A 221,053-nucleotide genomic window follows, 5' to 3' on the forward strand; every position below is an offset into this window, starting at 1 on the left:
CATAACTCAGGATGTACTCACTCATCACTTCCCATTCTCAAATGCAGCCTGTCTCTACAAAGAGGAGCAGCACTTGGGCAGATTCTGAAGGGCCAAACCAAAGCTGCTTTGCACCTTCTAGAGCAGAGATGTGGGAAGAAGCTGGTGAAGTTCCTGTCTTGTGTGACAGAAAACTTTGCCTAGCCTGCACATATGACCTTACAGCCGGCTGTGCAATAGGAACATCCCTGCTCTTGCAAGGTCCCTGTGCTGCCCCAGCTCTACCCAAGCCCCTGCCCTGCATTGTGCAGTTATAATACAGAACAGATAATAATACTACAGATCCTGGGCTTTCTCCTTGCTGACTGCAAAATGTGCTCTCCCCCCAGTGCATCACAAATCCCCAGACAAGCTCATCCTGTGCTTATGGAAATATTTGCTCACAAGATTAATGCCTCCAGGCTTTTGCAGATGACAATTCCTGCCTTCACACCAATTTAAAGTCAAATTCCCCACTTTTTTTTTTTTTTTTTGGTAAGAAATCCCTCTTTAATTATTTACTGTTTATAAGGAAAGTATTTTCCACTCTGAGAACCTGCATTAAAATTTTAAGCTACTGGTTTATCAAGACCTGTGTTTTGTCAATGATGAAGAAATTGCTTTCTCTTACATAGTGATCTGAAAGGAGCTCCTTCACGCTTTGGTTGGGCAGAGTTCCCTTCTCTGCTTGAAGCAGTCCTATCCTCCTTGCCAGGAAATAAAGGAGCTGCTCCTCCTGCCACTGCTCTCTGATGACAGCTACCCTCCTGCTTCCTCACCTTTCGCTTTCCAGGCTATTCTCTAGTAGGGCAACAACACTTTTAGAGGGCCAAGTGATGGCAAGGTTGCCATGGAGCCATGTCTGCCACCCTCCTGAAGTTGGTGGTATGGCTGTTCCTGGCCAAAATCCATCAGTGTTCCCGTCCCAGAGCGATTCCCAGGGTTAGCCCTCAGCAACAACTGCAAAGATGACACAGATGGCTTCCTACAAACCTCTCATCTCCTTTGCATCTGACTGGAAATTTAACCCAGCTGGGCTTCAGTTTAAAGCCAAAGTGGTGGGCAGCTGATGTGGCTGACCCTAATCATGGTGTATGTCCTGTGACTGCAGCACTGTCTCACTTTGGTCACAACACTTAGCCCAGAGTTCAAGCCCACTCCCATGAGCAAGCTCTAGCCTGGGGGCTCAGGAAGGAACGAAGGGAATGGTGCAGTAAGAAGCCAGAGGACAGAGAACCCAAGAGCTTGTGAATCAGAGAAAGTGTTTGAAGTGCAAAGCCTGCCTGGTTTACACAACCACCCCCTGCTCAGGAGACAAACCCAGAGCCTCTCTCTCGGGCAGTGCAAACTGTGCCAGCAGTACGGAGTGCAGGAAGGGTGGGAGCTGCCTCTGTGCCTCTCGCTGAAACACCTGACTGACGTTTCTTTGTGCCATGAGTCATGCTGGAAGGAATTGGCCAAGCCTGCCAGTGTGAAAAGAGTGGGAGTCGGCTCCCTGCAGAGACAATCAGCCCTCCTTTGCAGAGCAGGTACCTGTCTGCCCTGCTTCAGCTTGGGCAACAACAACAACAATGTCCACAGTCACCACCCCCTGCTTCCCAGCCTCTAAATTCCAACATCCCTGTCTGCTTTTAGTTTCACAGCCATGAATGCAGGCAGGAGTTCTAAGAGATGGTTATTTGCCAACTCACAAACTCTTCTGCTGCACTGCCCTTCGGTCCTGTCCAAGTTGAGACTCCTGTGAGGGCAGCTTCACTTGGTCCCCATCAGCATTAGCAGAGTAATTTGTGCTAAGGAGATTCAGAATGAAAGCCCTAGGAGCCTGTGTGGGTTAACTGTGTGTGCCTGTGTGGCATTTCCAGCCATCATGCGTTTGAGGTAGCATCTGTCTGCATCCTTGAAAACAAGGAGGCTCACGCAGTCTCACCAAGGTGCTGCAGCTGGGCCCCTTTCCCCCTTCAGCCCTGACAGGCAGGGTTGGTTGGTTGCATGCAGGGCTCTGGACTGCTGCCTGGTGCCCTTGTTCTGCATGCCAGCAGGAGAGGGGATGGTAAGGGGGTGCTTGGGGCTTGCTTTCATTGCCAGAAGATGTGCTAACTTTTCTGCTCCTATGACTGCAGTCAGCAGCAACTCTTCTAGTCCAGGCTGGCATCATGTGCCAGCCAGAGATAAGGAATTCAGCTTCAGAAAGGAATGTGGGGAGATGCCAAGCAGCAGCAAAGTGTAGGCTTTGCCCTGGGATGCTGTCAAGTTGCAGCAGGCAGAATGCTCTCCTAAGGGAAGCATTCAGGGGTTCATGCAGAGTATCAGGAGGCATAAAGCAGGCATAAAGCAGGCATAAACCAGAACACTTCCAATATTAAACAGGGCACAGCAGTGCTCACTTAGGACCTGGCTTTGTGTGTTCTGCTTCCTACTGATTGTGTGTCCTAACTGTGCAGCACCTTTCTGTGCTGCCACCCTGCACTGTGTGGCAGGAGAGCAGCAACATTTGCTGCTTTCCAGGGCTGGAAGGGGCTATTTTCACTTGTTCCCAAAGACACAAACAACAGAGAAGGAGAAACCTCTCCAGGCTCAGGCTTCTTTCTGCAGTCACACCTTAGGGTGCTTTGGTACCACGCAGCAGCCCAGCACACAGGGCAAGGCTGTCCTGCAGGAAGCAGGGGAAGCAGGGCTGGGAGTCTCCCGAGAAAGCAGGCAATGACAGGCTGAGTAATGGTGCTCTGACAAGAGCCAGTGGATTGTACAGAGATTAAGGGCTCCTCAGAAATCTGCCAGCAGCAGTTTAGGAAATGCTTACTGAAGATTTGCAGAGTTAACAGCTCTGTGGGTGTTTGCTGTTTGGCTATCTACATAAACAGCTGGCACAGCTGGAACAGAATCAGCAGAGTTGTTGCTAATTTAGACTCCTTGGGCCTGTGTCAGCTGCAGGCACAGACATGACTGTGCTGGAGCACACTGGTACCCCAGCTGCTTTTAAACTCCCTAGCTTGGTACCAGAGGCAGCCAGCTATGACACAGAGCTCCCCGTGGATTCATTCACCCTGGCTTTTGGCTCAAGCCATAGTGCCAACAGGATTAGCTCAACCCTTGGAAAATCAGAAAAAGGAGATACAAAGGACTTGACTCAGCAACAGCCTGATTCAAAGTGAAACCTTGCAGTTCCTTACACTAGGAGCTGTAACAGACTGCACAGATGGAGACAAGAGGCTTACCTATGCTGTGGTGGACAGCAGGGAGGCAGCAAAAGCAGTGGCTGCTGTGGGGAAGGGGCTGGGGAAGGGGCTGGCCTTCACTGAGAACCCTTTGGGTCACTGAAGTGGAGAATGTCACATGGAAAAGGAGGAGACTCCTAATAATAGTCTCTGGGGTAATGTGCAGGAGAGAGGAGGGATTGTGTCTGGAGTTGTTTATCTGCAAAGGGCTTGAGGTGCTGTGAGAGCTCTGATTTACTGCTGCTGGGTGGCTTCTGTGCCTTAAGTGTCAAGGTTCAGGGACCCCGGCGCCTGCTGGCAGCGCTCCCCTCTGTCTGCAGTGATTTCTGACCAGCAGTGCTCTTGCTCGTTAGGGGCTGGGCAGACAGGCAGGACCGGAATTGCCCAAGGCACTCACACACTCACTGCCTGATCACCTCTGGTGGAGAGAAGGAACCTGCCCCCTTACCTGATCCCTTGCTGACCCATCCCTAAGCTTAGATTTCTGATTTTCAGTAGCCTGAGAGGCAGTAAGATTAAAAAGTGCAGTAAACAAAAATGCCAACTCTGAAATGAAAACATCCAGCACAGGTCCAGGCTCCAGCAGGAGCTGCTGTGCTTGCTGAGGCTGCAGGCTGCCCGAGCAGCCCTTGCTGAGAAAAGCAGCTTCTTGCAAAGATTCTGCCTTCTTGCTCAGAATATCTGGGGCCACAGCTAGGGCACGGACCAGGGCTAGGGCCGCAGCAAACTCAAGTGAAGATTAAAGAGCCTCCTGCAGCTGTGCCAGCAGAGCCCAGAGGGGCTGACAGCAGCCAGTGTAACCAACTATTAAGTGGAGAGAAGCAGGGGCCCCCAGTGCCCCGAGGAGAGAGTGAGGCACGTCAGTGCACAGTGCCAGGCTCTAACAAGACAGGCTGGCTGACAGGGCAGGGAGACCAGAGATGTTCAGCAGGAGCAGGCCCTGTCCTTGGAACTGAGCCCCAGAGCTGCAGCGAGGAGCAGTAATAACCAGGAAAGCAAGATCAGAGGAGACAGCTCCAACAAAGAGGGGAAGGGATGGGGACAGGCACACTAGCACTTACCAAGCACTTGGCTTCTCAGTCCTCTGCTTTGGGCTTCTCCTCCTGCTCTCCTGACTCTTCCCCATCATCCTCCCAAGCCTGAGCCCACTGAGCAGGGAGGCCCTGGTGCAGCTGGCTGGCTGCAGTAGCCTTGCTTGCTATGCTCACAGCCATTATGCACAGGTAATTTTGATTACCCAGGGGCATTTCTCTTTTACATATCCCTAGCTACAATTTTACTGAAATCACTTTCTTTTTGATTGGCCTCTTACATTGTTAGAGTGCCCGTGATTTCCCCACGGTTGGGTGATGAATGACAACACATCACACAAAGACAAAACACAGCCATTTGCCAGCTGTAAAACCTGGGGTTCCTTCATCTGATATGTTTCCTTTTCTTGTGCAACAGTGATCAGCAGCCTTGATGGGGAGAGCAGTGCAAACAGAAGCCTAACAAGCTCTCTTCTCAACCCAGGATCACATGAAAAATAGACTCAGCAAAGGCAGGAGATTCCTACTGACAAGAGGGGCCCGCAGAAAACTGATTAACCATTTTCAAGGCAATTTCCAACAGCAGAGCTGGGTGCAATCCTGCAATTAGCTGTGCCTGGGCAGCCAGCTGGGGCCCAGAGAGGTTCCCATGACTTCAGCAGAATCAGTGGGAGCATAGAGACACAACCTTTAATCTCTACACTGTCAAAGGCAGGCTCAAACCCACCACCCACCTTTCCTCTCCCCAGGCCTGTGCCTCAGACCAGCAGCACAGACACCCTGGCAGCCTGCCCCTGTCACTGCCAGCTTTTGGTAGCAGCGACAGCTCCCAGCCAGCTCCATGCAGGAGGCAGTTTGGTACGAACAGCATTTTCTGTTCAAACAGGCAGCCCCAGCTGCTGCTGGGGAGCAGAACACAAATGTCACTGCTTCCCTGGCTGAAGCTCTGCACTCTGAGCCAAGCTTCAACGTGACCAAGAGGTCTTTTGTCAGGAAGCCCAGGAAGCAGTGTGTGGGTGTGCAGAGGCAGGTACCTGGCAGGTGAAGGGGGCTCAGGGATGTTCCACAAGCAGGCAGCACTGTCCTGATGTGTGAACAGGCATTTCCTCTCAGACAGCTGCAGGCTGTGCAGGCAGCAGTGACTGGCCTTGAAAGAGAAACGTAGATTCAGGTTAGAAAAGTTAAGTAGCAGAGAGCTGCTCATCACTATTTTATGTGCAATCCTTTGAGAAGATCCCACGATCAGAAATCTTCAAGCACACATTGTTGGCCTGGTGCCGCGGGCCATACAGGCGAGCGGGGAGAACGACACATCAATGTGATGCAAGTTCAAATCCCACTTTACTGAACCATCGGTAGTTGCTTATATAGGCCAAACTTCTCCGCTCCACCCTCACGCCGTGCGCATGCGTCCTTTCCAGGAAGCCGATTGGTTAGCATAGTCACATTGTTTACACCTGCTTCCCCACCTACATCGTACAATGTTGCGAATGCCCCAACATCTCCCCCCTTTTTTTCTTAAATAACAAATTCACACTCTTAGTTACACTACTTAGCATGCATTGAATCAAACATAACAACAATAAGCATATAATTAGCAAAACAAAAATTGTAAGTATCAGCATTTCAAGGACACCAGTAACACAGCCTGGTAGACCCCAATTTGAAAACAAACTATTAAACCAATTATCTAACGAACCCCTTTGCTGCTTAACCCCTTTTTTTTTTTTTTTTTTTTTTTTAGTTACAGTACTTAGCATGCATTGGATTAAACATGACAACAAAAGCATATAATTAGCAAAACAAAAATTGTAAGTATCAGCATTTCAAGGACACCAGCAACACAGCCTGGTAGACCCCAATTTGAAAACAAACTATTAAACCAATTATCTAACGAATCCCTTTGCTGCTTAACCCTTTTTTTTTTAAATTTTTATTTTTTATTTTTATTTTCCTTTAGCATCCAAATATCTTTTTGACTAGATACGCTGTGGGCTGAAAGATTAAAACAACACATTCCCTTGATTTCTTGACGACCATGTCCTTGGGCCAAAAGCAAGGACTTTATTTTCAATCTTTCGTATTGTCGTCCGAGTCTCTTTGACCTGGATCAGATGCGGGCCGTATCCACGGTCGAACCCACTTGGCTGGAATCCACCTTGTTGACTCTCCTATAGACACACAAGCATAACCCCTTCCCCAAGTCAGTAAGCGGACTGGTCCATTCCATCGCTGGGCCAAAGGTTCAAAGATTTGTACTAATACCTCATGCTGAGAAAAGTCATTTCTATTAAGCAGGTGAGAGAACATAGGAACTAAATTTTGTTCTGTCCGTGGATTTAACCAATTTAACACATAGCATGCCTTTGCTATAGTGAGGTACGGACTCCTTTCCCCCTCTTTTTTATATATTGTCAAAAGCCGTTTTAGATCCTGGTGCGCTCGTTCAACAATGGCTTGCCCTCCTGAATTATAGGGTATACCTGTCAAGTGTGTAATTTTCCAGTTCTGAAAAAACTCATGAACTTTGTTACTCAGGTAAGCTGAAGCATTGTCGGTCTTAATAGTATCTGGTCGCCCTAACACTGCAATGGCTGTTGTCCAATGCTGAATACAAGCCGAACTGTTGGTTGACTTATGTGAAGTTGCCCAAATTGCTTTAGAACATGTATCTATTGTGACATGGATGTATTTAAGGGCACCGAACGGAGGAAATTCGGTGACATCCGTTTGCCAGACCTGGCGAGGTTCTAGGCCCCGCGGATTAGTCCCTTCAGCCGAAATGGGAGTTAATCGGGCACAATCAGGGCAACTGGCAATTATTGAACGAGCATCTGTTTTAGAAATCCCAAAGGACTTCATCAATGACCGTGCCGATTGATGACAAAATTTATGTGACTGAAGTGCTTGTGCCAAAACATCTTCTGTGGATACTTTGCTTACTACTTTACTGTCTATGAATGAATTCCCTTCAGCTAGTAACCCTGGCAAATTAGAATGGCTTCTGATATGCATGACCCACCATGGATGTTGACGTGCAATAATTTCAGACTGTAGCTCCAAGATACACATCTCAAGGACTGGATTAGTTATACCGCCTAAGATTGCATTATTTAAACGCTTTACTACTTCAACCACATATTTTGAGTCGATTATAATATTCAAGGGTGTCCTCCGGAAATCCTGAAATACCATAAGAACTGCTTTTAATTCCAAAATCTGAACTGACCCTTTTGTCTTTTCTACTCGGGTATTCCATAGCCCGTTGATTTGATGAGCATATCCATATTTCCCTGTCATACTACTGGCATCCGTAAAAATAGTGACCCCCTCTGAAAGGGGAGATTCTACTTGCAAGGAATCCTGTTCTATTATCAAATTTGTTTTAAACAAAGGGTGTTTCGGGTAATGATTATCCAGTCTAATTCCATGGACAGCCATCGCAAAAGCATCAGATTGCTCCATCCATGAATCTGCAAGATTGATGTTTTTCAATGGCAAAATAATTTGAGCTGGGTCCGTCGCCGCAATTGTCCTTAATCTATTTCTTGCTTTTAACAGTAAATTTCCGACTGCGTCTGGCCTTGTAGTTATAGTGGCCTTCAACGTACTGCTATGGAATACCCATTCCAGAATTAACACTGAATCATTTTTAGAAATCAGAGTAATCAAAGCAGCCACTTCCCTGTCTTGATTATAACAAATAATAGTGAAAGGAACACCAGGGAGATTCAAGTTCTCTACCTGTTTTATCTCTAACAAATCTTGCCATTTGGTTACCCATAACATGAAAGCTGTGGGGGTTAAAACGAGCTCCATCACTGACCTGAGATCAGCAGGAACTAGATCTTGATATTTTATGAGAGCCGTGATTTGATTTTTAACCAGCTTGTTTTGATACCCAAATTGCATTATTGTCTTTTGTATAGATTGAACAAGCTTCCAGTCCAAGGGCTCCCAAGTCGGTCCCCCACCACGCCGTACTACAGGCGCAGCAATAGGTTCAAAACTAAAATCTCCTTGTAAGATACAATTCTGAGCAAGACCCCTGTACCTTTTATCCGCATTAAATGAAGGATCTCTAGGCAATGAAACCATTGGTATATCAGTATCAACATTTCCCCCACCGTGCATATTTGCTTTCTCAAAATTTCTGGCCTTTTTATCTATTTCTTCCAATTGCTTTTCTACATTTCTCAACCCAGTAACTATAGAATTATGTGCTGCCTTATAAGCATCTTTGATGTCCCGTTTTTTCGAATCACGATCAAGTCTCCTCATTTGCTCCAAAAGTTCTGTCATAGCCTCTCTCTGCTGTCGCAGTTCTTTTCTTAGTTCTTGATATGGATTGTTTGCAGCTGCGGCACTACCGTGACCCCTCCCCGAGGTCGCTGAAGAGGAAAAAACAGTCTGCAATTGATCCCAAAAAGCAGTGGAATCTATTTCCATACTTCCACTTTCTCCGGAAAAAGGGGCAGTCGCCTCAGTATTTGCAGCGCCCTGTGCCGTCATGTTAATCACAACAGAATCACTTTGATTCGGACCGGCTGCGTAAGGTGGTAAAGATTCATCTGCGTCACAATCGGGGCTATAGGGGGGCAAATCATCCCCGTCCTGACCCCAGGCAATCTTCTCTGCCCTGGTCATATGTGATGTTGTTACAGGGCAAGTAACAGGAGAGTCTTGACAGTCTATAGAACTATCGATAGGCAGCCAATTGTCAGGCAATTCTGATTTTGTTCCCTTTGTCTGTTTCCAAGCGGCCGCAGCGGTCGCCTCCCCATGAACTTTGTCAAGCAACAAACGCACTGTTCGATATGTTTTAGCCAAGTGTTTTGCCTCCTTAGATTCTGTCTGCACGCTCTCCCAGAGCTCCTGTCCTATCTTCTGCCAAACTTCCCGACTATAAGCATCTCTCGTAGAGTTCAAATAACCCCTTCTTCGTGCCCAAGTAAACAGTTCCATTAACGCGGGCTTTGGCAAATTAGTTTCCCTTTCTTCAGCCAGCCTTAACAGGCTATCTACTACGGCTTCTTCTACGACTGATACAGTCGACCCCGTCCCGTTCTGTTTTCTATCTACTACGGTTTCTTCTACGACTGATACAGTCGACCCCATCCTGCTCTTTTTTCTCCTGACTCACCAGTCAGCCATGCACGAATCCGCCTTTCTTCGGGCGCCCAGCTTTCCTCTCCGCTGGCAGCAGGATCCTCGCCGCTCCGATGTGTCCGTCCCCAATCAGTATCACGTCGGGGTCACCAAATGCCGCGGGCCATACAGGCAAGCGGGGAGAACGACACATCAATGTGATGCAAGTTCAAATCCCACTTTACTGAACCATCGGTAGTTGCTTATATAGGCCAAACTCTTCCGCTCCACCCTCACGCCGTGCGCATGCGTCCTTTCCAGGAAGCCGATTGGTTAGCATAGTCACATTGTTTACACCTGCTTCCCCACCTACATCGTACAATGTTGCGAATGCCCCAACAGCCTGGAGGTGGGAGAATGGTAGGCTGCAGGAACACCTAGTGTCCCAAGCACTACAGAAAGACTTCAGATCCAGTAGTGTGCATCAGCCTGAGCATCTATGTGTCTGCACAGCACTGCCAGGAGAACAGGCAGCCAGCTTCATCTCACTAGCTTCAGTCCTGGCCTGTTGCCCAAACAGGCACACCAAGGGTGAGGAGCTGTCACCTCAGGTATTTCCATCTTCCCTTCTCCAGACCTGATCCAAACCAAAGTGAAGCTCACTGAGCTCACTGAAAGACTCCAACTGATCCAAGGTTCTGCTTAACCCTGTACTTCTATTACCAGGATGGAAAGAAAATTATATTGTTTTAAAAAAAATACATACACACACACACACACACATATATATATATACCAGAAAAGAAAAGGCCATCAGAAGAGAATTTAAGAGCATCAGATGGAACTGACAGGGTTTCAAAGAGAAGGGTTAAGCAGAAAGCACAAGTAGCAGGTACCCCAAAAAGGGCTTAGAAACAAGTTATGTGCCTGAACATTTGATCTCCATCTCTGCATTGTACTCTGTAGTACAGAAGTGAGATGAGTGATGGACTGGGAAGCTGCAGCTCAGATTTTGCAGGGGAGATTAAATTATAGAAAGCATGCAGACCATTCCTAGCCCAATAGAGGTGTTAGGCTGCTTACACTCTTGGATTAACAGATGGCAATTGCTGATTCAAGAAGACTTTTAAGTCAAGAGCAGGACCTGCAGAAGGAAGAGCATTGTTTGGCAAAGCACTGGAGCAATCTGCCTCGTCAAGCAGATAAGACCTACAGCGGAACACTGTTCAGGTTTTCAGTACATATGAAATGAAAAGCAGAGAATCAGATTGCTTAAGGAATAATGGAGATAAAAGGAGTGACAGGCACTGCTCAGAGGTCACAGAGCCCTCCAGCACCCAAAGGAAAAATATTTCCACTCTTCCAGGAGCAAGCAGAGAGAGAGAGCTGTAACTGAGGCTGTGCTCAGACACTCAGTGTCAAAGCTCTGCTGTCACTACACCAGGCTGTTCAACAAAGGCAGTGGAGGCTGAGGAGGATGGCTCCATGCACAGCCAGCTGCAGGAGGGCACACAAGCAGCCCACCCCAGTCACTCAGCAAGGAGAGGTGCCACAAGTGCACCCACCTGGCAAACCCAGGGGTTACCTTCATGTCCTGCTCCCCACCAAGAGCAGGCTAGCTCAGGTTAGCACAACACCTACAGCAAAGCACACACTGTGTGACCCCTTTGGAATGGGAGTGCCAGCAGCCACACTGGGTGGCAAGGGAGAAGGATCCAAATGCAGTGGCTGTAGAATCTCACGATTGAGCTAAGGCTTTGAGCTTGGCTCTTTCCTCCAAAGTTCTGACAGTCATACAGAAACTGCTGACAAAACTCTGGGAATCAAAACTGAGGGTTTCAAAAGGCAGTTTTCTTCCTGAGTAATCACAATATTGATAAACAGATGGGCTGGGTGATACCAGCCCAGAAGCCTGCCCATGCCAGGTGCAGGATCGCTGCTCTCACCCACACGTACAGAGCCGTGGCTGACTCCTCACTGCCTGCTTTGATTGCAACTCTTTATCTGGGGGTTTCCTCAGGCCTTACGAGAGCAGGCTATGTGCTGAGGAGAAGTGCAATGATCAAAGAATTTGCAACAGCTCCTACCTTGTGTAGTCCTGGAGCAATCAATCCTGGTCACAGTGTGATCTGGCAGGGCTGTGACAGACCTGTGCTGTGAGAGCCAAAGAAAGACGATGCTGGATCGGCTCTCAGAGCCAACAAGAGGCAGATGCCACTTATCACATGCTTCAATCTGCCAAACAGTGTCCCCTTGTTCACATGCAGCGGTGACTAAGAAGCACTAAATCTTGATCTGTTTGACACAAAAATGCTGCATGATTTCCAAACCCATTCCCCACCCCTGCCATTTGCAAACAAAGGGAAGTTTCCTGCTAGGCTTCAGCTTCCACTTAAACTGGGAACCCTCCTGACACACTGCTGGCACAGCAGTGCAGGAGTTCATACCAAGGGTTCCTGTAGAAGTAAGAGCAGCTCCATCCTCTCCCACATGCAAGCTCTGGGAATTCAGATTCATTTATTTGTTGCCATGAAGACAAGCATGGAGCCTGGTGAGAGAAAGCAGACTGGAAAATCCCCATTTAAAATAAGATCCACTCTTGCATGCCTCAGATGAACCTCTTGAAGGTGGGAAGCATAACTTAAAACCCTTTCCGGGGGTGAAGAAACCTCTGGCCTCCTGGCCAGCACCACTTCATCAGAAGGAAATTCAAGTGGAAGGCATTTTCCTAGGGACAACCTGGGGAGACCCACACAGACCTTGCCTTTGCTCCATGCCTTTCCTATCCCTCTAGCAAGAAACCAGGCCCCAAGCTGAGACTGTCTGCCTGACAGCGCTGCCTAAATGCCCATCCCTCCTGAAATCCCTCCTGAAATCCCTCCCATCTGCTAGAAATGTTTTAGCAGCATCTCAGCTGGCAGTGGTTTCTGGTGTAACCTCCTACTGTGTGAAGGATGCAGGCTGGAGGGGCCGGTCAGGAACCCCTCGCACTGCTGCAGCTGTCCAGAGCACCAGATCACACTCGTGGATCTCCCTGCACTAGCTAAGGAGGGCTGCACACCTGGACACACAGCACTGCTTTGGCTATTTCCAGGGGTCAGTGGTAGCTTTGTGAGGTAGTGACCAGAAGAGAGAGCTCCAGATCATCCCTGCAAGGGTCAGAGGGTTGTGGACACACAACAACAGAAGCAATGCAGCAGCCTCCTGTGGAGCTCCTGACCCACGCAGTGCCAAGTCCCTCTGTCCTGATATGCCACTGTGAAAAGAGCAAGCAGATGCCTCCTGCTTCAAAGGAACCATCTCAATTCACTTCAGGGCCTGAAAACACCTTGGAGATAGAGCTGGAAAAAACCAAAGAGCTTGTGTTTTTAAATTGCAGGTTTTGTAGTCCTGGCAGATCTGCCTCCGAGACTTGGAATAAAAACCAAACCCAAACAAACCCAAATCTTAGGAGACTGAAACAGACCTTTGTTTGGAGTGTTGTTCCCATGCTGACTTTCTGTTTAAATGTAAGCTTAACACAGTTTCCCCCCCTAAAACAAACTCCCAGTCTGGAAGGCAGGGGAGCTCCTCATGCTGCTGTACTGCTTGACCCAGACCTTGTGGAGACAGCTGCTGCTCTGCCAGAGACAACAGGGCAAGGGTGACATTAAGACTGAGATCAATGTTTCATTAAGGGTAGACTCCTGCTACAGCCCACACAGATGATTTTAAATTGTGTCTCTGTGTCTACATTACAGTTTTGATTTGAATAGGATTCCTGGATAGAAAAAGGGATTTGTTCTCAGGGTCTGGAATCCCTGTTGGGGCACCAAAGCTGCAGCAGGAGCTGCCAGGGAAGTGTGCACCCTCACACTAAGACTGTTCTTCTGGTCAGCCCTGGCACACACCACACACTGCATGCACTCACAGCTATCTTTATTTCCACTTCAATGTGTTCTGTAACAAAAGCAGCTTTGTCCTTGCAGCCATTGCAGCAGCAGTGAAGAGCTTTCCAAACAGGAGCAGACAGAAGGATTTAATTATTCTTAGCTCGGCTACAGGTTTGTGCCTTCCTCTCTTGAGGAAACACAAACCCTGCAGACAGGGCAGTTTGCAGACTGATGCTTTAGAATCATAGAATCATAGAATCATAGAATCAAGAAGGCTGGAAGAGACCTCAAAGATCATCGAGTCCAACCTGTCACCCTAAACCTCATGACCATCTAAACCATGGCACCAAGTGCCATGTCCAATCCCCTCTTGAACACCTCCAGGGATGGTGACTCCACCACCTCCCTGGGCAGCCCATTCCAATGGCCAACCACTCTCTTTGTGAAGAACTTTCTCCTCACCTCCAGCCTAAACCTCCCCTGGCACAGCTTGAGACTGTGTCCTCTTGTTCTGGTGCTGGTTGCCTGGGAGAAGAGACCAAACCCCTCCTGGCTACAACTTCCCTTCAGGTAGTTGTAGACAGCAATGAGGTCTCCCCTGAGCCTCCTCTTCTCCAGGCTAAACAGTCCCAGCTCCCTCAGCCTCTCCTCATAGGGCTTGTGCTCAAGGCCTCTCACCAGCCTCGTTGCCCTTCTCTGGACATGCAAGAGAATAGAGATACAGCTCTGAGCAGAAGTTGATTTGCCTGCACATTTGCAGTGTATTTAGAGCCAAACCCAAGTCTGGCTGTCTCTGAACAAAGCAGCGTGCTTGAGACATCTGTATCCAGAGCTAGCAAATGCTGCCCTCAACCTGTGCTGTGTCGGAGATACAGAGATTCACAGAAAGGTTTGGCTTGAAAGGGACCTTAAGGATCACCCAGGGGACCTGCCTGCAGGGCAGCTGATGTTCATTTTGGGAGAGGGACAGCAAACTGGGCTGTGCAAAAAAATCCATCCCTAGGCTCAGAACTCTGCACTTTGTGTGTCTGACTGCTGCAAGGGAAAGGCACAAATGAGGGACACAAAAGAACTTGTGGGGTTCAGGGCTGGTTGCTTTGACCTGAACCTGAAGTGATTGCGTGGCCACAAATCCTTCCTTAGGTGCAGCAGGATGGTGTGGGAGCTGACAGCCAAAGCACCTCCTCTGCTGAGCTCCTTCCTCCAGCAGTGGCAGAAGGCTTCTGTTCAGAGCACACAAAGTGCTGGGGAGCAAGGCTGGAGGAGGCCTTTTTCTCTGTGTGTAGAGAGGACAGAACCACTCCACCCTGCTCGATACCTGGGTGCAGGCACACCACTTGACTTGACCTGGAAGAGGCTGTTACTTTAAAAGCCTGGTTGAGAATCCTATCAGAATGTGGAAAGTACATGCATAAACTCGGTTTCTTCCCAGAAGTGGTGCCAGCTCCTAGAGCTGCCTGCTGACATGATTTCTGTGCTGAATTCTTTCTTGAACTTGGAAAAATGAGAGCTCCCAGCTAAAAGTTTCTGACTCCCATTCGGTTGTCCATACAACATCGGTGCAGATTGTCATAAAAGAAAAGGAATATCTTCCTAAAGCAGAAAGCCTGTGCTAAGGTCCTGCAATGGCTGTTTACAGTCTTTGGTCCCTGGTAAATAGCCCTGGCATAGCAGGCACCCTAGGTAATCCCATAATGGGATGCTATCACACTCCTGGTACTTACAGCATGGAAAGGGAATAATAATGTGGTTAAAATGGGAAGCTCTGCAGAGAGGGCAGGAGAAGGACAGAGGAGGAGGATGAAACAAAGACCTGAAAGCAGCACATCTCTCTGGGTGAAGATTAGTGGCCCACCATGGCCCAGTGCAATTGCTTCAGTTTTTCTCTGCAGGAGGAAGAACAGAACAAAGAAAATTAGGAAAGAAAGTGCCACGTGGATTTGTGTAGTGACAAACGATACACTTCCAGCAGTCCATGCATCCAGGCTGTAATCCTGCCTTGGATTATGATCATGGCAATAAATAGCTGCTTCTGCTCTCTCCTGGATCTCAGACAGCTCCAGGCAGACTCTCAGAGGCAGGAGCTGCTCACTGTGGGCAGTGAGGGGGTGTTGCCAGCTCTGCTGGTTGTGCTCTTCATCAGCTGCTTCTCCTTCACAGCACCCCCGTCCCCGTTTTCTCTCCTCCTCTGCACACAGGCACTCAAGGCAAACTCTCTTCATTCCCCCTCCACAACATCACATCCTTTGGCTGCTCCTGTGGTAAGATGGAGCCAAGGGGCCAAAAGTTCAGCCTCCTTCTACAACACAAAGGTGGGGGAAAGAAATGCTTGGGGAATGCCGAAGGTTGCCCTGCAGAGTGAAGAAGGTGCAAAGCGGAGCCAGCTGGCAGCTCCCCTGCCTCCCTCTGCACTGCTGCCACATTCCAAGATCAGCTTCCCTTTTCCATCACAAATTGGGAACCCACAGGCCATGGCTGGGAGTAGGTGGAACTGGGGGTGGCAGGAAGCTTGAATATTTTGTGTTGATTTACTTCCAGACTGCTGCTTCTCCTTCTCCTAGGAGAGGAAGAGGAGGTGGCAGCCAGCAGGAAGGCAGTCAGCAGGTCCTTCAGCCACGACCACCAGTGCTGGAGTGGTCTGGAAGCAGGAGTGAACTTCACAATTTCCTGAGGGTCTTCATTTCTGCAAGGTCACAAGACCAATGCACTCTGTCTACTGCAGAAGACCCCTCCTCTGGGGACAAAGCATCGGCCCCACACCTCCCAAGCTGCAGCCATGTTGGCACCTGGCTCCGTATCACTGCCTTTGAGCAAACAAGCTGCTGCAGAGGCCCAGAGGGAGCATGAGCACAAATCCAGCTCCTTTGAGGAGATTTTTTTTCTTTCTCTCTGATTGTTTGGGCCCTGTTGAAGGAGGTCATGGCTGAGCACAGGTACCCATGACAACGCAGGGCAGGCAGGCCTGGGCGCTCTGCATGGGGACAGGCGGCTTAGGACATCCACAATGAGGAGGATCTTCCAAGTGAAGGAGGAGAGTGAATCACTTCCACCTGTGACGTAAAAGAAGACCTTGCCATTTCATCCTACATACTTGGTCTCCTCAAGTACCTTCCCACTTGTCACATAAAGAAATAAATGAAGGCTTCACTTGGAGCATGCTGCTCTTGCAGCCAAGTGGGAGAGGCTCAGTCCTGTACCAAGCAGGAGGAACGTGTTGGCTCTAGGAGTGACAACAAGGGAGCATTTGTGCAGCCCAGCAGAGAAAAGAAAACACAGTCATGGCAGAGAAAGTGGCTCCAGGTTTGCTTTGTTTGCTGTTCTTGTTCTGTCTGCTCATTCCTGTTACCAGCCCAAAACTCCTGAACCTTTAGGACTAAACCTCTGCTTAGCCAGCAAAACCAAATGACACTGCAAGCACAGTCCTGGCCCAAGCATTTCACTCTGCTGGGCAACCTTCCCCTTCCACAGGTGAGGACTGAAGCACAGAGCAGTGCTCTGGGGTGAAAGACTGCATGAGGGCAGGATCATGCCCTTGTTTTTTCTCCTTTCCCTATACATGCAACCCCCAGCAGAGCTGTTGTGCTACACCCTTTGGACAGGTGAGGACACAGCACACAGGGACATGAACTTCCATGCATTTGCTTAGCAGTCACAGAGGGCTTCAGTTACCCCTCTGTTCCACATCTCTTCGCCAGAGGGGCTGCTCTTTTCCTTAAACACAAGCCATAAACTCTTGCTGCCAGTACTGTGCCTGAGTGGGACTCTCATGCCTCTCATGTTGGGGACTGTGTCACACCACAGAGAGACAGAAAGTCTCCTTTAAATTCTATGGAGATGTTGCCCCTAACAAAGGTGCCCAAACTGCCACAGGATGCAGAACACATTTATGTCTCTTCCACTCCTACTGAGATCTTTGAACAGTTCTCCTGAGCATTGCCATCCCTTTGGTTGAGGCAGTATCTGCTGAATTCATGCTAATTTCCAGGCAACTGCTTCACTCTGATTTGTGATGCAAGTTCTTTCTTTTTTAAGCCATTCATGTAGGATTTCATTAAAGCAGAAGAGAATCTAAAAGGGATTCAATATGTAATGCAAAGATTAGCTTTGAAAACAGACTTATTTCTGCCTAAGTCATCAAATAATACATGTACATGAGTCTGAGAAAGCCAAGTGAAGTAAGAAACTGCCTCTGAAGATGATACTGTGGGTGCCAGGGATTAGAGAGATTTTCCATTTGTTCAAGGTCCCCTTTCTACTACTTCACTCAGATCTTCCTTCCCAAGGCTCTATATCCTTTCTTCCCATGTCCTGCAGCCCCTTTGCCACCCTTGCTCTCTGACAGCTCATCCTTTCAGCGAGCTCGTGTCCTCCACCACCCTGGTTTGAGGTGTGGGAAATACAGTAGATGGCTTTCCAGTACTCCTGCAGCATCCAAACTGGGAACCAGACAAAACCTTCCCTCCACAGAAGTGAACAGTTACAGAGTCAGTTTTTGCCTGATTCAGCCTTAAATGCTGTGTGTATTACAACAGAAAGGAAAGCAAAGAGATGCTGTCAGTTAGCATCACAGTATTTGGCTACAAAATTAAAGCTCAAAGTCTTTTCTCAAATTAGAGCAGACATGAACTCATAAGAACAGGGCAGAATCTACCAGCAAAACACACAAATAAGTTCTGAAAAGCTATTTCTATTAATAATGAGCCATCAGTCCATCTGGAGAGGGGACTGTAAATTCTCAGGGACATTTACAGTCTAATAACCAAATCAGATTGGGTGGCAAGGAGGTGAGGGAACACAACTCTTTGGGGCATCACCTACAGAAAGCAAATGGGGAGGCACTCACAGGAATCCTTCTTCAGCTAACAGTTTGCTGTGAAGGGTATGCAAAGGGCAGGAGGTAAAATGGAACACTGGAGGAGTAAACTCAGGGATGACAAACATCCCTTTGGATGTCTAGCAATGCGCTCTCAGAATGAGCAAAGGCATTCACGAAGAACCTGAGCAGCTTAACTGATTGCAGGGCCAAGACCACATGCACTGGTGAGCCAAGGTAACACAACTGAAGTGGAGCTCTCTGGCACACTGCTGCAGAGGCCAGAAGATTGCTTGATTCATCTTTGACAAATAATTGAGCTGACAAGCTTCCTGATTTATTTGGAATAAGCTGTATAATGATTCACCTTCCCCTTGCCCTCTTTATTTGCAGCTTCCAGAGCTGCACCAGTGACCAGGGAATGCCCTCATCGAAGGGTTTATTGGATCAATGTCTCAGAAATGCTTATAGACAGCAGAGGTTTTCTCCTCTTCATTTCCTTGCTCATGCCATGCCACTGCACTGGACTTTACAGATGGGCAGGAGCACAAGAATGAGAGTCTCAGGGAGTCCTCAGCCTTCTTGGTTACAAACAACAGCAGGAAGCACCTCTTGGGTAGCAGCTGGGAGACTTAGAACACAGTGGGGACAGTGCTGGCTCCATCCATCAGGACCACTCCCTTCTGCCTGCAGCAGCCTTGCAGACAAGAAGCACACAGTGTAGTTACACATTCCAGGGCCTCAGGTGTCCTACCCACCGAAATGTAAAGATGCTGAACACTTTGCATTTATTTTGCATGTGACTGTGCAAAATTCTTTCTGTAAAGATACTTCAGTAAAGGCTTTGCTGGTTAGACCAGACAGTGCCCATTTGATGCCCCACATCTTTGCTGTATTTTTTCTGCTGTGTTTAGTTCTTTCACTACTGGCTCAGTAAAGCAGAGCATGATGCCACCAATTATTTAAATATGTTTGGGGAGAAAAAGCAACCCCCCTACAAAACCCTAACTAAGAAGGTTGTAGTAAACCCTGAGCAGCTTGTGTGTAGGTGGCCTGAGTACAGAGCAAAGCACCAAAAACCTAACTACTACTGCAGAGCTGAGGGTCAAACTCTGCTCAAGTGCAAGCAGGGCTAACACACCCAAGCCAGGAGCTGTGCCTGCTTCTCCCAGGACAGTTTTCAGCCAGATACATGTATCAGCAGCACATCCCTGCAGCCAGGGCTTGCCAATCCTCCAGCAGGCCTTGCTGCCCACCAAGGAGGAATGGTGCTGGCAGGCTCAGTTAGCCCAAACCTGCCATTTTACAAACACTGATTTAGCAGTACTGGTACTGTTCACTGGAGGGCTGTACTGCTTGAGAAAGGCTCAAAATGAAGTGTGCATGACAGGCCTGCATGTCACCTTTCCTCTGCAGGAATTAAGGAGGGCACCAGATCAGAAGCTGGAACTTCAGCAATAGGTAAGGTCCCTGGAGATTGCCTCTGAAACCCTAGCACAGCAGGTGCTACCCATGGGAGCTTGCAGGGTGCAGAAAATCAATCAGGAGCACATACCTTCTCAAAACCCAGCTCCAGACTGGTGAGGATTGGGCCATGCTCCTTTTAAAGTCTTCCCTTCTGCATGGCAGACGTTGCAGTGATGCTGGGTCAGATCCTGAAGTGGATCAAAGCTCAGACCAACTGTTCTCACACATAGCTCCTACTTCAAATAGAGAAATCAGAGGAGGGGGAAAAGTGATGAAACATATTCCAAATGCCAGAAGTCATCCCCCAGCTACTGCTGAGCCAGAGGCGCAGATTAAATCGCTGTGACACAGAGGGAGCAGCAGCAGCAGCAATAAAGCTTTAGTGTTTGCTATTGCTTAATCACAATGAAGGATGTTTGGACTATCTAGCATGTGTCCCCTAATCAGAGATTCTTCACAGTTTTACAGAAGGCCTACTCATCTTTCTTCCTCCAACAAGTGATCTCTCAGTCTCACTGTAAGCCACCAGTGGCACTTAGCATTCCGCTCACTCCACGCAAGTCCACCTGGTACAGAGTGGTTTAAATCTCTGTGCTGCTCTGCCTGTGCATTTTCACTGCCTCCTGCTACATCACAATGGCTCTATTCAGGAAGAAGTAAATCTAAATTCCAGTGCTCAACTGATGAGGTTTATATAGGTTTGGGTGGGTTTTTTTTCCCCCCCACACTTAGGCATCTTGAAAGCACATCTGTCAAAGCACTTTAGCTAGACAATGGGATACTTAAACACTGCTGCAATACCAAGCAGCTTTCTCTTCCTCCCATCTCACTGGTTACAAACCTTTTTGATCTTACACAGTGAGAAAGGATCATTGAAGAAGTCTCCACTGTCTGGCAGCGTCTGGCAAGCACTGTTTACCCTGGACAGTTTATCAATGTGGCATTTAGCTCGGGAAGGTTATAAAAAGGGGTGAAACACAGCAACTCCAGAGGGATTTTTACAAATCCTGACAGCACCCTCGCTTGGCTCCTGCTTGCTGCTTCCACATCCCTGCAGAAAGGAATCCTAAGGAGATTTGCATTCTGCTGCCATGTGGATGGGGCTGCTGCAGCACAGCCTTTTGCTGGGCTGTGGATGACATCCCTGTCCCTGCTTCCCCTGAGCATGAGGTGTGAGCCTGGACCAAAAGGGACCAAGAAGCACACAGCATTTCAACAAGAGGAAGCACAATGCAGGGGCTGCTCCAAGGATCTCTGATAACACCTGGAGTTGAATCCTTTGCCAGGGCTTCTGCTGGTCTTGAAGTCATTGATAAAAGCAGAGGGACAGGTGTGAGCCCAGGTCTGCCTAAGCTGCCAGCTCTGCATGGTGTATTGATAAAACAGTCACAATTTCTTGTAATCCTAGAGGCTCTCCTTACACCTAACCTCTCTCACCAGGGTCCCTCTCCTCAGCTCACAGGTACTGCCCATCCTGCCATCAGCCTCTCCACACAGCCAACCTGTGTGGCACAGGACTCCCTGGTGTGATTTATAAAGCTATCTGAATTGCTTTCTTCATAACACATCTCCTGTAACCCATTTGTCTTTCGATCACAGCATCTCATCTACCCCTTATTTGCTGTAGCTATTTATCAAGGAGCTACAACAACATCTCCTCTAACCTTACTGATGTGGCTGCTCCATGGGCTTCGTCCCAGGCTGGCAGTGCTGCTGTGGCACTGGCGGAGTGCAGGCTGTGGGGCAGTCCCAGCCCTGACCAGCAGTCCAAGCCCTGACCAGCAGTCCCCCAGACTTGTGCACATCTTTAGATAGTCTCAAAGCCAATCTCCTACCCTTCGTTCTCCAAGTCCCTGACTTTGCAGCTGGGGCGGTGTGTCTGGAGCACTCACTGGTGAAGAGAGGCACAAAAGCCATTGGGAATGTCAGCTTTCCCCCTGCCCCAGGTAACCAGCTCTCCCAGTTCCTTCCAGAGAAGGTCCACGTTTTCCATAGCTTTCCTTTTATCACCAACATACCTGTAAAAGCTTTCCTGTTTCCCCTACCATCCCTGGCTAGGCTTAATTCCGTCAGGGCTTCAGCTTTCCTAACTTGATGCCTGGCTGCTCAGACAATTCCTCTGTATTCCTCCCAGGCTACCTGTCCTTGCTTCCACCCTCTGTAGGCTTCCTTTTTGTGCTTGAGCTTGTGCAGGAGCAACCTGTTCATGAATAGAGGCCTCCTGGCATTTCTGCCTGACTTCCTCTTCATTGGGATGCATTGCTCCTGAGCTTGGAGGAGGTGACCCTTGAACGCTGATGCGCTTTCTCAGGCCCCTCATCCCTCCAGGGCTTTATGCCATGGTATTTTACACAGCAGACCCCCAAAAAGGCCAAGGTCTGGAGGCAGTGAGCTTGCTGTGTGCCCTTCTCTCTGACCTAAGAGTTTGCCAAATGGACAAGTACACATTTACAGGAGTACCTTAAGCGTGCACCCTGGAAATTCCTTCTGTGATTCCTCTCTACCAGTACAAATCTGCATGAGCCAGGTAAATAAAGGCCTCCCTCCTTTTCCCAGGGGCATCACTACATGTTCATACCCAAGAGCAGCAAGTTCTGTGCACTCAGGATGGGCTGTGTTTAAAAAGGGCTGTTCTCTAAATTGTTGTCTTTGAATGCAGTTTAATACCCCTTTGTTTGTTAAAACAGCAAGTAGGAAGAAATTTGACTTCAAGTTCTGATTTATACATCAACTCCTTCTAGTTTTCTTCAGAACCAGCTAGTCTTGACCTCCCAACCCTGTCCTCACACTTATCTAATTATTAGCAACCCAGTTCTCATTTACCAGGTCTATCAGGTGCAGTGAAATCTTCAAATGGCTAAGCAACAAGCATGAGAGCTGTAAGAAGCTGCAGCTGGGCACCAGACTGCACTGGCACACTGGAGGAAGGATGCCGTTGTGAGAGGCCAAGGGCTGAAACTAAAGGGAGATGTCAAGACTTGTGAGCTTTTCTCCTTTAAATCCACCACAAAGGCTTCCTCCTGCACCAGCTGAGCCCTCAGAGGGTTGTAGGCTGCAGGGGAGAGAGCAGGGCAGGTCTGAGCAGGAGGAAACAAAAGTCCCTGTTCTGCCTGCAGCAGCAGGGTGCTGCAGGTGCCAGGTGAGCTGACCAGAGAGTACAACCAGCAGCAGGAAGTCTGCAGTCAGCAGGGGGAATAATTTCTCCTGTTTAAAATCAAATCCAAGTGGAAGCATCCTTAGCAAAAGGCCCTTTGTGCAAATGCACACAACTCTTCCACGTCCCACAGCCAGCACTGGGTCCAGAGGACTCCCACTGCCTGCAGCCTCCTGCCAGCTGCGGGCCTGGGGCTGTGCCATGCACAGCTACCTGCAGCAGGAACACCAAGGAGCAGCTGGACAAGGAGACAAAGGCTGCCTGTGGCATCTACCAGCTGCATTCTGCCTTCTCACTGGGAAATGAGGGACACAGCATCTCAGTCTGCACTGAGTTAGCAGAGACCTAGGAGAAGGGACGGAGGAGGCTTTAAGGCACACTTAGTTCTGTGTGACCCATGAGAGGCTCTGGAGGGAAGCCAGCCAGGTATGCCCCACCACAGGCTCTTCCCCCCACACTCCCTGGGCTTCACAAAGTGCTCCATGCCACCAGGGCAGGCACTAAAAAGCCACAAAGTAAGCTGGAATGAGGTCAGTGAAATCACACAAGGTGGCATAACTAAGAAATGCAGCAAGTTACTAATCAGAGGAATACCAGGAGTGTCAGGCTGCTGCTCTGCAGGGGTGAATACTGAGGATATTGGTGCTTGCTTTGGAGTGATAATCTCCATCAGAAGGTCAACACCACGGAGATGGCTAACAATTAACACCTATGATGGAAGGAACTATGACCGTCTACATTAAGGGAATCGGAAAAAAACCCCAAGGGCCACCCAAGGGTACTTGAGTTAGATTTTTCTGATTGCTTCAGCCAATTAATTCCTGCAGATTGTTATGTGGAACCAGTCAAGGACATAATTAGGAGTTCACCTTGAAGAAGTCATGAAGGAAGCACAGGACAACTGGAGAAATGGCAGTGGCTGTGCTGAAGAAGGGGGAGGATGTCAGGGCGAGGAATGGAATGGCAGCCAAGAATGCTGGAGCACATAACCAGGTGATTTGTAAGGCCATGGGGGACGTGAAGGAGGTGAACAGCGCTGCACACAAATCTAGCACCCAGAAGCTGTGTCAAACCACATCGTTCCATGTGGCAATGAGGTGGCAGAGCTGGTGGTGAAGGGGAAGGGAGAATGCTGTGCTTCACCTGGCAAGCCTCTGCCGCCGCTCCCAGTAGTGTTTCTGTCTAAGCTCTGGCTACACATTGTGTATTAAACATCACCGGGGGATGGAGAGAGCCAGGCTGGGGAGGAGGTATTGATTGGTTAGCATCAGCATGGAAGGGCACACAAACAAAGGCATTCCTTGGGGATTTGTCCTCAGCCACCTCTGTTCCACACCCTGTCACAGTGACCTGGAAGGTAGGACTCAGGATTCTCTGTACATTTGCAAATGACCTCCAGGCAGAAGGGACTGCAAATGTGTGGGAGGATAGGATCAGAATTGCAAATGGTCCCAACAAGCTGGGGAACTAGCACAAACAATAGAGTGCATTTCAATTAGAGCATGCAAAAACACCCACTGCAGAAATACAGGAGGGAGGAAAATTGATTAGTTTGAAGTTCTTTAGAAAAGGATCTAGCAATTAGAGTAAATTACACTGAGAGGGAACACCACCATGCCGAACGAGACAAAGACACATGCATAAGTACGGGGAGAGTCTGCAAGCTCTGGGGAGCCACAGAGCTTCTGTTGGGAAAGCTTGGCCGGTGTGGGGCACTGCCCCTCAGGAGACACCTGGTAGGGCTCTGAAGGAGGGCAGCAGGACAGGTTACTGCCCAGGAAACTGAGCTACATGGAAACGATGACTGAGTGCTGCCCTTTAGCTCAATGCTGTGGTGCAAGGACAGAACAAACTGAATGCTTTCTTCATCCGGAGCCGAGGGATGCGGAAGTAGTGGGAACCCAGCATCCCCAGCTCTGCAGAGGGAGGCAGGCAGCAGAGCTGCTCAATACAGACACCCTGAAGGGGATCTTTCTTGGAAGAAAAAAACACAAACCCACTCAGGTAGTCTGAAATCAGTTTACCAGGTGCTCACACAACTGCTTCAGACTTCAGCTATTCAGTTCTGTGATGAGAAAGGAATAGCCAAGATCAGCATAGAAGGATAGGGGAGTGTTAATCACCCAGCAGCTGAGTTCAGGGCATACCAGTCAATCAAAAAGAAAATAGAATGAAGGCCATATCCTCCTTCAAGGATAAAACAAGCCATGATTTGTATGTTCAGGTGATTTCAATGCTGTCAGAGAGGTCAGCACACTGAATATTCATACAGTGCCCCAGGGAAGGGCTTAAAGTGCTCGGAGAAGTCTCTGGCTGCCCAGCAATATAATTTTATTTGTTTTTAATCAAATTGTAGGATCAGACAAGCTTATGTAATTGCACTTAAAATGCTCCCTTGCTGGACATCTATCCCATTCAACCTCACCTTTTATTGTCCAGCCTTGTTTCTTTTGCACAGAGCCTACTCCAAAGCCTGCAGAAGACAGCTTCTTAAAGTGCAGGCAGTGGCAAGGAACTCTTCATCCCCAAATCCTCAAACTCCTGCAAACCATCAGAAAGGTCAACATGGCTCTTGGCCATGGCTCGTTAGCTGAAGCACACCAGCACACTACTGCAGCCACTGGGACCCACCTCTAGACCCAGCCAAATGCAGCACCCTTGGCCACAGCAGGCTGCTGGGACCCAGCACAGGTACTGCTGCTCTGGAGCTGCATTGAGCCATCTAGACACAACTGTAACAAGTAAAACTCCTTTCTAGCCAAACCCCTCACAAAGCCTGATTCACAACCACCTCCCTTTGTGCTGCTTATAGCCATAGTGATAACATTCATCCTGAGAACCTCCCACGTCTGACTCCGGCACTGATACCCAGCCCTGCACCATTAATGAATTAGCTGTAGGAGAAAACTACTCATTTGGAAGGAGGCTTCTGGAGCAACAGAGAGCTGCAGGGAATCAGCCTGCTCTGTCTCTCGGCAGGTTCAGCTCCTAGCCTTAAATTAACACTGCAAGTGCTAGCAACTGATTCTCTCTAGGAGCTGGCCAAGGGAACCCGAGCACATCTGTAATTGTGTGCTCAGGTTACACCGACCTCGGGTTGATGTCTTAACAACCTAGGTTTGTTTTAAGCATTGGGTCTCCACCTGAATCCAAACTCCAGCCACAGCATTGTAATGTTAGACCCACAAAGGCCTCAATCAGAAGCAAATCATTGCAGCAGCCCTTATCAAGCAAAACATGCATTGTGCAGAGCTCTGTGGGCAAGACTTTGTTCTGCTTCTCTGTTCTTTCAAATTCCCTGTGCAAAGAGACTGTTTGGACATGGGCACTGCATTCTGTGTGAGCTGGCTAGGAAGAGCTTCTCTAACTCACACAAGCTCAGAGATTTCTAGCACTGTGTTCATCCCTCCCGTGTCACCAGAGCAGTGGTTGGGAGGAGCTGCCTGGGATTTTTGGGGTTTCCTTGCATCTTGAGTGCAACAGTGGGGAGCTGTTTGTTTTGCCAAGGTAGGGTGGTTTAAGAAATACCATAAGAGCTCAGGAGATGTAAAAATTCTTACAGCTTCTATATTCTTAGTAATACAGAATGGTGAGCAGGAGGAAACTGAATGAGGTGGTAGGAGCGTGTGGAAAGCTGAGAACTTTTACAGCTAAAATTAATAAGTCATCCAGCACGCCCCCTACCACTGCCAGCAGCAACCTGGGAGCAGAGTTAAGAACTCTCACCCCAAGCTATCCACATGTCAGTCACTGTCCAAACCTCTCAGTACCTCAGATCCTACAGTCAGCTCTGATTAAGAGTATTTTCAAGACAAAACACAATTCCTCCTGGCAGGCACAGAGCCTGCACTTTCTCTGCCATTTCAGAGCTTTTCTTTGCCATTCCACCTACCAGCTTCATGGTCACCATTTCCAAACAGTGCTGTCCTTTGTGGCACACTTCTGGAGGCTGGCACTCCTCAGAGCCAATGAAAGCAGGCTTCAGACTCTTTTTGCTCTCACCAAGAGACCTACTCAGTGCTAAAAAGGCAGAAAATCAGGCAGCCACCTAGATGGTTTCAGCAGTGTCTCCATTAACAAGCAATTTGGTTCAGCTAGAGTGGGATCAGGAGACCCAAGCAGCAGGTGCTGAGACCCTTCCCATCTCCAGCATGGGTGGATGATAGGTTTCATTTGGATTAGCTTTATCTTGATCATCTAGAACAAATCTTTGCCTTGCTCAAGGAACCAAAGCTTTCTGAAGAGAAAAAGCATTAGGTGCGCTCTGAGAGAATCTATGGCTCATGGCATGGTTCAGACCCCAGTGTCCTGTTAAACACTGGAGACCATCCTGTGGCTTGCCTCAAGGCACACTGCTTTTACTAACCCACCCTCCTAAAGTCCTGCCTTCCTCACTTCTCTAGCCCAGACAGCTGCAAAGCTTGTTCAGGTAAGTGGGTTCCTCTTGGGAAGAGCCCTGCAGATGCCATGAGGAGGGTATCACACAAAGCTAACAACCTGGGTCATGAACTGCCTTCCTCATGCAGCACTGCTCTGCACTGCAAAGGGCTGACTCACACCTGAGATGCATCCTGTTCCCACTACTAACTCCAGGGGCCATTACCAGATGATCTTTTATCAACAGAACCATTGCCAGCCAGCAGAAATGTACCTGAGCTATTTCAGCCTGTGTGACTGAGGCAGCAGTGTACCTTTCCATTCCCTGTGCATGACAAACTTGGCCAGAGCTGAGATCTCCAAAGGCAAAGCCCCAAGGCTGCACAGGAAGCCTCCTCACTTTACAACCTCAGGCTATGAAGTAAGTTCCCAGCGTGCTGAGTTACTCACCCAGGTGTAGTTACTATGTGTTGGAACTGCACCAAGCAGAAAAGCTGCCCTTAACCATTTTTGTTAATTATTTCCCCTACTACCACCACCCCCAGTCCTGCAAACTGCCAGAATCCAGAGATTTGTAGCAAGTTGCCCTCAGTAGTAAAAATTCACCATGTGATCTCCGGCCAGAACTGTAAGCCTGGAACACAGAGGGCATATACAGCCCTCTGGTTAGGAGCAGGCAGGGATTTCCTGCAGAACATATTTTGCCAGAAAACATCAGTGGGTCGGCTTCCCCCACCAGAGGAGAATGTCTGCCCCAGTGCAGTGCTCCCTGAGGAGCCTGAGTGCCAGGGGCAAAGCAGGCTCCTTCCTTGCCTGAGTGCCAGGGGCAAAGCAGGCTCCTTCCCTGCTTGAGTGGCATGGGCAAAGCAGGCTCCTTCCCTGCCTGAGTCAGCTGAGTGCCAGGGGCAAAGCATAGGCGCTCCTCTCCCTGCATCGACTCACCCCACAGGAACCATGAATCCAGTAGATGCCTTGCGAGCACTGACGCGGGCCTAAGGACTCTCCAGCTGGAACAGGGAGCCCTCCCCCCACAGCCCCTCCCAGAATCCCTATCACCCCACCCTCCCGCTTCCATGCAAATTCTCCAAGCGCGACAACTTAAACCCATTTTATTCGCGGCGCCCCTCAGCGCGGACCCCGCCGCGGGACAGCCCCACGCACGTCTCCTGTGCCATGTGCGGCGTACCTTCCGATCCAAACTCCTCCTGCCACTCCCCACAGGAACTGGACCAGGAGATGCCTTGGCACTGGGCTGGGACTCTGCTGGCTGGGAGCCCTCCCAGCCTCTGATTTCCCCCCGTCTGCTATTTACTGAGTAATTAACCATTTATTGGCCTCAGGGGCCCGCGGGGACAGCCCAGCAGTTGTGAATTGCTGACTCGGGGAAATGATTCCAGGTGCAGAGGGCAGCTCTGGACTCTGGCAAGTTCGGCGAGGACAGGGAGTGCTGCAAGTTTGTCACTTCATCTGCAGACGGAGAGAGGGCTGCCTGCCAGTCCCTGCCCTGCTCAGGGCACCCTGCTGCCAGGGTCCTGCCAGCACCTCACACACTGCTGCTCCTGGCTGAAATTCATTGAGAGAAAGCTGTCTGGGTTGCCTTTCTGCAGGAATGGCATTTTCCTCTGCAGAACGAGAGCTGATTCCCTTTGTAAATACCAAAGTTGCTTGAAATTTTGCCTTCTAATTTTCTTTTCTGAATGCATTGGGAGAAATGTGTGGGGGTGTGCTCCTGGAGAAGTCCACTTCTCACAGAAAGCTGAAGGTGTTTGAATTTTCTCCAGGTCTGAACTAAAAATATTTATGTTTGCAGCTTCTTAAGGCTTCTATGAGCAATCACTTTTTTTTTTTTTCCCCAGAAAATACCCATTTTACTAAAGCAGGGCAGTGTCTCCCAGAGGAATGAATAGCAGCCTGTTCCTCACAGCTGTGCCTCTCAGCCCTGCTCAGCACATCCTGCACATCAGAACAGGAGGAAGATGTGAGGCATTATTGATCACCGCTGCTCAGACACACTGAAATTCGGCATTTAACAGCAGCACAGGCCTGGCACTGCCCTCCTGCCTGCTCCCAAGGCAGGTACATCACAAGCATGGCTTGTGCAGACGTGCTCGTGGTGCCCTAAGTTCAGTTATTTTCCCTAGAAGCAAAACTACCTTGCAGGTTATCATCAGGGCCACCCAAACAGGCTGAGATTAAATCAGAGGTTTGTTGAATGGTTTGGGTTGGAAGGGACCTTGAAGCTCATCCAGTTCCAACTCCCCTGCCATGGGCAGGGACACCTCCCACCAGCCCAGGTTGCTCAAGGCCTCATCCAGCCTGGCCTTGAACACCTCCAGGGAGGAGGCAGCCACAGCCTTCCTGGGCAACCTATGCCAGTGTCTCCCCACCCTCACTCTAAAGAATTCCTTCCTAATCTCCAGTCTCAATCTGCCCTCTTCCAGCTTAATTTTTCCTCATGATGTCCATAATCAGACTGTGGCCACTGCACCCCAAATGCAGGGGGGATGACTGACAGCCAGAGCAAGCCTGCAGTACTGCCTCACTAGTAACCTCCCCATCTCCTGCTAATCCTCTCTAAATCTTTGTGCTCATGGAAAGCCCACAAGACAAAATCTAAACAAACGAATCATAATGATGAATGTTGTTTATGTAATTGGTAAATGAAGCAGGGATAAGTGAGCATGGCTTATTCCTAACCACACATCAAGCACGGACACTGCACTGGAGATGTGCCCTCCAGAGCTCCAGGCTGAACCAGGCTCGGAGATGCAAAGTGCAGCCCCCTCCTACGACTGCCACCCTGTTCTGCCACACCAACTCACCCAGTGTAAGCACCCCATACACCCAGGCTGCTGGCTGGTCATGGGCACCAGGTATTTTTAACCAAACACAGCAGTTTTTCACTTTCCAAGTAGAAGAGGAAAAGGCAAGATAAGCCTTCAGCAAGATGTCCTCTTATGGGGCTTCTAGCAGCCCCATCAGTGCTGTGACACTGGCTCAGCTGCCTGGGGAAGGCCACCCAAAGCCCAGCAGCAAGCCCTCCAGCCCTGGGCAGCCAAAGCCCAGTGCCCAGCCTGCAGAGCCAGTCCTGGGGCTCATCGGGGAGCTGCTCCTGGCTGCCAACAGCCAGGCCTCTGCTCCAAACAAAAGCTCTTAAAGCAGGAATAATTAGCACAGGGCGGAGTAACTTGCAAAGCTCAGAGGTTAGCAGGCTGCGGCTGAGTCACTGCGAGCCTGCCACACCTCCGGCCCCCCCAGCACAGTGGATTTAACATCTTACCGACCCAACTTCAGGAATTCAGGAGAGGGACTGTTAGGTGGAGCTAGGAAGCCTGTAAATTGTAGCAGGTGGGGGTTTGGAGCACATCCTAGCTCTTTTTTCAACTCTGTACTCCAAGAAAGCACAAAAGCATCACTACCTTTCCTCAAAAACACCTTTTTTAGGTCCTTTGGTGTTGGTGGAGGTGCTGGACTGACAGCTCCAGGGGTTGACTCTGCTGTTTAGTCAGGCAGCAGCAACTGCACTAAGTCTGCCCTACCTGAGGGCCTTTGGCACCTAGTAAAAAAATTAACATTCTCACAGGCATCGTTTGCAGTACAAAGGGGGGGACATGGCCTCCCCGGGCTGGGGGAGCAGCTGCACAGCCATGTCCCTGCCCTTCCTCCCCTTCCGAAAGGCACTGCTGCCTGCCCTGCTGCCTGCCCCTCTGCCCTTCTCCCTTGTCACCCTGCTCAGGCTGCTTCCAGCGTGCTACCCACAGCTGGCCAAGACAGGAGGGTACAAAAGCCTTCAGCAGTCTTCATTCTCAGCTAGAACCCACACCCAGTCTCTTGAAGCTGGTGCCACGCAATCTGCCTGAGGGAGCTCATACACAGCAGCTTCTCAGTGCATCTTTCCTTGTTCCAGCAGAAGCCTGGCAGTCACTGCAAACGCCAGGGAGTGATGGAGGAGCAGCAGACAAGGGCAGGAGATGGAAGTGTGCTGTTGAAAACATCTTCTGCACGCTGTGTAAGCAGACAGAAGCTCAGCTTCCTCAAACTGCTTTGCTAAGCACATTAACCTCCGGGACTCCCCTTTGTTTCCTGGGGTGAGTGAGTAATCACTCAGGGACACAACAGCAATGGCTGAGCTTACTTGCAGTGAGCCCAGGCGAGCTGGCAGGTGCAGCATGCCCTGCATCTGAAGCTCCGCTGTTCAGAAGTGATGGATTATTAGCACTGCCTCTGAAATAACCCAGTAATTGCTTAATGTTTTATATTTACATGGCCTGTACATTATGTTTGCTCAGAGAGAGGGAAGAAGAAGTAAGCAGGAAAGGAGTTTGCAATAAACCTATAGTAAGCAATAAAGAGCTACAAATGGTAATCTGTCAATAGCAGCAGCCTTGCCAAGGGCTTGGTCAGGAAAAGAGGAGCATCCTCAGCTCCAAACAGATCTAAGACAGCCCAGATTAGATGTAGTACCTAGCAGGATTGAGCCTATCCTGAAGGATGAGGTATTAAATGTAAGCATACATAAAATCTTATTTGAAAGATCATATTCATTATTAATAAGAGGAAAGATGATCTTTCAGACGAGGGACTGCTGTGCTGGGACTCTGCAGTGAGCTCCAGCTCTGCCACAGCTTCCTTGCTTCATCTGAGTGACTTCCTTAAGGTCCCTGCTCCTCACAGCTTTACCCTCACAGTGGGAATAATTCCTCTCCTTCCCTGCCTGTACTGGGCTGCGTTGTCTTCCTGTGGGCATGCACAGCTCCCCTCCACTTCAGCTGTGAAATAAATAATGATTGGTAGCCATCACTTTTAAACGTTCCTTCTTTCCTTCCATCTCAGTAACTGCTTCCTACACCACCATACATCACAGCAGTATCCTGTCAGAGTGGATTGGATTTGTGCAGTGGCAGAAAGGGCCAGGGACCCATTTCATTTCATTTGTGTAGCAAATGAATAATTCTGCAGAGTTCACCACATTCCCTAAGAAGCTGAGACTAACCCAGCTGTTTGCTAGGACATAATTTTGATCACTTGCTCTCTTCTGAGCTTGCTGGCTGCATTTAAACCTCAGTCACTGGGAAACGGAGAAGAACAAAGCCACCAACACCAACCTGTGGGTGCTCATCTGGCCTTAAAAACAAAGACTTCTGCAGACTGCAATAGGATACTGCCCTGAGGAACAAAGAGCCAAACCCTAGTGAGTAAGTGAGCAAGTGTGTGTGCAAATGTGTGTGCAGCACAGCGTGAATACAAACTCAGAGTGGCAGTGGGTAACCAAAGCTTGCAGTCTACTTGTTTTCCAGGTCTTCAGTCTTCAATTTATGGCACACTGAATGCAAAATGAAACAGCTCTTAGCTGTAGAGCCTGAAGAACACCTCTGAAGTCAGATAGAATAGCCAAAAGCTATTAGGTTTGGAATTTTTAATTCCTGTGCCACATGGGAAAAACTCACTGGAGAGAGTGCTGCAATGAGGCAGCAGCTGTAGTGGAGGGTGCAAAGGCAGGCACCCAGCCTCCCACCAGCAACATGCTGCCAGATGGTACATGGTGCTGCAGAGAGAAACTGGCAGGTCTAAGGGTGAAGGAGAACTGACAGCTACAAAAACTGTGAGGACATTATCCCAAGATTCCCATGTTACACATCCTGCATGTTACACGTCCTCCAGTCTACTGTGGGCAGAAAGAGAAAACATAGGAAAGACAAACCCAGGCAAAGCTAATTCCCTCAATTTAGATCCAGTTGTGTCTTGCAAGTTAAAACACAGGATTCAGCCATTCCCAGCTCCTGATGCCAAGAGAAAAGCTGCTCCATGGGGTATGAAAGTCACCTAGGAGTGAGCAGCAACCAGAGCCAAAGGAGAGAGTGAGGTGAAGAGTCAGGGGAGGGGGAGCAAAGGGCACAGATCCATAATTGTCAGACTCAGGCAGCCCTTGCATCACCAGGGCAGTTGCCTCCTCGAGAGTCTGCTGCCTGTGCAAACCCACTGGGCTCAGCCCTCGGTGCCATCCAGTGCTGGCACAGGAGGAGGCTGCAGCATCTGCCAGAGGCAAGTGGAGGAACATTTGCTCAAAACACCTCTCAGCAGGGCAGTCAAGAGGAGCCTGCACACACAGCTGAAGGGAAAACAAACCGGGGCCTTCATGGTGAGACAGAAATGGATTGAAGCTTGAGAAGGGCAGATTTAGACTGCAGATTGGGAAGGAATTCTTTAGAATGACAGTGGGGAGACACTGGAACAGGTTGCCCAGGGATGCTGTGGCTGTCCCCTCCCTGGAGGTGTTCAAGGCCAGGCTGGATGAGGCCTTGAGCAACCTGGGCTGGTGGGAGGTGTCCCTGCCCATGGCAGGGGATTGGAGCTAGATGATCTTGAAGGTCCCTTCCAACCCAACCCATTCAACGACTCTATGAATAGTGAGAAGCTGCCTTGCCAGACCCCTTTGCAAGGCTTCCTGACTGGTTTGTCCATGGCCAACAACAGAGGCTGCAGAAGTCAGGGGAACAAAGAGAAAAATCTTTTTCTGACAAAACCCCCAAGCCCAGCCCCCAAAAGAGCTGTGCAACAAGACACGACGAGATAGCTTCCAGCTGGTCAGTCAAGCTTGTGGCTTTGAGGAGCTGGAGAAGTCTGCATAGATTTAATTTACTATTTTCACCATGGCAACGCACAACAAAAGTGACCTTTTCAGTTCCAATAAAGCTGGATTTTCCTGCAGGTCCCCTGTCAGCTGCTGCAATAAGTGGAAGTGCTAAAACCCAGAGTTATTAAAAAGAGACTGAGAGGAAACTGGCTGAGCCCTGCTGCTCCCAGGCTCCCCTGGCCACCCCCCACCTGCCAGCACTCTGCTCCCCCTCGGACAGCTCAGGAAACCCAGCTCCTCCTGGCTTCTGCTGGGGCAAATCCAGAGCATCTGCTCACTTCCACAAGTGAGTCCCACTTGGAGCAGAAAACAGCCAGGGCATCTCTGCTGACCTGCTTGCATCTGAGGGGTGCCATTCATGGGGCATCTTTGCCAGCTGTGCTGGTGAATTTGTCCTTCTCCACCAGGCTCCTTCTTTCCCTCTTCCTATGCAGAGCAGCAATGGACAGTCTGCAGGCACCAAGGAAGAGGTATTTCTCCACTCTCCAAGATGCTGCTTCTCCCTGGCTGGCCAGGGCAGTGATGGGCAAGGGTGCAGGTGGGGGCACGAAGCAGGATGGGGGAAAGACAGCGAGGCAAGGGCAGACGTTCACAGAACGAAAGCAACCCTAAGTGTCTTAGTTTGCTCCCAAGGAATTCTGCCATGCCTGTCCTTCAGACCACCACAGCAGCAATAGCTATGAAATATGGCTACAACAGCATGGAATATGCTTGCTTAGTGCTGCTTCGTTAAGCATCCATTGTTGGGCAGCATTTAAAGAAGGAAATTCTTTCCCCCTGGCGTTTAACCTCCTGCAGGGCCTGGGCAGTCTGTGCAGGAAGGTGTCCCTAAAGCTGAGGAAATTCAGGTGCTCACGGCTGAGGCAGCGCTGCTGGAAGGGAGTGGCTTTGGAGTGCCCTCATCTCCATCTCACATGTCACATTTTACTCAAACACAGCTATGGGTTGCCAAAACCTGAGGCACAGCAGCTTTTAATCACCCTCTCAGATCTCAGGCAGGCTCTTGGGGCAGGGTTGGGGGACAAGGCAGGGCAGTGACTGTGTGTTAGCAGTGACATTTCCAACTGAAGAGTGCTTGGAAGCCATCTCCCTTGCATGCTGCCTGCTGCCTAGAAGAAAGATGCAGCACTGGACCAAGCCTTTTTGCTTGGCAGCTTTGGACTGCCCCAAAGAGTCTGACCTCACATGGCTTTCTTCCCTTTTTATGACAAAGGCTTTGGCTCTCCCCCTTGCAGCAGCAGAACTGATCCCCAGTGGCTCAGCCTCAGCTGAAACTTGCTCTCCATGTGCTGGCTGGGGCTGCAGCAGCAGAATGTGCTGCTCCTTACTGAGACCACAGCTGTTGATGGTGCTGCCCTGCTCTCCCCTGCAGAGAGGCATGAAAGGAGAAATGCCAACCTTCTGCTGCCAGGTAACACAGACCAGCCACTGGTAGAGTGATGCTTTGTCCAGACTCCTCTTGTCTCTTCTTTACGTCTCCTGAAGTCCAGAGGTCCAAGCTCTCTTCTCGTAGGCAACCTCCACTCTTGTACAAAACCTGGCTGGAGCAGAGAGCCAAAGGGAGTAAGATCCCCAACAGGCACTTGACATGGGGCACTGCACATGAAGCTTTCTGCTCTATCTGGTGTATCTCAAGCTTGGCCTCTGCCTCAACAAGATAATTTTTTGCTTGACAGCTTGAGTAAAAATAACTTTTGTTGTTCTGAAGACGATCAGAAGTAAAAAACAACAACAAAACCTCTTTTTCCTATTTCCTGCTGTCATGTTTGGAAGAGCTCTAGAGTAAAGTGTGCATGGGAATAGCTCTCAGTGATACTCTTACCTGATGTCATTATCACACCAGCTTGTGCTGCAACAGCTCCTAGAGCTGCGTGGGTGGCTGGGGCCGCTGGGCAGGACATGTCACAGCTCCATGGCATGATGTGGCCCATGCTCTGCAGAACTTACAGTGCAAGGGAGCAATGGCTCCCCTGGGGCTGCTGGGACTTCCCCAGGGAGGGCTGGGTTCAGAGGGGCCTGAGTAAAACACAAATTTCAGCAGAGTTGACTCAAAGTTCAGCAGAAGGAGCAGCTCTGTGCTCCCAGCCAAGAGCCTCACCTCTGCCACTGTGTCTGTGCTGGCAGGGCCTTCAGCAGGGAAGCCATCAGGCTCTGTCAATACACAGCAAACTACAGAAGCAGGGATGTTAATTATTTATTTCACACCCACTGAGTGTAAAGAATGCTGCTGAAGACCCACAGCAAAGCCAGCCTAAGGAAATAAAGGGAGCAAGCAAAACCCTGACACTGAAGCTGTGACAAGGATGAGCCTATCCATGAGCTCTGAGCCACAGCACCTTCTTTTAGATCTTTCATCTGTTCTGTTTCCTGAAGCTTCAGACCTTTGATCCCCTCACTGCATTTGCTAAAGACAGGATGGATGATTGCACCTGACACATTTCCTCTCCTGGGGCCACTCAGCTGCCCCTTGGCCACAGGATCAGTGGTGCTGGGTGAGAGGGCATTACGAGATTGTTCTTCCTCTTGGACAGCCTACCTGGGACAGCTGCCTGTCACCAAACCCCGTGCCAGCTGGCAGGACCAGGGCATTTTGCACAGCTCAGGAATTTGCTTTGGTTGTCCTTCATAAACCAAAACACATCCAGTAACCCCTGCTGGTGAAAGGCCCCCAGCATCAGGCCCCCACTATTAGTATCTTACACCTTGGTGTAACAGTGTCCTGTGGAGCCTTCCTCAAATCCCCCACAGCTGGAAGAACTGAGAGCAATGTTTGGGGGCCCCAGTGCCTGTCGCCAGCAGGAGCCCCAGCAGCCCCTGTTTCTGCATACACCTTGAAACAGAGACTGCAAAAGTGCCTGGAAATAAACAGGAACAGCTACTGAGGCCAACAATTTGCTGGCGTTGTGGCCACTGCTGTCCTGTGCTGGACACGTGGGGCTGCCTTCTGCAGCCTGCTCTGCTCTAGCTGCGCTCCTTCATTAAACATACCAAGGAAAAGTCACTTTCTTTTACAAATGAGGCTATTAGCTCAGATTCACTTTCTCTCTTCACTTAATGAAAAGCAAGTTTCTACAGCATGTCAAATAAATAGCCCATACGTACAATATAGTTGAGTCCTTTAATGGATTTCCTGGAAAGCAGAGAGTTTTCACGGTGGGTCCAGCCTCCCACTTGTATGCAGCACCAAAGGACACCCAGCACTTTTGCACCCTGCTAGGTGGCACCGCTGCCTCCCTGGTTACCAGCTGCCCCTACTGTCCACAGCAGGGCAGTTACAAAGACAAAAGGAAATCCCCAGTGCCATAAGCCTTTGGCCCAGAAGCCAGCCCTCATACCAAAAGGAGAAGTGTTTGTGTGCCGGCTGTTTGGCGCACCCTGAGAGGGCCAGAAGACAGGTACTCAGCACCCCAAACGTGTGCTCCCAGCTCCACAGCCGGCAGCCCCACAGGGGCAGTTGGGAAGTAAACACAAGCTGCTCGTCCAGGGCAACCACACAAAAGCAGCAGCTTGTGCTCGCTCTGCCTGCAGCTCCAGAACGGACAGAATGTTCAAACTAAACTGCAGATATTCCTTCTCCTCCTTCCTTCTCCCCAAGTGCCCAGTCAATTCAATCTTGCTCACACAAGGAATTCTTGCTTGCCTTACTCCTCCAGTGACAGCTGACAGCATTCAGACTAAAGGATGCCAAAATCTGGTTTTCCCTAGATAGCAAAAATACAAACAGAAATGAAACCCAAGCAGACCAGCAAAGGATGAGAAGAGCTGACAATGCTGTGTGAATCTGAAAGCTTCAAAATTAAACTGAAATCCCGATTCCACCCTTTGCTTTCACCTCCCTCTCACACAGTGTTTAGAGGCATTTTTTCCCTTTGTCATATGGACAGCTGTTCACAAAGGAGTTCACTGATATCACCTTGCTCATCTAGTCCAGATGGCCCAAAGTGATGACAATACAGAGGTATTCCAGGAAGTGACCTTGGAGATGCTTCTGTGATTCAAAACTCAGGGGAGCCTGGGAGCCTGACTCTGGAAGTGGGTCATTGCTTTAGCCCTACAGAAAACCAGCACACCTAGGTAGCAGCTGATGTGAAGGACAGCAGCAAGCTCTCCCCAGTTGACATCTGCTCCAGTGTTCCACACCCCCTGGTTTACCAAGCAAATAGGAGCCAGTTCACATCACATATGTCAATAGTCTGGATTTTTGCCTTCTGACCCTTCAGCTTCTATTACCTCTAACAAGAGGAGATGGCAACACCTGCTCAGAAACAGCAATAGAGAGGGAAGAACCAAAGACAAATCTCCAAGTCAAGGGTATTCACTTTTTGTTTCCTAAACTGATCTGATGTCTTCCCTCAGAGTTGGCCAAACCAAACCCCCACAGGTCTGTGCTGCCCTTACCTGATGTGTGCTAGGATACATCCTGCCTCTGCCTGCACCACACCCAGCTCTGAGAAACAGAAATCAGCTCAAGAGGTTTTGCAACACAAAAGCCACCCTCTCGCTTCTGCTGAGCACTGTTTGAAATAAAGATGGATCATAATGTGAGTCATTTATCTCTCCTCTCCCATGCATTCACACACACGCCACCCACTGCAGGGGGATTGAGAGAAATGACCTGAATCTCAACACCCTTGGGTTTGCAAACAAAACCCAAGCCATGAGGTTATGCAAAGCCAGACCTAAATCCAGTTTCCCCTTTACCTTCTGCTCTTCTCCTCTCAGGCTTCAGCCAGTCAAGTACAGGAGAAACAGGGAAGGGGACCAAATAATGAAACCTTGCAGCACAGAGCGGCTCCAGGGCAAGATGTGCCCATGTCACAGGAGGGATATTCCAGCAAGCAGGCAAGGTGAGGTCCCAGCTGACTTCAACACCTGTACCTATTTTAACTGTTTATTGAAAAGAGTGTGGCAGCTGCACAAGAAGGGTAGAAGGAAGTCCAAGAAGCACTAGCTTGGTTCACAAGCTCAGCCCCCTCCACATGAACCATGTGCAAAATCAATTCTTTACGTTATCCACTAAAAAAAAAAAAAAGAGTAGAAGCGGTAATAGGAACCTGAGAGGGAAGAACAAAGGGAAGAGAAGAGGTGGAAGGGGGTCTAGTCAAAGGCAGTTTTGCAACCCCAGCAGGTGTGTGAGACAGCACAGAGCAGAGTCCCCAGTGGAGCGAAGCAAGAGGCAAGGGAGGCTGAAGAGAGAGAAGGTCTATGACAAGGAGGCAGGGGCCAGGCCTAACCTGAGGCTAGGAAGGGCACTGTTTGTTACACTGTAGTTGCCTTGCTTTAGCTGGTCCTCAGCAGCAGCCTCCTCTTCAGGAGCAGGCTTACAACACGCCTGCAGTGCTCCCTCTGCTGAGTCACAGCCCCAGCTTCCGCTGCACTTCAAAGCAAGAGTGAAGGCAAGCGTCAGGAGGTCTGCCCCTGCTCCTGGCAGCCTGGAAAGGGACTTGTTTGTGGCACCTATGAAAGAGCTGTGACATGTTTCTGTATTGATGGAGCCACCCCACTAGGATCACTTTTGCTGGCCAGCACTAAGCACATTTTTCTCCAATTCATCTTTGCTCTGATTCATTTCACTCATCCATGCTCGGGGTCACCCCACCTGCTGCACAGCAAAGTCCGTCACTGCTCTGAGACATCAGAGCTCCATTTCTTGCCCAAACACAGATAATAAGGAGCTGCATATGAGGTGCATACAAATCCTCTCCCTGAGCTTTGCTGTCTTTGGAAATGCCAAAGCAAACCGATCCAGGACAGCCAGGTCACTCCTAAAGAGCCCCAAGCCCCAGATGCCAGAACTGGCTAGGATATGAATACCCTAAGTGGAGACCCAAAGCTGCAGCTGTGCATCACTGCACTCACAACTAATGATGCCTTGGGGAGAGATACTACCTGACAGAGCCGAGCCCTTCAGGTTCAGCCCCTCAAAAGGCCATTAGCACTCCACCTCAATCACTGCTCTTCCAGGATGGACAGGACAGCAGCAGTAAAATACTCCCAGCTCATGTGCCCTTACCTCTTGTTGTGGGGAGCATCTCAACTTGCATCTTTGCAGGTTCTGCTGGAAGAATGCTTTCCAGCTCCTACCCAGTGTAACAAGGACATAAACTACAGCTCCCAGTTACTCCAGGGCAGTTTTGGGATTCTGAGTTTGGTAGGTCTGGATGTTCTCACTCAGACTAAATCAAATACTTCTCAGGCTTCCCTGTCTAAATCACATTGTTCCTCCCAGGCCTTTTGGCTCTGTGTTATGAAATGGCCTCTGTACCCAGGGGACAATTTGCTGCTGCTACCAAAGGATGAACCATCTGATCTAATACATCTCTTCCAACTCTCTCTTTTGAGGTTTCTATCATTTTTTCCAGAGATTTTAATTTTGTTCCCAAGGAATGGTTTGTGTGCCCAGCAATCTGTCCCACGGGTATTGCTTGGCCTGATACAGACACTGCCTCTCCAAACAAACCTTTTCACTCCTACCTTCCAGACACTACCCATACAGAAGCACTGCTTGGGGGCAGAGTGCACGCAGCCATTTCATGTGTTCTTATTTTTTGTTAACTCCCAGAAAATTCCCTTTTATTCTGCTTTCTCCTGTCCCCAGCATTACCTGCCACCGTGCTTTTTCTTCTTCTACAACCCTGGCTGACACTCTCCTGCACCCCAGCCCAGGGAGCTCCCCATCTGTCTGTGGTAGAAGCAGCTTTCAGACAATCATAGAATCACACAATGGGTTGGGTTGGAAGGGACAGGACCCAGGGCAACCTGGTCTAGTTGAGGATGTCCCTGCTGACTGCAGGGGGACGTTGGACTACATGACCTTCAGAGGCCCCTTCCAACCCAGACCATTCTGTGATTCTTAAAGATCATCCAGTTCCAACCCCCTGCCATGGGCAGGGACATCTCCCAATACCTAGGTTGCTCATCCAGCCTTTGAACAGCTCCAGGGAAGGGGCAGCCACAGCCTCTCAGGGCAGCAACAGCCTCTCAAGGCAGCCTGTTCCAGTGTCTCCCCACCCTCCCTGACAAGAAAATGCTCTTCAGAAGGGCCCTGTTTGCACAGCCAAGTATGGCTGCTCCTGAGCAGCAAGCAGTAAAATGACATCAGACTGGTCACAGGGGAAACATATCTGCAGGCCAAGTGTCTGTATGGCTCCAGTCCATTGGGCATCAGAACCAAAGGAGCTTGTCCAGGAGCCTGCTTCCACAGGCAGTTTCCATCTGGGGCTCACCTCCAGATGCTTCAGTAGCCCCTTGTGAGCTGCTTCACAAGGGGAGGATGCAAAAAGCATGAAGGGTCAGGGAGATGGCAGGCAGCCTGCCCTACCTTTGCTTCAGCCTTTCCTGCAAGGCTCTTACTTGGCTGCTTTGTTGCACTGCTCTGGGTGTGCCACCCAGGAAGCTTTACTCAAGGGATTTACCTCTGGGTCTCTGTGGTGGTTCAGCAGCACTGGGGGGAAGGGGAGGAATGGGGAAGGCAAAAACAAACACTTTGATTTTTTCTGGCCTGAGGATTTGCCTCATCTCAGGAAACCTACCAGGCTGCAGATAAATACACACACGTGTAATTTTTTCCCCCTGATAAACCTCAGCTGCTTTTGCTGCTTCTATAGGAGGCTGATTTTGAAATATCTTCTCCAAAGCTGGGATGGATGTTTCAGTGCTGGGGTTTATTAAGTTCCTATGGCAGCTATTTCCAAGGCTGCTTTGTCATATATTTCTTTGCAAGAGACTTTAAGAATGGCAGAGAGGCTTTGAAGATAAGGATTTGAATTGCAACCTTTACACTGGAAGTGTAATAGGAACATTGGGGAATTAAATAAAATTATATTTTTCCTAGATGTCTGCTTAAAAAGGAAATTCAGGATTTTATGGCTGCCCCAGAGACAAACTATTACATTGCACTGCTCGCAGTTGTTATTTGAGCACTGTCTGCCTGAGCACCTCAAACACCATGGAATCATTCATAAAGAATGGGCAGGAGAGACTCTGTCCCATCAATATTTCAGGCTTGGTTATCAAATCAAGAGAAATTCATGAGTTCTGCTCCAGCTCAACGTGTGCAGGTCTGATGCCATTGTTGGACAGTTTAGGGTTTTCCCCCTCTGCATTCTCCTTGTCTTTAATATTTTACATCACCTTCCAGTGAAGCTATCGTAGTATTTCTTATTTTTTTCACTTGGCAGCCCCAGCTAGTTTTCTCTTTTCTCTTTCAGCAGGGAGAAATTCACACTCATTTGCTATTTGTGGGGTGATGACATAGTGTGAAGAAGCAGTAATGATGACTGACTGATAGAAGACACCATATGTTCTCTTCATTTTTCTCTGTGCTATTTTCTGAGAGGTGGATAAACACTCAACAGAAGATGAGGCTTCCTATAATATATAATAAAAAAGGAACTTCTTTTTTTCCCCTTTTCAAATAATTGGCAGGATGGGGAAAATAATATATCTTTTTTTCCTGAAGCATTCAGGTGGTATTGCTATAAATACCAGGCTCCAAATCACCGAGATAAATAATTTCCAGTCCTTTCCACTAGCAATATTTTGCATGTCTAAGCACCAAAACCAACTTGACAATTAATTTCACCCTCCCCCAAACGTTCTCCAGCCTTCCATAGCACACATTCTCAAAATGGGAGCTCCTTTTGCTCATGACTAAACAAAGGTAAACAATTTCTTCCCATTTTAAAGGCAGTGAGGTTATAGCCAGGATTCTAAGTGAGGGTTTGCAATGCACAATAACAGCAGTCCTGGTTACAGGAACAGCACTGGGATCACCAGATCACAACAGCAACTCTAGATCATATGCTGGGATTGTTCTCTACACCCTGACTGCCAGTCTAGGCAACTAATAACACAGAAGATACTGCACTTGCTTTGACATGTTTTGATCTCAAAATAATTAGAAAACTCATCTCATAGAAATATCTGAATGAAAATCTTTTATTGCTACAGCACACACATTTACCAAGTATATTCTTATATATGCTTTTTCCCCCTATTCTGTACTCTTATTCTATTCTACCTTCTCAAAACCAAGGCTTTTTTTGATTGCTGCTCTTCCTCCTAACTTCATAATAGCCACTAACCAGCATCTGACTCCAGCCAGAGCCATGGGCATATCTGCTCACATTATTAAGCAGTCAGGAGCAGAAACAAAGAAGTAAACAAAAGGGATTCACGTTGCCTTCTGTTGCACTGGAGACGGGGGGGGGGGAAATCAAACCCCACCCAATCAAATACAAAAGCAACCCCAGAAATCATTGTTTTGAGATACCTATTTTTCAAATTTCCAAGGATGTTTTGCAAGTCCTGAAGACAAAAAATTGCAAGTCCTGCAAGGAGCAGGGCAGAGAACTCGCTGTAACTGGCCCTAGCCTCTTACTTGGGCTTTGCTTTCAAGGTCATCCATTTACAGCATTTTTTCGTAACAACCCGAATACGGACCCCAGAGCCACATCTGCTGATCCTACTGGCAAAAGACACCACCACGGCTGTGGCAGGGAAGTTCCTTATGCTACACAAACAGGAGCTGGCCCTCAGAGGGCAGAACTCTCAGGTACCTGCCATAGCAACAGCCACTGAGGAACCTTTTACACCTATGGTGCCTCACACAGTGCACTCTCCCCAGACAGACTTAGTTGAGTTTGCTTCATTAAAGCTCTCTGCATCACAAAGACCACGACAGAAGGCACTCAAGGGAAGCAGCCATGGCAGCTTTCACCTAAGGAACTCGTGTTATTCTTCCTCTGAACTCCAAGGGGCACGAACGCATCTTCCCCTGGAAAGCTGCAGCACATGCTGGTGTTTAGCTAGAACAATGGAATCACATGAAGCCCAACGGCAAACATCTCAGCAAAGAGCTGACGGGGTCCCTGATCAATACTTTCATAACTAACACCTCCTGTCTGGGAACAATTGATTGCTAAAGAGCAGCCTAAATCGAATGTATTCCTGTTAATCCAGCCAAAGGCTGAGGGTCACAGGTTATTCACAGGACACACCTACAGTGGATAGGATCCATCTTCACGTGCACTTACCACTGGATGCATGCAAAGGCTTGGTAAGGATGGAGGGTGGGTGCCTGAGCATCTCCTGGCAGGCTGTATCTGTGGGAAGCCCTGCTGCTGCTCCCTCCGTGCTGCCAATGCTCAGCTCCATCATTCCTTGACAGAAAGGGCAGCTCCTGCCACCTGCCACTCATGCCTCCAGAGTGGGTGCAGACCACCACAGACCTCTGTGGGACAGGGCACCGTGCCCTCCTTGGTGCACAGGCTCTGGGGGTACCATTTCATCCACCAGTACCAGTGCCTCAATTCCATCCAGTGGCTACTTCCTTACACCCAGGCTTGCTGTGGAGGCCACTCTTGGGGCTCACAGATGTGCCCTTGGTTGGCTGTTACCAGGCTGTTTATGCTGCCACAGCCATGGAGGAAAACCCCCTTGGTATTTTAGGGTGGAAAATGGCCAATAGAGTGCAAGAGGCACCTTCTGTGCTGTTACTCCCCAGTTCACATCCTAGGGTCTAGACCAGGCACCTTGGTCCCCACCATGCCCTGGCTACAGCACACCTGCTCTGATTTACCGCTCCAGAGCACCTTGCTTTAATTCTCTTCCAGCTGCTTCCACCGGTTCTCCCCTTGGGGTTTGTGGCCACAACCACCTTCTTTTGAGACAAAGAGCGAGCCACCGATCTTCCCAACGACTCTCAAAACACATTTTTCATAGCCTTGCTGAGTTGCAGACCTGAGGGGACATGCCCGGCTAGGGACTTGTGCCCACCCGGGGACGACAAGAGGAGCCTCCCTGCACCGCTCATCTCCAGAGAGCCCTGCCCGCCCTCCCCCGCACCTTCCCCTCGGGGGGCTGCAACGTTCCGGACAGCGGCGCCCCGGCACCGGCTCCCGCTGCGGTTGCGGGCAGGTGCCATGTGCGCACCGCCAGCCCCTGCCCCGGCAACCCCGCTCGGCACGGCCGTCACCTGCCCTGCAGACTATGCACAGCCGCGCAGCCCCCGCGGCGGCCGGGAGCGGGCGGCGCCGCCACAACGCCTCAAACTTGAGCGGCGACAGCACCCCTGGAGAGGCGGCACCGGCACCACCCGTGCCGCGGGATGATGCGCCGGGGCCGGGCCGCGCTATCCTGCGGAGGCCGCTCCTGCTCCCGGAGGTGCGCAGTGGGAGCCGCCCGGCCCGGCCCAGCCCAGCCCAGCCGAGCCCAGCCCAGCTGTGCGGCAGCGGAGCCGAGTCCGGGGCGGGGGGCGGGAGGCGGGGAGGGGGGCGGCGGCCTCCCAGCTCCGGGCGGGCTGTCCCGCTTCGCTCTCCTCCCCGCTGAGCATCGCCGGCTCGGAGCCGCGGCTGCGGCGCGGATAGCGGCGTGGAGGATGCGCTGGGCGCAGAGGCTGCGCTGAGCAGGGGGAAGCGGCGCGATCGCAGCGCAGGTCAGTGGCGGGTTCCCTCTCCCGGGGAGGGCTGCGGCCCCCGGTGCTCCCTGCGGCAGCTCCCCAACTTTTCCCCGCACCACTTCGGGAAAGTGCCCAAACTTGTGGTGGGGCCGCGCTGGGACCCCAAGTCCTCCCCTCCTCAACGACGCGACCCCTTTATCTCGAGGCTTCCCTCGGCGGCGGACGAGCGGGTGGGGCCGCAATTAGCAGTGCCGGTAACTGGGGGCGGAGGGACGGGAACGTGCCGGTTCGCGCCCGGGCACGGTGCTGTTGCCCCGGGGCTGCGGTGCGTCCCCCGACCCGGCCCCGCTCCGCTCCCAGGCAGGGCAGACAGCGGGACCCCAGCATGGGGTAAGGAACAGAGCCGGCGCCGGAGCCGAGATGGCTGCTTCCGCCCTAGGTTAGCTTGGGCTGCGGTAGCGAAATTAGCGGGACCCGAAGCGAAGTAGTTGCTGGATGCCGGCATCCCCAGCCTGGAAATCCGGTGCCCCCCAGTCCCGTCTGAACGGGCAGGAGGGGCCACTGAGGCACCTTCTCATTCCTGGAGCTGGTCTGTAGGGGCACAGAGGCTTTGCTTTAGGTGCTTTCTCCCGGGGGTGCGCATCCTGGCAGGTCCCAGGGTCCCCGCCCGGCGGTGCTGGCACCTCGGACCTTGCAGTGCCATCCCATCCTCAGGAAGGCAACCACCCAAACCACAGCAAACACGGGAAGCGTTCTGTGCGAGCGTTAGGTGCTGGCTGTGGGCATCACACTGGGATCCCCGGGGTTGGCGGTGGCAGCGCCCAGGACAGTGTGGCACCGTTGCTGGCTGCCTGGATGGGTCCTGAAGCTTTTGGAGAGGTGAGGACAGCTCTTTGTTGTAGTTGTGTTATACTGTAGCTTTCTGCCTGTAGCTGCCTGGTGGTGTGTGCCGATTAACGTGCTGAAACAAACCTAGAGATGCTTATTGTTTTACATGGGATGCTTCCCCTGAAACGCTTGGATTTTATTGCAAGATTTAAAAGTTGCAGCTCCTCAGAGAGCAGGCTGTAGGTACAGTGCCAGTGAGGGAGGGCGAGTGGCAAACCTGAACACCTCAGAGTGAAGATGGGAAATGCAGTGGCTGGATCTGTTCTGTTTGTTAATGATGCTCAGGGTTTGATGAGAAAGCTATCCGCTGTTTACCCCAAGAAGCTTTCATTCTGTCAGATGCCTGGTGTCTCATCAATTCCTTTTGTGTCCCTGGGATTTTCTCTTTCTAGGAGCAGGCCACAGCAGCTCTGTGTGCTGGGGATAAGCTCTTCCTTTGAATTCCTGTGCTTCCAAATTAAACTTCTGTTGACACCTGCTCCCTAGCCCGGTGGAGCAGGATGAGTGTCCCCCGGGCTGCTGCAGCTCTGCCACACAGTGATGTAAATGGCAAAGGAAGACGGGTGCAAAGTACCCGGGCTAGGTCACCGGGATGTGGGGGAGCTCTGGGAGACCACAGCTACTTGGAAATCTAATCAAAGTCTGCATCTAATGAAGTAAACTTTGCAACAGCAATCACAGGCAGGAATTAAATCCACAGAATAGACGGCAACGGAGGAGGTTCTTAATCATCATCAATTAGCTGATGGAATCAAACACAACAAAATGAGGGTAAACAAAAACCTGGCTTCCCCTCCCCCCTCTCCAGTCTAACCCCACCTTTGTTTACTCAGTGTCAAGGATCTCTCCTGAGCACTAGCTTCAAGTGCCAAAAAATTTAGCAGGTGTCATAACATAAGGTCAAGGCTTAATTATTTATATGGAGACATCAGTCACGGTGTGGGGATGATTTATTTATACATCACCAGAGCTGCACAACGAGACAGTGAAGTCTGATTGTTGTCTTGCTCGTTCCTGGAGGGAGCCAGCAAGGTCCAAGCTGTGGCCAGGCAACCTTTCAAGCCTACAGGAGCTTCTGTCTGGCCCCACGTGGAGGAGGGGTTTGCTATGCCCCTTAAATACTGTAACCAGAATGTCAGCAAGGACATCTCCTGCATATTTGCTGCATCTCAGTAATGAACATTTACTGATTATGGATTATCTGGACACTTTAGCTTTTTAAACATTATTCAGAGGGTTCTGTTTATGTAGGCTAATAAGACTGAGGAGATTCAGTAACCGCTCTTTGCCTTATGGTATTTGGAAAGTACCTCCGCTGGGCTTAGTTCAGCATCTTCCAGAATCACTTTTAAGATACTAAAATAGAATTTTTTCTGCCTGAAAAAGACCCCATATCTGTGCTCAGCCTAATGCTCTTTGCTCACAATTAATGCCCAAAATCAATTTGCTAACATGCTTTTTATGTTTCTCCTGATCACAAACAGGATGGCACAGTAAAAGCTTTTATTGCCATCTGATTAGTCCACAGTGGTGGTAAGTAAATGGCCTGGGTTAGGAGGGTTGCAAGGCTCCCGTCTGAAAGAGCGCACGGTGCTGCGCACCAGGCATGATGCTGCTCTCAGAGCCCTTCAAAGAAATCCCCTCAGCTCCAGGAACAGAAGCAGGGTTTTCTGATGAAGTCATGCACATGCACATGGACATGGGATGTTCCCACATCTCCTCCTCCAGCTTTCTGATCAAGGGTTGATTACAGCCAGAGTCTCAAGATGTGTCCATTTATTGATCTGTTAATAAGAAACGGTGCTCCTGATCTTATTTGCAAGCTTGTGTTTTAGGCAGGGAGGTGATTAACTGAGAGTGAGTGAAAGTGGTGAAAAGAAGGCAGAGCCCAGGAAGAGAGAGATGGAAAGGAAAGTTCTGGTGCAAAGGAGTGGAGCTAGGAGGGAAGGTTTCTTTTGCTCTCCTATCATTATCACATAAAACTCTGTGCAGCACAAAGCCATGAGGCTTACCATTGAAATGGCTGTTGGAAGGACCAGGAGTATCCAGGGCAGCTTGTGATCCCTCTGAACTTCATGGCAGGGCTCCCTTCTGGCAAGAGCAAGTCCACAAGCTCTCCTGCACATCCATTATGCTGTTCCCACTGATCTCCAAAGAAGAACCGTTTGTCACTGCATTTCACTGACAGAAACACTGAAATAATATCTCACTGGGTTTGGGAGAGAGTGTAAATTATGGGTAAAAGGATGGAGGAGCTGGCAACTTCTTCAAAGAACAATCAAGACATTAAGAGGATGGGGAAATGTTTGCAGACATGAAGCAATCAGTGAGAAAATTGGAATTTAGGGCCTGATTTGGTTACAAGGTGTTCCTCGAGCACCCTCTGGATCTTGCCCAGAACATGTGAAAAATGAAAGATTAATTGTAGTATTTCTTGTAGCCAAGAGCAGGCAGCTGCCTGGGGATTTTTATGGTATGCTGGGTACATTTTTAGCAGTGTGCAGTGCAAGGAGTAACAGATGATGAAACTATGGTGAAACAAGGCAGGTGGGAAACGAGCAGGTGGACAAACCTAGTAGCAAGATGGTAAACAAAATGTAACTGACCTAGGAGGCTTCAACCAAAGGCAGGCTGCAGCCCCACTGGTGGGAGGCTGAGCCCTGCCCACAAGCTGTGCAGGGGAGGCCAGTCAGGAGGTGCAGCTCCCAGTGAAGATGGCTTCCACCCCCAGCACGAGAGGCAGGAGTGACAATGACATCACAGCTGAGTGCAAGGAGAGAAGGGAGGAGAGCGAGACTGTATTGGCTCAACTGCCAGAAACAGATCCCAGATTTCCCTCCCCAGACAGATGATGCCTAACTGGGGCACAAAGCAAACCATGGAGGAAGGTGGCAGATTTCACCAATTAGTCACGGCCAAAATGGTGACTTTCACAGCTTGAAGGGAATTCATATTCCAGGATGAAACAGCACGCAGTGATTAAGAGCTCTAGCTGATAGAACAAGCATGTGAGCCTTAGTCATCACAGCAGCAGACATTTCTCCCTGGCTTCAGCTGAGCCACAGCAGCAACACCTTCTGCTCCCTCCTGTTCCTGCTGCTGAGTGGGAGCTGGTGAGGACAACACCAAAGAAACAAGGCCCCACAGATATTTTCCTGAGTTTTCCATCTTTGGGAAGCACAACCGTGGCAGTCCCAGCAGGAGCTGGAGCAGCCACTCCAACAGGGAGAAGTTCTGCAGGCACAATCTCTGCTCCCAGTGCCGCCACTGAAATCTGGAGCCTGGGATGCAGCGGTTGGAGCACATGCTGTGAGAGAGGCAAGTCAGGGGACAGCAGGGCTCTGTCTTCACTGCACAACTCCACTGCTGAAGGGCAGGCAGGAGGACAGCTGGCAAAGGCTGTAACAAGAGGGGAGTAACACGAGTGAAGAGTGGCTGTAGCACTCCTTGCCGTGCTGGGGACAACCTTCCAGGTCTAGCAGTGCCACTTTGGAGCCGTTGGGTGCTGGCATATGTCACCTCATGGTGACCACACCACAGCACACACCCCTAATGATAAGCAGTGTTTCAACAGCCCATTCCATGGCTTTTGTCCAAAAGCCACCCAATTTCCACTCTTATAGGAGGCTAAAAATCTGTCTCACAAGGCTCTCTCACAGGAGCTGTGACCTGACTCCTGGTGGCAAAACATTTCAGTGGTGGTTCCAGCACCTTTTCAGGGAAGGTTCTGGGGTTAGACACAAGAACCTGACCTTACCCTACCTGGACAAAGATAAAAATTCTGGAGAATGTCACCATTCTCTCTTAATGCTTTTGTTTCATTGTATGTTCTTCTGTCATAGAATCACAGAATCCTAGGGGTTGGAAGGGACCTCTGGAGATCATCCAGTCCACCCCTGCTGCCAGAGCAGCATCACGCAGGGTAGGTGACACAAGGACACATCCAGGTGGGTCTTGAAAGTCTCTAAAGAAGGAGACTCCACAGCCTCCCTGGGCAGCCTGCTCCAGGGCTCCAGCACCCTCACACCAAAGTTTTTTCTCATGCTGAGGTGGAACCTCCTAGGTTCCATTTTGTGTCCATTGTCCCTTGTCTTCTCACAGGACACCACTGAACAGAGCCTGGCCCCTTCTTGCCCCTCACTGCTCAGATATTGGTAACCACTGATCAGTTCCCCTCTGGGGCTGCTCTTTTCCAGGCTAAACATCCCCAGGTCTCTCAGCCTCTCCTCATCACACAGACCTTCTGGTCCCTTCAGCATCCTCACAGCCCTCTGCTGGCCTCTCTCAAGTGTATCCCTGGGGAGCCCAGCACTGGACAGAGTGCTCCAGCTGTGGTCTCAGCAGGGCAGGCCATATGTACTGAAAGTGCAGGGGAGGCACGGGGAGCTAGCCCCAAGGAGGAGCAGCCTTGTCCAACAGGAGCCTCCCTCAGACCTATCCTCAGCAGCAGGCTGCTGCCCAGCCTCTGCCACCCCCCCGGCAGCGTGTGCCTGAGCAGAGGCACTCTGCAGGCTGCCAGGAAGGTTAACAAACCCAGTGCTGGCAGAGGGAGCTGGCACTGGGAGAGCAGAGTGTGCCAGCCGCCCTGCCCCCTGAGGCACTCCCAGCACAGCCGAGGCTGCTGGGCACAGCTGTGTTGGTACCACACAGAGAGAGAGGAAGCTCCTGAGGCTGCCAGGGCTGAAGCCTTAGAGGAATGGAAAGGGGTAGTGCCAGTTCCTTCAAATTTCACTTGGAACTTATTAGCCATCTGCCGGAGGCAGAAGCTGCTGCATCCCACACAGCATCCCCAGAGAGCCCAGCTGGACCTCTGCTGGGCATTGCATCCCCAGAGAGCCCAGCTGGACCTCTGCTGGGCATTGCATCCCCAGAGAGCCCAGCTGAACCTCAGCTGGGCACTGCATCCCCAGAGAGCCCAGCTGGACCTCGGCTGGGCACTGCATCCCCAGAGAGCCCAGCTGGACCTCGGCTGGACACTGCATGGGCACTGCTCTGCTCCTGGGGGCTCGGAGTGATGGGGGGGGAGGTTTTTAAATTGTGCATTGAAGAAAAACTCAGAGAGGAATTGACCACTCCTAGGCAAGGCTGGGAAAACAAAGTCTGGAAAGAATTCACATTTCTGAAGGAATGCCCTTGGAGTCCTGGTGAAGAGCCCAAAAGGACTTTAGGGGAGGTGGGCTGGGGGGAGAAGCCTTCTTCTCCCAAACTGATTGCAAAACTTGGCAGATTCAGGAAACCTTTCAGTACTGTTTTGTGGATCGATGCTAATTTGATGCATCGGAGCTTAGCAGTGTGCCAATTCACTGCCAACTGATATTAACTAGGCACTCTTGGAGCATGTTTATAGCTCAAGGTCCATTAGACATGCAGGCCTGACAATTGCTGCACTTCCCTTAAAATATTTAATTTGCAGTGTGTATCACACATCCCTGAACAGCATTTCACTCACTCAGAGGAGCAGGTCCTTGCTCTGGGAGAAGGGGCTGGAGGCAGAGGAGTTGATTTCTGTCCTCAGTGATGCAAAGAGCAGCAGGACCACAACAAAACCCCCAGGGACCTGACCTTCCACCCCCCCCATTCATACAGTCACCAACTTCATGCAAGTCAGTTAATGAAGGTAAATGACCCAGCTTGAGAGAGCAGCAATTACTTGGATTGGGAAGGGTGGCAGGATCAGTTACAGCAACTTTCAGAGTGCTTTTTGAACTCGAATGCCTGCAACCTGACATCCGCTTACAGCTAGGAGCTAAAGAAACGGCACTTTAGTTTTTCATAGGTGTTAATTTGAGCCCAAACTGCAGGAGAGTCTGGGGTTTACATCTGAGTCCCTTTAGTACCTGCGAAGAAACAGCCTGAGAAGTGTTGGTTTCTCATTCTGTTCACTGTGACTCTCAGATGCAGGGAATCAAAGCAGTAGTTAGCTGGTGACATGCATATTGAAATGACTAACTTTAGGCACCCATCTTTGAATGTTTGATTCAATATGCCTTCATTTGGCCTTCCTGAAATGGGGATACTACTTAGCTCAAAAAAGATAAATTAATTTTTCTGTTGCTTTTAAGTTCTTTAATGGAAGATGCTACATAAATAATTATTTAATATGCTTTCATGGGTTTTGGTTTGATTTTTTTCTTGCATGAGCTGCTTAAAGCACATAATCAGTATGAGCTGAATTAGTAAAATAAATTCAGAAATCTAAAGAGTGCATCAGGAGTCAGATTAGTGGAAGAAGCAATAAGGCCCACAGTGCTCTTTCAGTTGGTGAAAAAGCCCCAAAGATTGTTGTTGTGTAAACCTCTGGAAATCTCATTTCTTGGGGATCACAAAGTCATTTGTGAAGAGAGCTATGAAATAAAGGCAGAAACTCTAAAGGCAGCATCCTGGTCAACAAAGTGCAGAAGCCTGCAGGCAGGGAGCTGGGGGCTGCCCCGGGCCTGTGCTGTGCTGCAGTTCAGAGGAGCACTTATTTTCTTCACTTCAGCAGATGCCAGAGGCTCAGAGAAAGGAGCGCTTGCAGAGGGCAGCCCTTCCTTTCTTCTGCCAGAAAGGTGCCTGCCCAGTTTCTCAAGCAAGAGCAGAGATAATCCTGTGCTAAATCTGCAGTGACTGGAACCTGCTCACCTGGAGGTTATCACAGCACTGGGATAGAGGAAAGAGCATGGCCGGGTATTATTTGCTCCTTGCACCTCCCACTCCACGACTCAGTCCATTCAACACAGATTTGCAGGTCTGCCAGTCCCAGGGAAAGTTCGTTCCCTGCCATCTCTCCAATGCTTTACAAATACTTAAAGTCTTTTTTCCAGCTGATTTCTCCCTTTCTGCCTTGTCTCCACAGCAGCTCTTCAGAGCAGGACACCACGTTGTTACCATCACTTGCTAATAGCACCTTCCCTGGCCCCAGACCCCAGGGACTGTGTTTGAAAGGATTAGCTGCAGCTGACCAGCAAAGTGCTTCACTTCTCCTCGTTAGTCAAAGCTCTGAGAGCCACCCCAGGAAGCTGTGCCCAATAAATCACTGCTCTGGGCTGCTTTCACCCAGCTCTCCCCATCCTCTCTAGCATCTCTGCGCTGATTCCCGTCACCTAACTTAGTGCCAAGATGGAAGGGTGGCAGCTGTCTCAGGACTTGATGCCAGTGTTCTTGCTTCAGAGGCAAGGGGAGGGGGGTTGCTGCCAAGCTGCCCCTTTTCCCAGAGAGCAGCTATGAGATATCTCACCCTCAGAGACAGGGCTCGGAGTTAACGGCGACAGCAGGACGCAGAGGTGGGGGAAGGGTCACTTCTGTCATACAGAACCTTGACAAGCACCATCTCTTTTTTGGATTTTCTCAACATTTAAAACCTGAAGTAACTTTGCATTCTTACAAAACCAAACAAAACCAAAACCAAAACAAACCGAAACAACCCCAAAACCCAACACCAAGCCAAAGAGAAGCCTTTTCTTACAAAAGCTCATAGTTTTTAACTCTCTGGAATATCACTGCCCACGGGTTTGCGTATGGTGCAACTCATGGAGATGTTGTAGGTGCATATAACACTTGGGAGCCACTACCCAAGGAGCCTACAGCTCAAGGAAAGGCTTTCTAATCCTGCACTTCACACAGGAGGTCTACAGCACTGATGGCAAGTCTCTAATAGTATCACAAAACTCTTTATGTTGGAGAACTCCTTCAACAGCATCAAGTCCAACCATTAACCCTACTCTACCAAATCCACCTCTACACAGCTTTTAAACACCTCCAGGGATGGGGTCTCGACCACTTCCCTGGGCATCCTGTGCCAATGTTTCCTCTCTCCCACTCTGTGGCAGCACCATCCTCATCTGTGCCCAAGATCCTGAGGTACCTACACATAACAAATCACCACATCTGCCTGCATTTAACTGCCTTGCTATTAACCTCTGCTGCAAGTTATTGCTCCAAAAGACTAGAACCAGCTTCTTCTTGAACCTTGGTGTTACGTTGGGAGAAACCTGAGCTTAGGTTAATGCCAGGAGTTTATCTGAGGTCTCTGCTGTAATATCAGCATGTCACTAGCACAGACACTCATCTGCTTTTCCTAAACATTTGATAGGGCTCTGTCATCACCCTCCTCATCATTTTGGGCTGGTTGGAAGAGGATCCCCTTGCAATTGCAAACCGTTTCCGAGCTGTCATGGAAAGTCGGTTGGTGAGATTTCAATCTTATAACAAATTCCATTCAGATTCTGTCTGAAAGGGAGCTGAGGTTTCACCCTGCTGCTTAGAGAATGATATGGTAAATGCAGCTGCTCCTGGACTTGGCTGCAGGCCAGTGCTTTGTAATTTATAGTTCTCCTTCTCAATTCTGTCTGTGACCTTGGCACCTAACTCTGAAGTTCCCCTCGTTGCTTGCATTCTTTGGAAAGATGTGGTCCTGGAGTCCTCCACACGCCCCTCCCAGCACAGGGCAGCTCTCAGATCTCCAGCACACAGGCAGGTGGGAAGCAGGGTGCCACGGGGAGTGCTCATCTTCTGGAGCAAATCATGGAACATTGTTCTTAAACGACAGAAATTATTAGCTGACTTCAAAGCATGAAATGCATTTACAGAAGAGGTTTAAATTATATTAGCCAAAGGCAGTTTCTGTAGAGACAGCCACAAACCAGCCCTAATTGGAGATCTCCAACCAGCTGTTGTGCCCTATGCATTTATGCTGGCAACATGACTTGAAAGATGCTGTTAACATGCAATTAAAAATCAAACAGGTTTAATGTGCTTCCTGATCTCACTGAGACCATACTGAGGGGGCCAAAGATGCTGTACTGAGAAATAGCCGTGTCCATGGCCAGAGGAGCTGACAGCCCAGACTGTACCATCTGCCAGTTTTAAAAGAAAGATTGTGTAATGGAGAGGAGTTATTGCCCCTTGAAGATTACATCCATTATGGGTTGTAACAGAGAGATGGCTCTGGAATGCCTGCAGGTCCCCTTGGATAAAGAGCTGCTCAGAAACATGATGGTTTGAGCTCATCCCCGGAGCTGCAGATCGTTCCCACCAAGTTACAGAGGGGAAGCAACTCTGGGAAAGCTCCAGCAGGCCCATGCAGCTCTTCTGTCCCTTCATTCCCAGATTTTCCAAGGACATACCTTTTGGCAGTATTGGTTTGCATGAAGCTATTTGGATTCCTTAGGGTGGGGATACTTTTGAAACAAAAAAAAGAGTCACTTTTAAAGTAATGATTTTAAAAGTCTTTTACCTTTCCTATTTCACCAGCAATTCCCAGGGACTTTCAGCACAGCAAATGATACAGACTTAGCTTTAAACCCCACAGGAAAGCAAAACTTTTCATTGTTTTTGGTCTCGGGAGTATCTGATATTTATAGTGACTGGCATTTACCACAGACAGACCTTCTCTCTAACCCTGTCATAACCCTAGCCTCACACAGATCTCTTCTGAAATTCTTCCTCTGTTACCTGTTTTAAAGACCTCAGGGAATCCTGATGTTAAATAGTTCTTTGTAAATAAGAAACCAGTGAAAATCAGGAAGCTGCCTCTGCAAGATGCTCGTCCTGGCAGAGCATCCATCAGCTCTCTGGATCAGTCCATAAGTGGTGACCCTCAGCTGGAGAGCCTGGGCACAGATTCGTTAGGCTTTTCTGCTCACTGAGAGCATAACTGAAGAGAAACTATTAAAATGGTTCCAAGATGCAGTGTTGCCACTCTCCTGGTTTCACACAAATCAGACAGCAGGCTCCCATTCGTTCAGTGTCTCCTCTCTGCTTTTGCAGGAGGTGCTGCAGCTTGTGCCCCCCAGCCCTGCCAGCGCTGGGGGCAGCTGCTGAGCAGCAGTGCCCATGGCTGCCCCAGGGGAAAGCAAGCCCTGAGAGAGGCTCATGCAGAGAGATATCTCTGGCAGGTTAGGGGCAATGCCTACGAGGGAGCTTTGTGACAAGGTCCTCAGCAGCAGTGCTGGGGGTGCAGGTGGCTGTGCTGTGGATGTCCAGAGGGAGAGGGCGACAGGCAGCGCTGAGGGAAGGTTTCTATACAAGAGGTTTCTGTGCTGCACACCAAGAAGTCTGCTGGCAGTGGCTCTGCAACTATGCTGGAAACCACCCTGGGTACTGGTTGCTGTGTACCCAGGAGCTTGACTAGATGCCAGCCAACAGCAAGCTCCATGATAATCATGTTGGTATCATTTTTGCAGCTGGAGCCCCATGCCCATGGGTAGCAACAGCTTCCTGCTGCCTCCCAGCTCCAGGGTAGCTTCTGGACTGTGAACTTGCTGCTGTTTATTTTTAGCACACCTGATGAAGTGTGCCAGGCATGTGCTGGAAACACCTCTCTCTCACGCATACAGTTACCATCAGCCTGTCCAAGCCCTGGCTGACCCCATGCCCTCACATTTCTAGGGCAAAGAGGAGTAGCACTGGGAAGAGCTTGCACGGTGGGGACCCACCACTAGAGCTCACAGGGTCCTACTCACTCACTTCTTCCAGGAAAAGCCTTCTCTTTAAGAAGTCCAGCTCAGTCCTGGAACTCTCCTCATGCTTTCAGTGGAGGCTAGCTGGAGCTGGCTTTTGAGGTGCTCTGGGCACAGGCAGCAGTCTCTTCCAGCCTCTCAGTGTTGCAGAGAGGTTTTAATATGATTATTTGTATTCTCCATGCAGACCTCTGGCTCCTCATCAGTAAGTGACTGAGATTTCCTTCTGTCATAGCAGCAGCCCTCCTGGCTGGACTTGCCTTAGCAACCACTGCTCCTTCTCCCTGCAGTTCTCCAGACACCTCTGCCAGCAGTGCAGAAAGCCAGCCTCAGTAAGAGGGGACAACATGGAATTCAGCCGTGTTTGGATGGCCAGAGCATGCAGGATGCATAAAGGAGAGCAGCAGAGGCAGCAGCTGGGGTAGTTGAAAGGAAGAGCTCTGCTTTGCAGCTCCAGGTAGTGCTGTATGACATGACCTGGAGCATAGCCTGTGAGAGCAAGAAGTCCTCTTTCAACCTGCTCTGACTCCTGTGTGTCTGATTAAAGCCCCCCTCTCTTTTCCCAGCAAAATGCCATCTCACCTGCCAGCTCTGCTGCCCTGGGCACCTTCCCTGTTGGGCTGTTCAGCTGCCCTGTCATTTTCCTTTGTTAGGGCTTCTTTCCCCCCACCCGCCAGTATCTCAACTAAACTTTTTCTTTCTCAGCTCCAGGCCATTGCTCCCTGGCCTACAATTTTCTGAGGCTATGACTAATTCCCTGCCTTCATTTCTATTGTTACCTTGAAGGTATTTATAGCCTGTGATCATGATCCCCCTGAGCCGGCCCGGATGAATTCTGCTCTCAGCCTTTTCACAGGGTCTCTTCTGTAGTACACCCATCAGTGCCCTTCTTTCTTCCCAGCTGCTTCTTTTGTAGATTGGTCAGTAGGAATACACAGCACCCTGAGCTCGCCTGGCCATGACTCCCATTGATTTACATGCACTCCCCCCAGTCAGCTGTACTTCCTTGCCCAGTGAGGCTACTTTTGTTTCCCTTGGTTTCCTTTATGAAATTATCTTTCTCCTTTCCTCTCCAGATTTAATTTTGCCAATGAAAATGTACCAAATAACTCTCCCATTTTGCTGCCAGGGTAGCAACAGAAGGCTCCAAGGCTAAAAAAGGCAACTGACCATAAAGACTTCTGAAGGCAGGGAAGTTTTGCTGGAAAAACCTTGCCTAGGTTAGGTGCAGCCTTCTGCAGAGGGCAGCTGCCTGTGTGGGAGGCAGGATGATGCCTGTGCCCTGTGCAAGAACCTCTCTTCCTGCCATCATGGAAGGTAAAATCCAGCACCTGCCCCAGCCATTCAGCTTCTCTGCTTAGTGTGGCTTGCTCTGCCTCATCACCAAAACATCCTATGGAAAATCCTAATTTTGGCTTCTCCTCAGATTAACGAAAGCTCAGGTTCAAACCTTGTCATGAAACACAAAATTCTTGGGAAGGAGATTCAGGCTGGGGAAAGCAGAAATGTTCCAGGTAGATGTTTTTTACCTAACCTGGGTACTGGGATTGGGCTCTGCTCACATCTCCCCTTGTAACCCTTCAGCTACCCAGCCCAGTCCCCCTCAGGAGCTGCAGGTGCCAGCAGGTGCCCTGAACCATCCCCAACAAAGCCCTCTGCTCAGCTTCCTGCTCTCTCCAAAGTTTACAACAAATCTGCAAGCCACAAAAGTCAAAAGCCTCAGGAGAAGGCTGTGTCCCACCATGGAAAAGCAGCCCATGCCTGGGAGGTGGAGCTGTGTGTGGGGAAGGAAAGACAGCTGCCCCCAAGCAGCAGGCAGCTTGAGATGGAGCCCTTTGAACCTACCCTTGTACAATTGTTCCATTTCCAACAAAGCTTTGGAGGCAGAAAAACACATCCCCCACGGGGACAGGGTGGCTCTGAGAATGTGCCCAGGGTTTGATTGCTGCACACCCCCCATTGCCTCTGATGCCTGTGCAGAACCTGACGCTGATGATGCCCCTTGAAAGGCACAACAATCAAACTAACTTCTCCAGCTTCTGCCTGTGCTTCCCCATCACTGTCCCAGTCCCTCAGGGTTTGGATCTTTATGGTTTGAAACAACTCTTTTGTTCTGGGCTTGTACTGGGTCTCAGTTCTGAAAAATTATGAGGAAATAATTAATATCTGTAATAATAATGTGCTTAAAAGAACTATTTTATAGTCTAATTTTGTTTCTTGAAAAAAAGGGGAAAAAAGTGAAACAACCCTTCAATAACTAATATGAGGAGTGCTGGCATGAAGGACATAAACTTGCTCAAAGACCTCCTGTCTTCATGCTGCATAAATATTTATGGCAATGCTGCCACTTCCCCAGCCCTTCACCTCAGCCCCTGCCAGGCTCCCTACAACAACACAGCATTAGTGGGGGGCAAGAATTGCTCCAGGGCTGTCCAAATGCCAAGTGTTTCATTTTTCTCACTGACATAGACACCTTCCCAATTAAAAGTCATTTACAGTAAAGAGAGATCCTTTTTCTGCTTACCAGTATCAAGGCAAAACATCTGTTCTGTTGCTTGTGGGTTCAAAGTTCAGAGTCATTTGTAAGCTGGCTTTAATCAGTTGCTGCCCTCATTAAACAAGCACCAAGCTCAGTTTACAAACACTCAGAAAGTGGAAGATCCCAGCAAGCTTTGGCAGGAGCTGGAAGCAGTTAGGATGCCCTGCCCTTCCAAAAACCAGTGCTTTTAGTGGGCACCAGAGTGCACTCTGCATCAGGTTGCTGCTGCTTCTGCCTTGCACTTAATTGTTCAACCCAAAATGTTTGAAACAGGCACTGTAAGATTATTTTACCATTTCCCCAGCAGAGACATTGTCAGCTCCTGGATGCTAGGGCACTGAACTGTCCTTTTCAATGACATTTTCTTACTAATAATCATCAATCCACACAAATTTGTCAGTTCCTAAACAGCAGCTCCTCACTCAGCGTTGCTTGTGGGAGCTCTGTCAAGGGCTGAGCATGGTGCAGAGGGTCTCCAGCTATGCAAGTCTGCCCTGCAACCATGTGATAGGCTGGACAGCATTTGGATTCTAATTGTCTGTGGCTGTTCTAAATACAACAGTGTACCACAACACCACATCTTTTGTGCTGACAGCACTGGGAAAGGAAAGGTAAAATCCTGTCATGACACACAAGCAAAATAGCCCAACCTGGGCAGCAGCATTCCCTGCCTGCCCCCAAGAGGAAGAGCCTCTTCTCTCCACCAGCACCCTGGCTGGGGTAAACCATCACCTTTTTCTGACTTTATTGCTTAAAATATTGGCCAGCCCAGCCCAGTTCTTCATACAACAGGAACACAAGGGTCATTGTCATCCCTTGGCTGATGACAGGGATGGTGCAGTCCAGAGCAGCAGCACAGGCTGGGCCCCCAGCACAGCACTGGTCCCAAAGCCAGGGAGCACAAGGGGCTGTCTGGGAGAGGCAGGGCTGAAGGAGGGCAGGGGGCTGAGCAGCACATGGGCCCTGCTGGGACACTGATCCATTCATTGGTTTTGCTGTTCCTCAGCTCCTGTCACTGGACCTTGCTCTCAGCACAGTCACTCCTGCATCCCCTCCCAGACACCACAGTGACTGCAAAGTACACAAAATCAGGCAAAGACAGCACAAGGCAGGGAAAAAGGGACCTGGGCTGGCCAGGGGCTCCGGTGAGACAAGAGACATGAGGCAAAGGTAGAGGGGGAAAGCATGCAGGAGGAAGGTGTAAACTTGAGAGCAAGAGCTGGGACTTGAATGCAGAAGTGAGGAGCAGCCAGAGGACTTGAAGGGAGCCCTGCCAGCCATGCCCAAAGGGGCTTGTGGAGAACAGGAGGCTGCCTGGCCATAGAAGTCTCCTTTTAAGGTGGCCAAGGCAGACAGGCAAACAGTTTGCAGCAGTTCCCAGTGGCAAGGAGAGGGCACTTGAGACTCCCCCAGCCTGGACCTTGGCTCAGTCAAAGCATGCTTTTGCTTTCTCACTGTCCTAGAGTCACCTTGGATGCTATGGAAGCAAAGACCTGCTGGAAATGAAATCATAATCCGTGGTATGAAAGCACACAGGAGGTCCTGAAAACCCATTGCTGACATTACAAAGTCCTATCTGTGAGGGTGTGGTGCTGAGGAGCAGCTGTAGCATGCAGCTGTTGCACAGAGCTTTGTAGGGCATTATCCTCTTCAGCACCTTGGGAAGGGAAGATACCAGCCTTGTAGTGTGGCTTCTTTCCTGAGTCCTGCAGGGAAAAGAGGTGGGAGGCAAAAGGACCCCCAGTCCTTCAGGACCCCCCAGAGACCACTGGTGCATTTATTCCTTTTCCAGTGATTCCCAAGAGCCTCACAGATTGCCACTTGCTGAGGACCATCTTAGTCACAGACACACAATGCTGTTCTCTCCTCTTCCTTCCCTCAGCAGCTCCCCTGCGCTGCTTGCCCTGGGCAGGAGGCAGTTTTGCAGTGCTTCCCTCCTTTGTATCCTGTGCCTGCACCCTGAGCCCATCCTCTGCTGCTGCACAAACAATAAAGCAAGCACCAGGGCATGGTTTATCTTGGTAATACTCTACTTCTCTGTCAGACTTTAGGTCAGGTGGTGATTTTGGGTGAGGCATTGCCTGCAAAGACAACCAGTGCAAGAAACAATCTTCCTCCCAGCAAAGGATGAAGGAGATGATCCAAGTGATTTTCTCTGTCACTGTTATCTATGTTTCCATTATGGAATAAACCACTGGGCAAGGAGGAGGATGTAACACTTGGGCTGTAGTGATGGATGCTATCAAAAATGCTCAGCGTAGTTCATCTCCTCACTGTCTGTAACAGACAGCATGCCCAGCAAAACAGCAGAGCTGTTCTCTTCTGCACATAGCTGTTCTCTTCTGCACACAGCTGGTGCGTGGAGCACAGCACCTTCCCCTGTAAGGCACCATGGGCTTGACTGACCTAGGTGCTGAATCTCTGTGTGAACCTAAGAGACGATTCTGCCTTTCTTTCCTTATCTTCAGCCTGAGACATGTTTCAGTCTGAAAGAAATTCTTAGGACTTGTGTACTGTCCACACAGCTCTGAAACCACTGAAGGGGGGATCATAGACTCACAGAATGCTTTAGGTCAGGACTGGGGTTAGGGTTAAAGATCATCCAGTTCCAGCCCCCCTGGCATGAGCAGTTTGAGTTGAGGGCAAACACATGTTTTAGAGCATTTCCCTTCCCTGGAAGCCCGAGGGCTAGCTTCAGCCTGGAGCACCTCCACAGGCTGTCCACTGCCAATCTCAAGACAGGAAGAAAGCTGAACTCCTGCTGCCAGCAGAAAACTCCAGCAGCAAGCAGCCTGTTAGTGAGCCCCTGCTCATTAAATGGGAAAGGTCGTGCAGGTCACTCTCTTGGTTTCCTTTACAAATGAGAGCTCACCCTTGTCCAGCTCCTGCCAACAGCAAGCAAGCTACCAGCCCTCAGCCTTCTCTATTTGCTTTTCTAGGCAACTGAAGAAAAAACAAAACCACAAACACCAACCTGAGTGTGTTTGACAAAGGGAAGTAAAGCTAAGGGTGTTTATTGTTGATCAATGTGAAGGTGACTCAGGGATGTGTGCACTGCCCAGACTGAGAAATATTCTTCAGGAGAACAAAATGTCTCTGTCCTACAGCATCCCACTTGCTTCTCCACAGCAAAACTCACAGTACCAGAGGGTGAATGGTTTTCTTCTGCTGTTAGCCTCTCAGTTCTATTAAGAAATTCTTCAATATAATTTCCCTGTCTCTCCTCTCTTTTTCTTCCTTGCCCTTGCTTGTTTTGTTTACCTGATAGAGAAACGCTTCCCTTGGAACCGCACTGTAGGCAGTGAGTGTCTCTGGCTGACTCTGGTTAATGCTGTCGTTATGATTTAGAGTTCCACTGATCTTGCTTTATTATTTCTGTATTTTTGCAGCAGGTTTTAACTCTCATTTTATGTGTTCATCAAATCGTTTAGAGTGAAGGGGCTCTCAGGCTGCACTGCCAAGCTGAAAGGGAAGAGAGGAGAGCTTGCAGTTATTACCATGCAAGCCAGACAGCCTGAGCAGTGTCTTTTAGCCAGATGTAAATCCACAATTATAAATCACCATGGGAAGGGGGGTGGCAATCACTGCCTTTTGATTTATTGCCACAATACCTTTCATAGAAACCTAGTGACCAGAATAGGGAATTTGGGTGTGTTTGCCAGGGCTTCATGCAGCAAACCTATCTGCTCAATCGTTTGTGCTACAAGTCAAAAGAGTATCTCTGAAAAAGAACTCAAGGGAGAAAGAGGAGCTTGTGCCAGGCTTATGCACAGCAGAGGGATTAAACACTAAATCTGCTGTGCTGGGCTGTGCCACTCCTGCAGGCTGGGATGGACACCACGTGGAGCTGTGTTCACCTAATGCACCAGCAGTTCCCCTTGCTTCCTGGAGAAGGGCTGTCCTGGGAGCCACAGGGCAAGCAGAGACGTTAGTCCCTGCTCCTCCACAGGCTTCTGTGGTGTTTTCTGCAAGTCATTTCATTTCATTTCATTGTGCCTAAGTTTCTTCATCTGTAAAATAAAGCCTTCAAGTACAATTGGATCAGCTTCATACAGCAAATTACATCTAATGCTGAATCATGTCTTTTATCTCTCTGTCTGCTTATTTTTTATTGGGAGCTCCTCAGGGCAAAGACTATCACTTGAAGTCTCATCTATAATAAAAGTGTCTTTAGCACTGCAGATCCCATTCCCAGAGCCTGGAAGCTTACTGTGATAAATGTAAACAAATGTGATCAGCCACTGGAATTAAAGTATCCAGACCAAAGGAAATCTGTACCTGTAATCCTCTCTCATGAATATATTGCCCCTCAAAACAGATCCTGCTCAGGGGCATCTCCAGGTATGTGTGGGACTCTGGCTACACTTCAGCTTTTGGTCAACTGCTGCTGTTCAGAAGAAGCTGTTTGCCACAGCAGAGCCATCTAGGAATGAAATAAGGGCTGTGGGCTAGGAAAGGGCTACTCTATAGTACTATGACCTTGACAAGAGACTGGAAAGGAGCATTAATGTTCCTGAAACCCTGTTCTCATTTTAAGGGAACAGGCTGGCTAGGTTCAATGTGCCTGAGCTGGAGAAAAAGCTAAAAAGGCTTTTTTTCTGGTGATACAGACACATGGTGAGGTGTCTGCCAAAGAGAGCCGAGAACAAAAGTGGGTTTGGCTGTTCTAGAAACAGGGCTGCCAGCCAGGTTTGGTGGTGTGCCCACACAGCATGGCCAGACTCATCACCTGGGCACTTTCGTAGAAGAGGGAAGCTACAGCCTGGGCTGCTTCTCAATTACTGAAAATGCCATCTCCTGCTACAGAGAGAGAACAGACAGGACAGGGATCTGATCTGCTGAGCAGGTCCAGAGCATGTTCACCTTTTTTTCACGTTGGTAAGAAACTGAAGAACAGCCAAGAGGAAACATTTGCTTTTTTAGCGCCTAGATTTGAGAGCTCTCAGCATTAATCACAAACAAATACGAAGAAGAAAGTGAGCTCCTAGGCTATAGACACACCCCTGAGGAGTGCAGGAGGAGCTGCTGGAGCAGGGGCCAGTCCCTTCAGTTCAAGCCTGAGCTTTTTGCCAAGACAGCACTTGGTGTCTCCAACCAGGGTCTGGCTGCAATCCCTGAGCCCAGGGCTGTGCCCTTAGGGTAGGCTCCTGCTACACTGCTCTCGTTTTCATACGTATTAAACTCCTCTTTTTGAGAGGCTAGATCTCCAGGGTCAGCAAAGCCTCAGGACGCTCCCTGCCTTCCGTGGCATTAACCCTTCCTGTGGCAGGCATTTCTGCACCTTTACCTGCTGTGCCTTTTCTCCCAGAGAAACATTTCAGTTCTTGCAATCAGTGCTCATCTTGGTAAATTAAGGAATGAATTGTGCCAAATTGTTTTGCCCTTCTTCCCTCTCCCAGGGTTATTTGCAAGGTAGCTGCTGCTGTCTGTCTGCTGCGTGCCCCACAGGAAAACAAAACTATTACAACATCACACAAATTGCAGCCCTGATTCATAACCACACACTCTTAATTGGCATGGAAGCACTAAGATCACCATCATACATGCACAAAATGCCTCTGACTCATTTTTTTCACTTCCAGGTTTAAAGGTCAATGAGAATATTTTTCTTTAATTTGACAGGCACACAAGAAATAATGCAAGACTCATTTATGGTCAGGTAATGCACAAAGAAATCTATAAATCAAGCCAAGAGGAATATTAGATCATGCTCATATCTGAACCCATCTGGCTTAGTTCACACAGGAATCAATATGAGGCAGAGAGCTCAGGATTGCTCATGATTTATGCTCTTGCATCTAAGGGCAGAAACAGTTGCAATTTTTAAGTCGCTTCAACTGAAACAAAAGGATCTGGAAAAAACCCACAACAAACCTGCAGTTCTCTCTTCCAACATAAGGATTAGGTAAGGAATCTGGTGAGAGATCAGAGCTGCCAGAGGAAGGGGTGCTTCAAGTGGTTCATTCCACTTCATGACTCAGCACATTGATTAAGTGTTTTGCTCTTCCTCCCCCCCGAGGTGCATTAGTCCAGGAAATAAAACCAGCCAGACTGCCACGTGCTGGATTTGTTTGCAGATGAATTGTGATTGACAGTTCTCAGGCACAGCACTGTTAGCAACTACACACAACCAACAACTTTCCTCCACTGCCTGCTTTCAGTGCTGCTTTCACCGCTAAACCCTGCTCCTCGGAGCGCCTTGGCCAGATACAAATCCTACCCCACACCCCACTGCACACAAAAGCTTTCGATCCTTTTGTGAGCAGCCAGGATTTACATGAAAGCTTTCCACCTATACATTACATCTCTCAACTAAATAAAAACTCCAGCTGGCCTTAAGTTCAGCCTCCCCAAGAGGCAGGATGAGAAGTGTCAGCCTGCCTTGCAGTACGCAGCGAAAACGTGCAGGGGTGGGAGGCAGAGGAGGGAGAGATGTCACAGAGCAGGGCATGGCAAACAGGTCCTGTAGGGATGGGTGTCATGGAAGTACCGGGGGAGCCAGGGAAGTGAAAGACACAGCTCAGCTGCAGAGGTTGGCTTTGCATGCAGTGCTAACATCCTTCCCACAAACACTGAATGCAGCTTCATTTCCATCCAGAGAGGCATTCAGACTAAGGGCAGAACCTGGCAGATTTTTCTCCCAGCTAATGGGTACAAGTAGGATCGATAATTTTCCCAGCATATGTTGATAAATTATTACATCAGACTTCATTGATTCAGCCAAAGAAGAAGGAGGTCAGAATAATGGAAATCAGATGGCTGAGATTAGAAATGCTTGGGATATTCATTTGGCAAAGGTCGGTAACAGGAATGGTCCATGGGCTTTGCACCTATTGATTTAACAAACAGAATGAGCCCTGCTGATCCCAAACCAGGTTACTTGTGGAGGTATTGCAGGGCCTGAGAGCCAGGCCATTCCTCTCCTCTCTCTGTCTGGATTATGTTCTAGTTCAGCACACTGAAACATTCATTTTAAACATCTGCTCCTTTCAGCCACAATTTGCTACTGCATTTTGCTGCTGAGAACCCTCCGACTTCATTACGGTAGTAGTAGGCTTAGTGCTCTGTCAAGTATTGGAGAGGTTCTCATAGGTTTGTGTCATTATCAGTAATGAATGTGGTCATTAATTTACATGCTTTACAAAGACTGGGCAGGATCCAAGAGCTCCCAGGCAAGGAGCAAAGTGCTTGCCCTTCCCATCCCCTCTGGGATGCAGTGCCACTTGCCAGCACCAGGAATGTCCCCTTCCTGCACTGCTCTGGCCCTGCCTTACAGCCTCAGCAAGGGAGTAAGAGAGATAGCAACAGAGGGGCTGCAGCAAAGGCAAGGGTGCAGCTTCACCCCTCTCCTTACAAGGACTTGGAGTACTCCTGATGAGAGTGGTACCTGCCAGCTGGGTCTTGTAGGCAGAGAATGGAGCAGGAGCTGCTTCCTCTGTCCTCTGACAGGCAGCATTTTTGCTGGTACCCATAGGAGCAGCTGGAGCACTGCCTGGGGGAAGGGGAATTTAACTGAGCCTGCAACAGGTATCCCCCTGGTCCTGAATGACAGAAAAGAAGCAGAGCTCCAGTGTGTCTGTGGGAAGAGGTGGTGACTGGTCACTTCTCATCACTTTCACAAGTCCTTCTGAAATGTGGTAGCACAGGAAAAGTGTGTGTGCAGATATGGCTCACTGATAGCCACAAATTCTTATCTCATTTTCCTGCCATGCTTGGGATCTCTCCAAAGTTTCTCTCAAACATGAGAAACCAAATATGCTCTCCTTAAGGTCTCTAGAAATCCCCTGCTCTGGTTCTGGGGTAATGAATGCCAACTACCTGCTGAGCTGACAGTGGTTACAAAGCCTGGGCCTCGTGGAGCAGCAGTGTGGTGTGACAAATGCAAACACCCACATGTCCCTCTCATTTGCTGAGGTGATGCTGGAAATGAATTCCATATTTCTCCCCCCTCAGCAGTGGCAGTGGCCAGTGCCTACAAAGCTCTGTGATTTCCCTTGCCAGCAGTCACAGCAACTGCACAGGAGTTATGCTGCAAGGGTGACAAAAGTCATCCTCCAGACAGGCAGGGAATGATAGCAGCTCCTCAGCACATGACTGGATCCATCAAACCTGCTCTGCATTATGTAAAGGTACAAGAGCAGAGCACAGCAGCCTCTACTGTCTAACTCGGTACGGCAGCAGCAGAATCTCCTCTGGACAGTGCAATGCAAGTGTCCCTTCTGGCTAACACCTGCTGTGTTTGCTATCTGCTCTATAGTAAGACACCTGGATCATCATTATCCCACACCAACTTTGCAGCTTCTTTTCCTAGCCAGAGTCTTTCCCCTTTGGTGAGTTTTTAGCTCACCAGAACAATCAGCACTTGAAGGAGAAGGGCTGGGGTGAAACGGGGGAGAAAGATTAATTCTGTGTTCTGTGCATGCTGCAAGAAGAAACAGGCTCCAGGATGCACAGCAGTGGGACCTGGCAAAGCCTTCTGGTCCTGTCTCAGCAGCCCACACCTCATTGGTGTGGGGCTGGGCTGCAAAGTGTAAGAAGACAGAAGGTGCTCAAAGGGCCATGACTAAACTTCTCCTTCACTGTCCAGGCACTAAGCTTAGCTTTGGGCATTCACAAGCAGTAGCAGTTTTGGGTCAGATTAAGAAGGGCTTCATCTCTGAAGGCAGGGAAGTCGTTTCAGCTCTCTGAGGGGCAGTCACAGCCTTCAGCATAAGCACAGCTGTCCTGTGCAGGGTGAGGGGCCGAGCACTGAGCACTCAGAGGGCAGCAGAGAGAAGCTGGGTGTCCCTGGGCTGCGATGAGAGCTGCTTGCTGCAGCGGGAGCCTGGCCTTTGTGCTGCGTTCAGATGGCAGTGTTTATGTACCTCTATTACAGGAGCACATTATTGCCAGTGCTGAGATCCCTCTGGCCACACAAGTTAGACTGGGGATTACTTGTGCTTGCTTTCCCCCCCCTTTTCCCTACAGGCTTCATTTCTGTAATGCTTCTCATTTAGAAAGGTTGTGTTATGTAAATAAAGGCTGTGACCTTGGCCTCTCCCAAGGGGCTGAAGCTAAGTTCATGCAGAACTGTGCCGAGAGAGCAGGAGCAAACAGGCTTAGAGCACACTTCAAAATGCCATCTTTTCGTTCCTTGCAATTTATTCTTCCTACCTCTAGTCTTCCTCTGCAGAAATATTTATAAAAATAGGTGTTCCATGCCCTCTATATCACAGGCTTATTTAGGACTGTAGTTGAAGATTTATACTGCTCCAAGGAGCAGTCAGAGCAGATAATTTGCAAGCTCCAACAGAATGTTCCAGGGAAAGTGCTGTTAGCACCGTGGAGAATTCTAATGATGGCAGTTTACAGACAACTGATTTGGCAAACAAGGCTGCAGCAACAGACACCTCAGCAAGTTCTTTTGCCAGTGGTGGCTCTCTGGTTGCTGCTGCTGCCTGTTTAACACACATTGCACCTACCTCCAGCCTGCTCCACTAACTCCAGAGCTGCCTTTCTCCTGCAGTAAGAACCTTGCTTCTCATAAAACATCTATCAGGGACTCCCCTGGAGAAGCTGCTGAGCACCTGGCAGACCTGCCTGGGGAACTCGGTCCCTGCTTGTCCTGTTATGTAAATAAAAGTTTGGGCTTTGCCGTGGCAAGAAGGAAAAGGAACAATAACTTTACTACTACAGCAACATGGTGATGCCAGGCGACCTTGGAGGAGCTGCCTGAAGGTACTTCTGGCTTCCTGGGAGGTGCCTCATTCATTCACATCTCCTGAACCATAGGATTCACTACTGCAATTAATTGGTAAACTGCTTCAGTAATCTGTTACCAGCTGTTGGAGAGTGAGGAAAAGAGGAGCTTGCCAGCTGCTAACTCCCTTCACCTTACAGAGTCCCTCTCTGTGCACACTCAGCCCTTCAGGGACCCTGCAGAGGGACAGCAGTGACACCCTTCCTGTGCACTGCACAGAATATATCATCATTGTGCCTGGCAGTACCCAAGGGCCTGCTCACTTGCCCACCTCTGGGCCACCACTGGAAGTCACAGATAGGCTGGGTGCCCACAGCCTTCCCTGCAGAGCTGGTCCCTGATGCCTGCTGAAGGGGATCCATGGTGTTCCTTCCCAGCAAACACTGAGCTTTGGGTGCTGCCAGTCTGACACCAAAGGGGATCCATGGTGTGCCTTCCCAGCAAACACTGAGCTTTGGGTGCTGCCAGTCTGACACTGCATCGTTAGCATTAGAAAAGCTCAGTAGTGTTGTAATTCCATGTGTGCTGCACTGCAAACCTTGCAAGACACCACTGCTGCTCCCCAGGGATTCCTCTTTTTCCTTTTTCTCTTTGCTTTTATGTTGTCAGCCAGAACAAAAGGAGCTTTAGTTCATTAGCTGTGCGTTTGCTGCAGCCACTAACCTACATCCTAGCTGGTGTGAAAGAGTTGCTGAGCTGGAGCTCCTGGCAGACTTACACACCTTCTGCCTGCAAGGCTGCCTGACAAATCCATTCCTGTTTGCAGCTTTGCATGTTCAATTTCCTCAAAGGTGAAAAATAAACACTTTACCTTTCTCATCATTTTCCATTAACTAAGGAAGAGGAGGAGGGCTCAGTAGCTGGAATATTAACCTGAACTGGGGAAAGTCCAAGCTTGGCCTCTGCTTGCCTACACATCCCCCACTTCTCCAGGTAAGGTCTCCAGGTTTCTCTGCCCCAGCTTCTCATCTGCAAACCATGAGCAATAATGGTGGAAATCTCAGCTCTCAGTGACAGTCCAGCTGACTACACAGATCAACTGCACTGCAAGAGGTTGGTCTCACGTAGTGCTTTGGCAATGCATTTGTCTGCAGGAGTAGGACTTCCTTCCCATGCCACTCTTCCTCGATGGCATGTGTCTCAGCTGAATGTTTCCTCAGTTCACTGCACTGCTCAGCTCCAAGACACTACACCAGTGTCATGCAGCAGGCAGGACGAGATGACTGAACTGCCACAAAACAGCAAATCACAGACCTGGAGTTTCATGAATCTGGGGCTTGGGGTTTCCTTTGGGACAGTAGCACACAACAGAGCTGGAACTCAATGCATGTTCCCACTGGGTTTGCATGGAGCTGTGACCTTGCATGCAATATCCAAATGGCTCCCATGCAGAGTCACAGCTATCTCCCTGGCAGGCACAAACCTGGCACGCTCACCATCCCTGCACCGACCATGTTGTCCTCACCCCTGATGTTAATTAAAGGGGAATGTTCTCTTCTAGGGCAAAAATTAAACCTCTGCAGGACATGGAGACTTTCTGGTGGGTGTGGAGGGAGTGGGTTCAGATGTCTCTCTTCTTGCAGACAGTTGCTTGTTTTAATGAGGAAGTGCTGCAGAGTTCTCCACCACTGCTTCTGTGCCTTGTGTAATCATTTGCATCTGGCACCAAGGCAGAGTGTGCACACACAGCACCGCTCACCCCTCTGCAGCCAGTAAGGAAGGGAAGCACCAGGGCAAGGTTCTCACTAATGATGATGGGAAATTAGTTTCAAAACCCCAGTGGGGCCTTGGAAGATGCACCAATGATAGAAAAAGCTGCAAGGAGAGAAGTTCAGCCCAAAGCACTGCCTAGGCCCATTTGAAGTTATGGGGGAGAGCAGCAAAGAGTAAATCCAGAAGGATCTAAGAGACTGCAGAGCTCCCAGCATGTGAGGCTGATACGCAGAGCTCAGCCCAGACAGGGAATGCCAGCATGGCAGCTGCAGGAAAGGTTACCTGCCTGGAGACCTCCAGCCAAAGCCAGAGCCATGGCTTTTTGTTTGTCTCCAGCTGGTGACAAGGTGAGTGTCTGCAGAGGAGCAATACTTTGTGCATTAGTCACAACATTCTAAAGGGCAGCAAACTCACAGGTGGGAGCAGGAGGAGAGCAGCTGCTAATCATTTTCCCCTCTCATGCTGTGAGATGCAGTCTCCAGGCACTGCCAGGCACCCCAGGCAAGCAACACGAGCCAGCCCTGCTTGACCAGGCTCTGCTTGCAGTCTGTGCTGTCCTCTGCTTCAGCATCTCACCTGCCATCTCTGATAAGACTGTGGCAGTCTTGTGGTGGTTTCCAGTGTGAAGGGAAGGGACAGTGTGGATCACTAGGGCTGCTTCAGGCAGAGGTAAGGAGCTGGCCAAGTCTACAGCACAAACCAGATTTAACAGGAAGGGATCTCTTTGGCCACCTTCACTCTTTGCTGCAGCTGAACTGGGAAGCTGCAGGAGTGAGGGCCAGGGGATGCTGCTGACATGGTTCAACCATTCCATCACCTCAGCCAGCTGGGGGCCTGGGGTCTGGTTCATTTTCCTGACTGATAGACTCCTAATTTTTCTCTGAGAGTGCCTTAATCCCTCTAAGGCTCACATTTTCAGATCTTTTTCAGAGCCTATCTACACTCACCCTGAGAACTCTTCCACCACAGGGCTGCTGCTCCCTGCCTAAGGTTGCTGTTTGCCTGCCATGCCTCCCCCACTCCCTGGCTTACCACTTGAATGCCTGTGACATTAACATACTTTAATAGGAAATTGCTCCTCATACATAGGCAGAATGGGGGGGAAAGGGTGAGGCAAGAAGGAGAAAAAGCTAAATGGAGGTGGCAAAGAAGCTACCACTCATAGTCCAAGCCAAACCAGCTCTTTCTGTGTTTCAGCAGGTCTCTCAACCACAAACACATCACAACCATTAACCAGGGGATGCACAGTTTCCTGGGGTTAGTCTGGATGCTCTCAATTAATTCTGTTTTACTGACCTCTAAGCATATTTTTTCACACAATTAGGACATTGTGGTTCAAGAATGCTTCTGTGGGAAAGAAGCACACACTGTGTGCTGGAAGCATGTTGAAACCAGAGCTAAGGGTTTGAAGAGGTCTCAGGTCCTGCCTGTGCTGCAATGCAATATTCAATAGTACAGTCATGATGCTACCAGAAAGGGATGCAAAATTCATCTGTGAAAACAAGTAATATAAAATATTAACAATTGATAGAAAAAGTAATGGGGTGGGCTGGCTGGAAGCTGGGAGAATCCAGAAGGAAGTCTGGTGCCCTTATCCCCTGTTATAGCTGAGCATCTGGGGGATTAACACTGCTCCAGCCACTCAGGCACGCACAGCAAGTTAGTTCAGGGCAAAGCTGTGATTTTCAGGGTCACAGGTGTACAGAAATTCCAGCTGTTAGCCCTGCAGAGGGCTGCAGAGCAGCAACACTGCTGTCTGGAACCACAGGAGTTCCTCTCATGGGTTCTCTGCTTTGTCAGATTAAACCTTTACAGCAACCCCTGACACCAGAGCAGCACAGCTAAGCTCCAGTTCTAACCACAGCTTCCTGCTAGCCAGCGGCCTGCAGGCTGCTAATGCCAAGTGGGACAGAAGGGATGTTGTAGCAGGCTTTGACTTTAAAAAAACATCTTGTCCTCAAATCCCACGTCCTGTGCTGCTTTTCTGTTAAGACTCACAACTACAACCATGAGCTATCACCTGATGAGGCAGCAGAACATACAGTAATCACTCACAGACAGATGCCAGGCTCTGGGGGTTCCCAGCTTGCTAGGATGAGCAGAGGCATCAGGATGGCAGGAAAGGTGCTAAGGAGCCAGAAGGTGCTCTCAGGGAACTTGAGCAAGGATGCTGATACCAACTTAGGGTGTTAGAAAAGATCCCCTGGGGGACCCCATTCATTTTGTAAAACCAGGAGGATGGAGGGAATTCATCCTTGTGGCTACTAGGAAAATGGAGCCTCCCTTGTTCCAAGAAGTCCCATGGCAAAGACAAGGGGTGATGGGGACAAGTTACTGCTGGGGTGATTCCCATTGGACTCCAGAAGAAAATGTTTCCCCACGAGCACAGTCAGACATTGGGATCACCTCCCAAGGGAAGCAGGGGAGTCGCCTACACTGAACATTTGAAGACTCAGCTTGCCAGGGTGCTGGGCCAGCCCATTGCAACTAGACTGTGGCCTAGAAAGGTTGGAGCAGATGATCCTTGGGGTCCCTTCCAACCTGGCACTCTGTGACCCTGTGAATTCCTTGAGAGCCACAACACAGCAGAGCTGGGATGTGTGTGGCTAGCAGCAGGTCCTTGCCAGACTGCCAGAGCTGCAGTGCTTATCTCCACCAGCATTTGAGGCAGTGTCAGGTGCACCATGCAGCACCATGGCTTGTAAAGTGACAGCAAGATCCACAGCAGCAGTGTGGCAGTACAGGACACAGCCCTCTGCCAAGGGAAGCACCCCTTCAGCACAGGTGATGACCAAGGCACACATGCTGAAGGGAACTGCTCTGCTAAAAAGACACTTTGACCAAGGAAATGACTTGCTCTCACCAAAGCCACAGTGCTGCTCAGTGGGGAGTATCAGAGGTGACTGAGCACAGGAGAGTGAGCCAAGACTGCTGTGGGCACCTGCTGCTATCTACCCACCCCTCCTGCCCTGCAATCACACCAGGAACATCTCTGTCAGGGGCAGCACCGTGCCTGTGCCATTGCAGTTTGCTGCTGCACTGATTGCGAGTGTGCAGGAATTCTTGAATGGCACTCTCCAAAATGATGAGGATTAAAAATAGCAAAAGGCAGAGCCGCTCCCTGCCTTTTATTTCATAATCAAACTAATTACAACACTATTCAAAGTTAAGTGCCTTAATATTATTAATCATTCATTACCTATGATTGAATTAAGGGCCAGCAGCATGCCAACCAGTCCTGCAGACGCTTGCTGGCTGGCTGCTTCCCCTTTTCTTAATAGAAGGAGCACAACTTGCCCCCCTCCAGGGACTCCAGCAAAACATCAGCTCTTGTAGCATGGCTGGAAAGCCACCAAGTTTGGGTTATTTTCTGTCTAAGTGGGAGTAAGTTCCAGAAAAAGAGCTGGTTGGGGAATTCTCCAGCAGAAGGTTTTTCAGGAAGCTGATGCCCTTTTCACAGACCTCAGGTTTTCTATCTGGAAAAAGAACACCAGGGAAAAAACATCTTTTCCTGGGACAATCAACATGAAGCTAGCCTGGCTGCTGCCAGCTACGTGTCCCCCAGGTCCACCCTTGCCAAGAGGGGATGTCACAGCTGCCTGCCAGCCAGGCTGCTCCAGGGGAGCAGTCCTCAGGTCCCTGCCCTCCCTGCCCACACAGAGCTGCAGAGGGAGAGGGACATGACAAACTGGGGAGCACTGGAGCCCTGCAGGTGTCCTGAACCCCCCTGGCAGGTCACAGGTTTTCTGCACAGCCATCCAGGTGCTTAGCAGCCAAGCACAAGCAAAGTGCGACTGAAGGACCCAAGAAATTATTTTTTTCTGAAAATCCATTTCTACAGAAACCTCACTCTGACACTGTGTCCTGATTCAATCCACCTCCTTTTCCCAGGGGAAGAGTTTCTGCTTTCCAGACAATTCAGTCTGCGTGTTGCAGGCTTTTCGGAGGCCCCCGCCCTGCTGTGCTGTAATGAGGACATTCTGCTGGGCTGACCTTGCCGTGACCACTGCCTCACTGCACGGCAAGGGCTGCTCCTGGGACGAGGCCTCTAGGGAGATGCTGCTGGGCTAGATAAGTGATTAGCAAACAGGCCTTGAGATCAGAGCTGAGGTCAGAAGAAAAGATCCAAACCCTCTAGCAACAGAGCTACGGAATGCTTGCCCCAGCCGAGGCACAGAAATGGTTTTAATGACACTTAAATGAAGTGCAGCATTCCAGGACAGGAAAGTGTTTGTCTCTTTGCGTAGCTGCAAGAACCTGCAGTGATGGGTTGGCATCACTCTGCAATGGCATCACTCCTCTGCAATGGCATCACTCTGTAATGGCATCACTCCTCTGCAATGGCATCACTCCTCTGCAATGGCATTACTCCTCTGCAATGGCATCACTCTGTAATGGCATCACTCCTCTGCAATGGCATCACTCCTCTGCAATGGCATCACTCTGTAATGGCATCATTCCTCTGCAATGGCATCACTCTGCAATGGCATCACTCCTCTGCAATGGCATCACTCTGTAATGGCATCACTCCTCTGCAATGGCATCACTCTGCAATGGCATCACTCCTCTGCAATGGCATCACTCCTCTGCAATGGCATCACTCTGTAATGGCATCATTCCTCTGCAATGGCATCACTCCTCTGCAATGGCATCACTCTGTAATGGCATCACTCCCCTGCAATGGCATCACTCCCCTGCAATGGCATCACTCCTCTGCAATGGCATCACTCTGTAATGGTATCACTCCTCTGCAATGGCATCACTCTGCAATGGCATCACTCCTCTGCAATGGCATCACTCCTCTGCAATGGCATCACTCTGTAATGGCATCATTCCTCTGCAATGGCATCACTCCCCTGCAATGGCATCACTCCTCTGCAATGGCATCACTCTGTAATGGCATCATTCCTCTGCAATGGCATCACTTCCCTGCAATGGCATCACTCCTCTGCAATGGCATCACTCTGTAATGGCATCACTCCTCTGCAATGGCATTGCTCCTCTGCTCTGCAATGGCATCACTCTGCAATGGCATCACTCCTCTGCAATGGCATCACTCTGCAATGGCATCACTCTGCGATGGCATCACTCCTCTGCAATGGCATCACTCTGTAATGGCATCACTCCTCTGCAATGGCATCACTCCTCTGCTCTGCAATGGCATCACTCTGCAATGGCATCACTCCTCTGCAATGGCATCACTCTGTAATGGCATCACTCCTCTGCAATGGCATCACTCCTCTGCTCTGCAATGGCATCACTCTGCAATGGCATCACTCCTCTGCAATGGCATCACTCTGCAATGGCATCACTCCTCTGCAATGACATCACTCCCCTGCAATGGCATCACTCTGCGATGGCATCACTCCTCTGCAATGGCATCACTCTGCAATGACATGCCATGCACAGCCTGGGCTGGGGGCTCAGGCAGCGAGCTGCATTCTAACTACACTCCCAGCATTTGCTAATAACAAAAGTTCATCTGGAGTGATGGAACAACTGGAGGATGAAATATTAATTCACTCTGCTCCAGTTGAGACTCTTAAGGTAGCCTCATTTTCCCTGTGTGCAGGGGTTGACCACCAGAAGCTTGAACACAAGCAGCACTCCTCAAGGTTTCTTGCTGGAAAGAAATTGAGCGTGCAAATACTGCTCCATCATAACCACACCAGCTGTGCAGGGCAATTCATAAAGGAGCCAGAAATATATTGAAATTCAATATTGGTTTAGTCCTAACCAATATTAATAATTGTTTGCATTTTTAAAGTGCGATTTGCAATTGAGGAATGTACAGGGATCAACCCATAGCTGCTAACACATCAAATTTTCCTATTAAACTTAAAGGCACAGTAATTTTACTTAAAAATGCTTCTGATATAGCAGGAGAAGGCATTGATCTGTGCAAACAGCTATCTATTATTTATAGGCACAACATTAGAATGAGTTTTAATTATAAATGAGCTAAAAGGTCAGAAAGTAGTTTATGTTTAGGGTCTTGGTTTGAGATTTGGATGACTTCATGCAAACATTTCCGCTGGCTGGGCTGGGCTGGGCTGGGCAGGCTGCTCTCAGCAGAGGGACTGCTCACGCTGGGAAGGGCCCAGAGGGTTAGGCAAGGCTCATTCTAAGCAGCTGGGGCAAAGGAGAGGCTCTGAGCTGCACACAGGAACCTCTGCCGTGCTGCAGAGCTCGGAGCCTGTGGAATGCAGCGGGAAAGGGCACGGAGAGAAGGCATGAGGCGCCAAGGCAGGAAATGCAAACAGCCAGGGCTCAGCTGCAGGGCGTTCTGCCTGTGCCAGAGCAGGGGCTGAGGGGCACAGTCAGACACACCTGGGGTTGTAGGGAATTCTTGTGCAAGAGAGAGACTGAAGAAGCTATCAAGCACCAGAGCAGATCTGAGGTGGTTTTCTGGATGTGAGGATATCGATGTAAAACTGAATTTGATGGAACTGGGACTTAAAACTTTGTATTGTCCCAGTTGGAATGAAGCCATTGTCACCAGTGTGCTGGTGGCAAGCTGGAGTTCTGCCTGGCTCTGTCTGCTCTTCATGAGCCCTGGCTTGGGCACCCCCAGTTCTTTATTGTGGGAGCACAAGCAGGGAGGATTCTAGAAGTGGCCATTGTTTTATAAAGCACTAGGAAGATGTGGAGCCTCTGTGCCTGGCTGGTTCTGTGGGCAGGGCAGTGAAGCATCTCTCAGCTGTGCTCTAAGTGCAGTTGATGAACCCTGGGGACAACTGACACTGTGGGCAAACCAGAAAAGCTCAGCCCCTCTGGCTCTGCTGCCCATGATCTGTTTGTAACTCTTAGCTGTTGCTAAGTTTAGCGAAAGCTTAAGGAAACCCTAGGTCTGAAGGTGCAGGTATTTAATTCTTTCCTATCAAGCTGTGCATGCGGGACAATAATCTGCAGGGGGTGCTGGACAACATGGCCTCTGAGGGTCCCTGCCAGCCTGATGCAATCTGTGAATCCAGCCTCACGAGCTCTGGCACCAGAGCTGCAGGACTGCACCTTGCTTGGTCTCTCTGGGCAACCTGAGGGAAGCCATGGAGTACAAGCTGGCATGACTGAGCAAGAAAACCATTTAGCAATGTGCTATCATTGGAAAATTAAAGGCCAAAAGGGATATTACAGTGATGTAGCTGACAGAATCCAAGGACTAACCTGAACCATATCTCTGCCAAACACAGTGCAGACAGAAGCAGAGTTAGACCTCCCTTAATTGCTATGAGATCTGCAGCACTCAGTGGGTTGCAGGTGTGGAACAGGACCTCCAGCATATGGCAGCACCGCTGGTCCTTGACTCCAGCCCTGACTTTTTGCTGGTCACCTTTTGCATCACAACTGTGTTTGCTTTTTCTTAAAGCTAAGGTTCTCTGGGCTTTGTGGAATTAAGAGTTCAGCAGCAGTGACACTACCCTAGTCAGAAAGACTCTCCCTACACACAGACATTTGACTCCATATGGGGTTTGCCTTTAAAAGACGAACAATCAAGCCTTTGAAACACAGGTGACCAAGAGAGCCAATGGCATCCTGGCCTGCATCAGGAATAGTGTGGCCAGCAGGAGCAGGGAGGTCATTGTACCCCTGTACACAGCACTGGTTAGGCCACACCTTGAGTACTGTGTCCAGTTCTGGGCCCCTCAGTTTAGGAAAGATGTTGAATTGCTGGAGCATGTCCAGAGAAGGGCAACGAGGCTGGGGAGAGGCCTTGAGCACAAGCCCTATGAGGAGAGGCTGAGGGAGCTGGGACTGTTTAGCCTGGAGAAGAGGAGGCTCAGGGGTGACCTCATTGCTGTCTACAACTACCTGAAGGGAGGTTGTAGCCAGGAGGTGGTTGGTCTCTTCTCCCAGGCAACCAGCAGCAGAACAAGAGGACACAGTCTCAAGCTGCGCCAGGGGAGGTTTAGGCTGGAGGTGAGGAGAAAGTTCTTCATAGAGAGAGTGGTTGGCCATTGGAATGTGCTGCCCAGGGAGGTGGTGGAGTCACCATCCCTGGAGGTGTTCAAGAGGGGATTGGACGTGGCACTTGGTGCCATGGTTTAGATGGTCATGAGGTTTAGGGTGACAGGTTGGACTCGATGATCTTTGAGGTCTCTTTCAGCCTTCTTGATTCTATGATTCTATGATTCTATGATTCTATAACAATAGTAGTTCAACTCCATGTATCACTAATTAAGTGATGATTAGTCTTTGCCTGTGGCTTGAGGAACCAACATCAGCTGTCGCTGTCTTGAGAAATACCGCAAATACCACAACTCCTCCCTGTGCAGCAGTGCTCTGCATGGCAAAACAAATCACTGCAATGCCCTCTGTGCTTCAACAAGACACCTGCTGAGCCTCAGCCTTCCCTCATTGCTTGTGGCACACAGAGGATCTCTAGGCAGACCCCAATCCTTTGGTACTTTTCACAGAGCCATGAAATGTTTGTGACTTGGGCAACCAGCAGGAGTTCCTCTGACTCCAGCTGGGCTCTGAGTGCCAGTGCCTCAGTTCCAGTCACAAAGGCAAATATTCACACTTGCACCAACAGCACAGGGTGCAGATGGTAATGCCAGCCCCAAGAGCCACCCCCAGCACGTGAATAGCCCTGGTGGCACCAAAGAGGAAAAGATCCCTGCTGGTCAGCTCTCAGCAGCCCAGCCAGAACCTGGCTGCTGGGGGAGGAACACCAGAACAGGCTTTTTCTTCCCCAGGAGGACTCCTCTGTGTCACGGATACTTTGCCAACTGTCCCACCTCCTGCAGCAGCCACCAGCAAGCCTGTCCACAGTACAGCAGGCAGAGAGAGGAAAGGACAGCAGTGCTGAGGCTGTGCCTGCCTTGCCCTGACTGCCTGCAGAAGCTGAGAAGGGATGGAGTTACAAACTGAGTCTGATGTCAGATGCACAGAGTCAATAGAGTACATCCATTCCTATAGAGTATCAATGGCACAGCAGGAGCCTTCCCAGCGACATTTAATGATCTCCAATATTTACAGCACACAAGTATGCCCAGGAGCTAGTTACCTTCTCTGTTCTTATTGCAAATCTGACTAAAGGTGCTTAAAAACAATTGAATAACAGCAAGGCAAACAGTAATGTTCTGCCACTGCATCAGCATTACAGAACTGATTCTAAAGAGAGCTCCTGCCTGATCAGGATTCTTATTACAGCTCACTACTGAAAATTGCCTTCTTTTACAAGGCTGAGTAGTGGTTCTGAAATCCACATTTCCTTGACTGCTGTGAAACTTGAAGTGCCTGAAATTGTGGTGCAGGTAGATAAGGAGGGAACTAGAAGTTTGGTTGGACTCGATGATCTCAGAGGTCTCCTCCAACCCCAACAGTTCAATTCTATGATTCTACACTGCACACAGGCACCCCAGTTCCTCACACAGTGACCATCACACCAGTGTCTCTGCTCCCCTGTGTAAATGGGACCTATGGCAAGACCACCTTGCACCTCCTTCCTCACCCAGTCTCACAGTTAGTGCAGCCAGCACCTGATGAAACAGCCACATTTTGAGCACAGACTCTGTCTCCTCTGCAGTCCATCGGCAGCTCTGCTCTTCTGTCATTCAAAGACTACCTGTGCTGAAGGTACTTGCAGCCCTTCCCCAGAGCTCACCTTGCCAAAATGCAAGAGTCTGAGAAGCCAAGGAGTGCAAGGGTACTTACACAGCCCAGGCTGTGTAAGCAGTGCTCCAGTTTAATGCTGATGAACATCCCATCGTGCTGCCCTTCCACAGCCTCCAGCCACCCCAGACACTCAGCCTGCTTGCCTGGGGAGCTCCCGGCCACGCCACAGCTCTGCCTCTCAGCAGCTCCACCAGCTCCCACGTGGACTTGCCCTCACTCACCATTGCACAGAACCACTGCACTCCTCTGCAAGTGGTGACAAACCCCCAGGTATTTCTCTTCCCTAGTACACACCTAGGGAGGGGCTCTCAGCTTGCAGAAGACCTTTCCTTTGGTCCCTGAGCTGGAGCGGCTCAGTCTCTGCTTCAGAGCTGCCAGCCCATCCCCCAGCCAGCTACACCTCTGCACATCCAGCCAAGCACTCCCTCAGCACTCACTGCCCTTTGGATGCTGCAGCAACAAGGCAACTGAATTAAAAAGGAGAATCCCACTTCCTTTGCCTTAGAAACTGCACTTCAAAATAAAGGGCAAGTATCTGCTTCAGTCTGCCTTGTAATATATCCTGGGGGGAAATTTATATCTGGAAAGAAAATGTAAGAGGCATTTTAGAGAAGGGGAAAAAAAAAGAAAATACAATAGTTTTCCACCTAGGTTTACTTATAGAATACCTCCTTTCAATTAGCTGCCCAAATCAAGAATAAGAGGCAATAACTTAGCTCTGCTATAGGGGCAGAGCCTAAGTCCCAAAGTACCTTGACTAAACAGATGGTGACCTTTCACTGGGGAGAGAGCATTGGTAACATTTCAACAAGAAACAAATTAGTCATCATGGCCAGAAGGATTAAGAGCCAGTATGAGGTGAAAGCAGTCAGATCACACCACTACCAAAGCTGCTGGAGTCAGTAAAGGATCCCTCTCCACTGCAGAATGCTCCATTTCAGGGCTGGGAGGTCTACTTTCTGCTCACTGAAGTAACTATAGTAGCATCACAATGCACTAGGCACAGCCTGAGCTGGGAGGTTGCTTCTGCTTTTGCAGAAATTTTGCTGTGCTTTGCTTCCTCAAGCGCAGCACTAAAACCACCCTCACTTTTGGCAAAGGTTTTTCAGTCCTGGCTGACAGGGATCATGTCACAATTTTCTTCTATTTCTCGCTTGCTTATGACTCTCAGGACAAAGAATCTCCACTGCAGAATCGTTTGGCTTGTAGGAAGAGGAAATAACAGAGAGGAGCTGTGAGCTTGTTACAGGCTGTGAGTCTCCACAGCTTGTTACAGGGAGCAGATCACATGTGGCACAAAGTGAAGCTGTAGTGCTGGAGTACAGCTGCTCCCCCCTCCCCCCACAGATATATATATACAGAAAGCCACTCACAACTGATGTTACAAAAGCTATTGAAAAATCTCTTGATGGCAAGAGGATTGGCATCTGCATAGAACTTTTACCCAATGGCTAGGAACACCTTGTTCCAGTTTCTCTGTGTATCTAAAAGCAGCTCAGCAGATCTTCCAGTCCTCTCATCTTTTTCTCCACACCACCACACACCACCACATCTCCAACTGCACAGGAAAAAAGGGATTTATAGAAGCAACATCTGAAGTTCTTTGCTTGGTGCTGCCAGAAAGGAGAGGACACACCAGGGGCAATCATTTGTTTGGAACCTGTGGGACTTGTCCAGGTCACTCCAGGTGTGTTGTACCTCCTAAAAGAAGACATTTTTATTTGAACAGCCAGGAAATTATGGAAGAGGCAAATGGAGCTACCTGGGGACATCCGCCAGTATTACAGGGTGGTGGCAAGGCTGAGCCAGTTCCTTCCACTCCAGTATTTCACTCCTTATTTCCAAGGATTTGTCAGTCAGAGCAACCTTTAACTTCCCTGGTGACTTCATTGGAGCAGATTTAATTCCTTGCCCCATATAAAAAACAGGAACCCAGATCTCTTCAAGAAAGAATTTTGAGGAGATTTCAGGCATGGGGCATTTTGAACACATTCAGCTGGCAATGTCCTCTTTCATCCTTCAAAATCCTTTTTTTTTTTTTTTTTTTTTTTTTTGTTACTAACAGAGAAGAACATAAATACCTATGTGGCTGAAGTAAGCCAGACAGGAACATTTCCATTTGAAATATCATCTGGGAACAAATTTGTGCTGTCCAAATCTCAGGGAAAATCAAAGTTTCTGTTCTATTGCTCCATGAGCAGGAATACAGTGACAGAAAAATCCAGCAGCCCAAGATGAACATTTGGTGAGTGGAAGCAGCTACAAGATTAATAGCTTCCTACTTCCTTCTGTGCTAAAGAAGCCAGAGGATTTGGGGCATAATACTTGGGATTCATTTGCATTTCCTATTTGCAAGAAGAAGTGCTGACAGCCACAGAATAATGTGACTGTTAATATCTCCACCTCTGCTACACCTCTACTGCCTGCATTTGCCAACCTGCTGTGAGAAGTGGGGTTTACTGGTGAGTGTCAGTAATGTTTATAAAGCCTTTTCTCCTTCTGCAAATGTCATGGCAAGGCTGCTCTAGAATCAGAGCGGACACCTGGGCGGTGGGAAGACTTGGTGCCCTGTCTGAAGGCCTTTTTGAAGTAGGAGCTGCATGCTTGGGCCAGCCTCGGAGGTGAGAGGCAGCTGTTGCTCACACACCTCCCAGACACACAGCTGAAGTATCTACAAATGATTGTTTTGGTAATAGTAGCAAGCATTTGTCTCACATTCTTCCACCAGTAGTATTGCCTTTTCTTTCTCCTATTCAGCTAATGGCCACTGCCCCAGTGCCCAGCTGTGTTACACACGAAGATGCCCTCAGTAAGGCATGAGGCCGGCAGCCCTTTGCTGTTTCGAACACACAACCCAAACCCGTGGCAGCTCCCAGCTGACAGACAGCAGCTCCCAGTTAAACTTGCCCTCATCAGCCACAGCAGTGCTGAAATCCAGCATGCAGTTTTCATTTCTCTCAGGCAGCCACTGACTTCCCAGACTCTTTGGATGTGCACAGCTGCCTCTGAGCTGGCACTGCTGCCAGTCAATGCCTGCCCTTGGCTGGGGACAGTTCATCAGAGATCAGCACTGCGGCTGTGCCTGCCCAGTGCCACCTTCCTCCACACAGCCAGCCAGGACACCACTGCACAGGAGACCCTTCCCTCCAGGCAGAGCTCTGGAGCAGCCTGGAGGCATACCAGTTCTCCTCTCAGGAATGGTGCAATCACCATGGCAGGAGCCTGTGCCAGGCTGATCGCTGCTGCTTGGCACCTGCTTATTCAACAGCACACAAAGTGCCCGGTGGAAACCATCAATCTCTGCTTTCAGAAGGCCAAGATACCTGCATCCTGCTGCCCTCCTTTGAATACACAGCAGGCTCTGACTCTGCTCTGAACCAGCAGCCTGCTGTCAGCCAAAGGAACGTCAACTAAAGCCTGCACAGCATGAGAAATCAGCTTTGCTGTGTGCATGTGAGCCAGGCATTTACATTCCTTCAGAGGCGATTTGTAATTGTCCAATTTAGCAATCAGTAGATGTTTGCAAAGAACCTGGGTGTTTTGTTGACTTGCTGATGCATGTGGTAATGTAAGCCTGGCACTGGCACTCGTTTGTGTTGTGCATCGGTACCTCGCAGTGAAGCCCCAGGAAGGGGCAGTAGAAAGGTGCTCTGCTGTGGGCAGGAGCCTTACCCAGTCTTTGACCCACCCTGTCCTTCCCTTCCCTGGTTCCACTCAGGAAAAGAGCCTCTTCTGTCCTCATCTTGGCAGAGCTCCTTTCATTTTCAGGCTAATTTAGCTGGGCTACTCAGCAGCTATCTGGGGAGTGAAAGCTCACCAGCACCAAAGTGCACAGAGGGTCAGGAAGCTTTGGGTTCTGAAGGGTCTCTGTGAGCTACCAGCACTGAGAAAAGTGAGGCTGTAGCTACTTTGTGTCCTCTGCCCCTCCTGTTCTCTGTGAGTGACCCAGCTCTGGGAAAGCAGTTGTAGGTAGTGCCCTGACATCATGTTTTCCTGAGACAGCTCTCTCAAATACCTGCCCACATCAAAAGAAGGTGACCTCAGCTAAGTAGCAACAGACCTTTTCCTGGGGGCAAGTTGTTCTACTGCTTTGCTCTGCAAGGCTTTTTTTCCTTCCCTTTGAAGCATCAGCATTGCTGCTACAAGGGAAAGATCCAGTTCTAGATGGACCGAGGGCTGTCCCCAGAGTTGCTACCATTACATTGTGCCCTTAGCTTTATGTCTTACCTATGCTGTTCTTCACATGGGCTTGTTAGGCAGGGCAGAGGATGGCATGGCCACAGAGGCCACAGGCAGGAGCAAGCTGCCAGGCACAAGCCCAGGGGCAGCCTGGCTGCCCTATCTCGGGTGAGGAATCAGAGATGTTGGTAGACAACTGTCCCTGTCTTTCCAGGGCTGGTCTGTTGGTATGATGTGAAGTGTTGAGCCACAGGAGAGCTGCACAAGAGCAGACCTGTCAAGCACTACTTCCAGTGCCACCCTTGCCAAAAGATTTCAATGAATCCTTCCCATCATACTGGTTTGCAATGTCTTTCAATATTGCTTGGGTGCAGGGGCCCTCAGTCCTGCCTCTGTCTTTGGAAACAGAAGATATAGTGCCTCAAAACTTTGCTATGATATTGAACTAATTTCCACAAACACATTTGGACAGTTTTTACCTAAACTTGTACCCCTTTGCCCTTAAAAAACACCAATCCTGCCACCCAGTGCTACTGCTCACTCGCCTCCCAATTCCTAGGAGCACTGTGGTGATTAATGAATGTCTTTGAAGTGGAAAGTGCTGTCTGAGTGCTAATTACTATCCACACATACACTCCCTGCTGCTGCTGTCAAGGGCAGGACATTCACATACCATGCTAATAGGAAAGCTTAGAAAAACACCTATTGGTACCTAGAAATTCTCTCTGCCACAGAAGTGTATAAAGGAAGAAGAAATTAAAAGTTAGGTGTTTCAATTCATTGTTGCACGTTCTAGTGAACTGCTCTCCACCTGCTTAATAAGTTCAGGGCAGCTGAAAATGGAGTTTAGATTGGAAGCTGCTTGCAACCTTATCTTCTTGCACTCTCAGTAATACTAATAAGAATGGCAAAAGGAGTCCCTGTGAGGGGCACAGTTAAATATGGGACTGCACCTCCACAGGGTAAGTCAAGGGCTAGGGACCTGTCCAAATTCTGCCTCCTAGGTGCTGGGGGCTCTGTGTGAATCAACTGAAAGCTCCCACAGGCAGCATCCCTCTCCCTCCCACGCCTGAGGAAGCCTTGCCTGAAGGAGCTGTTAGCTGATGCTCCACTAAGAGGTTTCTGTAGGGTTTTTATCTCAACCATCTTTCAAATGCTGTGATTTGAGTAACCAATGTCTTCAGCTGCTTCCTTAATGAGGGTGCTGTGTTCACATGGATCAGTCAGTGCTGACTACTTCCAGAGTTCCCCTGCTTCTGTAACTCAGCCACCAGCCTGGGAGGGCTCAGCAAGCACATTCTCTGCATCTGTAAGAGAGCCCTTCCCATTCACCAGCTCTGCTCTGCTCTCCTAGGACGCATTAAAGTCAACTGATTGAAAAAATAATTACAGGAGAACAGGGAGGGGAAAAGCCATAATTTAAAGATCTCTGAAGTTTGTGTTTAGTGGAGAGGTGATAACTTTTTGAAGTCAGTTCTTTCTTTTTCCTTCTTGGACTCAGGGACCTCCTGGACCTGGGGGTGCTGGTGGGGGAGAAGCTGGACAGGAGCCAGCAATGGCACTGGCAGCCCTTGGCCCTTCTGGACTGCCAGTGCCCATTGCCAGAGATGGAAGGAGGGGAACCTGCCACTTTGCTCTGGGGAGTCCTCACCTGCAGTGAGAGGCACTCAACACAAGAAGGACCTTAGAGCAACCTTCCAGTACCTGAAGGGGCTCCAGGAGAAATGGGGAGGAACTTTTTAGGGTGTCAGATAGTGATAGGATTGGGGGAGATGGAGCAAAACTAGAAGTGGGGAGGTTCAGGTTGGAAGTTAGGAAAAAGTTCTTCCCCATGAGGATGGTGAGAGACTGGAACAGGTCACCCACCAGGAAGGTGGTGGAAGCCTCATCCCTGGAGGTTTTTAAGGTCAGGCTGGATGTGGCTCTGAGCAACCTGCTCTGGTGTGAGGTGTCCCTGCCCATGGCAGGGGGGTTGGAACTGGATGAGCCTTGAGGTCCCTTCCAACCCTGACAATTCTATGACTCCCTTCATACTCACTGCTTGCAGAGATGTGCAATGGCAACAGGCAATGAGCAGCAGCCTCTCTGTAGAGCTGTGTAAGTGCACCTGGCCTTTTCTTCTTTCAGTAGATGCTTTTGGCTGCCTTTCATTACTGCTGCACCTTGGTCATCCCAAAGACACCTTTTAGGTCAGATTGTCAGGCCTACCCTTAAAGGTTCTGTGATCCAGAGCACAGCTGCCCTGTTAGGTATGGCCTAATGTAAATACCGTGATGTTGGAAAGTGCTGCTGTAGCATTTTTTGCACTAATTAAAACCTGGCTAGGGATCTCCTTTCTCGATGCTGCCTCTACTTCAAACAAAAACATTTCCACAAATCAAGCCCAGGGAAAAGGCTTTAGCATTCTAAGCTAATAGTAATTGTTTTAAAACCCATATTTGCTCAAGGGTAAAATCCATCCCAAAAACGACCTGAAAGCAAATCTAAACCCCTTGCTCTTTGGGAGTGATGTTTTTAAGCTGCCCTCTCTCAAATTACACTCATGTGGGTTTTGCCAGCTCTCTCTCTCAACAGCTGCCAGGGCATTTCCAGCACCAGCACCAGCACCACCAGCCTGGAGGCTGGGAGACCCTTCGACTGTCTGCTGCCTCACTGCCATTCTGCATCATCATGGGGAATACAGCTCCCACCTGTCCTGCAAACTGGGCAGAGGCTTCCCCTCCCTGTGGGCATACAGAGACTGTAACTTGGGTACAGAAAGGAAAAGCTTTCTAGTAGTGATCAAACACAGCTCTCAAAGAGCTCTGACTGCATGGCTTTACAGAGTGATGGTGTGACTTTGGTGCTGCCCCAGACTTCCACAGCTGGGTTTGGTTCCCAGTTCCCATCCATGCAGCACAAACCAATTCTGCAGCGAAGCAGAACGAGGGTGGCTCAGGTCCCCTAATTGTTTGCCTCTGACAGGAGTGTTTGGCACCGTGGCGTAGCCAGAGGCTAATCCTCTTTCCCTAATCTGACTCTCCTGGGACTTTAGGGTTAGTATTTGACCTTTACGTAACAAATGGATGTGCAGAAGACCCACCCACACTACAGGCACATGCACAAAACAGACGCTGATGGGTCTGCACAAGATTCCATAAGGATTTGGCTTTGCTACTGCTGAAAAACTTGGCAATGTTTGAGTTTTACTTGTAAAGGAGGAAGTTTTAAAGTGAAAATAGTTAAAAAACCCACAGTCAGTGCCTGCTATGGAGCAGAAAAAAAAAGGTTTCACAGACAATGAGGCTGCCATTGCCTGTGTGCAGTGGCAGGTCAGTGCTTGGTGTTTGTTAGGATACAACAACCCACAGCTGCTCCTGGCCTGCTGCGCTGCCTGCTTTACACCCTGACTAAACACTGGTGCCATCAAACAGCCTTATCAGGCAGAGCCACAGAAATTACTTCACCAGGACTGCACAACAAGTGTCCTTTTTTGGTGCATTTTAGCAATTTAAAATACCAGTGCACTGCAGGAAACAAAAAACCCTGCTGTGGAAACCACGAAAAGCAAGCAAGGTGCCCCAACTACAAATACCCCATGCACACTGACCACAGATCTCTAAAGGCTTCCTGGCATAACTGCTGTGAATCATCAGGGACTGCCATTAGCCAAGCCATCTGCTGCCACTGGTGCTTTTCATCACTGGTTCCCAATCTTCCAGTTATTCATTTCTTAGCATCCTACCAGAAAGGACATTGGCTCCAGTGGGACTGTCCGTGGGCTTGAAGTAGGGCTGTGCTCACCAGGGGGTTTAGATGGCACCTGAGGCGCCCCTGTGGGAGCAGGGCTGCTGCTGTCCCACCGGAACCGCAACAACAGCAGCGAGGCCTGGGGGAGCAGAGCCTGGGAACATGCTGGGAGCACCCAGGGCAGGAGAGGCAAGCCCTGCCCATCACTGCTGCAGACAGCCTGCCTGCTCCCACACCCCATTCCCCAGCAAGGGGAGGTCCCAGCACTGTGACCAGCATTTCCCTGAAGATCAGGAGGCCTGCCCAGCTTCTTCAGCAGGCAGTGTGGTGACCTGTGGTGCACCAGTTAGCTTGGCTGGCTTTACCCAGAGTGAAGCAGGCAGCTGCCAGTTGCTCATCCCTCTCTCCCTATTTGACATGCAAGGTGCAGCTCTTGTGATTGCTTCCCCCCCATTATCTCACTTTATGGTTTTCATATTGCTCAATCAGTGAGAAATAAAAAGTGACACATGCTTCACTTGAAGCAAGCAAACGATTAGGGGGCTTCTGTGCACACTGCAGGCAGGACACCACCATTTCCCCCAAACTCTGTTCCTTAAACAGTACTCTGTGTTGGCTTTTCAACATGTTAAAACCACTGACATATAATTAAAGGCAGACTGATGGGGCAGAAACTGACTGGATGACTGCAATTAACCGTGCCAAAGAAACACCACAGGAATCAGTTCTTTAGTCACAACCAAGACTTGGATCTGCTCACCTGCAGTGGAAAAGAAATCCTCTATGTGTTCAGTTTTACAGGCTTGGTTTCTACCTCTTGCAGATGCACCACAACAGGCTTCCAGATGAGGGGATGAGACTATGACTGAAGAGTGTCCTGGAGGCTGCATGAGTTCTTTTCCTGGGTCAGAACTGGAGTGATCTGAGCACGTTAATTATGAGGCTGACATGTATGTTCTCCTTCATCTTGCTGTTTGGAGCAGCTGGGCTGGTTGTCTTCATTCACCTGCAGGATCCAGAAGAAATAGTTCATCAGCAGACCCCAGGTTAGCATTCCTATTTCTATTTGACTCCCTTGCTCTTTCATGTTCAGCATTTTGCACCTATACCCTTAACATGTTTTACATATGTCACAGAGGCTGCCTCAACAAAAGTGTGCAATGGTGTCAGTGAAGACTATTTTGAAATTAGTTAGCAATATTGTTTTTATTATAAAAAAGAAGAAGAAGAAGAAAATAACAAAAAGAAATGAAAAAGAGGGGTTTGCTAAAAACAAGTTCTAAGAACCAATTAACTTATTATGCAGGGAACTTTGCCAAAGTGCACAGGGTCCAGCTGCATGGAGCTCATCTTCTGCTAAGATTGAGACCAGCCTCTGACACCAGCTACAGCACTGCAAATGTGAAAGTGCAGTTCCTGCAAATACCTCCTTCTGAATCTCCCATGGCCTGAGGGTGTGCCCAATGTTCCATGTAGATGCAGAACAAGAGATGCAGAAATGATTGACCCAAGGAATGTGAAGCAGTTGGGATGAGTTCCTTTGATATGCTTAACTTGTATTAAACTTCTCAAACTTCCATCCACACACAGAGCATCCTCCTGTGCTGCTAACTTTGAGGAAAGCCACAGAGACAGTGTGAGAACTAGCAAAGCATGGGCTCAGTGGGCTCCTTCTAAAGGAGGGGCACACAAGAGGTATGAAAAAGCAGAAGAATGTTTAGTTTTCTTGCAGCTGCTTTCTCTTTGAGTAAGGCTGGTTTAGAGCCTAGACAAATGCCAGTGCTGCTACTCCAGCTCATAATAATTCCCCTGAGCCTTGGCTGCTGTGTTTGCTCTCATAGGCACTGAAATTTTCCTTTGACTCAATGCATGCTTTATAAAAACTCTGACTGACATCTTCATCTTCCAAGGAGCAGCACTGGATGAGCATTGCTAACATCTTTAAAGGAACTGAATCCTAACACAGAGGACTCTTAAATAAATAATGCCATTAAGTGCTAATTTCCGTGTCTGGGTTTATTAAGTGCTTATTTCCATATCACTGAACAATCTGTACTTTAATATGTTTATTATTTAGTCCAACTGCATACCAATTTTGAAAGCAGCCACTCAGCTGAAACTACACAAATAATGAACCATCAGTGTGGTGTAATGCAGGGAGCTGAGCAGTCCCTTCAGTGCTTTTGCAATTTAGTTTTCTATACTTAGATGCAGAAGAGCTCAGAGGTTAAAACTGGTGGCACTGGCTGTGTTTGACTGAAACTGTCCAGCAGACTGGGGGTGAGGGGAAAGCCTTGTGAACAGAGAATGCAGAATTCATAATCTTGTATACAATAAAATAGGGTTACCAATATCTGTACATTTTTGATGTACTCTAAGTATGCAAGAGCTTCTTTGACTGGCACTGACTTTCATTGAAAAAATTAGATTCTTTCTCAGCTTTTGCAGGGTGTGCTTTGCCACAAGCTAAACAAGAAGGTTTTAGCCCTACTGTGTTCTGTGAGGAAAAGAGACACTAACTTGAAGGGCAAACTAGACTGACAGCACTATCTTTTGCCTTACTTACTCTTACTGAATATTAGCTAATACCAACACCTAAAGAGACCTTGAAACTAGACTCTGAGCAGTAATTAAGACTGATTGAAAAGTACTCTGTGTAGCTTTACCTGCAGAAATTCATTCTCTGCTCCTGAAGGAGAAGGAATTTCTGTGGTGCCTTGAAACCAGTGCCATTTTTTGGCCATTTTTTAATTGTTGGCTCCTCACCCTGACCTGTTGTGCCTCTGTTCTCTCTGCCACAACCCTCTTGAGCCCTGACTGCTGATTGTAGTGCACTGTGAAGTGTTTTTTCAGAGAAGGGCAGCCTTGGGAGGGGACAGCCGAGCACATTTAACCGAAGTAAGTTTGAGCAGAGCTCCTAGCCCCAGGGAAGCTGACTGCTACGTGCAGGCTTCTGTGTGCCTAAAGGATGAACATCCCAGCGGCGCTGCTCCTGCCAGAGGCGTGTAATCAATTGCTCGATCCTCACGTTCAATTACAATTTATGGTAACAGGAGGCAGGCTGCACCTCTGAGAGGAGGTGCTCGATGCAATTACTCCTGTTGCTCTTTGGCTGGGCTTCACGTGTGCTAAGTGCTGTAAGTGCTCTCAGCGGGCTCAGACCCAGAAACTCCTCACACCCACTGCTGCTGAGAACGACACCAGCCATCACTAAAACATAACAGGGAGCTTTAACAATAGAGGGCAAGACACCCACTCGTTTCATTAAAGAGAGAGGTAGGCATATTGCACCTCCAGGGAGCCTCCTAGGAAAACCTGGCAGTTCCGAGCAGGACTTTTGGTGCTCTGAGGAGGATCCCTCCCTCCCCCTGCTCAGTGTTCTCCTTCTAATGGGGATGGGGTGTTGCTGTAATCTGCTTGATTGCTCCCTCAAGAGATTCGAACTAATGCCTGTGTCATTAATTGCTCAGGACAACAGTTCTGCTCAGCACACTTGTGTTGTATTAGCCTTTGGGTTTGGATGTCCCCTGCAGTTCCTGTGTAGTAAAATGCATTTGCTGGATGCTGGAATTGCATCAGGAAGGCTGGAGAAAAGTCAGGAACATTTATTTTGCAGTGAGAAGCAGCATAGGAGAGGTCTGCATTGTTCAAAAGGACGTTTTGCATTGTTAGTACCTTCAGTCATCTTTAATTTCAGAGACTGCCACTTAGGAACCAAGATTAATAAAAGTCCTTTGGTACTTTAGGTTCATCTGTCTGCTGTGGAAATCATTCTTGATTGGTTTAGTCCTAGCAAGCATGCTGGTGAGACCTTGATGTACTAGTTAAACCAGTATAAAATCCACAGTCATAAAACTTTAAGTAATGCTTACATTACTTTCAGTGAGTAAAGTGCTCCTGACAGTCGCTGTTTGTGTTGATTTGTTACTATTCATTTATTCTTCCCCCGTGCTCTGCATTGCTACCTAATTGTGATGCTGTACCGAGAAAGCAATATCAAAGTAATTTTCCACAACATTAGTTACAATTTTCTTCTGATCTTTCGAGTGAAACAATCCCATCCTGTTGGCTTCTGTGAGCATATAAACCTTGATTACATTTATCTGTTGGAAACCCGTGCTTACAAAGTGCCTGTGCCCGGGATAAGGGCTGTAGAGTCTTGCTGGCTGGTTGACAAACATGCTCTCTCTGTCGTTTCATTTATGTAATGCACATCACTCTGAGCAGATATATTGCAGACAGACAACCATTTAGGGGTGGGCAAAGCAGATTTCCCAAGCCAGTATATTACACCCAGCAGACACTCCTGTGGTCATTAAAGAGGCGATCACCTCACCTACCACAGTGTGTTTCCTGGTGTCTGTGGAGAGCGTGGATGAGGCAGGGGTGTGGAGAAGTAGTGTGAGTGATGGTCACACAGCCTACAGAGGCACAGCACTGCTAGCAGCTCTCCCTGCCCAGTGACAGAAAGCCTGGCTGCTGCAGGAAGCATGCCAGCCTTCCAGCCCAGACAGGACAGGCTTTGTTTTGGGCAAGCCAAGCCCCTTTGCTCCCGGTGCACAGGACACTTTCATACATATGTCCCACCCCACCACTAGTGACTTTGGAATGTGTAAATCTCCTGCCTAGGACAAGACATTAAACGTGCCAAAACTTTACAGAAGCTGAATGTGCAGCCACTCTGCTGCTGTGTTTGTCCTGGAAGCACCAGAGCAGCTGGGAAGGGGCCTGCCCAGCCCTGTGGCTAGCAGAAGCTTCAGCATAGTGGCCATGCCCCCTCCCTGATGGGGCTTACAGTGGTAGAGTTGATAGGACTGATGAGCACCTTGACAGCCATGGCCAGGGCCACTGCATCTTGTGAGATCCCTGGCAGCCTGGAGAACTTGGATTTGTCAGAGCTGCATTTGGGTTGTACCAGAGAGAGCAACCAGGACAAACATCAGCAAGTGAGCCAAGTCTAGAGGATGCAGCCTGTCCTGACAGCTCAGCTCTCAGGTGTATCTCGGATGCCTGCACAGACTTCTGAGGTGCAGACTAGGCAGCCCCTGGGCTGGAGACAGGACTCTGGTCATAGGTAGGTCACAAAGAGCAGGAACACTGCCTCCAAGCTGCACCAGGGACACAGTTTTCGTAGCTGTACTACAATATCCATAGCTATCTATAGCTGAACTTCAGACCATGTGCTCTAGGAACTCTAGTCACAAGGGGAGGGGTATTCTAAAATGGGATCTACTTTTCCAATGGGAAATTTTGCCAAATGAAAACTAGAAGTATTAATATTCCTCTACACCTATATCCATGCAGCAAACTTCCCTTTATGTGGTGAATAGGTCTGTGGGGAAAAAAAAACTGACTGAGTTTTTGCCATCTGGTTAGTGAATTCAGTAATTTGTAAGAGTCTTCAGCTGAATCTGTAAGTGTGCTCTCACTGCTCTGGGAGCTGGCAAAAGCTGGAAACACATCTCCAAGGATGCATGTTGTGAAAGCTTCAAAAGGGTGAAAACAGGGAGCAGAATGGAAATGGTTTTGCACTCTGACTGTATTGGAATTTGAAATTCAAGTCTGAATATAACCAAGCCTGAAACTCATCTGACAGAAATTCTGCACGACTGCTGTCCTTACCTCAGCTACCAGCTCCTAACATACCACTGTCATCCTCCTTGTTCTGTGCTTTACCAAGGCTGTGATGGGGAGGAGAGGCAGGAAGCAGAGGCAACAGCCTGAAGGGCTTTGTGCCAATGCTCCTGCAGACCTGACAGCAAAAGGGAGCCACAGTGCAGAAATCTGCCTGCCTGCTGCCTTACAGCAAACACCAACAGCACAGCTGTAGTGAGCTCTGCAGAGGCACTTCCTCAGAGCACACACACCTTGGCCCTCTCCAGTGACAGCCCTGTGCACACCTGCATGCTGGATGCACACCTGCATGCTGGTTGCACATCTGCACCGTGCTACCCCAGCACACCACGTGCTGCCCCTTGGTCATACTGGAAACTTCTTATAAACGCCATGGAAAATGAGCTGGCATCAGAGAGAATTTCAGAAGGCATTTTCCTACAGCATGCAGCTTATTTCTCTTTATGAACCCGAAGCCATTTAACCTTCTTCTCAGCTAAGAGCAGCAGCAGCAGCAGCAATTGTGCCCCAAAGCAGCGGGTCAGGGTAGCAGAGGCTCACAGGCTCGCTGATGCTTTCCAAGCAGAGGCAGCAAAGTGTTCTGTGTGAAGAGGGAGCTTCCACCAACTCCAGAGTGGATGTGCAGTCACATCCTCTGAGTCTTCTTTGGCTGAACTTCCCACAGCAAAGAACTGGAAGGCAGCTCTAAGGTCCCCCCAGAGCCTTCTCTCCTCTAGGCTGTGTTTCCTCTCACTTCCCCCCATAACATTCATTATTACAAGCTTCCACAGGACCTTTGGTAGAAAATGTGTCAGTACTAGGGAGTCCCCTCCCCTGTGTCAGCCATCATTCCCTTTGCCTGGTTTTCCAGGCTGGCTGTCAGCCTGAGGAGATGAGCTGAGCCACCAATGCTTGCTGGGGTTGCTCAGGTCCCTGCCATTTTACACTCCTTTGATAACACAGGTTTGCATTTCTCACGATTATCAACGTTCCCCTAGCAGCTTAACCACAGCTTCCTCTCCTTAGCAGTCTCATCCTTTTTTATGCAGTAAACATTCATTTTCCTTTCATCATTCTAGTGGAGCTTGAAATTAAAGGGGGCTTTCCTCTTGATTGTGGCTTGCTTGCTGTAGCAGCACCAAACCTGCCAGCTAACTGCTGCTCCAGCACCAGTCAAGAGAGCAGAAAACACCACAACACTGAGCTTGTACTTGGCCTGTGAAAGAGCAGCTTCTTGTGGACACCTCTATCATTTTCTCCAAATCAATAATCTATCCATATCTGAAAGCAAGTGACTGGTTTGGGATCTGCCACTCCTTCACAGAATCACAGGCTGGTAAGGGGTGGAAGGGACCTCTGGGCACCACCAAGCCCAACGTCCCTGACAGAGCAGGATCACCTAAAGCAGATCCCACAGGAATATGTCCAGGTGGGTTTGGAATGTCTCCAGAGATGAAACTCCAACACCTCCCTGGGCAGCCTGCTTCAGTGATCATTCACCCTTAAATTAGTTTCTCCTCAGGCTTAGATAGAACTTCTTATGTTCCAGTTTGTGTCTGTTACCCCCTCTCCTGTCACTGGGCACCACTGAACAAAGCCTGGCCCCATCCTGCTGAGACTCACCCCTCAAGTGTTGATCAGCATTGATGAGATCTCCCCTCAGGCTGCTCTTTTCCAGACCCAGTTCTCTCAGCCTTCCCTCCTCACGTAGATGTTCCAGTCCCCTCAGCACCTTTGTAGCCCCTTGCTGTACCCTCTCCAGCAAGTCCCTGTCCCTCTTGAACCAGGGAGCCCAGAAGTGGGGCTCAGTCACTATCCACTGGCTGTTCATATCCACAGAAATGGAGTCTCTGGGGGCTTCTGTTCCCACTTTTTGGGTGGAAGTCACACATTTCCTGATCAAACTCTTTGAGGGACTGGCCAGCTGATGTTTGGCTGTTTGTGGCATGTTAGCCAAGAGATCAGAGCTCCACAGACCCTGGGAATCCCCAGGCTGTGCCAGCAGAACCTGCTCTGTATGCACTTACACAAGCAGAGGTATACAGGGACAGTCCCTTTGTGGAGCAGTGGGAACTGAATAGCCTCAGGAGGGACAAAAAGAAGGTTGTGAATGAAATTCCTCATCCTCCAAGAAGGTGTCTGGGCTCCAATGCCCTGTTCCTTCTCTGGTCTACTTCATTTACCTTTCCTTTTCCCTTGCTATGATGATTGGCAGTGCTGCAACTTCTGTGTGATGGCACAAAGAGTGCTTGGGACAAACAAAGCTGTGTTTGGCTTTCTAATCCTTTCAGGTTTGGATTCACAGGGGTCTTTAGATGGGCTGCACCTGCTGCAGTCAGAGAGGCTGACACACAAATACTGCTCTGGCCAGGAAGGCAGAAAGCCTGAGCAAGGAAACCTGGTCATTTGTCCAGTGGTTCCTGGAGAGGGGTTGGAGGGGAAGCTCCTTTCCTCAAGCTGAAGGAATTGCACAACAGCCAAGAGCCTACCTACCAGCTTCCAGCTTCTTTCCTGCACCTCATTTTTGCTCTTGACTTGTCTGACTTGACTTTATTTGTTAATAAACTTCTGCACAGCTTAATGCCTGTGAGCCAAACCACAGGAGAAATTACAGGCAGCAATCACTGCTCTCTGTGTGAACTGAGTGCAGCTTTAATTGGGTCCTCCTAATTGTGTGTGCAGCTGCTAGGACAAACATGACGATGCTTATCGCTCACAAGGAAACAAATTCCTGCTGCATCGTGGACAAATGGGGAGGCCTGCACTCACCCAGGCAGGGCACACAGCTGCAGGGGCACCATGGCATCGGTGCCATGCCAGGGCACAGCAAGTCTCTGCCCATTCAGACTTTTTAACAGAATTCACTGCAATTGGTTAAATCTCATCCCAAAGACATTGGCGAGATCTTCAGCAGGAGTGGTACACCAGGCACGTGCCCCGAGGCTAACATCAGCACCTCAGCAGCCCCCAAGTCCACTTGGATGCTCTCTGCATCCACCAAGTCCACTCTTGTCTGCTGTCTGCAGCCCTGACTGACAGTGGAAACCAGCTGTTTTAAGGTGTTAAATTGAAACCTGCCCCTCCAATTCACTGAGCTCAGGAGTTGTTATTACCTTGTAAACAGGAGGCATCCTTAAGTCACTAATTAAAATTCCAATTATCTTGCATTTCTTTGCTGCTCATTCTTAAGCTATTGAAGCGAATGGAGTCACTCAAGAATGTACACAGTCAGCTATTGTTCAACACCCATCTACTGGTGAGGAGTTCAGTGCTGCACCTTGAACCAGCCCCAGCACTGCCTGTTCCAGGAAAAGGCTTCACCAAGGCCTGCAGAATTCTTCTTGGGATGATTTCTATTTGGTAGGAGAAAGCCAAAACCAACAGACCTTAGAAAGCCATGGTAACAACAGTGTGAGGAAGGAAGGGCATGCAAATGGGAGAGAAACAGGAAAAGGAGAAAGATGTTTGGATGGTAGGAAAGGAAGGCTGAGAAACAGAAGTTGGGATCTCTTGTGTTCATGTGTGAAATGGTTTAAGGAAGGGAGCTTTGGAGGTTTGGGTAGTCAAACACCCAGAGAGACTAGTTCTACTAGAAACTTTAAACATTGCTTAAAAGGAAAAAAAAATTAACCCCAAAACGGTTAATTAAATTAGAATGCAACAAAATATTTACTGCCGTTTTATAATTCATGGTAATAAACATTGGGCCCAGGATCAGTGTGATGGAAGTTCCCTGGGGTGCTAAACTGGAGGCCTGGGAAGCAGTAAGGCAAATGAGCATTCAGTACAGCATGTTTGCAGCAGTTACACTTAGGAAGGGCTCTCACATTTCCTAAGCAGTCAATATTGCTAAGGAACAGCAATGGGCTAATTACTTACTGCTCCAAAATGCAAGGCTCTGAGACACAGCTCTTAACATCCACACATTTGCACACCATGTTGTTCCTCTTGCTTGTTTGCAGAGATCCAGTTACATATTCAGTGTATTCTGATTGTTCTCTGCCTTTTCCTCCAAAGGCCCTCCCTTCACTTCTTAATTGAGACCCAGTGGAGGGAAGTTCACCACAACACAATTTAATGAACCACGCAAGAGTTACCTGCTACTGTAGGAAGCATCAAGCTGCTTGACAGAGAAAGAGCATCTCCTAGGTGATCTTTCAGTAGGTAATAATTAACACTAAGATGTCTTCTAACATAATACCACATGCAGGCAAATGCAGCTCTTTCCCCCCCAAAGTAGGACAACACATCATGCAAATTAATAAGCCAAGGACACCATCCCTGGAAGGATCTCAGTGACACAACTTCTATCCTCCACCAAATCACAGGTTAGAAATCTCAGTCCTACAGTACAGACAAGTGAATTTCACTCTGCTTCCTCTCATCTTCAAAGGCTGCATGGTACTTGATTTATCCTCCACGTTAGTCTGGGAGGTGCCATCATCACCACAGCCCCATCCAAGTGTGAAGTTTTCCCTCTTTGCTCTGAGTGATTCTGAGCAGATCAGCAGCGGTGCTCTCGCAGCTCTCATCTCGGTGCCTCCTGCACTTCTGGGCTTTGGGGAGAAGCTTCTGTAGCATTGGCCTTGCTCTGGGTTTCTTTGGTTATTTACTTAGATCTTTGGGTAGGGAAAAAACCTCCAACCTTTAAATGTCTCACATGAGGCAGCCTGGGGAGCAGGACTGAGCTGCCTGTAGCCTTCCTCTCCAGGACACACAGACAGCTCACTGCCACCCATCCTGCCTCCCTCATCCAAGCATGCTGCTGCCAGCCCTTCCAGCTACCCTCAGCAGTGCACGCATCCTTCTGTCCCTTGATCTTTGTCTATTTTTTGTTGCAATTTAATGTTAATTAGATTTCAAATGCCTCAGATTAGGGAGTGTGAGTCAAAGGCTGACTCCCACCGAGTTGAGAGGGGGGCTGTATTTATAGGCATCTCTACAGCATTCAGCCACTTTGATCACAGGCATCCAGGCCACCACACACAGATAGTCAATGGATTATCACAAAAAGATGTTCACAGAGAACTGCTGAGACAGCATTTCAAGAGTTCTGAATCTTTTAATATTCATTAATGAAATGTTTCTGGATTTCTGTCCTTTTAGCAAGCAGCCATTGATGCTGCAAAAACACTGAAGGGAAAGGCTCATCATTAATATTCCAGGAGAAGCCCTATTTGCCACCAGAGCAGCTCTAACTAGCAAGACAAACCATCTCCTTGTAGCCATTTAGAGGAATCAAAACAAGCACAGCCACACTGCTCTTGGTAGTGGTAAAATACTTACCATCTCCTGTCTCAGAGGAGAAGGTGCGCAGGTAGAGGCTCACCTTGGGAAAAGCCAATTCTGCATCCTGGCATTGACTCTGCTCCCTAAACAGAGCACTCATTAGATCTGTTGCCTGTCACAACTGCATTTGCTCAGCCTGGTTGCCATGAACATGGCACTCCGGGACATGGTTTGCTGGCCATGGTGCTCTTAGGTTGACAGCTGGATTCAATGATCTCAGAGGCCTTTTCCAACCAAAACAATTCTATGATTCTGTAATTCTGTAATTCCCAGATTGTGTTGGGTTGGAAGGGACCTTCAGAGGACATCTTGTCCAACCCCCCTGCAGTCAGCAGGGACAGCTCCAACTAGAGCAGGCAGCCCAGGGCCACAGCTTGTCTGATATTGAATGTCTCCAGGGATGGGGCCTCAACCACATCCCTGGGCAATAATCTACCTCTGTTGCCTTCACCTGGCAAGCTGCAATTTACTTTGTTCACAAACCCAACAATGCTGTCCCATGGAGTACTTGCTGTCCGCTAGTCCTCCAAGGTCTTTCTCCATGGAGCTGCTCTCAGCAGCAGGACAATCCCTAGCCTGTGCTGGTTCCTCCCCAGGTACAGGACTCTGCACTCATCCTTATTGAGCCTCAGGAGGTTCCCCTCCTCCCAGCTCTCAGCCTGCCCAGTTCTCGCTGGATGGCAGCACAGCCTGGCAGGGTGTCAGCCACCCCCCACTTTCACAGCAAATTTGTATTTGCAGAAGCAAATTCCTGCAGACATGGACATGCAGATATCAGAACTAATGACCTCCAACATGCAACTTCAAAATGTTTATCCAGAGCTTAACGGAAAAGCTGATGGCTTTTTAAGTGCCACAGGAATGTATTGAACTGCAAGGAGCATTAACATGGCATGCAGAAGAAGTCTGCACTTAATAAGAGATCTATCACTCAGATCCTCTGCACCTTTCTGTCAACACAGCATATTGCAAAAACGAAGCATGGAGGCTGCAGTTTAATCTGCTATAAAACCAAATGATCCATGTTAACAAGAAAACTAACTGTCAGACACCAAGAGAAATTTGTCAGAAGTTCACCAGATATGAACTGGGGCTGAGTAAAGGCAAGGCAGGACGAGATGGTGTGCAAACAGGAGGCTGTTAGGCTAATGGGGGTGACAAATCAGAGAGCAGTCTGCCTGCCTCCAAACCAAGGACAAGCCTGCAAACTGCCTGCTGTTTGTGCTGGCCTGGGGAGAAGTGCTGGGGACTGCACTGCAAGGAAATCAGCACTGGGGAAGGTTGTTGAAGGCAGGACAAATGAAAACGATGGCAGCTCCTTTTCTGCTGGACATGGCAAGCCAAGTGAGGCATGATCTATGTCACACAGAGCTTTGGTAGATGCTGGTCTCCACACCAAGACATTTCCATGCAGTGCTTACAAAGCACGGGAGCTAAACCTTATGCTTAAAAGCCAACAGGTTCTAGCTAGCGACAGCCTGCCCCTGCAGCCTGAGGGTGCAGCACTGGGCTGTGCCCCAGCAACACCTCATTCTAGAGGCAAGACAGGAGCAGTCCTGCCCAGCCCCCTCATGGGCACAGCCGTCAGCCTGACCTTGGCAAACACAGCCTGGATGTTGGACCTCAGAGCCCTGTGGAGCTGACCTGTGAGCACAGCTCTGCCATCCTCCTCTCTGTCTCTCCACAGTGGCTTTGGTGCAGCAGCTGTCAGTAGGTCAGGGTGGTCTGTGGACCCCTCCTCATCCATGGATTGCTTGTAAGGTAGCTGAAAGGTCCCCAAAAGTAAGCTTACCCCAAGCAAACCTCAGAGTGAGGAGTCTGAATGTGCACAGCATCATTTCAGAGGCTCTCAGATCTGAGGAAGGTTGAAATCCCCTGCTTTAAGAGGGTGACTGCCAGAGAATCACCTGAAGCTGTGCATCTGAACTACAGCTCAGAAAGGATCTTTCCAATAGGAGACTGAAGTGAAACACATCCTTCCCATGCAGGTAACATCAGGATTGCTCCACACCAGAGAGAAATAACCACACAGCTGAGGAGCTGCATTTTCTCACCCAGCCAGTACAGAGGCAGGGTCAGCAGTAAATGTGCCTGCACTTAATGGCCCTTTTTGCAGCCTCACTTCGTTTCAAGAGGGAAAAGAATCCCAGGAACACATTTTTTCAGAAGCCACAAAATATTTGCTTGGTCTTTTTTGAGGATGACTCTTCATAGAGCTCTTCTCTTCCCTTCCTGTGCTTACCTGCATCGCTTATCCATCACACCAGGCCTGAGCAGTCCTCTGAACAATTCCATGGGGGCCAGGCACAGGGAAGCAGCATATCAGATACACTCCAGCTGTTCACAGCAGCCATATTTAACCCTCCTTCCAAACATAAAACTTTCAGATCTCTTCTTCTAACATTTATTTATGGATCTGAACCAACAGCAAGGGAAAGAGACATCTGGAGAAATAACCAAAGCCTTACGATTGCCAGTTTGATTTAAAATTCAGCTTCCCCCCCAAAAAAAGGATGCAGGTGTAAAGCACATAGCCTCTGCCACATCTGGTGGCACCCTCATCCTGCAAGCTGCAGTTCAGCTCAGCCACTGTCCCTGCACCTCAGAGGCAGCCTTTGTGGGGAAGTGAGTGTGACTGGATGGGGACAATCCCTAGCAACTCTACATCATGCCAAAGTCATCCCACTTCCACCCAAAAGCACCAGAGGTCAGTCTCAGCAGGTTCCAGTAACTTCTCTGCTTTCAGGCTTCAGAGCATGGGCTGCATGGATCTCTCTGGAGTGCTTTACCCACTCACACACACCCCCAGGGTGAATTTGCTCAGCAGTTATGCCAGCACCTAATGCAGGTGAAGATCCAGGTACAGGAGTGCTCTGGAAATAGCTTTGGCAAACCTGATTCAAAGAGCACTGAAGTCACTGGGAGCTTTTCCATTGACTTGCTTTGGATTGTGCCCCAAGTCCTTACCAGTTCCTTCAGCCTCTGTGCTTCAACAGAGTTGAACCAAGGTTGCTGAAGATGATATTTTGCTTTTTGCCCCTGTTACTGGTTAAAATTCATATTCACAGTGCAGCCCTTTGAATCAGAGGTTTTACCCAGATGCTTCTGATGCTTATCCTCCTTTGTTAAAGAGAATGCTCCTTCATTTCACAGAGCTGGTAGCCTGTATTCAAAATCCACCCTGCTGCAAAGAATGATGTTGTCAGACAGACTGATCTGCCTCCAATAGCACTTGCAGCACTTTTGTTATAAAGATGTTAAAGATAACAGGGGAGAGAAAAGGAACAGATTTAGAGTCTTGGGATAACAAAGCCCCAAGCATCACAAAGAATCATAATGCTGATACTTGTAATTGAAAGAGCTGCTGAGAACGTGTGTCCTGGGCTTTGGAGGAGTCTGAGGGGAAGTGGCAATGCAGGCTTCTGTGGGAAGGGATAACATGAACTTCTGCAGGGCTGTTAACTGCTTTGTTTCACTGCTGTGACTGAGACTGCAGTTGTGGTACCTGGCAAGAGCATCAGCCCTAGGCAGCACACCCTCAGCAGCCTGAGGCCCCAGCTCACAATTCAGTTAATCCAGGGAACTACTGAGTACCATGAAAGACAGGGAACAGCTCGGGTATGGTGGGACCAGGGATTCACAGCAGTTATCCCAGCTCTGTGAAACAGAAATGGTAATGAACAGGGCTTAAAATGCATTGAAATGGAGAGTCCTCAGCAACATTTAAGCTAGCTTAACATTCTGCTGCAGCCTTGACAGGCCAAGTGCTGCTTGCAGGGGCAAGGTTTGTAGAGTAGACTCCGAGGTGGCATTTTCCAAACAACGACAAAGATCCCAATATCCCAGCATTAAACTTTAACTGCTAACTCTCTTCAGGCAATAGCTTTGTGCTACTGCTAAATACTCTGCAAAACTTCAGCTACTGAAGAGGAGAAAGTCCCATTAAAAAAAAGCTCCTTAAAGGTAGGGGGGACCAAGTACAAGATGTATTATGCTGCACATGTCCAGAGAGGGTTTATGCAAGAGTGGAAGGGATTCTTCTAATAGGTATCACCACCCTTCATGGGAACTGCTGGGATGCTCCAGCTGAAGAGAAAGCACAGGTAGCCCTGAACTCATTTCATTTTATTCCCTGGGGTTAGTCCTTTTCCTATTAGAAAGACAAACAAAACTCCAAACCAACCAAACAGGAAGCCCCAGGACAGAGCCTGCTGTTAAATGAGCCCTGCATCTTGTCAGTGCTGAGTAAGTGCCACACTGCTCAGTGTGCAGCACCCAGAGAAGGGTCCTTGGGGCATGGGGAAGGGCTTTTCAGTGGCTGCATGCTTTACAGTGTGCAGCCAGGTTCTCCCACACCCACTCCTGCATTGTTTCTCTCTCTTTGCTGCACCTAATGATCAAGTTTAAAAGGATGACGCCACCGAGAGGATAATGTACCTGGTGGGCTCTCTCCAAGGAGCTCCTTCTTGCTTTCTACCTTTACAAACAAGTTAAAAATGCAGCAGAGAGGAAAATTGCAAGTGACCCTTCAGACCCTGCTGGCTTTGCTGTATCACCACAAGTTGTAAAAAATCAGCCTGAATGGCACAGAGCAGTACGTATGCCAATTAAAAGGGCTGGAGTAAGAATTTGAAGTAGCAGATGTCAAACTTGTCATCTTTAAGTTTTCTAACACAATTGTGTTGTTTTCCAGACTAGAACGAGTCCAGAAAAGCACAAAGTTTTGTAGCCTGCAGAAGCCTTAGCATCAAACACCTACCCTAGAGAACAGCATGCACCAGGCTGAGGGTTAGGTGATCTTAGACCTGTGATAGGATTTGCCTGCTAATTGCCACTGGAATAACAGCAGCCCCTGTTAACAGGAGCACAGGAGTGGCCACGGTGGCTCAGACCAGCAGCTCATCTACGCATTAAAGCACCCTGTCCTCAGCAGTGTGAGGTGATGTAGAGGAAAATGCAAGGCAGCCTGCCATGGAACAAGCTGCTGTCAGGTAAATTCTTCAAAATTCTTAGCAGTAAAAGACAAAAGCTATGACCTAACCCAGGCTGCATGGTTAGAACCTCAGGGAGGACATAGGCCAGAAACTGATGGTTCAAACAGAACAGAAATAGGTGACTTGGGGGTGCAAAAAGAAGTGAGGTGTGGAGAGAAGGCTCTTTCCTATAGCCTATTGCTGAAATCATCAGGCTTTGAGATCAGCTCAAGAGATCTTCTTGGAATTCAGAAGGCAGCAGCAGTGGTAGTAGGCACTAAAATTGAACTCAGTGACAGCTTCTGCAGACTGTAGTACAACAAGCTCCAGTCTTTGGCCAGGACTGTCAAGAAAGGTGTCAGACACAGCAGCTTCCCTGGGCAGCTTCCCAGTAGCAAGGGATCCAGAAGGAATAAAGAACTACCACTGCTGCATCAGCAGGGTCCTGCCCCATCACCCTGTGTATATAATGTGCAGGGAAGGGGATCTGGAGGAGGGGAAGGCATGGAGGTGGGTGATGAGACAAGAGCAGTTCTAGGAATGATTGCTCCATCAAGGCTCAAAACATGGGCTAGGGCCTGGCTCAGGCAGTCTCAGACTCCATTTGTCAGATGCAGTCACATCATGATTTGAGACCCTGGGGGTTTTGTGCTCACAAACACAAGTGGTTGTTCTGAACACCCACACCATGACCTTTGCCTTCTTGCTTCTACTGCAAGAACAAAACCCAAGCAAGCTCTCGGAGCAGCAGGCTGCAGGATTAGGTAATTGTATCGCAATACACTCAGGCTCTTGCAATTAGTTAGTAAACATCTGCTGCAAATTAATATTGTGTCAAACTTGCCTCTTGGGGAATTGAATGGACTTCAGTACCATTAAGCAAGGGCTGGCCTGATCCAACACATTTGCTGTCTGTGGATAATTTGCCCTGGTTCAGAGCTTCTCCCTGGCATGACTCTAGCTCTCAGTCCTCTTCCAGCAGAGTTTCCACTCCTAACTTGTGCTGATGCCTCTGTTTTTGCTGGCTTGACTCAAGGAAATTCCAAGTGTACACACTGCCAAGGAAATGAATTTGCTCAATAAGCCCTGCAATGCCAGCCCTCATTAATTCTGCAATGCTGGAACAAACAAAATCAGAAGTTAGGGCTCTGCTTTCCAGCCATCAATCCAGCCTTACCGATCTGCAAGCACTCATCAGCTTCACCACACAAAAGCAGATATGAAGGCAGCTCTCAACTTGGAGAAGTCAGATTGCATTGGAGCTAACCAACAAAGGAGGCTAATATGTACTGACTGCATTAACAATTCATAAATGCACAGAAAAGAAACAAACAGCTCTGTACTGACTCTCAGGCCCTGACCAAGCTCTGCAGATGCTGGTGTGCCACTCCAGCAGCTATCTGATAAACCCAGAGTTTGTCCATCAGTGTCTCTTGGCACTGGCCTGACTGTCCTGCTCCTGCTCAGGCTGGCAGCTCTTTCATCAGCTGGACTGTCAGCAGGGCATAATCAATTAACCAAGCATGAAGGGCTTACCTGAGCCTCCTAAGGAAGGGCAGCATGTAAACAGGAGGCAGGAAGCTGCAGGGCAGAGGCCTGGGTGGCAGTGCCCGTGCCCAGGAAGCTGGCACAGCCCCTGAGCACAGCCCTGCCTCACTGCCTCACCGAGGGCTTGCTCTGCAGCAGATCAGCTGCACCCATAACCACTGTACTGATTTTGCAATCTTTTCCCCTTCTGGAGGGCAGTCTGCAGGAAGCAGTTGGTGCCCAGGAGGGGTGAGGCAAGTGTACACTGTGGTGCCCTGGGGTGAGAGGCTGATGAGCTTCCAGGGGCCATTACCTCCCCTCACACACCAGGGCAATTCATACCCCAGCCCTGTAATTACAATTCTGCTTAGCAACACCCCAACCATCCTATTGCTCTTCCAGTGATAAACCTCCTTCTTAGGGATTACATTTGCCAAGCTGGTATTAAAACTGTGCAGCAGTTTGCTGTGAAGATGCAGATTTTAATTATTTTGTCTAAGCACAGCGGTTTAAATCACTGTGCTGTTATGAGCAGAGGAGTGAGGGTGTGAGGGTAACCCTTTCAGTGAGCAGCATTCATTGTCTGCTGAGCTCCCTGGGATCCTGGGGCACACTCAAGTATCAACCCCTAAACATAGTCTTGTACCTGTAAATAAATCACTTTGTGTCTAAGCTGCTGAGCAGAATGGGTTAAAGACTTTTGAGGACAAACAAAGGCATTTTCTTTCTAAGGTAACTGGATTTCAACAACCAAACTCTAGATTTTGTCCCTCAGAATTTCTGTTTCTTTCCTTTTTTTTCTTTTTCCCCACTGAAACCTCCAATAAACCCCACAAAAGTGAAAATTCTTTTTTTCTGCATACAAAGGCAAGAGTTTCCCAAATAAACACACATCCTTCTGGAGCACCTCTTCTCCTGAACCATCCCTGCTGAACACAACTGCACTGTTTCAAACCAGAACACTTGTTCAGAGCAAAGACTCTGGATTTAGGTGTCCAGCTTTAGCCAGGCTGGTTGCAAAGGCAGAGGCTGTGCTCATGTGTTTGTAGTGATGAGGTTGACTGGGCCTCTTCCCTCTGGGTAAGCAGGGGAGGTGTGCTGGAGCCTGGCTGGCTGAGACAGCCAAGCAGCAGTGGGACTTTGCAGGCAGAGAAGATTTCACAGCATGACCTTTTCAAAATTCAAAATCACAATTCATGGGCAGGACCTAGTTCCCCATTTGTTAATTCTTTTCAATCCTGCCTGTGCTCTGAGCTTGTTTTTGGAAATGCATGAGGCCAATTTAAACCTGCAGCTGCCATTCTGCGCCTCTGTGCCCCACACCAGGGTGGGCATGCCTGCAGGCAAGGACAGGATGGATCCCCTGCTGCTGCTGCTGGCACACACAAGATAAGTGCCTAAGAATGTGTGCCCCCCACAACGTGCAAATTGATTTGGGGATCTTGGCTAAACTGCTGCTCGTGGTTACAGAGCCATGCTTCTGGAGGACTTCACCCAGAGTGTCTTGGATGGAACCTATGGGACTGGTTCCTGAGGCAGCAGCAGGGCAGCAGCAGCCCAGCAGGGCCAGCCCCACGTTTCCATGCATCATGGCACACAGCAGTCACCCCAGGGAATGCCATCTGCAGGGGAGCCATTCTTAGTGAGCAAATGGCTTGAGCACTGTGGGACCACGTGCTAAGGGCTCAGAGACATGGGGACCTGTCAGAGCTGCCTACAGATGTGGACATTCACAACCTAGCAGCAGAGGAACTGAGTCCTTGGAGTTCATGGAGGCCACATCCACAAGTGATAAATTGCAGGGGAAATGTGCACACCTCAAATGGAAACCCCAGCTCTCTCTTGTCTGTACCTTGCAGTCCCACCATTGTTTGTTAGTGATCAAATAGTTTGCCTGTCCTGGTGTGAAAATAATGGATTTTGTAAGACTGGATCTGAGGCCAAGGCTGGAGCTCAGACTAGGAAGTCAATCCCAATGAGATCCATGCTCTGCCCCTCTACCAGAGGTCCCCCAGCCTGGCTCCCACAGGAAAAATAATGAATTTTCAGTTTCAGTGTAAACTCAGACAGTTGTTTACAGAGCAGTTATGAATGAAACCCCATTTTTTCCCTGGGCTCATAACAAGTCCAGTTCAGTGCCTCCAGCTGCCTCAGCCTCCTACATAGATCATTTTTCACCATGCTTTGCTACCTGAGCCAGCCCAGCTCCTGGACACAAGAGTCATGCAACAAAACGAGGGCAATGGCAGCCTGGCCCCAGCCCAGTCGTGCCTGGGGATTAGTTTAAACTTTCCTTGCCTTAAGTTAAGCCACCCATGAAGGAGCTCTGAGCTGAGCTTACTGATTTAACATAGAGACCCCTGATGCAAGCAAAGCCAAATGGATAAAGGGAAGCAGCTTCTCAAAATGTCACAGTCCCCACTGCTAATTGTCTGGCAGCTCCCTCACTTCCCAGAGACTTCCGAGGTGCCACACTGCAGCCAGCACATGGATTGCTCTGTTCTGAAATGGAGCTGTCAGCTCTCTTGTGCCTCCCAAATCACACAGTATTAGCAATCTGATACAAAGAGCACCAAAGAATGAAAGGGCACCTGAGACAGCACAGCCCACACTGTACACATGTTGGTAGGAGTCTAAGTTTAGCACTGAAAATATGCTTCCAGGGGTTTTTGTGCTCCTGACCCTATCTATGGCTGGATTTGCTGTATCACTGCAGCAGCAGGTTTACTTAGTATTGCATTATTTCACTCATTCACACCTGAAATCAGCTTCCAGAAAGAGATTCAACTTACAAACCTTGGGCTTCATCATCTTCCAGTTTTACAAAACTTCAGGTTAGATTGGCCAGTGCAGAGCTTAGTTTGTTTTCACCAGAACTGACTTTTTTTCATGCCATTGCCACTTCCCTGGAGCTGCATGAGTGAGAGGGCAGAGCAGCATGCTGCATCCATTCCTTGGATTGCAGTCTGTAATGCAAGTGCTGCTTCTGAATAACCATGAAATTAAACCCTGTGTGCAGCAGGATTTTCTCAGGAAAGAGAAAGGCCTTTGGAGGAGAGGCAAGCAAGCAAATCCCACCCAGGCTGCATAAAATGCTCTCTACCTGTGCCCTCTTGAGCATCTTATTCAGAATAAAAGGCCAAAGAGAAAGGAGGTGTTCAAGTGGAACAAAAATGTGTCAGTTAACACAGCCATCAAGTTTAATTTTGCTTAATGTCATGGAGTCTGACTCTCCTTTATGCTTTTCCACTCTCATTTATACCCTGGGAGAGGCCGTGGAAATTGCTAGACAATATGGAGGGGCTTTGCAGTAACCAAAAATAAGACTCACAAAATATCATTACTTTGTTGTCACAGAACAGCCTGGAATCTTCAGACATTGCTTAGAGGTTTGACCTAAGAAATAGACTTTTTTGTTACTTCCCTGGACTGAACAGAGTTAATAGGAGGCACATAGAAATGTAAGGGATTGAAAAGCCATTCCCTAAAGTCATGAATCCCCACACATGGGACTGTCAGTCCCTCAGAGCTCCCCACAGCATTCCTGGGCTGATAATGACTATTCTGCAAATAGTTCAGCTTCTGGTCCCCAGCCCATTTCACTTTGCAGTATCTCTGTGGCTGCAAAAAACAACCCAGCAAGAGGAAGGCAAACTGTAGCAAAGTCCCTTAGCTCTGTGCCTGCAGTGGAACCATGCTGCTGAGCTTTAGCACAGCATTTAGACCCCTGCTTTAACCAGGCATCACCACCCAGGGTTTCCTGCCCCATCGAGGGTTTGCTCCCTGCTGAGTGGCCACAGCCTGAGCAGACGTAAGCCCACTCTAGGCTTGAATGAAACGTGCAGGGAAGCCATGGTGGTACCCCAGAGCCCAGGCTATCTCCAGCAGCACTCCCTTCATTTCCAGAGAAGATTCTGACACAGGTCCTGCTGGCATCAGAACATTTTTACTCCAACTTTTGCCAAGAGCACCTAGGGAGGGCTGGGAGCTCCCCAGTGCCTCCCCTGACAAGCCTGCTGCATATACTTGGGATGAACAATTCCAGCCTCACCCTTACAGCATCAGCCCATCAGGAGCTGCCTGGGAGCTCACTGCCTGTCAGCCTCCTGTATTATTTTCTTATCCAGCAAAGGCCTGACCTTGGGGAATCTGGGAGGTGCATTTCACATGGCTTCAGATCCCTTTCTGTAGCTGCTAAAGTGCTGTATCCACAGCACACCTGTGATTACCTGACCCCAAATTGCAGGCATCTCTCTGGCAACTCTCTGCCTGAAGCTCTGGTTTGTAAAACAGCCAAATGTGTAAACCTTCCTCGTTTGCCTACTGCTGAGGAGACCAGAGACACACTGGGAGTGTCTGCTCTGTGCTCAGCACTCCAGGAGGGACACTGCAGGGGCAGAAGAGCAGCTCTGTGTCAGCAGGCTAAGGACTGTGAGACACTGGAGCAAAGAAATGATGCCCATGATGCTCCCTCCTCCCTCTGGCAGTATTGGTGCATATTTCAGCTTCTACACTCCTCAAGCTTGTTTTAATTCAGTGTTTTCATTTTAAAAATGCTGTCTGGAGATATAAAGAACCTACAGCATTGACATTCTGAAGGCTGTGGGAACTCACAGTTTTCATTTACAAGGAATGTTTTACATTCTCTTGGTTCTTTTTGGTTAATCTTAACACAGTAGAGGATATTTTTCTACAGTCATCTCTAATAATTTTTCTGTTAACTTGAGAGCAGAACACTTCATTCATAAGAAACAGTTCACAGAATCACCTGATTGCAAGAAAAAAAAAAACAACTCATGCTTTTAAAGACATTTGTAAAATCCTATTTAAAATAACTAGGAACCAATTTCTGCTTATCCTGAAAGCCACCTGCCCTGCAGGCCAGTTAAGCTCTTGTGGAGGAGCAGTTTGCTCAGGCCTTGAGCACAGAGAGCGCTGCTGGGTGCCTCAGAGTGCAGGGAGCTGGAGTGAGGGAATGGGGAAGGGGCAGCACAGGTGCAGAAAGGATGCACAGACTGGACCAGTGCTCTGAGATTCCATGCTGCTACCTACAAACCTTCCTTGGCTTGTCAAGGAGCAAGGACTGGACCTGGGGGGAAAGTGGGAGCCCAGCGTGTCGGGAGGGCTGACTCCAGCAGCACCAAGACTTCAATGTCAGCTTTCTCCTGCTGCTCTTGGAGAGAAACACAAGGTGCTCCCTCATCCTACCATGGCTCACCTGTCCTTTTCACCACCCACAGCTGCAGGATCAAGCCCAGAGCTGTTAAATGGTTCCAGAGAAACACATTTCAGGATTTTCCTATTTTTGAACCTTGCAGAAAAGCTGCTGGTGAAAGAGACAGCAAATAATCAGATTGGTGCTGCTAGAAAATGGCCCAATAAAACAAACCATTATCTGAAGCAGATCAATTCAATGTGTTTATGCTGCTACTGAATGGCACTTCAATGTAGCTGGGTAAGGCAGCTGGAGGATGGAATTGCCCTCAAGCCCAGAGCTGGAGGTCCAGGCTGCTTGCAGCCTGCAGCTGGTAAACCCTCAGAAAACAACAAAAGAGGGAGCCTGAAGCCCCTGGGCAGCACAGTAGCACTGACTCAGCTCTGAAGTTGCATTGCTGAAGCTCATCTCCCAGAGGAATTCTTCACCTCTCACTGGGAGCAAATGCCACAGAAAGCAACGGGTTAAACTCAGGTTTTGTTCAGAACTGCAAGGCTCCTGCCCAGCCTGAGGCAGCACAGCAACCACCACTGTCCTCAGACATGTCCACCCCACCCTTCCTGCTGCACACCCCCTTGGCCAGGTGCCTTTCTCATCCTGCTGCTGACACAAGAGCTCTCCCAGGCTGCCGTGCAGTGAAGCAGCCATCCACACCTGGACAAACATCAGCTTCAGACTTGCCTGGCATAATGCAAATCATAGTATCAGATTCTCAGAGACTGGGAATCCCTGCTGGAAGCTAAGGAGCTGCCTACCTGCCTGATTTCTGTGGCTAGTTAACTCTTCCACACAAAGTGTGGCTTTGCAGCCTGTGCTGCACATGGGCTGGGAGAGGAACACACAGGCAGAGCTGTTTGTGTCAGGCATCCATACTGCCTGGGTTTTGGTAAAGACAGTGCAAACCTGTTTAGAGTCATTGCTGTCACACAGGAGAAGAGCTCAAGGGTGGCTTGTCAGCTCCATATGAACCTGCATCTCCCCCTGCACACAGAGACAGAAATGATGAAAACAATCCTTTCTGTGAGTTTTACTTGCTCTAGCCCTAAGCTAACACCTCTGTGCCTGTGGAACAGGGAGGCCTGGCAGGGCTGATGAGCTGCTTTGAGCTGGGGCCATGAATTCAAGGATGCCCTGGCTTTGTCATGGCACAAGTGCAGTCCTGGAGCTTTCAGTCAGTGAGCAACAGAACCTCAGAGTCACTTGAGCTGGAAAACACCTTTCAGATCATCAAGCCCAAGTGTTACCCCAGCACTGCCAGGTCACCACTAAACCCTGGCCCTCAGCACCAGATGCAACACAGGTTGTAACATCAGCTGGTTTCTGTGATGTGTTTGGTTTCATCAGGCAAAGCCTTGCACAAGAGCAGGTTGCAGTACTAGACAAGCTCAGCTGTCTCCTGCTCTGTGAGACCAGACTGAAGGCCAAAGGAAGAAGTCCCTCAAGGAGGTCATGGATGCCTCCTCTCTGGAGGTGTTGAAGGCCAGGTTGGATGAGGCTCTGAGCAACCTGGGCTGGTGGGAGGTGTCCCTGCCCATGGCAGGGGAGTTGGAACTGGATGATCTTTAAGGTCCCTTCCAACCCAAAGCATTCCATGAATCTCTGGGCTCCCTCACTGTTTTTTCATGACAGCAGTATCACTCTGGCTTTAAGCTTTGGGCAGAAGATGTAAGCACCAGTAATGTAGAAAGTCTACCAGTACCACTAGGAGACCTTCTAAAATCCCACTACTAACGTGGCTAGGGACCCTGACGTTGCTACATGTCACAAGAGGCATAAAGGGAAGGCTGTGTGCTGTGTGGGGCAGCACAGGTGGGCATGATGCCAGCCCTCCCCCGGGCCAAGGGGCACACAGTAAGTTCTTGCAGCTCCTCTGAAGACACAGAGGCGAATGGTGTTGATGGAAGTCTTGCCTGAGGTCCCTGAGCAGCCATTAAAGCCTTGGCCTTCAGCTCCATCTCAGCTGCAGTGCTGCTCCTGCAGGTCCTTCTCCCAGCTGCCGTGCAGGATGCCATGGACACGCCTGGCTCCAGCCCCAGCTGACTGCTGTCAGCTCACTCTCAGCCACACAGGGTGCGATTGCCTGGGCCCAAAGAAGCTTCAAGTGCATATTGAAGCCATTCCCACTTGGCAGTGTGAGCAGGAATTCTCTCTGCCCCTGCTGGCAATGTATCCTTGCCTGGCAGCACTCCTCAGCATACACACAGAGCCACCACATCCCACAGCAGATGAACATTGCAGTGTGCTAGCCTCCAGTTATTTCTAGCAGCCAGCTGTCCTCCTGTGGCGCTCGGAGCTGCAGCAAGATGCTGGGGCTGTCGTGTGCCTGGTCAAGGATGTGTTGTCATACAGCTGCTCAGCAGGCAGCAGCCTTGTCTATTATTAAAGTAATCTCTGAATTGCTGCTCTGACACATGTAATCACCAGGCACAGGCTGCCTCTCCCCACCTGTTCTCTATTTATTACCCTGGGAGCCTACAAGTTTAACAGCAACTTCTGCTTCAGCTGATAAACACCTAGGGCTGAGGCTCCCTGGAGCACAGCACCCAGTGGTTCCTGATGTTTAGTAGGGTTGTGCTTGTTTTGCTTTGTTTTGTTTTTTTAGCTACTAGAGCATCTTCTCAGCCTTTCAGTGTGCAGTTCTGGGTTTAGCATCATTCTGAGGACAGAGAAATGCTTACAGATTAAACCTAATTACATATCAATATTCTGAAGATGCAAGCACCAGGCACAGTTAATAAGCCACGCTGGTAGCAGATTCTATTGCCTTGTCCTAGTCTTTGCAAAGGCAGAAGCTTTCCATAGGAAAATCAGAATAGTCTTGGCATATCAGTTGGGAAATGGATTTATGTCAAAGTTTACACACTCCAAAGATCAGCAGTCCCCAGCTGGAACCCCTGCTGCCGTTTTGTGCCACAGGAAAGGGCTCAACAAGATCTATGATGGGTTAGCTGCTTACACTCCCCTGCCAACATAGGAACTCTGATTTTACTAGTCCTTGAGAGTAGAACTTTTGCATTTCAGCAAGTTTAGCACAGTGCATGTGGGTCTTAAGGGACAAACTAATTTTATTATCTCCCTCCTTCCTGTTCACTACAGAGAGGAAGAATATGAGTAGCTGAACCCATTGGCAAGCTGCAGGTTTTGATTTGGCTAGGCACTGTCTCAGAAAACAAGGGCAATACCAATGGCACTGGAGAGGCTTTGCAGGCTCTGCCTTCCAGCCAGACCCTGGGAACCAACCCTTCTGAAATGATAGCTTGATCTGTTTGGCTTGTGTGCCCTCCCCAGCTAATCACATCACACTCATCCCACTCTGCAACAAAAACAAACAAAGGCAAAAAAAGAGAGGATTCCACATTTTTGAGAATACAGAAGGCAAATTCCCACATTCACCTTTGGAACCCGGACAAAAGCCTGGTGGAGAGCTGCTCCATCGCTTTGCTAGGGCATCACCTCTGCCCAGCCCCACTGTTCTTGTTGGCATTCAACAAATCCAAGTGCCGGGTGCTGCACTTCGGCCACAACAACCCCATGCAGAGCTACAGGCTGGGGTCAGAGTGGCTGGAGAGCAGCCAGGTGGAAAGGGACCTGGGGGTACTGGTTGACAGCCGCCTGAACATGAGCCAGCAGTGTGCCCAGGTGGCCAAGAGAGCCAATGGCATCCTGGCCTGCATCAGGAATAGTGTGGCCAACAGGAGCAGGGAGGTCATTGTACCCCTGTACACAGCACTGGTTAGGCCACACCTTGAGTACTGTGTCCAGTTCTGGGCCCCTCAGTTTAGGAAAGATGTTGAATTGCTGGAGCATGTCCAGAGAAGGGCAACGAGGCTGGGGAGAGGCCTTGAGCACAAGCCCTATGAGGAGAGGCTGAGGGAGCTGGGACAGTTTAGCCTGGAGAAGAGAAGGCTCAGGGGTGACCTCATTGCTGTCTACAACTACCTGAAGGGAGGTTGTAGCCAGGAGGTGGTTGGTCTCTTCTCCCAGGCAACCAGCAGCAGAACAAGAGGACACAGTCTCAAGCTGCGCCAGGGGAGGTTTAGGCTGGAGGTGAGGAGAAAGTTCTTCACAGAGAGAGTGGTTGGCCATTGGAATGTGCTGCCCAGGGAGGTGGTGGAGTCACCATCCCTGGAGGTGTTCAAGAGGGGATTGGACGTGGCACTTGGTGCCATGGTTTAGATAGTCATGAGGTTTAGGGTGACAGGTTGGACTCGATGATCTTTGAGGTCTCTTCCAGCCTTCTTGATTCTATGATTCTATGATTCTGCAGTTGCCATCATCGAGAAGAGGAAACTTCCTGGGGAGTGAAGCTGCCAGGCTGGAGCAAACCTCTCCTGTCCAACAGCAGCACCTGTGCACAACTTCTGGCTTGTTCCCTGCACCCAAGCACCCAGACTGCACATCCCACCAGCAGGGCTGTGGGCACACTGTCACCTCCATGAGGACACTGTCACCTCCTCACCTCCACACCTCCCCTCCCAGCCTTCCATCCCTACTCCTACAGCCTCTGCTGTCAGATACCTGATCCTGGTAAACCAGTCAAAAGCAACATGGATGGAGTTCTCCTCCTCAGGCAGGGCTCAGGGCCAGCCATAGACCTGCCCAGTGACAACTGGCTGCTGCAGTGGTGGAAGGAGGAAGATTGCCCTCAGTTACTCCCTGCTCCATACAGAGCAGATCTGCATCCCCACTAACCAGGGACTACAGCACAGAGTGCAGCTGACTGTGGTCAAACAGCACTGAAGAGCAAGGGATGAGAAAACAAGATTCCTGGAACAAGTCATCTCTAATTCAGGTATTCCACAGAACAGCTGCAGGAAAACCCAGGTGGGGGATGCTGCAGGTGCTCTGTGGTGCAGAGGTTGTCAGATACAGCAGAGGTTAGGTCAATACTTTCCAGCCATGCTAACAAAGCCTTTGCTTATTCTGCTTTTGCAATTTGTTTCCAGCAAATTCCAGCAATTTTTTGTTTTCCTTACTTCAGTTCCTGCTTGCAGACACAAACTCATGTTTCACCATCTCATGGTGTATGGTGCCTCAAGTTTTTCAAGGAATATATTTTAGCAGAAAACCCCACAAATATGGTCATTATCCAAGTACTACAAGAGAGGTATAGAAAGCATTTACAGCCTTAATTCATGCTATGCAAATTGAATCATAAGAAAGCTCTTCCTGAGCAAATCATGTTCTGAAGGAAAGAGCCCCAGACCTGCACTGTTTCCTAATAATTCCATAATCATCCTATAATTCTATGATAGATGGCACAAATTCAGAGGCTCAGTATCAAACCATCCAGAAGCATATGACAAAGTGGTTATGCAACTGACTCCACACTCGTTTTCAGGGAGGATATCAGAAGCAGAATTAATTTGCTCATAATTTATTCAGAGAAAAGGGAGGAGTTGGAAGGGCTGGTGGTGTTTGAAACACCTGGACTGCACTGTAACCACCTTGAAACCCCAGCAGGGCTGCTCTGAGGAGGAAACGGGATACAAACCACAGAATTAACTAACTGATAATTCATTAATGAGAAAGGATTTGTTAGAGATAACCTTGTGCAAAGCACATAGACTCCGCTGCTACCAAACTTTACAACTGCAGTAAGACAATCAAGTCTCTCATGCCTCCCAAGGTGTAAGCCAAGGACTGTGCCAACTGCTGGGCAGGTATCTGGCAGGGGTGCCTGCAGCACCAGCTCTGCACACAGCACAGCTGATAACCAAAGCCTTGCCTGCATTTAAGTGACCTGAATGACTGCACTCCCAGAAAATGAAGAATGAAAAAAATGGGACAAGCACTTAAGCCTGGATTAAAAAAGCCAGGCATCTGGAAATTTAAGTTATTAATGGTTGACTGCAGGTCAGAATCTAGCAAAGCACTTCCAAAGCATGCTAAGCTTGAGTAAAAGTGATTAGTTTTGCTTACATGCTTGAAAAAAAAGTTAGGTGACTGACTTCTGTAAGCAGCAGCAGCAGCACTGCAAAATTAATGAGGCTTGCTTTGGAAACAAGATGTCTAAAAGCAAGCAGCAGCTTTATGTGCCTCCTTCTCTGCACCACTCTTCTTTCAGTCCCCTCGTTAGGGCTCAGACAGCAGAGGGGATGACAACACAACACTCCTCCCAACCCATCACTCACTGCTAAAGTCACTGCATGTCCCAGACAAGGCAGGGGGCACAAGGATGCAGCTGCTCAGCAGCACTGCCCGGGCTGAAGCCGGCAGGGAGCAGCACTGGCAGGACCTGTTTGCTCAGTGAGGAGTGAGGAAAGGTGAGACTCCTGCTGATGCTCATCTGCAGTAAGAATGCTCCTGGCTGCAGCCTTCAGCTAGCAGCAAAAATCAAGTTCTGCTGCTGGGAGTGGGCAGAAAGCGTCCGAGCCCAGCCTGAGAGCAGAGCTCTGGCATTTCTCTCCTCCCTCTCCTGGCAGGGGAAGTCTGCCATGGCTGAGTGCTGTGACCCCTGGAGCTCATCACTTTGAGCACAGTCTGGGGAGCAGCTAGGCAAGGCACAGGCAATGGCCTCTGAAAGAGGGCAGCATTAACAGGGCTCCAGCGGCTGAGGAGTGCTGGGCTCGTGACCGATGAGCATCACTTTGGCAAGTGTCATCTGCTCCTCCCCACAAGCACAACACATGCCCTGTGTTGTCCACAAAGGTGCCCAGTGCACACTGAAGAGATTTGTTCTGTAAACAGACTAATGGAACAGCATTTGCTACCAAGGGCAGTCCCATCCATGGTTCTCAGTGATAGCACTCAATGAGTAAAGTGCTCTATGCTTTTCTGTGCTCAGCAGATGGATCTCATCTCTCAGAGCCTGTGCTCACATTCATGTTAGTAGAAAAAGGTACACTGAGGCTTGTTTTCATATCCAGCTGTGAAGGCAAATGCCACAGTCCTGTCCCAGCACAGGAAAATCCAAAAGAGGCAACAAATGTGTGCACAGAGCTTCTCTAAACCTCCATGTCACAGCCTTCACAGAGTAGCTAGAATTTATGAAATAATTAGAGTTATATAGAGGCAATCCAAGACACCAGTCCCAGATCAATGGATGAGTCATTTACAGTAACCAATTATAACCACAGGGAAACAACTGCAGACCAAACCACAATGAGAGCCCCACAGCCTCTGAGGAGAAGGTTAACACCTTTCAAAAGGCTTGGAAAAAGGGACTCACAGGAGCACTGGCTGTGCTCACTGGAAGGAGCTGCCCTGGTTTCATTCAGAGAGACCCCCAGGAGCACTGGCTGTGCTCACTGGAGCGAGCTGCCCTGGTTTCATTCACACACTGCAGTTACTTTCCTCCAGTGTAGTTGGAGCCAACCACCACAGCCCTAACTAAATATTTGCTCCCTGAAATGTGGCATCCTGGAGTAATGGGTGAGGTGTATGTATTGGTGATGGAGCACAGTTTTAGATCAAGTTTGACTTTCTTATGGAGCTTTATTCCCAGGCTTTTATTTCCCACTGCCTACAACAATTCCCAGCAGCATCACCTGATGGTCGGGTAGGAGAAGCTGGCAGAGCTCTGCAGCAGGAACTGAGGGAAGCAGCATAAGCCATGCACACTAGTACAGTGCAGCCAGTGCCACTGCGGTATCCGTTTGGGTATCAAAGTTCCTCTCATCTAAATACCTGTCAGACAGCCTCTTCCACTGCATAAATCACACTGGTATCAAGGGGTCAAACATGCAGGCAGATGCTGCATTAGGAACCAAGTTAACAGCACTGTAATAGAGCTGCTCACAAACACCAGCAACTAGCAGTGGGCTCTGCTAACTTAGCATGGCAGAAACCAGCAAGCAGGAATCTGAAAGGAAGTAGAGGTTTCAGAACATGTAAATATTGCCATATTTGCTGAAGCTGCCTGACAAAAGGATTCAGGCTGCCTGAGAAACAGAGCCTTGAGGAGCACAATGCAAACTCTTCCCTGCTAAGGGCTGCTTGAGGGAACAAGGGAAGCAGACCCCTGCCTTTCATTGCAGCCGTGCAGAGCCAGAGAGGGTCGGGGGCAGTGCTGTAGGCAGTGCTGCAGAGGGCCACCCGGGGCAGGCTGCTCCCTTCGACCTCTGCCGTTTTCCACAGCAACCCCCAGCCCTCTCCTTCCTGTTTTGGTACATAACCCAGGCACTGCGAGGCAAGGAAGGGTTAAAAAGCAAATCTGGTCTTCATACTTTGTGATTGTGTGAGCATGAATCTCTTTCATGGAACAGCTGTCAAGTCAGGCAGCAAAACAGGTCTGCTCGGGTCTCCTGATAATACCAACTGCTGCTGTTCATGTATCCTCAGTGACAGCAGCAAGATGGAAATCGAAATGAATGGCTCTACAAATGAGGCACTTCTCTGCTTTGACTTTCCAAATGTGACAGCGTTGTTTGCTTTCTCAGTCAGCAACAGTTAGAAATGTTAGAAGGCTCTGGTGTCAGAAAGGTGCTCAGGGGGCAGTTTCAAGAAATGGGGGGGGAAATAAAGAAAAATAGAAGAAATCTGCATAAACAGCTCCTTGCCCAATTATGTTTCAATGTCTGATCATTAGCACTGCTCCCTCCAAACTGCCCAGCAACACAAACTCCTGCAGGCTGTGAGTAGCTGCTGCTAACGTTTCCTATCTCTGCAAAGATCTCAGGCTGCTGCCCAGGCTCAGCTCCTGCTGACCGGCTGCAGCAGCAGCACTGATCCATTCCCTACCATCCATCTGCTCAGGAGAAAAGGATTTGCTCAACCCATTGTAAATTACACAGAAAAAAGGATTTTAAAAGCATTCTTTCTTCAGTAGGAGTTTAAAATGTAAATATTTGCCCTTCCATCCAAATTGCTGAAAACATCCTTCAAGCAGGTTAAGCCTCTGCAGTATATGTGAAATAAATGTTCCTCTCCAGCTTGTACAGGAAGAACCCCCAGCACAGGGTGCACTCTGGAACACCCTCACCTGGAAAGGTTGGACCAGGAGATCCCTGGGGTCCCTTCCAGCCTGGCATTCTGTGAACTACTCTGGGTTACAGCAGTACATAGCTACAGACAACAATGAAGGCTGTAAAAGACTAACTTCTATTACATTTTTTAACAAATGCTCCTGAGTAAAGCTCCTGAGCCATGGTGAAACACTGAAGGATGTCCTTATGCACCCACATGAACCTTCTTCTAAAATCCACCTCCACTGCTCTTCTCCTTCTCTAACACTAAACACAAGAAGCACAAGCCAGTGCTCAGATTTCCCCAGGGTTTTGAGAGCAGAAAAACTTTAACATGTACCCATTGAAGGAGTTTTTTTACAGAGGAGAAGGCTTTCAACAAATGCAGGATGTCTTCAGGCTCATGTGGCTGCAAAGGACTCTACAGCCTTACCTACATGATGGTCACAGACATGCCTGTTAGAATGGATCATGCCCAGGGCAGCACCACACCGACACAGGTTCCAGCGTGCATCAGCACAGTTTTGAAGCCATCTAAGGAATTCCATCTGCATCCACCCCAGCTACACACTGAGAGGCCCAATCTCCAGAATAGTTTGGAAGCGTTATTCTAAATCCACTGAGCCAAAAGCTGCTCTCAGCCCAAGAATGCATGTCAGGAGCTCAATGTTGCCAGATAATCAACTTGTGTTCTGCCAGCCTTCCAAAACCCCTGCCTTTGCAGGTGCCAGCTGTGAGGCATCCACAGAGGCCAATTAGGATTTCATAATTAATACCAGCACTGTGGTCTCACAGCACTTTCAATCTGAGAGTCTCAAAGTGCTTTGCAAATAGGACTTCAAGCTTCCAAACAGGCTGTGAGTGTCCCCACGTCACCAATGAATGGAGCAAAGCTCAGCCTGTTGGTCACTTGATCCAGAAAGATCTGTGGGAAAGCCAAGACAGTCTCAAGAAGTGCAGGATCCCAGTGTTAAGCTGCCAGCACACAGCCAGCTGCTCTTTCTCCTTGCCTTTGTTCCTTGTCTTTTCAAACCTATCTTCTGATTACACACAGAGAAAGGTTTCTGGAGGATACAGGGAGCTAAAGCAACCAGCTCCATGAATTCTGCCTCTGGGAATGGTTATTTATGATGACCTGGTTGTTTTGCTTGAAGAGCAAAATAATAGCCAGGGATTGGAACAGGCTGCCCAGGGAGCTGGTGGAGTCACCACCCCTGGAGGTGTTAAAAAGCCATGCAGGCATGGCACTCTGGGACATGGTTTAATGGGCTTGGTGCTCTTGGGTTGAAGGTTGGACTGGATGACCTAGGAGGTCTTTCCCAACCTTAATGATGCTAGCATCCTCAGAGAGCTTTTCATACCTGGTCTGCTCTGAAACTGAGGAACAAGTGAAGATGAGCTCCATGGCACTGCCATTACCCAGCACTGCCTCATAAGATCTTGTATTCTACCTACTGAGATTAGAACCTCTTCTTTAACATTTTCCAGACCTGGCAGCATCTAATTGGTCTGATTAATTATTATTATTATTATTATTACAAAATAAATTGTCCAGCAGATTAAAAAAATATAGCTGGTGGGAGAAGAAGAGACAATTTTGTCAAGGAAACATTTCCTTTTCTGGTTTGCTTTCAAAGAGCTGACCTCAGGTGGTATCTTCTGCTTAAGAAGGGACACTGTTCCTAGTGAAGGGAGTGCTGAGGTGGCACCTAAGGCAGTTTCTTTGCATTTCTAAGTCGAAGAAATGAGGGCAGTCCAAGCTTAGGCTGCTGACAAACAGGACAGTCCATGATATAAAATCCTTCTCAACTGACTGAAGATACTGTTGATAGCAAGTGTGTGCTTCCTGATTTCAGTCCTGCTGCTGGTGCTTCACAAACCTCCCTCAGTCCATCTGAAGGATGCCAAGGCAGAAGCATTTTGTTCAGGCACTCTGGAGTCCTGCACAGAGCAGCGGCAGGCAGCTCAGTTAGCAGGGCTCTGCTCCCAGAGCTGTGCAGGACCAGACAGCCTGGAGAGCAGGCAATGCTTTCAGTGCTGATCAATCCTCTCACAGCCCTTCCCAAGGAAAACAGGGCTGCTGCCACCTGGCACAGTGCTGGCACTCCCAGCTGTCACAGAAACAATCAGCTCACCTGTGGATTGCCTGGCCCAGACACTGCAGGGAGGCTGGCAGCACAACAGAGGCACTGCCCGCTGGCCAGCCTGGCAAGAGAAGCTCCAGCAGTGCCAGTGCCCCCTCCCTTGGCCAGAGCCACCACAGGCATGGGCACTGCTGGCATCTCCAGCAGGGAACTCTGCAGGCAGCATATGAAGTCTGAGTGAGAAGTCAGTTGATAGGTAATGAAACAGAACTTAATTCTGGGACGTTTGGCACCACTGAGCACCACAAACAAGAAAGAAGCAGGAGCCTCCTTGGCTGGTAGTACAGAACACTGCTCTCAGCAGCAAGGCCTGCCACAGGGGCACACACATCAGATGAGCACAGAACCCACTGGAGATTTCAACCTGTTGACATCAGCCCTCTGCTTCTCTCCTTCAGCTGATTTCCATCTGCCTTCCTCTCCTCCCTAGATGTCCCACAACAAGAGCCTCTTTATTTTAAGCCTCCAACATTTCCCCTCGTGTATCTGGCCTTTTTCCATCTGAGCTCCCCACCTGAAACACAACCCTAGCCTTGGGATATCTCTGCACTTCCCCCATCAGCTGGAGCAGCAGTCACCAGCAAGTGCAAATCACTCAGTTGTGCCCCAAAACTGGCAGCCCAGGCTGGTTGCTGATGTGCTGGTGCACAGACAACACTCTCACCCTGGCCTGGTGTGCCAGCCTGGAGCTGGAGGAAGAGCCAGCCTGGCCAAAGCTGATCTCTCCTGAGCTCAGTGTGGGCATGCTAAAGGCTCTGCTGAGGGCAGCAGGGCTGCCAGGCTGCCCTAGTCTCAGCTATCAATGGGCTTCCATAGCACTTCAAGTGTACCCAGAAGCTGCTGCTGCAGAACCAGTTGGGTTTGGGGCTGCAAAAAGGAGGAAATTTTCACATTTGCCAAGTTAATTTCAATAAGGTTGGTTAGTCAGAGCAGTTCAGTGGTTTGGAAAGCCAAGGTAAGTCCTTAAGAGAGGAGTGGGGCCTCAGGGAAACTGCTGCTACCTGCCCCTGCCAGCAGGCTGTGTCATCCACTGCAGCACACCACAGGCAGTGTGTGAAAGCCCTGTGTGCCTGCAGGTGCACCCACACAAACCAGAGGCACCTGTGGCCCCTAACACATGAGAGCTGAGCAGATGGAAGCAGCAGGCTGAGAAGTGCTGTGCCTGCTGAGCTTGCTCAGTTGGCAGGGCACAGACCTCATGCAGGGTCTTGCAGTGTCTCTGGACAGTGGGTGAGTGGCAGACCCACACTCCTGGACACAGCACACCTGGCCCTGGCATGCTACCAGGCATGCACTGGTGTTTGCCACCACGAGGTTCCTGCTGGGTGGTCCTTTGCCTCCTTGCTTCAGTGCAGCCCCTAAAGGAGTCCTGCCTGCACAGTTTGCACACTTCAGTGTCTTGAACTGGGTATATGTTTGGAGAATCCATCTCACAGACAGATCCTCACCTTTTCTGTTGTATTTAGGTATTTCAGCTGAGCTACAACACCAAGATGTAACATTGCCTTTGTACAGCATGCTTCAGGAGCTCAGGACAGACAGGGTGCTCTCTTCTTCCCACCCCAGCCCCTCATGTAACTGCCTTTTCTGCATGGAAAACTACAGAGCAGCATCAGTCCCAGGACTATACAGTGTGTACAGCCCAGGCTTCCAGGGTCAGCTCCTGACCTTTGCTCTGGGGCTTTGTTACAGCATTCTTGCAGCCCCTACATCCCACATCTGAACAGCATTTGTTCAGACCCCCTGGGAGAAAGTAGTAGGACACAAATCATTGGGGGATTCAGCTTCTCCTGGTACAGCCTGGCACAGGTTGAGCACGAGATCTCTTTCAGACTAGGATTCATTGCAGCAACAACTGACAGTCAGTAATTTCCTACCTTGTCATCTATAGGTAAGATCATTTCTGGTTTCACCTAAACACCTGAGCATACGCAGAGAGCATCAGAAAGGTCTCCTCTACCCTGCCACTTAGTGATTCTTGCACTCAACTGATCCAACAGCCTCCTTCATCAGACACTATGGAAGCCACCCAGCTAGATAAGAGCACTTTGCAAAAGACCACAACTAGTTTCTAAGGCCCTACTTGTTACTTTGCATTAACCGTAGGAGCAGAAACAGCATCACTGTCAAACCCAGGCAAATTCACAAACTGCAGCTTTTCCAGTCCTTGGTGGCACCCAGGATTGGAGCAGTTTTCTATCCTACATGTTCTAGCTGGTTTCCAAAAGCTGCTAAAAGAAGGTGAAAACGACGGAGGTCCTTGACTGATAACCTTAAAACCATGATGAGAAGGAGTCCAAAGACCAGGCAGAGGGCAAATGAGGTGTAAGGCTGCATGAAACAACCCCCAGGCTTTGAGCTGCCAGGATAAAGTGGACCAGATCTCTCTCAGCATGGGACTGAGCAGAGTTCAGTGCAATCTCACTGCTTAATCCAAAGAGAGGAGCACCAGACCATGCTTGGCAGGAGTATAAACATGCATAGAAATGAACTGGCATCCTGCTGCTCTTCACACACACAGAACCCACCAGCTGTGGAGAGAAACCACTCATGCCTGCCAGGGACAGGAGCAAACCACCCACTGCAGGTGGCTCCCAGGGACTCCCTGCCAGCTGCTGCTGCTGGTCACTCTGATGGTTCCCTTCACAGCCTCCAGAGCTTACAAGCTCTGCCCAGAAATCCCAGTGCTTAAATCCATAATGATTTATGAAGCAAATGAAGAGGTACAGCTTGGCCTCCTCATAGTTTTCAGTGCACATAAGTCAATGTTAAGGTCTATACCTTAAATCAATTTTAAGGCTTTAGCCAAGTTTTTTTTCCCCTCGTGTCTGCCCTCACAGGGGTTAGAACTGGAGTGGGTAAGTGGCTGCTTTCACTTCTGAGAAAGCCACCAGAAGAAACAGTCTCTGTTCCACAACTTCAGGAGAAGAAAGAGCTAAGAAGACTCCATGGCTTGGCAGGTGTGGCATTCACTTGGGATGCAGCTGACCCCAGAAGCTGTTCTTGCACAGTTCACCAGCACAGGAGGTTCATCCTGCACATCCCTGGCAGCCAGATGCTTTCTGACTCTGTCTCATTCTGCTCATCAAAGGGAAACTCTTTTAACAGAAGAGTTGGAGAGCAGGAGCCTGCACTTGCTGGAGCTCGGGAGGCCTGAATGGTGCACTGTGAGACACCAGGTCGAGCAGCTGAGCTCCTGACTGACCACTCTCTCACCAAGGTGTCCCCCATCACCACAGACATCACCCAGAGCTGTGGCAGCTCCGCAGGACACTGACCAGAAAAAGCCACAGACACTGCACAGCTTTGTGCTCATTTCCAAACCTGCCTGCTCTGCAGCTGGCTGCTCAACCACCCTGCAGCTCAAGGAGACCCTTTTGGCCCACCCACCCACTCCAGCATTCCTCTGCTGTCCCTTCCTTCTCCCAGCTGCCATGAGCTGCATCAGCTGCAGAGCGGCTCCAAGGCCACCCCAGGAGACAGGCAGAGGGCTGTCTCTGCCCTCACTGAACACCCTTCCCTCTGTCTCAGGCCACTGCTGACCCAAGTCCCTCCTTCCTCTGCCTTTGTTGTGGCTAACAGCATCTGTCTGCTTTGGAGTGCCTGGGTTTGGAGGCAGGACCAAGGCTTCCTTCAGTGTTATTGAAACGTTATTGAAAGCCTTTCAAAAGTTGCCTTTGAAAGTAGTCCAAAGAAAAGCAAGAGGAAGGAAGTTTTGTTAACAAAACCAAGCCCTTGAGACACACTTTATTTGCTATGCAATGTACACAAACCCCTTATTAATTTAAACTTCCATTCATATATTTCAAACAGTCTTCAATTATTCATCTCCATTTAAAAATATATCGAAGCGCAGTTGCTTCAGCAATAAATTTTTAAGCTGGTGAGACACTTTACATCAAGCTGGTCTCCAGAGACTTCCCTTTGCATCTTGGGCTGCTCATTAAGCCAGGAATAGGAAAGGCTGCCCAGTACCAAGCAAAACAGTTCTGGGTCTAGGCTCACTGGGCACAAACACTGGAAGCAGCTGTGGAGCGGAGAGGGAGCTGGAGGCAGCGCACCGAGAACGAGGGCCAGTGCTGCAGCACAGGGACACCACAACAGCTGCTGCAGCCCTGTCTGTGTGGAGTGCAGGACTGGCGGGGCAGAGAATTCAAGTTCTTCTGCTCTGCTCCTGTGACCCTTCCAACCCCAGGCCTTGAGTGTGCTCTGCTCCCTGCCCGTCTGTGGACCGAGATGATGTCCCTGTCACCACCATACTGGTGCTGAAAAGAACTTCCCTGCCTAAGCCACGAGGCACCTTGTATATAAAGATTTGCCACCATTTCTGTGGGCAAATGAAGCCACCCTGCCACAGCATCTTCTGCATTCTAAAATTGCCCAGAGCAGGCATTGGAACAGAGCAGTGAGTACAGATCTGCACAGAGCTGTGGGGTCCGAGGATGCACAGACTGCTGTGCTTTCCAAGCTGCCAACTCTCTGTTTACACACAGATACACAGGAAAGACTTCATAGGCTGAGACTTCAGTCTGCAAGCTCTTCCAGTTTGTTTTCAAAGACTGGGGACAACAAAAAGTCTCTAACCTGCCTCTCCCCAGCTGTGTGGTGTGAGTAGAATGCACAGTCTGGAGCTGTCTGAATTGGTACTTGAGTGGAGTGCAGCTACCAAAGCTGAAGCTTTTGAGCTTCTGACAATTAGAGCTCTGCCCTGCCATCCTTGCTCACTGAAGCTGATGGGAGTTGTGCCTGAAATTGGTTCTGTGAAGCCAGCAATGTGAGACTGTCATGAATATTTTAAAGTAAAGGAGCTGGAATACTCTAATGATCTTATGTAAATCTAGTCTAAGAATTTCATTGGGAACTTTTTTGAATGGGTCATTAAGCAGGGGAGAAAAGGCTGGAAAGCAGCCTGAAAAGGAGAACATTTTCAAAAGCCAAAAGACTGCCTGCATTCTTCAGAGCCATCCAATTAGCCCAGCTTGAGGAAGTCAAAGCCCAACAAAGTGACAGAACATCAAGTCTGAGAGCAACCACAGGCAGACTCCAGACTCTCAAAGACAGCAGCACATCAGCAATGTGTAGCTAGCATTCTCCAATGCTAAGTATGATGCATTAATAAACCCCTAAGCTTTAGTTTATCATGGGTGCTACAGCAGAAGTCCTGCACAAGCAACAGCAAGAAGAGCAGTGGTGATAGCAGTGGTGAGGGTGCAAGTGCCTCCTTTTGGGGCACCTCCACCACCTGAAGCATTTCCCAGCACAGAGGCTGGTGCAGGATTCTTGTTGGATTACCTGGTCAACTTACTTAGGTGAAGCAGCACAAAGATTTCAGAAATTGCCTCACAAAGAGCCCAACCTGTGCTCAGCAGCTGAAGGAGTTGCCCTGGCTGCTATCCTCAGTCTACATGGCAGTGTATCCTGCTCTCTGCAGTGGGAAGAGCATATTGATGACTATTTGTGGTGGAGAAATTATTAGGATAAAGCTGTACATGCACAGTAGGCAAACAGCTTTACAGGATGTGTCTGGCACAGCTCACTCATTAATTCCATCAGTTTGCTGATGACTTTTCACTGGGAGATTTGTTCCAGGAGCAGCACTGCAGCCAGGATCCACACTGCACTGGCAATCACCTACCTGCATTTGGGATGCTGCAGAAAACCAAAGCCCTGATCAGTACCTGCCTGGGTAAAAGACTTTGATACAAGGGCTTATCAACCCATACATGCTGTCCCAAAGACCTCCAAATCCATGGAAGATGGCATCTGTGTGTGCTAGGTAATGTTCACAGATGTGCTCAGGGGGGCACAAGTGTTCAGACTGTTTTCAATGAGAAACAAGGGACCTGGACCACTGAGCAAGGCTCAGAGGGCTCAGAGCAAAAGCAGCAAGAACCTGCTTTCGCCTCTAGGAGAACCCTCTCCTAAAGGAGGCTCTTGAACCCAAAGAACACTTCCCAGCCTCACAGCAAAAGGAAAATGTAATGGGAAGTGGCAGCTGGGCAGAGAATGACTTCAAGACACCTAGAATTGAATGCTGGCAAGACCACACAGGGCTTCATGCTACTGAGAGGCAGAAGCTCTTCTTTCACTCATGCTAGGAACTGGGGAGGAGAAAATACTTCTCTGTGGTATTCTAGGGATGGAAACTGCTGCCCATGTTTACACTTTATAGTAGCCTCCTTTTCAGACCCTATTGAACAGGTCACCATGTATCCTGGGTCCTTACAAACATCCTCATTAGCTCATTCCTCAGCTGACTGCTTCCTTCCCTCCCTTACAAAGCTACACAAAGCTCACAAAGAGTGAGCAAGAACAGAAAAGCTCAGCCAAGGGTCTAGGTATTATTGATCACAATAATAACATCTTAATGGCAACTCCTTACCTTTAGTGCAGTACTACATTTTAATAAGAGTTAACTCGGAGTTGTTGGCATCATTACTGAAGGGAACTGGATACCACCTCTCTGTGTAACTTCCACCTTTTCATCCTGCAAATACCAGTGCATGTAAAATATTTGGATTTTCACTGCATTAAAGGTTCTAAAGGTCAATGGTAATTAGTGCAATCAGGTGTCAAATGACTCAGTTCCCATGAGAGCAGCATTACAGAATGAACCATGGCAGCAGTCCAGGCACTGAATCTATGGTAGCATCAGGATGAAACTCACAGTTTTAGCATCAGGTACTAATTACATCATTTGTTCTATAGACTTTGCAAAGCACCACTCAGAATCGTTTTTAAAGCACCTCCATTTGATAAAAAACAGAGTTAAATTATCTCCTAATGCTGGTGTCCATGTTTGAGGGGGAATGGAAATTGCTCCAGGAAAAAGCCCAGTGAGCTGGGTTGGGTAGATGTGACTGCAGCACAACTCAGAAACCAAAATCTGCTAACTAAGTGCTGCCTAATTTTCCTTAATATTTACTCTAAGGCTCATTTCCCTCCCACCAGACTGATTCCTTTTTCACATGTCTGATAATGAACAGCCTACGAGTGAGAGGTAGGAGCACACCTATCCAATAACCAAAGGAAAACAACTCAACTCTGTGCTACAATTAGCAGCCAGCAATTCAAAATCCAGTTTTAGATTCTTGATCTTGAAAGCCTGACAGAGAGTTACGATCTCACACAAACAGCACGAGGGGAGCACTGAGGTTTAGGCTTTGCACAGTGGGAGTGGCATCTTTTTGGATGTTGTTTGATTTCAAAGGTAAAAGCAAAGGTCTCTAGGGCTTTGAGCTGGGAGAGGGGAGATGGAGACTGCAGATTAGGAACAAATTCTTTACAGTGAGGATGCTGAGACTCTGGAACAGGTTGCCTGGGGAAGCTGTGGATGCCCCCTCCCTGGAGGTGTTCAAGGCCAGGCTGGTGAGGCCTTGAGCATCCTGGGCTGGTGGGAGGTGTCTCTGCCCATGGCAGAGGGTTGGAGCTGGATGATCCTGAAGGTCTCTTCCAACCCAAATCATTCTGTGCTTTCCATAAGGCTGGTAAGAGTGTAGTTGTTGCTAAGCTCCCTGCTGCTCCTTCTGCATGATCCTAGCTAGTGGGCTCTACAGTTAGTAGGGGCAAGAAAGCACACCTAGACACAGGGTACACCTTTCTCCACAGGATCAAGGTGGCATCTTTGAACGCTACTCATTCCAAAGCAGACTGAGTTCAGGCATTGCCCCCAGGCAGCCTGCAAGCAGAGGTCTCATTACAGCCAGAACTGATGTGCTATGCTAAAGGCTGGCCTCAGTACGTGCTGGCAGCACCCATTTCTCATCTTTCTCAGCAGCTTACACCACATCACATCCAGTTAAATAATCACCTGCTCCAAGTGAAGCCTCAACACACAGGCACTCAGCTACTACCGAGTTGTTTTTGCCAGGTGAGGCAGCTGGGGGGATGTGCAGTGTGCAAGGCTGGTCAGCACCAAACACAAAGCAAGCTGAACGTGGCCCTTCTGGCAAGAGCTGCATTTCACAAAGTACTCCTAAGATATGGGACCTAAACTGCAAGCTGTTTGGTTGATGATTTAATATCTTTTAGGATCTCTTCTTTATTCTCTCTCCTGAAAAAGGTTCACCACTTCTAATGAGGGAGATTTGCTTTCCTGTGCTTTTCATCAGATGTCAGGTTGGAACACCTCAGCTCAAGTCCTTGAGTGGAATTCATTTGGCAGTGCAGGGCACATCAGATTGAATAGAGCTGGAACAGCCTAGCAGAGGAAGAGAGCTCCCAGACATGTTCTCCTGCTTCAAGGTTATCTCTCAGACTGCAGATTCCATGTTCATGTGAGAAGTCCTGAGAAGGACTTCTGTTCCCTCAAAGTGCAGACTGTGCTGTATTTAAGGCTGAAATGCTGGACAAAATTAGACAGCTCAGGGGGAAAAGGAGTGGAGCAGCCAGTGCTGCCTCCTCACATGCAGATACTTTCCTACCACTGCAACACTTCAGCTGAGCCTCACAGTAAAAACCACTCTCATCCTCCTCCCAGAGCAGCATTGTGTAAATCTTAATTAGTGCATCACACTTTCGATATTTACTGACATGCTGTAAATCCGTTGTGTACAGTGCAGACTAGGATCCAATAATCCAGAGGCATTGTTTAATTATATGTTTATTAGAGCAGTAAAACTAATAATGCCCAGTAAAATCTTTGAACATTACCCAATCACAATAGAGCAATCACTCTGCTTTCAGTGCAGGACAAAAGCTCTGCAAACAAACATTGCTGTGCCACAAAGCTGTGTCAGGCACAGCTATGCAGCCCCCCAGCCTCATACAATCAACCTGTTTAAAAACATGCACTAGGAAAGCAGCTGAAAAATTCAAGTTTTGGTGCCTCTACCAATTCTCTCATTCCTATGGGCCTCAGGCAGAGGGAAGGAATGCTGGGAGCTGGCTTTGTACACACAGCTCTGCTCAGTGGCAGCAGCAGTTAGGGGAAACTTCCCCTGGTGCCAGCCTATGGATCAGGCCCATCCTGACAAGCCTTCTCCATGGAGTTCATCAGCTTTCCATCAAGCCTTTCCTTAGGTACAGAGTAGGTCCCTGCTCAGCCAGATAAGAGGAGGGCACTTTGCTTTGTGCAGGGTGGCTGTGCCCATCCTCTCGGCTGGAGCCCCACCATGCATGCAGGCACGCCAGCCAGTCATGGAGAAGGGAACATGAGTGTCTCTCACAGACTTTGCCTGGAAGCCATTTCCAGTGCTGAGGAGCACGCTTAATACAATGGCCATGTGTTGTTCCATGTGGAGACAAAGCATCAATGTCTCCTTATCTGCTCCTGAGTTAAGAAGCTGTTCTTTAGCTTGTGGGATATGGCTGTTGCTAAGACAACTGTGGTGCAGCCACTTACACCATCCATGATCATGCACCATGAGCTGTAATTTACCCACAGGTTCCTCATTTATTAGAGCAGAGAAACAGCAGGCTGCCTGCTGCACTGTGTCCCTCATGGGGCTGCAAGCTATGAGTGGCTGTCACTACCTGCTCTGGGACTGAACTGATGCTGCAACGAAAAGGAAACCAAATCCTGCAGCAAAGGCACTCTCAAAGCAAAGTGTCACCTCTGAGCCTAGGAGGGAAGTGAAGCAAAGCCCCACCAGCCCCACCACTTTGCAACTGCTTTTAATAAAGCACTGCTTTCCACCCTGCAGACTTCTCAAGGACTTACTACATATTGGTGCATGCCTGTAATGAAATCTAAGTGTAAGAGCCCTGCAGAACCTTGAGAAACAAGCAAAACCCAGCACGCTCTGGGGCTTTACATTTGGTCAGCTCATTGCATGGCAAGCAGCAGGGCTGCAAGGAGGATTCTCTGGTAAAACATTGCAATACAGTGTGCATTACCACTTGGGAGGGTGAGTTAGCATCAAAACTTCTTTGCTCTCTGGATGGTTTGCACTGCGCTGTCCACTCTCTGAGAACACCTTCAGGATTAGTCACTAGTGTTAACAGTGTCCAACCTCCCACAGCAAGTCCTTACCCAGGACTAGAAGGTTCCTACAACACAGTTTCTTTGGCCAGTGTAGTCTTAATGGTCCTGTGCTGCTCTGAATATAAAGTTATTTGGGGAGACTTTCTCAGGGCTGTGTGTCACACGTCCATGCACAAGCAGAGAGTGAGTCATGACTGCTAAATGTTTGCAAGGTCAGAAGATGAGGAGGAGAGATGTGTGTTGGGCTGAGCAGTCACTTGTTCTCACAAAGGTGTGGTGGAGGAAATACTGGGCCTGAGGATGCACAGACAGCTGATGCAAGAGAAACAGAAGAGCAGATAGACACACACAGATTAGTGCCCAGTGGAGGGATGGGGGCATCTGAGCTCAGGAAAGCCCCCTGACATCTCTGCACTTCAGCTTGACAAACCACACAGCCCTCAGAGAGCAGGACAGTGCTGCGTCACAGGCACAGCCACACTGAGCCTTGTGGAGAAAGCTGCTCCCTGTCTTGCTTTGTAAACCTGGGTTAACAGGCATGCAGCTCCTGCTCAGCAGCCTGTCAGCACCCCTGTCTGCATTACTGCTCACAACAAGCACCAGTGAGGAAACAAAGGTGCCAGGAGATAACTCTGCAATGCTTTCTTGTCAGCTGCTGCTTCCATGTCTCTCTTAGAGACGGACACCTCACCAAGACATCTGCAAGCACAGGTTCCTCCTCGGGTTTTTGTGTCTGACTGAGTCAGTCCTGTTCTCTGAACAATGCTACACACTGCAGCACACAGAGGTCTGCAAGATTCTTCTTTAACCTCCTGGCTTTGCCCTGTATTAATCCTGTGCATAACTACGTTAGCTCACTGCAATGAAATCCCTCCTCCTGAAGGCACATCCTCTACTGAACACATAAAAAAGGTTATTTTGTTCACAATGTGCTATCAACAGCTTAGGATCAATTTTAAGGGAGTGTGACTTGCTTCTTAATGGCTTCCTCTTTCAGTTATTTCTAGCTGCAGCTAAGCCAGGAAAAGGCTTTAAAAATCATTCTTATTAAGGCATCTGTAGAGGTTTTTAGCAATGCTTCAATGTGCCATCAGTGCAACATTTAAAAAACACTCCTAAAAATAGAACTGTTTCTAGAGATCACACAGGGAAGATGCCATGAGGGAAAGATGCTGCTGATGAAAAAGAGTTCCTATACATCCTCTCAGCATCAGAAACCCATCTGAGAGTCCCAGCTCAGAGACAGCCAACTGTTCCTCAATCCAGCGTTGTGTTGCTCTACAATCCGATCGATCTTCCAAGCAGCTCATGTTTGAATGCCCATGGATGCTGCTAAAGGTTAAGCACTCTGGGAAAATTCCTTCCTTGGAGGGCCCCAACTCCAGATTTAGCTCTTGAGCATTGTTTCCCCTACTGGGAGTCACAGTGGAACCCAGGATATCTGAATGCAAGCAGCTAGCCCACATCTGCCTGCAGCAAGTCACATCCCCTGGGCTTCAACACCTACTCTGATCAGGAGTTCCACTCCTTAACTGCAGCTTCCTAATGGAGCTCCCCAAACTGCCCTGGGCTCTGTGGGAGCCAGCTCAGCAGCTGGGGGACACATCTGTGTTCCACTGGAAGCATTCCTCCTGATGCTCTTTGCTCCATCTCTTGCCTTTCCCAAGAACCACCCAGCAGCTCCCACCGCTGTATGTTAGAACCACACCTAACCTGGAACGGAAATCCTCTCGTCGTGACTCCAGTAATGCCCTCCAGTTACCATCAGCTCCTAAGATGACACCAATATGCAAACACAAGGAATGTTTCTCACTGTTCTCTCTTTTCGGGCAGACACAGCACAGTGACATTCCTCTACCCACTCCTACATTTCCCACCATCATTCTAGCTGGGCAGCTTGCCGGGCTCCACGGAATGTCAAGTTCTTAGTTTTCACAGCGTGACAGAACAGAGGTCAGGACAGAGAGGAAAACGTGATTTTCAGGTAGAGGAGAGTGACTGTTTGACACTGTTTGAACTGTTCTGGAAATAGCCATGTTAGGAAATCCTCCTAGTTAGTGGAGACCCAAGCTTATCCCAGGATTTCCATTCCTTGCATCCCACAAAGAGCTTGTGAGATCATACATCCCAATGTCCAAGTGCAGCAAACACTGTCCAGAACACTTTGAAACATAGCCTTTACAGTAAGACCTGCAGCTTGTTGAAGGGCATGGTCAGGCTCTCCTTGAAATACAGTGGGGGAGCAAGGACCCAAATCAAGCACAAGCAGTAGGTCCTTCACTTTCCTCACAACAGTACCTACAAACAAGCAGCAGTCAGCTCAAACTCTGTCATTGTTCCAAAAAGTATTTGCAGGGAGCCTAGAAGGACCCAGAAATGCCTTAGGTGTGCCCTAGGGTCATTCTTAGATAGAATGGCTACTGCTGCTCCCACCTGGCTGGGCAGCTGCTGCTGGGGTTTGGCATGGGTGGTGTTGATGATAGCTTGTTTATGTAGCAAGGCAAAAGCTGGCTCCCACCTGCCCCTCTCTGCTGAGATCCCAGGACAGAATGCTGCCTTTTTCCTGGAGGAAGGACAGAAAGGCACCCCTGGACTCACTGGAATGCAGCTTCCCAGACATCACTATTTTGTTGTCTAAAACTGAAGCACAACATCTCGGGTTTGTTTATCAACAACCCCACTTTCCCTGCTTGCATTTAAAAATCCACTCAGGAGTAGGATATGTAATCCAGTGTGACAAACCTGATGCCCTGAGATATTCCATTGCATCCCTACAAGCACCTTGTCTGCAGTACAAAACCACTGAGCATTATGCTGATGCTTCCCTGCCTTCCCACCTCCTCCTGTTCTGTCAGAAAGGAAAGTGTTAATTCCAGTAGAGAAGAGCAAGGCTCACTAATTTAATTCCTTTCTTATTGATTCTTTGGTTTAAATCAGTTTAAAGAGCTAGTGCTTTGTTTCAGGAATTGAATCACTGTTCCTCCTTGGAAAGGCAACCCCTCCAACCTTGTACACATGAAAGGGGTCATCAGAATTCCCACCTGCCTGGATCCCACAGGCTGAGGCTTATCCTTGTTGGATCAGCTGCAGGATACTCAATACAAAAGTAAAAGTTACAAATGGCAACAGGGGCTGGACCAGGAGTGGCTAGAAATGAAATGAGGTGAACTGGAGTAGACAGCTCTGAAAAGTGCAAGGTTTCCAGAGATGGAAATTGTGTACATCCAGATTAGTCCTTGAGGGGATTTGGTACACGAGCAGTGAGGCCAAAATGCAAGGAAGGGAGAAGCAGCAGTGGATAACTCAGAAAAGCAGAGACTGAAGGAGCTGTTGGGCTGCATTTTTGCTGTATGGAAGCAGTGACATTTTCCAGGGCAGGGGAAAAGCAGATTTGATAAAGAGAAATGAGGTTTTCACCTTGCCCAAAACAAGAGGATATTCACTTCTCTGGAGAGTGAAGCCTGATGGTGCAAAAAGCATTACCAGTGTTAGGTGAGGTGTGTGGAGTCCCTGCTCCCTCAGTCTTGGGTAGCTTCCCATCACCCACTCCCCCCAGGCTTTACTCCTTCCTCACAGCACCTCAATGTGAAGCCTCTGACAAAACAGGTCCCCAACAACAGCCAGAGGAAAAAGGAAAGATAAATACAAGAATTTAGAGAAAAAAGAACTTTGATATACAAATTACCCATGAAAAAGTATTTTAGTGGTTCAGTTAGGGTTGGGTTGGGGTTTTTGGGGTCCTAATGTGCCAAATACTGTTCAGTTCTCACAGTGACATGACAGCTAGCAAAAGGGGGTCAAAGAAGAGGGTGCAGAGGAGCTGCTAAAAAGGAGCTCAGGCAGCCAATAGCCACCAAGGAAAAGTCATCTCCCCAGACTGAAGCTTAAACTTTCAAAGACATGCAAGTTACCAAAATTAGGCATCTCTGTTTGTTTTGGTCTCCTGTGAAAACACAAAACCTATTTACTGACAGAGAGGATTCTTTAAATGTAGCTGTTACAGTAAGTTAATTATTCATTACAGCCAAGACACCACTGGGGTTTCCTGCATGGCTAACTCTGGTGCACTTTGGAGGAAGGAAGGAAGTGTCTGTAGCAAAACTCTCTCACCAACAAAATCCAGATCAAGAAGCTTGCTCTGAGCTTGAACTATCCCAGTAAATAGCTACTAGCTAAGCTGCAGATCCCCACACACAGGCAAGGGTCTTCCTAGCTCAGTAAAGGACTCCATTAATGGAGGAAATAACACAAAGTGGCCTGGATAACCTTCAGTAACTGTGACCACTGAGCCTTCAGAAGGAGCTGGTTTTTAAATACCTTAATTAAAAACCCAGACATAAAGCATCCTACAGAGCAACTGTAGGACTCTTGATCTGACACTCCCTGGCTGATGAGGAAAGGCACTGGAGTCACTTTTTGTGCAGGCTCTTGTCACCTGATGTTATTAGACTGGATCAGCTTTCAGGGGCTCCTAGACCATTTCATTCCCCATGAAGGGGAATGAAAAGGTTCCTTTACAGAAACTTTTGGAACAGAGGACACTTCTCCTTCCTGTTACCATCTCCTGTGCAAAATATGTACCTGGTGTTATTCATCTTTCTATTTCACATCACCAAGTTGTACTGGAAAGAATCCTGGCTCTCCTGTGATACACGGAACGGGAGCCAAAGGAGCAAGAACTGAAGAAATCTGTTTTATGTGCTTCTAAGAGCAACACGCTAGAGGCTGGTGCTTGAGGAACACCTGCAAGCCTGTGCTTGTAACGTTCCAGCAAGGGTCCTGCTTCCACTGAGCAGCTACTAAGCACTGGGTATGAGCTCACAAGAAGGATAATATTTGTAGTAGTCATTACTAGGGGGAGGTGTCCCTGCCCATGGCAGAGGAGTTGGGACTAGAAGACCTCTAAGGTCCCTTCCAACAAGAACCCTTCTCTGATTCTATGATTTTAGGTAGTTTGAAAAGGATTTATTATTGGTAAGCTGGGAACTTGGTAGCAGACTGAAAGAGAAAGAGAATTCCTGGGTTCAGTTATGAAATACTGATAAACTAAATGAAATTCCAACAGATTAGGCCTCTCAGAGCAGACTGCCCAGTAGTGATTCAGACACAGACAGAAGTGGCCACGTGGCAGGGGAATCATTTCAGAAATGGTTCTTCTCTCCCTGCTCTGAAGCTTTCCTGCAAGCACTGAAAAGGTTTAAGTCTTTTTTTTTTTGGTGGAGTGTCCTTTTGTCATCCCAGCAATGGGTAAGCATTAGGACAGCAGCACATTGCTGTTTCTGTCAAGGGAAATAACAGCAGAAGAGAAGAGCTGCTGACATGTTGCACAGCAGCACGGTCATTAGCATACAGAGAAGCAGAATGCAGCAGCAGAGCTGCAGTTTTGGTTACTCAGGAGGGTTCAGTGAGAGGTTTCTGCATTTGTCAGATTCTCTCCTGCCCCCACAGCTCTCTGATGCCAACAGGCTTGCCATGCTTCCTCCATCTCCCAGGCCATCTAGCTTCTCTACCACGGTCTGGCCCACACAGACTTCACATCTCATCCCAGCAGCCCTGGGAATAGTACAAAACTGGGGTGTCCTGTCAAAGCTGTGTGCAGCTGCAAGACCACAAACACACCATCAGGTACAAGCAGCTTTAGCCTCTTTTAAACTGTTTTAAACCCAGCTGTTTCCCTCAGTTGTCCATTGTGATGGCCTCCTGCTCCCCTCTTGCATATATTCTGGTGGTTATATTTCCTGTAAGGAATCCTGTGCCCTTGGTGAGCATTTTCCTTTTTTCCCCTATGCTACTCTTTCTCTCTTTGTCCCCCAAAAGCATGCAGCTAAGTTAGCCAAAGCAGAAAAAGCTAACTGAATGGAATTCTGTGAGCTTTTCCATTTTATTGCCTTGGTTTTACTTTTTTTTTTTTTTTGAGGGCCAGATATTAAACCTTATTAACCTTGACACTGTCACTTTAACTGAAGACCTACAAAGCAAAGTGGTTGCCTTGCAAACAGCACATAGGGGCTACTTACAGCAAAAAGTGACAGGGTCAGCAAACAGATCCAAGTGGAATGAAAGCACTTCCTATAGGAAGAGGGCAACTGCAGTCAGCAGGGCCCAGGAGAAAGAGTGCTGGGAAAGTACCTGTAAGCAAGGGGGATCTGCAGTGTGCTCATATAGCAAAGCCCAGTGCCCCTGGAGTGGAAATTCAGCCCCCAAAGCAGAGGTCTGGCATGTGAGCCTGTTTTAGAAATAAACCCAATGGCTTTCAAAGCAAATGATCAAAAAGCAAAGGTGGCTTTTAGCACCAAACAGCCTGGTTTGGTGTTAAAGGACTTGCACTCCTCTAGAAAGCATCCAAACAGCAGCACTGCCCCAGGATCCAAACTACAGCCCCATACAAACTTCTCGGGGTACCAGTTCTGTAAGGACCTTGGAGAGGAGAGCTATGATCAGATGGTGATTAAAGCATTCCCAACGACTTGGGAAGCAATAAAAATGGTGCAGGAGAGCCACTGAGAACTGAGTACATAAAAAAGTGTCAGATGCAGCACCGAGGGTGTGAGAAAATAAGCATTTGGCTCTGCATTTTAACTCTCCCCACACACACTACTCCGTCAGAGCACAGCCTGAAGCACGGCTCCCCATGATTTAGCCTACAGATCAACCTCAGAGAAAATTGGCTCCCAGTGTTCTAAAAAGAAATGGAAATTACTTTCAGAAAGTGATCAAATTTACCCATAACATGAACCATTTGACTGATTCCAAATCTCCTAGCCTGCCATTTTTAACTGAGAGGATAGGGAGAGATGTTTCTATTTAAGGAATGATTTTATAACCTGTTAGCAAAATTATGACTTCATTATTATTATTATTATTTGCAAGCAAATCAACAGCACTCTGCAAGAGAGAAATGCGTTGTACCAGCCTAGTTATTTTCACAGAAACCTGCCAAGATGCCTAAGGGAGCAAGATGAGAAACTCCTGGCTGCTTAAAGAAATAAAATCAAGTAAGTGGCTGCATACTTGATAGCCACCCCCAAAACCAATCCAGCCTCTACTGCAAAGCAAACTGAGGCCACAGGAAAGACTTCTGTCTGTCAGCTTTTGGAGCTCTGCAGCCTATGTTACAGACAGATAGAAATCCTTAGCCAGTGTTACTCCATTTTATTGGTTAGGCTGCATGTTTTCCTTGGGTTTTAACCAGCCTCTGGCATTGCCTTGCCCATTTCACAGTAAGGTGCCTTTACCTTCCCTCCACAGTTCACTACAAGGAGCATTCAACAATTTGTTGTTGCATTCCCTCTGCTGATTTTACTAATTCAGAGCACTCTTATGAAAGTCTTGCTTTTAATTTCCAACAGAATGCAAATTAGGGCAGATACTAGAATCCAGCAAGCTCAGAAAGCTTTCATGACAATGGCCACGAAAGGTGCCAGACAGATAAAACTGGGAACTGATAGTCAGTATTTGTCTGCATAAAAGATGGAGCTGAGAAAACAAACTCTAGCATCTCCCCATGCCACACACTGTGCCTCAAACCATCCCTTCAGACCAGCCCCTCCAGAGGCCAGGCAGGCTGAGCAGCTCCTCTGCTCTGTCAACACTACACCCCAGGTGCAATGACTACACTTTGCTAGCACCCAGAAGTCGAGATAAATTGACATACTCAGTTTAGATTCCATCCCCTGGCACTATTTTAAATGGGTGTCCATTCAGGAATGTTGTGGGAAGCAGTGAGGGAGCAGCTGGGACACGTCTTCCAGGAATATTTGCATGAGGGAGAGAGATTCCTCTGGGCAGATGCAGTCAATTCTTGATGCCACCTGATGGCTTTTTACTATGGTATTGAGACAAATCACATCAGAGGCATTACAGATTTGATTTGGGGAGCAATTAATTTGCTCCTTCTGAAGCAATTTGTGCTGCTCAGTTTTCATCTGAGTGAAAACTGCACTAACACATTCTCAAAATACAGATGAGGAAGGCTGCTCTGCCTGCCACCACCGAGCTAGCCCATGGCTGCCAGGGCATCCCAGGCTCCAGCAGGTCCCCTCAGCAGATGGCAAGACTCTAGATGCTCTGAATTAAATGAATCCAGATAGCACTTGTCCAGGTTGGGGGTGGTTAATCACGTTCACCCTTGCTGCTGTTGACAGATCATGTTGATTTTGGCTACAAGGAAATTGAGACTTTTGCAGAAGATGCAAATGTGTTTTAAATTCAGAACAAAAGGTCAATTTTCCTCTCATCATTGACTTTACCATTCTTCTATCAAGCCACATTTGAAATAAAAAAAAAAAAAACATAGCATTTTAGAAGGTAGAGAAAGCTGGGGTTTTCTACAGGGAAGGTCAGGAAGGGAGTTGTCACAAGGCTGAAAGCATCAGGTGCAGGCTGTTAACTCCAGCACAGAACATCACTCTGATTTCAATCCTTCAGGCATGCCAATCCATGTCAAATTCACATGGAAATCCGAATCTATTCCATGGCCAATTACTGCATGAGCCATGGTGGCACTCACCTGTGCACATCTATTCATTACTCTCATACTAATGATAGCTATTTGAAGATGAGTCTCTCAGAAATGAGCTCACGTTATGGGCATTTGTATATAGAATGTGAGCCTGAAATCTGAGTGGTTTGGAGGTGTCAGTAAATCCAAAAAGAAATTAAACCAGCATTCCTTTGGCTCTCCTAGTGCTCACACACAGGAAAAACGCTGCAGCTCTCTTCAGAGAAGGCTCTGGCCTGATTTAGGGCCTTGAGCAGGCATCTGCTGCATGATCAGTAGCATGAGGAGCGCAGCAGAGCGCCGACTGCTATTCAGAATTTGCTTAATTGGGTTTTCCTCAAGGCCAGCAATTTTGTTTGGTGATGCTAAGTGACAATAGCTGCTGCTTGAGCATGGCAGCATCATCAAATATTCTGCTTAATGGTGACATTTGGTCACAGCTGGGGAGGGAAGTGGCGTTTTCACTGGGTGTTCATTAGGCAGGACAGTCAGCTCCTGGCTTTTATCAGATAAGCTACACTAAAGAGACTAAACAATGCAAACAAAAAACCTGGAAGGCAGTTCATATTTCATTAATTTACTTTAATTGCTATAGTATTTTCCCCTTTCAGACTTGTCAGCTGCCCATGAATTCTTCCTACCACATGCAAACATGCTGCATCCAAAGCTCTACAAATAAATCCCTTTGCCTTTATATGAGGTCATGGGGTCCACTGTGGTGTCCCCATTAAGAGAATCTTCACATACTGATCTCATGCTTTCTAATTAAGGCTCCCTTACAGCTCTAGGAGGCTGGCCTGGTTGTATAGCAAAGGGTTGGAAGCTCCCAGGCTGGAGACATTCAGCCTTCTGGGTCACGAGCAGCAGCATCTCCCCACCGCGTGGTTGCCCGCAGCAGTTAGCTGCAGGTAGGGCAGATGTAGTACAGATGTAGAGCAGGCTCTCCTGGGACACTGCTGAGCCCACTGCCAGCCTTACTCACATCAGCTCCACTCACCCAGCTCCAGCAACACTGACGACCACTCCTGTCTGACTGGAGCTGGAGTAGAAGCAGGACTCTGACGTGTTTGAGATGAGGTCTAGGGGGAGGTGTATAAACCTCTTGCACAGACCAAGCACTGGAGGGACACAAAAGCTCACACCTCCCCGGGGACTACTCTAGCAACTAACTATTTTGTGGTAAGAGATCACAAAGCAGAGTAATATACTTGGGAAAAAGAGCAAAGCCAAGTAATCTGTTTGCTGTCACTTCAGTGTAGCAGCCTCAGCACTTGGTGCATCGCTGAAGGACTGCCCAGAAGAATCCAGCTGCTCTGTGTTAAGAATAGTAACAGGTATTTATTACATGTCTGTGATGGAGACAAGGACAGACACTGAAGTAGAGTTTACAAGGACTTCACTGGCTTGGGAATATGGCCCAGGGCACCAGACAACAGAAGCCAGCAGTGACCTTGGCAGCAGCAGAAGGCTAATGTTGTCACAAGGCTGCACTAACTGCTCCTGAGCAAACTCTCCATGCAGTAAGGCACAGGCAGGCACTGACTCACCACCAGCCAGGTGTGTCTGCAGCTCCAGACCATTGCCCCAGGTGGACAGGTTCATGGGGGCTATGCAGAACACTGACCTCTTCTATTTAACTTCTCCTTGTTCCAGCAGCCCTAAGTGTTATCACCAGAGGACATCTCCACCCTTACCCTGATACAGATCTAAACACACACCTCTGCAGCTGCCACCTGTGGTGGTGCTGAGCCACAGAGCAGAGTAGCCACACTCACAGGCCTGGTAACCTTTCCAGTGCCCATGAATGCTCTTACTCATTGATGAGATGCTAAGGAGAGCACTCAGAGAAGAGAGCACTGATTTCTCCAGCTCCCCATGTGCCTTTGCAACTGCCACAGGAGAGTCATCACCACTGTCTGCCCAGCCTCCTGTTCCCACAGAACTCATTACCTCCTCCAGACAATCACTTCAGCAGAGAGCAGAAAGTGCAACAGGACTAGAAAAAGAATGAGGGCTGGTAGGATTACAAAGATTAGATGAGTTTGTTAGACTGGGGGCAAAATCAGGTTTCCTGTCAAGTAAAAGAGAATCAAAAGGCACATTCCCAACCTTCATTCTAGCCCCTTCTGGACAGGGTATAATGGGCTTGGAGGCAAAGGAATTCCTCAACCAGTTTTCTGCTGCTTCAGTTGTAATTCCAGCCTAGAAGTATGCTAGAGAGACCTGACACACAAATTTGTATTTTATGTTACATATAAATAATGTTATGGAAGGGAAGAATGCAGAGTGAAATGTCTGCGTTGACACTGCACACACAACAACTGGTGGGCAGAGATGGAGAAGCTGTCAAAGCACAGCAACAGAGATGCCTTTCTCTTGCTGCAACACCTTTACTTCATCTTTCAGACAGCAGAGCAGGGAAGGAAAAGCAGCACAGACACAGTCATTATAGCTACAGCTCCAAGAGATATTGAATACAGGAGAAATGGAAGCATCCAGGAACAGTAGATCTCTTCTGTCCCTGTGTCATCCCCATGAAACCACAAAGCTTGTACTTGCTGCAACAGGCTCAAAGGGCAGCCCTGCCTTCTAATGCTTCCACTGCCCAGGAAGATAATGTTGTTAGCCCTGGCTAAGCCCCTGGCTCAGGGAAAAAAGAATAAAACAATGGAGCTGCATAACTCCACAACTAAAAGATGGGCCACGACCCTACAATTTTGTGCAGTGAATCCAAAGCAAGGTGCTCACATTTCCTCATTGTCCTCTCTTTCTTCCTTGAATGCTTAGTTCCTAATAAAAATACCTAACCTGGCTGCCTGAAGAGAGACAAAATGAACCCTCACTTAAAGAACCAGAAAGAAACCCCAGAACTGAAACATGCCCAGCTCCAAGTTCCGAGTGACTTCTTTATGAGCAGCACGAGAGGCACAGAAATATCCAGAGGCAAAGCAGTGACAGCAAAGTGGCAAGGCAGTGATAAGGCTCCTGTCTATAAATAAACTGCATCCATTTCCCCTCAGATCTCCATGCCTGTGCTGAAGCTTCTGTGGACTAGATACCAAGTTGTTCTTTTCTGGTGTTAAACCTGCTGGAACAGGCCTTCTTCTGCCCCCATCCCAGGACTGCTAAAGGCATGACCTCCGCTGCCTGCATGCCAGGGGATCCAGCTGAGGGTTAGGCTGCAATCTGCTGCAGGCAGGCAGTGCAGTGCTTGCTGGCCTTTGCTGCTGGAGGGTTTACATCTTCCAGAAGCACTGGCTGTGTGCTTCAGTCTCACAACCATCTTACTGACTTTCAGGTGCTTGTGTGCTTCAACTCCTGAAGTGCTTTCGGAACCACAGCCAAAGGCTGTAGATCAGATTTGTTCTGCCCAGGGTGCCCACGAGCCAGGGCTTTCAAGTCTTCTCCCAAGCCCCACAATCAGTATGCACCACGAGGACTTTCCTCATTCCTAAACACTCACAGGTCACACACACAAAATGAAAGCTGTCTGAACCAAGAAACCTCTAATACACAAAACTTCTGACACTTAGGCTTCAAGTGGGTCTCATAACTACCTTCAATGTTCCTACTAAAGCTGAAAATTAGAAGCAATTCCCTGGAGGTGTTCAAGGTCAGGTGTTCAAGGGCCTTGAGCAACCTGAGCTGGTGGGAGGTGTGCCTGCCCATGGCAGGGGGTTGGAACTGGATGAACTTTAACATCCCTTACAACCCAAACCATTCTATGAATCCATGAACTGGGAGCTAGAGCAATATTCCCATCCCAGCTATGAACTGGAATTTCAGTTGCAATGTGCTGCTGGTGCACCTGCTTGCCTGAGCAAACAGCTCACAAAAGGTGGTGCTGGAGCATGGAGGGCCTGGTTTGTTTGAAACTTCACCTTCTATTTCCATGCAATTCTCTACTTCAGAACTCTCAGGCAAAAGCAGTGCAGGCAAAGCTGGGGGCATGATTCCAAAGACTTGGTGGGACATTGTCCTGTTGGCAAAACACCAAATGTTTTTCCCTTCACTCCCCTTGTTTTCCCCAGCACTTACACTCCCATGTTTTCCTTCATCTGTGCCAACATGCTCAGACACTGGGTCAGTCAGCTTCTAGAGCTCTTTCCTTCACTACCAACTCTCTTTATTTGGCTTTCCAACTAATATTTACAGATTGACAAATATTTTTTCCTACTGGTAACACTTTTCTGAGCTCAGGTTGCCTCTAGCCTTAAGACTTAACTCACCCAGATGCTTCAGCATTCACTTCCCCTAGAGAACTCCTCACGGCATGTAATGATGACTGTGCCAAGACATTGTGATGTAGGCAACACACAGGCAGCCCTCACCTGCTGAAAAAGCCCTCTTCATCTCCAGACACTTGAAGCAAAACTGCTCTTGCTCATCCCAGAGGTCAGGAAGCCACCCAAGCTGTGTCAGGAGCACAGCAGATGTCAAGCTGTGTGTTTAAACAAAGCACTGGTTTCCATGGGCTTCCAGGGGACACCAAAGCACAGCCAGAACTCACTGAAAGCTAACAACTTCTACAGCATGAGAAGCAAAGCAAAGAACTGCAATTCTTCCCAGCTTCTGCCAGGCAGAACTCCTGCACATGGAATGCAATTGGCAGGATGAGATAATTTCTGACATGTTCAGAGATTGCCAGGAAATACAACTACATAAATGTTAAATAAATGCCTACTGCAGCACTGCCAGACCCTCTGTTCCAGAGCATTTCCTGAGTGCCACACGACCCTTCCCTGAGCATGCCTGGTTCAGTCATGTGCAGCCAGCTCAAACACAGGTGTCAAATCCATCACAAGAATCAGGCTTCAAAATGCCCTTTTAAAATTGGCCCCAAACATATAAGATTAGGTCTCCCATCAGAATTCCATCTGCTCCTATCAAACACAACAGGAATTACATTCTCTAAGCGAATTACTGGATTCTGGATGGGAACTGCAATTACATACCGCAGAAAATCAGCTTGAAAATGCCTAGGTGTGTTACAGGAGGCTCTCTTTGCACTTCCTTCCCTCCTTGTCCTTGTAATGCAGAAGCTGTTCGTGGCAGATAGAATTAAGCACAAGCTGCTTTGAATGCTTTTAGCCTGTCACTTGGCTTTATGCTCCAGAGCTGACACTGAAAGTAACTCCCCTCCCAAGAACTCTGCAATGTATTTCTGATCTCCAGTCCAGAGCTGTGGGACCTTTCCAAATGAAACCTGACAGACCTGAGCATTGCACTGGTGCTTTAAGTATCAGCTGAACAAAGCCTGGCTGTTGCAGGTGAACTTTAGGGAAGTCAGACAGGAAGGCAGCCAGCTAAGGCTGGAAAGGGCTTTGGCCCTCCTGTCCTGTGCTTTCAGACAGAGTGCATCCAGCAAATACATCCAAATCCCACTCTGTCCTTTAAAACAAGCAGAGAAAAAGAATTAACAGATAGTCTCCCAGGCAGGAAAACTAATGTAAGATGTGGAATCTTGTGGCTAATGGGGTTCAAGTGCTAGCTGAAGGTTGTCTTGTGGCATTCATATGTCTCACATCACCTGTATCACACATGTCGTGATAGCACTTGTGGATCCAAAATAGCTGGGGGAAAATGAAGCTATCAGAGAATCATAGATTTGTTTCAGTTGGAAGAGACCTCTAGGCCCTTGAGTCCAACCATCACCCCAACACTGCCGTGGCCATTAAACCATGTCCCAGAGGCTGGCAGCAGTGGTGGATGTGCAGTGCCTTGAGGTGCAGTTTATAGCACTGGATGGCACTGGAGCTCCCCACATCCACAATGCAGTGACAGTTCCCTTTTGATACCTCTTTAGGAATGGTCCACTCCTTTGGGGGCTTTACCAAAGCAACACCTTGGGAGATGTCTCTGGGTAGATGCCACTCTACAATAGTCTTCAGAGACTTTCCCTTCTGAGCCAAGGCTGGGTGCAAGCAGACCTTTCCCAGAGCTAACCTCACTAAACCACAGAACTCCTCCATTTCATCCCTTTGCATCCCCCTAGCCCAGGTGGAGATGGCAATGACCTCAGAGCACCCCAGCCACAACCCCATGAGCAATAGAGCTAAACCCAGCTGCAGTGTTCAGCAAGCAGAATGCTGCTCTGCAGCGAGGGCACTGGGTCCTCCTTGCTCAGGAAGATCCAGCCTGAGCTCACCAGACATTAACTGCATTTGGTGTAGTTTCTTCCCCAGGCCTGACTCTGCAGAATCCTGTGCCCTCCCCTCCCCTTGCTCTGGCAAGGAGCCATTATTTGTGGTGGAAAGCAGATGCCATGTGTGGATATAAAAGCCTGGGAAAGGCATTGATGATGTTTCTCATTTCATCAGATCTCTTTCATCTCTGTATCTAAACAAATCAGTAAAATACCTGCACCAGGCACTCTCAAATTCATCACCATTCAGGAAAATAAATACAATTGGCTGCTGCATTTCATTTTGATTATTTCCCAACCTTCAACAGCTGCAGGGACCTGCAGGCCCTGGAAGTAGTTCGGTTGCTACCAAAGCTGCAGGTTTAACACTCTGACCTCTACTTTTAGCACTTTATGTGCATCCACACCTACCTAAAGACTGGAGGTGTCATGGTGAGCATGAACCTGAAAGAGAATGATTTCTCTTCCGTTCTAACCTTTTTTTCCCTCCTCTGAAGTTTCACATTCAAAATCCAAAGACCTTCCTGTTAACCATTCAGGGGTTGAGCAATTTCATTGCTTCAGAACAAGTCTGGAGATTTTTTTGTACCAGAGATGGACATGCAGCAGAAACCTGGGCTGCTTGCTCTTTTGTTGGCCAGAAACTCGTCCAGCAACCAGTACCAGAAAGGCACCTTCTGCCACATGAGTTAATGAAATTTCACACCAGAGATGCCTTGAAATTCAAGAAAAAGCCCTGCAAGGTTAGCTAAAGCACCATTCTCACAGCTGAGCTGCTCTGGGTACCTCTTTTTTGTTTTAAGGCAAGTTCTGAGAGAGCAAAGTGATGCTTCTTTTCAGCACCTCCTTGCAGCAAGCAGAGGCAGGAGCCCACGTCATCCCTGGCAAAGGGCAGGACACAGCCAAGGTCATTCACACTGCTCAGATCTGGAGCACAGAGACAGCTGACAGCAGCACTCACACCAGGGATGCCTCTGCAGTACAGTGGCACCAAGCTGCCACCACAGGAACCTAAATTAACATGTTCAGAGCATCAGTGACATTTTAGCCAATGTCAATCCAAACCTGCTGCACTCACTGCTACTGACATAGGCTTCAACAGCTTCCCAGTGGAAAACAAGAGGAGAAGAGAAAAATATTCACACCATGGGAAGTTAAGCTCCAGAAAATCCTCTCCTGTGGTAACCATGTGAGCATGGACCTACTTTCTGAGATAATGGTTTGCAACCACATGCACAGCAAAGAAGAAGGCTAAGCTGGATGAGGCCTTGATCAGCCTGGGCTAGTGGGAGGTGTCTTGCCCATGGCAGGGGTTGAAACTGGATGATCTTTAAGGGCCCTCCCAACCCAACCCATTCTGTGACTCTCTGATTCTATACTTTTTAGAGATGTTTTGGTGTCCCACAGGTACTCTAAGCTAACAGACTGAAAGGAATTCATTAGATTTTTCAGGCTCTCCTGCAAGGAAGAAGCAAGAGTTGCAGATGCAGGTGATCTCAGACTATGGTGCTCCATTCCATCATTTCAACTTTAGCACCTTTCAAGCCAAGCCTTCCCTTTTTGCCAGGTGTGGTAGGTGGCCACTTTGATTGCTACCTGCTTGTGCCTGCCTTTGTGCACTGCAGCACTGTTCTCTAACACAGAGGAATTGGAGCTTAAAAAGAAATGAACACTGTGCAGCACGGGGAGCTGATGGCAAAGCAGACTGAGGAGGGTTTTATCTAATGCTGATGTCTGTGCTTCCTAGAGCTCCTAGCTCAAGGCATAGTAATCCAATGGCAAATTAACATAAAGCAGACTCCTAACAGACTTTGAAAATGAGCATTAGATGTCCTGTACCACACAGACAAAAGAAATATCTTGCTGTAATGTGTGAGATTTTCCAGCTCTGATACCCTGGTGAGAAATTAAAAAACCCTCTCTCAGAGAGGCCCACCAAGCAGCATCACAGCTTAGCCATAGCACACCTGAGCAGGAAAGAACCCAAAACCTTGGGCAGGGGGCAGCTTTAGAAGAAAAAGGAATAGGATTGACTCAGAGTTGAAAGGCACAGAGCACTGTTTCAGCAAGTAAGAAATGCCTTAGCAATCCAGCAATGTGAACACACAAAGAGGAGTGTGACACAGGTACAGCCACCTGATCAATGTATCCAGGCTCAGGAGGTGCTGAATGGATGCTCTGGTTGAGAGAACTCCGAGAGCTGTGGAGCTCAAAACACTTAGTGGGGCAAAAATTACCAATGAGGGACAAAACAGGATCTGCACCTCTGTAGGTATCAAAGGAGTTCTGCAGTATGGTAATACAATCTACAGTACTGCAAGAAAACCACAGCCTGTTCTCCTTTCAAACCCCCTTGCATGTCTGCTCACAGAACCCAAGGACTCTCACACAGACCTTGGTTCCTGATCTTAAAGCAGCTTCCTGCTTTGGAACGCAGGCTTTGCCAGAGCTCCCTTCAAGCAGGTTTTTCCTCCTCCACCATGACTGCTCCTTTTCAAGCCAGGCAAATTCACCTAGGCTGGGACCTTGCAACAGGACCTGTTCAAATTGTGCCAGGGAAGGGTTAGGTTGGAAATTAGGAGCAATATCTTTGCTGCAAGAGTGGTCAGGGACTGGCACAGGCTGCCCAGGGAGGTGGTGGAGTCCCCATCCTTGGAGGTGTGCCAGAAACATTTGGCCATGGCAGTTGGGGCCATGGTTTGATGGCTGGACTGGATGATCTTGGAGGCCTTTTCCAACTCAAATAATTCTGTGATTGTGTGAAATGTTCACTTTAGTTAGTTGCACAGACACACAACAATCCTTGCACTGGTGGCTCTGTGTAGGAGTCACACTGCTAGGAAACAGCAGCTATCTCCAATCCCAGATCCATTTACAGGCAGGTTTGTCACCTGCCCAGGAAGCTACAGGAGACACATTTTTATGAAAATAACCCTACTCCTTACTTGGTTGCCAAAGCTGCAAACCCATCTTGTCACTGCAGTGCTGGAGGTGGCTGCTGCCCACAGCGCTTCCACCGCCTTGGCCAACTTAATTTCTAATTTAAACTTCCTCTGGAATCTCTAATCTCTTATTTGAAATTCCTATTACTGAGGGCCCTAATCACAGCTGGCTTGGCAAGAGACATGTTTACACAGCTCCACTCTGCTCGTGCCAGCCCTGTCACACACCCCACCAGGAATACCTGCCTCGGGGACAACAGCTCCTTCACACCCAGCCAGATGTGTGCTCACCTGCAGTCACCACAGCTCTAACTCGCAGTGCCCCCTGAACCAGGAGCTTTTTTCTGCCAACATTACCGAATCAGGACTTACTGGGAGTTATAAGTCATTCATGGGAAAGTCAAAAACAGTTATGCCATTGTTTTCTTCTTCTTTCTTCTGTTATCACCTGGGTTGAATCTCTTTACAGAGTAAAAGCTGAAATAAACAGGAGAGCTCTAATCTGCTGCATGGATCAAGCAGGTTTAGCTTCATCCTTCTGAGCAGGAGCACCACTATGTGACTGCATTGGATGTGATTCAGCCACATCTCAGCATCCCTCCTGTAGCTATCTCCTTCTTTGCTTCATACACCCAGAGCTTTCACTGGGGCTGTTCATCCATTGCTCCCTTCCCTCTCTCCAGCAGCACAGGCTCAGCTGAAGACAAAGCTCTCCCATCTCTTCCATGCTCCCTGCATTTCACTGCCAAGGCTGTCCATTAATCTCAGCTCTTGCGCTGGAAATAATTGAAGACTTCCTTCCTGAACAAGATGACAAATACCTGAGTTACAACAAACTAATTCATCTTTAATTTCATGCTTGCCCTTTCTGTGAGGCTCATTAAATGCTCCCACACAGCACGTCAGCTTTTCTTGACTTTCCTGTTCACATCCACGCTCCTGTGGGGAAAGGTCACCATGCAGGTTTGTGTCAGGCTTTGTTTCAAGCAGCTTTTGCCCACAGTTGCTCCACTTTGCTCTTAAAATCCAAAGAGCACAGCCTTGCTATTTCTTTGTCCTGTTTCTTTTCCCCACTTTGGCATCCCAGTCAAAGCATTTCACTCAGAACTTCATGTCAGAACCACTCCCAGGGGTTCCGCAGGCAGCAGTGGCAGGGTCAAGTCTCTTAATCCTGACATCGATTCCCCCCGTCAGACATCTACCATACAAAATAGTCACATGCAGATAGCACTGTGGAAAGGTTGGCTGCAGCTGTTGTGCCTGCCTCAGACATGCCCTCTTCTCCAATGGCACAGGTAACTGACAGCTTAGCAATCAGCTACCAGCTCTATGCCAGCCTGTTGCTGTGCTGAAGATCTCTTCCTGCCAGGCCATCCAGCCCAGCAGGTACAGAGTGCACCAAAAAGGCTCCTCCAGCCTGTGCCACATTTAGGAAATGCCTTAGAGCAAAGATCTGGGGAATATCCTGTCCCGTAACAAACACATGGCTTGCATGACAAACACTGCCCTGATCTGAAAGGGCTCCCCATGCAGAGCTGGGTGTGTGCTCCCAGTGCTATGCACTGATCACATACGTGATGGAGTCATTTTCCCCCTGAAGGAGGAGACTCGACCCTTTCAGCATGCCATTTGATGCAGCTGACAGAGCTCACAGCACAGCTAACACCAGCAGGTGGAAAGCAGTGAACTTCACACTTCAGTGCAGGCACTCAGTGACCTTAGAGGGCTCTTCCAAGCAAGCAGTTCTCTGATTCTGTGGTTCTGAGGCCAAGGGCAATGCCACTCCCCAGCTTTGCACAAGGCTGAGGAGCAGGACAATGCAGGAATCCCCCACGTGCACTGCAAAATCCCAGCTTTGTTTTAAGGGGACATGACAAAGGAGAGAGTGCTGCACCTGCAGCCTGAAAACTCAACAGCAGGGCTTTGCCACTGACTGGGATGTAGCTTTTGTTTTGCTCACAGCCTTACACAAGGCATTGTCTTTTCTGCTGCTGATTTTAAAAGGGAGAGAAAGGTTGGGAAAACAGAATGATCACCACTGCAGGAAGCAGGATCTACTTCAGAGTGTGCCCAGAGAGACAGAAACCTTTACTGCTGACTGGTAGAGTAGGAAGTGCGCTTAGCACCTTGTCCTTATCAGGGGTCTGTACCTGGAACTAGCCCTCCACTTTATCCACCCTCCGTTGTGCACTACTTCAAAGCAGCTCTTACAGATTAAATGATTGCAGAATAGTACAGGAAGTCTCTTTCCTGCATAAAAAAAATGACAGGTTTCATTTTCCTCTCCTTTACAAAATTGCTAACATTTTTCTTCACCAATTAAATTTGTATTTAAATTAATTTCTCCAGAAATTAGAAGCCTGGCAGCCTCTGCAGGCTAGACATTTTTATTTTAAGTCCTTGACAGAGCTGGAACAAAGCTAGAAAATACAATCCCTCCAATCTGGGGGGCTTCAAGTCAAATGTCTTCAAAAGCTTCTCTGCTTTTTTAATATTTGGCATTTCTGAACCATCTTCCCAAACCACAGTCATGTGGACATTTCAAGCTGCTGACAGTGGCACCTCCAGAAAAAAGTTACAGCTATGGACAGGTATAAAGGTGGAGCCAAACCTTGCCTTTGGTCTGAGCATCAGTTCTCAAGTGAGCTCATTACCATACCAGATCTCCACCTTCCTTGGTGGGGTTTGACAGCAAAGCCTGCTCCATTACATGATGAGATCCTTCTTCAAGTAAATCATTATCTCCATAATTGACAAATTATGTCAGAGCACCCAGAGTAGCTCAAGTCAGCTGGGAATTACAGCAAGCCATCATCACTAAAGACGATTAATGTCCTAAATGCAAAAGTGCAATGCTCTTTATGCAGCCCCCTGTGAATGAAAGATTCTTCATCAAAATGTGGGTCACAACAATTAAAAACAACAAACAAGTGGTTTGAACCATTTCAGCACTTGTTTATGTACAGAACTGTTCAGTGGGACAACTGTGAGAGCAGAGAAGGAACTTGCTGTCTCTACTGAAAATTGAATCAAGCTGGTCAGAATTGCCAGCTTGATAAATTATTGATCATTAGAGCCCCAAGATACCATCCAGCACACAGAGCTTACCACTGGTGCCTGAACGGTGCAGAGAGCAGAAGCTAGTAGGGAGAGAAACAAGACTGCTTCCTAACTGACCCTGCACACACAACAAGTACTCTGGGGGAATTTCCTTTGTTCCTCAGCACTGTTTCTGCCTTCAGCCGCTTGTGTTTGCTGTCCCTGAACATTTTATGAACCAGACACGGAATGAACTTTTTAAAAGGGTGAAAGTTCACAGCAGGTATTAAAGCCAGCTAAGGAGTGAAGAATTCCTGATTCAGGGACTTAGCTGAGGAAATGCTCAAGAGTGGCTGCCAGAGGACCATTTGCTCACAGGTCTGACCAAAGCCACAAGACACCCAGGAGCCTTGTTTCAGTCTCTGACTGGGAGGAGCAGGCATCCCAAAGACCTGGAGACAAGTTAATCATCAGGCTTCTAGACGGCCTGTCAGACAAGCAGGTCAGAAGAGGGAGCTGGCAGGAAGGCAGGCAGCAAGCAAGCTTTGCTTTGGAGCAAATGGAGGAGGATTCAAAGATTCAGCTTGGGTTTTAATGTAGAAAAGAGAGGATCAGAAGAGGACATGAGATGAAGTGTGTCAGTGCAACAGGCCCTGGCTATGAGGCAGTTCATCAAACAATTCTCTGTCTCTGCTGGGGACAGCACAGAACACAATTGCTTTAATTTCAGTGAAAAGGACTTAGATTGGGAACAACTCTAGACATCAAAAGGCAATGAAAGTGGATAAGAGAAGTTATGGAATAAACCACCACGCCCCAAAGCTCCTATCCAGCTAGGAATTCAAGTGTACAAGCAACAATTTATCCTGATATTGAAGGGCTAGTATTAGAAAAGCATTGAACAAACATCTCAGTGAGTCAGGAGATACATGGGGCTGTAAAGTGATGGTGTGGGATGATGGGAAAGCAAAGTCACCATTTCTCATTCAGCTGCTTTAACTAACTGCTCAGACTGTACACAAAGGGTTGCAGTTTTTCATCCTTAGCCAAAGATGACTCAGGTCTGCTGCACTGACCCCCGCCTGCCCGAGGGGCCACACTCACCACGCCGGGACAGGAAAGCTTCTCTGGAGCTGTTTGTAAGCACTGGGACTTGCACTCGTGTCCTTGCTAATGATTATGGCCACACACTCACCCTGCACATGTTATCTGTCATCTGATTATCAGTGTCCACCCCCTGTATTTGAGAGATGCCAAATGCATCTCATTGCTGAGGCTGCAGGAGGGGGAAGGCACTGGGAAAGCCCAGGGCAGCACTGCCATGAGCAGTGTCACCACCGGCAGGTCCCCTGATTGCTCTTGCTCCCAGCCCCCCTGTCTCTTATGAATTGCTTTCATTAAGTGACTCAGAGCTGAAGTTGTTTAGACATTTGTAACTGTCAGATCAGACTCTCTGACACAGCAGCTCTGATACATCAACACTGCAGCACCTGGCGGATAAGCCAGGGGAGGAAGTGCAGACTTGGTGCCCAGCCACCTGTCGCTCACACGGGGTTGGAGCAACGTCCAGGCTGTCACTGGCCCCCCGAGGAGAAGCCTTGCAAAACAGCCCTGGCCCCCGACACCCTCTGCTGCCTTCTTGCCACAGCACTGCCAGCTGTGTGAGCAGCAGGAGCACCCTGCACAGATCACCTGCACTGCAATGGCTGAGGAAAAAGCAAGGTTTAACTCAGGACAGAATAAATGTTCTGCCTGCACTTGGCTAAAGAAGCTATTCCAGAACAGCAATACAGGGATTGTATTTCCACAAGGCTGAGCAAGCCCCACAGAATCACCTTGCTTTGTGTCAGGGCTGCTGTCTTGTCTTGCTGTGCCATGGGGTCTGCCCACCAGGGTCTGAACAAGGGCTGAGGCTTTAGCCCAAATGCAGTCTCAAAGCCCAGCACTTCTAACAGTGGACAACTAAGGCCCAAGCAAGACCTTCTGGAGCTGTAACTGACTGTCAGGGACCTGTCACAGGCACACCAGGTAGCACAGCAGCTAGCTTAGAACAACTTTTCTGAGCTCCACCACCACTACCAGGATTCTAAATGCTCTTCAATTAAAGCAGAAGGGTCAGACATGGATTAGAAAACCCAAACCAGAGCCAAAGTGAATTCTGGTGGTTAGGGCTTCTTTTCCCTTCCTTTATCTTCCTTCTCCCTCCTCTGGGACCAGCCAATGTGGTTTCTCTCTACTGCACTGGCTTTGCAGCCTCCATCCTTCTTCATTATGAACTCTCCTGATCTGGCCCAACAGGAATCAGACCTCTAACTCTTCTTGTGATGCTCAGCACTCTTTCCTTGTTACACCACAGTACAATCTCACAAATTGAAGTACACCAGGCTTTAATGCTGCTGAATCTTGGAGATACCAGTTCAGAAGAGGGGTGAGAAGGCAGGATACGAGAGAGAAAAGACCCTGCATGTTCAAAATAGCATGCACAGACTGCAGAGATGCACAAAACTTACCCCAGTATCAAGCAGCACCCACGAGCTCTGCATTTCCTAAAACACTGCAAGCATCCTCTTAGAAAAAAAAAAAAAAAAAGGAGCTAAGAAAAGGAAAAATTAAGAACCATGCTGAGAATAGTTATTGTAAAACAAAGTTCTGGTGAGAGAAGCCTACTTGAAGTGTATTTAGCATTGCTGTAACAAAGACCACGGAGGAGTGCCCAGCTGAACGCTGCTGTCCTGGCTCGCAGGCAGTGCTTCCATGTCACCAGTCACAGCTGAACGCAGCTCTCCTAGAGGATGGCCCTTAGGGGGGCTCTCCTTCAGCCTCAGCAACTTGAAGGGAACCCCCTGGGCTCTCCTCTGATCTAAAGGGATTCTAGGAAACCAAGATGCAGCCCAGACACCCTTCCTCGGTGCAGGCAGCTGAAGGAAGGTGACAGCTCCTTCCTGCCCATTGTTTAGGAACTGTGCTGCTGAAGCTGTCTGAGCTCAGTGGGAGCCAGGAGAAGCCAAGAGCTGCTGAGTAGCAGGAAGGGTAACAGAAGTGCAGCCAGGTGCGTGGCACTAGGAGCCTTCTGCACATTTCTGCATCATTAACCCCTCTTTTGTTACTGTTTTAAATACTTCCACAATGCCAGCACAGGGAAATACCTGACCTCCTAGGAATGTTTAATTCCATTTGTTGCTAAATATCTGGGAAAATGGTGGGGAAGAGGGAAACAAATCTGCCAGTGGTGGCCTGCTGTAGGCGACTGCCTTCACTTCTCAGACATCTGAGTCACTGTTTTCCTGGATTAGAAAACTCTTGCTGGACTAATCTTTCTTAGCTGTATCTGGCTTGCTTCTTAGTACAAACCACAGTTCCACCTACTATCTCCCAAATCCAGTGAAATAATTTATTTCTCATCTGTCCCAGTGGTGCTGTGCTGCTCATGTCAAGCCTTCAGGTTATGGTTCAGTGTTCAGCTGACTCTGAGAATTCTCCCCTGTCATCTTCAGCGACCAGCAGCTGCAGCTGCCATAATCACAAGCAAAAGCTGGAGCTGAGAAAATAGATGTGTGGCTTCAAACCTACAGAAGGAACATCCTGACATTTAAATCCAATTACCCTTTCTCCTTCCCGATGGATATATGCTGCCAGCCTGTGGGGAATGCTGCTAGACAATACCTCATATTCCCCAGCTCCCATCAAGTTTCCATCCCCGCTCCTGGCGCTGCACACAGCATTCCTTCGCACCAAATCAGGAGTGCAGGAATTGACAGGTGGTAGCAAACAGAAGGGGCAGTAATTGCTGAGAAGTCCATAAAAATACTGTTTGGAAACTCTTCCCAGAATGAAGATCATGTCCCCAGTTGAAATCACTAATTGCAAAACTGGAATGAACTCCAAGGTAAGACAGACTCCTGCTCTTTGTAATAAATTAAACTGCCAATCACTCCAAGCACCCTCAATTTCAAACCATTTCCCTAAGCTCTTAAATTACAGGCTGGATTTCATTTATCAGCCTGCTGTATGTGAAAAAGGATTAATTAAACTCATTCCAGCACTGGAGTGAGGCTCTATTTCTCTTAGTACTAAAGAATAATTGACTGCAAATGAATTGGAAAGTGGGTAAGTAATTGTAGTTATTATTCTGATGTAAATATTAGTTCTCTTCTGACATTTCAAAAGATTTAGTAGAGGCCCTTTAGTGATAAGACAGATCATTACCCTGGCTAGGAAGAAGAGATAGCATAGGGAAAGTGAAATTACAGTAATTAGTTTATAGACCTAAAAATACTGCTATCTTTTTTTTTCTTCCCCCCTATATAGTTATGTACCTTACCATTTTCATTAACTCTTGCTCCTGATTTATTGTGTTAAGTATGCTGCAGTAAGGGCAATGCATTACATCCTGCTGCTTTTTTTCAGAGCTGATTATGAGTTCTCAGGCTGCAAAAGGAATTAGTGGGAAGCTCGTCTCAGAGGCAGTCATGACACTGCCAGTGCTGTAAAATTCAAATCAACTTATTGCCATTGTAAATAACTAATTGTGAGGGGGAAAATGCCCCCATAGACACACTGAACAGCAAGAAGTCACCTTTTAATTGGACACTCAGACTGGCTCAGACCAGAAACTGCAGCACCTTCCCAGCAAACACAGGCTGGGGCATGAGAGCACTAAGTACAGCACCTCCTAACAGCTCTCCACAGAGCAGGACCACACATCTAAACTGGCAGCCAAACATTTAGTTTCCAAGTCTGCATTTTCATGTGGGGAGAGGCAGACTGATTTCAGCAATTCCTTGAGCACCAAAGATTGCTTTTTAAAACAAAACCTGAAAAAAGCCTGAAGCCAAAGCTGCTGAATATATTCTTTCCCCAGGTTTTGCTTCTTTTCTCCTTTTATTCCTTTTCTGTAGTTTTGATTCTCAGCCTCTCAAAAGAAAATCACAAGAGGACTTCAAAGCAGTTTTAGCAATCCAGCCTCTGAGCAGTGATTGAAATCTAGCATTTGGTCCCCAGGATGACCTGGGAGCTGGCAGGTTTGCCTGAACTGTCAGCACAAGTCCTGCACTTTCCAGCTTCTTGCTGTGAAGCAGCACTTTAGACCAAGTTTGCTAATGATTGTTTCTTCCTTGCCATTGCTTTCCGAGCCTCAGATGGGCTGTTTACCTCACAGAACCCAGACAGGTGCCAAAGACAGGGAAGCATCTCAGCCAATATTTTCATTTCTCTGAGAAGGTCTCTGTGCTTTAAAGGGTATCCTTTTCCTTGCTTTCTTTTTGTTCTCCACTAACTGAAGACAACTCTCCAGCAGGTTGTCCTAACAAGTTCCCATATCAGGCAGAGTGCAACACAAACCAGGTACAGTAGAGTATTTGGTGCTGAGAGGCTTTCTAGCAGAGTGTATGTAACAGGAACAGGCAGTTTTGTCTTATCATCAGGATACCCAAGGGCAAGTGAAAGCAGAAGGCCTTTTGAATCAGCTAATTCAGAGAACTACAGATGAAGCCTGGGCAAAAGATGGATCTTGTGCAACCAGTGGTAAATGAACTTCAGCAACAAGAACATTCTTCCTCCCCAAAATGGAAATAGAAATACAATGTTCAGCAATAGCTCAAATAGTCAAAGCATTCTTCAGAGTGGAGAATTCATGAATTTCCAGCTATCCCTTAAAGACTATTGATACCAGGGAGTTCTGCACGTCCCCTTCCCAGCTCTGCTAAGCTGGTACTGCATTTCCCAGCTACTAAACCACTCAGCAGCCAGCTCATGGAGTTTGTTCATATTCTGTTGGACATTGAGGCAGCAGATCAGTGTGGCCAACAAAGCAAAGTCATTCTGCACATTCAAAACAACTGTGTCTGCAATTTCAGTTCAGCTGCTGCCCTCCCTGCCTGACTTGTCCCCACTTCCTTGTTTCAAACAGGCACTGGGGTACAGCAGGCATAAGGCAGTGCAAAAACCTGGCTGGAAGGAATTCAAATGACTCTATCCTCATCACTTGGTTAATGCCCCCCCAAAATATGGAAGCAGGCAGAAGGAGAAATGAAAAGAGGTTACAGAGAAAAAGTGCTCAGGTTACAGATGGAACTGCTGCTGGAACAGTAAGGAGGGACCATTTACACTGCATGCTAAATCCAACACCTCCAGTAAAGCTCACAAAGGGTCACTGAAACCCTGCACAACTCGTCTTGATGGAATCCACTGACAGCACAGACCAGAGGATCAGGTTCCTGTCACAAACTTGGAGACACAATCATGAGTTTTATCGAAGTCTGCAGCACTCTGTTGGCAGTTAGGTTTAATTAGGTTTAAATCCTATTATGAAGAACATTGGGGGGGGGGGGGCTGGGGGTGCTATATCAAAAAGAGAAAGATATCAAAGGTGAATTTTCCTGCTCTTAAATGTTAGCACAAGAGGTAACAACTAAACTCTGCAGCTAGTCACTCCTACTGCTTGTAGTTGAAGCTGTGAAAGCTCCTCCAGCAGCAGCCTCTTGTGCCCCAGTGCAGGCGGTAGCCAGCTGACTGAAGGGCACTTTTTGCCCACTCCTTTGCACAGTGCTCAACTCCAAACAGCAGATTAACAGAGAGGGTGCAGCTGAGAGTGCCCAGCACATCTCAATCCATTGGTGACACAGTTATGCTTAATCACATTGTTTAAAGTTCCCCTTGCAGAAAGGATTCAGGAGAATCCAGGCTGCAGTCAAAAGCAGAGCTTTAACAATGCCTGGCAGGCTTCTTTCTTTTGTAGTTACATTTTGTGATCCTCACTCTACTGACACCTCATTACCTAAACAGGCAGCACTGCCAACTCTAAACTTCATCAAGCTCCTGATTATCCTGCTCTTAGATCTAACTGCTGTGTGCATGAGCAGGAGAGGTAGGACTTCTTTCATACTCAGCTTTCTGTTTTTCTCTTCTCCCCTTTCTTGTGGCACAGCTGAGTGACACACTCTCACTCCTGCCTCCTGAGCAGCCCATCACACCCTTCTCATTTCATATTTCTTCCCCTACTGTCTTTAATAACACAACAATGTGAGAAATTTTCGGTCCAAAGCAAAAGGAGGGCTCCCTTCCTCCTTCTGCCTTCAGAAAGATGCAGGTCACACAAGGCACTGGGACAGTGACTCTTTCAGATACTGACCTCAAAGCACAGCTTTGTGTGCCTTTTAAAAACCAAATGCCAGGATGCTGCCAGGAACTGCAGGGCATCATTCTCTAGCCTTTGCAAAACTCATGGCAGTGGTCTTCAGCCTGTACCTGAACTGGTCAAGCAGGAGTTCAAACGAGTTTCTAGCTCACTGTGCACTGCTGGCTGCAGGAGAGACAGGGAACAGATAGGCAAAGGCAGCTTCTCCCAGCTCAGCCTTCCACAGGGCCACTGGCACTACAAAAGCATCCCCAGTACACACCAGCCTGCCTAGCTGGCTGCTGGGATGTACTGGGCTGTAAACTAGGCAAGGCCACACTGAGCTCACTCCATCTTCCCTTTGTTCTCTTCCTAAGGTTCCCAAGTGTTTCACCTTGCCTCACGTTCCCAGGACCCTTGCTGTCACCTCAGGCAGGTGCAACCCCCTAAACACTGCATGGAAACTGCTTTGCTATGCCACCAAGACAGGAGGAATATTTTACTGAGTACTCCTATACAGCTTAAACTCTTTCTTCCCACGTTTCCAGTTGCTCACCAGTCCCAATGCTGGAGTAACACTCTTCAGTGATGGTCCTGCTGCTGCATACTACATGAAATCATGATCACACTAGACCCCTGCTGTGCTGCCTTCTCTGACACCCAGCCCCACACTTATGTCCTGAGAAGTTTGAGCCCTAGAGTGCACACAAGCCACTTACACACAGAGGATGCCTTCACCCAGCTGCCTTCTAGTTATTCTTAGAAAAAGCCCAACTTTAAATGAAAATGCTGCATGACTAACTGTTATGAAAAAAAATTCTTTCTAGAACTGCCAGGAGGCAACGTAAAAAGTTTTCATATGTGGTCAAGGACAGACTGGGAAACAGGGAATAAATAAAGGATGAAAATAATCTGAACATTTCACAGACTCATGTTTAAAAGATTTGGAACTCTACTGCTCATGAAACTTGGCTCCAAAACTTGTGTGAAAATTTCCTAGCTAGAACCACAGGTTCCAAGAGAAATGGAACAACACAGCAGCCAATAATTGCAGTCTCCAGGGATGTCTCTAGGGAGCACACACCTGAAGCCTTGCTGTGGTGCTGTGTCCATACCTGGCCCTCTTTGCCACAGCTTTGAATCCCCCCAGGGTTCAACATCACATCACATCACCTTCTCAGCTGTACACAGACCCCATGGAATTGAGCTGCCATTTGCTGAGAAGCAGTTCACAAGAAGGGATAGCAAAGGCAAGCACCAAGCCCAGCTACACTTCTCATTATGGAGAGGCACAAACAGATCTGTTAGCAGGACATCCAAATCTCCTTTTTCCCCTCACAATATGGGACACACAAGAACCAGGTCATGGAAGCATGGAATTATTAGGGTTGGGAAAGACCTCTAAGACCACCAAGGCCTACCATCAGCCCAGCACCACCACAGCCACTAGATGAACTTTCACACAAAGAAGCCTGTTCAAGCCCACGGCAGTGTTTGCAAGTTCAGCTCTAAATCCTGTTGCTTGGAACCCAGCAGGAGTCCTGTCATTGAGTTCCACTTGCCCTATTACTGCTGGCCAAGCATTTCCTCCTCTCAGCACAGCTGAGAGATCCCTAGTGAGGGCTTGGAGCACTGCAGACTGAAGAGGTAAAGCTGGGCAGCTGCTTCTGACATTTTAGGAGGTGTTCTTTCAGCACTTTTTAATGGAATCCAACACTCTGACTGCAAATATCCATACAGGACATCCAGTCATCCACATCACAGAAAATCTCACTATAAAGGATCAAAATGAGGATTTGGGTTTGGTGTGGGGTTTTTTTGTTTGTGGCTTGGTGTTTTTAGCTGCACATGAAGAGAAAAGGCAAGCCCCTTTCCTGGGTTTAACATTAATTACAACTAGTCAAATCTCTGCACTGACTGCACAATGCATTTCCTTTCAGCAGACAGCTTCCTAATTGGCTCCGAGTCCATTTAGAAGTCAATTACATTAAGGGAGGGAAATTCATCACTTTGGTAATTACTCTGTCCACACTCTCACTAAACCACACAGCCTTAACCACAGGATGGATAAAGATTATTTCCCAGGTGAAAGAGGGTTGCATTTATGGGAAGAAAAGCCCAGAAAGCTACAAAATGCCTTGAGATCAATTCTGTGCCATGTCTGCTGCTGCCAGGCAGGAGTTACACTACTGAACACACTCTGAGTATCACCAGTTAATGTTAGCTGGAGCAGCCACCTCTGAGGTCTGCCTCACTGAGGTTAGGGTCATTCACTGCTGGTTTTCGTAAGGTCCAAGAGAAAAACTGGGTCCTGTGACTTATTTTGATTTTCAATGAACCTCCTTAAAAAATCACAACCAGGACTTGTCTGTACCACCTGTTTTTCAAACTGTGATTTAGAGCAGTGCAAGCAGTGAAGACACTCATCTCAGCTTTAATTAATCTCTTCATTAAGGGATAAAATTCTCTTAAGACTCAACAAGAGGATTTAGCTGTACAGGATGTCAGAAGACCACTGGGGATCTTTCTCCAGGATCTTTCAGTTTTATGATGTCTTTGTAGTAAATGACAGGAGAATTTGTCTGTCCTCTCCAGGCTGATGTTAAAAGCTACAGGTGGTGTTGGAAGGCTGTCAGCACTACCACATGGACCTGCCAGCAGTGGCCTGGATCCTCAGCAATGGCCACAACAGTAACTAACCAAGTTGGATTAACCTCAGGTTCAGCGAATTCAAGCTAAAAGCACTGTCAGGGGGGGCTCACAGGACTGTCTGTGGTTAGGGACATAGCTAGGACTTCCCCCTTCTTCCACCACCTTACAGGAATCCTCCTGAACACTGGGATCTGCAGCTCCTTGTGCTGTTTCCAAAGCCGTTCTCTGAACTGCAAGGAAGAGGAACAGGAGAATCCACAAAGAAAGATGCTCAACTGCATTACAGTCGAGAGATGCTCAGGTTGCAAAGTTCAGACCTGCATCCTGAACTTCCCAGCACTGGTGGAAGGCAAAGGGCTGTGAGAGAGTTCCAGGAGATCCTCACTGGAGGGATCCAGTCCAGATGCACTGATCCAGTGCTCAGGCACAGACCACACTTAGAGCTGTGAGTGTCGCCTGCTTGCTGTGCTGTCTGACTGCTAACCAGCACTGCAGAGAACACTAACAAGGCTCCTTCCTCCAAACTCTGCCAACTGGAAGTAAACTCAAAGCTATTTTAATTCCATGGAGCCAAATGCTTGGCACACTCAGTCCTCCAAAGGCAAAGAGAGGCTTTCTTTAAAGCCAAATTTGTGCCACTATGTTGTTAGCTGAATGGTCCAGCTCCTTAGTGCTGTGGTGCTCTGAAGAGTCCCCTCGTGAGGGTCTGTGGTGTTGGAGGAGGTGAGGAGAACATCTCTGACCATGCTGGCAATGGCTAACGTGGTTCATGGCTGTTAGTTATGGTTCATAACCATGCTTCATTATGGTTCTTTACAGTCAGAGTGGGGAGGTACTGCCACAGGTTGCCCAGGGAGGCTGTGGATGTCCCCTCCCTGGAGGTGTTCAGGGAGGCCTTGAGCAACCTGGGCTGGTGGGAGGTGTCCTTGCCCATGGCAGGGGGTTAGAGCTGGGTAATCTTCAAAGTGCCTTCCAACCCAAATCATTCTGTGGTTCTATGATTGCCCCAAAGATCTTGTCTGAAACTGGCACAAACAGTACCACTGTACCTCCTCTAAGGCCAGTGTCTGTAGCAGTGCTGCCAGGTGAGTTGTGCCACCTCTTCTGGGGGTGACCAGGTCCATGTGCTGCTACTGACTAAGCACTAGAGAAGGGAATTCTATTATGTGAAGAATTTCATCAGTGACACTTCTTCAAATGGAAGAGAAAATAGAACAAAGTTAATTGGAGAGAACAGAATCTGGACTGAAGTATGCATGGCAAAGATAAAAGAGGACAGAATGGTGCAAAATTCAATGGTGAACAGAAGAAGGGAGGCAAGCAGCAGGCTACTAAGGGGTCAGGGGCTGCTGAGGAAGGGCATGAAGGCCAGTGGGCAAAAAGTTGATGAGCTGCTAATACACGAGCAGATCAAAAAGCATGGGGCAACTGTTTTAGGAAGCAAAAGAGACTTAAGCCAGACACAGGATGACCAGACTGAGCTCAAAAAAACCTTTGGAATATTTTTTTTTTAAATAGAAGAGCTTTATAGAATAAAAAGAGCTAAAAGGAGAATGAGGCTGTGATGGGGGAAAGAATTCAGAAATTGCAAAAGGCATCTGAGCAAAGACGAAAGCCACAGGAAAAGATCTAAACATGGGATGCATTCAGCAGCAGCTGCCCAGCAGCTGCAATGTCACACTATTGATGTTTGGTGTCCTGGAGCTTTCCCTTTCAACTGAAGGGGAAATCAATTGAACCTCAAATAGCAAAAGTTTGGCTCTGCAGAATACAGCTTTAGTCACAGGCAAAACTCTTGCAGATAAGAAAGAGCAGCCAGGTAATTTAAATCATGATCACACTGAAATGCATAAGGAAGTAGAGCCACAGAGCAATCACCTTTGAAGTACCAGGATTCAACTGACATTTTCCTTTACAATCTCTTCTGCATTCACCTGTTCTACCAGAACCCAGCAGCTCCCTCAGCCCAGCTCTGCCTTGTAGGTCTGCTCAGTACCACTGTTGCCTGTAACTCAGAAAATCCCTTTCTGATTCTTTTGGGAGACATTGAAAGTGCAGCAGTTTCCAAAGGAAAGGAAAGCATTTTCCTGTGAAGCTGTGGAAGGTATTAAGCAGCACAGACTATGAATGTAGCAGACATAGGATGACCTGCCACACTGCAAGGCTGTCAAAGAATGCCAGAAAATTTCAGGTTGTAGGGCAACAACAGAGGTCTCCAATGCAAGCCTCTGCCCAAAGCACAGCAGGCTTCAAAGTTAAAACAGGTTCATAGATCCACAGAATGGGTTGGGCTGGAAGGGACCTTAAAGATCATCCAGTTCCAAACCCTGCTATGGGCAGGGACACCTCCCTTTGGACCAGGCTGCTCAAGGTGGCCCTGGCCTATCCTCTCTTCATGAGGGACTCCCTGGAAATGAAGGATAAGCAAATTTTTCTAGGAGGCAGTTTGCTTATGCTGTCCCTGTCAAATCAAGTCTCTGAATTCTGCAACGAGCCTCACACATCAGGAAAAAAAGTCAGACTTCCCAGTGCCAGTGGGGCAGGCACATCCAGAGCAGGTGATGCTCCCTTGCAAGAAGCATCCCTTGGATGAAAACTAGTGTGGGCTGCACCAGTGAAGGGAGGCTGGTAGAGCACCTCCTGTTGTGAGCGCAGCCCAAGCTATGCAGCAGCTCAGGAGACCTGGAACTGTACTGACATTGCACACAGCCCAGTGTCTGCCATGGGTGGCTCATCCTGCAGCTAACACTGCCCATCCTGTGCCTTGTGATGAGGCAGGCACCAGCAAACAGCCATTGGGGAAACCCCTCCACCAAAACTGGAGAGGCTGAGCAGGCTGCAGCAGCTGTCTCCAGTGTACAGTGGTTTGGATCAGATAAAGCAGCAGTACAAGGAACTGTTGCTCACTCACCACTGCCTCTGAAAAGAGGCATCCCCACAATGAGTGCAATTTAGACTGTCAGAACTGTCACTTTCCTACATGTTTTATTTAATGCACATTTATTAATCCACATTACAAGTGAAAGGGAAACCTTTTATTATAGTAGGAAGGGAAAAAAAGGATACTGGAAAGCTCTCAAGCTCTGACAATGCTACTAAACGTAGGGCAGTGTTATAAACCCACTTATTCCACAACCCCTGGCAATAATTGAGCTGTTTCTGATGTGAAACTCATTAAACTCTTTCATGATTTAAAATTCAATGTGAAAGAAATACCTCCCCAAGGCAACATTTTATAAACAGAGACACTTGAAAACATTTGAACAGGAAGCCATGGCTCTCCTGGCAGACCCATTTGCATCACAGACCCAGCCTTGTTCCCAGCCTGAGGAAGCTGGGAGCTGTGGAGCAGGCCAGCAGAGACCACTGCTGATGTTCAGCATTTGCCACCTCCACTTCCTTGCTCTTTCATTTTCATCTACCAGCTCTGCAAGAGGCTGCCCAGCAGCAGGGCACAGAGTGGCTGCCTGTGCCTCACCTTTCCTTCAGAATCATCACCAATCTGCACACATCCTCCAGAGCAGCAAAGAGGTGATGCTGGGCTTTTCAGCACCCATGGTTTGCAGTCCTGCTGGGTGCACCTTGCTGGGTCCTGCTCTCACACTGACTGCATTAGAGCAGCACCACTGTGACTGTCCACAGGCTATGCTTTGTCCTCACGAAGCTGCATTGCCAAAGCATCATTCCTGTCTTAGATTTAAGACTCAGACTACTTTAGCTTGGGCAAAGTGACCCTGATAAGTCATACAGTGTAACAGAAGAGCACAGACTGCTTTGTTAGGCTCACAAACACTGCATTTCAGTCAAGTCTATCATGATCTCCAAGAGTCATTGAACTCAGCCCAAACACATCAGCACCTTCAATCATATCCATGCAGTGAGACACTCTAGCTCCTTTTTAACTCTCCTGTTGACTGACAGAGGCTTCTCTTGCACTGAGTTAATTCCTTGTGAGGTTGGAGCTACAGAACGAGCCTCTCACAGCAGCTAAGTGTTGTGAGAACCTGACCCTCCTCCTCATCCTCCCAAAGACACACTTTCAGTTTGCTGAACTGCAGCAGACTGCACTGCTCCAGGTTTTAACTGAGAGGCTCTCTGGAAGAGAGAGCTCTGCTGCCTTGTGCTTTAGGGCTCCTTTCTCTTCAGACAGAGTAGATATAAAAACACCACCACTGTGCCCTGAGAGCACTGCACAGGCCTCATTGTCATTCAAAGTGGAAAGAAGAGGGAATCAAGCCTAGAAAACCACTGCTCACGTTGTCATTGGACATGGAATTTGGCAGAGGCCAAGTGATCTCTTTGGAGCAAAGCAAGACCTTTAGCTGGTCAGAAGGCATGGAAGATGGAAAACCTGATCTGTGAGCTGCTGAAGCTTTAGTTTTGCTTTGCCCTTTCCCTGATCTCAGTGCAGACTAGGAACCTTTAGCACTGAACAAGCAAGCAAAGGCAAATACCACAAGGTTGTCCAAAGTCAAGAATCCTTTAGCCACGACAGGATTAAACCCCCAAGTCTCCTGCCTTAACCTCACCCTTGGGAGCCAAATGCAGGATGGCTGTTCTCCTCAACCTCAGCCCTAGGAACTCCAACCCACTGCACTTTGAGATCAGCCTTTCCTTTGCAGCTTGGCAGAATATTGAAGTTTTGAGTCCTTTTTCCCCAGCAGAGTGCAGACAATAAGACATATCCTAAGTCTGCTTTTATTAACCTGCTTGAAATGCCACAGACATCAAAACAATTCAGTTACAAGAACAGGGCTGACTTCTGTCTCCAGCGGCTGCACTCTGCAGCTATGTTGTAAAATCCATTCTTTAATTTGCTTTTGGAGTGTGATCTACCTTTCCCCATTTCACTGGCACGTGGCTACTACGATGTTTTTGCAGTATTAATGACATCCTAATCTTCATTAACATGCAAATCTGTGGCATCTGACAAGCTCCTGCTCTCCTTTGTTGTTGCAGCCTCATGAATTTCGTTGAGACCAGATTTTTATCAAACAGTGGGACGGGAGTGATTGGGAACAGAAAGATTGACATAGAGATTATAATCCCATGTTAATTATGAGTCCACCTTCACATTCCAGTTTGTTCCTGCACCAGATGCTGCTGCGAGCAAAGGGAGCAGAAGGGAGGAGGTTCTTACTAAAGTGCTTCTGCCCAGCAACCTTTCCAGCAGATGCCACTGGAGGGGTGGACTGGAGGGAGATGTTCCACAGCTCTGTGTCTCATTGACATTTCAGATCATAGCCATGACTTGACCCATAAGTTTTTGTGATTCATTGCTTTATGGATGGCAAAAGAAAACAAACCAAAATAATTCCTCCTGTTCAAAAACTGGTGGCCATTTCCTCTCCAATTAAACTGGTAGCAAACCATCAGCCTGAGTATGCTGTCACAGTAATTAGTTTAACACTATCATTATTCTGGGAGCAGTCTGTGGCTGCAGAGAGAAGCACACAGACAGGAGAGCAAAAAGCTCCCTCCCTGTTTGAAAACATCACAGCTCCAGGGCAGGTCACCACATCCTGAATCGATTGCTGCAGAGCAGCCACTCCAGCAGCCAGCTCCTCTTGCTGCCACATCATCTCAGCTCCACCTTGGCGTCCTTCCCCGTCTCACCCAACACCTGCGCCCTTTTAGGCTAAGGGACTCTGGGGGAAGGCTGCCACTGAAAGCGGAGACCGCATCGCACCCTCCAGAGCACGCTCCTGGCTGCCCGCAGACCCAGGCAGGTGTTCCCGCCGCGGCTCAAAGCGCAGGACACACAGGAGGGAGCCAGCTCTGGCAGTGCTGCAGCTCCTCGCAGAGGCATGGGAGATACTGCAGCAGGGTAGCCGTGCTGCCGTGATCACACCAGCAGGGCATCAAGAATCTTCTAGGCTCACCCTTTCAACTCTCACGGAATCCAGCGATTTCTGAAAGCAAAAGAGTCCTCAGGAAATAACTGAGGCTCACTAACACTGCCCCGAGATGCAGCATCTCAAAGAGATTTCTGTCCCTCCTCTCACATTTTGGGGTTCCCCTGTATTATGGCTTAGATGTTGTTAACACCAGAGGCACCTCCTTTATTAAAAGCTGCAGTGCTCTTTCCCACCCCCCCCTCAAGCATGCTTTTGACATTCAGTCAGTTGCAGAAAACCTGCTCACCATCAAGTGGGATCACCTCCTCCTTTCCTACCACGACCCACCACGAACCTGATGCACTGAAGTTACACCAGCTGCTGCTGGTCATCAACCAGCTTGTTAGAGATCTCCCCCAAGGGCAGATTATTTAGTACCAGAACAAGAACTCTCCTCCCCAAAACTCCACCTTGTTCTCAAGTGAGTAGTAAACTCAACATGCATGAAAGAAAAAAAAAAAGCTATTTTGTGCTATTTATCAAAAAGAAAAGTAAATGAACACATCATGACCTACAGCCTGAGATTTCCTTGGCTGGTTTTGCTATTCAAAATATATAAATTATATATTAAAATAGAAATAAACTTTGGTAAGCTTAGATTTTGAAATGCAACCCAGCCATTCCTCCTTACACCTTCATGACAGCACTTCTACTTTTCCTGGTGGGAGCTGTCAAAACCCAGGACTTCTGTCCTAGTGAAGTCACACCAGCACACCTCACAGCTGCTCCCTTTGTTCTCCTCCTCATTAAGGAAGGATCTGTCATTAAGAGAATCTATTTAAAGTAAGCAGGGAAAGGTGCCTGGACTTTGATTACAGCAATTAAAAGCCCTGCAATTCAAAGACGAGGCTTTTTTAATTTTTTTAAATAACATTTCACATTCTTGTGAGAGGTTTTTCTGAGAAGATTGCTAAATCAGGTGATAAAAGGTTTGTTTTGTTTTTTTTTTCTCTTTGAAGCTGAAATGTGTGTTATTCTTATCTGCCTGGAATTAGAAAAGCTTCACTATCATTTATTTTAAAGGCATTTATTTTATTTTATTATGCCTTTAAAACAAATGATAGTGAAGCTTTTCTAATTCTATCAAAATTCACCAGACTTCATAAACCAAACAAATGCTGCACTTCCTGTCCCTGTTTCATCCCAGCCAGGGAATCTCTTCTGCTTTTTGCAAAGGCAGATTCCTTCCCACATTAGACAGAGAAGCATCTTTGCATTGTCAGGCTGCATGCCTGGGAAGCCACAAGCACCTCCTTTGCAAAGCAGGAGAAAAGGGACAGCTGTCCCTGGATTTTAAGAGGGAGGCTCAGAGTAGGGCAGGCAAAGAAACCAATGTTCTCACCCTGGCCTTTTTAGCCAGAACAAGACTAGCGTGCAGCTGAGAGTGGCCAAGTAGGTCAGACCACAAGGAAGCACCATGGCACAGAATCTGCCTTTGCTTTGCTTGCCAGAGATTTGAATGGTGGCCAAGCACCCACACCACACACAGCATCTTACTGGCAATGCCCCCAGAGCAGAACACTTCTCTGGTCAGTCAGGCACACTTTCACACACCTTCAAGTTCTGACAACTGATGCATCCTGCTGAAATCACATCATCACCTCAGATCCCTGAGCAGACCTGCACAGCACTGGCAGTGTCTGGGTGGCCCAATGGCAGTATTTCCATCACTGACCTTCAAATCTGCATTTCCCACTGAAGTTCAAATGATGTCAGTCTAATGATATGAGGATGCTGCTTACCCACTTCTGGACAGACAAGTACTGATAATGCAGCTTTGATCAGAAGTAAAAGCACAAAATCCATGACCACACACAACAGAAGAAGACAAAGTGACAGCACGAGGAATACCCATGTGTGTCAAACACCTGCCCTGGTATTCCTCCAAAGAAAGATGGAAATGGCTACAGAACAGCAATGTGCAGGACCTGCCTCATCACTGCTGAGCTGCAGCTGCTGCAGTTGCCACTCACCATTTATGTGAAAGAAAAAAGCTCTCTGCTGTGAAATAATAAAAATGTTATAAGAACATATTGGATTTCCTTCAGTGCCCTCCAGCCATCACTGAAATGCTTGCTGGGCTCCTGTCAGCGCCAAGGAAGAGACAGCTTCAAGAGGGAGCATGTCTGCATGTGACACTGTTCATGCCCATAGGAGTCCAGAGGACTGGCAGCAATGTCCTGAGCAGAAAACATTGACAGAGAGCAGAGGTTCAGCTGCTGCCCTGCACCCACAGGGCTCTTCTTGTCGACCCTCAGAGCTGGTCCTTGCTCTCCTGCCTGGCAGGGCCACGAGCACTGCCACTATCCCCTGCTCAGCACCATGGACTCCAGCTACCACAGGCTGGCACCACCAAAGAGATGCCCAGGCTCTGACCAGGCTCACTCCTGCATCCCCCAAGGAGGACTAAGAGCAGCAAGGCCCCGGAGAGGGGTAGCTTGGTGCTGCTGTGATGATGTGCTGGCTTGCATGGACAGGAATTAGCACCCCCAGCAACACCCAGCACCTGCAGCTGCCAATGCTAACAGCATCACACCAGCCCAGGCTGCTCAGCTGACAAGGACACCTTTAGCTGACAAGATGATGATGTCTTTATTCAGCAGGCTTAATTTTTAAATAAATTATTTTATTGATCATTTTCCCTCTGCCTTTTATCTTTCCAAGATAAAGATTCTAAGATTCCAGTGGATCCATCATCTTCTTCCAGACATAACCATCTCAAATCAAATCCACTGACAAGCCAGTCCAGCACAAATTTTTTTGTATGCTGTTCTAGCATCTAAGAAGTCTGAAACTTCAGTCCTGGAATCCTATAAATCAAGAGACATAAATCCAGAACATCTCCAAAGCCAGCTGCCAGCTGCATGCTGTTAATGGACTCTGCTGCTTCTCTGACTCCTAGCAAGTTCAGATTTCTGCAGGATCAGCTAGAGGGACAGGGGCTTGAACTGCCACACAGTCAGAGATGCTCTGAAGTTTCACCTCAGAGGACTTTCTGGCACCTGTTTCAAGAGCTGTACTTTCATCTTCCTAACGCTCACCCAGTTACAGCTTTCCTCATGAAGAAGAGAACAAGTGAAATGATTCTGCAGTGACAATACATATTAATGAGGAACTGCAAACTACTTCAAGACCACTCCACCTTTCAAACTTCATGCACTGAAAAACCAGAAATGGTTTTGGCTTTGCTCATCAGAAACAGCCCTTTTCAACAGGCTCTCTTCTGCAAATAGGATTCTTTTAATTTCTTGCAGATTCCAAGGCTGGGGCACAGCAGCCTATTATGAAGATTTCTCTAAATAGCTGCAAACTGGTTGGTTTTTTTTTTCCCTCTGTGCTTTAATTAAAGGACATCTGCCCTCACAACAGCTATTTAATGTCATTTGATACACACAGCTGCTACAAGGTGGGGAGACACTGGAACAGGTTGCCCAGGGAAGCTGAGGATGTCCCCTCCCTGGAGGTGTTCAAGGCAAGGCAGCCCTTGATCAACCTGGGCTGGGGTGAGGTGTCCCTGCCCCTGGCAGGGGGTTGGAACTGGATGATCTCTAAGGTCCCTTCCAACCCAACCCATTCTGTGATCCTATGCAGGTTAAGACAACCTTGTCTTTGCTCTGAACTCTCCAGAAGAGCCTCTAAATCTGCAACCAAAACATGGAGTGTTCTAGCTATGAAAGCATTGTCCAGTTCAGCATTCAGCAACCATAAATACTACCCTAACTCTGAGGCAGCTCAGGCTTGGGCCAGCCCCCATGCAAAGAGCTGAACACTGCAAGTCAGCAGTGACTGAGTGGGGAATGGTGGCACTGTGTGACACCCTTAGCTGAGCTGAGTAGCAGTGGAATGGAGCAGCTACTGCAGACAATCCCCTGCAAGGCTGGGCACTGAGTTGTACATTGGACTTTAATTCTCTAAAAGAGCAGCAGATGAAGACCAAAATCACTCTGCCTCTATCAGTTTCATTAAACATGAATGTGGGGCCTATAGCAACAATACATTTGCAACCTGTAGCAGCAGAGGAAGGAGCTGAAGTGGTGTTTTATCAGTTCTTCAGACAATTACCAGCACCACCCAGCCTGCCCATACAAACTCCTGCTAGCACATCTCACCCAACCTATTTCAGAATGAGTTATTCACTAAAGCACTGCAGAAATAATTACCCAGAGAAAAGTGAACTGCTTTGCAAAACACTCTCTGGTTTGCCACTAAAACTTCACCCAGAATCAAAATATCCTTCTCAGGATGGAGGAAAATGCTCCCATTTTCCCCAGTAAAAATAATTCCTCATTTCAGAAGCCTGTAGTTGTGAAATCATGCAAAAACAAGTGAGGGGAAAGCCACCTTTTGAATGTTTCATAAACTTCTTGCTTATACCAAGACAACATTTACATAGCTTTGTGCACTGACAGCCTCGAAGCAGGAAGCCTTCACTTCAGCTTCGATTCCTTCAAACAGGGAAGAGCCTCCACGTTTGGCACTGGAATTTTGTGAGAGGGGAATGCAGTATGGGTTTGAAAGCTGAGGCACAGCAGCAGTCACAGCCAGTTTAGTAAACCCCAAAGGGAGCAGTCAAACCACTGAGCAGTGTGCTGGCTAATCCCTGGGAACACCTCATGGCAAGCTGGCTTCTGACAAGGAACACCACTGCTGCCATTTCCTCCCAGCCTTACACCCAGCACTACAACAGAGGCAATGAAGGTGTTAAATGAAAGCAATTTCATACTGAAACCTGACAAACACAACTTTACTTTTCCCCTATTAATAAATGAGCCCAGGAAGAGCACAGCCAGCCAGCAATGCCTGGCCTGTGGCAAACAGCCAGAGCTCACAGTAACTCTTAGACCAGGAACATTCCAGTCTCATCCTCCCTGCTTTCTGAGGTTGCATTTTGACAGCCGCAGGATGTGTTATACTTCAACGGAAAGAAGAAACCTCTTTGGGTTCCAGCCAAGGGTGATTTCCTACCATCCAGCTAGCCAACCATGAAACTGGGCTGACACCAGCTCTGCCAGCTGACTCTTCCCATTTCACAGGAGAGCTTGGAGATTTTACTGTAGAGGGCAACAGAAAATAGAAGCCTTAACCAGCACATCTTGAGCCTTAGAAACACTGCCAGGCTTTAGCATGAATGAATTTCTCTTTTATTTGGGGCATAGAAAGGAACACAGTGAAAGTTTTCCAGCATGGCATTGCTTCCATTTAGACAATGAGGGCTGCAGAGAGCAGCCACCAGCTTTGGGCTGTGGCTGGGAGTCTCAGTCCTCCAGACATGACACCAGCAGCTAGCAGTGTTTAAAGGGATGCTGACCTTGCAGCCAGTGTAACACAGCTCTGTGCAAAAGCTTTCCTCTTCCAAAGGCAGAACTAATGCAGTGCATCAGGGGCTCCATCAGACAGGTCTCTAGCATGACCACCTCAAGAACTGCTACCAAGAACTCTGGGAGTGAGCGTCCAACGCCAGGGGTATCATCAGCACATCTGGAAGACAGGGAGGCTGGATTCTGTTCAGTCAGACCAGAAAGAGCTTACTTGGGAATTCCAATCTAAAATGGGGCTTTGGATTTGTGCCTCAGCACTTATCCATTTCTTCCTTCAGTGAAAATCAAAATCCATTTTAAAAACCAGTTAAAAAATCAACTCAATCCTTAAACACCTTTCAATAAGCCAACTCCTGCATACTTCAGCAGTCAGTTCTTCCTTCCAAAACCCCAGCCTGCCTAACAAGGAGGACACCAGTGAGAAATAAAACAAATTGCATTTCAAATTCAAGGTGATGCATACTTTAAAGAGAAAAATTACTTCCTCAGACATGCTTATAATCAGCTGAACACCATTATCCAGCAGTTCTCCTCTGAACATTCATCATCCTGCAATGCTGGTTTGCTTGCAGAGTCTTGGCTTTGCTCCCTTTCCCCTCTTACCTTCAGAAAATAAAACATAGAGACTCAGAACTACATAAAGCAATTCTTCATTAAGGATAATTGGCTAATTACACTCATGCAAAATCTTCAGGTAGCTTTTCCTTCTCTTTAAGGTAGATGTAAATCTGTATTTTTATGAAAAAAACCCACAACTTTTCCCAAGAGAATCCCTCCCTGGAGGTGTTCAAGGCCCGGTTGGATCAGACCTTGAGCAACCTGGGCTGGTGGGAGGTGTCCCTGCCCATGGCAGAGGGTTGGAACTGGATGATCTTTAAGGTCTCTTCCAACCCAACCCATTCTGTGATTCTATGAATGCAACAGGGAAAACTGTAGTTAGCAGAAATCACCTTGAGATGCACTAAACACCAATTTAACAGTTCAAAGCTATTGCTGCTCCTTCCTTCATCACATCTGGTAGCAAATGGAAATATTTTTAACTGTGTAATGTTGACTCTTCCTCTAGACAGACTTTAAAAAGCTTTCACACCCATTTACTTTTCTCTGTTTCTTGGAAAGGTAGAATTTTTCTAAGTCATTACTGATCTGGGTACAGCTGCTCTGAACATCTGCAAAGCTAAGAAATAAGCTAATAAGTAAGGGCTACATGAAAAAAAAAATAGATAGCAGGAGATGTCCCTGTTCCAGGGTTACTGTTGCCCTCTCCTGGGCAGCAGCACTTCAGGAGCTTGCTCCTTTAGTTCATGGCAGCACTGTGGATTTCTTATGACTTGCCTTTAGAAGAAATAATCTGGCAATTAGTGTTAGCTCATGGGTACTCAGAGCTTCTCCTCCCCTTGCAAGGCTGCAGATACATCCTGCAGGTGACTGCCCCATGGATGGGTTTTTAACTGATGGAACTTTACATTTCACCCTTTCTGATTGCTGCCCACTTTCTACAACACACAGAGCATCCTGCTGCCTCACAATCCTTCCTATTCTGAGTCAGGAAAACTAGTCTTGAGTATCTTTCTTTGTCCTCATCTCAATTGCATAGGCAATGAAAAAAGGGGGGAAAAAAAAGAAGGGAGAAGATTTTTTTTTTTTTTTTGCCAAGCTGAACTCCCAAGAAGGCTCTTCTGCAATACAAAAATCTGCAATGCATGTTCCTGTTGCTGGGGTTGATGTCTATAATTCATTTCATCAGGCTTCCTTTCATGTACCCATAAAGTGATTCAAACAACAGAAATGGTCTGAGTAAATACAGAGTTGGTTTTCATTTTCTGCCTGGAAGAAGCAGGCTTGCAGATATGGAATTTCAGTGATTACATTTAGCTGCAGCCTTTCCAACACAGCAACTTAGATTAATCTCCCACAAAGGGGACTGGCACTCTGGCTCAAGGTAAATCACTATGCAGTGCTGCTTCCCTAACAGGTTTAATTAAATCTCTTCCCTTTTGGAGCAAGTTGGAGACCAGGGAAGGGTACCAAGGGCTGTCTGAATCTTTGGGTGTTGATGGTACTGGTGGTCAAAGCAGGGCACAATCCAGTGCCAGTCACTGGCAAGCCTCCGAAGGTCACTTCTACCCACGGTCCAGCAGCAGCAAGAGGCAAAAAGAAATGTAGCCAAGAGTAATGCAGATGTTTGCAGCTGGCCAAGTGCAAAGCTGATGCACCACAGGAGAAGGAGCAGCATTGGATTGCTCTGATAAGTGTAGAAAGCACCTTCTGCCTCAAAACGTGGCTAGCAGAGCCACCACCCATCATGGCTTCTGCATGGGAGGCCATGCCCTGGGGCTCATCTCTGTGGACATTTCTATATACTCACACAATCAGAATGGATCTTTCCCCACTCACAAATGAGCCAGATTCCATGGGATCCAATGCAGTTTTGGCCTGGTGCCAGTGCACTAGGTTTGGTTCAGTTCCATGAGAGCCTTCCCCCAGCTGGAACCCAGCTCAGGATCCAGTGTGGTAAGTGTGGGTTGGACAGCTCACAAAATATCTCTGGCCCCAAGATTTACACCTGGGGCACAAAGGGAGCCAACAGCAAGAGGATCCTGATTCCCATGTGCAGGAAGGAATAACTTGCACAGCAACCTACAGGAGATCTGGAGCAGCAACTAAAGCTCAGACTTGATAGATGCAGTTTGCTCCATCACCTGCCTGCAAAGGAGGGTGCAGATGTGATGCTGCTGTTTAAGAGTCTCTGAAATTAAAAGGATTTTGACCCCCATGGAGTCATAGACATTCAGTATCCATGAGACAGAAGAACTGCAGAGGGATGACTAAGGAAACCAGACAGAAAACACAAATGTTTTTTGTGGAGGCTACTGAAATAGATTTCCTTTTTCCACCTCTGCTGTGGAGCTCAGCAGGAAAGCTGATTTATCCTGGGCATGCCCAGCAGCTGCTCCCTGCCAGAGCTGCTGGTTAAGTGTAGTTGTAACACACAGCACTTTGGTAACCTTACTACCATGGAGAACATCTGAGGAAAGCAGGAAGACCCTTTCAGTTTGACAGCCTGATTTCTGTTGTGATGCTGATCACTGAGCCCCGGCGGAAATCTGAGCCACTGAGAGACCTCTTTTGGTCACTAACTCCAGAGGCAGAGGCTGCTGCTTGCAAAAGAGCAGGAAAACAGCCCAAGCCTTTCTCCATGCTGCAGAGCAGAAGATAAAAGCCTTCTAAAAATAACTTTTCCTAAAAAGTAATTTACACAGATACTGCCAGGTGAAAAATTGCAGCATCTTCAAAGGCCAGGGAAGGAGAACATTCTCCTGAGGAAAAACTGCAACCATTCTGCAGGGAAACAAACATCGAACCCAGTCACTCTTCCTGATTTTCTCAATCACATTCTGTAGGTGCCAGTGTTGCAACAGAGGCTGCAGCTGTGCAGAGTTGAAAGAGGTGTTTGTGCTAAATAAATGTGTGTGGTTCCATTGCTCAAGGCCTGTGTTCCACAGCTCTCATCAGATCATCTTGCCTGCTATGCCTGGGTTGGTTTCACAGCAAGCTCAGCTGTAGAACAAAACATGCAAGGGCAACAGGTGAAGAATCCTGATCAGTCCTTTTCTACTCTGCAAGTAAATGTTGATGTTCCTGCAGTTAGAAAATTCACCTCTGTATTTTTATACACACTCACTAGGGGTTTCTTTAACCAGTAAAAATTGTTCCTGTATGTTTCTGATTGGAGTTCTGCAAAGCACTGCCAGCACCATGCAATTTAAAGCCTCAGGAGTACCCAAATGATCTTTAAGACAAGAATTGCTGCCAATATTTACAAGATGTAAGGAGATTGTTGAAGAGCCAGCAGTACACACAATAAAAATGCAAACTTCACACTACAAAGCCTCACACAGCTCAAGATACGCTGCACAGAACTGCATTCAGAAGTGGGATGCTGAGGTCCCTTCACAGCCACTCCAGGCAGCATCCATTTAGGTGTACCTACAAAAGCAAACAATGCCTTTGCTACTCAAAGAGCAGTAAAGACGACAAAAGAGCCAGCCTGGGGTGGAGGCTATGAATGGAAATCCCAAGGTTTCTTTCTAGAAGACAGAGAACTACTAAAGCAAGCTGGGATGTTGTAAAGGTGATCATCTTGCCATGAACAGCTCCTTTCTTTGGACTTTTGGGGTTCTTTTTGTCACATTAGTAGAGATGCAGGATGTAGTTTGGCCTCCACTGCTCAGCTCAGCAGCCAGGCATCTCTCAAGGTTAGTCCCCTTCACCTCTGGGTTTGCCCAGTGTGGCCCAGCAGTGGCCAGCTCTGATGTAGGAGCCACTTCTAGCATTGTCCCGATAGAGGCAGCCTCATGGCCTCAGCCTCATGGACTGGACACCATTTATTGTGTAACTGACTTCCTGCAGTGAGGAAGAAATCCAAAGTATCTCAGTGAAGCATAAAAGCAAATAAGTTAATTGGTATCCTCACAACATTTTAAGGGAATGCTGTCCTTTCCCAAACTCTTCTCTGTTCCCACAGCAATGATTCTTTTTCTGTACCCAGCCCTGCAGAATGGCTAAAACCTCTGCTGAAGTAGAGGCTTTCCTTTATCACACTAACCTCTGCACTGACTGCCACTCATCCAACAGAGCCCAGGAGCTCTGCTTTTACTTTCCAGATGTGAGGAGCTACTGTAGAGGAGGGATGGGAAAAGCTCAGCCTCAGCCATGAGAGCTGAGAAAAGACACAGCAACCCCTCCCATCCCACTTCCCACTTGCCCAGCCAGCCAGGGATGCAAACATGTTGCCTTAGCAGTCTGCTCCACATGCAGGGGGTGCCTGGGAGGCACAGAGTGGCAAACAGTAAAACACCCCAGGAGATTCTAACCAATACACACAGCTCCCTTGCTTTCTATGTGTTTTACCCACTGACAAGAAAAGAACTTCAGCAAAGCTGTGCTTTGCTCAGCTGCTGACAGCAGACTATAGATCAAGGCAGCCTGGCACTCGGTGCTGCACTGGTGATTAGATCCTCAGGTGTGGGGTAACGGAGATGCCACAGAGACATTTGGATAGAGTTTTCCAAACTGCTCTGTTTTTGTAGCTTTCATAGAATCACAGAGTGGTTTGGGTTGGAAGGGACCTTGAAGATCATCCATTTCCAACCCCCTGCCACGGGCAGGGACACCTCCTACCAGCCCAGGTTGCTCAAGGCCTCATCCAGCCTGGCCTTAAACACCTGCAGGGAAGGGGCAGCCACAACCTGCCTGGGCAACCTGTTCCAGTGTCTCCCCACCCTCACTAGAAAGAATTTCTTCCTAATAATCTCTTCCTAAAATGCCTTAATTGCATCCTACAGTAACAGGAAGAGAGAGCAGTAGGCTACAGGGCAGGTGAAGGACTCAGGGATCCTGAGTTTTCCCCTGCTATATGCTTAGCATAAGAAATAAATACACAGCAGCTGCACCTAGAGTCACTTGCTAATAATGAAGTATTGATGATTTCATCTCCTTGCCAATTTTCTGCTGCACACTGAAGGAGGCAAATTGTATTAATCTGCTGTGAAGCCCTAGTGTTTGGGAAAAAAATAAATCTTTACTCACCACTCCAGCTCTGTTGAACACACATTGGGGACTATCAGACACCATTCAAATGCTCTCTCCCAAGTGCAATACCCTTCCCCCCACGAATTGCAGGGCTCTGTACAGGATCAGAGGATGAAAGGAGCTCATGACATTGCAGCGGGCTTTATGAACCCTTCATTAAACTTTGAGAAGATGTGGCCTTAAGTGGCTGGAGAGAAAGCACAGACCTGTGAGTGCTGCTGGGGAACATCTCCTGTAATTTATGCACGCTGAATGCTGTCTGTGGTGCAGCTCCAGACAGATGCAAGACACGATTCCAGCATCCACAAACCCGAGGCAGCAAGTAATTGAATCCCTAAGCAGAAGCTGGTGGATGGGTAGTCTGAGAAGGTGTTCTGTAAGGCTTACATGGAGAGCAGCTTGCTCCACAATCATTAGTTTGCTGTAGTGCAGCAATCACGTAAGGAAGGCTTTGTGCTGTTAGGATCCTAACCTTTGATTGTTAGAACATTTCAGTCATATTAAAAAATTGATATACTGCAAGCAGATAGGGAGAGAAATAGTAATTGGAAGCTCAGCAGTGGGTAAAAGCCACAATTTATTTACCATTTCCCTTGTGCTAGATGAAACATTAATAGGATTATTAACAAGGATCCTGGATTGAGTTTGTCACACAGCAGTAAGTATCAAACCATCCTGCTGCCAAAAACGTGCTGGGTGCTGCTCTTAAGGCTGCAGAGAAACCTTATCTGTTCTAAAATTACTGGGAAAATGTTGATTTTCATAGTTGCTTGAATTAGGACACGACCTTTACAGCAGAGAAGCAAAAACAATACATCTACCCAGAGCAACTGCCTCCTCAGTCACACAAGGTGAATGCATTAAAGAAACTGAATTACAAATTAAAACCCAGCACTGATTTATTAAAAATCAGGTGCTGATGAGAAGTGATTCTCTTTACAAGATGCTTTTCTAATTTCCACTGCAATTGCTATCACCATCAGTCATTAGAGCCTTATTAAAAAACAGTTCTATTTTTGGACATGTAGTTCTAATTCAGAATTGTTCCAGGCTTTTTTTTTTGTGTTTCTTTCCCATTTAATTGTGTTTGATTCTTCGGTCTATGAATAAAATAAAACCCTGCTCACCTTCACTCTCTGATGCCCAGAGTGACTTTAGAAGGAGGGAAGGGGATAGAAGGGCAGTCTCTGACCTCTGCAAATGTGAACATGCTTGGGTTGTAGCAACACAAGACCTCTTCACAGGCTGTTTGCCACTTGGACTTTAAAGCCAAGTCACTGTTTCAGGACAAAACCCAACAAAAACAACCCTCTTTAAAATACCTTAAATGAAATCAGCCAGACTGATTCAGGCTTCTGCTGTAGCAGTTCTCAAGATACATACTACATGGCTTTTATTTTTAAATTGCCAGGATGAAGCCATTTTAGAAAGTATTCATTGGAACAGTTCACAGATTAACTGAAAGGGAAGCTCATAAAAATCATTTTTTGTGTGACATCATTTTTAAAGCCTTCTATCATTTTTAGCTATTCCCTCTTCACTTACTCAAAAGGAGGAGCAAGGTACTTTGGCACAGGTTTTGAATGCTGCTTTTACACACACATACACACACTCTCTATTCTTCTTTAAGTCATATTCCTTCAGTCAGCCTCCAAACATTAACTTTTAAACAGGAGCCCACCTGCTGCAGATAATGATTAGCTGAGACCTCCCAGAGCAATAAACAGGAAGACTTCTGATCTCAGGTAAGGGATGAGCAGGAAGCAGCTTGCTTTGAAATAATTATTTTAGTGCACAGCAGAAATGACATAATGAGAGCTCCATGCTGCCAGGAGCTGTAACCCTTGATTGCTGGAATATAGCTGTCACATTAGAAGTGACACATTGCCAGGAGCCTGGCAGCATCGCTGCAGTCATCACAGCCCTGCCACACTTGCCCAATTAAAGAGATTCTTAGTGCAAGCCCAGGCCAAGGTTAATGAGATTATTTAAAATGCTTCATTGCAGCAGTGTTGTTCAAAAGGAATAAATGAAAAAGTGCATTAAGACTTATAACTCTGATTGCAATGGGATGAAAGTGAAGATCCTGATGCTCTACTGAAGCATTATTAAGAATCCATTGCACAGAACTCCAGGTGGTTTAACCACATTTGGAACTAGATGATCTTTAAGGTCCCTCCCAGCCCAAGCCATGCTATGAACCTATGAATTGCTCACCTCTGGATATGTACTGTAAAGATAAATGCTTAAACCAAACACTGATTTGAAAATAATTTGAGCTTGAGGCATTGCCTGGTACCAAAAAACCCTTCATGAGGCAAGGGTTAGGGTTAGGTCCTAGGAAAGTCCCCTCAGCTGTGCATCCAGCCACCCAGGGCTTGCTGGCTATGAAGCAGAGCCTTAGCTCAGGAAGTTTTCTGTTTGCACTCTCCATTAAATGCACACCCTTGCACTTCCCAATTGCAGGGGGAGCTGATTCATTTTAACACTTCCTCTTTTGAATAGCTCAGCCTGGAGTATCAGACTGTGCCATGCATTGCCAAACAAAGAATAGTTATCAGCCCTCATTTGCTGTGCTGCTCTGACCAAAGCAGTGCCAAGCACAGAGGTACTGGCACTTGCTGCTGAGATGCCTGCAGCTATTTATGGCGCAGATTGTCAGGCAAGAGGATGGGTTCAAAAAATTGGTTCCATTGTGACAAAGAGGATCAATGTTAAACTCTGTATTGAATTCTCCAACTTCTGTTCCTATTCCTTTATTTTTCCTGTATTAAAGGTAGAGAAGGCTCTCTGGGCAACCATGATTAACAAGGATAGATAAAAAAAAAGGCATTTCCAATCGCATTTCCAATCTTTTGTTACTGGGCCTTAGCAAGGAATTGAATGTGTTGAATTTCCCTATTAATGCAATTGAAAATTTAATGAGCTTCTTAATTTATGGCTTCACCAGGGTTGAATTATAAAACAATAACACAAGCTGCACTTTAATTGCCTGAGTGTGTCTGAAGATGACAGCATGTTTAGGTTTTCACTTCAGCATTTAATCTAAATATATTAACAAATAGCATAAAACCCCTTACAGTTGTTCAGGAGACAGGACAGAATTAATTCTTTTGGGTGACAAACAAAGCCATGCTCTGAAAGCATTATCCTTACTGCTATATTCCACAGCATGGCAGAGAATCTCTAAGCTCTCTGCACCCTTGAGAGCTTGGCAAGAAATGTTATTCCCTCTAAGAAGCAGAAACAAGATCAAGCTGCTGGGGCCTGAGCCAGGTGATCTCAATGGCACAAGGTAGTTCTTCCTCCAGGAGACAATCTACCTTCCTCAGGTGCATCATTGTTGGCACTAAGTGATGTGGAAGGCTGGGGATCACTAACTAATCACCTAACATTGCTTCCTTGACCACCAAGATGAGCAAATGGTTTGTATCAGTCAGGTTCCTAACTTCTTTTGAAGAGGGCAGCTTCACAGGCTCAGAGTTTGAAGCAAGAATGGAAAAGAAGGCAAAGAAGAATGCTAGTTGTGGGCATTAGCATTCAAACTGTCCTCCCTAGCCTGTCCCTTTCACCTCCTCCCTCTGAAGAAATTGCATGGGGGAAGAACAGGAGCAGCAGTAGTTGCAGGGTCTAGCAGCATCGTTTGTCACTGCCAAGATTCATCAGTGATACAGGGTTACAAAAGAGGGAACAATTGAAAGGTTAAGGATTTATCTAGAACATCTGAAGCGGATATTAAACTGAGATTAATAGCAAAGGGCCTAATGAAAATTAATGGCTCCTGTCGTACCTCTTGCAACGCTAGCAAAGGGAGAAGCTGGTTCCTTGAGCAGCAGCCATCACTGCCCTCTTCCATTGGCCAGCAACACCTCAGGGCAGGTACATATGCTTAACAGTTTGGATTTTGACTTTACTGGGCAGAAACTCACAAGAGAAATACATTCACAGGGGTGGGGGACTGGGAGTGCAGGGCAAAGGTTTCTGGAGGTGCCTGTGAGAAACAGGTTGGAAGAGTCTAACCCTGGCTCCCTGCCTGCCAAACAAAGACCCTGCGAGCATTAAGGGCTTTATAAAAGCCAATAAAGGCAGCTTTATTGGGTTTGTAGAGCCACCACCAGCATTCTCCTTTCAATGCCTACCTAATGGCATGCTTTTTAAAAGAGTTATAGGCTTGTAAAGATCAATGGGAAAAGAACAGCCCCTGAGAGGAAGCATTAGCAGCCTGCCAGCTCCATAGCCACACTGCTCAGGAGCCTCACCTGCACCTGCTAAGAGATGCTGGCACCACTGCCAGAGCTCCCTCTGAGGAGGCAGGCCACAAGACAGACAGCTTTTGTGGCTGTGGAGCCTGGGCAGAGAGGCTGAGAGATGAACCCAAGCAGCCCAAGCCAACGCCGCTAAGCTCTCCGTCCTCCTGCAGAAGCCAACAGTGCCACTGACAACCTTACATTTTGTGTTAAAAAATTGGGTAACAGTAAGGAACTTGCTTGTGGCTGGCTTGCTGTGGCTTCCCAAATGCCATCCTTTCAGTGGAGCAACACTAACTGCCCAGCTCTCTGCAGGAAAAACACAGTGGAAAGACACAGCATGAGTGAGCACACGAGGAGAGCAGTTTACCACTGCTTGCAGAAGATCAATACTGCATCACTACCCCCTCACAGAGGAGCTGATCCTGTACCCACTTAAGGAAATGCCAAACTTGTTATTGATGCAAAGCCACTGTGGTACAGGCATCATCAACTATTTATTAAACAGGAGCTATTCCAACATGGCAACAAAGGGGGTTTAAAACCCACACTTCCAGTTCTCAGAGTAGCAAATCTGCAGATGGTGCAGTTCAGAGGGTTTAGAGGTTCCATTTCTGGAAAGAGAATACAGCTATGAGGAACTCAGCCACTAGGAGTAAAACCAGAAATTATAAAGTTATTTTTCCCCCCAGTTATAAGACCTCCAAAAGGTTTGTTCCTGATGAACACCATTCATTTGTCATGTTGTAGTCACCTGCAACAAAGTCACAACTCGGAATGTGTTTAACAGGATAGCTAAAGTGGAAACAAATTAATTGATTTGTCAAAGGTAAAATATTTACTAATAAACAATGGAGATAGGTACAAAATACTGAGGCTTAGAAGCTACCAGGTAGAGCTACATATAGTACTAAGATTTTAGAAGGGGTCTTGCCTAGGGTTTACACCATGTAGGTGTTCTCCAAAACAGCTCCACAAGGAGCGAACCAGCTCTGAAGTGAAAGAGCTGCACCTCAGAGGAAGCAAACAGTCAGATAAAGCCCTGTGCCTGCAGTTTGCTGCTGCTAACCTGGGGTTTCACCAGCCCTGGAGCAGAGGCAGCCAAGAGGAGTCACACCCTCCAACGACAGTGTGTAAGCCACACACCCAGGCAGTGCTGTGCTTCACTGTCAGGCAGTGATTCCAGCTGCAAACTGAGTGTCACAGCAGACTGAGAGGGGCATATTGCTCGAGAGATCCTTCAGTCCATGCAGGATGGAGGGCAGGAGCTGTGTGTAGTGGTGTGCACTGCACTGAGATGCTCTGGAAAAGGATCATCCCAGCAAGGCTCTTAGTGGAATGAGACACTCACACACTTCCACCAGCTACACACAGACACCCGAGCTAACCACATTCAGCAGCCAGTTGGCTACTGGGTGTTTGCATGCACTGGCTTACAAAGCAGATGGGCTGATTGTCATAGCAACCACTTCCCACATGTGGCTTGTCAGGGGAGATGCAAACAACTCAGCCTCTCGGTTCCTGTGGGCCCCTCCTGGCCTGATGCACCATTCCACACTGGAGCACCAGAGAAATTAGGAGGTGCTATGAGGTGTGAATGACAAATGCAGGTGTGGCAGAGGGGTTCTCACTTCAGGTACCACAGAGTTCAGAGGCAAACATGCTAGGGCCCTTCTGGTGCCAGCAGCCCAGGCTGTGGGGGCTGCTCAGAGAGAAGGGGCACACACAGGAAACAGGGAAGGGTGGCCAAATAGTGAATACCTGCCTGTGCTCCATGCCACACAGATGGGACCCCCTCAGAAGCCCAAGGGAGCCCATGCCAGTGATGAGGAGATCACCAGCCCCATGGGAGGCTGCTTTGCTCTCACCCACACCCCTGAGGTGTTCTGCCACACCAGAGCCACAGCTTCCCTTTCACTCCTCTGCCATCTCCCATGCTTCTGAGCTGTGCAGGGGACAGGAAAGGGAAAGCAGTGACCTGGCAGAGGCACTGACTAGCAAAGTGAAGAGAAGAGCCATGTGGCTAGAGGAAAGCTTTCCACTTCAGCAGCTGCTCCCTGGGCATCCCATCCAGAGTATTTACAGCCAACTGCAGACAGAAGAATCATGCTAGAAGAGAGCCCTGCCAGCTGCACCATGCTAACACACAGCATTTGGGTGCACACCTGTGCTGCTTGAGCCACAGTCAAGCTATCAGAGCAGTGCCCTCCTCCACACAGAGGCATGTCTGTGCAGATCTGCCTTTCTAGGCTTGCCTGCAGCTCTTTCCTTGTGCTTTTTCTTCCAAAGAAGGCTTTCTCCAGAGGAAAGGGAAAGCAGTCCGCGATCCCAGCTGCATCACTTTGTCTTCTCCCCAACAGAAAGACCACTGAAGCTCTCCTGTCCTGCTTGCACAATTTCTTGAAGCATTGCTGGGGTTCTAGGTGAGCTATTCTGAACCAGAGTCACAAATTACACCAAGTGCTTGCCTGCGATTCGTTGGAGCCCTTCTGGTTAGCTGGGCAGCTGCTACAGCCTGCTAAGAACAAGTGCAGGGCTGGAGGTTAAACCTAACTTTTACTTTTTAATACACCTGAATAAAGTGTAATGTCCTTGTCAAAGTCATCCTACAGAGGCAAAATGCAAATATTCAGTATGAGGATGGAGAATAAGTGAAAGGTATTAAGTAGAAATTGAAAGTAACTGCTGACAGTGCCTGCAAGCTAATGATGCTAATTAACGATGTTCCCAGGGATAGGTCCACAGGAGGAGTGGGGAATGCAACAGCACAGGCTTGACTTCCCTGCTTCCTTCATGGAATTCTTATGGAATATAAATTAAGCCAGAAAATGGCACTCTCTAATTAGGATAGTTAAATAGCAAAGAGAAGACAAAGTAAACAAGCAGTGGTGCCTCCCTCATCATAGATTCACCACCACTCAATGAAGCCTGCAGGTACCAGGCATTGCCCTTTCCTTCACTGGCTCTCAAGGAAAGAGCCCAAGAGCAAGTGATGGGATGTGGAGAAGGAGGTGGATCCAGTGCATTTTAGAAGAGAAGAACACTCCAAATCAGCACAGCAGTACCTGTCTGTCACCTACCTGTTCTGTCGGCATGTTGCAAGTCCCTGTTGTCATCTGTTACTCCAAGGAAAAGCAGAGAAGGCTGGCTATGAAGCATGGCCCTAGTTAAAAGACAGGAGGGGTGATGTGCCAGGAGCATTAACTACAAGGGAGTTAACCAGGGAATCCAGAGGGAGGCAATGACAACATGGCAGCAGCCACATCTTGGCAAGTCCTGCACTTCAGAATAGGACTCTGCAGTTTTTCTTGACTCAGACCTAGAGGATTAGCTACTGGTACCACAAACACACTGGGAACACCAAGTTCTTTGCCAGGACGACGTCCTTCTAACAGCAAACACTGGGAGTCATACAACCTGTGTGCTGATCTCTGCTTTGCTTCCCCCAGCTGGAATTTTTTCCTGCTCAAACTGATGGATGAACCTAATATGCTTTTAATTATTTCCAGGGTATGCCCTTCATAATTGCACTGCTTTCCCCATCTACAGCCCTCCTGCCCAGAGAGTCCCTTACTTCATTAAGATGGAAAGTTATTTCAGTCACCAAGAGCCACAGCGTGCTGGTTTGAGGCCAGCCAGAACATCTCTTGCCCCGAAAGGGACAAGAGAATGACACATGCAAACGGATTGGAGAGTGACGGAAAGTTTAAGTGGAAAAGCGATTGGTGAAAAATACAGAAAAAAAACTACAAAGCATAGTGGAAAAGAACATCCCAAAGCATACAGAACCCCCTCACAGAATTCCCAAAAGCTTCCCAATCCTCCCTTCCTCCCACCTGAGGGTCTACCCAATCCCTCAGGGCTCTTCCTTCCCCCCCCCCTCCCACTGCTAGGCAAGTCTCAGGCTGGCCGGGTCTGAGACTGCCCCCCCTCCATTCTCCTCCTGGCATTAGGCCTAGTCAGGCCTAAGAGGCCTTGAGGATACTCCCCCGGCATTACCCGATAAGAGAGGACATCTCCCGTGGGAGCAGAGAGGGAAGAAAGAGGAAGAGGATGACTCTGCAGATGGCTTTATAGGGCGCAGGATTTATGGGTAGAAATACGCCACTTCCTGTGTCCACCCCTATTGGGCGAGCACCCAGGACACCAGAGGTGTATCTCATGCGGCAGTGGCAGGGGGCACCCAGCCTAAACTGCCACACACAGCAATCCTGTTTTAATCAGCTGCTACCACCCGAGGTACCCCAGGACACCAGCACAGCACAGGCTGGCACTGTCTGCTGCCTATGGGATGGAGAAGCTGAGGTCTGCATGCTTTGGAAATACAAAGCCAACAAGTTCACCTGGATTCAAAGCCTACCTCTCTGAAGCTGACTCAGATTGAAAAGCACAGGATCAATAGGAAGTAATTCAGTTTGTGTAGCAAACAAGCAGAGGAGAGGGAAAAAGCAAGTGTCAGTGGCTGGCTTTGGGGAGTATGCTGCTTCCCACAACATCTGCTTAAGAATAAGCCACACATCAGTGCCTGAAGCTCCTCAAATAACTTGCACTTAAACATAAGGAAGAAGTTCCTCACCATGAAAGTGGTGAGAGCCTGGAATGGGTTGTCCAGGGAGGTGGTTGAGGCCCCATCCCTGGAGGTGTTTAAGGCCAGGCTGGATGAGGCTCTGGCCAGCCTGATCTAGTGTGGGGTGTCCCTGCCCATGGCAGAGACACTGGAACTGGATGATCCTTGTGGTCCCTTCCAATCCTGACTGATTCTATGATTCTATTAGACAGACTCCACCACCTCTCTGAGAAGCCTGTTCCAATCCCTGACCACTCTTGCAGCAAAGAAATTTTTCCTCTTCTCCAACCTAACCTTCCCCTGGCACAATTTCAAACCATTCCCTCTCATACCATCACCTGATACTAGGGAGAAGAGACCAACCCCACCAGCACTGCAGGGAACTGCAGAGAGCAATGAGGTCTCCCCTCAGCCTCCCCTTCTCCAGACCAAACACCCCCAGCTCCCTCAGCTGCACCTCCACAGCCCTGTTCTCCAGACCCCTCACCAGCTGGGTTGCCCTTCTCTGGACACCCTCCAGCAATTCAATGTCCTTCTTGGGGTGAGAGGCCCAAAACTGAACCCAGGATTCAATGAACTATCAACTCTATCTGTCAAAAGGATATATACTCAGCATACAGGTAAACCAGACACACACACAGCCACTTTGTTCTATTAATCACAGCTCAGTTTCAAAAGGATTCCGAGTAGCAGTTTGCTGTTCCTCCTGCAGTTAAGGACACACTCACAGAATCACAGAATGCTTTGGGTTGGTAGGGACCTTAAAGATCATCTAGTGCCAACCCCCCTGCCATGGTCTCTTCCAAGCAGATGTATTCTGTGATTCTGTGACTGGAGCACGTGTGGACACAGAGGTTGATGCCATGACAGTAACAGCCCTTCCAGAGTGTATTTCACAAGCAGGATTAAGTAGGTTATTACTGTTACTAAAAAAATCTTTCACCTGTAGTGTACTCAGAACAGAGGAAAATACTGGAGGCAAACCAAAATTAGGTCTGAAGCAGAGACAGGAGAAGGCAGAGAGGCAAAGCTACAGAGTATTATAGAGGGAAGACAAATGCCGTTTTATTGTGCTGCTAGCACAGCTCGCTGTGGGTTTGGCTGTGGCAGGACTGGCTGAAGCATAGGCCTTCTATTTCATGAAGGACAATAAAAGCAGATATAAAACACAGCAAAGTCCTGGTCACAGAAGGAGAAGAGAAAAGAATGCCATGAAAACTGCCATGGAGGATGGAGGACTGACAGAATGATTCTCATCTCTCCTCTCTCCCTCTGAGCACCAAGGACAGTGTGGTGCCTGTCACTGTCCTCACCTGGGTGCAGCAGACACCAGGGGGTTAGTGATGGCAACAGAAGAGGACCATTTTGTCACTAAGTCCTGAGCTAGTATGGAACATGGGTGGCAGAGAGGCAGGATACCCCCAGCTGCAGGGGTTGATGAGCATAGCAGAGCTGTGCAACACAACTGCCCTGAGCTCCCTGCACTGGAGAGGATTTTTCCCTGCAGCTTTCAATCAGAAGTGACAGACTGCATCAGGAGAAAGACAGCTAAGAGAAGCCAACTTTCAAAGTCTCAGATTCAGCAAACACCAAGGAGATTGGCAAGTGCTCCACCAAATATTTACATTAAACATGAATTGTTGTTCCCATCACATCTTAAAGCCAGCAAATGAAGAACCATTTTTTAAAACAGTTACTCATCTCCTACTATCATTTCTTTTTCTTCTTTTTTTTTTTTCTTTAGGACAACATATTAGTGCAAAGTATTCATCTCTCCAATAAGTTGTCTTTATGAAACACTACACAAATGGAATTACTCATAATTAGCCACACAGAAGATAATTCTTACACCTGCTCTTTGCACTTGTGTGGTATTTTAGTTTTTTTTCATCATTAATATTCATGGCAGACACATCCCAGCTTGAACAGGTAATTACACAAAGCATGGGGGCTTACTGCAAGCTATCACTGCTCCCACCAAACTCAGGACAGATGACCACAACTAAACAAAGATGTGGAAAACAACTACCCCTACCTGCTGCACCACAACTAGGACACACCAAATGCTCCTGTTTGAGTCTGCCCAAAGGCCTTGCTCAGTTTCCTGATCAGTGACCAAAGTCCCTTCTCACATCTTGTGTTCTCAGTTGTGAAAAGCTCAAAATGCTTTCAGAATGGGAGTGTGTCTGCAGACACCACATGACCTTACCTTCCAGGGAGAGCTGCACAAGCACTCTCCTTTCCTCCTCCACTGGTATCCATAAGTGGTTCACAGCAGAAACACTGAACTCTATGTTCTTGTCCACGCACATTAACAGTACTACCAAAGGAAATCTCCAAGAGTTGTGGCAGGAGAATGAGGCACAACTTAGCACTACTCACTCCAGTTTAGAGAAGGACAAAAGCGCAATATTTGAGAGGTGCTAAGCAGAAAGGCAGCTACTGTCTGTAGTGACATGATTATAGTACTAAAGGCACACACACACAAGCAACCAAGAGATAGGCATAGGAAGGGAGCAGCAGTGACCAACCCACAGCAGCAGACTGAATTTCTTACCTGTGTTAACTTTCCAGAACCATCCTTGACACATAAGAGTTCTGCCTGTAAGAGAAGAGACAGCAGAGTGATGTTCTGACTGCACAAGAGAACAATATTTCACCTCAAGCTCAGCTAGCACACAGTCTAAAAATCAAGCAACTGCTCCAAATGGCTGTAAGAGTGACGCCTTAAGGTGGAGGCCAGGCAGCCAATGCAAACGTAGCTCAGGTGGCTTAAAGTGATGCCTTTAGCAGCAGAGGTTACACCTGATGATAAACACAGATCACCTGTGCTCTGCTAGCTGTGCTTTCATTGATGTTTAGCTTTTGCTGGCTTTGGGACAGCAGTTTCCATCCCTTCACTGCTCTGCAATATGTTTAATACAGCAGTAGAACGAACGTAGCTTCTTTAACCCCATTGCATCAAGATCTAGAGGGCTCAGTAACACCTCCTAAAGCCTTGTGCCACAGTAGCAGCTTTACCCCTCCACAAGCCGGCTATAGATTAACTGTTTCTCATCAGAGTACATTTGTGCAGTGCTATTTTCTCTCTCCAGAACTCTACAACCGTTACCTCACTTACACAAAGCTTATAGCAAAGGGCAGTACTCAGCTAATGCTATGACTAATACAAGCTAATATGTGACTAACTACCACACTGTCCAACACTGGGATGGGAGGGGAGAAACCCCACAGCTTTAGGTAAGTACACAAAGAGCTCTAATCTGGGACCACTCACTTCAGCTGTGTCTTGTAAGTACACAAAGAGCTCTAATCTGGGATCACTCATCTCACCTGTGTCTTGTTCTGCTATTGGCCTTTTAGCAATCCCTTTTCCCCACCTCAGTTTCCCCATCTGTTAAAGGCAAGTGGAGACATTCACTCCACAATTATGATGTCTGTAAGTAGAGAGGCCTCCCAAGGAGTACTGTAACTATGAAATACACATTAATTATGATTCAGCAGTGGCCTATCATTGACAGAACTTGTTCCCCTTTTCCTTTTAGTTACTCAGAGGACATGCCTCTTAGTCCAGCAAAAAACAAACCTAATGTTTTTATTTTTACTAAATAATGACTTCAATTTCTTTCTTTGTTTAGGGATAAAATATAACATGGGATTCCAGCAACCAAAACAAGTAAGTTTTCAGAAGTACCTAAGGAAAACTGGTGCCCACATTCCCAGTATGGAGTGCAGCTAGAGATGGCTCAGGCAAGGCCAGTAGGCTGGAGATGAAGCCTTGAAAAGGAAAGATGCAGCAAAGCTCTGCCATGAAGTGCAAGTTTTCCTTTTCGAGTATGGATTTGATAGATAAGCTATGCGACTTTATCGTTGTGAGGGGTTTTGGCAGAGCGGCTGTTGCTGAAGATGTTCTCAACTCTGCGTACTGCGCATGGAAGCGCACGGCCAGCGGAGCGGCTGCGGAGCCCTCAGCAGCATCTACAGGCAGATGCTGGTGACGTTGCGCCATCTAGTGGCTATCGGCAGCCTCGCAGCACGCAGGGGGCGGCGCTAGGCTGGCACCGCGGCAGCACAAAGCCTGCAGCTTGCCAGTTGTTACACCAGTGCCACTGCCTGGTGATGTGACTGACATCGCAGAATCACAGAAAACAGCCGCTTGGAAGTGACCTCCGAGATCATTTAGACCCTCGACCCAGCACTAAAGGGTCGATCCTAAACCACATCCCTATGCACCAGGTCCACAGGCTGCTTAAACACCTCCAGGGATAGTGACTCCAGCACTGCCCTTGGCAGCCTGTTCCAATGTTTGAGAACCCTCTCTGTGAAGAAATAGTTCCTAGCGTCCAACCTGAACCTCCCCTGGCACAGTTTGAGACCATTTCCTCTGGGCCTGCCACTTGCCCCCAAAGAGAAGAGGCTGCCCTCTCCTCCCTCCAACCTCATTTCAGGGAGCTGTAGAGAGCAATGAGGTTTCCCCTCAGCCTCTTCTCCAGACTGAACACCTCCAGCTCTATTAGATGCTCCTCATGGGCCACATGCTCCAGGCCTTTTACGAGCCTCATTGCCCTTCTCTGAACACTGTTTTGTGCTGATCTGTTTCAGGTTTGTACAAAAGCTCTCTGCTGAAGCAAGTCACCTACTAAATAACACAGTTTAGGTTTTTATATTGTCACCAGTAGTTGTGGTAGTCAATAATCAATACTGATCCCCTTTTTACAGACTGTTTTTTCAACCTCTCACCTTTAAAGAAGGATGAGGCAAGACAGAGCCTCCATGACAGCACATCTGTTAAGCCACCTATAGCATTGCCTTTTTTCAGACAACAGAGAGAGACTTGTAGAAACACCACTAAGACTTAATCTGCCACCTTTAAAGAGCATAACCCTACTCATCCACTACCTTAGTTGTAAAGCCAGTTTTTAATGCTGTAAGGCAGCAAATAAAGACTGAAAATTAGAAACTGACAATTTCCCAAACCTCTAAGCAGACATTAAGCGTTTGGAGTAAGCAATAACCATTCTGCAGCTACACCTGGTTCCTCTCTTGAAAACCCTCTGGTGGCCCACATGTCACTTGGCTGCCAGGTGAACTCTGAAAACAAGGATGGTATGTAGTTAAACACTGTCCAGAACCCAATTTCAATCTTAGAGTGACAGACATGTAGACAGGGATTAAATTCAGATGCTTTGAGAAGCAGGAAGTAATGCAGCATGTCTGGTCTCTATGCCAAAAGAAGAATTAACCAGTAAGAGCCATCTAATGAAAAAGGAGCAGGGCCCACACACCCCTTACCCATAGCCTTGCTCTGCCTCCTCTTTCTTCACTTGCCTAATCCCAGTCACAGCTTCATTTCCAATCCCTTACTGCCTCTTGTCAAGTCTCAACTGCTTTGGTCCCAGGCTCACCTCACTCAAGCCTTTCTTTGGGGTCCCTGTTGATCCTGCTCTCATTCAAATCCCTTCTCTGCAAAATCTTCACATCCCCACTACAGTCTTTTTTGCTTCCCCCTTCTTCCCTCCACATCCTCACTCCACTTGGCAGAGACTATGAACCTCCCTTCCCTGCCAGGCTTCACTCTGCACACAATTGCAAAAAAGGGGAGAGGGGCACAGGATGATGGAATGGGACAGGACACAAACAGATTTTTGTTCCAACAGCCAGTCTGGAATAACAAAGTCCTCAAATACTCAAAGACAACCTATCCAAGACAAAAGTATCCGTCAAAGTCTGAGCATAGGCACCACCTGAAACCCAGTTAACCCTGAATTTGACCTGGAATTTCCCAGTTCAGGCTCACCTCAGCCTTTGAATTTCACATGAGCACAGGAGATGACGACAGAAGTCCCTGCCACAGTGTAGGCTCAGCACTGAGGACTTGTGGCAATTAATTGTTCTATAATTTTGCTGAACTCAAAGAGTGTAAGAAAGATCCATAGTGAGCTGTACAAGGTATGGACAGTGACAAAGCCTCTCTCCTTGCTAACCCCTTTCCTCTGCTTTGCCAGCAGGACTGTGTTCCCAGTGAGAGCCAGGAGGGCAGATTAAGAAGGAGCACTGCAGAGGGAGCAGCAGAGCAGAGCAATTCCCTTCCCCTGCCTGAAGATGCACCCACTAAGATGCACAGCACAGACACAAGGCACAGCAGCCTGCTGCTGGTGATGAAAGACCACCAGAAGGGGGAAGAAATCAGCCCCATCAGGCTTCATAAACGGAGAAGAAGATTTATCAAGAAGAGCCCAATCCTGATCTCCATGAACAGCTCCGTTCCCAACCTGCCCACGCTCAGATCTGAGGACAGAGACAACAGCAAGTGGAGAAGTCTCTACGAGACCCAGAGGGAACGAAAGCAGATGATGAGGGAAACCTGCTCTAAGTACAAGAGTAACAGCAGGAGGATAATCACCCCTTACCACGTCTCCAGGATCTTCGTGGCAGACAAGTACAGAGTGCTGTACTGCGAGGTGCCGAAGGCTGGCTGCTCCAACTGGAAGCGTGTGCTCATGGTTCTGAATGGGCTGGCTGCCTCCACCAAGGACATCCAGCACAACACGGTGCACTACGGCAACTACCTGAAGAGGCTGGATGGGTTTGACCACAAAGGCATCTACTACAGGCTCAACACCTACACAAAGATGCTCTTCGTCCGAGAGCCTTTCGAGAAGCTGGTGTCTGCCTTCCGGGACAAGTTCGAGCACCCCAACAACTACTACCACCCGGTGTTTGGCAAGGCCATCATCTCCAGGTACCGCCCCAACGCCACCAAAGAAGCACTAAGGACAGGCTCCGGGGTCACGTTCAGAGAGTTCATCCAATACCTCCTGGACGTGCACAGGCCGGTGGGGATGGACATCCACTGGGACCACATCAACAGGCTCTGCAGCCCCTGCTTGATAGACTACGACTTCGTTGGGAAATTCGAAAGCATGGAAGAAGATGCAAACTTCTTCTTGCATTTAATTGGTGCTCCACAAAACTTAACGTTCCCCAAGTTCAAAGACAGGCACTCCACTGAAGAAAGAACTACTACTAAAATCACTCAGCAGTATTTTGCACAGCTCTCTCCTGCTCAGCGCCAGCAAAGCTACGACTTTTACTACATGGATTACTTGATGTTTAACTACTCAAAACCCTTTGAAGATTTGTATTGATTTGAGAGCTGGGACCTTTCCAGTCACCTCAGCTGGACTGCAGGACAAAGCCAGATGGCTTCTATTTGTATTTACTTGTCTGGTAGTATGCAGTTGGTGGAAAAGCAGGAAAGAAACCAAGTCAGAAGATAAATGGCTCGTGATGTTTACACCTTCACCTTAATTGCCTCCTTTTTCAGATCATATTTTTTCTATGATTTCTCCATATTAATATATGTACATAGATGTAGGATATGGCAGGGCTCCCAAATAAAGCACATAATTTTCCATGCTGCTGTAGCCTTTGATTGTGTTGGGAGGGTAGTTTGGAACTGGGGAAACACAGCTGGCAATGCTTCACGGGAGCCACTACTTCAAGCTCCTCACTATTTAGAAAAGAAGTCTGATAGTGACAGAGTAGCAAGAAAAAAAACATTGAAAAAAATGCAGGGAGTCAGCAACATGAACACCCTCTTTAGAGTGAGGGTGGGGAGACACTGGAACAGGGTGCCCAGGGATTTGTGGATGCCCCCTCCCTGGAGGAGTTCAAGGCCAGGTTAGGTGAGGTGTCTGAGCCCATGGCAGGAGGGTTGGAACTAGATGATCTTTAAGGTCCCTTCTGACTCCTCCTCTTCTCTGACTCTGAATAGTTATAGTTCCTAGCAACGCACATGAATCCATGCTCTAACCAGCTGAAGGCAGGCACAGATTTCCCAACTGTCCTAAGTCAGGACGAGGCGGTCTGGCACCTCTGCACTGCTCCAGCTCCCACTGGTGCAAACAGCTCCCACTTGATGACCATGGGAGAGCAGTATTGAACCAACTGTTGCAGTTCAGAGTGGGGATGTGCTCTCCTCTGCACCATTTCCCTCATGGCACAATCATCTGCAGAGAGATAAAATGCAGGCGAGCATTTGCATCTTTATAAATGTTATTAAGATTCTTTTAATCCTTTGCATTAACATAAATCTCTGGTTTAATCTTCATAGTCACCAGGAACATCAAATCTTTCCTTCACAGTAACAAGCCAGAATAAATGCCACTTCCTACACCCCAGGGCAGTTCCTTTCATCGCTGCCAACAATTTGTGCTTGTTTATTTCAGTAACAATTAAAGCTCACTTAACATCCCCAAAAATCAAAAATATTCCAGGTCTTGTAGTTTGGTTGCTCTTTTTTTCATCCTTCAAAGAGGGCTTGCTTTCATGTCTAGCAGAAGTTTCCTGTGAGAGTCAAACACTCCATGTTCCTCTGCCCTATGACTCTTCACAGGAATTCTGTACACAGGATCCTCGTTCTACATCATCACTCGAAGTGATGATCTTTAAGCTGGTCACATTGGAAGAAGCCTCAGCCTCTAACACAATGTCACACTTGAACTCTTCAAGAAATTCTAGATGGTGGATTTCACATCCAAGAATCCACCACAAATGCACTTCCAAGAATACAAACAGCTGAGAGCAAATACTCGTGTCCAGCACTTTGACTCCTACAGGGTCAGACCCTCTCACACAGTGCTGGCAGCACAGGTCCCCAGAAACAGCCAAAATATTTTTGCTGAGGGTTGGGTTTGGTTTCCCTTGGTTTTCAGTTTTGTTTGTTCTTTGGTAGGGTTTGGGTTTTGGCCTGGCTTAGTTTTTTGTTTTGATTAGGTTTTAATTTGGGTTTTGGTTTGATTTGTTTGGGTTGTTGTTGTTTCATTTTTTGTTTGTCTTTTTGCTTGTTTTTTGTTTGGTTATTCATTTGGTTTGGGTTTTAGTTTGTTTTCTGTTTGGTTTGGGTTGGGGTTGGGTTTTGTTTGTTTGGGGTTTTTTTGTGTTTAATTTTAATAGGGAAAATAGTTTTAAGACTCCTCTCTGAAAACTTTACTGACAGATGTTTCACACATCATTTGACAGCAGCCCTCTGTTTTCATTCAGAGAAAAACTGTTTGCATTAGAAAGGTGATGTGAAACTTACATTATCCCATTCCCAGCCTGCCCAAGCTCCTCCTCACTGCCTTGCTGCTGCTCCCCCTTTCCACCCCTTGCTGTCTGCTCACAGGGCTGGGGAGCAGCCTTCTTGGTCATAGCGACCGCTGGGCCAGCTGAGATCAGCAGAAACTCACCTGGGCTGCTCTGGCAGCAGGCAAGCCTGACTCGACAGGTCACACTCAGCAGCACCCAGGAAAAACAAGGCACATTCATCACTTTCCAGTGCAGATAGAGGAGATCCTTGACTCTGATAGGGGTGGGAGGCAATAGTCAAGAACACCACCAAGACTTTGAGTTGTGCCATCTTGGCATTTAATGCTGTTATGCTCTAAGGAGTGCTGGTGCTCAAATTGATCAGAGTCCCCCACACAAGGACAGGGTGCAAGAGGCTCTGGAGCCCTCACAGCTCCTCTGTCAGGTCAGCTCCATGACACGACCAGGGTAGGGCTGGGCATCACTTGTATTCAGCCCTCTGCTAGTATTGTTAGAGGGCTCCAAGGGGAAGACTAAAGAACTTAATCCTACAGATAGATTCAGATCGAAGACCTGACTTCTTCCTCCTCTGTCTGCCCAGCTCCCTTTCAGCTTAACCTACACATACACAGATTGATAGAGCCGAGAGGTCCCATTTACATCTCAAAGACTGATGGTACAGTTACTCAGCAGTGAAGTGTACACCACAGAAGTGAGGGAAAACACTGCCAAGGCTGCACCTCTGCCTGCATCCAGCTGGAGCTTTTCATACCACTACTCCCCCAGTTCTGTTTTCATTTCAAACCTTTACTGCTCCAATAGAAGCTAACGACAGGAGGGAGGGTGGTAAGCACTTGTAATGACAGCTGAAGATGAAGGCTTTGGCAGGGCTTGATTTCACCTCCTTCTTTAAACAAAGACTACTAAATAAATTATTTGCATGTCTCTGACAAGCTGCATACAGCACACAGCATCTGCTTTACAGGACCTCAAGGAAGACAGAAGTAGCCTTCTAAAGACTTGAACCTGTGCAGCCTTCCTGGAGGATGCCTTCAGGGATGGGAAAGCAGCTTAAGTGGGATATGAAAACAGTCCTACACTAACAAATATTTTGAGACCATAACCTACAGGTGAGTATGTGAGATGAGGGCAGCAGGTGGTGACAAGGCTGTCATCATTAAAGAAGAATATTTTAATCTGTATTCTAATTGTTGCAGGCAATATTTGTAGCCATAGAAGTGTAAATTTTAAAGCTGTCCAACAACATCAGTTCTTTGATAAAAGGCACAAAAGACAGATTTCTTCCTGCAGTCCCTGTGCATGCTTTCCTGAACACTCAGGGAGCTGCAGCAAAGCTAATAACTCAGTCAAGGGGAAAAGACTGCCTGCCTGGTGCTCAGTCTTAGTTTGCCTGTGGAATGGGCCTGTGGTGCTGCAGTTGGTTTGGGTGGGTTTTTCCCTCTAAACAAGAAAAATTTGAAATTGTAGATTTTGCTCAAACCTTACTTTAGAGTAACCTAAGAGAGAAATAAGTGATGTTGCAAATTGTGTGTTTCACGGGGGGTGGAGGTATTTGTTTTTACAAGAAAGCATCCCACGGCTCTAGCTGCATTATTGTGGGGGGAGTGAGAGACCTTACAAAATGAAAGTGAACTGCATTACTGTCATTCCATCCAAAGCACTTCACGAGCTGAGATAACAGAGAGCAAGCACTGCCCTAAACGGCATCAGAACTGCAGCTCTGTGTGGAGGAGTAGGGATTTTGCACTGGTAAAAAGGAGTTGCATTAATTATCTGGCATGCCATGCTGCACAGGAACACCATTAAAAAGCCAGCCCTGAAATCTTAGAACACTTCCAGTTCCTCTTCGCCTCATTATTAACATCAGTATTCTACATGAGTGCTGCTGGCAAGAGGTGAAAGGCACCCAAGGTGAAGAGAAATTAATTTCATTTTTCAGTAATTATGAGGCAAACTCTGCTCAGTGGCTTCAGCCACCCTCTCAAGTCAGTCTAGTGCTGCTGGTTAAAAAGAGCCTGATCCATGGCGGTTTGCTAATGATCAACAGCTTTAGAAATTACATTTTCTAGTGGCACAGCCTCTATTATTGGGGCAAATTTTCCCTCTTGGGCAGCTGCCAGATCTTCAAAACCACTGGGAAAGCTTATGAAGGATTTTTTTTGTTGTTGTTCCCCCTCTTCCTTTTCAAACTTAGTATCACTACTGCTTGAGATGCAAACTAAAGTTTCCAGCTTTTCAGAAGAAAAGCCAGCTCCTCCAAGGCAGAGATTTAAACAAGCTGTGGCTGAGAGGTAACAAATAGCTGTAAATAGCACAGCTAGGTGCAAGAAGAGACACTGGAGAGGGTGCAAAAAAATCCAGTGGCAACGACAGGGCAGCATGCAGAGGCAGGAGCTGTCTCACAGCGTGCTGAGTTCCATGTGGATAAATGAAAGATCTCAGATCGTCAGCTGCCTTGTCCTGAGCCGCTGAGTGACACACGACTCAAAGGCAGGACCTTCTGCCAGTCCCTTCTTCCTCAAGGCACAGACTATGCTGCAAACCCCAAGGGTGCTTTTCTTGGTTAATGGCTCTGCTAGGGACCTGCGTCAGGAAGTGGCAGAACTGAAGTGTCATCGGTTAAGAAATCTGATTCCATCTTAAAGTCTTCTTTTAAATTATTATTCTTTTTTTCCCCCCACTAAGCTGGAACATGGGAGTTTGCAGATATTAGAACTGCAACCAGGTATTTCCCATGAATAGTTTATACCTTTCTGCCACCAGCTCACCTGTGTAATAAAACGTCCTTGTTCCTCAAGGCTGCAGGATACAGGAGAGAGAGAGCAGGACACAGTGCGAAAGGCTGCCCGTGGAGCAGCAGAGCTGTTCTGCTGAGCAGGAGATCTTGCCTTTGGCACTAAGGTGTGCTGAATGCTTCAGAAGGGAATGAGAGGGAACCTCTCTGGGAGCAGGCAGGGAGCCTCGAATGCAGAGCTGACACGTGTGCATTTCTACCCCTTCTCCATTTGGTGCTTTGATTACCTTTCCCTTTGTCTTGCCTGGCTGTGCTTACAATGCTGTTGGTTTTTTTGAGCTCTTTGGAGCAGAGGAAAACTAACACACAAAGCTGTACTGGTGAACTCTGCAGCTGATCAAATGCAACCTGCACTGTTGTTTCTGTTTTGTGGTAGCTACCCTGAGATTCCACACTGCCATGGTTTGATGAAAGGTACAGTGTCCTTTTAATTCTAATGCTGGCTCAAGAGCTTTCTTTGATGGAAGTTAGTGCTTGTTCTGAGGTGTGTTTCCTCAGCACAAGCTTAAAAACCCAAGGCAGATGTACACAAGGCAATTAAGCGTATTTCAGGTAATAGCAAGACTTTCATGGCCTGATTTTGGAGATCCCTTTCTTAAAGAAACAGCCTCTCTGGCCACTGACCACCCATCCCTCTGGGTGGACTCCACAACTGTCCTAAAGCCCCTGATGGGTAGACAAGACTGACCTTGGCTGTGTTGTGAGTTTGAGGCCCTGACTATATAGCCAGCCTTTCAGAAGAACTTCCCTTCTCATCCCTGCTTTCATCTGTGGGCTAGGCTTCTGCCTCTGTGGAGAGAAACAAGATGGGTAAGAAAGATTTGAAGATGAGCTCCCTCAGGATGGTCCAAGCATGACTGGAAAGGGACCATGTTTGCTGGTTTATCGATATGCAAACATCTGTGCTCAGCAACTACAGGTCGCTGTAAGGGGCAGAAACTGAATGAAGCAGGGAGTGGGGTGAGGTGATTTGGGTGATCTAGTGGAGCAGTAGTCCAGTGAGATCCAAAATCGCATTGCCATGAAGGAGAGAGTCTGAAAGCCTCAACTGGGTCTTGCAGTCTGCCATTTTGATGGAGGGAAGACAAAAGACTAAAGGAGAGATTCTTAGAAGACCTGCAAGTGTGGCAGAGAAAAGAAACTGGGAAAGCCAGGACCAGAAGGTGGCAAATGGATAGAGCCCCACAAAGACCATCGTTTGGGGAGGGGAGAAAAAAAATTGGAAGTGCTCTTGCCAAAGTAGGGACACTTGGTGGAAGGCCTATGAAGATGTGAGGGGCATAGAAGCCATAGAAGAAGCAAGAATGCCCCTGCTACAGCTTCTGAAGGCAAGAGGAATTTACACAAAGCAATCCCACTGCAGGACCAGTCCTGGCACAGCTGCCCAAGTGTGTTCTCCCTTGGGCAGACCCTGTAGTGCTTCTCCTAAGCCACTTGTTCCTCGCTCCAGGGGCTCTGCATAGTGCTTGCTTTGACCTGCAGATGGGTTTCTGCTCAGCACAGGTTCTGTGCCCTCTCTGACTTGCACTCTACTGATTTTAACACCCCAGCCTTGAGGAATCATTGAATGATGGAGGGCATCCATAGTGAGCTTCAGCACACTTGGGCTACCCACAGCCACCACAGCCTCGCTTCCCTTGCAGTGAGCCCTGGGAGGCGACCCACACGGTGCCTTCTGGGGCCACCTGATCTTGCCGCAGCAGGGGAACGATGCAGAGCAGGTTTTTAACGTCAGTGAGGAGAGAAATTCTTCAGGCTTTTAATCTTAGTGAGTTCTCACTTGATTTACTCAAAACCTTCCCAGATGCTAGCTACCAGTGAGACTTAACTCTGAAAATGTGAGGACTTGAGGGCCTGTCTGATCCACAGAGGGGATCAGCATCAGCCTAATGGGACCTTGGTTGAAACTTTAATTGCAAGGCAACAGTAAAAAGCACTGTTTAAGAGGGGGGAAAATTAAAAATCCCCTTATGAAATTTTGTTGCTAGTCTAGTCAGGCTAAAAATTCTGCTTAATCTTAATGATTAGCAAGAGTTCTTCATTTCTGTGAGATTTCTGGTGCTGTTAAATAAATTAAGAATTATTCAGACACAGTATATTAAAGGAGATCTAATCAAGATATCCAGAATATTGTGACATATTTAAATCCCATAATGTTTTAAAAAAAACATTTTTGAGGGAGTAAAGATACTTTATATACAATTAGAGGCAGTATGATTAATAACCTTGGGCTCAGATTCAATGGCTTCCTTTGGGATTTAAGGGTTTTTTCCTCTATCTCTGGAACCAAATATATGCCTTAATTACCAATCAAAGAGTCAATGAAGGCAGAGCTGAAGTGGGAATGGATATACTTGAGCTTGCATTAGCATTCCTTGCACAGACTTGGGCTGGGGAAGCTGAATGTTCCTGCAGGTTTGACTCCCTCTCAGCTAGGTGTTAATCCACACCAGGAGCTGGCAGACCTGTCCTTTTCCATCTGATTTATGCCACCTGCTAAACCTGCAAAAGGTAGGCATTGGCCCAAGTGTTGATGATATGTTTAAGAAGCCCTGAGAAGATTCAGAGCATTTAAATCCAGACCTCTAACTGAGCAGGACAGTTCAGTTTCTCCCCAGTTCTGGTTCTGTAAGGCTGTTTCAGGAGGTTTCAATACACAAGAAGCAAACACCTGATGTGAAACCCTTCTGGATGCAGATAACCTGCAAGCTGCAACAGCAAATCTGAGTTGAAGGCAAGAAAAGTGGAGTAAGACACTTCTGAGAGGCAGCACCCACAGGCTGGGGTGAAGCCAGAGAGTGAGCAATGCTCCTTAAACAGTAAGCCAGGGCAGGACTTCCCTTGTACTGCAGGAACAGCACCCAGGAGTCAGTACCTTCAAAGCCAGGAGGCTCAGCCCTGTGGGAGGTGTTTGTCTAGGGTGCTTTGCTCAGCTGTATCTGCAAGGGAACAGACTTCTGAGCTGAAGCTAGAGAATGGAGAAATGTGTTTGAAGCCAGTTGCTGTCATTCTGGGTATGACTTATTTGTCATGGTGTAGAATGAGAATAGCAAGGGAGAAGCAGCTCCTTGGAAAAGGGGGGGAGGGGCAGGGCAAAATGGCCTCTCTGGGAGGCAACCCCACAGCAGGTAACTGAAAACGCACCTTCTGCATGGGAGGGGACAAGGATTTGACTTCAGTAATTTGCCACTGTTGTTAAATTAGGTCAATACAAGTTCTTTAACTCAATCAGAACATCCAGATGCCAGGGAAAGCCAATTGATCTGGAAATGTGTTCCATCAGAGGACTACTCTTGCAAGTACCTACCAGCTCCAGCAGGAGTTAAGTTTGTCTTTGCTGTTGCCTTGCTAACCAAAGAAGAGGAGGTGGTTTTCCTACCACTGACTGCTGGGCTGGCCTGTGGCATGCAGCCAGGGTGATCTGCTCCTGTCTAGCTTGTCTGTACCAAGGCACTGGCTGTCATTCTGCCACTGATGCTGCTTTTTCTCTTCAGTATTGCCCTGCTCAGATAAAGCTTTAGCAAGCTTGGTTTGTGCTGTGCTCAGAGCTGCTCCAGAGGAACCAGGTGCAATTGGGCAGAAGGTTTAGGTGGGTGTCCTGATGCTATTTGGGAAGCAGGGGTGCAGGAATGAAATGAAAATATGCAGCGGTTGTGTTTTGTTATGATGTACTGGAACATCACTGTCCTCACATCTCTTTGCCTTTCTCTTCTCTGTAACCTTAGATCTCTGGAGTTTCAGGATGTATGCATCATGCCTTTATCACTTCTGCACACCTTCATTCTTCACTCTTGATAACCTGCAGCATTTGCCTTACCTTTTCGTTGTGAACGGTGAGCTTTGAAACTCCCTGTAGAAGAGCTCCAAGGTAAAAAGGTTTTGATCATTCCTAGCTCCCATGTGTTTCACAGGCTGTACTACAAACCTGGCACTCCATTTGGGTGGGGTGATGTAATGAAGTCCTTAGATTTATTTTACATAATAAAACCCAAACTGCTTTTACTGCACAGATAAACATGGCTAAATTGTCAGATTCATAACCCATCTCATATTAAGTCTGCCACATTTTCCACACTGCTGGAAATGGTCAGGCTATGCCAGATTTATAAAGACAGTATCACCTTGATGAATACGCAGTCTGGCACTTGAGCAGGATTCATGTCTGTATGGATTCCAGGGGAGAAACTGAACGTGAGACTAGATAAATATTGCAGTTCTAGCACATTGTCTGTTTTTCTGGCCAGACTACCTGGGCTTTTTATTATATATATAAAAGGAAATCTGACAAATGGAGATATTGGAGGGAGGAATCAGGCTAAACCTCTTTGCATTATATATTGCCATAAGTGGACTGAATGGATTTGAGAGCAGTAAATTATATTCAGTGAAAAACACTAAAGATTGTATCATTCTTGAATCGTTCTCCAGGTAGGAGAAGATAAGTAGATCTTTGTGCACTTACAGCCCAGAAAGCCAAGGGCATCCTGGGCTGCCTCAAAAGCAGTGTGGCCAGTAGAGGAGAGAGGTGATTCTGTCACTTTGCTCTGGTGAGACCTTGCCTGGAGTGCTGCAGCCAGCTCTGGGCCCTCAACACAGGAAGGACATGGAGTTGATGGAGCAGGTCCAGAGGAGGGCCACGAAGATGATCAGGAGGTTGGAGCAGTTCTGCTGCAAGGACAGGCTGAGGGAGCTGGGGGTGTTCAGCAGGGAGAGGAGAAGGCTCCAGGCAGACCTAACAGCAGCCTGCAAGTACCTGAAGGGGCTACAAGAAGGCTGCAGAGGGACTGTTCCCAAAGGCCTGCAGGGACAGGACCAGGGGCAATGGTTTGAAATGAGCACAGAGCAGATTTAGATTGGATGTTAGGAACAAGTTCTGCACCATGAGGGTGGTGGAACACTGGAACAGGTTGCCCAGGAAAGTAGCTGAGGCCCCATCCCTGGAGATATTCAAGGTGAGGCTGGACAGGGCTCTGAGCAACCTGATCTGGTTGGGGACATCCCTGCTGAGTGCAGGGGGGTTGGACTGGATGGCCTTTGGAGGATCCTTTCAACCCAAACCATTCTCTGATTCTATAATTCTAGAGCATCACACCCAACCAGTGAGGTAATGGATAAACAGGGCAAATCTCCCAGCCCTAAGCATCAGCACACCTGGCTACTAGTAGGTGTAGGAGTGTTGTTGTGAATGAATCCTGTACAGCTCTGATATCTGATAGAAGCAGACAGCTAAAACTGTGCCCTGTGGCCCTCAGTGTGTGTCTGCATGCAGGCTGGCATCACCTTCACCTGACTTTTCTGTGCCCACATCACAGTGTCCAGAAAAGCTTACACTGACTGGGTGCACACCTAAAGACTAACTTTTCCATATAATCACAATGTCAATTAGCCTGTATCCATGGATCTGAAGGTGAACCATAGCCTGCAGCTTCCATTTCTTAGGGAAAAGCCACCTCTACTGGTGCTTAATGGATTGGGACAAGCTCTTAGTGCAGGAGCCTTAGGCCATTGCTTCCCTTGCTGCTGCTCCCTCTGCCTGAACATAATCTTACCACCTTTTGCAGCTGGTGACATTCATTATATTTGGATATGTTGAGAGGAAATTTCCTGTATTAAGTGAAAATTAATCTGGACAGGAATCCCAGATTGGGAAAATAACTCTGGAAAATTTTGGATTGTGAAAACCTCTTTCATTTTTCATAACTTGGCAGCATAATTTTAAGCTCCAGGGAAAAAAATGATGACACTGCTAGAAAAGATCAGTGAAGGAGTCCTGTAAAGATGAATGTGGAGCATAGGGCCAGCTCTTACTGTAATAGCTGAACTGAAAGAGAGGAATTAAAGCCACATGCAAGGCAGGTGCATAATGGAAAGCTTGACCTCTGCTGCAATGTCTTCAGTTTACAAAAAAGAGTTGGTACCTGAAATGGCAATGGAGGCAGAATTTGAAAGAGCTTATTTGTGCAACCAGATGAAAAGCACTGGGGCACAAACTGCCTGGAAAGTGGCACTGAACACCTTCTCCATGGGCAAAACCTATGCTTCTTGCTACCTGCAAGTTAGCTGTGTCCCGAGCTGTGTGCGTGCACACGACTCCCCAGAGGGTTATTCTTAAACTATTTGGAGTTCTTCATTAAATCAGGACACAAAATATTTCTACAGTGCTGAATGTTTCTGTCAGACCAGTCAGAAAACAAAGATGACTCCCTAGCATGAGCCACAACCAAGTGCATCACTCCATCCTACGCTGCCCAAGGAGCTAGGCAGTGGAGAGCAAGGCTTAGTCACGTCTGTCTGTCTGTGCGTCCACCCATGCTGTGTCTGGATGCTGTGTGTTAGGACGTGTCAGGCAGCCTGTCTGAGGGCTAAAGTGAAGTCTGGCACAGGTGGACCCTTGCCATTCTGCAAACCTGAATGTGCTGCAGGGCTAAGTGCAGCTTTCACTCTGGACACTGCTGCCTGAACAAAACTTCCAAGAGACTGTGGCAAAAGTGGCTCTAGTAGTGCCAAGTACTGGCTGTTACTGGCACAGCCAATGCAGAATCTCACTCTTAGAATCACAGCATGGTTTCAGGTGAAAAAAGCCTCCAAGACTGAGTCCAAGCACCAGCCCAACACCACCATGGCCCCAAGTGCCAGGTCCACACACTTCTTGAACACCTCCAGGGATGGTAACTCCACCACCTCCCTGGGTAGCCTGTTCCAATACCTGACCACTCCTGTAGGAAAGAAGTAAACAGCAAGGTTCCTAGAAGTCAGTTGGAGCTTCACTTTCCCCATGGACTTCTACTCAATCACTTTTTTTTGCTAAAACCTACAAATGTCTGTTCTGCAGCTTTGGTAAGTGATAACATCTCCATGAATAGCAGCAACTGATGGGGAAAACGCCTCCTCTAATTACTCACCACAAAAGCAGAGAGCCCAAACCAGAACTCACAATCGACTTCAATAAGAATTGGCCTAATGACTAGGTTGGTGACAAAGACAGAAGCTTGAAGGAACCAAATGACTGGCTGCAGGGTTATCACAGAGGAAGCTGTTGCTTACTAGCTGGGAGCTGTTGAAAAATCTCCTCTGAGAGCTTGAAGAGACTTGCAGTGAAGCACCACAGTGGCCCAGCACCAACTGCAAGTGTCATAAATCACTTTGTACCATGCACTTCCCATACACCAGCAGCCGGGGGATGTGACATCCCACAAGAGGCCAGATGAATTTCCAGAGGTCACCCCATGGAAGAGGGGGCTGCAAACAAGTATGCTGATGTTTAATGTGCTGCAGCAGAATGAAAGACAAGGGCTGCAGAATGAAGCCCTACACCGCAAAGCTGTCCCCTCGGTGATTTCTGCAGGCATTCCATTGCCTGGTTACAAACAAAGCAAAACCACCCAGCTGCTGCTTCCCAACAGATAAGCAGAGGCTTATGGGGGGTAAAACAAAAACTGTTTTCTGCTTCATAATGATTCCTGGCTCTAACACACAGCCAGAGCCATATCCACATCCCTGGCAGTGCCTGTGGCCTGGAGGAGCACACACACAGCCTCTGCTCCACAACACAGCTGCTCTTTGTCCCTGCCTTCCTGTGAAAGGCACAGAACCTTGCTTTGCCATTTGTTTACTGCATGCATGTGTTGAAGCTTCCTGATAACAGAAGATGCCACAGCCACAAACCAGTATCTTCAAGAGGCTCCTGATGTATTCAGGGACTGAATTCTGTGCACTGAAGGACACCCAAAAGGAGCTCAGACTGGGGAAGCTCTCCTGATCTTTGCATGTACACTCATGGCAGTGAAGAGGAAGTCTGAGGACAGTGTCCAGCAGTGGCCTCTGCATCCACTCTAAAACAAACAAGGGATGAAACAAGCATAAGCCCTGGGAAAGGGGAGGCAGAAGAGCTTGTGTATTTCGTCTCTATGTTGTGCTCTTCACATCCTTCTCTGGCTTTGCCTTCACCAATAGGTAGCTCATCAGCCTCACCACAAACTCAGAACAACACAGGCTTGATTCCTGCTTTGTTCCATCATACTTTTCACCACTTTACACTTCCCCATGGAAAAGTCCAGGCTCTCACCTGCAGAAGCCAAACCTCATTTTGCTCTTTTCCTCCAACAGCTGCAAACCACAAAGGTAGTGATGCTTCAGCTGTTCAAAGATACCAGCAAGATGTGTGCTGCTTTCATCTCATTGTACCTTATCACATTTTGTTTGAGCAAGCCCACTTAATATTCTCCAGCAATGAAACCAGCCCTACTGCAAGGCAGTAAGAACAGGGAGACCCTTCCCCTTTCCATGGCATCACACAAAGGGATAGTAGCTTCGGAACAGAGCAGGGGGTGGTAGATGAGGAGAAAGAGCACAGAAGTGCCCTCCACAGAGCTGTCACACTTAAGGTGACTGTCAGGAATTCTCAGCAGATATGGCAGAGCCCAGGCAACCATTGTGGAGAAGGTCTTTAATAAATCCACTAAATTTGAGTAATTTCCCAGTACCTGCAAGCACTGTGTGTTTTCTGAGCCCACGTACACAAGTAGTTCCTAACTGAGCACATGCCAGAAGTCCTACAGCCCATCAGCAGTGGGTCAGTTTCTTGGGTAGATGGGGCTTAAGGGCAGGTACCATGGCACAGCTGGAGCTCTCTGAGGGGGCTGCAGGAGACATTTATTTCTCCTGACACTATAACTTACTGTGTCAGTCACAATGTTATCTGGGTCACCGCTGCAAGTTAAGGCAGTATCACCAGCAGGAGTGGCTCTGCTGCCAGGCTTCCCTTCAGTACCTACAACAGCAGCATTAGCATCCAGGAAAAACTTAGATTGCAGCACCTGATCCAGGCAGAAGTTCAGCCTGGGCCGCAGAAGATGGAGAAGAGTTACCAGTGAACAGTAGCATCGTGGATTCAAGCTTAAGGAGGGCAGATTTAGACTGGATATTAGGATGGCATTCGTTACACTGAGGGTGGGGAGACACTGGAACAGGTTGCCCAGGGAGGCTGTGGATGTCCTCTCCCTGGAGGCGTTCAAGTCAGGTTGGATGAGGCCTTGAGCAACCTGGGGTAGTAGAAGATGCCCCTGCCCATGGCAGAGGGGTGAAATTAGGTGTCTTTAAGGCCTCTTCCAACCCAAACCGTTCCACAAGTCTATAATTCTGATTGAACTGCATCCTGGCTGCCAGACCCCCAGCACAGGGATTGTGCTGCGGCTGCTGGTCCATCTCTGACAACAAACTTAATCCATGTGCTTCTTTCTGCACCTCTCCCTTCACCTTGTGAGCCAGCTGTGCAGCAGCAGCAGCACAGCCATGCACTGACCCCAGCTGCAGTCCACACAGGCTGCGTGGGTGCTGCCGCCTGGGAGCAGGCAGGAGGCACAAGGGCAGAGCGCCGCGGGGCTGCGGGGCCACGGTGCTGTTGCCATGGCACCGCCAGGCCCTCGGGCTGCAGCCCTGCTGCCTGCCTGCTCCCGGCCTGCTGGCAGGGAGCACAAACCTGCTCTGGCAGGGCTGCCTGCCCACTGCTTCTGTTCCCTTCAGAGCCCTCTCAACAGACCAAACTCATTGTGTTTGCCTCTCCTCCACTCATCAGGCTAACGCTGCGTGGAGCCCACACGTAGGGCTCACCCAAACAAGCAGGCACCCAGCAGGAGCACAGAATCAGAGAACTGTTCCAGCTGGAAAGACATCCAGTCCAACCATCGACCCACGACCACCATGGCCACTAACCCAAGTCCCCAGGTGCCATGGCCACACATTTCCTCACCACCTCCAGGGATGGGGACTCCACCACCTCTCTGGGCAGCCTGTTCCAATCCTTGACCACTCTTGCAGCAAAGAAATTATTCCTCTTCTCCAACCTGACCTTCCCCTGGCACAATTTCAAGCCATTTCCTCTAGTTCTATCACCTGATACTAGGAAGAGAAGACCAACCCCACCTCACTGCAGCCTCCTGTCAAAGAGCAATGAGGTCTCCCCTCAGCCTTCTCTTCACACTAAACACTCCCAAATCCCTCAGCTGCTCCTCCCCAGCCCTGTTCTCCAGACTCCTCCCAGCTTTGCTGCCCTTCTCTGGACCTGCTCCAGCATGGTGGTCCCAAGTGGTGGTCCCTGCTTCTGAAGCAGCCAGGCTAGCAGGCTGCACACACCACCATGACACCCTTGGGGTTTGTCTTCACATTCTTTTCCTTCTCCCATAGGAAAACATAGGAGTTAGGGCACAATAAAAACCCAAACCATCTGAAAGTAAGGCTTTGCATTTTTAAATTCATTTAAATTAATTACCTTTTTGGGGTCACCTCAGTCAAAAAACCCCACCAAAATACAAAGGAAAACAAACAAACAAAACCACCCCACCCCAACCTCTGCATGACTTGGAGAAAAGTCCCAGAGTTGCTAACCAGGTGATTACAAATGAGCCTGGGAAAACAAGCAGCAACCATCAAAAATTCACCTGATGACCTTCACCCTCCCTGCTTCCACCAAGCAGAAAACATTGTAGCAAGCAAAAAATACATTCTTTCAAGTACAAAATGCCCAGCCTGGGAAAGGAAATAAACAGGCACTTGGAAAGTGACCTCCTGCCCTGTCCTCTAGGATAACATTAAAATAGGAATAAAGGCTGTGTCCAGATCCAGTTGTGATTAACGCAGGATTCAGAGCTGAAGAGAAGGAATTTAGGTACAAGGAAAATTGGCTGCTCTTTCATCTCAACCTTCCTTCTTTTCAAGAAGATTTTTACCTTACTTAGAAGTGGAAGAAAAAAAAAAAAAACCACACCACAAAATTTTGTGTCATTGCCTTTTCTTTCCTGTGACAAGCTGTCACTTCTAGATATGGGAACCATATCACCATGTTGCTGGAGAGAATAAGTGGGGCATGATTTCTCCTCTCCTTTGATATGAACAAATATTAAAGTAATAAAGAACTAAGAAGATGAGGGTGAAGGAAAAGCTGCATTTTTCACATGAGCAGAGCTGATGTTGTTTTAATGTGGCATTCCATGAAACAACAGTGGCATCCAGTGGTATATTTCATAAGCAAGTTTCATATCCTACTGCCACCTACTTTTGCCTTCCATCGGAATTTTATTTATTTTTATATATGGTTGGTTGGCTGGTTGGTGGGTTTTGTTTTTTGGTTTTTTTTTTGCAACCGGTTCTCAAAGCATCCTTCCTTCTCTTCCCCCAACACACAATACCAGCCCCACAGCCAGTACCAGCACTGGAGACCAAGATGCACAAAGGCAAGCTGCCAGCTGGCTATCACCCCTGCAGAGCAAAGCCTTACCACTGTGACTTAGAAGCTGCTGCTGATACAACCACATTGTTCAGTTATTCTCACAAAAATAAAGGACATTTTTCTCCTGCTGTCCACAAGAGTGCAGCAAACGTTATTCTGTACTGTTCCACTCCCTCAATCCCCTTTCCTGTTTTGCTTCTCTCCAAGGCAATACATTCATTTTTTTACCTCATTTGGTGACATGAGGATTATTTTCCATTTTATAATACCTGTTAAGATGCTCTGGGCAAAAAATGAAGGGTTTATAAGAATACAGTACAGAAGGAAGTGTACTCAGTAAATTTATTAAGATATTTTCAGACTGAGATCACATCTGAACCTTGTGCTAGCATAAACTCAGTACCAGCACGAGCTATAACTTAGCAGGAAGGAGAAGTGTCTCCTCACCAATACAGGTCTGAGAACCAAAACTTGTCAGCTCTGCTCTCTGGTCAACCAAAGCTTGTGGTTTGATTTTTAATTATTTTTATTTTTTTCCATTTAGTTAGGTTTACAGATATTTTAAATAATCACTCCTCCTACTTCACTTAGTAGAAAGAGTTTCTCACTTAGATTTCCAAAAGAGTTAAACCACAGTTTCTGTTCCTTTTTAATAAGGCCATTTCTGTATTACACACCCAACAATAATCTTCAGAAGCTACTGACACACAACCTGCAGGGGAGCATAAAGCTCATTTCCAGCCCAATGTGATAAAACATAAACCCAAGCATCTCTTAAAGGAACTAAAGCTTGGCCCCCATCTAGCCTTTGTATGACAGTACAGCAACTGGGAGTTAACTGAATTTAACTGATGTGGTTCCACCAGCACCAGAGTGCCTCCACAGCCCATCCCAGCAAACAGAGGGTAATTATCGCCACACTGATGAGGAGAAGGGTAGACTGGGGAGGAATTGTTCAACATTGAGCTAAACTACACTGGAGTGTACCAGCAAGCTCTTTACTATAGGCCATCTTCCACTCAGAATCACTTAGATTAGCAAAAACTGACTAATGGAAGCTGCATGTCAGCTCTGCTAGCACAGCAGAACAGTCCACCCTTTGGCATAAACAACCTGGTTTAATCACCATGGGACCAAACCACCACAGTTCACAACCATCACCCATTGGGACTGAGGAACAGGTCACTCACTCCTGCTGGTGTTAAGTGCTCAGGGTGGCTGATCAAGGAGCCACTCATTTCAGACAGGTCTATTGCAATGTTGCTCCATGCCAGCTGTGGACTAAATGAATGAACAGCTAGATTTGTGGAGTTAGGTATTTTTTCAGCTAGCTCCCCTGCTTGAACTGGCCAATTCCCAAAAAGCATTATTTCTGAGCAAGCAGGCAAAAACTTGCAGATGGAGTCTGCCCCCAAAGCAAGAAAAAGTCACTGCCAATAGCAATACAGAGCTCTTGTATAATATATTGTTCTAGCAAGTGATATGCTAACATTAAAAATAGAAGAAAAATGCATGAAGAAGAGAAGCTCAAGACCTATTGCCTTTTGATGAAGTAGAAAATCCCCCAAGATTGGGGGAGGTAATTATGCACAGGAGATGAGCCTGAACTACAAAGCAGAACTGTGATTGAACTTGTACTATGGTTAAGATAAAGCAATCTTTCAGCAGCGAAGTCATAACACAGGAAAATCTCAGAGTGACACAGGATGAACAATATCATATGGAATGAAGCCTCAGAAGAATCAGGCATTTTTAAGGCAGAACTGTAAGGTTAAGACTTCTTATCTCTTTCCCCTGTGCTTCTCAGCTGAGCTAGGAGCCTCCTGAATGAATTGCAGACTTTGTACAACCTAACACTTTGGACTTAAATGCAATAGAGCAAGGGCTCTGCAGCTCTGAGCCCACCCCAACTGCATCAAAGTTCTACTGGCCATGGGACAGCAAGGTCTAACTCTAGCAACCAGACCAAGCAAAAAGTACCTCCATTTTTTACCCCCCATCTCTCCTCTTCCTCAGAACTCTTCCTCTTTACCTCCTTCCTCACCCACACAGTACTATGGAATTCCTGCACCCTGCAGAACAACACGCACACAGTATCCAGCCAGCTGTAAGGGAGCAGAGACCAAGCAGAGGCTATAATGCTGGGCTCCTCCAAGTCAGTATCAGACCAGCACCTCCCAGACCAGCAAGAGGGCAGTGCATGCACAAGTCCTGCTGAGTTTGGGCTGGTACCTGGAAGCAGTACTACAGAAGACTCAAAGAACTTGAGTTTTTTTGAACAAGAAGTACTAGGTTGTGTCATCTAAGTAGTTAGGATGAATTTTCCTGAAAAGCTGCCTGGATCTTCCAAGGCATTCAGCTTGTACTATATTCATTTATTTTTAGTGTACACTAAGGGGTTGGGGAAGCTACTTAGCTTTCTTTGGTACCTTAGACAAAGACTGTTTATTAGGAATACAAATCAGCTTGCCACATTTGTGGTTTGGATAGGATGAACAACGGGATCACAAGACAGGTCAGTCGTTCATCGTAGTTTCACCTCCAGCAGTGGCATGCACGTTTTCAAACATCACCTCAAGCACTGTCACGTCCAAGCAGCCTCTTCCTCATGAAGGAACCTCCTGCTCTCGAGAGCATCTTTCCAGCAGATGTCACACTTCCCCTGTGTTTCTTGCCTATCCCTTTACCTGCCAACCACAAACCCTATTAACACCCTATTCACAACTGCATTTATTTGTTCCTTTACTGACCACTTCCACAGTCTATGCTTAATTAAGCAGCAGTCCTTCTGTTTGGTTTGCATTAGCACCACTGCCATTACACAGCAGAACAGGCATCACTCGGGCAGCTGAGCTGCAGGCCTTAGCAGTGCTTCCACTGTCACAACTGGGAGAAGACGTACTGCTGTTTGTCCAGGGTTGATGACAAAAATCCCTTTCCTGATGCTCTGTTATTACACAGGGTCATTTCTTAGTAGCTTTATTTTTCGGGCCTACCAAGACATACTCTAGAGGAGGACAAATTAAAAAAAAAATCCTACTGACATTGGTCAAAAGCACAAAGCATTTCAAACCCAAATGCCTACGCCCCAGCTCTATGATATAACACATGAAAAATGAGTTCTTCTCAATCAGTGCTATTTTAAGCACAGGAGCAAAGTTTGGTCCAAGACTGAAAAGAGTAAAATGAATCTCAAAAGGTAACAAAGTGCTGTGTCAGGAGTAATCCATTAGCATTAGCTACCTTTAGAGTCTGGAAGCAGCCTTCTCCTGTTTGGATAAATACACCGTTGATGTGTTAGTAAATAAGCCATGGCAAGCTGTGATTTGGAACACAGCACTACAACATATTGAACCCTAGCTTCAGAGTGTGCTGTTACACCAGACTGCAATGGTTTACTTCACAGATTTGTACCATTCCTTTCCTGTCCTTTAAGAATGACCTATTTTCAGACACCCATCACACTGAGTGGGTATGGCACTTGATAGAATACCATCCTGAAGATTCAAGTCTGTCACAAATAAATATGTAAGACAAACTGGTACATACAAGTTGCCTCTGAGACCTGCTTTCAAGTCCATTCCAGAATACAGTGAATGAAAATCATTTCAAATGAATGTCTGCTGGTCTCTGCCATGTTTCTTCTCTAAGGATTGCACATCACAACACAGCCGAGCACTTCCAAGCAGACAGCTCTGAGAAGGTAGAGGGAGGAAGACAGAAAGGAAACCTTCCCCTAACCAGGTGACAACCCTTTCCCACCTCTTCCCCTCCCTCCCTCTCGGAGGAGAAGCTATCTATTGGGATTCAGGTGATGTTTCTCCTATTAATTCTGCAGAAAGGAGAAATTACCCCTGATCAAAAAGACTAAAAATCAATAGCAATAATAAGACAACCTGAAAGAGGTATGATTCTGAGGTGACAATAGCTGGGCTTTGGGGTTTTTGCTTTTAAACTCCACCTAGCAAATATTGCCTAGCAACAATGGGAGAACCCTCCTAACCAAATGAATCATGCAGGTATTGGCTGTTTATTCCCACGAAGGGCTGTGTTTCCACCCTGTCAAATGACATCAAGGCCACATTGCCAGAGGCACTGAGAGTTTTGACCTCTAAAAGGCAATTTTCTCACTGTCTGCTCCGAAATGTAACATTTTTCATATTGAAGGCTTTTATATCATATCTTGTAGGTTCCAGATCCATAAATAACATACTAAAAATCTGTAACACAACCAAGCCCCATTTATCATATTTTGCTATTAACACTGTAAGCATTAAACATCACAAAGTTAGCACTCTATTAGCATAACTCTGAGGCACCACAAAAGACCCACAACAAACTGCATGGCCAAGCTTACTGTATATGAAGAGAAGCCAGAACTTGGTCCACACAAGTCCTGATTTTGAGAAATATCCACTAGATTACCAGATATCCACCTAAGATGGGTTTTGGTCTTCCTTGTCCACATAACTCCTTCCCTTGATTCCTTAAAGGAGCTATTACAATGCAAGACTAAGTTAGAGGATGGACATATACCCTAAAAAGGTGTGAACAGGAGAGCCAAGAGCTGTTTTATGCACAGAATGAAGCAAGTGTGTTGTAATTGTCAACAATAATTGGCTGTGTGCAGCTCTCCTCCTCACCCTCCCAATTAATTCTTAATAAAAGCTTCCCATGTCTTAACTGCAGCAGCTCTGCTTTGAGATGCTTTAGTCCTAAAAGGATTGCTTTCCCAGATGCTCTGCAAAGGATGAAATACTCTGCGACAAACTCAATTTATGCAACACACACAGTTAACTACAGCCCTGTACAGGCTCTTGACCCAACACTATGGTTTTTCAGGAAGTAAAAGTCAGAGTCCTAGAACGCTACAAGAGCTGTTCTGATAAGCTGCGCTGTGAAGCACCACAAAGGGGTTTTTTGCTTGCATGTTTTGCCCACATTAAAGGAGTCATCGAATCCATAAGAGGATCAACACTTAGAAGCATAAACCCTGGTCCAGCCTTTTACACAAAACCATTAACACGCAGCACAGCAAGGATCTCGATATCAAAACAAGTACTCCTGCTGCCTTCCTCACACTGAGGATTCTTTTTTAAGCTGCACAAGTAGACAACCAATACATTCAGTTCCTAAAGCCACAAATCAACTTCTATGATCAGAGACAAGCTTTGGGAGAAGCATTTGTGAAATGAGATAGAAGCACTCTTCATGCTTTGTAATCAGTAATTGTTCCTAAAATAACAGAAACGGATCTTGCACGATTAAGTAATCTCTCTCCTCCAAAACACTCAAGAAAGACCATGCTCTGCTCCCAAAATCCAGCTGCAAGGTTTCCCTGGTCTCTGTGCTTTGGAACAGATACTTTTGACTATGTTCTTCAACAAAGAGAGTTCAGGTTTGCATTCATAGACGAAAAGTACAAAAACTCCAGCCACAGAACTCTTTAGAACATTGCTTGATAAAACCCAAAATATTAAAGTGCTTTTTATCCTACTTATCGACATTTTCTTTGAACTAAGTCATAATTTCCTGCACTATTTTCTACCCTAGGAATTAAAGTATTTCTCCTCAGAGAGAATTTTACTTACTACTCTATTAATTTATAGAGGCCACAAAGAAACAGTAAGCTAATTTCAAGATTCAAACACTTGTGTTAAACATCTATTTCTGGGAAGCCAAGTGTCAGCAGTGTTGGCACAGTATTCCTTGAAGAAAAAAAAAAAATAGAAAAGCCCTCAGCAGTTGAGAAAAGCTTGCCATGCTTTGCAATGCAGTGTGAAACTCCAGAGTTTACAGATATCTAGGTGGATAGATTCAGTTGGTCACTGCACACGCTGAAAACAACTCATAGTTCTCTTCAATTTAGCTTGTTGGGAAGAGATCTCCTCCCTTAAGTCTCAAAAAGGAATTCATTCCAAAATAAACATATGCATACACTGGTATAGAAAACTCTTTTTAATTTATTTGCTTGAACCACACTACTGCAAACAAGTCAGGCGCATTCTCACTACAAATATGTATTTATATGTGCTTATACTGAATATATAAAGTATACAGCCACACAGCTAAAGAAAATGGGTATTAGACACTTCCTCATGTATTTGAAATGAGGCCTGAAAAAAAAATTAAATCCACTTACTATAAAATAAAATCAGAAGCTAATTAACATATTTTCATCATTCTTCCTAAGGACTTCTGAAAAAGCTTTATCCCAGCTGTAGGCTTATCCAAGACGTTTAACCTGCTACAAGCCTCAGCCCCATGACAAAGCACAGTTACAAGACCAGCAACACCTCAGTCCCTGAGAGCAAGACTTGCAGTAGACACCTGCACTGTTCCTCTTCCCAGTGATCCAGAAACGCTCTTCCACTGAGCCAGGTAAAAACCCATCTATCGGTCCTGCCCTCCACACTGCTTCTAGTTCAACTGACAGGAAGAGAGCAAGTTTTTAGTATCCGAAGAGCACTGATTGAAATGAGCAGCAAAAGAGCTCTACAGGTTAGTAAAACCACTGCTCTGACTGCTAAGTGTATTCCTTCTGTGGTACAGCCACAACAGCAGAGTTTAGTTAAGTGCAACACAGGACCTAGGCAGATTTATAAGCAATTTTTAATTAACTGAACCCTAAAATATACCTTTGCTGCTACAATACTCCTGAGAGCTCCATAACACAGATTAGGCTACCACACAGGCATTAATTAGAAACAACAACACTTCCTACCTCTCCCAGGACTAGGCTCCCCCAGCAGCTCTCTCGTGCCACTCAGACTAGGGGGATTGCTGGCTCTTAAGTTAGCTCTGGTCCCCAGCCCCTCCACCTGCGCACAGGGCTTTTCACCACACCCAGGGTACCCCAGCACACCTGCCCTGCACAGCTTGCCCCCACTTTGCTAGCCAGCCCTGCCGACAGCCCCTGTGCAGCCCGCGGGGCTGCTGCCAGGCTCTCGGCACCATCTGCAGTGCCAGGGGTCCACCTCCTTAGGCCCTACACGGCGCTAGACCCGCACCCCACAGCGCGCCCACAGTGCCAAGCTCTCAGCGACGAGGCACCCTGCACCCCCCGCTGCGCGGACCTTGGCCCTAGGGGCGCAGTTCCACAGGGACTTCCCTGAGAGCGCAGGAGCCCATCCCCCTGGCCCGACCCCTCAGGCCACCGGGGCGCCGCTCGCCTGCCAGCCCCCGCAGCCCCCTCGGGAGCAGCCGCCGGTTTCCACGGCAACGGCGGGTGGCGGGAAGGCCGCGGAGGGCTGAGGCGGGAGCGAGGCGCCGCGGCGGAACGTGGGGGCCGCGGGCGTCTTCCCCCGGCCCCCGAGTGCGGACTCCGGCCCTGCCCGGCCCTGCCCGCACCCTTGGAGAGAACGGGACCCGCCGCCGGCCCCGGGGCCTGCCCTCCTGCACAGGCCAGCAACGTGAGGGCACCGTAGGCCTCCGGTTGCCTCTCGCCTGTCCGGCACAACATCCCGACTTCTGCAACACAAAACGGGCAGCCACAGCTTTTGTTATTCATGCTCCCAGCACTGGAAATGAGGGGAAAGAAAAAAAAAAAAAAAGGAAAGAAAATAAAACGAAATACATATCTATAGATATAAATTTAAGACTATATTTTGGATGACTTCAAGATTTAAATTAATTAAGATTAATTAAAATTGAATAAAAAATAGGGAGCTCTGAAAGTGATTTTTCTTTCAGTTACATCTTTAATGCAGCAGGAACTCCAGTGGGGTTGGTATTTTTAGTTTCATGTAGCTCAACAAGAGAGACAGGGACTCGACTCGCTGGGCTTCTGCCAGGTGGGAGAACAGCACGGATGCTGCCTGCGCTTGGGGATACGAAGGGCAAAACACCAGCCAAAGGAGGAACGAGGGAGGAATGCTGTAGCCAAGATGTCCTCCAAGCATGGCCTTTAGTCTTCCTCCATTCCCCTAAGCTAAGCCAATTTTGTACCAGTCCCACCAAACGGAGAGGGAAGAAGGGAGAGGAGATCCACATCCCTGCCGACCCCATTGCTGACGCTGAGGAAGCCACTGCAGCGGGCACCCACCCTGCTTTCTCGTTCCCCAGGTGCATGAAAGAAGAACCTTCAATCCTCGTGGAAGAACTGCCCATTTCACAGTCAAAATGTGTGTGCATGTGTCCCCTTCCACCATTCTGGGAATAGGAATGTAGATGCTTGTCAAAAGCAAGTAAATATCTGGCCCACAGGGGCAAAAAGTCTGCGTTTGAATTTCAGGCCTGTGACTGGAGAGTGAAACTCTGCGAAGCAGCAGACGTAGAAGCAATATGGGATCCCTGCACAGACCCAAGTGTAATTCTTACTCGCATCCCTTATCCTTTAATCATCTTACCAGAGCCAGTGACATGACTCTCGACAGCAATCACATGGTGAGTGCTGGTGCCCAGGTGAGAAATGGGTTCCCTGTGTGTTGGGCCACATAAAAGCATTGCTGCTCCCGAGATCCCCGGTCTCATCTGAAATAAGATGTAAGAATTGAACAGAAAAGCAGCAAAGGAGAGAGACTGGAGGGTCACCGTGAGGTACATGGGATTGCCTGGCCTTGGATGTCTTTATGGTCCCGTTGACTGAAGACCATTTCTACTTTTCCAGTTAATTTACCCTTCTAGTATTAAATCAGCAGTCCCTCAGAGGAAAGGAGGTAGCTAGCCAGTGGTAACACCATCACTAAGGAACATCTTGCAAGGAACAGGAGGTAGTCTGGAAGACTAACTCCAAGATGAGGTTCTACAAGGAGAGCCACTTCTGAGCAAGCAGATGACCAGCCGAGACTGCTCTCCCATGATACTGATAACACAGTGCTATCAGAGAGAAGGGATTAGTGGGAAGCTGATGCTAGGACTTTTCAAGTACCTTTAGTCACCAATGAATATCACACCTGAAAATTTACCTGCGCTTTCTCTCCAAGAGGATGTATTGGCAACAGAAAGCTTAACTGAATAACACGCAGTACTACACATGCACAACAGGCCTTTGTACAAAGCAGAATGAGTGTAATGTTCAAAAAGTGGACCAAAAAAAAGATTGCTACAAACCATGTTAAGAAGGGCACTAGGCTGGGTCCAGCAGCATCAAATACTTTTTACTTCGAACTGTATTGAATTAATCTCTTTGCAGATTCCTTCTGCAGGTTCTGTATTTCAAAGGCTAAAAGCTGGCTATAAAAATACAGATCTGAGTTTCTTGAATAACCTTTCAGACTGAAGCCTGACTACAAGGTGGCAACACCTGTGCCATTGTAATAAAACACTGGAAAGAAAGGTTAAACGACGGTTTAATAATGACTTTGGTTATTCCCCGTGCACCATTCAATATGTGCTTCACGATGAGAAATATGCCACTTAGCTAAGGCATTCATTCAACAAGATAAAAGGCATCCTGTTCTCTTCTTTCTGAGAAGAAATCCCTGACAGAAATGTGGAATAATCCAATGCTTACAACTTTGGAGCTCAAATCCATGAGAAGTTGTACTGCAGTACATGAATCCTCACAAATACAGGACAGGAGAGGTAAGTCTAATCTCTACTACTTGGCAATGCTGTTTCTGTAGCAGACTTTTTGGGTCACTTGTTTTATTTACGTACTTGCATGACATCTGAGGTGATGCTGTGGATATTCAAAATTTTGCGGTCAGGATGCTGAAATTTTAGTTTCACAGAATAATGGTCTCTGCTTTTTTCAGTCAAACACACTGTTTGAGTAAAGAAATATATCCCCCTGTGTCTGCCTGAAAGGATGCCAGGCAGGGGAAATGAAAAGCCCTGAATATCTGCATAGCTGAAATCAGTGAAGCAAAGGAGAAGAGACCATCAGGGAGACTGCTGAGGTCCCTGATTCTCAGGCCCAGCGTAAATTAGAGCCCAGCTGGCAGTGGAACTCAGGAGACCATACGCTAGCCGAGGATGGCTGGAGCACAGCATGTTTCAACCATATGTCTGACATACTGCCTCCTTTCCAAGGGTCTCTGGCAGAGCAGGATTTGGATAGGCTCTCGCTCAGCTGGCCAGGTTCAGAGCTCTGTCTTCTTTGTACTAAAACAATGGCTGCTGCTCAGTGCTCCTCTGGCAGCCCAGGCAGAGAAGCACTGCTGTACATCCCCTGTTGGGTAGGAGCACGTTCCCACCAGGGCGCGTAGTGGAAACATTCCAAATGAGCTGAGGTGGGCAAGGATAACCATCAGGGGCTTAGGATGCAAAAATCCCAGACCACAAGACTGTTGATGCTCCCTTGCCATACTATTAGGAGTAATGAGTTTAGTTCTGTGGTATGTCTCAATCTGCAAGTTAGCTGTAGTCCCACAAACTCCAGTTCACTGTTCATTTCACCCAGCAGATGAACATCACAACCTCAAATTATTTTTTTCGCTTCTTCCTCCCAGTTGTGGGGGCTTTCTACCATTTAGAT

General features: G+C 48.1%; 1 protein-coding gene across 1 annotated transcript; it reads left to right on the plus strand.

Moving 5' to 3' along the window:
• The first annotated feature begins 88,851 nt into the window (after nucleotides 1–88,851).
• Nucleotides 88,852–194,670, plus strand: CHST8 (carbohydrate sulfotransferase 8). Its single transcript, XM_054389854.1, has 3 exons — nucleotides 88,852–88,960; nucleotides 191,161–191,198; nucleotides 193,531–194,670. The coding sequence occupies exons 1-3, from the start codon at nucleotides 88,852–88,854 to the stop codon at nucleotides 194,668–194,670; spliced, it is 1,287 nt and encodes a 428-aa protein (XP_054245829.1).
• The last annotated feature ends 26,383 nt before the right edge of the window (nucleotides 194,671–221,053 follow it).

Source organism: Indicator indicator, chromosome 19 (assembly GCF_027791375.1).
Source record: "Indicator indicator isolate 239-I01 chromosome 19, UM_Iind_1.1, whole genome shotgun sequence".
NCBI classification, from domain to species: Eukaryota; Metazoa; Chordata; class Aves; order Piciformes; family Indicatoridae; genus Indicator; species Indicator indicator.

Coding starts and splice junctions, on each gene's coding strand:
- CHST8 (XM_054389854.1), top strand. CDS start 88,852: ATGAGGCTGACATGTATGTTCTCCTTCATCTTGCTGTTTGGAGCAGCT. Junction 88,961..191,160: donor AGTTCATCAGCAGACCCCAG/GTTAGCATTCCT, acceptor TTCTTTGTTTAG/GGATAAAATATAACATGGGA. Junction 191,199..193,530: donor GATTCCAGCAACCAAAACAA/GTAAGTTTTCAG, acceptor CTTTGCCAGCAG/GACTGTGTTCCCAGTGAGAG.